The 288,358-nt window shown below is 48.3% G+C and overlaps 1 protein-coding gene across 2 annotated transcripts; it reads right to left on the bottom strand.

The window, feature by feature from the left end:
* Positions 1 to 77,580: 77,580 nt before the first annotated feature.
* Positions 77,581 to 205,180, bottom strand: RBM19 (RNA binding motif protein 19). 2 transcript variants are annotated; one of them, XR_012647999.1, is made up of 25 exons: positions 205,058 to 205,180; positions 202,230 to 202,412; positions 201,024 to 201,155; positions 200,778 to 200,813; positions 199,964 to 200,183; positions 196,636 to 196,898; positions 196,156 to 196,236; positions 195,189 to 195,267; positions 194,076 to 194,147; positions 192,530 to 192,730; positions 190,983 to 191,113; positions 190,331 to 190,452; positions 189,702 to 189,798; positions 188,280 to 188,390; positions 186,032 to 186,232; positions 184,627 to 184,744; positions 180,319 to 180,464; positions 176,315 to 176,375; positions 174,303 to 174,382; positions 173,393 to 173,448; positions 171,471 to 171,587; positions 132,947 to 133,052; positions 116,259 to 116,390; positions 97,456 to 102,574; positions 77,581 to 78,070 (listed from the first exon to the last, which is right to left on the bottom strand). XR_012647999.1 is itself a non-coding variant. In XM_075012654.1 (25 exons), the coding sequence occupies exons 1-24, from the start codon at positions 205,091 to 205,093 to the stop codon at positions 97,488 to 97,490; spliced, it is 2,862 nt and encodes a 953-aa protein (XP_074868755.1). In that variant the 5' UTR covers positions 205,094 to 205,180; the 3' UTR covers positions 77,581 to 78,070; positions 97,456 to 97,487. The 2 variants fall into 2 exon arrangements, 1 of the variants encoding a protein (XP_074868755.1); XM_075012654.1 differs by having other exon boundaries at positions 97,456 to 97,579; positions 116,270 to 116,390.
* Positions 205,181 to 288,358: the final 83,178 nt, after the last annotated feature.

The following is a 288,358-nucleotide window of genomic DNA, read 5'->3' as shown; positions in this document are numbered from 1 at the left end:
GCAGATCGCTCTGTTGATCCACTCTATTGACAGAGAGCTGCCAGACTGCTTGGCTGCTCTCTTGACAGAATGGCCAACCAGAAGCACAGCAGACAGGGCTGCTAGCAGTTTTATAGCCTCTAAAGCAGCCCAGTATCTGGAGGGTGTCCTTCTCCTTGGCTCCACCTTGTGCTGCATCTCCTGTGGGCACAACATGGACTCAAACAAGAGTCGTATAGCTGAAACACCATTGCCCAGGGTACAGCACTCCCAAGCTCCTCTCGGCCCATTTGCAAACAGAACAGAAAAGGTGAAATCCACCACGCAACTTTGCTTTGTTGCAGCAAAAAGTTCAGCCCCCTCCAAGCGGATGGATGTTTGTAGCAACTCAGAGCGCATGCTTAACTCCCCGAACTGCTTACGTGAACAGCCTCTGACTATGCGGACATCACGCTGGAACTGGGCTCATTCCACACCAGGATGCAGGCGGTAAAAGAAAAGAGCAATACTCTGTTGTTACTTGATGCTCTCAAATCCAATTAGTTCGCTGCTCCCCCTGTTGGTGGAGGGGTTGGTGCATTTGCTCTCGTACGAATTATACTACTGTATATCGTGAACATCACGCCCTCTGGCTCTTGTCCAGAGCATGGGCTCAGGTTGGCTGTTATATTTTAAACAAAGCATTAATTTAAACACAAGATAGCAAGTGCTCGGTTTTCTAACATCACTAAGGGGTTTTCTTTGCTATTTCTGTCCACTTTGCATTAGGATATACAGGTTGAATCTCTCCAGTCCGGCAACCTCGGGACTTCAGCGGTGTTGAATGAGAAAATTTGCTGATCATGGGAGGTCTATATCACATAGTAGTATTGCTTCCACTTCCACTGCTTTCTGGGCTCTTAGAAGACATTACGGGGGTGAATTGGAGATAACAGCACAGAGCTCTGAGAGCCAGGACTGGTGGCTGTAAACAAACTTTATGGGCCCACAGGAAACTTGGCCACACCCCTGATAAGTGGTTGTCCAGCTGACTAAAATCACGTCAGATTACAGGGGCTGCTGGACAGGGGGGTTTAACCTCAGCTCCTTCAATATGGTAGAATCCAGATGCAATTATGTGTCTTACAGTGGGGGAAGAGCAACTAGGCCTTAGATCATCTAACAGTATTCTAGAGGAGGCACCATGTTTCCTTAGCAGTAGTTGATGCAGAAAGGGTTGTGGGAAAGATCTTTATTGAGCCCGGTGAGACATCAGTATTACCTGCTCAGGCCAGGTCTATAATCTCAGGTGAACCTGATCCAGCTAGGTCACTCGGGGTGAGAAAATCCAAACCCCAGAGCAACATGATTAAGTTGATCTAACCCTCAATGCAGACGGCACTAGTTCAATGGAAGAATTCTTCCGTCAACTCAGAGAGGTAGATTAACGGCGCCACTGTAGCATTTCAAAGGTAGACAGGCTTGAAGGCTCTAGAGTTTATGGCCCTGGTCTGGATTCTTAAGCCTCTCATGCCACTAATTAGGTTATTCATTCACATGGTTGGCTGCAGTGCCTTACTGGAGATGTAGTCTGACTGGAGAGCTTAGCCCATAGAGATGACTGGACAAATGAAGCTACAACTCTCATGAGGCACTGTGGCGGCACAAAGAAAATTTTCAGCCAGCCTTTGTGACTTTCTTTCTCCAGTTCCACTCAACATGTTACATACCCCACGCTGACAGACTCAGAAGAGGGCAGTCTGCTCCATCTCTCTGCCTTCTGCTCTCCCCTTCATGGTGCATCGTGGAATCACATGGCAAAGGGGTTTGTCTGGGCTCCGGGCGTGTGCATGCTTCTGGCAGATATTAAGGGAGGAAACTTCATTCCGAACATATGAAGAATGGCAAGTCTTTGGGGCAGAGAACAGGGGGATGGGGCTAACTGCTCAGCAGTTAGTGCATTGGCCTTGTAAACAAAGGGTTGTGAGCTCAGCCCTTGAGGGGGCTTTCAAGAGTCTGGGACAGGTTAGATTAAAAAAAAAAAAGCTGTCGGAGATGGTGATTAGGCCCTGCTGTGAGTGCAGGGGACTGGACTCAATGGCTTCGCAAGATCCCTTCCATTTCTATATGACATGACCTACAGCTGCACCCTCATTTTCCCCCAGAAGAGTGAGCATCAACATTACCGTTTTGACTTAGAACATTCTGAACTCACTTTCAACAGGTGCAAATGATGTCTGCAATAGGGTGAGGGTGGGGGGGCAATGGAGAAACAAGCTCAGAGGTCCAGAGCATCAAAGCATCTCCTTGATTTCAGCAGGTGGTAGGTGTCTAGGTAGCTCTCAGGATCTGGTCCAGAGACTGTATGGTCTGTGACGAGGTATGAGTATTCATGGCCTTTGTCAAGGCTGATCCCCACTCTGACACTCTGAGTGCAGAAGCTGAGGGGCCTGCAAGCAACCCTAAAAGTACTTTGCCTCTATAGGCTTCTGCTGAAAAGTTTCCCAAGATCACCGATTCCCTGACCCTGGGAGGTAGTTGCTGCCACTCAAGTGAGAAACACCCCCTTTAAAACCCAGGAAGACGCACTTGGGATGTCTCCCTGCAGGGTACCCCTAAGCTCTGAACTCCCTTTAGGAGAGAATTAGAAAACAAAGAGGAAGAAATTAAGCTGCACTCTGATAGCTGCCCTTTTGGTCTAGGACATACACAGACCCCTCTCTAGGGTACAGGGCTCAAATCGCTGCCTTAAAGAAGTGATTTTTTAACAAAACAGAAGGTGAAGTACACCAAGAAGGTGATAAAGCACAGAGAATTACTGTTCTGGGGTTCAGTTTAGAAGTTTCAGTGTACAGAGGTGGGGGGAAATACCTCAGCCAGCCTACAAAGTCCTGTAACCAAACCCAAAATAAAATAATAACCTGATCGCATTGAACTAAACATTTCTTTCTACTTACATATCTGTATACCCAGGTCATGAATATTTACTGGGTTCATTAAGCCTGCCAGCTTAGTCTCTCTGCTGTGGCCAGACAAAGATGGACCCCCTCGGTCGTTAACTGCTTCAATTCAAATGATCCCTCTCTCTTCCCATTGGCTTACCTGGCAGCTTGCCAACAGAGGACCCACTCTCTCTGGGTTTAACCCTTTACAGGCATTCATTCGTGCCAGCCTTATACCAGTGCTGTCTGAAAATAACTGTGAGGACAGAACTGTCTGAGGAGTCTGACGAAAATGGACACTTGGTCCAAATGGCTTCTACATCTTAACCCCTCAAACCGCATGGTTTCCTGGTTGCATGACACATTTGCGTTCCCACTGGTACCCTTCTTCGGCAATGGACACACACACCATACATTTCAGCACTGCAAATACAATGCCACAGACACAGGCACAAGTGCATCCTCAGCACAATTCATTGATATGAGTGGATTAATAACAAGGATGAATTTGGCCTCACGCGAGTCTTGAGCATAGCGGAGGGGACCAATCAAAGCAAGGCCACAGTCATAGCAATTTAAGCATGTTATGTACCTTCACCTACCACCCTCTAATTATTTTCTATGGGGGGTGGTTCCGAATCATTAGCTAGACAAGGAAATAAAGATGTTTTTGTAAGCCAAGGAGAAGGAGAGATCCAAACAGATCAGCCCCTGTCCTGTTTATGAGGGATCAACGCCAATCTGCTGGGAACCGGATTACACACCAATGAGCAAAGGAAGCTGGTTTGGAAAGGCCTGCATTCTCCCTCCCCTGGCCATGTATTTCCTCTTTACTCCTTGCCTCAGGAGACTGGGTAGAGCAGGTCATAAAGGGCAGCATGGTGGAAGGAGACGATAAGAGCCTGGCACAGGAACTGGCCTACAGCTGGCTAGAATTCTCTTCAGAACTGGTCTTGGACACACAAGTGTTTTTAAAAGAGGTGAAAAAAGTTCAAGGACAACTGCTAAAGTTTCTGATGTTTCGGATGACAGAATCAAACGCCCTTTTCCCTCCTTCCCCTTTTTCGGGAAAGTTTGGGATTTTCTACAACAATTATTTTACACAAAAATATTTTTACCTTTTTCTGTTTTGGGTTATCAAAAATTGATGTTTTTATGTGTTTTGGTTTTGGGACAAAAAAGGCTGAAGCTTCAAGCAGCTCTGGAAGGGCTGAATTGTGCTGTAATGGGTAATTGTGCAGAAGGATAGAGAGTTGTATGAATTGAATTTGGTCTGTAACTCTGCAAGATGCTTGGAAGAAGAGGGTTAGCAACTCAGGACCTGATGCTGCCAGGCATTGAACACCCCATAAGAGGGCCTAGGAGTCCCCCACTCCTCCCCTTCCCCCAGGACATTAAGGGCAGGTTAAGACTCTTGGCACTAGAGCAAGGTACAGATTGGACTGAAGCCGAGTGAATGCAAGATCGAAATTCCAAACCTGTTGCACTCCAGGTCATTCAGAATGCTGCACTTGTACAAAACAAAGATGTTTTGTTTCGAGTTTGACATTTTAAGCTTTATTAAAACAACTTAAAAGGGAATTTGGCTTCGAAAAGCCAGTCTGAATCCAAAGCATCAAAGTGTTCCATTCCGAAAGCATCACCAGGAGCTGTTCTGCCATTCCCAAAGGGTGTCACTGCAGGGGGCTTTTTGTTCCCAAACAAAACTTCCTAAAGATCTACAAAGGTGGTTTGAAATGTTTGGATTTTGACCAAAGCAGCATTTTGCATTGGGACTCCATCTCTGAAACAGCTTTCCAATCAGCTGAGCTCTACTCCAGAGCACGTGGGTGTCCCTCGCCCCATGGCTTGAACTGCCTTTTTGGAGGAGGTTGGATAAGAGAGAGAACGGGATCTGCCCTCCAGCAGCAGCCCAAGCCTCAGAGAAGGATCCATGCAACTGAAATCAGACACTACTCAGATCGATCATTAAACCCATCCTGTCCCTTTAAGATTCCTGACTTGGCTGGTGTCTCCATGGAGCACAGCAGCCCCCTTGCTCCCTGGCAGCGGAAGCAAGGCCCTGTCGGAAGGCAACCCGAGGGCATGATGCTCTGTGGCTTCTCTGTTTGGTTATGTCTCATAATTACACGACTGTTCTCGCCATGCAGCATTAAGCAGGGTGTGAGAGCAACTGTGCGTGGGGAGGGCGGGGGGAGGTTGCGTTTCCCGATGAGGACGCCTTCTGTTGCTAGATAAACAAACACACAGCACCCAGGCTAGCGCTGAAATGGAGCGATGCCTTAAATACCAACAAACAGCAGTGGCGCAGGGCGGGATGTTTTCCACAGGCCTCCACGGGAGACTGGCTGAGCCTGGGAGACTGGCTGGCACATGGAGCGTCTGTTGCAAGGAACCAAGCCAGAAAGGATAAATGCCTGCTTTGAGTGCAGCGCAGGCCCACAAGAGATCCGGTGTCTGTACTCAGCTTTTCCGTAGATGCCATGTCACCTTGCGTGGCCTGCTTCGAGCCTCAGCTTCCCCAAGCCTGTAGAATGGCAATGCCAACAGAGGGGCAGTGATGGGGGGCCGTGCAGGGAGGTAGATGCTCAAGGGCACAAATTCCTACCTGGGGACTGGGAGTTCTTGAGGCTGGGAGGAGAATTAGCTCCTTTGCTGAGGAAATATATAAAAGCAATGGACTGGGTCTCCCCCGGGCTTCCAGCTTGACCATGAGCAAGCTACTTCACTTGGCCATGGCCCAGTTTCCCCATCTCTAAGATGGGGGTAACAACAGTCCCTGCACTCTCTAGGCCACTGCTGAGGCGATAGCTACACTAACGCGCTCGCAGATACCAGAGGTAAGAACCGGGCACTTACTGATAACGTTTCTAATCCAGGCCACAGTGTCTAATTACAAAGTCAAGGGGTCACCAGTCAGAGGGCGTAGTATTGAGCAGCAGCAGCTCATTCCAAGCTGGGGAGCAGTCTGCAGTCTGTGAAATGGGCTGCAATACATAGAGCGCCCTTCCCGCTGTGATTTTTCATCCATGCGTGGAGGGAGTGCACCACACACACACACACACACACACACACACACACACACACACAGAGTAGGGGAGAGCCCACACCCACACCCCCAGAGGGAAAGCAGGGGAGCTCGGCCAAACCACACCCCCAGAGGGAAAGAGAGAGCCCAGCCCAGCTCCCCACACCACATCCTAGAGGGAATGTGGGAACTCCAGCCTAGTGCCCCCCCACACACATGGGAAGGGGGGGAGACCACACACACACACACGGGAAAGGGGAAGCCACACGTGTGCACGCATACATGGGAAGGGGAGGAGACCACGCACACACACAGACACACACACACACGGGAAAGGGGAAGCCACACGTGTGCACGCATACATGGGAAGGGGAGGAGACCACGCACACACACAGACACACACACACACGGGAAAGGGGAAGCCACACGTGTGCACGCATACATGGGAAGGGGAGGAGACCACGCACACACACAGACACACACACACACACGGGAAAGGGGAAGCCACACGTGTGCACGCATACATGGGAAGGGGAGGAGACCACGCACAAACGCACACACGGAAAGGGGGGAGCCCAGCCCCCATGCTCCCCCCAGAAAGAGAGGGGAGCCCACTTACACACAACAGTAGGGGGGCCAAGAGGGGAAATGGCCCCTGGGCCAGCCATTCAAGGGCAGCTGGGAGCTCCTGGCCCCTTTGAACTGCTGCGTGGAGCAGCTCGTGGGCTGGAGCGGCACCGTGCCTCTTTGCCACTCCGCCAACTTGGAGGCTGATGGCCCTCAGCTCTGCCGCCATTTGCCCTCAGGCCTGTCCTCTCTGTGGGTGTGGAGCTGGGCCTCCCCTCCACCTCGCCCTGGGGCCAGTGGGGGCTCTCAGTCCGCACTGCCCCTCCTCCAACCAAAACCTGAAATGATGCCCTGCTCTGGAGTCAGCACAAACCCTTCCCACCACCACTCCCCACGTTGGCAAGGACTGACCAGGTTCTCCTCTGATCCCTCAAGAGGGTCTCGCTCAATGCAAGAATAAGGCCAAGGGAGGCTTGCACGGCTGCTCTCCATGCTGTGTCTGCTCAGCAGAGAGCAGAGGACGAGGCTGTTGTTATGCACCTTCCACTAGCGTAGGTTCACTGCAGCTGTTACAGGGAACGTTGTCCCGTTGAACGCTAGACTGGATACCATATGGGCTGTGGACAGGTGCTGCTGGCCAGGTGCCCAGAGAGAGAACCTAATGACTGGATTAATTCAGATATTAGGGCTGTCCTCAGCCCCAGGGTATCTCCTCCAGGTCAGGGCTAAGCAGGAAGTGGTGAGGAAGGAGGAAATTAAAGGGAAGAGGAAACTTCATTCCCCTTCCAGCCCTGGAGACAGAAGTCTTCCCAGCTCACAGCTGCTAGTGGTTGTGGGCTTTGGGGAACGGAAGATGAGATGGGCCTTTGGGCAGAACAGGGATAAAGTCCATGGGGTGAATGGGTAGATGTTCTGGGACAGAAAAGCCCTGGGAATTGTGGGATGGCATTGGAGGACTAGCTAAACAGCAACCCAGGTATCTGCATTGTAGCTGCCTCCAGAATGCAATGCAAGCAGATGGGGGGGCAGCTCCCAGTACCGCCCACGGTTCAACCTATCCCCACAGCCGAGCATGATTGTGCAGGCCCACTGCATGCATCCTCTCTGCCCGCGTTCTGCTCGTGGGTGGCTGGGAGGGCGAGGTGACAGCACGCAGCAAGCCTGGCAGTGTAGACACACGCTGAGCAGACAACGGGGGACAACTCTTTGGCCATTCCTTGCAGGTTAGGAATGGGATCCAGTGGCGAGGCAGCACTGCATGTGCTCTTGAGCAGAAAGGCGTCACCTCGCTCCCACCCAGCCATTCTATCCAGAAGGCAGTAGAACAGGGCATCAAGCGCTGAGCACTTGCCCAGTCTGGCTTCAGCCACAGGATAAGGAAGTGCTTCAAACGAAAACATAACAAACAGGTTTTCAACGCCTCCTTATCCTATGACATGTGGGAGCTGCCAGATGTCCAGCAGCTCTGAAGTACCAGGCCTGGGGACAGGTCCTGAACCGTAGGCTCCCCAGTTTAGAAGTGTTGGCTTTGCCCCTCCATTTCCCCATCTGTAAAATGGGGATAATAATGCTTCTTGCCACTCAGCAGCCCGGGGATCCACAATTGCGGCATGCTGCCAAAAGAGGTGGCACCGGATGTAAAGGATCATTTTCCTGCTCAGAACTGGGAGCACCGGGATGAGGATGGCTTTGCTTTAGGAAGAGGGTAAAGAAACCTATGTCTAGCAACCGTGGATTGGATTTACTTCCATGCTCTGCAGAAAGGTTTTTCTCACCATGTATTGTGAAGCAGAGTGGCAGAGCTCTGGGCAATGAAACAAAAGCCATGAGCTTAGACAAGGGTTTCCCACAAAGGTTACAAGTCGATCTGGTTAGAAGCAGCTCCTGCTCCCTGCAAGGGCTAGATAAGAGCTAAGATTTGATCATTAACTTCAGACTCACCGAGAAATGAGGGAGGATTGACTCCCTCTTCCTCCTACAATGATCTCAGAAAGCCTCGCTGTCAAGAGGGCATGTTATTCTGTATAACACAGTTGTTGCTAGAGGCCTTACAGAACAAGGGCCTATTGGGCTACACACTGTATGGGCACACAGCAAGAAACAGTCCCTGCCCCAGAGTTTGCATACAAAAATCAACTAATGACCAAGAGGAAGCAGAAGTAAATTAACTGGCTGTCGAGTTACGCAACATCAGCGCTAGGAACAGAACTCTGGTTGCCTGAGTCCTAGGCCAGTGCTCAACCCAGCAGGGGCCATGCTGCACGTGAAATTGGTATACAGAGGGGAGATGAGACGTAAGCAGCTTCCCGGCCATGCAGCTCTGCCAACGTACCTCTGTAATGAACGGTGGCACTTTCCGCTGTTCCAGCCCCACAACCACACTTTTCTGCAGCCAGTTCTCCCACGGCTTCACACCCAGACACGTCTGCTGCCCACAGCTCTGCTAACGTACTTCCACGTTGATCTGATATGCTCCATACTATCCTTTGTTTGTGGGCACGCATGTGTGCTTGGTCGACAAAAGCCCAGTGGGTACCAGAATATCAAGGGCCAGATTCTGCTCTGAGTTACACCAGTACAACCAGCCGAGGCTGGACCAAGCATAGATAAGGACAGCATTTAGCTCCAAATTCCTTTCCAGGTATGACTCAGGTCATAGCGGAATCCAGACTTTCTGTGTGTGTGAGGTTCAGCTCAGCTGTCTGTTCAATCCTACTTTCTCTTCCTTGATTGCCACACAGCACGTGAGTCTTGGTTACACTAAGTCTCCTATGTGCTGCTCAGAGAACATAAAGGGGCCTCCTATTGGGTAAAAGAAGCCTCATAAGACTCTCCCCTGGGCAGAGGGCTTCTCCAGCAGGCTTAGAGCTGGCATAAGTGCTGCCAAAGGCCGTACTCCCAACCTGTAGAGTAGGAGGCATGACCATAGTACCCTGAACCATGTTCTTTGCAAGAAGTGGATCATAAGTTAGAGCAGCCCCAAGGCTGCTTTAATTTACACCAGGAGCCAGGTCTTAGAATACTCACCCCACACCCCCTACAACCCAATGTCATCCTTACCTCAGGAGAAGGGAGGGAGTAACTGAGAGCAGACCTGTGCTATTTCATTGGTTTCTCAGCTCCGTCTCCTACTGCTGGTAGTCACTCCAACACTGGAAGAGTTCCATCAGCTTAAATATAGTGAGCATTGCCAGGGGATCCGCCAAGTGGAAAAACTGGAGACATAACAGAGACAGCAGTGCCAATCTGCCACTCGATGGTGTGAACTCACAGAAAGACTGGCTGTCAGCTCAACGTGCATAATTTCCTTTGATCCTGACAGACAGTTTCTTTTCTTCCCTTCAGAGCATGTCCAGAAATAGGTCAGGGAAGATGAATTGGTTTTCTCCAAACTTGGCATGATGTTCCCTTGTTTCTTACTTACCGCATAAGAGATTCTTGTAGTGACTCCGGCTAGCTTGGGAGAAGCTATCAGCTTCCCCACAGGCCATGCTCTGACATCTTTCTCTAGCCTGCCCCCTGCTGGGAATGGAGTGATGCAGTCCTGGAATAAAACAACATTAACGTGGATAGTTCTGCGGCACCCAGGGAAACTTCACACATTGATATAGGAGCTGTGTCGCTCGCCAGAGTGCTGCACATGCTCTGGGGTGAAAAGCGGCAGCTGATTAACAGCACAAACTAACATCGTGTGGCAAATCAGAAAAAAGGAATAAGAAAGGCTGTTGCAGCCCATGCAACCAGTAGGGGAAATTCAGGAAGGCAGAATGCAATGGCCTACAACTGAATCCCAGGAACACACACACACACACGCTTGTACAAAACACCGTGGCTCTTTGCTGTGGACTACAAGGGATAAGAGGGTCACAGCTGCACATGGTCCCATTAGTTCAGTAGATAGAGAGAGAAAAACCTAAAGAAGTCCAGTGGCACCTGATAGACTAACAGATATTTTGGAGCATCAGCTTTCGTGACGAAGCGAGTCTTTGCCCATGGAAGCTGATGCTCTAAAATATCTGTTAGTCTATCAGGTGCCACTGGACTCTTGTTGTTTTTAAAAACCTTGTGTTCCTTGCCGCTCCTCTCTGCTAGCTAGGGGCAGTGGATGTTACGCAAGCCTGAGATAGCTGATGGCAGTTGCCTCAACATGTGAAAGGCAGTCGGGTGGCCTTGTGAGGAGTGTTTTGTAGTGAATACAATGGCAGGACAGGTCTGCTACATAACAACTTTGGCAGAAGTCAATTTATGAGCATCTTCTGATTAATTTAAGTGTTCACAGGTGGGGGAAATGAAAGGGGATTTAAGGCAGCACTGAAAATGCAGCTGCCAGGCCCTCCCTCTGTGACTAGAAGGCTTGAGTGTTTCGGAAGGGCGGCCATGTTAGTCCGTAGCTTCACAAATAACAACCAGTCCTGTAGCACCTTAAAGACTAACAGATTTATTAGGTAATGAGCTTTTATGAATAAGAATGATGAGACGTCTGGTGGCACCTCACAGAGTAACAGATGTTGAGCACTCGCATTTGAGGGGCGCTCTTGAGTACTAAGCCCCAAAGTGGCCAAATGACCATATTGTTTAAGGAATAAATGAACGGAGTCTTATTTAGTCGAGAGGAATTTTACTTTAATGTAGACAAAGACATGCAAATAGCCAGTGCAAACCTGCTGCAACCACCTATAACAGGGTTGGCACCAGTAGGGCTTAATATTATAGTGCACCAGCATACGCCGCATGGTCGCAACCTCTTTTCCCTCTGCACGGGGTTTTATACAGATGATGCAGCAGCCTTGGTGCAGATGCCCAGGCCAGACAGAGCCTGAAAGCTGAGCCCACATCGTGCGAGGTACTGAGCATCTTTGTCAAGGGACAGCTGCCTTTTTGGGGCGTTAGGACCTCAGTCTGCCCAGGTCTGCCTGACGAAGGCCCCACCACGGGGTAGTCGGCTGCCCTAGTTGAGGGATTAGTAAACCACCAACTGGACATGATCAAGCTTCACGAGAGAAGCTCCCAGCAGAGGCCTGAGCCTCCAAGGAGAGTGCTCCAGAGAATCTGCCTGAATGGGGAGCCAGGCAAAGGGACTCCTAGTGACAGGAATCTTATAGACACAGGGTTGCACTTTGCAGGCATCCAAGAGGGCCTTGGCTCAGCCAGTCATCCCCTAGAGACTAGCCAGAAGCCTGGCAAGGATCTCCGGCCATCTCTGAAGAACGGTTGCAATGAAAAGACATCCTCCGGGAAGGATTTTATTTCAGTGGGGCAAGAGGCCTAACAGCCAGCGCAAAGACTTACGCTGAGGGAAGAGCCCACACAAAGCTGAGCAATGGCCTCAGCTGAGGGACAGATGGATGGCTCCCCAGCGGAGATTTTGAGGTGAAAGTTTTGTGGTGCATGGACGTTGCTGTTAATGAGAGAGCCCTCTGCAAGGGGGTGCAGCTTTTCAGCATCTCACGGCCTGACCGGGTACTTTGGGTGACAGGGTGGGAAGGCAGAAATCAAATAAGGGCTCACTGGCAACACCATGCCCACATGGGTCAGCTGGGAACAAAGGCAACCTTCACTTCCCGGCGGCTTCCATGGGAGGCTGCCTATGGCAGCTTAATAGCTCCCAGGAGATGCCTGGCAGGGTAGACGCCGTGGTTCTTTCTTCCTCCAACAGCAGAGAGCGGGGGGATGCTGTAATCGCTCCGGAGCGGGCTGCTGCCTCGTGTCAGCCGCAGGGACTGGAAAACTTCCATTTGCCAGACTGGGCACTGATCTCTGCAGTGCCAGTGGGGGCTCCTTTCCCTGGTCCCTCAGTCAGAGGGAGAGCAGGTGATGCCAGCTGCTCACCGCAGTAGCACCTCCCTTCTCATGCTCTCTCCAAGCTGCCAGCCTGGCACACTGCTTTGAGACCTCCACAGGGCCTGGTGCCATCTGCACAGCTAGGTGGGAGCAGCGCCTGGCTGCCTGAGCTTCCTGAACCCACTGAAGTTTTACCAGCCCCCTACAAGATGGTGCAGGCATCTGCTGAGGCCCCCTCCTTTGCACAGCTGTCGTGTGTGCCCCAGAGCGATGGGGAAATCAAAAAGCCAGTTGGACATGGACGACAGGCTGGTTATTCAGCCCACCTCACACACACAGACGGGCGCTCCAGAAGGGGCCCATGGCTGTGTGGTGTGCTATTCATTTGTGCCACCTTCGACAGCACCCCTGTGGACGTCGGTAAGCAATGGCCTGCTGTCCTTTTGGCTGCTAGTGAGCTCACTAGGACACCCCCAGGGGCGCACGCAGGGTGCTTTCTCCGAGAGCCAAAGGATCCCTCCCCCGTGCAGCGTGTGAAGGGGTCACATCAAAACACACAGAATTCAGGCAAGATTTTTATGGTTTTGGCAAAGGTGACCACCTGTCCCACTTTTCCCAGGACAGTCCGTTATTTAAGCTGCTCCAGAAGCACCTCGACTTTAAGAAAATGGGCAAATTGTCCCATATTTTGTGGGGCTCTATTCCCCAGCACCCACTGTCTCAGGGTGGCAGCCTCTGCAGCCATGAATCCCTACTTGCAGGGCAGCTGCCCAGTTCCCTGACGCCCTGTGCCAGGGAGCTCCTCTCTGGAGAGGCTGCCCTGTTACCTGGTTCCCTGTACCTTGGACCTCACATGCTGCAACAATCTTGCGGTGAGATTTTGGGCTGTATTTAAACCAGAAACAGACAAGAGCTGCTTTCTGGGCTTGGATCCAAGCTGGAACCAAGCCTGCTGCAATAAGTGCAGGCACAGAACCTGGAATCTGACCTGTCCATTTCCTTCTCAGAAATTCAAAGGGTCAGCTCCTCAGCTGGTGCAAATCAGCAATGCTCCAACGAAAGCAGCGGAAGTAGGCCAGGTTACATCAACTCACGACCCAAGTCCAGGGTGATCTGCATTCCTGGCCAGTCTGTAGAGACTGTCTTTCACTACGAATTTGGGCAGTGCCTTCCACGATGGGGCCATGATCTTGGCTGGGGCCTGCAGGAGTTACAGTAACAAATAAGAATAGCTAACAGAGAAGAAAAGCTTTGCAAGTTTGTGCCTGGCTTTACATTTTCTGTCTAAAGACCTCTCAATTAATAGTTGCAGCAGTGGGGGCATGGAAGGCTGCCATATCTCTGCTGCTACCCCAGGGCTCCTGGGGAGCGCTGGGGGCTGCCACCTCCTTCCTGGCTCCCTAGGGCTTGGAGGAGCCACCCCTCCCCACATATCTCCCTGTCCTGTATTGGGGACAGAGAGACACGGTCACCCTACCCACATGCCTTACTCCAAGCAGAGCTTTGATCATTACAAGGGAAAAATGCCAGAGATGCCTTAACATAGCCACTGTTGCTGTAAGTTTTTTGTGGAAGATGCTCAGATCACATGGGGATGAGGAGAAGACTAAAATCCTAAAATTATTGATTGGGAAAAACCTGGGGCAGCCCTCTAACCAGTGGATGATCCTGCCTCTCTTCTATGGCTAAAGATTAGATGCTCCTCGTCTTTCTCCCTGCAAGTAAAGGAGGAGAACCCTTTATGTTGTCACTCCCTTCTGTCCGTGGCTTCAATGACATCAATCTTGTCAGCTGATCTCGTGAAATTTTGACCTCACATGCTGCAACAATCCTGCAGTGAGATTTTGGCTGTATTTAAACCAGAAGCAGACAAGAGCTGCTTTCTGGGCTTGGATCCAAGCTGGAACCAAGCCTGCTGCAATAAGTGCAGGCACAGAACCTAGAATCTGACCTGTCCATTTCCATCTCAGAAATTCAAAGGGTCAGCTCCTCAGCTGGTGCAAATCAGCATTGCTCCAACGAAAGCAGCGGAAGTAGGCCAGGTTACATCAACTCATGACCCAAGTCCAGGGTGATTTGCATTACTAGCCAGTCTGTAGAGACTGTCTTTCACTATGAATTTGGGCAGTGCCTTCCATGATGGGGCCATGATCTTGGCTGGGGCCTGCAGGAGTTACAGTAACAAATAAGAATAGCTAACAGAGAAGAAAAGCTTTGCAAGTTTGTGTCTGGCTTTACATTTTCTATCTAAAGACCTCTCTATTAACAGGTGCAGACGCTGCCATTCATTCAATGCAGGCTCACTGAGAACAGGGTTCACCCCTACATTTGCAGTCACAGCCTGGTAGTTAATTACAATGAAACTAGACATTTTGGATGTGGGGATACAAGAAGCCTGCAAAAAATCTGGGATAAAATATTCTGGATGATTCAGGCATCCTGAGGCAGTGAAATGAAGCTGGAAATCTCAAGGGAACAGGCTTTGGGAGAAAACTTTTGCTGCTTCCAGGCAGGTTGCAGGAAAAACATGACATCTCAGCATGTCTATTCCAATATGGTATTATAAAAATTAAGACAAAAGCTACCTGCATTAACTGAAATTCAAAAAACAGCTTGTAGCTTGTCTTGAACTCGGGATGAAGGGGATTATTATTTTTATTAATGTACATTCTAGACGTCCCATAGATTGTGCCTAAGCACTGCCTACAATGACACAGGCAAAGAAGGGAGGGGAAACAAAGACATGAAGTGACTTGGCCAAGGTCACCTAGTAAGCGAGTGGCCAAATCAGAGAACCTTCGTCTCTGGCTATCGTGGCTGATGTAGTAGGCCACAGTCCAGCCCTAGAGGCCAAGTGTTTTTATTCTATCCAAATGGGTTTGCCCATTTCTGTGGCATCAATAGGCTACAGTCAGTGGCGCCTTATGAACATCTTAAATTAGATCTGTGGCAGGCAGATGAACCAGAACCAGTGCTGGTCCTATGGGTTTTAGTAAGGATTTCAGAATGGAGAGAAGTAATACATGATGGTATTTTGAACTTGCCCACAAACAAGCTGAGGAGAAGAGGCTCAGGAGGAAGGAGAGACTGTCTTTAAGTCAGGGTCAACAGCCTCCTGCCATACCTGGAAATATCTGTCCTCACTGTAATAGAGCTTGTGGTCCAAGGATAGACCTTACCAGCCACCTGAGGATCCACAACTCCCAAGGAAGATGACAATACTCAGTAACTGATGGACTTCAGCATGTCTCACAACTTGGCCATAACACACAGACATAATGCTTTGTCTACAGATGTCTGGATTGTCTGGGGACAGAATACCAGAAGGGACCCTTGTGATCACCTTGCCTGACCTTCACTAACAGGCCAGAGAACTTCCATCACAACTGCTGTTGCAGATCTTTTAGCAAATCAGTATCCACCCTTGATTTAAAAAAAATGGTTGAAGATGGAGAACCTGCCACAACCTGCATTGAAGGGCTAGCTCTATGACTGAGAGCCCTTGTCCACAGGCTGTAGCTTGTCCTACATGAGTAGAAGTTTTGTTGTGGAGCTGGGGATCCAATTAGAAAGTTGGAGAGCCCATGTTCTATTTCCATCCCCCAATTGCCTGCATGAAGGCAGTTTAGACTCAGATTTGATCCCTCGGCCTGTGGTATTATCCTTCCAATTTCTTCCTCAAAAATATCAGTGCCGCGGCTTGCACACCAGAGAGTTCACACCTATATAGCCAGCCTTATCTCCCAGGTTCTGTGCAAGACAAGCCTGTTTCACTCCTCCCTCCCTAACCCTCTTAGACATAATCCCGTCTTTAATGCCTCTTGGAATAGAGCTTTGAACGACAGTGCAACCTAACTGGCTGACCTCTCTGGCTGCTCTCTCATACCCATTTGGAGAACTCTGACTTGCAGAGAGATAACAGAAGCCTGGTAAATCCTCACTGGGAAGCTAAAGCGATTGTCACACTTACAGAAGTTTACTCAGAAAGAAAACTTATAGCAGCTTCCAGTCTGCAGCTCAACTCCAGCAGGCGAATAGGAGAACAGCTGCGTTTTGTGACTCGAACCTCCCGGACCTGCATCTCACTGACGGCTGGACAAGTTCTCCTAGTGGCTTTCAGCGCTTTCGATTTCTGCTTTGGAAAATGAAGAGCGGGCTTAGGTTTGTGAATCTAGACTTAGCACAAAACGCTTATGGGAATAATATCAGTCCATGAGCCAGGGCTGCTCAGTTATTGAATTTTCCAGCTCCTCTTGGGATGTACACGTGTAACATTCACAGAGGATTGGTCCGTTAGTGGTGTGTATGGAATCTGGCAGACTGGTCCAAAGGGAAGGCCAGCTGAAATTCATGGCACGTATATCCAGGGAAGATCACTAGATCATCTAGTCTGACTGCCTGCAGATTACAGCCCATTACATTCACCAGGAAACCTCTACCCTGAGCCCAATGACTTCAGTGTAACGAAAGCATTTCAGGCACCTCAATTTGATTTCTTTTATTGTATGTGGTGTAGTTGTAGTCAGTCAGGCTCAAGTTTGTCCAATACCAGATGTTACTTCACCCAGCTTGCTTCTCTGAAGTATTTTTGTCCTCATGAGACTCAACTGCCCCGGGAGAAAAGATTGGGTGGGACAGACCCAGATGGGATCATCCCCATGCTGCAGAGAAAGCTGAATTTTCCCACCATCTAACCTGGAGAAAATTCCTTTTTGTAGAGGCCAGGCTGGTGTGTCTTGTTCACAGAAACGAGGTCACACTGCTCACTAGAACAGGGGCGAGGGAGGATTTTTTGGATCCCCTTGGAGCAGTGGGCTATCCCATCTCCAGCTGTGGCTGATATTGGAATACCTTTTAACCATGGGGAGAGAAGTTCTTGGAGAGCAAAATAAATAGTGTTCTTTATCAAGGCTGGGAGCTTAGCAATTATAGCTGCTATGGGGTGGAATTCTGAAACCCCTACTCATGTCCACCGCTGTCAACCTTTAGCTGGGATGGCCATAGCAGTGCCTCCCCACCAGAATAGAAAGCAGCAGGTATTTCAGGATTTGGCCCAGAGGAAGACTGGGATAAGCAGGGAAATCCTCAATATTTTCAACACCATCCCCCTTCTCTTCTTCCTCAAGCTTTGTAATCAGCCTGCTCAAAGCAGAACCACTGGACTCTGCTTATCTGTCCTCTCCTTATTTCTGAAGGGTAGGTGCTTTTTTAAAAAAAAATAATAATCAGCCTCTACTGTCAAGGCCCAGCATGTATCTGCCCCAGAATCAGTATGGCCTAGCACACAAGGCAGCAGCCTGGGACCCAGAGATGGAAGCTCTAGCCTTCTTTGGGAGCATTGTTTCATCTGAGTGTTTCCTTGCCCATTTCTGGGGACTTTCAAAGAGAAGACATCACCTATTGCTTCCTTGGCACATAAGCACTTTGATGCCAGAGCTCTTTGGCTAGGTGATTGTACAAAGCTTAACACAATGAGGGCTTGGGGCTCTAATGCCAGGAAAGCCTCCTACGAGCACTCAGTTGTACAAAGCAGTGAAAGAGGAGGAACCCTTTGTAGTTAGTACAGGGCTCCATGGTAAAGCAATTACATGAGTTCCCTGATTAATCTTGTGGCTTCAGACTCAGAATCATCCTGTCCCATGACCAGTTTGTGCTAATCTGAGTACACAATGAGCTTGGTAAAACTCAGAAACAAGGAGTGAAGTGTTTACCATCCAGGCCTCAACTGGTTAATCTGCTTTGTCGCCCATGGCTCCCAGCCAGCACCTCTCTAGTCCAGGCCAATTCCTTCACCCAGGGAAAGAGCAGCTGAGAGCGACAGCCACCTGAAAGTTCCTAGAGAGTCTCCTTAATTGGCACCTTTCTGTTCTGCTTTAAATTAATCAAAGCCAGGGTCCCTCTATTAATACTGTAGTGGGAATTAAAACCATGCAATGCATTAGAGATGTAATTTAAAATTAATAACTCATAATTATTTATCATGGCGTAGCGGCAGTGCTGTGCATTTCCTCTCCACACCCAGATATTCATTTCCTTTCTTTCTTCCCTTTTTGCGTCTAATAGCTTCTTGGACCATTCTGATGGTCTGCAAGAAATTCCAGGAGACAGCAAACCTAAGATGTAATACATTTAATTGAACTGTTTATTTTTTGGGGAGGAGATTTAATTGGGGTAAGTCAGTACTTAAGAAAGACATGAACTTGAAAAAGGAGAAATTGAGATGGTTTAAATCCAAATACTGCCCATCTGAGGGAGAATATTGGGAGCCAGATTTTAGCCATGGGGGCACTATTGTAGTCAGTTGTCCTTTGGGGACGAGAAAAATGAAAGGTCTGTTTCCGCATGTGCCCTGTGTTCTCATTCCTCAGCCCAATCTTGCTCCCAGACTAGTCAATAGGTATTTAGACATAAAGGGTGTGTCTACTCCAGCAATTTCTTTCAGAAGAATTAGGCCCTTTTTTGATACATGCAGATCATCCACACACAAAATGCTCTCTTGCAATCTGAAATCTAAAGAACTTGGCTCTTCTGCCAGCAACCCTCTTCTGCTCCTGGCTCAGGAAGCATCTTTTGAAGAAAAAAATAAAAGAGACATCATGCATAGATGCTCCACAGGCCCTTTCCACCCCCCAAAAGAACAGTCATCATGGCACTGGATTTTTTTTGCTCCCTGGCCTGTTCTTTCAGAAGAGCAGATTGATCTGTCAATCCATTTTGTGTATGCACCTGTATGTGCTCTTTCAAAAGAGATCTTCCAGAAGAGCTTCTTTTAAGAGATCTCTGTAGTGTAGTCATAGCCAAACAGAACTAGGAGCAAGGTCAGACCCTTTAGGATCACAGAGTTTAATGAGAAGGGACCAGCAGATGCAACCCCCCTGTATGTAACACAATATAGGCACTATCCCCTTCAACCAAAATGTTACAGCCCACGAGAGACTAGGCTATTAGGCACCAGAGGCAGGGACTCTTGAGTATAATGGTCTGATGTAGACACAGATTTTGTACCAAAAATTACCCTTTCAGTAGGAACTTTAAGAGACTGAAAGGATTATATCAGTTCAACCTCTAGCATGGGGGCAGTTAGACCAGCCTAAAGATGCCCTATTCTAGTACAGTTATCCTCTTTGGGACTTGCTATTCGGATAGAGCGAGAGTAGCTAAAGACATGATCCACATGTGTAACATGAAAGGCTTGGAAACCTGACTGCATGTAGCAAGCAGGATGCATTTTTGGTGATTTTTCAGCCTCTGTTGTGATTTTGGCAGCTTCGCAATACCTATTCTAGCTTCCTCCATCTGCATGTGTCTGGCTGGACTGGAACTAAGAAATGCAGAAAATCCACTGATGTTTTAAGTGGATTGAGCTTTTTTGGAATATTATAATCATGTGACTACTCACTCAGAGAGCACATTTCTACATACAAGAAGTCTTGTGGCACCTTATAGACTAACAGATATTTTGGAGCCTAAGCTTTTGTGGGCAAAGACCCCACTTCATCAGATGCACGAGTCGGTGTGGGGGAGCTTCAGTGGGGTATTTAAAGAGTGGAGTCCCATGGCTGTCCAGGCTAAAGAGTCTTAAAGAGTGGGGTACCAGTAAGACTCTTTTGCCTGGACAGCCGTGGGACCCCACTCTTTAAATACCCCTCTGAAACCTCCCTCCCGCAACTCATGCATCTGATGAAGCAGCTGTTTGCCCATGAAAGCTTAGGCTCCAAAATATCTGTTAGTCTATAAGGTACCACAAGACTTCTTATTGTTCTCAAAGCTACAGACTAACATGGCTACCTCTCTGATACATTTCTACATAGGCTGTCAGAGCGTTGTGCCAATATTAACTGGGCCTCAGGCTGACATGCACCAACGGTGGCTGCCAGGACACAGCGGGCCAAAGCCTGACTTGAACCAAAAACCCCCTCCCCCAGCTGAGGGGCGGGGCCATTGAAACCAGGCCACAAATTCTGGAGACAATGAAACAGGGTCAAAGTGTAAAACACAACTGAGAAGGGAACATGGAGCAGAGAATGCGTGACAGTGTCAATGGCTCCTCAAAGGCATTCAAAGAGTTACTTCTTGTGGCGGGTGTCCACTCTACTCTGAGACATGACTGGCAATAGCCCTCATGGCCACAGAGCATCTGCCTGTTCAGCTCCTTCTTTGGAGGTGAAGACAGACCATCTTGGCCAGCACCAGCCCTCTTCAGCAAGGGGAGCTCTTGGCTTGTGGGGCCAAGGAGCGGGTATGCAGAAACGAGGAAGTTGGGGGACAGGGGAGAAAGTGCAGCCAGAACCTCTTGAAGCAATTATGGAGGAGGGAATCGAACTAGAGAACATAGAGAAGTTCACATATCTGAGGAGGAATGTGACATATGCTTAGACTGCAAGAAGGAAATAGCAGCTAGAATGGCAAAAGCAAGAGTGAGTTTGAAGGCCATGGATAAGATCTGGCAAAGCAAAGCAATTAGCTTAGGAAGGAAGCTGAGAATCTTGAAAATATGGGTATTCAGCAGCATGTTGTACAGATGTGAGACATGGAAGATAACAAAAGAGTCGAAGAGAAGGGTATTGGCATTCAAGAGGAGTTCTTATAGAAAGAGCCTGAGAATAGGATGGATGCAGAAGGTCACCAATGAGGAATTACATAGAAAAGATACAGCCAAAAAGAGAACCTACTGCAGAAGACTATAACAGAAGTTACGGCTATTTGGGCATATCTGCAGAATGAACAATGAGCAAAAAGTCAAGATGCTGGTGCTTGGCATAATGGGCAGTTTGAACAGGAGAAAGGCAGACCCCACAGAGAATGGGGAGATGATATCGTAGAGGGCTGCAGAGCCAGTCTACAAAAACTAAGCCACTCCACACTGGGCAGGGAAAGATGGAAGCAAATAGTGAGGGAGGCAAATGCCAATAGGTACTGAGCCTCTGGTGGTGGTTGTTGATGATTTTAATGAAAAGAAAAATATAGTTAGGAACATGCCTTTGATGGCAGGCCCATTGTTGTTTGGCTGTGTGTGTGTTGTTTTGCCCCAGCAGCAGTGTCATTTTTAAGGAGCACTGCATAATAGAACACTTATCTGCGGGTCTGGCTCTTCCACTTGGAATGCTCTCTCTCTGTGTGTGTGTGTGTGTGTGTGTGTGTGTGTTAGCTGAGGTTCATTTTTTTGGGGGTGGGGGTAAGAAAAATCTTTGCACTGATTTCCTTCCCTGAATTCTCCCTACTCCCCGTCCACATCAATAAATACAGAGATCTTAAACATGCCAGTTTTGTTTCGTAATTTTGTCCTCAACGGCGGCGCAACCAAATAGAGTGCCAGTTGTTTATGGAAGACGGAAGCTGTTTTTGGGGAGAGGCATTTAACTTGACTCCAATAGTACTAAGGCTGGATATGACGTGCTCAGACTGCCAGCTCTATGGCTTTTGTTTCCCAAGCAAGTAGGAATTTAACAAAGTGACTGATTTTTTTTTCCTGCCAAATGCAACCTTGTCATCAAGGTTTTACCAACAAAGACACTGTGAAAAGGGCCTTAGAATGACACATGTTAAGAAATAAGCTTTTTGTATGTGGATAATTCCAGCCATTCTAGAACACAAAAGACCATGCACTGCATTTATAAGGAGGTGGGTGTCTCCTGGAAACCCGTACCCCATTATTTTGCTCTCCCACAGTCATCAGAACTGTGGCTGTTTCCTTTAGCCCGGGAAAGAGAAGCACAATGGCTTTGTGTGAGCTAGTTGAGCCCATCACACTGCTTTGTCTACAGCTCGAACAAAGTCATTTCTAGGGATTCTGTAGTTACGCTGCAATCCCTTATCTCAGGGACCCATCACAATGGGAGCACTGGAGAAATGGAAGCATCCCATTGTTTTGCAAGCTGCTGCCATGATAGGCACTCTCTTTACGAGAGGAGTAAGAGTCAAATCTAAATCAAGACCTGCAGCATCTCAGGGGAATTCCTTGCAAGGATGCCACCTCACAGTGAGCTACACAACTTTATTGGCCATGCCCTCCCCTGAACAGGTACAGGTAGTCACCAGACCTATCAGTTTTGCACAAGCACCTGCCTGGCTCTGTGCAAAACTGGTAGGGATTAGCTGAGTGAATCTCTTGGATTATTCTTAAATCCTGGTCAGGACTCCAAAAGGGATACCCCCAGGATCCAGGCCACCCCTCTTCTCAAACTGTCACTCTTACCTGACCTGCCTCCTGCACAGCTTTCAGACCCTAGAAGGGCTGGGGTAGGACATTGGCACATGAAGAAGTAGAGCCCAAGCATATCTCGAGAGCACTGGCTTGTTCCCATGGGGCTAGATTCTCCTGTCCTGGTGCCCCTTTATACGCTACTCCAGGAGCATATGGGGCCAGAAGTGGGACTTAAAAACAAAGGGGGAAAATCCCCAATGCAGGTGGTCTCAGCCCACCACAAATAGCCCCGTGCTGCAAGCATCAGTGCAGGGGATGTGCTGGGAAGAGAGAATGAGGCCAGAGACAGGAGGGGGAGCTGTGGGGGACCTGTCGGGGAACCTCTGCTGCACACGCTGCCATGAAGAGTTTGGGTGGCGCCACACCACAGAGGAGCCCTAACCGCACCCTCAGAAGGGCTGCCAGAAATCAGCACACCGCCAAGACTGCTCTAATTAGACTTGGGCTATGGTTTCTCCTTCCAGAGCAGCTCAGAAGCCCATGGGTGCTGGGTGCCTCCCAGCCACGTTTTCCCCATCTCCCCACCATACTGAACCCCCACAGGGATGGGCAAGCCAACAACAGTCCCAATTCCCAGTGTGTCTGTATTGAACCAGCCCCAAAGCAGGGACAAAGGTGCAAGTTAAAGTGAAAGCAGTTACCAATTTTGGGGCAGGAGGCAAATCCATTCAGGATTTTCCATTTTCCAAGACAAATCCAAGCTACTAACCCTCATCTCCACCACACCACCTTTCTCCAGTCAGCTGCCCTGGCCCTGTATCCTCCACCCACTGACCAGCATTTCCACCCGTTCACCTGCCCCTTATCCCCAGGTTGGTCTCTTCCCCGCCCCTTGACCCTCAATTTGACAGCACTTTCTTGTCTGTAAGATGATCATCACTGAGCACTGCAGCTCATCAATCCCAAGAGGGCAGGGTATGGTCTCGGCTCTGCCCATACAATTTATTACATTGACACCCTAAGTTAGTGTGACCACGTTGCCCTATAGCAACTATGGGATGCCAGCCTCCAGGGATGGGGTTCTCTCTCATGTCAGGGCTCCTTGGTGGTGGGGGCTGCCGCTCCAGGTTGAGGCACCCAGGGATGGGGGCTCTGCAGCTGCCAAAGGGAAGGCACCAGGGATGAAGGGAGTAGAGGCTCCAGAACCCCCTGTGTGTTGGGGGGTGGGTGTTCCAAAGCCTCCCAGCAGGCAGTGGGAGGGGGGCAGCAGGGAATGAAGCAGGAGTTGCCTTCCTGAGGCATGGAAAGCCAGGGAACAAGGCAGCCGACCCATGTGGGGGCTCTCTGACAGTAGGAGTTGCCTCCTCTTAGTGCAAGGCACCAGGGACCACAGCAGCCACCCCATGGGGGTGTCCATTGACCTCAGCCTAGAGGAGCCAGGATGTGTATGATCCCTTCCCCCCCCTTACTTATTTTTCAATACTGCTTAGTAAGCTCTACGGAAACCAGAGCCCCCTTGTGCGGTACACACAGAGCCAGTCCTTGCCAAGGGCTGATGGACAGCCAGATTTCAGCTGGAAGCACAGAACTGGGACCCACGGCTGCAGGAGCAGCGCTCACAAGTGCTGCTCCTCTGCCTAGGGGCGGGACAATATGACCACTCAAAGGAGTAGCACAAAGCCGGGGCAGGCAGGGAACCGGCCTTAGTCCCACTTTGCAGCCGACCAGGAGGTGCCTGAGGTAAGCACTGACCAGCCAGAGCCTGTGCTCAGAACCCCCTCCTGCAGCCTCACCCCAGACCTCCTCCAGCACCATGTTCCCTCTGATCTTTTCCGTACTTGTGCTGAGTAAGTTTTCCTGTGCGCCGAGGCACGTGTGAATACACAGCTCAAGTAGGAACAACCTAGCGGCGGGGCGACTCCGCTAACCTACTGGGCGGCATTTGACTCTCGCCGACATGGCCGCCAAGTGCTCTGCTCACACCCCAACCGCCTCGCCCTACTCCTGAGCCCCTGCCCAGCTCCCTCCCAGACCACACACAACCTCCCTGACCTCAACCACCTGCCCCAGCCTGGGGCCCCTTCCCAGAACTTGCAGCCCAATCCTGCCCCCACGTCATAACCCCCTCCCATATCCCAAACCCTGAAGCCTTTCGCACACCCTAACCCCTGCTCCAGGCCTGAGCTCCCTCCCGCATGCTAAAACCCTTGGCCCCAGCCCAGTACCACCTCCTGCACTGCAACCCCCTCCCTTTCCTGGCCTCAAACCCAGATGGAGGCCCCCCACCCCACCCCCACAGCCCTCAGCATTGGCTCCACCCCTGGGTCTGCACCCACAAGATAGAACCATTACCCCTTCCCACACACCAACCCCTGCCCTAGCCCAGAGCCTCCCCCACACTCTGACCCCCTCATCTCTGGCCCCAACCTGGAGTCCTCACTGTGGTATGGTCTGTCTTACTCCTGGGCTCCAGGCCTCTATTCATTCCACTGGTCTCGCTATAAGGGCCCAGTTATTTTTGCTGGGATGACAGGTGGTCTGGGAGAAACCCAGTCCCCACCCACTCATTCCAGGTTCCAGCTCAGGGACCTTATGTGGCTACTACCAGGGAGGACTGACTCCCTTAGCCCATAATGCCACAGCGCTTTTCCCTGAGGCACTTCCTCAGATGATTCCCCTCCCCAGTTCCTTCTCCAATCCACAGCAGCAGCAAGTCCTACTTCTTGGTTTGCTCCAGCTGGATGACCAATTCTTCCCAGACTGTAGCTGATCCTGGGGTTACCAGGGCTAGAAAGTCCACACCTTTGTCACTGAGGCACCTCAACTTCTCTTCTGCTCCTCTCAAACTTTCCTTCTTCCCTTACTCCACTTCTCACCCCTTGCCCTCTTTGGGAAAGGGTTTTAACCAGCAGCCTTACGTGGGACCAGCTGGCCCTAACTGACTTAGGGCCATCTCCTCCCCAGCTGCTCCCACTGTTTGATTGCTAGCTCAAGATAGATCAGTTTTTCCCTCTTATATTTAATCCCCTGGCCTCACCCTGCCACGTCACCTACTCCCACATTTAAATGCCCTGCCTCAACCCAGTGAAAGTGAGTGAGAGTGGAGAAGAGGGATGGAGGGAAGGAGGGGTCAGTGGGGTGTCAGAGAGGCCAGGGTGTTCATTTTGGGGTAATTAGCTGGCAACCCAATCCTTGCCCCAGAGAGCTTCTGGTCTCAGAGTTACAAGGCCATATTTTCACCTTGAGTAGCACCTTAGACCCCATGTGTCTCCTATTAACAACCTTGTACTTAACTTGAGAACTATTATGTCCCCTCTTAGTCTTCTCTTCTTCACACTAAACAAGGCCATTTTTTTTCACATCTTTCCTTCATAGGTCATGTTTCCTGGACCTTTAAGTATGTTTGTTACTGTTCTCTGGACATTCTCTAGTGTGTCCACATCTTTCTTGAACTGTGGGACCCAGAACTGGACAGGATACTCCAGTTGAGACCTAAACAGTGTGGGGTAGAGTAGAAGAATTACTTATTGTGTCCTGCTTACAATGCCCCTGCTAATACATTCCAGAAGGTTTGTTTTTTGGCCACTGTGTTGCAGTGTTGACTCATGCTTAGCTTGTGGTCCACTGTGACCCCCCAGACCCTTTGCCACAGTACTCCTTCCTAGCAGTCACTTCCCATTTTATATATGCACCACTGATTGCTACTTCCTAAGTGAAGTACTTTGCACTAGTCCTTGTTGAATTTCATCCTATTTACTTCAGACCACTGCTCCGGTTTGTCCAGATCATTCTGGGTTGTACTGCTATTCCTCAGAGCACTTGCAACCCCTCTGAGCTTGGTATTGCCCACAATCTTTATAAGCATCTGCTCTATGCTATGAGCTAAATCACTGGTGAAGACTGTGAACAGAACTGCACCCAGAACTGATCCCTGTGGGACCCACCCTTTCTGGCATGACTGTGAACCATGGACAGCTGCTCTCTGGGGACAGCTTTCCAACCAGTTATAGAATCATAGGGCTGGAAGAGACCTCAGGAGGTCATCAAGTCCAACCTGCTGCTCAAAGCCGGACCATTCCCAGCTATGTGCCCACCTCAGAGTAGCTCCACCTAGACTGTATTTTCCTAGTCTGATTGAGCAGGTCATGTGAGACAGTCTCAAAAGTGTTACCAAAGTCAAGATGTACCACCTCTCCCTGTTCTACCTTACCCACTAGTCTTGTGACCCTGGACAGGAGAGACACCAGGTTCAATAGATGTTATGTGTTCTTGACAAATCAATGCTGAACGAATACAACTTTGCTTCAACTTGGATTTACGTTCACTCCTCTTGCCCCCAAACTCCCTCACAGAACCTGCCCTTTCTTGCTTTCATGTTCCCTCACTCTAGCCCAGAGCCTCCACCCAGCACCCCAACACCACACCCCTCCCCCAGCCAAACTTCCTGTCAGAGCCTTACGCAGATGAGGGGAAGAGGGCGAGTGCGGGAGGGGTGCCGGCTCTGGGCATCCTGGGCACCACCAACATTTCTGCACACCCATCGCCCCTGTTCAGGTCACATATTCAAGCTTTTCTCTGCGGTGTTGTGGGCTCGAAAGTTCCGATTCGGAACTAGTACGATTGCTCTCTCCTTCACATGACTCCCACGGCTGGGCAGTTCTAGACAACGCCAGTCATCGCTACAAATCAGAGCAAGCCTGCGCTACTGTCGTACCATTCCTGCTTTTCTGAGCCCCACCGCGCGGGTGTGCATGCATCTCCCTCGACATCAGCAGGGAGAAAGCCCCAGGAAGGAAAAGTGAAACTTGGGGAGGAGGGGGCAGACAAGCTGACTCCAACATTCCCTCCCCTGCCCCACAAATAATGAATGAGGGAGGAGAAAATGACAAAGAACGGCCTCAGGAAGACGGTCCTCTTTTAACGAGTGGGAGGAAAATAATGAGGCCCTGTCTCTTTAAAAATAAATAAATAGATAAAGGCTAAAATAAATGCAATAAGCGTATGCAAATGTGTTGAGCTGAACATCACTGTCTGTAAAACAGATGAGGGAGAAAGTGCTTGAAGCTAGAGAGAGGAATGAGGCAGCCAGCGCTGACCCCGGGGTTAATAATTTTTACTTCTCCATCTCATTCCCTCCATAAAAAGCGGGGCGGGAGGGAGAGAGGAGACAGGAATATGTGTTGGTTTGGAAGTGGCCACAGCAGCTCAGCTGAAGGTTATTTAACAGCACTGAAAGCGAGTGGCTGCAAAGCACCTATTGTTTGTTCCACAGCCATGGGCGTGCCAGCATCCCTATCCCAGCCTGCTAGGTCAGCTAGGAAGAGAGAGAGGACAGGTGCGACCTGCTAGCGCTCAGGACCAGCTGTGCACAGAGGAGTTCCAAAGGGCAAGATTAAAGAGAATGCAACTGAAGCAGGAGGCAGGGATGGAGAAAGGCAAAGAGCCAAGAGCAGCTCAAGCACCTCCCCATGTCATTGGCGTTTTCCTCAGTGGAAAAATGGCCCAGGCGTGGCAGGTGCTGCATCTCCTCTGCCCCCAGAGGGCTTCAGGGGGTGCTCAGAATCTCTGCAGGTTGGAAAGGACAGAGTGGCAGCTGTCCCAGGTGCTGAGGTTGGTTCTGGTACAGGATGGGGTTTGTATCACGGAGAAGCTTGGGTACCATGGCGGGGTCAAGGGAGGCAACCAGACTTCACCACCACCACCACCACCACAATGGGAGGCAGCCTCCCAGCGTGGGATCTCCAGGCTGGGACACAAACCATATGTTGTTGAGTTGCACCAGCTTTGCAGCTGGGACCTGAGTCCAAATCAGAGTTGGAATTCCTCTATTATCTTCTCCTGTGCTAAACTCACTGGCCAACCTTGGGAGCCTTCAGGGAGGAACTTGAAGAGGAAAACCTTGCCTTGCTCTTCTCACCTCTTCTTCAGTGCACAAGGGAAACAGACCAAGGGCCCAGTTCTGCCCTCTGCTATGCAGCTCTAAGTCCCCTTGACAGCAGATAACTTTTTATTGAACCCCATCCCCACAGCATCTGGGTGTGCTTCCCAATTTAGGCCCCGCTTTCGAAGGTGGATCCACTTATAAATGGAATTAATGTGAGTTATTGTGAGTAAAGTGCACTAGAAAGGGTTATAAGCAAATCTTTCTGCATACCATGATCTTTGACTGTGGTGTCAGGGGATCTGGGCCCACCTGCCTCTTCATCTTGCATGGATTTATCCTTTGTCTACCTTGGAATGCAAACACAGGGAAACACCATTAAGTTCATTGCACAGGTAGAGAATAGTCACAAAGAAACCTACTCAAGATCTCTGGTAGAAGCCTGAGAGGGGGCTGGAACCTACATCTTCCAAGTCCCAACCCATGGTCAAGCGCTCCTTTCCCCTGTAGAGAAGGTGTTTTACAGGCGTGTGCTGTGGCTGTAAGCAATCCATTAAGTGGAAGCTACCTATGATTTGTTAACTATTCATAACAGGAACCCAGTTGAACAGCCCACTAAGGGGGGGAGCAGACCCACAACAGCTGCCCCTCCCTTGGAGAAACCTGGCACAGTGGAGGGTGTCCTGAAGGTGAACAATACGGAAACCCAACACTTGCTCCCCCGGGATAGCTGGATGAAGGAACACGTCTGCAGGGTTCTCCTGTTTGAGTCCTTTGCTGTGGGCTCCCATGGCTGGCCAGGGGATTGGCATCGGGGAGGACGATAGAGGAACCCCACATATCTAGTTTTCAATATACTACAGCAGTGTTTTAATTCAGAGAATTTAACAAAATGGGGGGTTAAACTGTGAGGCAACCTTGTTGTAGGCAGTTAAACAGCTTTTTGCTTCCACCTCACAAACAGCTGCACTTCATTGGCAGAGTAAGTGAAGGGGTCTCCCCTAGGTATTGCCTAGGCCAGGGTTGTCAATACATTTGCCACTCACCATGTATGGGCTACGTCTACACTAGCACCCCTCTTTCGAAAGGGGGATGCTAATGAGACAATGAATATGCAGCGCCTCATTCGCATAACGGCAGCCGCAGCACTTCAAAAGTGCTGCGTTTCGATTGCACGTGGTTCGTCTACATGGGGTCCTTTTCGAAAGGACCCCACACACTTTGAAATCTCCTTATTCCTGTTTGGGTATAGGAATAAGGGGACTTTGAAGTGTGCGGGGACCTTTTGAAAAGGACCCCGTGTAGATGAGCCACGTGCGATCGAAAGCGGCACTTTCGAAGTGCGGCCGCCGCCACTATGCTAATGAGGTGCTGCATATTCATTGTAGTTTCACATTAGCACATCCCAAAGTGTCTCATTAGCATCCCCCTTTCCAAAGGGGGGTGCTAGTGCAGACATGGCCATGGTGAACAGGACACTGCGTCGTGGCAATTACGGGGATGGTCAACTCGCAGCTCTTGAGCTGCATATGGCTCTTGGAGCCTTTAAATGCAGCTGCTCCTGATTTCATCCAGCATCAGAACAAAACGTTAGAAGCTCAGAATGTTTTGCAAAACAAAATATATTGCAAATATTTCATTCGGACCTTACTGAAATGTTTCATATGGACTGGACCATTCAACTCTATAGGCTTTGTGATGAACCTAAAAGTTAAAATGATGAAGTCAGAAGAAAATGTTTCAATATTTTTCTGCAGAAATTTTGATGAAATCCACACATTCCTGAAAACTGTTTCAGCTCTGTGGAATAAACATCCCAGTGGAAATCTGTTCCTTTAGAAAATGTAGGCCCTGCTCTAGTATTGAATTTGGGCTTATACTATCTTTTATACTGTCTGACTTGGTTCCTCTGCCATAAGTTTTGCACGTTTGTATATTGCACTCAATAGATTAAATGAAAGAAATTAAGACTCCCAGGTCCTTCTCCCAGATCTGTCAGACTAATGCACTATCAGACACTTTTACCTCCTTATGCATCAGTTTCCCCAGCCATACAATCAGGTGAGAACAACAGTGACCTATTTAAAGGGGTGGTTAATGACTGTAGTCTTGAAGCAGTTAACAAGCGTCAGAGAGGTGGTCCTGTACATGGGAAAAGTAAATTGTCCAAAATCTTGGGAATTCCCCAAATTACGCTTTTCAACAGATATTGTTGATCTCAAGACAAGCAAACAGAGCATCTTCAAAGGGTCTTGCAATAGGACAGGGATACTGACTTGTTTTGTTTTTTTTCTCTCTTGCGCACATCAAAAACAGCTGATGGAATTTTAACAAAGATTTCAGCACCTCTCTTCCCCAGAAGTCCTCAGCTGAGGCGAAGTCAGACAGGTTTATGTTCGGCACCAGAGAAGTTGTCAGAACGTTATAGGAAAAGGGAACAGCAAAGGATGGTTGTGTTGTTAAGCCCACTGGGTGGAAATCAGGAGATCAGGGTCCAATGCCCAGCGCCGCCACAGATGGACTGCATAGCTTTGGGCAAGTCACTTAACCTCTCTGTGCCATCGGTTTCACACCAGTTCAAACCTCTACCTGTCATCTGCTTAGACTGGAAGTTCTTTGGGACTGGGGACTCAAAAGCACTTACATCCCCTTGGAATGACTGCGAGTTAGACTCCAAAGCACCTCTGAAAATCCGGACCAGACTTTTTTCTGTGCCTAGCATCACTATGGTGTTGATGTCCAATTCCTCACAATATTCAGGAGGATCAGGCACCCAAATCTTAGCCATAGGAATGGCTGTAACAATAAAAGGGGTGTCTGTTTATAATGTCTTACTGCTACCTTGATTATACCAGGTGCTGCCAGGGCCCTGCAGGGATATGGATTGGGAACTCCATGGGGCTTGGGACATCTGCTGTTCCTCACAGCTCTCTGAGCAATGACCCTGCCCCACGCCTGCTGGACATAGCTGGTGAGGATTCTCCTGCCAGTCAGACCCTGGAAAGGAGGTGTCCTATTGATGCAAAACTAGGAGCAGGACAGAGGCAGAGCGGGCAGACGCCCTGACTTGTAGCTGAAAGGCTATTGAGCTTGTTATTTCTTCCAAGTGGCAGAGATCTCCCCATTGTTCTATTAATTTCCCTGGGGTTGACTCCTTGCCAAGGTGTCTCTGACCTGCAGGCTGCCACTGCCCACATGGTTCAGGTCCCAGAGCAGAGGATCAAGGAAGCAAAGGGAAGTGCTTTGCAGAGCGTAATGGCTGCCCCCTCAGCGTGCCCTCCACAGGTGCCTGCAGGAGCTGGCCGGGGCAGTGTTTTGCCTGCCTGTGCAATTCCCTACACTGCTGCATAGAGAAATCACAGGCCATCACCGAGCCAGCAGCACCAGCTGGGCTGTTCTTTTGGAGGCCCTGGAGCAAACTTGTCCAGCAAACCCAGACCCAGCCCGTCCTGCACCGAAGGGCAAAGCGAGGCCTGCCTTTAGCCAACAGCATCTGACATGACCCTCCCAGGGCCCAGCACAGAGAACCTGCCGCAGGGTTTCCAACTGCTGAACTTGATTGCTATGGACGGCATAGAAAAAATATTATGGCCCACCAAACTTTCCGATGGACACATTCTAACGTACTATAAAAAAGGGTCAAAAGGAACAATAGTCAACGTTTCAATTCATCCGTCACACTAGCAATGTTATTGTGCTAGTTCAACCTGCTTACCACCACATCAGCGGCCTCCACCTTTTCCCGTTTGGGATCACACATGACAGCAGCCACACGGTTACCCATTGCTTTATTAACTTTTCCAGGTCTGTTTCCGACACTCAATAAGCCTTCCAGCTGAGGAGTGGACAGTTTATTCCTTAGATTGAAGTGATCGTCCTGCTGTGACTTACCAGGAGGAGTCAGTGGGAGGCTGCTATGCCTGACACGCTGTACCCCACCCCTGCTCCCACCCCTGCTGCAGGGAGCCCCTTGGGGTTGGAATGCTGCATGCAGGCCACCAAAAGTTGTTGCTGTGTTGATGCTAATGACACCAAAGAAGAGTTGGCAGCTGGAGGCGGAGAGGAGCATCCCCCCTCAGCCAGCAGCGGGTCAGAGAGAGCCCTCAGCAGGAGAAATCTCCTCTCCACCTCCCTCCTGGGAAAGGTAGACTCCTTGGAGCTGCCCCACAGTGTGGAGCTGGCCCTGGGGCAGGCCCCCTCAGCTCCACTGCAAAGCTTGGTAGCATTTCACTGAAAGCTAAACGCCTTCACTGATTCTATGGGGCTGGTCCAATTTTAGCTCTTTTCTGTGGGCTGTCTGTGACTTTACTGATGGTTTGCAACCCTGACCTGGGCCCTCCTAAATCAGCACCTTCCTGCCAGGCTATATCCAGGCAGCAGGGCCTTCACAAATTGAATGAGGGGCATGAAAGACTGTACAGGGAGACAGATAGAAAACCTGTAGATTAGAACTTATAGAGTCCTAGAATCCTGGGGCTGGAAGGGACCTCAGGAGGTCATTGATTCCAGCCCCCTGACCAAAGCAGGATCAACGCCAACTAAATTGTCCCAGCCAGGACCTGGTCAAACCGGGACTTAAAAATCTCTATGGATGGAGATTCCACCACCTCTCTCAGTAACACGTACCAGTGCTTCATGACTCCCCTAGTGAAATAGAGTTTTCCTCATGTCCAACCTAGACCTCCAGCACTGCAACTATAGACCTCTGTGCCTTGTTCTGCCACTTGTCACTACTGAGAATAGCCTCTCCCCCTCCCTTTTGGAACCTCCCTTCAGGTAGTTAAAGACTGTAATCAAATATTCTTCTGCAGACTAAATAAGCCCCAAACCCTCAGCCTGTCCTCATAACTCATGTTCTCCAGCCCCCTAATCATTGTTGTTTCCTCTGCTGGACTCTTTCCAATGCATCCACATCCTTCCACTAGTTGGGGCACCCAGCATTGGACGCAGTAGTCCAGATGTGGCCCCACCAGCGCCAAATAAATGGGAATAATCACTTCTCTAGCTCTCCTGACAATGCTCCTACAAATGTACCCCAATATGCTGTTAACCTCTTGGACACAGGGGCACACTGTTGATGCATATCCAGCTTGTCATCAACTGTAATGCCCAGGTCCTTTTCTGCAGAACTGCTGCTTAGCCAGTAGTTCCCAGCCTGTGAGAGTGTTTGGGATTCTTCCATGCCAAATGCAGAACTCTGCACTTGTTGAACCTCATCAGATTTCTTTTGGCCCAATCCTCCAATTTGTCTAGGTCACTCTGGACCCTATTCCTACCCTCCAATGTATCTACCTCTCCCCTCAGCTTAGTATCATCCTAAAACTTGTTGAGGGTGCAATCCGGTCCCTCATTTATGTCATTAATAAAGATACTGGACAAAACCATCTCCAGAACCGATCCTTGGGACGCTCCGCTTGAAACCAACCGCCACCCAGACATTGAGCTGTTGATCACTATTCTTTGGGCCTGATCACGTAGCCAGTTTTCAATCTACCCTATAGTCCATTTATCCAGTCCCCACTTCCTTAATTTGCTGGCAAGCATTATGTGGAAGACCATAGCACAATCTTTGCTAAAGTCAAGGTATATGGATTACATATCTTTGTTGTACCAACCATAGTTCAAGTTTACAGGAAAAACAAGACTACGCACAGATCCTTGTTTTGAGCACTGGGCCATTAAATTCCTTAAGTACCACTAATGTCTTCCACTAGAAGAACCAGATTAATAAACAGGTTTCTACTTTATATTTCTAACTTCACATACAATAAAGATACATGCACGCAAATAGCATATACCCATCCAGGGGATTACAAGCTCTCAAATGACAGGTTACTTGCCCCGTTTTGCTGACAGCATATTTGAGTTATGCATATTCACATTCAAAGCCACATTTCCATAAAAATATGGGGTAGTGTCACACCCTCCAATCCCCTCTCCATCCCAGCTCAGCCCTACGCCTCCAGTCTTCCTGGCCTGGGACTTCACCCTGAGCAGCCATGGGAGGGAGACGAACATGTTGATTCCCCTGCCATGCATGTCGAACGTTGGCTAGTTTATGGCCCCTCCAAGTGATATAAAAGTGTCATGTCAGCGAAGCCTGGGGCTTGTGCTGTGGAAAAGTCTCCCTTCCCCCCGACACTGCCTTCCGATGGAGCCAGCAGATCGATACCGAGTGTGCTAAACTGACACTGAGTCTCATTAGAGGGTTAGTTTTCATCTTCCTGCTCCTTGGCAGCCTTCACATTATCCCATAAAATTTATTTACTATTTCATGAATACATAAGCAGCAGGCAAACGCTGGCTTTTTATATATTTACACTGTATATATTTCACGGGAGAGTTATGTATGTCTCTGAGGCAGAGCAGAGGGAGAGAGCGGGACACGGGAGCAGAAGGAGAGGGCAGCTGTGGGGGAAGAGGGAAAGAGAAGGAGAGAAAGAGGAAGAGGATGAGGAGGGGGATAGATCACATGGCCAATGCCTGGCTGTGTGTAGCTGTCTGGGAAGCTGCACCTATTGGAATGATACCCTAGGGACAGAACTCCTGGTAGGGAAGTTACAAGAAGAAAGCAGCTGTGTCTGGTAGCTGTGGAGGGATGTTACCAGGTGAGGCAGAGGGTTATTAGAAACACGTAAAAAGCTAGACCTGGATCTGACCTCCTACAGCCACAACATCCTGACCTGGGATTTTGAGACCCTTCCCTCCAAAGTTTGAGGATGGTTGGAGTGAGGGTTTCAGATTCAAAAAACTGAAGGCCAGCAGTGATCACTGTTTGATTGCTCAGTCTCACCATCTGTGTGCCACAGGACACGGCTTTTCACCAGTTTCTCTGTGCCAGGCTGAGACCAGTAACTGGGAGGAGACTAAAGCATCCAGTGCCCAGGAGACTAGCCTGGAAAATTTTCGGGAAGAAGTGGGGACTTCCTTCCGGAAGATCCCCCAGGGGCCGCACTTCTACACGCTGTTTTGGAGTCCAGAAGACCTTCTTCCAGACTCCAAATCATGTGACCTTATGCTAATGAGGCATGGGGAATTTACATCCTTGCCTCATTAGCATATTTTGGGCCCTTTATTAGAACGCCACTTTCTCTGAAAGTGGCATATGTAGAAATGGCCTAACAGAATAATATATTAAGCGATGAGCTTGCATGGGGCAGTCCCACTTCTTCAGATCCGGAAAGACTCCTCACAAGTAGGTAAGCACCTGATTGCCACTGATTCAGTGGGGGGGTTAAGAACGTAAATACCTTGGAGTAGCGTCAGCTCTCTGTGCCCCAGCTATCCCCCCATGCAATAGGTTAACTGCCCCGTCTCACAGGAAGCTTGTGATGATAAATGAATTAGGAAGGGTGGAGATCCTTCAGTAATGGGGGCCATAGAAGTGGTAGCCCCTATGTTTCTGGACCCAGCTGGTCCATTTTACTGGCTTACCTTAGCCAGCCTTGCTGTGGTAACGTAAAGCTTTATGTGACCTCCCACCCGGAAACTTACTGCAGGGAGCTAGAGAATACCATGGAATGAAACGCTGCAGCTGGTGGTACCTACTCAGCATAAGGGGTTTAACCAACGCTAGGCCCCAGCCTGCCTCTGTGTAGGGAGGGGACAGGATATGATGCATGTACACTCGCTTACCTAGTACAAAGAGTGAACCAACTACATTCGATAAGGGGCTTGAGGCTGTTTCCGCACTGGAGCGCCTCAGGAACCAAACAGCTGACGGCCAAGGAGCTGCCCCAGAGGGGGAGTTGTAACTTTTTTAAGTTGTTTCAGGCTCACCAACTCCTGCTGATGTTAACGTAAAGAAAGAAAGAAAGAGGCATTGTTAGCATAAGGACCCAAGTACTTCAGGCAAAACTCCCGGCCCCCTGATCTTCCCCGCTTCCGTGTCCAAGTCTGCACGTCAGGGTGGAGTTTAGCCTGGGGAAGGACTGCCACGCTCCACGGATTGACCCAGGACTGGGAGTGCAGACCCCAGAACAGACTGTTGGCAAGCACAGCAGACACCCCAACTGGCTGGTGTGTTCTGGAATTAGATTTCTTTGAACCCATGGCAAATGTGAACTCCTGGATCACGGCATCACTCTTACCATGGCCTCAAGACCATCATCTTAGACTCTCCCGTCTGTCTTGCCACCCACATAAACTAAACTTTGTGATGAGAAGTCACCCAGACCAAAAATCACACTAGATCAGTCCTGAGATGAGTCACTTTTCCCAGCTCAGTTGGCCCTCCAGAGCTTATGCCAAAGATAACTCTGGCAGCCAGCTCTCTAGGAAACCAACTAAAGGTTTATTAGCTAGCAAAGGAAATAAGAGTTATTGGGAGGTTAAAGCAGGTAAAATATATGCAAAATTTGCAATTCCAAATTGTGGCAGTAATGAAATAAACTGAGAGTTTCCCAAAAGTCTTTTCAGGGTACCCAGATTGTCTGTGCCTCTGGTATCCTTGCCTTCAGGCGTGCCCACTGTCCAGCAATGCAGGACCCTTCTTAGAATCCATACTTACAACATCTTCCAGCTGAAAATAAGCTGACAGTGTCATCACCCATGTAGGCTTTTCCTTTGATGACAAAAAGTGAGGAACACATTTTGTGTCTGATCTCCGAGCATCACCACACCATGATTACTTGCTTTGGAATTAGCGCTTTTCTCTTATTCGTTTGTATTCCACATGGCTCTTTCTCCTTTGACAGTGATTTTGTTACAGATGTAGACATAATGGAACTGTTTGCCACTATGTCATAACGGGATACAGAGATAGTAGAGTTAAAAATACCTCAGGACTTGGAAATGTTCACAACGTTGAACAAAACGTTACGGTTGTTCTTTGAAAGTTTGCAATGGAATGATGATTTGATGCAGCTTTGAAACTGGACTACGCAGAAGAAAAATGTTGCTTTTAACCATCTTAATTTAAATGAAACTGGCGCGGAAATCATTTCCTTCTCTTGTCAAGACTTTCTAAAACTTTCTCGTTTTATTTAGTAGTTTATGTCTAATCCTACTGTATTGTATTTGGGGACTGTGGGTTATTTTTTGATTTATTTTTGATTTCTACTCCCTGATTCTGTACATCTGATTCCAAATGAGATGTGTAGCTCGGGAGTCAGTTTGCAATGCTGAGGTTCTACTGTAAGTGATAACGCAAATAACATCAAGAAGTTCTGTGGCCCCTTATAGACTAACAGATATTTTGGCTCATAAGCTTTCATGGGCGAAGACCCACTTTGTCAGATGTCTGTATATATGACTTGTCAGAGTAGGGAAAGGATGCTGACAGGGAAAAGCACGTAAAGGGCTGATGTGTGTGCAGCAGAGGTGAAATGTACTTGGCCACCTGCTATCTGCATTCACCAGCCCCTGTAGCCGCCTGCCAGTGCTGGCTGGAAAGAGTGCAGAAGAGAGTGGGAGAGCCTGCAGCTTTGTCCAATCATGAGCCTTGCATGCTTACCCCATCGTCAGCTGCCAGACTCCCCCACTCACAGCTGGTGGGCGGACAGCTGGCAGGTGGGCAGCTGGCCAGTGGCAAGTCCCACCATTACTTATGGGAAGGGAGACAGAAAATATGGGAGAATTTGCCCATTTTTGAAAAAAAATAAAGGGCCTGGGGCCCTCAGAGTGGCTGGAGGCCTCCCCTGCACATTCCGGCACTCTGGGAGGCAATGGGATTCCCAGGACATTCGGCTCCAAGCACAGGGGAGGCAGCTTGGTAAGTGGAATGTGCATACAGGGCTGAGACAGGTATAAAAAACGCTGTCGCGTGGGTGCAACTCAGCTGTGTCTGTTCGAACTGGGCCGCATGAGTGTCATAAACTGGTTTCCACAGCGCAGTTATATGGTGAGGGGGTGAAATAGATTCCCCGGGAGAGCAACAGGAGCCCTGCACGCTTGACTTATTTAAAACTGAACTGACCAAAGTGCTGCAGATGGTAATGCAGACAAAGCAGTCCCTGATCCCACACCCATGGGCTTCATCCCTTGCTGTGATTTCAGTTGGAAAAATGTTTCTGTCCCTCATGGCTGTGAATAAAAACTTCCAACTCTAGCAACGCCCGTGCAACAGGTTGGGTTCCCGAGTCTGCGGAACAGCTGAAACAAACCTCTGAGCAGCACAAACTGTGGAACTCCTCGCCAGAGGAGACGGTGAAGGCGAGGACTGTGACAGAATTTAAGAAGGAGCTAGATAAATTCATGGAGGTTGGGTGCATAAAAGGCTACTAGCCAAGGGTAGGAATGGTGTCCCTGGCCTCTGATTGTCAGATGCTGGAGATGGATGGCAAAAGACAAATCGCTTGATCATTGTCTTCAGTCCACCCCCTCTGGGGCACCTGGCACGGGCCACTGTTGGCAGACAGGCTACCGGGCTGGATGGACCTTTGGTCTGACCCAGCATGGCCGTTCTTATGTTCTTATGATGGCCAGTGTTGACTCTGAAACATAATGATAACATTTAAGAACGAGAAATATGACGCATACTGAAAATGCAGTGACAGCAAAAATTAAATTGAATTTAGCATCTCAATTAATTAGCCGAGAGCTACTGCGCTGCAAGCGTTAGTCATTTGCAGATTTAACTCAACAAAACCCTTCAATAGTTCAACTTTATGTAAAGCTATGAGTAAAATATTCACAGGACTGCTACTAATACTGGTGGATAATTCAGGGTTAGCTCACCACAGAACCTGGGCTATAAGAAACAGTCCTGCACTGACAGAGAGAAACAGAGAGGAAGAAACATGCATGGATTCTTCTCTCCAGCTCTGATTTAATGCAAGAAAAAAGCAAGAGGGTTTTCATTTTGACTGCTCACCAACCACTTGTAAGCCTGATGCCATTAAATGAAATAAGCACATAAAAGCCACTTAGGGTATATAATGCAAAGAGGCAGCAGGAAAAAGACAAGGTGAGTGCTGTGCCAACAGAAAGAGGCACTACAGCTTTAAAAAAAACTATATATCTATTTTTCCCTGCCACTTCTCCCTCTCCTGCCCTTTAGCATCTGTTCTGCTCCCCACCCCTGTCCTTTCCCTGTCTTTTCCCCCATGCATACGGGAGCTGATCGGCAGCACAGGCACCTTTTCAAAGGCAGTGTGTAATAAAACTTCCCTTGTGGCATTATTAGCTCCCTATAAAGCGAAACCAACATATTTACTAGGGGGGAACTAATCAAACAATGCTGGGCAGAACCCAGCTAAATAGGCTGCTGTCTATTGTAGGTGCTTCCAAGAGCCCCATCATTGTATCTGAATGCTGCATAGTGCATAAGGTATTTATCTTCACAGACCCACTTGGAATGCCCTTGTCTATTTTCTAGATGGGAACCCGTGGCTGAGTAGAGCTAAGTGACTTGCACAAGGCCATGCAGGATGTCAGTGGCAGAGTGCAGAAGTGAACCCAGGTCTCCCCAGTTGGACTATTGGACAATTAGACTATTGGACAATCGGACAATTGGACTCCCCAATTGGACTATTGGACAATCCTTCCTTTGCCCCCTTCTATACTGTGCACTTGGTCCACTAGATACAGCCTTCACGATGCCAATGTTCTGGGCTTATCTTCCTCACCCAATAGAAAGCTGGAAAACAAAAATGCGCGTGATACCTCCACCTGAAAACCGACTACAACCAAAGGTCCAGATCTGAATGCCAGCAGCCGCAGGGGGATGTGACTTTGACATCTGGCTTCTACCTGCATAACAGGCCTGACAAAAATCACAGCACAGATTCAATTTGAACGTCAAAGCAGCTTGAATCCCAACTCTTGGGTCAGTCCTGCCAGCTGTTGAGTACCTTTGGCTGCCACTGACTTTAGGGAGGGTGCTCAGTGGCACCTCTGTCAGGCCCATGGGTGATCTAGCCCATCTCTAGACAGTATAAGCTGAGATGTAACCCAAAGGATGAATTGGCCTTTTTGGAAGTCCCAGTTTTCACTGCAACATGGCCATATGGCACTTTCTTATAAAGCAGGGTCACCAGGGCACCCTAACAGAGCACCCCATTCGCTCATATGGGACACACTCCTGGGAATGCCACAGACGACACCGTGATTCTGGGAATGATGGTGCGCAGAAAACCAGGGAAGCTGCAGCAGGAGCAGCCCTGATAGGGCACAGTCCACCTGCTCCCCTTGCAGTGCCACCAACTGTCCCCAGCTTCTCTCCTCTGCCTGCCCCTCAGAGCCCCCTGTCCTGCTGGGAGCTGCACGTGCTTCAGTCTGTCTGGGTGGGTGAGCCGCCCCCATGTCTAATCAGAAATAATCAGCCTTGGCTGCGGGCGGAGGAGTTCTGCTAAACACCTGCGTGGTCCTGGTGCCTATCGCTCTCCTTTCCTTCTGCTCTCTGCATTTCAGGGGTCAGATTCAGATCTCCACTCCGCCAGAGCCCATTGATGTCAGCCGCTGGTCTGGATGTGCAGCTATGGAACTGCGATTGCACTCCAGCCATGCAGCAGCAGCTGTACCCACCCTGCTCTACCAGGCCTATCTGTCCTCTTGTCCCTAGCCTATCAAAACACCCCTGCTGCTAGCTCTCCTCACCATTTATCTCCACTATGTAGCAGCCAGGGGACCTATCCATACATCACTGCTGTCTCTCCATGTGTGTCTACCTGGCTCTGTGGTTATCTGTCCTTAACCCATCCAGATCACATCCGTTGCAACCACTATCTCCTGCACTAAACTGCCTGTCTCAGCCTACCTGCCGAGCCATATCTTATCTATCGAGCTTACGCAGCTTCTGCTCTTTGCCAGTCATTCCCTTGTTGATCCCTCTTTGAGAATTCGACAGCTGTGCATCAGCATCAGAGTCTACTGGTTTCAGCGGCTATTTTCCTTCCGTTCGAAAGATGACGAATCCATATTCTGGGACCTAGACAAACTGGAGGGTTGGGCCAAAAGAAATCCGATGAGGTTCAGCCAGGGCAGGTGCAGAGTCCTGCACTTGGGACGGAGGAATCCCAAGCACTGCTACAGGCTGGGGACCCGCTGGCGAAGCAGCCGTTCTGCAGAAAAGGAGCTGGGGATGCGAGCAGCCGAGATGCCGGATATGCGTCAACAATACGCCCTTGTTGCTAAGAAGGCTAATGGCATATTGGACTGCAGTAGTAGCAGACTAAGGGAGCAACTACGCCATGGCCTGGTGGTTTGAAAGAGCCTGCGGTGATAGGTGCTGCTACTGGGCTCCAGTGGCTGCTGGAGCCCCAGATTCATTAAAGCACTGCAGGAGTGCTACAGCTGCATGCTCCAGGTGGCACTGCCCCTTCTGCTCAGCCAGTCTCCACCCCCCACCCCCTTGCCCAGGGACCAGGCAAGGCTGTCAGCCCCAGCTGACTGAGGGAAGAGATTACTGCCCTCTGTTCCGCCCTGGTGAGGTCACAGCTGGAGCATTATGTCCCGTTTCAGGGGCCCCGCTACAGAAAGGGTGCGGACAAATTGGAAAGAGTCCAGTGAAGGGCAGCAAAAGTGATGAGGGAGCTGGAGCACATGACTTCTGAGGAGAGGCTGAAGGATTTGGTCTCGCTGAGTCTGCAGGGGAGAAGAGTGAGCAGAGATTTGATAGCAGCCTTCAACTACCTGAAGCGGGGGTCCAAAGCGGATGGGGAGAGGCTGTTCCCAGTAGTGACAGATGACAGAACGAGGAGCAACAGTCTCAAGTTGTAATGGGGGAGGTCTAGGTTGGATATTAGGAAAAAACTACTTCACGAGGAGGGTGCTGGAATGGTTTATCAAGGGAGTGAATGGAATCTCCATCCTTAGAGGTTTTTAAAGCCAGGCTTGACAAACTCCCAGCTAGGAGGATTTAGTTGGGGTTGGTTCTGCTTTGAGGAGGAGGTGGGACTCAATGACCTCCTGAGGTCTCTTCCAATCCTCTTCTACGATTTTAGGATATTATGATTTGCAATAGAGGAGCAGCTGCAGGCTGAAGCCAAGATCACAGGCCCAGTGTGCCAGGTGCAGTACTTACCTCTAGAGAGAGTCATTTCTGCACATTGCTCAGTAGACAAGCCAGAGAGGGAAGTGACTTAGCCACGGCTCACTCAGCAAAGCTGGGAATAGAATTAGGAGCTCTGCCCATTAGACTCTGCTGTCTCACCACACGCCACCTTAATGATGCTTGTGTAAATCCACAGCAACACCATTGACTTAACTGGAGTTATTCCCAATCTCCTCCAGCGTGACCCAGGACAATTTCCACAACGTCTAATTGACACAGGCAGACACGTGGTGATACCGGCCAACCAGAGCCCAATTTGATTTAGGAGAGGAGATGACATCAGCCACCGGGCTGACAAATCTGCTTCTCTCCCTCTCCACAGAGCCCTGGTGAGGCCAGGTACCCCTGGCAGCATGATAAATGAGGAAGCACTGATACAGCTAGCGCTGTCTCTCTACAAACACCGCTCGATACTTCGTAGAGCGCAGCCGTTTATACACCATGATATATAAGGCTATCGAGTCACAGCAGTAACGGGGACTGTGAGGCTCCCATTGGCTTCCACTCCCCTCCCTTCCTTCAGACAGAGGAACAAGCATAAATTTGGCAAAACAGCTTCACTAGCCTCTGGCTGCCTAGTATGCTCAGGCTTTGTGCCCGTCTGAAAATTTCCTGCCGGTTGAACTTTCACGCTGTCTCTTACTACCCGCAGCCAGCGTTGCAAGGCCTGAAGTGGGGACACCTTGCTCTGAAAAGATTTGGACATTTAAACTACAGGAGGGAGCAGAGAGGGGATTGGAGTAATAGCAAACTCACAGGACTCTCTGAACCACCAACCCAACCATCCTAAGTGACATCTCCAAGGCTGTCTGGTGGAGGCTTTTGGTCTGTGTCAAGGGGAAATATCCCTGTGTCATGAGCAAGTTTTCTAATGTATGGTGAGAACAGTTATTCCTGACATATCAGGCCTGTTCCCTTGACAATTCCCCTTTCCCTCACACCTCTCAAATTCCACCCAAGCTCCTTTTAACAGAGCCCACTTGTGCTGATTTGCTCCTCAAACAGCTCTGATTCTCCAATAACGAGAAGTCCTGTGGCACCTTATAGACTAACTGACTTACTGGGGCATCAGCTTTCATGGGCAAAGACCCACTTCCACCGTGTGAGCCAGATCTGGACTCTGGATGCTTAAGATGGTCACCCTTAATGGAATTTGCCAGATGAAGGGTATGAGACCAGATGAGAGCCTGCAAGTCATCTGGCTTCAGATGAAGGGCCACCAAGCAGCTCAAGCTCCTTCAGAAAACCTTGGGTCAGGAGATAGCACCCTGTTGTAGCTGTTTAATGTATACTGGACCCACATGGATTTGAGACACAAATCCATCCCTGAAGAAAATAATTGAAACTCTGCTGCTATTGGAAGCTCTAATATGCTGTCCTGGCTAGTGACTTGTCCCCAGTGGTTTACTCATAGCTGGGCTTAAAACTCAGGAGCTTCTGCTTATCATCTCTTCTGCTCACACAACACCATCGTTTACAGAGTCAAATTCAAGCACTCAGACCATCTTGTCAATGTGCGGGATGCTTTGGGACAGAATATCTAGGAAACAGCAAGGAAAAGCTTCAGGATGAGTGGTTAACGTCTTTGCTCCACAGCCAAAAGGGAGTCATCTACTGCAAAGGCAAAGCTGATCTGGCCAGAAGACAGAACAAACACCACACAATTAAAGAATCACCACAAACGTCACTACGGCAGGTCAAAAATACTCTTTGTGCTTTATGAAAAATGCTGAAATTTGTTTTTTGTCCTCCCCGGAACAAAAATGCAACTTCTCAACCTTCTTTGTTGAGAGACACGCACAGAGTGTGAGAGAGGCCCCAAGGTAGCCCAGGGGTAAGAGCATTCATCTTTGAGTCTCTGCTCTGAGCTGGGCAGATAAGGAATTAAGTACAAGTCCTCCACATCCCACGTGAGGGCCCTCGCACTGGGCTATTGTTTATAAGGCGGTAGGCAGCTCATGCTCCATCTCATATTTTGTCCTGCATCCAAGGAACTTCCCCAAGCAATGTTTTGGCCAAAAAATTCCAAATGGGCTGTATTTTGCGCTTCTGTGCCAGATGCAAGGTGCACATCTTCCATTGGTCATCACTAACACCAACCGAGTACAGGGTTAACGCAGTAAAATAAATTCTTAGTTCATTTTCCTTCCCCAAGAGGCAGGGTGTGGAGATGGTCCTCAAAGTTCAAACACTTTTGATGAAAAGAGGGACATATTTTTCAAGAAGCTTTCTGTGAAATATGCCCCTTATTGGACTACCTCTAGAAAAGAGGACAGACTGACCTATAATGAATGCCCATCTGGAAGGTCCTCAGATAGCATGGTGATGGACATAGTACAGAATAGCCAGATCTAGGTTCTCCATCACCATACTTTTGTTTTGTCCACTTTCCCTACAAGGTGGTTTCATGACAATCTCCTTTCTCTTACAGCAAGGAAGGGGAGGGGCAGAGAATTTGCATGCTCACCTGGAAATTAGGACTCTCAAGTCCCTGCATCAAGCTCACACTTCCTGTGTAAACTTGGGCCAGTACTCAAGTCCAACGCTTCCCTTCCAAGGACTGATTTACCTCCGAGGACCCCTGCCCTCATTTTTCTGTGCCTTGGTTCCCCATCTATAAAAAGGAGTAAACAGTGTTGCCTTGTTCTGCAGGGCTGTCACCAGGGTAGAAGCCTTGTAGGGCTGTGAAGCACACAGATACTCCAGTGACACAGGATGCGGCTACAGGGAGCCAGCAAGCACTTGTGTTGAGCTACCCATCCCCTTCACAGCCAAGCTAAGCCTGCTGCTCCCAATACGGACGCGGTGTCTGGGAGTTTTTGTGATGCAGCTTTTGAAAGAGGCTGGGTTTGGAGGTAGCCTCCAGGCCAGCACAGCAGTGAGAGGATATGTTAATTCTCCTCTGCTTACCCAACCCGCCTGCAACCTTACTCTGTGATAGCTGCTGCAGAGAAGGTATCTTGAATGATGGCAGCCCCTTTGGGGCTAAGGGATTGTCTGCTTCTGCTCCCCTGTTATGGGGTAAGGCGTTTTGCCTTTGCATCCCAAGAGAAATGTAGGAATCAAAACTGTGGATTGTATTACTCAACAAAGGGGAGGAAGGGGGGACCTCTTACAGGCAGCCACAAAGAAAATCACCATAATGAGCTGCACACATGGCAATGATTAAAATATTCCGATTAACTTTGGTCCCATTCAGCTGCCGGGCAAGCTGCATGTGATTAACCCGCATTCACCATGGAGGGAAATTGTTTGATTCGGGAGTGGGAAATAAAGGGGTTGTTGTCAAACACCATCAAGGGGGATCTTTACATTTAAGTGTCAAGAATTTTCTCTGGGCAAATGGATTGGAGACTTTTCCCCTTTGTGCCATGGGAAGAGAGGGGCTTTTAGCGCTACCAGCATGTGATGCCTTTGGGGCAGGTGCCAACTCTGCAAGAGACAGGAGGTGGCTGAGAGAGGAACCTGGGCTCTCCTGATTCCCAGCTCTGAGATCCTGCTAGATTCTGCTGCCTCACTCACCTGCCTGTACAATGCTTGTGTAAATCCACAGCATCCCCCTCTATCCTGCTCAGGTCTCTCCCGCTGGCTGGATTAGGCTATCTAATGCAGAACGCATCAGACCAGTAAGAGATAATGGGAAAGGTACCAGCTGAGAGAGCAGGAGGGGTTCCATGCCAACAAAGCATTGAATGGGTAGTGGTGGAGAGAGCGGGACAGGCCCATAGTGGCGGAGTGTGGGATGTGCACTGACAATGTGATTAGGGTGGGTGTCCCACTAACAGAGAATGGGGCAGGTACCATACTGGCAGAGAAGGTTGGGTAGTGGCAGAGGAGGGACATGGAAGTAACTTTTATTGTCCTTATAACCATGTGAATCAGGCTCAGTCTGCAAGCAGGCATTAGGTCGTGACTCCATGCACCGGCTTTTCTTCTTTGAAGGATGCTCTTGCTTTTACAGCACATGGCTGAAAGAGTCAGCCAGCATTGTGTGGGTAGCTATGGATGGATGAGAAAGGCTACAGGGGTCAGTTTCAGGTACGCACTCACCAAAAGTTCATATGCTTCTTCCCTAACACTCTGAACCCTTGAGCCTGTAGAATGAGGCTAGAGACCTAGTAACAGAATCTGGCCAAATTTTGCTCTCATTGCCATGGCAATTCCAATCTTGGGCAGCTGGAGCTGGGCTGTGCAGACACTGCATATAAATTATTATTATAGCTGGAGTATTGTGTCTCCTATTATGGAAAGGATGCGGATGCATTGGAGAGAGTCCAGCAAAGGGCAACAAAAATGATTAGGGAGCTGGGGTACATGACTTATGAGGAGAGGCTGAGGGATTTGTGCTTCTTCTACAGAAGAGATGAACGAGGCAAGCTTTGAAAGAAGCCTTCTCCTACCTGAAGAGGGGTTCCAAAGAGGGTGGAGAGAGGCTGTTCTCAGTGGTGACAGATGACAGACCAAGGAGCAATGATCTGAAGTTGGAGTCGGGGGAGGTCTAGGTTGGATATTAGGAAAAACTAACTCAAATGCTTCTGAAACTGCCAAGTTCCTGCTCAGGTCTGAATGGAAGGTGAGGTAGGGTGAGGGCTCACTGTATCTTCATTGATAGGTACAGCTCATAAATCTAGAGCTGCTCAGGCACCAAAGGAGAGAAAGATCTGATCCCCTTTCAAATCCAGTAGCCCATCTCTCCTGGGCTAAATCAGAACCTTGCATCCAAATATAGCCGTGTGTGGGAAAGTTGCTTTATTGGGCATTGTTTGGTCCCATCTCTAATGTGAATCATTTCTGGCTGGGGTAGGATCATCAGTCAGTGGCCCAGGGTGAGATTTACAAAGCTATGTCAGGATATTTGGATGCCTGAATCCCTATCAATTGAAAGTAAGACCTGTGGGTCTCAAGCCCTTTGTAAAGCTGAGCCTGCAATGTTCCAAGGCAAACAAATAAAATGAATTCTGTGTTAATTTTTTTTAAAGTGTAGGTCAGTTTCCTCCCCCTTGTAATTTATGAGGATAATCTCACAGGCAGATTAAAGGGCCAGGCCAACTAGCTGTTAGCGTGGCAGGTTCAAAGCAGGGAGAGCTTAAGTGCAATACGTCTGGGGCTATCTCGGCTTAGTCTTCCCACATCACATGCACTGGTAACTTGTCTTCACGTCGACAATATCCTGTTATTACAGCAGGTCTCTCCTGCTGGCAGGATTAGGAGATCTACTGCAAAACACACCAGGAAATGCAGGTGTCAAAAAGTTACCCAAGGTCTCCCACGGGCAACCCAGCAGACGTGTGGCTGCTAAACAGCAAGTCCAGTCCTGTAAATGGTTTACACTCTTACCGAGTGCCCCCTTACCCTGCCACTATTACTGTATAGTGCAGCTGTGTCCCCATTGCTCAGAGTACTTGGAAGTGCTCTGCACCTTAGCCTTTCCCCTCGCTGGGGCATCTTCCCATCTCTCTGGGCTTCATTGTGCAGCTGGAAGTTCCCCCTCCTGGACATGGCTTTGCCCTGTAAGCAGCATTCTCCTTTGCTTGCAGCCAGGAGGGGCGGGGCGATCACCTCTCTGCACTCAGGTGGACAGTCAGTGCTTCATGTACGAGGATCGATTGGAGCACAAAATTTAGCCCGGACAGAATGTTACAGTGTGTTATCATCTCTTCTCACTGCAGATAATTCTCCAGGCATCTGGATAGCTCTCTGCTGCCATCCTCCCTGGTATGTTTCATTCTAGAAGTACAGGACAGTCACCTCAGGGAAAAAAACCACAGAGGAACTGAACAAGCCTTTGTAATTAAAGTAAGGCTTTAAACCCGTTACTTGGCTGATTTTTCCAAGCACTGAAAGGGAGGCTGCAAAAGGAGACTGCTGGGGGGAAAACATCCCTTGTAACAAAGACCCCTTCTAGCTTCCCACCCCAGACATCATCCCTACTCTTTAACAGTGGAGCCATCCTAAATCCACATCCCATCCTGATCAAAGGAAACGGACCTCTTCAACCGGTGCTACCAAAAGCCTTGGGGCCTGCGACTCAGGTTTGCCACTGTACATCTTGGATATGACTCTCTCCCGATGTTCACCAGGATGGGCCTGCACAGTTTGCAACCCGGTGTCAGGGATCCCACCCCAGAATGCTCCTGAAGTTCACAGCCTGCAGGCATGTGCACTTCATGAATGACTACCAAGTTATTACATGGGACACAAACACATGTTAAAAACGCTCTACTTCAGACATAACCGTGCAGCTTTCCCAACTGCCTCCATGCAACCAGGCAGTGGTGACTTTATCTATTCCGCTGTAGTTCCTTAGTCGGCTGCTCAACAGAATGCTTTGTGGGTTTAATTAGTAGTTACAGTTAGGCTTGTTTCTGTGCATTGATAGAACCTCTATTGCCTGTGCGTCCCTCTCCCAGCTTCCCAAAGCCGTTAAGAAATACAGAACGAAGGCCTGACTTGTATCACGCTAAATGTTTGCTTAATGTAAATGTATCTGTGTTTGTACACATATGTATGCTGCACATGTGAATGCATGAAATGTAGTAGTTATGTATTTGTTGATTATGCAAATATACCCACTCGTATAGACTGATTTCAGTGGAATCACTCGATTTGTAACAATGCCACTGAAATCAGAATCAGTCCCGTGGAACTGGAATAGGAAACATCAAGAAGCTAAGAGCATGACCTAATTAGAGCCAGCTGCTCCACTCAGAACAGGTCAGCCCGAGCCCCTCTAACCCATCTTTGAAAGCACTGACTGCATTGGGCATAGACGTGCTAAGTTTGGAGATTTGAAATCTGTCTTATTTAACGAATGGATTCCCTTCCATCACATTCGTCTTCTCTTCATGTTCGTTCTCTGGGCACAGTCCAGGGAGTGAGTTTTGCTGCACAACAACTTAGCAAAGCATGAACTTCACAGTCATGTACATGTGGAATTTTAAATTTCCATAGGCAGGTTCCAGCTCTGGCAGTGCTAGCATGTTTGTCCAATTAGAAGACTAAGCTGCACCATGTGACTTTCTGGCTAAATCACAATTAAGAACACAATGCGTAATGTTGCTGTTCATGTGGAGTGTTAATATTCACAATCAAGCTATGTCATTAAAAACAGCCTGAAAGATCACTGTTGAATACCTTCCAGTGGGACACCGTGGATCATTCCTGGATACACAACAAACCAAGGAGGCTAAATTCATTAGAGCAAAACAAAACAGCAGAAATGTAGCCCGTTAAAGACTAACAAAATGATTTATTCGGTGATGAGCTTTTGTGGGACAGACCCACTTCATCAGATCTGAAGTTAGTCCTTTGTTAGTCTTTAACAGGCTACATTTCTGCTGTTTTGTTTTGTTGCAGTACAGACTAACACGGCTACCTCTCCATTACTGTTCATTAGATCGATATTTGTTAAGACTTCCAAGCTTAGCTCTATTTTCAGGGGAATGAAAAACAAGCTCTAAAAACTTTACATTGAAGACACAATGATTTCAATAGTCTGAGAGATGAAAAAATTCACAATTCAGGCTGGTATTTCACCTTTAACTCCACCCTGCTTCTTGGGTGTCAAAAACAGAGTGATTTCACACGAGCTACTCATACTCTGTCTGGGAAACAAACTTGTTATCACAGACTTTTGATATTTTTAAGTGAAGGGTTGAGCTGTTTAAATATCAGCTCAGGGCTGGGGGACGTGATGACGGGGGGAATGGATCATAGCTCATATTCTGTTACCATCAGTCATGGATTTTACTTTAATCCAGTGACCAAAACTGTTGCCAGCTCATGGCTGAGATTGGTGGCCTGTATGAAATAAGCGGGTGCTCTGGTTCAATGAGCAGCAGACATCTGTCGGCATCCAAGCTCATGCCTCTGCTAGTAGCCTTAGCAGAGAGGATCAGGCTGAGCAGGACAAGAATGTAAACTCTCAGCACCCTTTCATATCTGCACATCAGGAGTGAGATGTGATGGCAGAAGCAGCTGTGGACAAGAGTGTCCAGGAATCTCATAAGAAAAGAGTAGTTGTAACAAAAAAAGTCACCCTAGGGACCAATTCTCCCCTCATCCTGGGCCATCACGGGTGCCAATGAAGTGACATAGGGGTCTAAAGTCAAGGGAGATGATTTGCCATAGAAAGACACTTCCTCAATATGGGTTGCCGCCTGCCATTTTCACAGGACCAGCCCAGGACTGACAGCACCGTCTGCAAGTCACTGGAAGAGCCTCAGACTGTCGCTGGGGCTAAAGTGACTCCATCACTTTCTGATGTTGGGTGAGTCCCTGACTGAACCAGCATAAGCTGCTGCCACTTGAGCTGAAAGCACAAGGCTACCCAGCAAGGGCAGACTCTTCTGCTGTGCAAAATACCACAGAAGAGGACCCCAAGACATCCTCACCAGAGGCTACAGTGGTACAAAGATGGTATACCAGGTGGAGGGGCTACGGCATTACAGAACAACGATTTTGACCAAGAGGTCAAAGACAGCAAACGGCCACTCTGTTCTCCAGCTTATTAGTTGCTTATGCCTGTTCCCAGGCCTCAGGGAATCTCACATTGTCTCTTCCAAGGTACTGCAGAGTTGAAACATTACAAAGGTTCCCTTAGTAGGGAGAGATCATTGATAATTCCATAGGGGCTGGGTTATTTCAAGTTAAGCCTTTCACCAGGACGGAGGGATCCAGGATGAAGCCTCGGCCTCCTGCTGACCTCAACCATTCGTATAAAACAGAGAGAAGTCTCCAACAGGACTCATGGCAACGTTTCTAGCATTGCCTGCTTATTTTCAGGCTACAGATCCTGCCAGAATAGCCTCCCAACCTCAACACTTCTCCCTCTGGTTTCAGTCCAATTTCAGAGGTGCCATTTGAGCAGCAGGGAGGGGAAGGCAGTAGGAAGTGCTATAGAACCGCCCCCCCCCCACACATTGAAGTTTGAAACTCTGAATATGATACCTCAGGTTTTTTTAAGAACATATCTGGGGTTGAGGCACATGTTTTAACTCCATCAGAGCTTGTGCTGTTCCGAGCTTCACCTTTTGAGTAGGGAGTTTATAAACAGAGCAAAGCAGGGTGATTAAGGTAACAAAGGGCTTGTCATTCAAGTAAGTGAAAGATCATTATATGATCATGAAAACATTGGCAGGTATTCCACATAAAAATAGGAAACAAGTGATAGAAATAAATAATGTGCACAAGAGGCAGGGATTGGCATCAATGCTCGTCTACTTAGAATCTTAAGGCTGCAAGGGACCTCAGGAGTTCAAGTCCCGTCCCCTGCCTAAAGCAGAATCAACCCCAACTAAAACATCCCAGCCAGGACTTGGTCAAGCTGGGAATTAAAAACCTCTAGGGACAGAGATTCCACCACCACTCTAGGCAACGCATTCCAGTGCTTCACCACCCTCTTGAAGAAATAGTTTTTCCTAATATCCAACCTAGACCTCTGTCCCTGTAACTTGAGACCCTTGCTCTTTGTTCTGCCATCCATCACTGCTTATTGATCAATGATCTTGAAAAAAGGGATAAACAGTGAGGTGACAAAATTGGCAGATCATAGAATCCCAGGGTTGGAAGAGACCTGAGGAGATCATCAAACCCAACCCCCTGCTCAAAGCAGGGCCAATCCCTACTAAATCAACCCAGCCAGGGCTTTGTCAAGCTGGGACCTAAAAACCTCTAGGGATGGAGAATCCACCACCTCTCTAGGTAACCTATTCCACTGCTACATGACTCTCCTGGTAAAATAGATGAGACCAGTGCTCCTTGTTCTGTCATGTTACTGCTGAAAACTGCCTGTCCATTCTCTTGGTAATCTCTCTTCAGGCATGCCCTCACTCTTCTCTTCTGTAGACTAAATGAGCCAGCCTTGCCAGAGGAGGCTGTGAAGGCTAGGACTGTAAGAGAATTCAAAGAAGAGCTAGATAAATTCAGAGAGGTTAGGTCCGTAAAAGGCTATTAGCCAGGGAGTAGGAATGGTGTCCCTGGCCTCTGTTTGTCAAAGGCTGGAGATGGATGGCAGGAGACAAGTCACTTGATAATGGCCTTTGGTCCACCCGGCACTGGTCACTGTTGGCAGATGGGATGCTGGGCTAATTGGACCTTTGGTCTGACCTAGTAATGGCCATTTTTATGGTCTTATATCCCTCAGCCTCTCCTGCTAAGTCACATGCTCCAGCCCCCAATCATTTTTGTTGTCCTACACTGGACTCTCTCCAATAAGTCCACCACCTTTTTGTAATGGGGCACCAGAATTGGACACGATATTCCAGATGTGGCCTCAACAGTGATGAAGAAAGGGGAATAATCACTTCCCTAGATCTGCTGGCAATGCTCCTACTAATACTAATCCTACTAATGACAGAAAACTACTCAAAATAGTTAAGGCCTAAACCGACCCCTAAGTATTACAAAGAGAACTCATAAAACTGGGTGACTGGGCAATGTAGTGACTGGGCAGATGGAATTCCATGTTGATCAATGCAAAATAACACACATGGAAAAATATAATCACAACTATAACTACAAATTTATGAGGTCTAAATTAGCTTTTACCAACCAAGAAAGAGATCTTGGAATCATGGATATTTCCCTGAAAATATCTGCTCAATATGAAGTGGCAATCTAAAAAGCTAACAGAATATTGCGAATTTTTGGGAAATGAATAGATAATAAGACAGAAAATATCACATTGGCTCTGGTATGCCCACATCTTGAATACTTCATGCAGATCTGCTCGCCTCATCTAAAAAAGATGGACTAGATTTGGAAAAGGTTCAGATAACGGCCACAGAAATGATTAAGGGTAAGGAACAGCTTCCATATGAGGAGAAATTAAAAATATTGGGATTTTTCAACTTGGAAAACAAATGACTAAAAGATACGGAGGTATGTTAAAGGTCTAGACAATCATGAAAGTTGTGGAAAAACTGAATTAGGAAATGTTCTCAATTTGTCAGAAACTGGGAAGGGGCCACATGGGGAGAGATCATTTGATGATTGTCTCTTCTGTTTATTTCTTCTGAAGCCCCTGGCATCGGCCACTGCTGGAAGACAGGATACTGCGCTAGATGGCCAGTGGTCTGACCCAGTATGGCGATTCTGCCATTCTTACATAGAACCTAGATGTATCTGTCTCCTCCTCTAGCCCACACTAAGCCCCACCGCCCTCCCAGAGTTGAGCGCGCGCCCAGGAGTCCGAATCGCGTGTGTCTCTCTGCCTGCAGAGTTAACAACAAAGCAAGACTATACATTAAAATCTTAACCCGAACCTGGGTCCCTTAAGCGATTTGCCACAAGATGTCAGAATGTGTTAGACTTAGAGCTGAATGGATGCGATATTTATTTAATTTTCGGTTACATAGGAGTTAGATATAGATGACATACAGTGCTCCTAGAACAAGAAGAAATCCTCTGGCACCTTATAGACTAACATATTTTGGAGCATAAGCTTTCGTGGGCAAAGACCCGCTTCATCCCGTGCTCCTGTCAACTAATTGCTAAGTTACCTGCCAAAAATCAACTTCAAGTGCCTTTGTAGCTCCTGGAAAGACACAATGTGTATGTGTGGGGGAGGGTGGGCAGGCTTGGTACCCCTCTGTGCCCCCCCCACAGCATTTGCTTCTTGGCTGGTACACAGCATGCTCAGTACAACCGCTGAAGCCGCAGTCCTTACTTTGTGCCAATGCCCTCACTGCCCCTCCCACCGAAATCTGAGGGGGCGCCCCTGAGTTTCAGCCCCAAAATGGAGCAGGGAGCCGAAACAGAAGATTTTCAGAGCAATTGCTCCCCTTCTTTCAGCCCTGGAAGGCGTGTGTGTTGGGGGTCAGAATTTAGTTCCATTCGGCCATGTCTACGCTAGCCCCCTCCCTGTGGAGAGGAATGGTAATGAGCAAGTTCCACAGAGGCTAATGAGGCGCTGCATATTCATGGTAGCTCCCATTAGCATAACGGTATCCGCGTGCAATTCAAAAGTGCCGCTTGCTAAACGCACACCACCCGTGTAGCTAGGGGTCTTCTGAAAGGACCCCACCTCCATTTTCAAAGGCCCCTTCTTCCAAAGGCCCCTTCTTCCAATCAGGAGGTCCTTTTGAAAGGCCCCCGTCTACACGGGCAGCCTGAGTTTTGAAAGCCGCACTTTTGGCTCGTGGGTGGCTGTCATTATGCTAATACAGCATTGCATATTCATGGCAGTGCCTCATTATCATCTGCCAAAATCCCTCATTACCATGCTCCCTCCGAAAGAAGGGGGCTAGTGTAGATGCAGCCTTTTGGTTTCAGTTCAGGGGAAAAAGCTTAGCTGGTTTCTTATGTCATCTACCTTGTGCTGCCCATTTCATTTCTCACGTTCTGAGAGAATCCTCTGCCAGGGGCAGTGGTGTCTGCGTGGTGATATGCATTCCTGCTAAAATGATTAATAGTGCAATGGAAAACAATGTTTGTAGGGGAGTTCAGTGGCTTTCAGAGTTACCACCACATTGCCTTTGACAAGATCACTCCCATCTGTCAGAGATACCATTTACAATGGCCCGCACACAGCATTGCGTTGCATTTAGAAGTATTTTTGGTTGGTTAGTTGGTTTTTAAATGCACAAGCTTTTGTGGGTCTGATGAGGCGGGTCTTTGCCCACAAACGCTTATGCTCCAAAATATTTGTTAGTCTATAAGGTGCCACAGGACTTCTTGTTGTTTTTGAAGATACAGACTAACATGGCTACCTCTCTGATACTTGGTTTTTAAATAAAAGCTTAAAACTTTGCAAAAACTAGCAGGGCAATAAGAACCTTCTGCTCAGCTACTGGTTTACCCCAGCTCACCTGCTGGTCACACGGCACTAAGAAAGGTACATGGGATCTGAGAAGTGTAAGTTCTCAGAGCAATCACAACTTCAGCCACTCCTGTGGCAAGGCCAGGACTCGGCAGCACAGGCTGGGAGGTGCAGAGGCAGAGAGAACTCCAGGTGCTTCTCTGTGTCCTTAATAAAGAACCGTCTCCTCGACATCCGTAACAGCCCCATCTTGGGTCATGTCTTAAGAGAACATAGGAGACTTTTTGCCTGGCTCCTCAGGAAAACTTGAAAGAGGGAGAAAGATGACTTGGGAAATGTCCCTGTTATTCTACATATGAGGTGCGATAGCTATCCCACACCAAGGGAAGTAAAACCATGGGCCTGAACCTCAACTGATGCAAACAGGTGCGAAGATGGATCTCTGCTGATTTACAGCAATGGGGGTCTGGCCCAACTGCTCCAAGTATATGGAGCTACAGAGGCCAGTTATATTACCACAGTGCACCAAGCCCACTCTTCCCTAGCTGCACAGTGTTTGCTTTGGCCTCCAGATCCCACTTTGGCCAGCTGGAAAGGTTACTGTAAGCTCGCAGGAAGGAGAGGGTGAAAGTAATCAACCCCTCAGGTGACCTTTCCCCCCAGCCCTGGCGAAACACGCGGGCCCGAGCTAATACACTCCAGCCCAGCTGCTCTGCAGCTGACCCCCCAGAGGTTCCCTTGCTGACAAAAGGCCTATCTTCTCTCCGCCTAAATGATTTAAATTCTAATCAAACATCATTTATAGTACATCTCGGAGCCGTCTCCCGGGAACTGCTCCCACGTGAGCCGTTGCCAGGGCAACCAGGGGGGCTCATTTCAGAAATGTCAGATTGCATTATTGTCTTCACACTTCTCTGATAACCTGGTGTCTCTCTCTCTCTTTCTCTCCACCATCCTCACAGCTTTCGCTTGCTCCTGCCTTCTGCCCCCTGCCCCAATGCCGTCCCCAGCCCTGCTCCCAGGAGAAAACGACTAGCTCTGTTTCATTACTTCCCGCCACACCGCCCCGCATAGGTCCCCACTGGGGCTCGGCTGTGTGGTCTGGTGTCAGTTTGGTGCGCTAGATATGAAAATGAGACACAGATTTCTGCCCATGCTGGGTGGGTGCGGGAGGTGCTTTCGCCCATCCTCCTTCCTTCCCGGCGGGGCTGTGTCAGGTGATAGCGCTGGGCAGCGCAGGCGGGGGCTGCACGGCCCTGTCAGGCAGTGTGACATTTGGATCCCGGCTTGCGGCGTCCCTTGTACGACAAGGGGGAGCAACGAGAGTTCAGAAGCAGGTCCTCCTTCCCAGGTGCGGGAATGGGAAGAGCAACTATTTTGCGCCCCCTGTGCACGCACACACAGGTAATCACCCGCTTCGCATTCACACAGGGCAGGCAGTCTGCTTAGGGTGTGCTTAGGACTGGCACTGGAGGCCTCTGGTTCCTAGCTTCTCTGTTGTCCTCCCCTCCCCATGCCTCTTTGCCTGGCTCTGGCTGCTAATTTAACATTGGCCACTCGGAGTGACCCTGGAGCCGGAGACAGCCAGTGAGCAACTCGCCCCTGGATCTCTGGGGGAACAGGGAGCCATGCAGAAGCATCTGAAGGCTGCACTCCAGGATCCGCCATTTTGCTTGGTGCTAGCCATGCACGTAGCAAAAGATGGGCCAGGTATCAAGCCATGGGGCTGTCTGGTGACTGAACTGTTGACATCAGCCCTCTGTGTTCATGGAGGTTGGAGGGCAAAGCTGATTACAGAAGGCACCTTTGCAGGTTCCAAGGTCAGAAGGGATGACTGTGACCATCTAGCCCACTCTTCTGTACAACACAGGCCATGGGACTTCCCTGAATTAATTCCTGTTAGAAGTAGTGTATATACATTTTAAAAGTCCACTCTAAGAATATAAGAACAGCCAGTTTGGGTCAGACCAACAGTTCACCTAGTCAAATATCCTGACTTCTGACAGTGGCCAGTGCCAGAGACAGAATGATCAAAATGGGGAAATTATTGGGTGATCCAACCCCTCATTCACTGCCAGCTTCTGGAAATCAAAGGGAAAACCAGACTCTGGGGCCACATCCCTGATTGTCTGGTTAGTAGCCATTCATGGATCTATCCACCAAGACTGTATCTAATTTACACTTTTGACCCTCACACCATCCCCTGGAAATGAGTTTCTCAGGCTGACTGCATTGTGTGAAAATGTATTGCCTCAAATTTGTTTTAAACCTAATGGCACTGGTGGCCCCTGGCTTCTGTGTTATGTGAAGGGTAGATAATGTCTCTAGTCACTTTCTCTGTGCCATTAAAGATTTTATAGACCTTTGGTTGTCCCTTTTCTAAGGTGAACAGTCCCAGTCTCTGTAAGTGCTTGTCATATGGAAGCTCTTTCATACTCCTCGTTTTGTTGCCAATCTTGCCTTAAAATTGTTTGTGATGGAGAATCTGCCACAACCTCTGGTAAATTATTCCAATGGTTAGTGACTCTCACTGTTTAAAAAGTACACCCTACTTCTAGTCTGAATTGGTCCAGTTTCAACGTCCAGCCATTGACTCATGGTACATCTTTGTCTGCTAGATGGATGAGCCTATTATCAAGTATTTGTTCCCCCTGTAGGTATTTATAGCCTGGGAGCAAGGCCTGTCGTAACCTCGCTGCTGGGCAGCTCATAACTACAAACACTGCTTTGCAGCAAAGAGCACAAGGTCTGCTTAACCACAATCCACTGGAACAACAAGAAGCCCTGTGGCACCTTATAGACTATCAGATATTTTGGAGCATAATCCCCTGGGCACTTCATTTTGGGGTTAAACAATAAGGAGCACAAGCTTTGCTGTCCTCTCACTAGAAAGGCTGAAGCCTGATAGTATGAACTAGCCCCCAAAGCATTTATACGAGCATTGCCAGCATTCCGCCATTTCCCATTAAGGTCTTGTCTACACTGTGCTTTGAACCACATTTGGAAAGTGACTTGAAATTTGGGTTTAAAGTGCTTCTGGCTAATGTGGTTTCAGAATTAGTCTGATTCTCAGTGCAGACTGGACCAAACTCTATTCCCCACACTGGATCCTCAGGCTCTTTCTATGAGAGAATACAAGACCCGGACCCTGTGGCATCGTCAGCAGCCAATCGCACAACTTAGCCTTTAAACTTGGTTGAGCAAGGACCATCTCTTGATTACATTTGTGCAGCACCTAGCACAACAGGGTGATGATAGCTGCTAGGTGCTGCTGCATTACCATTACCATTTGATGATAACTGGTCCAAGCCAGGACTTAGGGACACCTTGTGTGGAAGAAATGAGACAGCACAGCTCCCATTAGTCTTTCAAAGACAACTACAGTGTCTGTGTCCACCAGCTCTGATAAAGAATCCCCTCTATTTTCATGACAGTTGAGTTCTGTCGCTTCTCGACCAGGAGGAAAGTTACAGACCTGAACCAAGCCCCAGGCAAGAACACCCCGGTACTTGGATCCAGATGTAAAGTGTGTGTCAGATTTTCTCTAATGAAATAAAAAACAGTTTAACTAGCACTGTGCTTAAGTTGAATTCAAACTCCTGGTGAATTACAAAGGGAAGCATGGTAGCCCCTAGCGGGGCCACCCAAGGACAAGTCCCCACTGTGCCAGACACTGTACAAACACACAGACTGTCTGGGCCTAGGAACTCTCAATCAAATAGCTGTGATAAATGGTGCAAGAGATAACAGAGAAGTGACTCATGCAAGATCTCATAGCAGATTAGGAGTGTAGACAGTGAAGAATTGAAGTCTACTGAGATTTTTTTTTTAAATTTGCCATGGATCAGGATGAAAAGTTGAAATCTCAGAATTTTTCACAAATTATAATCGAACCCCCTACTTCTGAAAAAAGAAATCCAATTTGGGTTAATTTAAGTGTTTTGTTTTGATCATTTTGAAACATTTCATTTCAATTTTGACTTGTTTTTACTATTAGTTTAAAGTATCAATTAATTTAAACTCTGATACCAAAAATCATTTCAAATCAAAACACTGCACTTTTCATTTTGACAATATCAAAATGGAAAATTTTCACAGTTTTGGTTCTTCCCCCTATTCTATAAAAATGGAAAATACTGTACATCAAAACTATTTCCTGAAAAAATAAAGTTTCTCTTTTGGTGAGCTGCCATTTTTTATACAGAAATGTTTTGCCTGTTTTTCAATCTAGTGCCCAAGCCCCCTCTGCCTCTGGTTGTTTTTCGAACATGGTGCATCGGTATAGCCAAGGCCCTCTTGCTTTCCTTCGGCTCGTGGTTGTGGAATGCAGCATGAGCCTGCAGGTGAGTACAGAGCTGGGCTTTCTCCCACAGAGTTTTAGAAACACACCAGAGACCTGGTCAAGGGACAATGGGGTCAGCGCCTGAATTTGAACTAGGGGGCATATTCCATTTGCCAACAAATGAAAGGGTGTAGGGGGTGGCGTGAAAGATTATTTCAATTTCCAAATCACCTGCGGTGATATACAGAAGTTAAAGAATTCTCCCCATCCCAGGTGAAAATTCTTTGCTTAATGAAAAAGTCAGTGTCCTTGGTGCTGAAGCCGCAGTAAAAAAGTGGTAGGGTAAAGAGGGAAAAAAAGGTTAATTGCCTTCTTTCCCACAGCCCCATACTCTGGATCAGTAGCTTATGACAAAGGAGCATGATCTAGAACTCTAAATTAATTTAGTGTGCCTGAATTCTAAGCCCACCTTTACCACAGATTTGATATATGTCCTTCTGCAAGCAGCTTAGGGGAATCAGCTTGGATTTGAGTTTTGCCTACACTAGAAAGCCTTTGCTGGCGTAGTTCTACAGGCAAACCCTCCTGTACTGGACACAGCTTGTCCATTGCAAGGGTTCTTACCCCATTATACCTCAGCGTAGTTCCCCAAATGAAATGACCCATGCTGGCAAAAGGACTAGTTTGAACATATAACAACAACTACACTAAGGCTTTTGACATTTGCTGTGTGTGTAAGGGGGATTTCTTTTTCCGCTCTTAACTGACAAAACTTTTAAGTAGGTCAGGCCTCAGTCTGTGACTTTGTTTCTGTTTCCATGGACCACTTCCCTCCAACTTAGTCCCTCTCAGTCCTGGGTGGCCAGACTTAATGAAGCTGGGGGCCTGGACCCATATCATGGAGAGATGGTTATTATTATGACCCACCAGAGCACTGGTGGAGCAAGTTGCTAGCTGAGGAAGGACCTTTCCCAGTGCCATATGGCACCAATGCAGTTCCATCACCCTCTCATAAAATAGACCCTTTGCCCCAATGAGAGAAAGCACCCTGACATCAAATGTGGGAGGTGATGCCTGTCAAGCCATGGTGACAGGTTCAACCTTGCATCCATGGATAAGTTCCAGTAACTAGCCAGAGCATGGCCAACTCTGCGCTTTGAGCCAGTAGCAAGCTGGGAGGGTTGCAGGATGTTCACAAAGGCCAAGAGACACTGCCACATTACGCCTGCGGGGCAACGTGTCACCAAGAGCAAACTAACGGCCAAGGGAGACATCTGAGCCAGGGTTCTGACCTCGACCACAGTCACCTGGGACACTAGCTCCAACCCCATCTCATGGGAGGTGCTCAGGCCTGGGAGGCCTCCTGAATTTGCGATCGCACAATCAGCTGAGTTGCCCTCCCTGGAGGCAACAGGGCGAATAACCCTGGGTTTTGGAGGGGTGGGTGGGGGACTACAACAACCTCCTGGGTAGGTGGCCTGGCTATCCACAGGCCAGTACAAACCCCCTTCCCCATGCAATCATCAGATCCAACCCAAAGCATCTAGTTTCCATCCTTCTTCACCATGACAGGCCTAACGTGATGTGTGACTGGCCATCCCCCACTTCTCCAGGTTGACAAACCAGGGCCTCGCATTGCCTGAGAACAACATATTCCTGTCACTCACCACCCCTACACATGGGATTGGGCCAAACACCTGCTTTCCCTTTCCTCCTGGCCCCTCTCTCGCCACACCCCAAAGCCTGTGGCCCACCCTCCCATGCTGCCCCGAAGCCCACCCAACCCTGAAGAGCCGCGCTCTCCGCGCACCCCAGCCCCTCCCGCCTCTGCTTGCCCAGCCGCCTCGGTGTGTTTGTGGTGAGGCTGGCTCCTCATTGATCCAGCTGTCTGGCAGCCGGGCGATCTGATAAATCCAGGCGGCAGTAATGAACCTCCCAACACTTCTCTTCCCAAAGAATAAACCAGCCCTGGCCCAGGCGGTTAATATTTAACTGAATGAGGGCCATAAATATGGAAAATGGGACTTTTAATTAAATAAGCAGCTTTTAAAAGGCCCCTTGGGCCAGAGAGGCTTTTGTTTAAATATGATTGATTTGACACGTCCTTTTCCTCGCACTATCTCGCTCTCGCCCACTCCTCGGAGTCTAACGAGCAGGGACACTCGGTCCTTGTCGCGCCGGCTGCTGTGCTTGTTCCCAGGGCGAGAGCCAGACCCTGGAGGAGAGGAAGGAGAGCGGCCCACGGCTGCCTGCCTGCTTCAGGGCTTTTCCACTGGGGTTCATGCTTATTCGCTGTATCCCAGTGGCTGTAAAAGAAAGAAGCCAGCAGGGGAGATCTTTGGGCTGGGGACAGATAAGGAACGGTGGCAGGGCTGGGCAAACTGGCCTCATGCCACCACCCAGCGCACCTCTGTCTTGATCCTGCTGCCCCCCATTGCTAGCTCAGTCCCCAGCTCCACCCCTCTGTATTTCTGCCACCCCACAGCCCCCTGCTACTTCTGTCCTGGCCTCCCGCATGGAGAGCGGCCAAGGGACCTTGCTGCACTGTGGTGACTCCAAGCCAAGGAGCTTTACTAACCCCCAGCAGCTCCACCTGCCATTGCAGTCCTGGGGCTCCAGCTCTGTGTTTCCCTTGTACTTCTCTCTGGCCCTGAGACGCTCCTGCTTCCCTTAGCCAAGTGGCCAGGTACACCTGGCTTGCAACCTGCCTTCCTGCTCCAGGACTGCACCCCTGCACTGAGGCTCCATTTCCAATTGGGTCACTTACTGCTCAGGGATGCGCCATGTGGCAAAGATTGGTTGTTTCAACCCTGCCGAGCTCAGCCACGGGCGGCACAGACAGGGCGGACCTTAGCAGAGGCTCATGGGAAAAGGTGAGATACACAGCCCATCGGCTCCCCTGTGAAAAGAGCAGGAGAACTAACATCGGTTTAACTGGGGAATCTTCTCTTTATTAGCCATCATCTGCACACCCTCCTGGCTGGATTTCCCCACCCTCCTGCCCTCCTACCCCTAGGTACTGCAGGGACTTGGGTGCTTGAAAATTTGGACCAAGAGCTACCACCACTCCCTCTTTACCTCGTTGCTCTGAATTTTCCCCTCCTCCCCACAACAGCCTCCAGCTCTCCCACACACTTGGAAGGGGCAAAAGGCTATGGCTTAGACCCTGCCAAGGTATTTAGGAGCCTAACACTCATGGATTTCAGTGGTAATCAGGCTCCCAAACACCTTGGTGGACCTGGGGCCAAGTGTCTCCAAAGGTCTTTGCCATCAGGTCATCCCCTTTCCCCACACTGGCCCCCAGGAGGGAGGATGGAGCTGGGGAAACACCAAGGCCTAGCATATGTGCATCTACTGACAACACCCCTGTGGGCTGATGTATTATTATTATATTGCAGTAGAGGCCAGAGACCCAGATAAGCCTGCTCGGGGTCTCACTGTGGCATAAGCTAAAGAGACAGGCCCTGCCCTAATCATCTTACAGAGTAAACGAAGAGGACAGCCACAGGCTACTTGAGGAAACTGAGGCACAGATCTTGCCCAAGGACATTTTCTTACCCCCCCATACTAGTGCCCTAGCCACTAGACTGCACTGCATACCCAAAAGTGCACTGAAAGGGATATTGGACTGAACCCTTGGATCCCCTACATTCCAGCAGATCTCAGCTCAAAGGGAGGGAAATCATTCCCATCCCGCCCCCCCTTCTGGTGACACCCCAGCAAACCTGGAGACAACTCCCTAGCTCAGACCTTTCTGCAGTAATAGGCTGAACCAGGGCAGCCAAGAATGACCAGAGAACAGCAGTCAGGATTCCCCAGGCCGGGGCTAAACTCGACCTTAAAGTTGATTGTAGATACACAATTCCAGCTACGGTAATTGCATAACTGGAATTGACTTACCTACAGTTGTCTTCCCTGGCCGTCCTCGCAGAGCCAGGTCAATGGGCAAAACTCTCCCGTCAATCTCCTTTGCTCCTTGTGAGATTGAGGCGTACGGGGGTTGACTGTCGACCGCAGACAGGATGTAGAAAGTGGAGGGAACGTGGGAGGGGTGAGGGGTTGGGTTCTGGGATGGATTTTGGGTGCAGGCTCTGGGCTGGGGCAGATGGGGTGTAGGAGCGGGTGAGGGTTTGGGTTCTGGGTGCATGCTCTGAGCTGGGGCAGGGTACTGGGGTGCACAAGGAGCTGAGAGATGCAGGCTCTGGGAGGGGCTGGAGTACAAGGGGGTATATGGGGGAAGGAGCATGGGCACGTCATGCTTAGCTGGGTCACCACCACCCCGCACCGGCAATGGCTCCTAGGTAGAGGGTGGTCTCTGCACGCTGCTACTTGCGGGCATAACCCCCGCAGCTCTCACTGGCCACGGTGACACCCAGGGTTGGGGAAGTGTGTGGAGATACCCCCTGCTCTAGGACCACTGTTGCATACAGCAAGCAGCTGGAAGCCACTTTAAATTGCCTGGTGTGGCAGGCAGGGCCGGGGGCGAGAGCATGTGGGGGTGGCAGGCATGGCTAAGGGAAGAGGCCTGGCCTCAAACTCTGCTGGGACCAGGTCCCCAGGCCACGAATATGGGCTCAGACAACTAACCTCCCTGAACAAGGCACCAGAGCAAAGGGTTCTTCATGCAATGGAAGTTTTTGCACATCTCCATCTTACTTAGATGCTTAAACAGGCCTAGCTCACCCCAGCCCCACCCCACCCCAGACTGATTCTCAGCCAGTGGGGTTACACTGCCCAAACCAGTTGTCCTCATAACGTGAATTAAATTGCAGCTGGTCTACACTACTTGGAAAAAACCATCCAAGCGATGCCCCTTGCATTATGCTACTAGTGAAGCTCAAGCCGGCATAGCTTTGATCTTCTTAGGGTAGGGCCACCACACTATGCTGAGTCCATGGGAGACCTTCTCCCATAGCTCCCCTTCCTCACCTCATTCCGGTGGAGTATAGGAGTCAAGGTCCGAGAGACTGGCAATCAATTTATCAGTGCAGTGCTGATCCTGACTGTAGAGGAGACAAACCCTCCAAAGCGAAGATGCAGCATTTTGGCTTGTAAATGCATTTGGTGCGCAACTGAAGCCTATGATGGAATTGAACTGACACTGTTCCTCTGAGTTTAAACTCGGGTGATCAGATGTCCTGATATTAGGGGCTTTGTCTTGTATAAGACTCCACTTCCCTCCATAGGATCCTCTTACCCATCCTCCTGGCCCTACTTTTCACACTTCTATCTGGTTGCCCTAGTTTAAACACAATTAGTTGAGTCTTCATGGCTATTTTAGCCTGAGTTAGCTACCCTGAACTAAGAACACACCCTCTGATTTTTGCAGCACAGACAATCTGCATTGTTGACAATTCTCATGATCTGGTCACATGAGCCTGAGGAGAAGGCCTGTCTGTCTTCCTTAAAAGCCCCACCTCCTGGAGTCACGTGAAGATGTGATGGTTTCAGCCTAGGCAACGGTGAGCTTCTGGCCCTTTTGGCTGTGAGGGAAAGCTTCAAAATGGGACTCCCATGCACTTTGCAGACTCAAAAAGCAGAAGGCAAATAGAAAGAACAACAAAACTAGTATTTTTATATAATCTCACAATTTTAAAGCCAAGCTTGAGCTCTCCGGTGAGCCTGACACTTACATTTTGAGCATTTGGGGTTAGCAAAACTGTAACTTGTCCGCCTACCCCGTGCTTCCTTTCCACTCAGAAGCTCTGCCATTACTTGCTTAGGACTCCAGGCAGGTTACACCCCTGCTTGCCAGCCGAGAGGCCTCAGGATGGACACCGGGAAAGACTCGCGCATTGTCCTTGACGTTTGCATTGTCCTTATGGGTATGCCTACACTAGGCTTCTCCTAGCAACATGACTGCGTCGACACAGCACCGTCCCCGAGACACAGCATGTGTGAATGCTGATCGGGGCGGATCTGCTGGCAAAATGCTTCTCCCCCCAACAAGGGGGTTCTGTGTCGCAGGAGAGCACGCCTGTCAACAAAGCCGTGTTCACCTGTGTGCTTGCCATGGCACAACTTTGTCACCCCAGTGTGTGCGAGAGAGACCAAGTACAACCCAGACACGACAGTATTGGTATTGGTAAGCCAGGTGCCGAGGAGCTAATGATCTCCTAGAGCAGTGGTTCCTAAACTTTTCAGCATCACACCCCCCACCTCTTCTTCACCATCATCCAACCTCCCTTTTAACAAAGGAGTCAATTTGTAATTTAAAACAAACACGAAAACTTGGTATAAAAATGTTATTTAAAATTAAAAATAAGCACAAATAGTTTTTCTTGGCCGCTTTAAGGTGCCTGGTGCAGCCCCAGCTGGTCAGCGACCTGAGCCCCTTGCCAGCCGCCAGAACTGACCACGACAGCTGCCCACCCACCTGAGACCTGCGCTGCCAGGGTCAGCCACCCACATGCCTGCCAGCTGCTTGGGTCGGCCGCCTGCCCGCCCACCGGCTGCCTGAGCCCCACGCTGCAGGGGCCAGCTGCCAGCCTGAGCCCCCTGAACCCTGCAATGCCAGGGCCAACTGCCCAAGCACCATGATCCCCACAAGCCGTCTGGGCACCTGCCTAAACCCCTCCCATTGCACAAAGCCAGGCACTACCAGCCCCCCATCTAACCCCATCCTCCTCCTCCTCCCAGCAACCCACACTCAACTCATCTTTGCAGAAGGCAGCTAGCTCCACATAGGTCTTCACCAGCTGCCTACTTTTTATAGTGGTTGCACCAGGTCACCCATGCAAAATGGCAGGGGCTGCGAGTCGCAAGCAAGGGCCAGCTCTTTCTTCAGGTGGCGGGGCTGGGTCACCTCGTGCCCTCCCTGAAATTTCTTCATGCCCTCCCAGTTTGGGAAGCCATTCCCAGAGGGAGAGAATTAACCCTTTGTAACCCAAAACAAGCACTGCCAGAACAATCCAACAGACAGATGAAACACATAGGCTCCCCCTCCTCCATGCCCGTCACACGCAGAGCAGCATTTCTGCCTGGCTGCTGCCCTGACACCCAGGCACCGGGAGGGCCATGCAAGGAAACGGAAATGCAGACTGGGCAGGTCGTCCCATTTTTAAGTGGCATCCTAATAGGTGCTCCAGGAGGGCTGAGGAAAACCAAGGCCTCAGTCAGACCCCGACTGAGCAAAGCTTGGAAGTGCCTGCTTAACCGGAGACAGGTGTGCAAAGCCCACTGTAATCAACTGGATTTAGGGGCGCAGGCTGGAGATTTTCCAAGGGCCGTGAGGGAAAGGTGCTGTCCGAATCCTATTCAAAGCTAGTTGGAGCTGGACCCCGAATACGCACAGGTACCCTCAAAAGCTCCCAACCCCCATGTAGATGTGCAGAAGTTCAAATGCTTGGCTGACCTGGGGCGCAGCAGGGTGGGGGTGAGATGGGCAAAGAAGTGAAGCTGCAGGAGTTCCTAACCTGCTACCTGCAGCAAAGGGACAAACCCTCAAGGAGGGTCTGTCTGCTCACCAGTCAACACGCCTTGGCTGACGGGTCTGGATCTGCTAGAAGACCTCAGGCTCCTCCCCCTACTTCCTTTGAACTTAGTGTGGACATAAATAATCGTTGCTGTGTTGAAACCTCATTAAAATGTCCAAGTGCCATGCAACAGCTCCGGCGCTAACGGCACTGGAGAGGCCCAGCTAGCACACACCTGCTTTGTGGCAGGCCAGGCCAGGCCAGGCCTTGGATTTATTGAGGGCCTTTCAGCCCCTGGAGCTCAGCACACTCTTCCTGGAGAGGGAGCAGGAGCATGGGAACTAGGGTGGACTGAAGCTCGTACAAGGAAGGAGTGGGACCAACCTGGCAGATGCGGGCCCCTGCCAGTGTTCTGGGCAACGGCCTTGGTTCACTGGGGTGCAGGAGACAGCAATGATAAGGCCTAGTGAACCTACTAGTGACTGGAGGCAAGTCACTGACTTTCTTTGGGCCTCCGCTCTAAACCTGTGAAGGAACTGAGTGATCCTTCCTTTCTCCCCAGCTCTAGGCTGTCTCTTTAGACTGGGAGCTTTTCCAGGCAGGGACATGGTCTGGATGTAGCTGGACCAATATCCCCAGGAAACTCCAAAGAGCCTTGGAAGTCAATGCAAGTCCTACTCCCAGCCCTAGATGAAGCCACACTCCATCTTACCAGTAACACAACCATTCTGCTCCCTGTAGAGCTCCCACCCCAGTATCACAGCTGGCCCACTCAGTTTTACTCCTGCCATTTTCTCCCTTCTTGGAGACCTGGGAGGGAGAGAGGGAGACACTCCCTCTTGAATCTGGGGACAAGTACAAGGGTGAGGCGAGAAATCAGGGCACAGAAATGAAGCATTGATTCAAAAAGCCTATGCATCAGGGAACAAACTGTGTTTTACAACCACAGGCCACCTCCAGTGCGCACTGAACAAAGGCTCTTTTCTGAATCATAAATCATTCTACAGTAGCCCCACTTGGTTTAAACCTAGATGCCTTCAAAATGGACAGGCAAAATCAAAATCCTGGCTGAGAAGCAGCATCCGAAGCTGAGGCCATGACAACACTTGCCATTATCGAGGTGGATACAACTTTTAAAGTCTAAATTAGGGGAAACGCTTCCAATAAGGACACACCAGTGCATTCAGAATCCTCCCCTTGCTTTCAGTGGAGTAACGCCAGCTTCACACCACCATCCCCCAGGACAGAATTTGGTTCACTTAACACACACATTTACTTCGTGCCCTGCTCTCAGTTTGGGCAAAGAGACAGGCAATTTTCAGGGCCATTCTTAAGACACAACACGCGATTCCTTCTCCCACAGGGACTGATGTAAATCAGAACCAGTGTCACTGAAATTAGTGGAGAGGTGTTGGCATGAGAGGGGTGTAACCAGGGTTGCTGGAACAATGTCTACAGAGAGGGTGCTGCTGAGAGACTCAAGCACAGTGCAAACCCTGCATATGACGGAAACGTGCTGCATCCCAGCATCCCTGGGTGCAACGGAGAAGAGAATCAGGCACCGTTTCTAGTTTGGTTCACACTCCGGTTCTGGTCTGCCACCAGCACACCACGGGCTTTGGGGCAAGGGGAAGACTGGTTCATGACCACATCCTCCTCCTTTGCAAAGGTGTTAAAAATCCTGTACAGATGTTTTCCTAACAGAGACTAACACAGCTTATTGCATATACTTTCAAGAGAGTCTATTGTTTGTATGTATTTGTATTATGACAGTGTCAAGAAGCCTCATCTGAGTCAGGACCCCCTGGTAGTACATGCTGTAAAGATACAGAACGCTATGAAAAGCACACATAAAATGGACAAGACAAAGAGTGGTTCAGGACACTGGAGCGTGGACAGGAGAAGTGGCTTGACCAAGGTCACCCAGGCGGCCAGTGGCAGGACTGGGGCATAGCATCCACTTCTCCTGCAGCCCAGCCCAGTTCCTAGATCAAACTGCCTCTTAAAAACAACCTGCAATGAGCTGCATCCCTTTGAAAGACCAAGTACCTGTGGTTTCCAGTACGGAGAGGTTCCAATTTTAAGTTAAACTCCAATCAAAAAAATGCCGTAGACGTGCACAAAATCCCACCTAACTGCCCACAGATCCTGGCTTTGGACGAGAGACGGTTCCTAGAGCAATGCTCGAGGTGGATAAATTTCTTCCCTTTCCTTTCCAAGAGGGGAGGAAAGGGAGACGGCGGGAGAAAGGCAGAGAGGAGAGCGAGCAGCGGAGGAGAGGCAGGGAATGCTATGCACCAGGCAGGGGCAGGTCCAAGGTCAGCGCTCCTCCTCTGCTCAGTATGCAGCGCAACCGACCGACTCCACATGAGCACACCCTGGCAGCCGGAAGATATGCAGAGCCATCGCCTCTGACAAGCACACACCCCCTGCAACACAGCCCCCTTCCCTCCCCGCAAGCAGGGAGGACAGAGCTGCGCTTCATCTCCGGATGCCAGCTCCAAGGGCGATTTATGGCTGCCCTGGCTGCTCCACTCTCGGATCCCATTTCGCTGCAGGCCGGGCTCTACACAGAAAGCCTTGGGGCACACACTGCTGCAATAATTCATGCTGCCTGTGAAATGCCACAGCCGCTGCCTTAGCAACGGACTAGGGTGTTACAAGGCACCATTCTCCCTCCTTTGCAAAGATGGAGGTGGGTTGTTTCTGGAATGGGGGGGACAGGGAGTGGCTCGAGTCCCTGGCTAGATGGACTAGACGGAGAGGGGCTAGGCAGGGCCACCTGTACTCTTGCCTGGCAACATAAACGGCAACGAAACAGAACACGCGACGCCGAGCAAGCCAGCTCATTCACGGAGAGAATGGCAACGGCTGAGATGGAGCCTGAGGGGTTATAAAATCCCTGCCAGGATCCACAGAGCCAGCTCAGGGCACTAATGGTCTTTCAGCCAAAGTCAAAAGCTTTTGCTACTGGTTTGGCATTGCTGGCGCTGTAGACTCAAGGAGAGCAATGGGCCCCGGCTGGAAGAGCAAGGGAGCTATGGGGCAGATTGAGGCGCTGATGTCAGTGAGCAGGGTGGGGAAAACAGAAGGTCCTGAAGGGCAGCGCTGAGGGACAGAGGCGCAGCCGAGTGGGGGTGCAGGGCTGGAATGGAGGCTGCTGAGGAGGGCTCTGCTCTGTTGGGTGGTGCGTGTGGAGCTGTACGCTTGGAAGAGTAGGACAAGCCTCAGGGCCTTGTGCACCCCAACGCGCTCGGCCCCAGTCCCGTAAAGCATCCGCAACATCTACTGAAACGGATGGGAACGATACACTGCTCTAGACCAGGTCTTCCGCATTGCTCCAAATCGAGATCACAGCTCCTGGGTTGTTACTGGCTCCGGGCTGTTACCAGTGACTCCCTGAGCGCTTACATCCAGGTGCACCCCCAAAATACCTCACAACTGGAGTGCAAACTACAGGCCGGGTGCAAAGCTACAGGGACAGATTTTAAGGGACACCTCTCAGACTTGACAGGCGTGATCAGTACCCAGGCCTGGGAGGTGGAACTCTGGTGCTTGATCTTGGTAACCATCTCCCAGCACCATCAGGACAGGGAAAGGGATGGTCACAATTCCCATGTGGAAAGAACTGCTTCACGGCAGCCCCTTAGCCTCAATAACCCGCTGAGCGCTCTGCCCTGCCAAGCGGGTGGAGTGCACAGTCTCCTCGAGGTTTCCAAACTGAGCTGCAAGGCAGGGGCCTGGGCCCAGGATAGATCCCCTACAGCTCCAGGACAAAAACTGAGGTCAACTACTCCACTCCTGGGACCTGGGAGACCTTTCTACCACCAGGGGAAGGTAAAGCCCGTTTTCAGACGGTGCACTGAGGACAAGGACTGATGCTCTTCCCCAACCTCCCCACTTTCTACTCCAAGGTGGACTTCTCCAACCTGACTTCTCTACATGCACAGCAATGAGACCATACATGCCACTGCACACCCCATTTTCTCCTCAGAAAAGGGAAAGAGGAAGAAAACACAGCAGGAAACGCTGAGGGACCGTGGTGATAAGAGCCTGCACAGAATAACACAACTGAAGAGTGGCCATTTGCTGAGCTGGCCGATACTGGAAAGGATGGGGACGTTCCTGGAGAACTGACAATCCCAAAGCATGGAGGCTGCTGCTGCCTGGCCTCTGAGTATTGCCAGACCCCCACCAAAGGGAGTGAAAGGCACAGGACGGTGTGGGCACCAGTTGAAGCCATGGGGTGGGGACGGGGAGAGGACCTCCTTACGAGTCTGCATTGGAATCTAGGCTGTGTCAAAGCCCAGAACAAACTAGCAGTGTCTGTGCTCACTAGGTGCATGGGACTACGTCTCATGAAAGATCTGCAACTCACAGGATGGGCTTGTCTCTGCTGGCAGCAAGGAGAGGAGAGGGAGAGGAGATACCCACTGCTAGATCATCATGTGTCCCCACCCAGCTATGAGATGGGGCAATTTTACCTGATTCCCCCCTCAGAGTAATTTGAGGTTCCACGGTCTGCAGGGCTGTCCCAAGTCAGAAGCCGAGAGTGGATTTTACCAAGGCAAGTTACGCACTGACATGGGACACATGCAGGTGGAGTTCAACTATTACATGGTGATTAGAGCCAGTTGATAATTTTCCAAAGAAATGGTTTTCCCAAACCAGAGTCACCCAGACCAGAACCGTCCCTGGGAAGGGCTGGTTCCCATTGACCTGAGCCAAAATTCTCTGAGACTTTTTCTAGATTTTGATGTTTCAGGCTGGGAAAATATTGACATCTCAGATTTTGAAGGAACAGGAAAACCATTCCCTGCCCTGCTCCAAAGGCCACAATTTCACATGGAGCGGGACCAACCGGAACTGTGTTCTGTCAAGAGAAAGACACAACGTGCCCTGTGTGGTGAGGGAGAGATGTCCCCAAGCGAGAAAGGTGGACGCTGCATGTGATGAACATGGGGCTGTACTGCTTAGTCACTTTACAATCATGGACTCTCTCTGCAAATGAGCGTAGCCAAGGGGAACGCCACTGCTCTGGCAGACAGGAGACACACACACAGACTCCAGCTTCAAATATGCAATAAAAATATGACTCAATAGCTTTGTTATTGTTTGACATTTGGGTTTTACTCGCTGCAGAAAGCGGCACTAATTACTTCTTGGTTACACAGGAACCGTAGTGTAACTGGAGCACGGGGTTTCAGGGAGTGCTGCCGACTGTGATTGCAAAGCCATTCTGCGGGCAGTTCCCAGGTGTCCACCACCCCCAAAATCTATGCGGTCACAAGGGCATCAGAGGCCTCACAGGAGCTGCATGACTGGCATTGGACTCATTGAACCAAACACCAGACAAAATGTGCTCCCCTCTCCTGCGTGGAGGTACTGAGACAGACTGTTGAGCTGTACCCAGCTCCTGAGCTATACCAATGCATCTTGGCCTCACCAGAGTTCTTTGCTGTTTGTTAGGCTGGGGTGCTCCATTCATCAGAGGAAAAATTGTGGGGAGACAAAAATGTGCTCACTCCTTCCTCCTACTCACGTACGGCGCACACAGTCTGCTAGATACCTCCCAACCCAAATAAGATGACAAGGTCCTAGGCCATTGCAACTTCAAATCTAAGTGCACCAAGTCCTTGTTAGACTCATGTTCACCTCCATCCCACCTGAGCCGAGCCCAGCCTTGCTTTTCATACTGATGATAAGTCACCTGAGAAATTGGGCTCTCTTATTTTGATGGTGACGAAGTTTCTTGGCAAGAGAACATCTGGCCTGACCCTGGGTTTAGCAGGCCAATGCTCAAACCACTGAGCTATCCCTCTCCCACAGGAGGAGGTTGGGAGAATGGTCATCCAGAAAAGCAGAAAGGAGGGACAAACCCTCATCTTCCCACATGGTCCCCATCTGGCAGCTTGAGAAAAAGACACGCCTACCTTGTGAGATACACGGGGATATTCTGAATTGATGGTTGGGTAGAAGATGGGAGTGTCAGGGAGGACTGTTCACACACACACGCACGTACGCAGGTGTGACTGAAGGACCCTTATTGTGCTGAGCCAAGGAGACTCCATGAGCTAAGCAGGATCAGGTTTGCTCAGCGCTGAGCTGGGAGATCTCCAAGGGAGTAAGAGATGCTCAGGAAGGGGAGCTGGTGGTTTTTGTAGGTAGCACTATGTCCTTAGGTGATTTAAACAGAGTGGGATCAGCTGAATCCAATAAAGGTTAACAGAGGTACTCCATACCTAACATCAGGACCCGGCTGGAATGCAAGAGACTCAGGCTGCGTCTACACTCAGCGGAAAGTTGACAGCCGATGCACAGTTTTAGGTATGCCAGCTGTGTACCTAAAATCGACTTTTCAGCTGTCAATTTTGGTGGCTGTCTTCATGGCAGGTCAACAGCGGTGCTCCTCCCATCGACTTTCCTTAATCCTTGTGGCTTGCGAGGAGTTCCAGGGCTGACGTTGATTCCGGAACGTGCCATTTTGCGCATGCGTGAAAACAGCACCCCATAAGATTGACCCTGAATGGTTGATCCTCATCGTAAGTGTAGATGTAGGCTGAGGTTCAATTCCTGGCTAAACACAGGTTTCCTGTGCAAATTGCTTAACTTACTTTTGTGCATGCTGAGGGTCACACTGATAAATAAACCTGCTCAGTGACTAAGGTGACAGGGGCTGTGAAAGTACTCAAGACATTGCAGTTGAGGAGATAGCTTGATAGACTCCTGCCATTCACGATGGCACAGGCTTCTCTGCCATCATTACCTCCTATCCCACTCTCTGTGGCAGATCTCAGTAAACTAAGTACGCTCAGCGGTGCTGGAAAGGTGCTCCCGTTTGGCCAACTCCAAGGGACAGGCAGCACCGAAGAGCTTCCCAATGAAAACATCCTAACAGTCACATTCACCTTATTCATGGCAATTCGGTATAACTGCCATCTATTTCTGCCAAGTTTCCTCCACTTCTTTACATGTAAAAGCCCCTGCTGAGGGAGCATGTACTCAACTAGCTGCACAGAGTAACAGCAACTACCTCCCAGACCTTGACCTCCTGCCCAAATGGAATTGCGCACGTAGAGCTCCCAAAAATGAGTGCACACTAACTAGCTTAAAAAGCACATCAAATGCAACTTACGGGCATTCTGCAGTACAAAGCTTTGAACGGCCAACTCTAACCCACACCTCTCACAATGCCCCAGAGGGCTTGAGCACGCCTGAGTGTCCTCCAAAACACCAAGAGGCTTTTCAATGTGATGGCAGATTGTTCGACTCTTTTTTTTTTTAATTGGAGAAGTTATGACAGTCTCTTAGGTCACCTGATTAATTAAATAAGGTGAGACATTAAAAAAAATCAACTTTTAAAAGTTTGACCTACCATTCACTGTTCCAGGAACTGCATGGGGGAAGTAGTATCGGCTCCACTTCCTGCAAGTAGTTCCAACCAGTTGACACCCCGGTGTGCAGCAAACACAGTCCAGCATGAGGAAAAAGCCAGAGACGAGAAGAGTTGCATTTTCAGACAAAAGCCTGGTTAAATTAAATGTCTAGAAAAGCATCAGCAGGATTTACCTTACAACATTTAGCATCACTCACCTCTATTAATTCAAATGCTAATCTGCAATTCCTGTCTCCAGTGACTTCATCACACTAGACTTCTTGCAGAGGAAGACTTCCTCTTTGGTATGTGAATCTGGTTTTAGTGACATACACTGCAACATTCCCAAAGCATATTGCTAAAAGGTATATCTGATAACACATCGCAGTTTTGCATTACAGTAAACCCTCGAGAAGCACGATTTTGATTTGCGCTTAACTTGCATTAATGCTCCCCCAGAGCTGCTTGTGGCCTGGTTTCTCCCAGCTGGGGGAGCTGTGTGCCTCCCAGCTGGGAGAAGCCAGGGACCACGTGGCTGCCCCCCTTTCCCCCAGTTGCCTGCTCCCCCAGCCAGGGGAATTCCAGGGATCTCCCCAACCCCCCCGCCCCCCCGCAATTTATGCAAAATTTGATTACATGGAGGTTGCCCAGAATGCACCTCTGCGTAAACAGAGGGATTACTGTAAACATGGTTTGAAACCACCCCCGGACACGCAATTCTATGTGCGATCAATGGAATATAGACTGGCCTAAAGCTTCCAAACTGATTGTGGCTGCCTCAGTATTTGGAGGTGCAGATTATTCGAACACCTGTACTTTGAAAACTAGCTCCCTTTAATGCATCTCAAGTAAAGGCTCTTAACAGTGGAGACAGCTCAAGTCTTCAGTCGCTTTTGAAAGCTGAAGCTGATGAATGCCATTGAAATTCTCATCGGCCTAAATGAGCTCCTTAGAGGGACTGAAAGGCTCAGCTCCAGGACAGGATTACAAAGGGGTCACTGCAGATCCAAACTCTTACCTTGTTATATAAATATTGGCAGATGGGCTGTGAAATGGGTATAAGCCTTATATACAATTGTCTGGGACAAAGACCTGGTTTCACTGACATGCTAGTTCACCAGAGTGGCATGGAAGGTCTGTACTGAGAGCCTCTCTCACACAGATCAGCCTAATCATTGAAAAATGTAAGTACAGAGTTTGTGTGTGTGTGTGTGTGTGTGTGTGTGTGTGTGCGTGTGCACGTGTGTGCGTGTGCATACACACACACACACACACACACACTGACAAGTGTTCTTAAAGGGCTCAGCAGAAAGCAGTAAACCCAGGAGACACTTTCTCCCTAAAACAAAAACAATGAGAAGTCCTGTGGCACCTTAGAGACTAACAGGTTTATTGGAGCATAAGCTTCGGTGAGCAAAGACCCACTTCGTCAGATGCATGAACGCTCCCTCCCTGGCTGTCCAGCGTGTAGAACGCGTCTAAGAATGGAAGTCAATTTGCCTATTGCGCCACCAACTAATCAAGAGTACAAAGTTGATATGAGATCAGAAACTCTACAAGAAAGAACACACAGCAGGGGGGTGTCTGCTAGCATTAAGATCAAGGTGTCTGATGTACCAGAAGGCCAGGAAATACTTTCTACATATCCTGTAAGCTGTCAGTGTGTTTACTTCACGAACAGATCATGCCAAAGCCTGGCTGTAATGCACTGGGAAGGCTTTGGGAGAGCTTTTGCTTTTTTGCCATACAAAAACCATCTTCATTAAGTTTAGGCTCTAGCAGTTGTGCTGCAATTTTATTTTTTAAGTAACCCCAATAATTTGCTGGCTGTTGTCAAAATTTCTACTCTGTGCTCCTGGCAGGGGTCTGTTGCTAACCTGCAGAGGGACAGCAGAGCCTGCCTAGGCTGGGAGAAGAGAGTTTGTACCGCTGCAGCTAGGGTGGTCATTGAAATGAGCCCTCACAGGAACAGTTTCCTCATGAGAAGGGCAGGTGGGCATGAGGTGTCTCACAACCATGGGTCTCCCTAGGAACCATCACACTGCCCCATGCTGGGCTCCAAAGAGGGGTCATTAAATGCTTTGAGATCACAGAACAAAGGATGATATAGAACAGCAAAGCAATTACTGCGTGAGAGATTAGTACATAAGAGGGTTCAGAATTTGACACCGAAGTGGTTTTGGTGCCCTTCTCTTACATTCGGTTGAAAAATCTGAGCCCGGATTAACATCCACCAGGTCTTCGCCACCTCTCGATTTCCTGCTGCAACCGCACTCCCAGCTGTTCAGCTTTTCGACCATCCGCTCTTTGGGGCTGACACTGGGACTAGCTATGTGCACCGGGCCGGGCCGCACGCTCCATCAGTGCTCACACCCCACAGTAATGTCCATCTCTAGTCCATGACCGCGACCGACCCGCAAAGCCCAAGGAGGTCTCTCTGGGATGACGTGGCTCTTTTTCAGGTAACACAGTACCTCTGAGTAGAGACGTGGGGTAGGATTTTCAAAAGCACTTGCTCAGCATTGGCCCAAGTTTTCAATGCAAGCAAACCACCATTTAAAATTCTCCTTTTAAAGGCTGAGCCACCAGTTGCAAAAATCACTGACTCCTCCCCAGTGCCTCCCAACCCAACGGAGAGAAGACAGCAGAAAACCGCGATGCCTGTGTTTGAGAAAGGAGCAGTCACGTGGCTCCCACTTCCTGAACTGAACTCTGCCCCAGTGGCCTCAGGTTTGCCTGTTACCCCACTCAAGGCTGGGAAGCACCTGGCCTCTCGCAACCCCTCCCCACTTGATGCTCATAACGAGACTTTTGCAAGTACCATACCTCTGCCTAACGCACACTGCTGCCCAGTGATCTCAATGCCAAGTGCCCATTGCTGTCAATGGGAGCAGTCAGGACACTGCCGAATGCTTCTGAAACCCCTTGATTCCAACCTCTGGAATCAGTTCAGACAGCCACAAGATGTAACCTTCTCGGGAAGCCCTATGGCTCCTTCCCAGTGAGCAAGGAGACCCTGTGACTGGAGATGGAACTGGGCTCATGTCTGCACCCTTGGGAAAACAGGCAAATCTGGCCAGTAGCAGAGACCTCACGGCAGCCTGTAAGACGGGCTTTTATTTTAAGCTATACTGTTCTAAAACACAGATAGAAACAAACAGAATTTGCAGCCAACACCTGTAATTTGTCGCTTCCTCTGTTAGCCAAAGCAGTTTTGCCATAAGATGAAGCGAAATACTTTATCAGTCATGTTCATATGTAAACCTGCACCCCAAGTGAACAGTCAAACTCTCTTTTCCTCTGAGATCAGGGAAAAGAAGGCACACTGCCTGCTGCAAATGGGAACAAAAATGAGAGGCACCAAGATGAACACTGATATTAGCACCTGCCTAGGGGGCTCAGATAAACACCCGGGGTGGTGAACAGAAATAAAAAGCAATTCACCTGTTTTTATAACAAGCTTTTTAGTAACATTCTTTTTAATGAACATGGCTGTTTTATAAATTATCCACGCGGTAGAAACAATCAATCAGTTATAAAAGCAAATTCCTGACACTGCCTCGGGGTGCAGCTTTCTCAGTCTGAAGAGAGAGCTCCCCGAATTTCAGTGCTGACAGGTGTGCACCTCGCTGAGGTGAAGGAGTTAATGTTTGAGCTTGAAATCCTCTGGTTTACCAGGACATTCTGCCGGCGAATGCTGACTGCCATGTGTTGCTTGTCGATGAAAAAGGCCCATCTTCCACCTGCAGCTTCATGGTGCATTTCTCCTTAGGGTTTAAAGGATTCTGGTTTTACCAGGTTGGTGCCTCATGCTAGAACTGTTCCTCTGGTTTAAAGGCCTGGCACAGCAGGTTCAGATGGCAACAAATGCACTTAATCCTTTTGGTTGCAGAATACAGATGTGGACAGAAGCCAAGCTCATTCCGTGCCTGTCAGCAGATGACCTGAAGGAACAGAGAAACCAAGAAGATGTAGCATTGTTACTCTTCATCAATGCTTAAAAAGCAGGATAGACTCTCCTGCCACCAAAACACACACAGGAAAGGCTGATACATGTAGTTGTGCCAATCACATGGAGGAGGGCACAGGTTGAAAGTGACCAGCCCCAGGCATCTGAAAGCAGACAGCCCTTGGACGGGGGGGAGGAGGGAGAAGAAACACAGACCTTTAAGTAAAGTTCCAAAAGCCCCCTGACTGAAATGCCCAGTAAACTTGAACACTGCTGCTTTCCAGTTCCGGGACAAAGTTTTAAAACACCTAAAATAAAGGTAAGTAACAGGGATGGAGAAGGAGACAGAGCAAAAAGGAGAGAGAATGAGTAAAGGGGGAGGGAGAGAGGGAGAATGAGAGAGGGAGGGGAGGGAGTGAAAGAGCACACGCGTGTACCCATCTGGGCAATGCATCACATTGAAATTGCCCCGCATTAAAAATTCACCAGCCAGTGAATTTTCAAGGGATTTGTAGTAATTAGATGACAAAATGCTGGCAAATCTCAGGCTTGCCGAAGATGTTACTCAGGGGTCAAAGACTCGACACTTTTGGCTGGGTAATTTGTAAGTGTCAATCACACTCAGCCATCAGAGAGAAAGGAAAGATCTAACGGCTGAATTCTAACTAAGTCCAATGTTCTTGCCTTCAGCCATCCTGTCTGCTATCATCCCCCCTTGCTCCCGCCTTTATCTAATGCAAACGCAGCCGCTGCCTCTCACAAGGGACTCAAGACACGGCAGTTTAAACACAGATTTCTTTTTTTAAACTTCCTGTTTTTGATTTTTAAAACCCGGATGCACAGAGTGAGTGAAACTTGCGCGGATACCTTCCACATGGCTGGAAAGATGAGCGCATGGCAATTTAACGATAGTCCTCGTCACTACAGGTTTTCCTCTGGGCTCCCCAAATCCCATTTCTCCTGCTGGTCAAAGGACCCACAGCTCCACGTCAAGGCTTCCTAGAACTGACCCTCAGCAAGGTCTCGGCCCTGTCTCAGTGGCTGGCAGGTGGGGATTTTCTCATCTAGTCCCCTGCTATGTTCTTAGAATCACTTCTAGGCAACGGCCTCTTATCCCGCCCTGATGGCCCCCAAAGTGCCCAGGCGAAAAGAACAAACCAAACAAAGCTTTTGCAGCTTAATTTGCCTCACATGTTATTAAAAAAAAAAGTCTACTTGGGCTCCCACAGAAGACCCAGACCCTGATCCTACAATGTGCTCCACATAGAGCCCCCTTATGCTCATCCGCTGCATCCGCAGGTGATGAGCACAGGTGCAGGGGTTTGGTTGCATGCAGCCCAGCAGGTCTCAGTGAGCAAAACCAGCAATAAATCCAGAGTGCAGTAATCCAAAGAAAACTGTGGTAGGAATGACCCTGATTTGACTACACTAGAGCTGTGTCTACACGTGCACGCTACTTCGAAGTAGCGGCACTAACATCGAAATAGCGCCCGTCGCAGCTACACGCGTCGGGCGCTATTTCGAAGTTAACTTCGACGTTAGGCGGCGAGACGTCGAAGTCGCTAACCTCATGAGGGGATCGGAATAGCGCCCTACTTCGACGTTCAACGTCGAAGTAGGGACCGTGTAGACGATCCGCGTCCTGCAATGTCGAAATTGCCGGGTCCTCCATGGCAGCCATCAGCTGGGGGGTTGAGAGACGCTGTCTCTCCAGCCCGTGCAGGGCTCTATGGTCACCGTGTGCAGCAGCCCTTAGCCCAGGGCTTCTGGCTGCTGCTGCTGCAGCGGGGGATTCATGCTGCATGCACAGGGTCTGCAACTCGTTGTCGGCTCTGTGTATCTTGTGCTGTTTAGTGCAAGTGTGTCTGGGAGGGGCCCTTTAAGGGAGCGGCTGGCTGTTGAGTCCGCCCTGTGACCCTGTCTGCAGCTGTGCCTGGCACCCTTATTTCGATGTGTGCTACTGTGGCGTATAGACGTTCCCTCGCTGCGCCTATTTCGATGTGGTGCTGCGCAACGTCGATGTTGAACATCGACGTTGCCAGCCCTGGAGGACGTGTAGACGTTATTCATCGAAATAGCCTATTTCGATGTCACCACATCGAAATAGGCTACTTCGATGTAGGCTTCACGTGTAGATGTAGCCAAGGAGAGAGAGGAGAGCATTCATTCATTTTCTTTACTTCTAATCAGAAGCACCTCTCCAGATACACTCCCTCGCAGGAAGCTCAGGCACATGTCAGCAGTTTGTAACTGCAATAGCCAGTGCAATGCAGTGAAGGCCAAGGTTTCAGCCACCAAGCTACAGACCCAAACCCAGAGGAAGGGTAAAGTAAAGAACTGGGGAATAAGATTTATTGGGTTCTATCTTTGGGTTGAGCCCAGTGTGAGTGAGAGTAGAGTTGGGCTCAGGAAGCCTAAGTAACTCCACTTCGGCCTACCTTCCTGCCTTCGTTTTAGGGCCAGAGCACATCTGTGAGAAGAGGCTGAGGGATTTAGGCTCATTTAGTCTACACAAGAGAAGAGTGAGGAGGGATTTGATAGCAGCCTTCAACTACCTGAAGGAGGATTACAAGGAGGATGGAGAGAGTGTTTTCAGTGGTGAAAGAACGAGAAGCAATAGTCTCACTTTGCACTGGAAGAGATCTAGGTCAGGTATTAAGAAAAACAATTTCACTAGGAGGGTGGAGAAGCCCTTTAATGTGTTACCTAGCGAGGTGGTGGAATCTCCTTTCCTAGAGATCTTTAAGTCCCAGCTTGACAAAGCCCTGACTGGAAGGATTTAGTTGGGATTAGTCCTGCTTTGAGCCAGGGTTTGGATTTGATGACCACCTGAGGTCTCTGCCAACCCTATGATTCAAACGGTGCTGAACACTCCAACTGAGATGCAGCAACAGCACTTAAGCAACAGGATCTTGGCTGGATCTGGGGCAGGCCTCAGCATCTTGCATTACTGAGCCTTTGAGTCACATAACCTCCCTGAGAGGGACTAGCTCCATTTTACAGTTGGAGTCTCAGAAAGGTTTGGCTATTTGCCTTTAATGTGGCTGCCTAACTTTAAGCACCTACATACTTTCTGGAGGTCACTGGCTTTGAAAAAAACAGGGGCAGCTTAGCAGCCTCACAGATCAAGCTAAACTTATTCAGGTGTTTATGGTTAGGCATTCTGTTTTGGAAGTGCTGGTGTAAGTGGCTTGGTCAAGGCCACCCTCATCACCATGGCAAAGTCCTAAAGGATGTAGCCGCTTCCAGACTGAACACACCCTAGATCCATGTTTAGCTAGGGCCATCCCATGGCCTGGCTGAATATTCAGCTAATGCCCCATCACTGGGCATTCTACTGCCTCACCCAAGCATCCAGCCAAGGTTCACATGGAGTTAAAAGTCTATTCTTATCTCCTAGTATAACCCCAGGAGCTGCTGTCCATGCCTTGCGAACCGCTCCTTGCTCACAGCCTCTTAAGAGCAGAGGTTGACCCCAGAAAACAGCAGCATAGCTGGGCACAGGAACCGGAACTGCTACCTGCAACACTATCCTCTCTCTAGGGGTACACTGGTGCTTATGTGTTTCAGGTCAGGGCTCTGCTAACCCAAATTTCACCCAAGTTTACGGCAATCACCTGACTGCCTTGGATGGAATACAAACCCTATAATTCATAGCTGCATATTCATCCCATGCTGAGTGAGATAAAGCAAAATTGATTGAATGACAAACGTTTGTGTGGGTTGTTTTAGGTCACCGAAACCACAGGGGTGTCTAGTTGAGTTTACTTTGCCAATGTTTTAAATATTTAAAAGGTGGCATTGCCCACACTCTCAACACTGTGTGTCATCTGTTTCTGGACTGCCAGCAATGAAGAAGTGTAAGTGTGTGGAGAGGTACAGGCTGAAAACACGAGGGTGTAGGATCATCATGAAAACCTGAAGACAAGGGGCTAAATCTATCCTTTCACATAGCAAGGCCAGGCGCTGTGGTAAACATGACACAATTTCGGCAAACTTGGCTTAAACCGAGGGGCCAATTGGAGCATCAAAACACCACAAACTTCAGGATGGGGGCAGCTGACCCATCAGACAGATCCCAGGGCATGCCACAAAGAAATCCCAACACACTAACAAAATCTAAGTCTCAGAAAAACAGCCCTCCTCCTGGATTTCTCATGTATGCTACATTTTGTGTGATTCTACTTGTTACAGAGACACAGAGCAGAAGAAAAGTGTGTTTGAAAAATAACAGGTCCTCTCCTGTGTGTGGCAAACTTCGCCCTAAGGTGGTGTGACCATCCTATAAGTGGCAACCCACCCAAACAGTATTCTGCTGATCTCGGCCCTTCGAAATGCGCAACGTAAAAGAACTAAGGGGACCGATAACATTACTGCAGATTTTGCCTTTATTTAGAAAGTAATTTAACAGCTTAGAAATGCTGACTAACCACAGAGTAGATTTGAGCTGTGGCTATTTTACTAGCCAATAGGATTTTATTTCTATTATAATAGTTTAAATACCATTCATTTTGTCAGGGCACCTAGAACACTGCAAAGATCCTTTTTATAGTTATTTATATGGAAAGATTTAACCAAACATGCTAAATTCACATATTTACAACCTTAACTCGAATTTTTCCCTTGGAAATATCTAAAATACATCTCTAATTGCCCCCTCTTTCCCCCACCCCCACCGAGTGAAAGAGCCAAGTCACTGCTGTGATATCCCATTGATGGCCTAATGTGGGATGGGCAAAATGTGGCCTGTGGGCTGGTTCCAGCCAGCCAAAATGCCCGATCCAGCGTATTGTCACCATCCGATAGCCCAACAAGGCACAGCTGGCACCAGGGACTATGTGCAGTGTGCCTCTGGAGATTGGGCGGGGCTTCTCATACTGCCCCACCCCCAGCACAATCTTGCATCTCTCACTGGCTGGAAACTGGCCAATGGGAGTTGCCTGGGCCATGCTTGCAGCCACCCTCCCACCTAAGGGGCTTGTGGTGCTCAGAGAGCACATGGATCATTCAGCCTTGTAGTTCAAGTGGCAAGCAGGGGTGCAGGAGGCAGGTAGCCTGCCCTGGGGTCCCACCGGGCTGCTCGCAGAGAGCTGCCAATGTGAGTGCCTCTTGGCCAGAGCCTGCACCTGGCACCTCAGCCCCTCCCTCACCTCAACACTCCGCTCCCTCTCTTGCACCTCTGCCCTAGGGCACAACCCAACCCTTGCACCTCTGCCCCACGGCCAACCCCATCCCTGACCCTGCACTTCCCCTATGACCTTCCCCCAGGTCAGACTCCTCTCCTGTACCCACACCCAAAGCCCCTCCCAGACCCTACAGCCTCTCCAGCACCCCAATCTCTTGCCCCAGGTTACAAACACCTCCTTCATCCAACCTCCACCCCAGACCCCACACCTCCTCCGCAGAGAAGCGCAGCCCTTGACTACGTGCCAGTCTTGGAGTGGCCCCCTTCAACAACTGTTGCTCAAGCCTGGTCGAACAGATCAGACCCCGGCACGAGAGAGGTTCTCCAGGATTGCAGAGGGGCCAGACAACAGAAAATACCATGTTTAAAGTCTTTTAGGGTTCAGTTGTGCAAAACAGTAGGATAAAGTTCTCAGAAGGACAGAGGTAACCTATGAGCTTCAGCTGTATTAAAAGACTTTTTTAATCCAAATAAGACTCAGGCTGGTCTACACTACAATGTTGGTCCTGCCATGGTAAGTCCCCAACAAAACCAACCTAATAACTCCACCTGCATGAGAAGCTGAGCACTTAGGCTGTCAATGCAGTGTAGGCACTTCATTGCTTACACCAGACTGCTCTGGTGGCTAACAGCCAGAACCCCACTGCCCAGCTCTGGCAGGAAGTATCCCCACCAAATGCAATGGGGCTCTCGTGGGCAGCACCTCCCACGTGACAGGGCTCTGGCCCGATAGCTGAACTAGCTCAAGAGCTCCTGGAGAGAACGCTCACCACTGTCGTAAGCCGCTAGTGTGGCCATGTAAAACTGATGTAATTACTGCCACAGTTGTGCAGCAACATAACATAAGTCGACAATTCTGTCGTGTGGTCTTGTTTGTAAGTACTTCTGTCAATTTAAAAAAAATAGGTATTTCTGAAAATGTTCCACTTAAACATGTGCTCACGTTTAACCACAGACTCCCGCGGACTCTAAATAATTTGAGCAAGTGCTTCACTGAGTGGGGGCCTTACCGTCTTAGAAACAATCATACAGGGACCCTGGCAGCAGGACCGGCAGCCACAGAATAAGGTTTCAAGATGCGTGTTGAGGTGGGTTTAAGCAAGACTGACCCGGTCTCTTCCGGCAGCTCCAGGAATATACAGATTGCCACATGAGATCAGCACGGTGTGGTCTCTTGTCTGACAGTGGCCAGGACCAACATCTGGATATCATAGTTCCAGAAACCTTGCACAACTGTGGAACATTCCGTCTATGAGGGAAGTTCTGCCCTAGATCTTGTATGTCCTGGAACACACTGATACCAAAAACCCCATTGTTTCTTAAGGGCTCTGGATAGTCACTATAGACAGCATCCACTCCTCCCCTCTTACAACCCTTCTGAAACACTTCACTCCCTGCACCTTCTGGGTCTGCCGTGGTCCATATCCAACAGCAGCCAATGCAAGACGTAGGACAGCAGAGAAATACCTCAACACTTCCCATAAATACACTCATGTGACACAATATATCACAGGAGGAAGTTACACATCTGATAGAGCTGGAAGGGACCTCAGGAGGTCATGGAGTCCAGTCCCCTGCCCTCTTGGCAGGAACAAGCACCATCCCCACCCACCTTTTTTCTTCTATTTGCCCCAAATAGCCCCCTCAGGGGCTGAACTCACAACCCTGGATTTAGTAGGCCAATGCTCAAGCCACTGAGCTAAGTTGCTCCCTAAGCTTAGTCCATTGATGGTTTTATCACCTGGGATGAGGCTGGGAGCTCCTCTAATTGCATGCTAGTGGAAAACCAAATGCTAGTTTTATTCCTGGCTCTACCCTTTTACTAAAATTGTCACCAAGATCTTTGACTCAGCAGTATCTTGCCTCAGTGAGTTCCACAAGTTAAAAAGGGAAAGAGCCACTGAGCGCCCTCTTGTTCCTTATTATAAGACAGCTCACAGGATGACACACAAGCCTCTCTCAGCACAGCTCCCTATTATATGTATAATTCACCGCAGATCCTCTTCCTCATCTTTCCAACAACACTTAGGTTTACAGGCAACACCATGTAAGTGTGCGGCCACTTACACATCCCTTTGCTCAGTCTTGTAGCTCAGCCTTACAGCATTGTAGTGATCTGATGGGAACTGCTCCCATCTCCTGTGACACATGCAGTAGGCTTGCAGAACACCACCACCAACAGGAGGGAAACGAGAGGCTCTCACATTCTGCTGCCGCACACCATCAGCTCAAGCTGCATTGCCACAGTCTGACAAGCTCACAGCCTCTCGTGTGAATTACCGCCTTCTGCGCCAGACGCCTTTATTCTCTCTCTGGCTGCGGACAGCAATGGCAAGAAGAAAGGAGAATCTGCAGCTGAGAGGGAAGAGGAGGTAGACAGTGAGGGCAAAGGTTCTGGAGTTCTAACAGTTCTTTATCTTTTCACATGATGCGGGGAGATGCTCACCCTCGCAGAGAGAGAATTACAGTTCCGCAGGTCTCTCTCCAGTTGAAATTCCAGAAGGAAATAGGTGCAAAGGAGCATAAGCAATTAGTGCCAGGGGAAGGGAAGGAGAACTCCCCAATCTTTTCTCCTGAGTTCATAGTTCAGATGATTCTGGCCTAGCCTAGGACTATAAGGTAGTTGGAGGAGAGATGGAAATTCCCAGATTTCTAGTCCATCTGGATATCTTCTGTACCTCCACAGAGCTCTGCAGACCAATAGATTCATGTTTCTCTGAGTGCTAGACAACAACTGTACCACACAGGCATACAGAACCTGGTTGCCATTCCTTCTCTCTGGAAAGACTTTGAGTGTGCAGGGCCAGTGTCACTATCAAGGGCAACCCATCACAGAGTCCTGGGAGTGTCTGACACTCCCGGCAGAGAGACTCCCTCCAAAGCAGGACTTCTTAAAGAGCCTGGTGGATTCTACAGCTCAGGCAAGACACCTTTCTCCCTTCCGCAAAACTGTGTTCTCACCGGCACTAGCAAAAACACCACTTTATGACTGTTAAGGCCAGAAGGGACCATTCTGATAACTGAGCCCAACCTCCCAGATAATGCAGGATCATTTAAAGGCCTAGAAAACTCCTGCTCCATTTGGCTTGCGTAGTTCATTCATGATGAACACCACAAACTGGCTCAAATATACCAGGCGAGAAGCCACAGGACTGTTTTCTACCTCTCTCTTCCTGCTCCTACACCAAGGCTCCTAACTTCACCGCAGAGAGCAGCAACACAATTCTAGACCTTCCTCTAGAGCGCAAAGGGAAGTGACACGGAGCTATTGCACCAGCTCCGGGGCAGATGCTGGAATCAACTACTGAAGGCACTTGCTACCGATGCCTTCATGAGGAGTGTTAAGATGTCTGCTCTCCATACTCGCCCCTTCCATTTCCATGCCTTGCTGACAAATTCTGATGCTATTTCATCGGCGTACAGCGCTTGTTTGCATATTTCACCGATTCAGGTCACATCGTGTACACATATGCCTCAGCCAACATTTGTTGATATTCTCTCTACCTCTCTCCCAGTTCCAGTTTGGGGTGAAAGCCTTCCTTATTAGCCAATTTGGATACCCATTTACTGTGAATTACTGAGCCTGATTATTATTCATGAATGGATAAATCTGAAATCTCAGCCTCTGCCATGTGGTTTTTCTCCCCTTTGAATGCATATATTTAGGGAAAATAGGAGACAGGCGGTCTCTCTCTCTCTCTCTCTCTCTCTCTCTCTCTCTCACACACACACACACACACACAGAGAGAGAGAGAGAGAGACTGGAAATGCAGATTGTAGCTTCTCCAAGCCTTAATTTACTCTTGAATAGACACATGTGGATCTGCCACAATCAGCACTGATGTTCACTGGGATGGGATGCAGTAATGCAGGTGGATGTTAGCACTGTGTTCCTGGCAGCCACCGAAAGGCTGAGGGGAGGAATGCTTTAAACTGAAGCGGGAACGGAAGCTGGGAGTTAGGGGACAGTGAGCCAACACCATCCAGAAGGTCAGAGAATTGGAGCATTTTGACTGCTGGGTGCAGGAGGCTTAAGGACACATCCCAGCCCAGTGCACATAGCACTGGATTATGACGCTGAGAGCAGAAGTCCAACAAGGCAGGAGTAGTTTAGGGCTGCCACGCAATATTCTATAATTGATTCCAGGTTCTCCAGCAGTGTAAGCAGAGGGTTTTTAAAATTTAAAGGGCATAAATAATGATGAAGGAACTAATTACTAGCTCAGAAAAGAATCCAAAATGCTACATTAAAAAAACCCACCAACAACAAAAACCAAACCAGCCCTCCCACCCCTACAAAGAAATCACAATCACACCTGCACAAACAGTGGGGACTTGTATGGTGGACTCTACAGCAATCATCACTGGCACTCACTGAATGCTGCGGTTTCCAGCTGGAGAACTACAAGGGATTTTACAGATGGGGAAACCAGGGTAAGGTTAAGCAACTTGACAGAGATGATGCATTGAGTCAGCGGCACAGCTGACTCCACATCCAGCCCTAGCTGTTGTGTCACAAACTCTGAGATGACTCAGGGAAGCCCTCACACAGTACTTGATAACCTCACACTATCCCCACATTTCTTAGCTGCTCTTAACAGTTAAAGGGAATGGCAGCAGCGTTGCCTAGTGGTCAGAGCCCCGGACTAAACTCGAACCTCTGCTCTAGTCTTAGCTCTTCCACTGGCCTCAAGAGTGAACTTGGGCAAGTCATCTAGTCTGCCAATGCCTCAGTTTCCCCATCGGATAATGGGGATAACAACCGTGACTTCCTTCACAAAGTGCTTGAAGATCTACTGAACTCAGGCATTATTCGTATTACGCTAAACGAGAGCTCACTCATGGGAAAGGAATCCCGCAGGCTCATCAATAACTGTCCTTCGAAAGACTTTGGTAACTTCAGCTGAAACGCCAAGTTGCCTGCTTCAGCTTGCAAGCATCGTGCAGCTACAGGGAATGTGACAGGCTGGGTGCCTGAGCCGAGCCCCTCCGCCCGCACGCACAGATTGCAGTACGTGCTCATGCTTCAGCTGCAGGCAGCCTCTTCCAGAACCCTGGCGCACGGTTTGCAATTGCTTTGATAATCCAGTAGCACCTCGACAGACAAGCGATCGTGCGGGGCGTGTATGCTGCAGAGAGAAGTGCAGAAAGGGCAAAGCTGCAGCAAGCAACACCAGCACTTTTTCTGCTGTGGGTCAATAAGCAGAGCTATTGGGTTCTAGAGAAGAATGACCCTGGCACCGAACCACCAGAATAAAGGGTCACACACCCTTGCGACGATCCAGCAGCTGGCTGGGGCTTGGCTGTGGAAAGGCAATGAGCAATAAAACAGGCTGACGTGAGTTCTTCTGGCATCGCCATGTCCGCTGCTCTGCTTTTTCCTTTGATTTCTGACTCGGGACGTATGCAAGGCCTCGTACCAGAATGTACCCCTGGGTGAGCTATAATGACCTTGGCACAAGGTACTCTTTTGTAAGGTTTCATTTGAAAACTCAGAATGTGCTGCTCAATATTGTCCTGATCTAACATGTGAAGAGATGACTCCCCAGTATGATGCTGAGGGCTCATGTTCACGACCCACGCTGCAGTGAACAGGTCCAAAATGCATGTCTTGAACAGAAGAGTTCATGTTTGCCTTAATTTGCATATGAGCAGTAAATAGAGTCATCGAGAAGGAAGGGGGAACAAAGGAGGCTCAGGTGGGAGAAAAAAAAAAAACCCAACAGAAATCAAAGAAGAAACCAGAGCAGCGGACAAGGTGAATGTTGTTTCCCAGCCCTTTCCTGGGATGTTGGAAGAACTAGCAGAGTCTGTGTGGAGGGATATTAGCACTTAACACAACAGAATCTTCATCCATGACTGGGGTTGCTAGGTGCTGTCTTAAAACAACTACAACTACTTCTACTACTAAGGGATAGCTCAGTGGTTTGAGCATTGGCCTGCTAAACCCAGTGTTGTTAGCTCAATCCAGCGGGGGACATTTAGTGATCTGGGGCAAATAGATTTAAAAAAACCAAAAAACAAAAAAGGGATGGTGCTTGGTCCTGCCAAGCAGGCAGGGGACTGGACTTGATGACCTCCTGAGGTCCCTTCCAGCTCTATGAGATGTGTATGTATCTCCATGGGCCAAAAGAAATCTGATGTGGTTCGATAAGGAGAAGTGTCAAGTCCTGCACCTGGGGTGGAAGAATCCCAAGCATTGTTATAGGCTGGGGACCGACTGGCTCAGCAGCAGTACCACGGAAAGGGACCTAGGGGTTATGGTGGATGAAAGGCTGGATATGAGTAAACAGTGTGCCCTTGTAGCCAAGAAGGCTAATGGCATGCTAGGGTGCATTAGGAGGGATATTTTGAGCAGATTTAGAGAAGTAGTTGTTCCCCTCTATTCGGCGCTGGTGAGCCCACACCTGGAATATTGAGTTCAGTTTTGGGGACCCAGTATAAAAAGGATGTGGATATGCTGGAGCAGGTTCAGCGGAGGGCAACAAAAATTATTAAGGGGCTGGAGCACAAGACCTATCAGGATAGGCTGAGGGATTTGGGCTTGTTTAGTTTACAGAAGAGAAGACTAAGGGGTGATTTAATAGCAGCTTTCAACTTTCTGAAGGGGAGATCTAAAGAGAAGGGTGAGAAACTGTTCTCAGTAGTGCCAGATGGCAGGAACAAGGAGTTATGATTTGAAGTTACAGAGGGAGAGGTGTAGGTTGGATATTAGGAAAAACTACTTCCCCAGGAGGGCGGTGAAGCACTGGAATGTGTTGCCTAGAGAGGTGCTGGATTCTCCATCCCTCGAGGTTTTTAAGTCCTGGCTTGGCAACGTCCTGGCTGGGATGACTTAGCGGGGGTTGATCCTGCTTGAAGCAGCGGGCTGGACTAGGTGACCCGTGAGGTCCCTTCCAGCCCTATGATTTTACTAATAATTCCCAGACAAAATAGACACATTGAGATGGAGATCATGCTGACATGGCACAGAAGGTGAAAAAGCAGAACAGGAATATTTGGTTAATTAGCAATAAGGAGAGTGAGAAAAATTTGCATTATTCCATAATTATTGGTTCACTGAGACCCAAAAAAGATCTTATGATGGGGGTATTAAATTTCTTAAAGGACCCACTTAAAAGTTCATTTCAATTTAAACTAATTAATGGATATACTTGTGTATATATTTGCATATTGTCAAAAAATTCCTTTTGAGCAAGTGCTGTAATTTCAGGGGCAGGATGCACGGTGTTCTTCATACATAACAAAGAGGTTGAATCCTGGCTCTCACAGGAGAAGTCAACTCAAATTGTACCATGGAGCTGAGCTGAGATCTGCCCCTCTAATATTTTGTCTCCCAATCTCTCTCACACTCACAGGCAGAGAACTGTGTAGCTGTGATCAGTGCCTCCATGACAATGCATGCATGTATACGCACATACATATATTATATATGTACTTACACATAAAAACTTCCCCCAACAACATAAAAGAAATTTGTCTGAAACTTAATTGTCTGAAAAATTGGCCAATGCCAACTACTGAACGAGATAAGGATCATTAAGGGAAAAGAAAGTCTTCATTACTTTCAAAGTGGAAAAGCCGATACACCAGTGGGAAATAACATGTTTTAAAACATACCAAAGGGTTAAATTAATTTTCATTAAAATTTAAATGTGAGAAGCCTCCCTTCCCCCACCCCTTGTGCCTTTGAACGTTTGACTGGCAACCATTTCATATTTCAATCTCGGCAGAACAAATTGAATTAGATGTTGAAACCAAACTCTGCTCTGTTCTCTAAAGCCTACATGCTCTGCTTGCGCTAATCCTTTTCGTTGCTGCTACAGAGCACAGAGATGCTCAGCGAGAAATCTGCCCTGCAATAAAAGACAATAAGAAAGGAAGGGGGGAGGAGGGAAACCCCACACACACACAACCCTGCAAAGCCAGGCTTAAGTTGTCTCCCACAAGTGCCTAAAAAAGGCTGGAGTCGGAACCGTGATGCTGACCCCCTGCCAGCTGTCATCAGGGAAGAATGAAGATAACCATTGGTCTTCTTGCCATGCCTCTACTTGGCTCCTTAACTATTTGATAAAGAACTTGTTGAAAATCATTTAAAATGAAGCTTGGAGCTTTTCACCAGGATCTCAGCTTATCTTCTCTATGATTTCACCCCACCTTCCCCCAGCCTTCTAGTTCTCATTTCCAAATATGCTAATGCCATCCACCCAAGCCAACTGGAAATTTTTCCATCAAAAGATGCATCTCAACCCAGCTTGTCTTCTCAATTTCATGGTGTGAAATCATAATAATCTCAATGACCTCACAGCTATTCTGAGATCAATAATAGGTCTTCCAGTTTGTTCTTTCCTCCCCAACAGCACCGTAGTAAAGGTACTGTGGACTGAGCAGAAGACAGGAATGCCACAATTGTTGTTAATCCTATACATCGTGGTAGCTCTTAGGAGCCCTGTCATGGTCCAGATCCTATTGTGCTAGGAGCTGTACAAACCCAAAGCAAGTCAACAGTGCCCCTGCCTCAAAGGGCTTCCAATCACTCTCAGTCCCATACCTTTTACTGACAGGCTGACACACCATTTTAACACTCCTGTGTTTCACATCCGCAACATAAGTACAATGTTGATGCTGCCTTGTTAGAGAGTTGGGAGAATCAATCCATGTTTGCACAGTGTGCAAAACACTGCAAAAGTGTCACTTAGCGCAACAGTCTTTCTCCACTGCAGAGACGAACCTAAATCTTGGGCTTGGGTGTCAAGCACAAGTGAATTTGCCTATTACCTGGGGGATATTTGGTCAAACAACAAAAACCACCAATACGGTTACCAGATACATAGAAGGGATCACTGTGATCATCCAGTCTGATCTCCTGTGCAATACAGGCTGGAGAATGAACCGCCCCACAGTAATTCCCAGAGCAGAGTTTTTAGGAAAAAACAGCCAATCTTGTTCGTAAAAAACTGCCAGTAATGGAGAACCCACCAGGATCCTGGGTAAAATTACGCCAATGGTTAATTACCTTCACTCTTGAAAACTGACCCCTTAGTATGAGACTGATTTTGTCTAGCATCCACTTCCAGCCCCTTGATCATATGAGACCTTTCCCTGGTCCTTGAAGATATTCATTCTCCATGTAGGTACTTAAAGGTCTGGTTCCACATGACCGGAACAGCGGGAGTTACAGGCAATGTTAAATGTACAATGGTAGAATCTTTGGTCCCTGAGCCCACAAAGGACTGGACTGGACTGGCAGAATGCTATGGGTCAGGCCAGAGATACATGGGGAGAGTTCAGTGTCTACTGTTGCCAGTATAACCTGCCTGTGCTATTCCCAGCTCTAATCAAGGCTCACAGTCCTTTCCCCTCATGCTGCTCCCTTCCCACGCCCCTTATCTGTCCTCTTGCTCCCTTCTCAAGAGGATGGTGCTAATAGCAGAAGCATCTGGAGACATCCTTATATTAGAGCCATTCTAAAAGGACAAATGGTATCTCAAGGCCCTGTACTTATTCCTGGAGCACGGCATGGAGCAGACTGTTATTTAACCCAGCTCGGATTATTCCTGCGGTCATGTAGTCACCTCTCCTTTTATCAGAAGAGCCCTGATGCTGGGTGTGCTTCCGTCATAAACGGGAGCCCGGGAAGGCAGACATATTAGAAAGGTTATTGGTCAGCTGTAGGCCCAGATGTGTTTTGAGTTGCTATTCATGAGGCCACCAATGTTGTGGGTTTAACAAAGGTCCAATAATAACTAAGGTTATGAGCATCCCACTGCTCGGCGTATTGTTAAGAATCTTGCAACAATAGACAGCTATCACAGAGAAAAACAGCCTCTCTGCCACTAATACAAATCACACACAAACAACGCATGCCACCTCTGAGAGCTAGCAAACTCTCTGCTCACACAAGGAAGTCATCCTGAAGGCACAGCTGAGACTGAAAGAAGGGGGACCCCTTTCCTTAGACATTAAAGCCAGACAGGGCAAAAAACCCAGAAAACTAGGAGAGTAAGTGACCTGATTGGCCTTCATCATCTCAGGACATCTGGGTAATCAAGAGGTTTAGGAGCAGGTTCCTTTCCTGATTTGTTACACAGACAGTGCACACAGCATTTTCAAATGCATGTTGATGACTTACAAACCTGATTTTCACTGTAAGTTAATGAACATCAGCTTCTAAGTCATTTTGAAAATTTTTACCCATCGTGTAAAGTCCTAGGTCATTCCTTTGTTGGGTTTTGCTTTGCCATTATAGAAAAGAACTCAAGGTCATAGCTTTGCTTCTTTTGAGTTTTGAAGTCACTCTGGGGCATAGTGGAATTGGAAGACACACACTCATAGTCCTACTGCAGGAGGAAGAAATTCAGAACAGCTCAGGCTTCCTCCACAGCCATGGTCCTGACGACGTGTGTTTCTCTTGGTGGCGAACAAGTTGGTCTCATGGGGTCTCCACTGATGTAAATCACTTCTACGACTGATGTCTGCAATGGCCACACGTGATTGGTCACTGTCTGCTCACAAGTCTGCTATGTTGTTGCTGATTTCTGGGCAGTGACGGTTCATTGGCATTGCCCTGTACTGACGGTGCCAGTTCTAGAAGTTGATGGCTTTGAAGCAGAAGGGTGAACAGTGGGCACTCTTCTGCTTGTTTCTGTATTTCAGTAGCATGTTCTCTGAGAAGACCACCACTACTGAGCTCGGGAGGAGAGGCAGGAATGGCATACAGTGCACTTTGATGGCTGAGTTCTGGGATGCACACATGCAGCCCACTGTTGCTTGGAATCAAGTGATTCATATCCACAGAGGTTGAAGGGAGCTCTCCAACCTGTCCATGACACATCTGCAGTCAGGTTCTTTGCCGGGGAGGGGACTGAGAACCTTTTTCAAGTGTTTCAAGGTTTCAGCCAGTTTCGTAGTGACATAATACAGTTCTACCACCTTCTCCTCTATCACACTGAAGAACAGAGCGTCCTGAGCCAGAGTTGGCGGTGATGCAGGTAAGGCCTGGCAAGTGGCATCATGTACATGCTGAGGTGACTTCCGGACTCAGGTGCGTTGATGGCCTCAGTGCCGTTGGATTGGCACTGATGCCTTCAGTGCTGACTGCTTTTTTTTCCCCTGCTTTTCTTCTCTCTAATAGACCTCAGGATGTGTTGTCTGCTCAGAGAACTTGCAGTGGTCTCCACATGGGTGCCTCAACAATGGACATCTTCTCTAGGCTGAGGGGACAGGCAGCAACTTCTTGAGCAGATAAGTCTGACCCATGGCACTAATCCTCAACAAGAATATTTTGCACAGCAAGTATCTATCACAACATGGGATCCCCCAAAGAGAAGGATGAGCCCATTGTAAGTTGGGCTGGACTCAAACTCTGAAGGCTTGGGTTCTACCATAGCAGTTAGCACCCTGTCCTGCTGTGCACAGTTGGACATTTCCTGATCTCTTCCCTCTTACTTCAGGAATGGCCTGTTGAAAAGAACGAACCACCAAGGAAAGAGACAAAAGATGCTTCACAGAACTAACAAGCTTGAAGCTTATGAAAGAGCAGTGATCCAGGATCCATGTTGCTGCCGAGGTCAGTAAGAGAGTGGAGGGACCTGATAGCTCAGCTCTTTATGCCCTCGCACGAGAGCATGAGATGGCACAGGGCATGGGTAAGCCCCAAGGAACATTATCCCTTTGAGTGCCCTGGGAGCCTGTGCACCCACAGTGGGATCTGCTCTGAAATGAAAGTTACTACCCTTCAGTACACACACATTTTTGATGGTGCAAAAATGCAAAACCCTGCCTCGCACGTGCCTGCACGTGCGGAAGGTGAAAAGGCAGCCACATCGCGCTACTTGCACTGAAGAGGAATTTGTGAGCTACCCAATTAAAAACATGCAAAATCCATTTACCTATGGAAACTAAGCTCCCAGGAAGCAAGGTCTACGAATAGAGTATGAAGTTACATCCGACACTGTGCAGAGGAAGGCTGGAATTCACACGAAGGGTATAATGTCCCAGGGCATCTGTCCCTTGTGCCAAAAGCACACTCACTTAAAAAAATCTGTAGCAGCCACTTTCTTTGCATGAGCACCACTGGTTGCAGGCACTGGTGCAGGGTGAGCAGAATTTGCTGCAAGGGCCCAGGAAAGAGGTAGAAGGGGAACTATAACCTGCAACTGCAAGCACAGAAGGCTGTGGGAGGCCTGGTTTCCTATGGTCTAGCAAGCTGTTCTATCCTCCCTACAGCCTTCGGGACTGTGTCGCCTCCCAGAGCCCCAAGCCATGGAAGCATAACAGAAGGCAGGAGATACAGAGCCCAAGACAGCAGTGCCAATCACCACTCAAGGCAGCATGAACAAGCCACTCTAAGGAGCTTACCAGCCAAAGGCAGAAGGCAGTGCAACAACAGGAATCCCATTACATGGCACTTTGGGGCTAGGTGGCTTTTGTTTACTGTCACAGCATTTCAGTTCTGTCATATTTGCCAGCCAATTCAGTGCTGCCGCCAAGCGCCAGGATGACAACGTCTCTGTCCACGGAACAGGCACATCCGGGCACAGACAAGGGCCTGGCACTCACATACTGGCACAGCAAGGTACACAGAGGGTTCGATCTTATGGGTCAGAGGAGCTCACTGTCTATATGCCACTCCTTCTTGGGCCTCTCCACTGAGGTAGTTGAGGTACCAACTGCATTGCACTGTGATGGTGCTGTGGCTTCCTGCCTCACTAAAAACAGGTCTAAGATCTCTGTTTCATACCAGCTGTCATCCAGCTCCATGACCTTCTGGCCCCGACCATCTCAGTGACCTTGAGGTGCCCAGTCCCTGCAGATTGAGTGAGGCGGTGCAAGTCAGCTGTGGCAGCAAGGAGAAGGAGATTGCCAAGCTGTCCATTTTGTGGCACCAGCGGCTGGCTGGTCTCTAGACAGGCTCTTTTGGAAGCCCCCCCGTTTCCTCAAATGGGGCAGAGGCAGGTGAGGGAGAATCTGGTCTTCTCTAGCTCTACTGGCTTTCCTCTCAGCGCCGCCTGAAAGCGCACAAAGCTAGCAGTCTGGCGACTGATTGAACCCCAAAGCCCAAACGTGGCACCAGAACCGAACCCAATTCGGATCCACCTCCCCAGATTCATGGCAAAAAAACCTGGTGAGAAGGTGACAGGATGCACATGGGGACATCACAAAGCAGTTCAGAGCTGCTTCTAGCTAATGGAACAACAAGACTTTGAGGCAGTGCCATCTGGTAAGTGCGAGTCAGGGTGGCTAGATCATTTCTGAGCTATGCAACTGACCTGCAGTGAAACCTCAGTTATGACACTGCGTTGGGGCTAATGCTTCTTAAGTGCTTTTGGAAGGTGGCAGTGGGGTGGGCTACATAACGTGGAAGAGCAGGGCTGTTTCCACACTGAAGGTAAAGGTGTCCTTTCCTTTCCCTCTGCAGCAGTCACGACCCACTGCAGCCAAAGCATGCACACACTTTTCAAAAGACCAGGAAAGTGGCAGCTTGAGATCTCCAAGTCTTTGCTAAGCTGCTTATTTTATCTTAGTTGTGACTCCTTCCCCACTCCAGCCACATTTATCTTTTTGGAGACTCTATTGCAATGTTTCTCAACCTTTTTTTTTTTTTTTTTTTAACGAACTACCCCCAGTACCTGAAATGTTCAGACATACATATAGATATAGATATTATATAATTTATACATTAATTGTATACATTCTGTCTATAGAATGAGATATAAACCCTAGCCATGCACTCCCAGCCCCCTGCTCTGACCCAATCACTCACCCCTCCTCCAGAGCCAGGCATCCCCCAGGCTCCCCGCTAACACACACTGACTCACCGTAGCCACCGCCATCACGTGCTTTTCCCTCTGAGTGCTGGGGCATGTGCACAGAATGGTGGCGAGCACTCACGGCTCCAAGCAGGAGCCACATTTTATTGCTCAGAGAGCCACATGCAGCTCGAGAGCCATGTATCTCCCAGACTTCTCTCATGTATCCCGAAGGGTGCGAGTGCCATGGGTTGAGAGACACTGATCTATTGCCTCCAGTCTGACACAAACACTGTAGCTCTGATGCAGGGGTGATCTTTGTACAGCGCCTAGTGCAAACGGACCCGAACCCTGAGTGGAACTTCTAAGCTACTGCAATGGAAATAATAATAAAACCACTGAATTTCCAGAGGAACTGATTCCGCCCCTGTGGGGAACACCTACCCTCAGACACTGGGCAGCGGCCTGTGAGTCAGCTAGTCACCCGCATCATCTATTCCTCTCTCTTCCAGTTGCTCCAGGATTTCGTCCAAAGCTCCAGAACGTATCTTCTTCTTCTTGGGGGAATCTGTGCAGGGCAGATGGCAGAGGAGAAGGCGCGTGAGAGAAGACAGACAATTCACAGACACACCTGCACCTCACTGCAGCCAGCGTCCGAGAAGGTTCCCCTACCCCTACTCTCTGGGCTCTGCCAACGCTGAGCAGCGCACAGGGCTGGCAATGACCGAGTTCAAATGCTTCGAAGCCCAGCTCTGCCACAGCGGGGATTAGAACATAGGCGGTCCCGGCTCCCAGGCCCGTGCTCTAATCTCTCCACCTCAGCCAAGCTGAAGGGGGCTCCTTGCCTTCAGAGGAGCAGGAGGAGATGGAGTGAGCCTGCATCCCACTCTCTGCTCCTGTGGGGTCTGGGGCACGCTGGGGGAGCAATGAGGATGGGCTGTGGAAGCTCCCATGCTGCTCTTACTCCTGTGGGCTTGTCTGGGAGCAGCGAGGAAGGCAGGAGAGGGCTCCTGGGGAGTTCAAATCCTTCCCCATGCTGCTCTGCAGTGTGTGTGTGTTGGGGAAGGTGGGATCCAGGGTCATCCCCCTTGGCAATGGAGGCCGCTTGCACCCCAGGGGGTGCAGCAGATGTCATGTGTGCGTGCGTGTGCGCGTGCAGGGTTTCATCACAGGAAGCAGAGGTGAAGGCAGGAGAGGGGCGACAGCGCACATACCTGTTCTCAGGGGGATTAGAGCACGTGGGGGTGGGGCAGAGCCAGGCAACCAGCAGCTTCCCCACCAGGATAATGTCCCCTGGATGATGTCTCCAGGAGGGAAGCCGGCTGCCCTGATCCCCCCTCCAGCAACTCTGGGCTGCAGATGCCTTCTCCTCTCCTCGTTAGCTTCCTCTCCCCTGCTCTAGCTCTTCTGAGAGGCTCGTTTTAAAGCCCTCAACTATCATTTGCTTCTTCGTAATAATCAGGCTCTGGCAGCGCACAATGGCCTCTGGAAATTGAATTTGCAGGGAGGTAATGGGAGCTGTAGCAGCGGCGGCAGCCGGAAACAGAAGGGCAGGTGCGGCAAAGCATGAACTAAGTGCCTGTCACTCTCTTGGCTGGTGTTAACAACGCTGGGGCTGTGCCACAGAGATGCAGCCTGATTTAGACCTGCTCCCCAATCAAGGGTGCTCCCCGGGGCCGGGTGTTTCAGGGGGTGGTGAGCTACAGCTCTGAATCACTGGCTCCGAAACTGGAAGGAGATTTAACCCCTTTCCCGCCCCTGCAGTAACAGGACTTGGTTTGGAAGCACCCCCCGTCCTGCTTTAAGGGAACGCATTGTGCCCACGTCATTGATGCACTCTGATCCTTTTGTAGGGGACCCTGTTTCATGGGCAGTGGGCTCCCATGGGGTATTCACGGCAGGGCTCCCCGCATGACAAGCACAGCCGAGGAGGCTGAGCCCCCTGCTGTTTGTCAGAAGACAGGGAGTGATCCACCCAAGATAGGGCTGCAAGGCATGCTTGGGGAATCAGTCCATGTGCCTATGGGCCAACACTGTCTGCCCTGGATTGATCACACACATTGTGCAGGGCTCAGGCTGTGCTGGTTAGTTGGGATTTGTCACATAAATCCCACAGGGCTTTTCTGCGCCCATGCTGGATCATGGCACCAGCACCACCAGCGGTAACTCTCTTGTGCACACCTTCGACGGCAGCTTTCTGAGGTGTGACACTAGGAATAACCCACTTGAGCAAACGCTTGCTGCAAGCAAAGCCAGAGGATGGCAAGTGTGGAGAAAGTGAATTCATTTCAAGCTCCAGGCGAGCATCCAGGAAAAATTATCACCCAGCCTAGTGACCCTCATCAAGGGAGACCTGTAGCTCTGCTTGCTGAGGATGGAGCCTCCTCCCATGAGAAGCACACCTCCACAAGGAGAACAGCTGTTTAAATCCTGCTCTCCGACATCAAAAGCCTCGCTGGGTTTCTCAAACAAACAAACATACCGTAGGACTGTAGAAAGGTGTAAAATAAATAAATGGAACAAGCTGTGCATTTTCTTTTAGTATTACAGCTGCTGCCAAAGATAAACAACAAGGAAATGTCACAAAGCATCAACACAGAAGAAATTAACCTGACAAAAGCTCGCACCGTTCTTCCCCCCTTAAACAATTTTGCATTTCTGGAGTTCCCATCTAATGATTTTATTTTTCAATTAATTCCTTGACAGAATGCCAGAATTGGTCTCCCTCTACTTCTGTACTTTAGGAATGCAGTGGGAGACAGGCAAGGGAGATGGCATGCGTGTGGGTTTTTTTCCGGGTAGCGGGGAAGGAATTCTCCTGCTAACTTCCACTGAGAATCAGATCCTGAGAGAGAATAGGAAGGTTAAAATGACCTGGTAAGACTGTTATTAGACAGACATGAGACTGCAGCTTTGTCTTGCTTAAACATGAAAAGCAATGTGCAACAAACATTTGAAAATCTGGAACTTCACAGTCACTAATAACCTTAACTCTGCCCTACAATCCTTAGATGTTTTTCTTCTATGAACCCCCAAGTGCCACATCTGACTCACCGCATCCTTCTGCTAACTTTCTGGATGCCGGAAGGAGCCTTGCCTCCCGCCTGGGTGTTTCTCCATTCCCCCTCCCATGCACAGAGCAAACCCTATCCCCCAGGTGTAGTGGTGCTTTCAGCTCAGGCTAGCTGGTGCAGCAGCTTTCATTGGAGCTGTAACCCACCCGTTTCTTCAATAAGGACACAATCTAAGACACACAGGTGCTAAAAGTCATCCACTGCCTTCCCTCAATTCAACCCACATATGCTCAGGACAGACAAGTTCTCCTACAATTCGCTGAAAACAAAACCACAGAGCTGCTCAGCTCACTCAAGGGTGAAGAACCATCAGATGTGACCCCAGAAGTCCTAGTGACAAAACAGGTAGCACCTGTGAGTACAGTAACATGATACTACACTTCACCATGTTAGAGAAAGAGGGATAACGCCCCCCGCTGTACACATGCACTTCTTTGTGCTACACACTGAACAAAGAGAAACAGGAAGGACTGGACCCTCTGACCATCAGCTGCATTAGTGTGCACGCTGGGCTCAGTTCAGATCCCAGGGGTGACTCAGGAATAGCTTTGCTGACGGTAGCGGAGTTATATCAGTGCAAAGGAGATCAGAAGCAAGCTGCATATCTTGGGGAATTAAAAACTGGAGATGTGAACCCCATCAATCAGAGGGCTGTGGATGTAACCTTAACTATAAGCATTAACTAAAAACTTAAAAAGCCCTAAGCATCTTTGTGGTGCTTTTTGATGTCAAAATGGGTTGTACCTTATATCTTAGTTAAATTTAGAGTTGTAAAGGGTTAGCAGCTGATAGGCAAATGTTTTAATAAAGCGTGAACTGTCAAAAGTGAAACTTGTCATCAGGTTGCTTGTACCCATGACTTGCCAATTATACCTTCTACTGAAATGCTTATCTATCACGTACCACCCTTTTCTACATATCATATTAAATGATCTGACCTGCTATAAGCTACTTATTACACACCGGAAACATATTAAAGGAATGTTGCACAGTCAAATGCTTCAAAAATAGCTTCAGAGGGGTAGCCACGTTAGTCTGTTTCAGCAAAATCAGCGAGGAGTCCTGCGGCACCTTAAAAGCTAACAAATTTATTTGGGCATAAGCTTTTGTGGTCAGTATGCGGCTGACAAAGTGCACTCCAGCCCGTGACAGCTTATGCTCAGAAAACATGAACTGCCAGAACTCAGGTTCGACAGGGACGTCCTAACCTGGCCTCTCGGTGTAACAGCATGGGGACCCTGAGGGGCTCACCTTGCTCTTACACAAAAGACCAACATCACCACTTCTCCTGAGAAAGCGACACCCCAGAGTTCACTTCTCCAGTTTTTAATTCCCCCAGATATGCAGCTTGCTTCTGATCTTGTCTCCAATGGCTCCTCAGGGAAAGGGACAGTTGACAGAGGTCAGCGCATCAGGCACTGTTCAAATGTTTGCCTAGGCACTTCGCATTCACCTCAGGGTCAGGCCTCGGCTTTGGTCATTCTAAACACTCTGGTGTGTGTCTGTACACGTACCAAACCTGGGCCTCAGTGCCCATGGTGGAGAAGGTAGGTCCACCGCTCAGGGCTGTCCCTGGTAACAGTGCACCAGCAGACGGCCTACTTCTTGTAAATGGGGGCGCTCGCGTGAGAGGTGCATTCAGAGCCGGGCAGGGAGAAAAAGAGGGCCACATGCAGCAGCTCCAATTGAGTGCTTCTAACTATAACGGTGGTTGTATAACAAAGGGGATATGTGCCCCTGAGGCTTTCCTTTGTATGTATGAGGAACTTACAAGGCCCTCATCACTTGGTATCTGAGCACTGAACATCACACACCCCATGAGGTAAGGCAGGCCAGGACTAGTGTCTCCATTGTACAGACAGAACACTGACGCATGGACACACCGTAACTTGCTCTAAGTTACACAACTACGTGGGAGAGCAGGGAACTGAACTGGGGTCTCCCAAGTCTCACTGGACCCTGTTCCCTCCTACACTGTCATCCTAACCTGCCTCTGAACAACAGCTTAACACCATGGGGTCTCAGCTGTATGATTGTGGGTCTGGTAAACTCTGTTCGTCAATATCCAAAGTTACGTTCAGTGCTTCGTATCCTTTCTGCTGCCTAGGAGAGAACCTGCACGGCCGTGATCAGTCTGAATTTTAATTCTGAATAATTAAAGTCACAACTGAAAGGTCACTCTGCACAACTGCCCAGCATAGACAAGGTACGATCCTTTATTGTTTTGCAGACATAACTGGGACGTGGCTGACATATCACAGCCAGCTGATGGCAGAGTCAGGGATAGGTCCCAAGAGTCCTGAGCCCCTGTCGTAGCTACTACAGCTATGGCTCCCCAGAAGCGAGCATGCCCCAAGGTACACTTACCTGTTGCAGGGAGGTATCAGCAGCTGGGCAGAGGCAGCTGAAGGGTTTTGAAAGGGGCTGCACAGAGCACTGTAATGGGATCCACTCTGGGAGAGCCCGGTTCTGCCTCCTGGCAGGGTGGACCAGCTGGTTAAGGGGATAAGTGATAGAAATGCACAGCTTTCCGCTGCTACGTTGTCTGCTGCAATCTAGCTCTCATCACTGTGAATGGACATTACTGCCACCTGATGGAGACTTTGTGGCCTCTGAAAAATAAGTCAGTTGCCACCTTCCAAGCCTTAGTAGGTGGGGGTGTGTGCATCATCATGTCTATTGCAATTGGCAACAACAGGCACCTTCTGCAGACAGACCCAGGAAGAAAAGGGCCAAAGGGCCACAGGGAGTCAGCTGTCCTCAAATCTTCAGAGAACTCTACTATACGGTGCAGCAGGAGGGCGCAGCGCATGGATGGGGCTGTGGGTGGGAAGGCGACCTTGGGTCACCTTCCCATGAGACACTGCTCTGTGGGGCGTAGAGTTCAAGCTGCAAAGCTGCCGAGATAGCACACGGCATCAGCATTAAATGAAAAGAACATACTAAATGCAAGACGCCACTGTGGGGCCGTCTCCTCCCTCCCTCCCCCTGGCCAATACTTGCTCTGATGCGATCCAGAAGAGATCTGAGTTCAAGTCCTGGCTTCCTGAGTAACTCTAGCCAAGTCTCAATCTTTTGGTGCCCAGGACTTGTGGTCTTGCCTATTCGGAATATAAACTCCTCAGGGCAGGGTTCTGCTTCTTCCTCTGTGTCTGTACAGCACCTAGCACAGTGGGGCTCCAATCTCAGTGCAGATGTCTAGCTGCATACATTAGAGGCAGGGACTAATTCTTCACCTAGCCAGGCCCTTGCTCTCCGGACTAGGAACTCCCAGAGACAACACAAGCAGGCAGCTGCTGGGAATGTACATTTGTGTACCTTCTAAAAAAGGGTGGCAGATTGGTTTGACTTTGGTGCAAGTGCCATGGTTCTGCTGCTCGAAGCTGGTAAAGGTTTGCCGGCTAACTATGCCATTTGTTTCCTTTAGACAACAGCAAAAGCCAACAGGGGCAGTGGCTGATGGGGAACTACCATGAGATTGTGGCTGTCATGCCAATCCAGCAGGGTTTTACTCTCCGGCTACAGCATGTGTTTGCATTAGTCACAGATGCTCTTAAAAACAAAACAAAAACAGATGCACAAAGCAGAGCGGAAGCGGAGACGTACAGGTAAAACGGGCACATCTCACACGAAACAGACACCAGGGTTCCGAGGAACTCTTCAAACTCTACGGCAGGAAGGGTCTCCGCAATGCACCGAGCAAAAGCAGTCACCAAAAAGCCTCTAAAAAACCTCCCAGAGGACTCAAGAATAACAACACTAGGCTTGCCAGTCAAAGGAAACACAGAGCCAGATCCTTAACTGGTGTAAATTAGCGCAGCTTCTTTGGTGCAGGCTGTAAATAATGGGCCAGACCCTTTGTTAGCCTGAGTGACACCAGCTGAGAATATTAATTTACACCATCTCAGGATCTGGCCCATTATTTATATTAGCCCTGCAGCCTTCTGCAGAGGATCTAGCTGGTCAGGTCCATTCATCCCACAGCTTCCTGCAGAACAAGAGGAACTGGTGCTAAACTGCCTTGTTTCTTAATCTATGCCGCCTTAACCCTGCAATGTAGAACAAGCCCCTGCCAGGCCCCCCCTGCTTTCCATTTGGAGGTACCCCTCAACCCTATCCACGCCCCCCCTCGCCGCCCCCCCCTTCCCAATGAAAAGTGACTCTTTCCCCCCCCCAAGCCGAGTGTGCATTTCCCCCGCCGTCACTTTAATGCTTTGATCGATGGGGAAGAGCAGGAAAAACGGCCCTGCGCAGCTGGCCTCCCAAGTTACCCCTGGCAGGAGATTGCCGGCCCTGCTGGTGACGGCTGAGTGAAATGTTTGTGGAGCACAGAGAACACAAGTCAATAGTAATTTAGCTGGATTGGGAGCAAGTACCTTCCCTGCACGGACTGCAGCTCCCGGGAGAGAGGGAGTGTGTGTGCTGGATATTACTGGCTTGCTTGGAAATATTTCCAAAACAACACCTGCCAGAGTGGGAGGCGGAGGGAGACTGGCAGGCTTGTACCACCAGCACTACTGCCTGAAATCACAGAGAATACGGAAGGTGAGAAGGGGATGTTGTCCCGCCTCTCTGAGGCATCACCCCCTCTGGGAACTTACTGGACAGACCAGACTCCAGTTGGAGAAGCACCCACAACACTCATTTCTGAAAGGCCATGGGAGGACTGGAGTGGTGGCAGCAGGGCCCATCCCAAACAAGCCAGGCTCCACTCCCAGGCCAGTCATCCGCTGGTTTGCAGGCAAAGCAGCCTCAGTTGTGCATGTTTCCTGTAAGGGAATTCCATTCTTCTCATTACCCAACTACTTTCCTGCAGCAATCCAGAGCCCTGGGTAAGTCAGTCCTCAGAGCAGGGCCTAAAGGAGACGCAGGTGACTGAATGCAGGCTCCGCTGCCATACAGGCTCACAGGAAACAGCCGGAGAGATAAGCACAGTGGCCGCAGCATGTGTCTGACAGTGGACAGAGCCAGATGCCTTAGAGGAAATGGAAGAAACCCCTAAGAACTTACCCACCGGGGGAAATTTCCTCCCGATAGCCCTCCGTCGGGACCCGTCTATACAGGGTCGCTCAGCAGAGTCAGTCAAATAATTTTTTCAAGTGGATTAATTAAGCCACATTAAATCCCTGTGTGGCTGCACTTAGAATTAAAGTAGCCCTAATTCAGTCTAGAGCAGTGGTTCCCAACTTGGGGTTCACAGACCCCTTAGGGTCTGAGAGGGCACTGCAGGGGGTCTGTGGAAAAAAAAAGATGAATAAAAATGGTCATAGAAAAGTTTTAAATAAATTGCAAAATTACAATCAATTATTATTTTTAAATTAAATCTCTCCCAATAATGTTATGAATTGCTGTCTGAAAATCTATGTTGGGGTTTTCTTCTTCACTTAATGAATTGCACATAGTGTCTAGAATAGCTTTGATGGGGGTCTGTGAATGGTTTTTTATTGGCGGGGGGCGACGAGATGACTGGGGGTCTGCACTATAAAAAGGTTGGGAACCTTTGGTCCAGAGGTTTAACGTGGTTTAACTAATCCACTTTACGTATATCTTTCAATGTATCAAATTAACTCTCTGGCCTCTCTCTCCATAGACAAACCCTTGGGCTACATCTACACTAGCACTCCTCTTTCGAAAGAGGCATGCAAACGAGGAAAATCAAAAATGCAAATAAGGGGCAGATTTACATATCTGGCACCTCATTTGCATATCCCTTCAAAAGAAGAAAAGCATTAAAATAGGAAGAAGCGTTCTTTCGAAGATGGAGTTTACTTTTGAAAGCACAGCATCTGCACTTTTCTTCTTTCAAAAGAAGAATATGCAACTAAATTGCCAGATATGTAAATCTGCCTCATTTGCATTTTCAATTTTTCTCAGTTGCATGCCTCTTTCGAAAGAGGAATGCTAGTGTAGACACAATCTTAGCGTTTGTTTTATAGGCCTGTAGCCTGACCCAAACCCAATGGGACCCACGTACACGTACTGCTCAGCCAGCTGGGTGAGCTCAGCTCCTCACTCAGGTGGTGCCAGCTATGTCTCTTGATTCTGCAGACAGCCACCACCTCCCTGAACTGTGTGCGCCAAGGAATGGCAGCACCTCTCACTGCACAGTCCACAAAGCACAGGAGCTGGCAGGAGGGGGGACACCGTAGATGGCCTTAGTGAGATCATTCAGATCTAGACTGAACATTTTAAAAAGGAAGTGTGGAAAAAAAAAACATGGAAAAGATTTTAAAAAAGCTACTCGATGATTTCAGGTCTGAAAAACAAGAGAGTCTGATAAGTTTCAGTCTATTTGATTAGCTGAAGAGAAGGCTATGAGGTCACCTGAGGACAATGGAAAAGCCTACTTGGGGAAGAGATTTCTGATAGGTGAAGGCTCTTTCATGTAGCAAGATCCAATTGTCTGAAGATGAACCCACACAGATGCAGATTAGAAATGAGGCACAAACTTTTAACTAACAGGAATGAGCCACTTTAACAAATTCTTTAGCAATGGTGGATGGGCCAATGGTGGATTCGCCACCACTAGCAGATTGGATATCTTTCCAAAAGATATACACAGGCTGGATGAAGAAATCAGTTGGTGAGATTCTCTGATCTGTGTTATCTGGTAGGTCAGACTACTTCACAGTCCCTTCCAATCTTAAAATCTATTGGTGCAATTCATTTCATGTATTGGCAGGATAAAAACAGAAAACCATCCCGTAGTCTAAGCTCTCAACCTTTTTTGCAGCACGGACCAGCTTGCTGCTTTCCTAAACTGCATCAGGGAGACCTCAAAGACTAATGCTTCTGTGGACTGGCCCATTGAGAACCACTGGTCTAAGAGAATCACTATGGAGAGGACGAAATTCACTGCTGGTACAAGTGAAACTTCCAGTGAAAGAGAGAGCCACAGTAGTCTTGGAGCATGCACCCGAGTGTGTCATCCAGTCAGAAATGGGCAGGGCTAAAAAATGAACACGTTCCAAACCCATCTCCCTCCTGGTTGGCACTATGATGCTCATCTGACACACGGACGTGTGATGTATTAATGTTGGCAACAGCTGTACAACCTTAAGCTTTTAAAAAGAAATAAATCCCTTACAGATTTCATATTACTTTTACAGTTTCTTTACCAATTCTGTCAATTAGCATGAAACATGGAATGACATGACTACAAAAGGGGTACACTCTGAAATCTATGAGGGATACGAAAGAGTCATCATGTGTTTGTCCTGCCCAGACATTTGCCTTATTCTAGTATGTGCAGAAACTTCCTTCAGGTGTTAATTGTTTGCTCACATATCTGTGCAAGTCTTATTAATAACCAGGAAAAGAGCCAGGGTAGCATAGTCCAGGCATGTTACGCAGCTCTGCTTGCATATCTCCACCAATGCAGCGTGATACAGACATGGACCTAACTGTATCAGTCTGGGATCTGATATGACCAGGCTACAGACTTATTCAGGAAATACAAATCACTTCCATTTCTGCTACCCTGGATGAAGGCCCAGGGCTGCAGAACTCACTCCCAGCTGAGCACACATCCCAAGGAATGACCCCACGTGAGCCCACCATCCTGCTGGCTTTCCCTTACCAGGTAATTGAGGTGCAAATGTGGTTGTGTACACTGGGCATCACACCTGGATTCCTCCTTTTCAGAGAGCAGCTTTGGCACAGAGACCTGTTCCTCTCTGTCGTGGGCCATGATCGATTCAGGCAGCGGTGCCTGGCTACCATGGGGAAGGAACCTCAGCAAGGTGTGCAGTGGAATACTGTTGGGAAGACCTCAACGACTGCTACTGGAGACTCGTGCCTGGGCAACACAGCTGTCACTCCTCTCCTTGTGAGCAATACCCTGGGCTCGCCACTGACTGACCACACACGGTCAGGAGCTTGCTTTGATGCGGTACCCAAAGCACAAAACCACCAGTACAGCCTCCCCAGTACCATTAGGCACTACATCAGTCTATCCAGCGCACCAACTACTGACGCACCAGCAACACACCCTGCAGCACCTTGGGAGCTTGGGGAAGTCTCTCAATCCAAGCAAACTGGCAACTGTGCCCCTACTTTGCTTTTTAAAACGGGAGAAGATCGTAGCCCAGGCACACATGGGGAGAAGTGATGCTGGCGTGGTTGCCGGTGATGCAAGTCCTATTTGAACCCAGTTCCCCAGGCAAGAGCAATAACCCACGGCACTGTCCTCCCTCCTATTGACAAAAGAACGGGAAGGGGGGCACTTTTTAAAAACACAACCTGAGTGCGTAGCCAAACAAAGCCATTTCCCTCCCGGCTTGAGAGAGCTGCAAACAAAGATTTCTACATTAGATTCTCCTGGTGCTATTATATGCTCTGTGCTGAATTCACAGGCACTGTGGCCTGCAAGAAGACTGAAAGCTTCTCTGAGCCACAAGCCTGCTGTTTGAACCACACTCTGGATGAATGAGACACAGCCGGCAGCTTACTTACTTTCCTCCGCCGGGCTTTCATGCTTGCTTCTTTCCCTCTCCCGAGCTCTCTCCCACGCATATGTCCACCACAGCAGCCCCCTCGCTGCTTGCTCTGTGGGTTTGCTTTCAAACCCCAGTTCGGGAGGGGAAGGAGGGCTGGAGGTATAGGACAGCAGCTGCAACCAAACCAGCAGAGCTCTCCTCCTTCCCCATTGATACTTTCCGCTCACTAGTTAACTTGCCTCTAAGGCTGCTGATCTTTGGAGCAAATGGCTCATGATCCTCATTGAAACATCTACTGCATTATCACAAGAAAACAAGGCTGTGGTCTACAGGGCTAAGGGCACAATCTCCCTGGGCAAAAGCACAATAGAAGCTGCTTTCAAATTTTTGGTAAAGCATTCATGCCGGGTCACAGAGAAAAAGCCTGGCTGGCCCACGGAAGAGGCAGGGTGGTGACAAATGCAAGAGAGACCCTGGGCTGCAATGGAAATGGCTCGCTGGAAAGCACAGAAAAAGGAAGGAAACCAACCGTGCTCCCTGCAGAGGAAGCGCAGGACCACTGCAGAGTGGAGTGGAGTGGGTTCAGGTGGTGTCTGTATGTTCACAGTACGTGTGCCCCCAGGAGGAATGCTCAGGGCTGGCAACAAATGAAAAACATTCCGCTCCATGACTCGCTCTCACTCTGTTAATCTAGACAGGGGCCTTGCTCGATGGGTGCTTGCAGACAGAACAGCTCCCTTATCGGCCAGCGCGGAGCAGGAAGCACGGCTGGCGAGATGAGCAGGTGGGTGGATGGAACAGTAACAACTAGCTGCCTGGAGAGATGGGATGCAGGTGGTCGGGGGATAAATGGTAAAGTAGATTTGGATTACAGCCTATCTTAGCTGGTGAAAATCATCAACAACGTGAAGTTGGGGAGCTCAGCCCAGTCTCCACACAGACTTTTTATTACAGTCCCAGCACTGGGCTAGACAGGGAGGGTGAAAGATATTTTAGAGCAGAACCTATTTTAAAGCACACAGCTGGATACTGCACAGCGCAGACCCACAATATGCTTGTCTCCACCAGCGAAAAAAAAAAAAGAGCCCCGCCATCCCCCAAGCTAACATGCTATACTGACCAAAACAATGGTGAAGGTGTATGAGAGAGGCTGCTGGTGGAAGGGAGAGATGCAGCTGAAATTTGCCTAGGCTTATTTCTAGCCCCTCCATTTTCTGCATAATGGTTTGTGATGCAAAACTGCTGTCTTCTGTATAGTCCAAAACAGCAGCAACAAACCTATGCATAGCCACTTTCAGGGTGGACTGCAAGGCCTGTTTAGCTTCCAGTAACACTGAGGACCTTTCAGAGTGCTTTGCAGAACCATACGGTGGAATATAAAAATCCAGGCCCTCAGGAGACTAGTTGAGCCCAGGCCTCAGAAAGTACATTGCTACTGAATACATACCTTTCAGAAGCACCTATAATGCCCAGTTTGGATCAGGACATTGTTCAAACACAGCATCCCTGTAAGAATCAAAGCCACTAACCTTTGTTTGCAGCTGAATGTGCTCACTCACCTTCCCCAAAGAGACACCTGGTTATGGACATTCCTTTTAAGGAGATGCCCTCCCATGGGATTCCAGTTCAAGCCCTGAGTCTAGTACACTAGATCTGGCCTTTCACATATTCTCCTGGAAACAGGGCTAAGCACAAAGTAACTGAATGAAAACTAGCAGTAACAATTGGTCAGGGCACTTGTCAGCGGGCAGGTAGGAAGGACAGGGGCTGAAGTTCATTGGGTTTATTTCCCTATCTTCCAGAACTCTCACACCAAGAAGGATCCAAAGCCAATCAATTCCCGTAGGGTACATCTACACTTCCAAGGAGATCGACCCGGTCAGGGTCAGTCTTCTGGGGTTTGATTTCATGCACCTAATGGACATGCAACAAATCAAAATATCAGGGCTCTACAGTTGACCCCTGTACTTCTCATTATCGCAATGAGTGACGGAGGTCAACGGGAGACTTTCTCCCACTGACCTCCCTCAGCGAGGACAGCTGTGTAAGTTGACGCAAGCTACGCAATTGTGGTAGCTAGAATCATGTATCTAGGATCAACTTTCAGGTCTAGTGTAGACCTTCCTTTATTTGCAGCTCAGAATAGGCCGGCTTATTTAACTCTCTTGCTCCACAGCTAAGACCCTGGGGACACAGTGCCAGCTTGGCTTCCAACATCTATGCACAGCTGAGAGTACAAATGCTGGGATCCCAAGGATGACAGAAAGACAGAGAACATACACACAGAAATCAAGGCACTTGTTGGAGCCCAGTGTGACCTGCTGGCAGAGCTGGTTCAGGGGGAGATGGACACAGTAGATGTCTGAATTTTTATTAGCTCTGCAGACACCAATGAAAGTCAAGATCAGCTTTTCAAATCCTTCCCCATGTGGCAGAGGGGCTCTGGAGACTGCAAACCCAGAGGGGGAGACAATATTAACTGTGAAGAAGGAATCACCTTCCTTGAAGCTCTCTGTTTCCGCATGTTTATCTTGCGGAAGGCTCTTTTCACAGTTTACATCCCTGACTCCATGTGCCATGTATGGATCCACTTATATGCATGATTTCCCCCTCATGGTGCACTGACTGGCAGTTCAATTTTGCTGTTGGGAATTTGTACATGTCAGGCACCCCTGGTTGTATCTATATCCACACCAGTGGCTCAGGTGTCATTTCCAGCACTCACCTGCTTTCCTGCCTCTCACCAACAGCTTATTGCCACCCCCCACATTCAACAGCTGGTCCATGTGGGGGGGATCCAGGCACACCTCATTCACAGTGGATTGTCTTCCATGCCCAAGTGTCTCAAAAACACCATTGTCCATGCAGTCCCTACTCTATGGAGGGGGAGAAGTGAGGCTTGCTTCTTCTTAGCTCCATGTAAATAAAGCTGCTGCTCTCAATGATTTCCTGGAATTGCTCATCTCAGCCCTTTTTTCCAGAGGCAGCTGGCCTGGGTATACTGAGGGCAGGCTGCTTTGAAAGGCTGAAGGAGCATTGATCTCCGTCATAGTCCTTGAACCCAGGGGAGAACTTCTAACACAAATATTTGCCAACCAACGCATTTGCTCTTGTCAATGGATGTCAATAGAGGCCTGCAGTAAGGGCTATCTATGGAAGCGTCAGCTTCTGGAATCAGAGCCAAACAAGACAGCTCAAATCTCAACTTACTGCTCAGAGCTTCGTACGTTTCCTCTGTTGAGACCGAGATGAGCTCCAGCCTCCTGCTTCTGGATTAACTGTATTTCATTGAGCCATTCCAAGCACTAAAACATGCTACCTTCAGGCACAGGATATGGCAGTCAGTGTTAGGGTTTCCCTATTTGACCTTTCAAAAAAGAGGAAACCCCTGAGAAGGAGTGTATCTGTATCAGTATCTACCAACTCACGTGCATGCTATTTTACATATATATATATATCTATCTATACACACACACACACACACACACACACCAACCATACATGTTATATAATACATTAATACACCACATTTTACAGACCTCTCTCCGCTGATCCCACTTCGGAATTCCAAAGGAAATTACAACTACTACTTAAGGAACTCCCTGCTGCTACTCGGGACCTCATTCACTCAGACACACCATCTGAGCCCCAGCCTGGATTATTCTATTTACTTCCCAAAATCCACAAACCTGGAAATCCTGGATGCCCTATCATTTGGGGTATTGGCACCCTTACCACAGGACTATCCAGTTACGTGGACTCCCTCCTCAAACTGTATGCCACCAACACTCTCAGCTATCTCCGAGGTACCACCGACTCCCTGAGGAAATTACAAAGCATCAGAAAAGCTCCTGATAATGCCATCCTTGCCACAATGGACGTCGAGACTTTGTACACTAATATTCCACATAAAGACGGGCTACAAGCAATCAGGAACACCATCCCTGATGTCACCACAGCCAGTCTGGTGTCTGACCTCTGTAACTTTGTTCTCTCACACAATTATTTCTGATTTGGGGACATTTTATACCTCCAGATTAGTGGAACTGCTATGGGCACCCGCATGGCCCCACAATACGCTAATATATTTATGGCTGACCTGGAACAACAATTCCTCAGCTCTCGTCCCCTATTACCCATCCTCTACTTAAGATACATTGACGACATCTTTATGATTTGGACCCATGGTATAGAGATTCTAGAAGAAATCCACAGAGACTTAAACAATCTGCACCCCACCATCAATTTATGCCTTGATTACGCCACACAAGAGATCCATTTCCTGGACACTACAGTACTAATCAAGGATGGCCTGATCAGTACCACACTGTACTGAAAACCTACTGATTGCTATACTTACCTACACCCTTCTAGCTTCCAATCTGCACACATAACTAGATCCATTGTTTACAGTCAAGCTCTTAGATACAATTGCATTTGCTCTGATCCAACTGACAGAGACCAAAAACTAAGAGATCTTTACCAAATATTCATAAACCTGAATTACCAACCAGGAGAAGTAAAAATACAAATCAACAGGGCGAGACGAAAACCCAGAGACCAGCTACTTCAAAATCAGCCCAAAAAAGCCAAGAACAGAACACCACTGGTCATCACTTACAGCCCCCAACTCAAACCACTGCAATGAATTATTAAAGACCTACAACCTATCCTTAATCAGGATGCCACACTCCAGAAGGCCCTAGGCGACAGGCCTGTTCTCTCGTACAGACAACTTCCCAACCTTATGAGGATCCTCACAAACAGCCACAGTCTATACCCCAGGAAAACCAGTCCTGGAACCTTTCCTTGCAGCAAAGCCCGCTGCCAGCTTTGTCCATAAATCTTCTCAGGAAATACCATCACTGGACCTAACCAGGTTACTCACAGAATCACGGGCACTTCCTCACGCTCCTCTACTAACATCATATACGCCGTCATGTGCCAACAATGCCCAGATGCTTTATATATTGGACAGACTTCTAACTCCCTTAGACAAAGGGTTAACGGGCACAAAACAGACATCAAAACACTCCAGATCCACAAACCAGTTAGGCAAGATTTTAATGGAATGGGGCATTCTGTTAACGACTTAAGAGAATGCGTGTTACTGAAAATTTTTCGCACCGCTATTCAAAGAGGAACAGCCGAGCTGGCTTTTATATTCAAATTCGGCACATTAACATGTGGTTTGAACCAGGATGGGAATTTTCTGAGTCACTATCGAGGCTCGTCTGCATACTTGGCTTAATCTTATTCTTGACCTTCCCCCCACCCCACCCCTCCACTCTGACTTGCTCACCTTGATCCTTTTCTTCTGATTTGTCCTCCTTGATTACTGTTTTTGGTTCTCTGTGCCTTAAATATTGAGTCGGTTCTGGTACGGCTATGGGCTGAAGAAGTGGGGCTGTCTCACGAAAGCTCACCTAAGAAATTATTTTGCTAGTCTTTAAAGGACTACTTGACTGCTTTTTGTTTTGACATTAATACAGTGTGAGTTGGTACATACTGATACAGATACACTCCCTCCAAGTGTGTCCTCTTGTTTATATGGTAACCCTGTTTAGTGTGCCAAACATTGGAAAATGTACTTCCTGGATAATGTGTTTCCCCCAGGGTGACTCACTGTGTATGTGTAGAATTCATGTCCCCCCACTGATTTCTTTGCTTCCAAGAGTGGTCATCATGAGATCATGAGTCCTTCCCTATCACTGCAGAAGGGAGGTCAGTTTGGGTGCCCAGAGCAGCTAGTAGAGATGTAAAATTACTGCCAGGGTGGAAGGGTTAGGCTGTTACGCGTGTGTGAGAGAGAGGGAGGGAGAAAGAGGAAGAGATAATGTGCTTGGTGCTGAGGGGCAGGGATCTGGGGGTGTTTCTGAGGCAGGAAGGTTTGGGGTAGGCTCTGTCCCCTCAGGCAGAGCACAGTGTAGCCTCCTGCCTGTTTAGCAAACTGTACACGTTGTTTTTAGTGAATTCTCCCAGGAGTCTAAAACAGATGTAAAAGTTGTAAGGCTGCTTTATAAGGGTGCAAAGGAGCCTTAACGTAAAGGACAATCTGGCCTTAGAAGTGCTTATGGTACATCAGTGATTAGAACGGGTCCAAATGTTTGGACTGAAAATATTTCCTCTCAAAATGTGCTCCCCGAGCTGTCTGCTCCTGCTCTATCTGAAGACGGTCAGTAGTCATGATAAATAGTGAATCTGAGTTGCCAGCCCTTACTTGCTCTTTGGTTGCCTATGATGTAACATTGAGCATATGGCTGCATGTGTTCGTTAACTAATAGCTAGAAGTAAAAGGTCAATACCAGCTACACTGTTAGACCGGGGGAAGGGATTTCCTCTAATGCTCCTTATCCCTATTCACTGTCTAGTCTACTGTAGCTGAAATGAAATTACCAAAATAACTAAAAACCAGGGTGATTATATTGCATTATTTTGAGAAACAAAATATGAAGAATTTTAAAATATCGTGGTGCAGAATTCTCGCAGGAGTAAATATTTGGCTCCAATGTAGAATTTCCATCAGTAGATTTTGAAGTGTTTTAAAAATGTGGTCAGTAGCATGATTCCTATTTTACACATCAAGGGGAAAAATTATGGAGATATACTTATCTCATAGAACTGGAAGGGGCCTTGAGAGGTCAAAAAGGTCAGTCCCCTGCCCTCACTGCAGTACCTATCACCATCCCTGACAGATTTTTTTTTTAATCTATTAATCCCAGATCTCTAAAAGGACCCCTCAAGGATTAAACTCACAACCCTGGATATAGCAGGCCAACACTCAAACCACCGAGCTATCCCTCCCCCATGGAAACTGAGGCTGACCAGACCAGTGGCTGGGACAGGAACATACCGCCAGTTTCCTAAATCCCAGTACAATGCTCAATACACTAGAGCAGGGGTTGGCAAACAAAAGCAAAGAGCAGCCCTTTTTTTCCCCAAGTTCATTGAAGAGCTGCAATGCATGTGAATACAAGACAGTACTTAACAAATAACATTAAACCGTACTTTTTGCAACCCCTATTTTAAGCAGAGTACACACAAATATCCCACAAAGCACTGCACATATTAACAGGGAAGTTCTCCGAGGTTTTGAGATCACATATTGTTTGCTATTCAGGTATGAGTTTTTCATTGTTCAGCTTTTAGACATTCACTGGAAGATTGAAAATAATCAGGAGAGGATTTTTTAACTTTGCAATTATAGCACTGAGAGCCACAAAGAAGTCCTTAAAGAGGTTGCAGACTCCTGCACTAGCCCATACTATACAGGACCACTGGCTAATTATTCAGAACCATGAATATCAAAGAATCTTCCTCCTGATTACTACCTCACCTTCTATTTGGGATGCCTAAATATTTGGAAAGTCCCACAGCATTATCAGACAAGTGAATGAACAAGGACCACAGAAAATTATGTCACAGATTGACCGCTCCAGCGAGCGCATAAAGGGTGAACATAGAAATGCACGCAGGCAAGCTTGAGCAAACAATTTGGCATGTTTCCTGCCACCTCTCCTTGGTACAATATACATTCCCAGGGCATGGCTTCCCTCCATTGCTCCTCGGCGTGATTTACTCCGAAAGCCCAGGAGACGTGCTTGGTTTTCACGTGCACCACGCAATGGTATGTTCCCAGTTCTACCATCAATTTGCCAAACCCCCAAAACAGGATGCTCCTGCGAAAGGACTTGCCAGATCGGGCTACACTAGACCCAGAGGTCTGTCTGGATACTACTACATTACCGTGGAAATGCTCAGCTGTTTTCCGTCTCAGGGCCTCCACTGTCTCCTCTGTGTCAGCCCACTCCAAGACCAGCCTCCTTCCATATAAGTGTGTGCTGTGACACAGGGCGTTGAAGGCTTTCTGAAGGGGTGGGAGGAGAAAAGACATTGCATGTCAGGGAACAAACTTAACAGTTATGCAATTCAGCTCACAGGCATCCTCCCCCCACCCCCGTCTAAAAAAAAAAATCTACAGGGGCTCCTGGAACCCCACAGCATCCAGTTGTGCAGGAGGGGAGATTACATGGGAATGGCCACACTGGGTCAGCTCAAAGGTCCATCTAGCCCAGTATCCTGTCTTCTGTATTCTTCTCAATGCCAGGTGCTTTCAGGAGGAGCAAACAAGTAATCCTCATAACAAAAAAACAGCCCAGTAGCACTTAAAGACTAACAAAATAATTGATTAGGTAATGAGCTTTCGTGGGACAGACCTGCTTCTTCAGACCATAGTCATACCAGAACAGACTCAATATTTAAGGCACAGAGGACCAAAAATAGTAAATCAAGGTTGACAAATCAGAAAAATTACTATCAAGGTGAGCAAATCAGAGAGCAGAAGGGGGAGGGGAAGTCAAGTATTAGAAAAAGCAAAGCATGTAAAAAAGCCCCTATAAGCCTCTTTAAGTGCTACTGGACTGCTTTTTTGTTTTGACCAGCACAGCTATCTCTCCGTTACTAAGTAATCCTCAAGCAATCTCTCCTCTGTTGCCTGCTCCCATCTTATGATCCAGACAGGATGCCGACGCTCCTGAACTCCTTCATAGCGGAGTCGTCCCCTTGAAATCCAGCTAGTCAAGGGGTATACGTACCTATATTGGAACAAAAAAGACCAGCGGCACAGTCAGGGCTGGCTTGCATCAGCAGACTCAAGGTCACGGGGTTGGAGCTGCAGGGCTAAAAATCGTAGTGTAGACATTTGGGCTCAGGTTGGAGCCTGGTGTCGGAGACCCTCCTGCTTTGTTAGGTCCCTGGTGTCAGGCTCCAAGACAAGCGTGAACATCTACACAGCAATGTTACAGCCACACAGCCTGAGCCCCACAAGCCTGAGTCAACTGACTGGGCCATGGTGTTTAATTGCTGTACAGACATACCCTAGAAGACTGCTCTCTCTGCTGGGAAGAGGACTGTTCTGTAGCATGTTCTCTCACGAATGCATTTGGTAGGGGGCAGCACAAAATGGTGTGCCGTTGAGACATAAGCGCCTGGGTGGGACTTGCCATTCTGCACTCCCCTCCAGGGGTATGCTTAGCACACCACAACAATGGCACAACCTGCCGTGTGGGCTTCCACTTTGAACAAGAGTGGTTTTCTCCGCCTCTCACGCCAGGGAAGGTCAGACAAAGTGACCACAGTGGTCTCTTCTGGCCAGGGAATCTATGACAACCTCAAAGACCACATCGTTCTCCCAGTACATCGAAGCGACAACATGAAACACAAGCATGATTCTTGGGCACAGATTTACGACTCAGCAGCTCCGCTGAGGCAACGCATTTTGAGAATTTCAGCTAGTGGGGTAAGAAGCCTCCCCTTCCCCTAAACTCTGGTGATAGGAGCATTAAAGTCATGGAAGCAAATCCATAGACACTGGCACTCCAAATGGAGTTTTGTCCTATTTCATGGTTATGGTTTTATTTGTCACACAATAAAAAGATTAGAATATTTCCCCCTTATTTGCTCTTGCTGAAGAACACTAGGGAGGCCATGACCTCACACTGACATCGAAGGCACAAGTGCTGGAAGAACCATTAACACAACAGACTTTCTATACTCTCAGCTAATCAATGCAAATGCTCAGGAAATACCCGCTTGATCCGCGGAGCTGCTGAGTTGCTCTCAATTCTCAGTGACTTTAACAAGAGAGGAGGGTACACAGGACATTGCAAGAGTGGGCTCCATTATGCAAACACACAAAGAGACAACATTTCTATAGCACCTTTCATTCCAAAGGACTGCAAAGTGCTTCCGAACAAGCCTGCCCGCAGCTAGGGTGACAGAGGAAGACTAAAAATATTCTTTTAAATGCTTCAGGTAAGGTGGAAATAAAACATGGTTGTGAACTGACTTCTGTGGAAAACCTTTCGGGGAATGAAAAATGAATCAATTTGCCAGGAAATGAAATGCGGCCACATCTGGGCTGCAGCACAAGAGCTGCTGAACAGTGTACAGTAACGCTACGCAGCTAAGAAGCATAAGGCATGATATGAAGACCACGTGCAATTCCAACAGGGACAATTTAGACAGAGCATTGTATGTAGCTGCTCAGACTAGCATTGGGTCAGGATTAGCAGTCTGACCCCTGTCCCCAACAGTCACCAGTCTTAGACTTGGTCTACACTACCCAACTTTTAGTGACATTGCTAAAACTTGGGCAGTGTAAACCCTGTGTTTTGGCACTTCTGTACCAAATGCTGCCAACCCAAGGAGCAGGGTTGGCAAAGTCAATAGGAAACAGCAATACAGCAGAAAGGGACCTAGGGGTTATGGTGGATGAAAGGCTGGATATGAATAAACGGTGTGCCCTTGTAGCCAAGAAAGCTACTGCATATTAGGGTGCATTAGGAGGAGCATTGTGAGCAGATCTAGAGAGGTTGTTGGTCTCCTCTATTTGGCACTGGTGAGGCCACATCTGGAAAATTGTGTCCAATTTTGGGCCCTCCAGTATAAAAAAAGATGTGGATGTGCTGGAGCAGATTCAGTCAAGGGCAACAAAAATGATTAAGGGGCTGGAGCACAAGACCTATGAGGATAGGCTGAGAGATTTGGGCTTATTTAGCTTGCAGAAGAGAAGACTAAGGGGTTATTTAATAGCAGCCTTCAACTTCCTGAAGGGGAGCTCTAAAGAGGATGGAAAGAAATTGTTCTCAGTGGTGACAGATGGCAGAACAAGGAGCAATAGTCTGAAGTTACAGAAGGAGAGGAGTAGGTCGGATATTAGGAAAAACTACTTCACCAGGAGGGTGGTGAAGCACTGGAATGCGTTGCCTACAGAGGTGGTGGATTCTCCATCCCTAGAGGTTTTTAAGTCCCGGCTTGGCAAGGTCCTGGCTGGGATGATTTAGTTGGGGTTGATCCTGCCTTAGGCAGGGGGCTGGACTAGATGACCTCCTGAGGTCTCTTCCAGCCCCAGAATTCTCTGAGTGCTCCTGACCACAACTAGCTGTTTATGTTGCCACTGGCCTGGACAAAACAGTTGCCTGAAAATATTTATCTGGATAAGAATATCCATGGTTATGTCTGGACGTGTGTGTGTGGTTGGGGAGCAGGGGAAGGTAACAAACAAATGTTTTGTCATTCAATTGGTAACACACACAAACTTTAGATCGGGGTGGGGAACCTACAGCCCCCGTGGCTTAGGGCTCAGTGCCCCCCTGCAGTGGGGAGCCTGGGTTGGCGCTCCAGGCCTGTAACTCCCACAGAAGGCTGGAAGACTAGTGTTGGCTCTCTGCTGCAGGAAGACAAGTGGGGGTAGGGGTAGGAGAGCCCAGAGCCTTGTGGGACAGAGCCAGGCAAGACGGGGCTGGATCAGGCTTTGCTTGGCCAGGGGAAGAATCAGCTCCACGTGCTCCTCACTGCCTGAGGCTTTTTCCCTTGCTGCTCCTATTAGCCAACTGCAGCCAATGGGAGCAGCAGGGGCTGCACAGTCCCATGTGCCCCCAGGTAAGAACCCCATTGCTGTCACGCACCTCCTCCTGCCCAGATACCCTACCCCCAGCCCATTCCTGCACCCGCTCCCAGCCAGACCCTCATCCACAGCCCAGACTACTCACCTCCCTGGACCTCCAACCTGCTCCTGCGCCCCTCCTCCCACTCACAGTCCACACCCCCCAACCCGCTCCCCGGCAGCCTCCTCCCACACTGAACCCCGAACCCCTTGTTCTTGGTCATGACCCAGGCCCCCAGAATAGTTAATCTGGCCTGAGGGAAGCCCTCAACCTTGGCTCCCCCCTTCTCCACTCCGTTGCCTGTGGGTCACAATGGGAGGGGTGTGAAGGAGTCTCATTCAGGGGCCATATTAGTCCCATCAGTGCAGGGTTTCTTCAAACTCTTCTGTGGCCCCCAACCCAAAAAAGGTTCCCCACCCCCACCTTAGACGCTTCAGAGGATGAGACAAGAATCTTCCTAACAGACAATGACAGCAGAGTACAGGCTCTGTCTCTGGTTGGAGATCAAGGCCCCATTCCCCTCTTCAGACACTCACAGCTCAGACCTTAAGACCCTGATGAGAGGCAGGTCAGAGTCTGAGACGCCCATCACGCTGCTGTACAGATGCAGCTCAAGTTGCATGCTGCAGCGTGGATGTGTGAAACCAGCTCAGGCCCAGCAACTGTAAATCCAGGATAATACTGCAGCGTGGACAGGCTTGGAAATACCAAGTCTGCACATTCGCATCCCAAAGATGCAGGTTTATGATGCAGTGTAGACAGACGCTGACAGACTCACTTACCAAAGGGGGAAGGGAGAGGAAAAACTATTCTTCTTCCTAGCTCTACCTTGTGGCTGGCCGGTTTATCTTTTGAGGCAACTTCATAACCCGTATATGTTCTTCTCCAGGCATAATCCTGGACGTTATCATCTGTAAAAATGTCTGATGCTGCTGTGTGATTCCTATAACGCTTGTGAGGCATTGAATTTCATGGGTTGGTTTTTTGGGGCATAAAAGAACCCCAACCATTCCAATATATTGTCTGTTTCACCGAATGCCCCACCCCATTCTGAACGTCGCAAAAAAGGTAAACCGCAACTCCTGACCTGTCTGCCTGCCCCACTTCACTGTTTTATTGACCCTTCATCTCTCTCTTCTTTGCCTCTTTAAACTATATGATCCTAAACTGGGAAAGAAAAGATGCATTAATTTTCAGCCGGGTGTATTTTCTCCTCCTGGTACTTTTGCAGCTACAGCTGTTTTTATTTGCCACTGCTGTTGTTTTAAAGGCCTATTTTCACATGGAATGTTACCCAATTAGAAGAGCAATGTGTTGGCTTAAACAAATACTCAAGGGGGTGTGCGGGAGGAGCTCAGGAGCAGGGAATTGTGATGGCTGTTTACATTGGCACAAAGAGCAATTCCAACCCTGGCAAACAACTGCAGCTCTAATAGCTGGGTCTCGTTTGTTAATTTATACTTTTTAATTTCTCACTTCCCACAAAGCGAGGAAGAGAAAGGCTGTGCTGAGAACAGCCAGGAATGAACACGTATTTCCAGGGCAGCACATTTTGCCCTACTGGGGAGGTCCATTTGGTCCCCTGCCAGGCATCTGAGTGCCTCATCTCAATCACATGAAGTTGTTTGCAGCCACCTGTATCCTTAGAGCAGGGTGCTGCCCAGGGGGACTACAGACACCACACTGGGATGTTCCATCCAGTCTGCTTGGATACGTTACATGTTGGGAACTGTAATATCTGTCTCCCTTCAAGATGACCTCCAAAAGAAGGTGCAAAGACAGACATGAGTTTGAGCCCTTTTTATTTTTTCAGGAGATATGAAGAAGTCCTACAAGGGTTTTTTTTTCTTCCTTGTTTTAATCCCCAACTTTAAAAAAAAATCAAATTCAGATTATGTCTACACTGTGTCTGGACAACAAATGGACAGGTAAACTATTGCAAAGTTACCGGAGAGACCATTTGCGCTGCAGATGGAGAGATTTTTTTTTGTCAGACTGTTTATATCTTAACAGCTGAGAAGGGTCCCCCTAACCTCTGGAACGTCTCCTTAAGAAAACAGGCAAGAGGAGGCTTGATATTCCTGAGATCATTAATATCCTGTGGCAGGGTCGGTCTTGTTCTTGGGCCCCAGGTCCTCCATTCAGTCCAGTGCCCCCACCATATGAACCCTGCTACCCTTGCTGGGGCTGGGGAGGGGTGGTCTGGAGGGAACCCAGTCCCCGCCCACTCGTTCCGGGTTCCAGCCCAGGCAGCCTGAATGGCCGCTACTGGCGAGGGCTGACTCCCTTTGCCATTGCCCCTGCAGCTCCTCTCCCTGGGCCATTCTACCAGACGATTCCCCGGTACCTCCTCCCGGTAGTGGTAGCTGTGGCAACAAGACCCCTCCTTTGTTTGACTCCTCCAGCTGACCAGTTCCTCAGTCTCTGGTTGCTTCAGGTCCCCTGGACTGGGGCAGCCCAGCCCCTCTGGTTGCTGAGGTTCCTCTTACTCTTTTGTGGCTTCTGGTGTTCCTCCAAGTCTCCTTCCCTCTCCTCACTCGCCTCCCAAACTCTCCTTCACCACTTTCTCACTGCCCTGCGTGAAGGGCTTATAAAGGTAGCCCTGAGTGGGATCAGCTGGCCCCAATTGATTTAAGGCAGCCTCCTCTTCCCCTGCTCCCACTCTGATTGTCACCTCCATCTCTGCCAGGTTTTTCACTCCTGTCTTTCCTCTCCTGGCCCCACCCTGCCACAATACATACAGAAAACAAATCTATTGTTCTTTACCTGCCATAAAGGAAACAAGCCCACACCCAAGTGCCTCTCCTTTCAAGATCACCTTTAAGAGGAATTTGATCCCGAGTATCACACTTTTCCTCCATCTGACCAGCTGGCTGGTAATCAGAGCTCTTGCCAGCTGTTCTTCTAAGACTGAAACTCAATGGAAGAGACTTCTGACTAGTATCTCTTTACACCTTTGAAAGTTGTAAGTGCCACTGATTGTTAAACAATGGCTAGGGTTACCATATTTGACCTTTCAAAAAAGATGACACCTCTGAGAGGGAGTGTGTCTGTATCCAGACTTACCAGCTCACCCTATATTAATGTAACAGAGAGAAAGCCATGCTAGTCTATATACTGTTCTGGTCTGGCTATGGTCTGAAAAAGTGGGTCTGTCCCACGAAAGCTCACCTAATAAATTATTTTGTTCTTCTTTAAAGTGCTACTTGACCGCTTTTCTGTTTTGACTGTATTAATGTGTTATAGTATATCTAGTACATGAATAGAATGTGATTTGGTAGATACTGAGAGAGATACACTGCCTCTCAGGAGGGTCCTCATTTTTTTTAAGTTACCCTAAACAGTGCGCATCTAAAAGGAACTCCCACACAACCAAGAAGCAGCCGTTCCTGCTAGTACAATCCAAGCTAGATAAATGAAAACCAAAAGCATCCTTCCCTCTCCAACACTGCACCAGCCTTCTCAATTCTCCCTTGCTTTCAAACACCATAAGGTCTGCATGAAAACTACAGGCCTAGTGTCCAAGGGGGGAAAAAAAGAAATGCTCATGCTTGAAACTTTGCTTCTGAACCCTTGTTGGTCTGATTTTACATTGTTCGGTTTTGTTTAATGAAACTGTTCACTGTGGCAGGAATTCTTTGCTAGCTAAGTACCACTCACAGAATGCTAAAATTACAATATGGCTTTGGGAAATTCAGCCAGCTGAGTTAGAGACGGCTGCTCCATGTGCTGCGAATGGACTAAATCAGCCTAACACTGTTTTCATTTGCAAACTGCAAATTTAAGCAAACTGCACCCCAAAATGCTTTGCAAAGTTCAATAATAAATTAAATGTTGCTTATTTTAACACACTTCCAGGGTGCTCATTAAAAGGCATCTAGAGCTGAGGCAGATGTGAACTAACAGCATACAAAAACATTAAAAAAAAAAAAAAAAGCCAAAAGAAAACCAGCCAGCTAAATCCAGAGCACAGCCAGGAAGCATCACACACATGCTCAAAATGTGTTTTCTGACGAGCCATTGAACTGTGGTGCTGTTGGGGGCACTTACACCAACAGTAGCCAGGCCCTGGGAAGGGTTCACAAAGGAAGCCAAAAAGAACAGAGAAAAGCAGAGAAAGCTGTGCCCTAGAAAAGGGATGTGCAGTGGGGAGCAGGCCCCCGTGGGTGCGGGGGCAGTACGATCAGCTGCTGGGTCTCAGGCCCACCCATCCCATTAAAAAGGTAGAAATAGGATGCTCTTTTTGTGTGTGTGTATTCACACATATACTGATTAACAAAGATTTTAAACGCTTCTTTTCTGACACATACCGAAAATGGTGTTTTTCCATATAAACATAACTGAAATTTCCATCCAATTGGATTACAGTGGGGTAGGGGGAGAAGGGGAGGCCACTGCTAATTGCAGAGACCAAAAGTGGGGCCCATCATGAAAAGTTTGCTCACCCTGCCCTAGAAAGTGGAAGGGAAAAGATGATGGCAGGTGTTTTGAAAGGGCAATTCTGCAATTTATTCTAAAAGGAAAGGACAGCTAGTCAAGCTGTTTGAGGGTTGGGCTGTACGGATGGAGGAGAGATTCTGCTCCTAATGGTGCCTGACAGCCTCAGGATTTGGAAAATCATAGATCAGGAGACTGGGCGGCTCGGTTAATCTCCCATGGGTGCCATGGCTCACCATCTCTAAATGCTGTTTTAATTTTGGGGATGCTGCTGCTTTGCCTCTTCGTTCCCCATTGCCCTATTAAACACTCAGGCAACAGAGCCTTAGGGCCAGAGTCGTTAGAGGGACAAAGGACAGTTAACATTACACTGCTGACAAATTTCCTTCCCTCCCTAAAAAGAAATAGTCCCTGTTGAGGACATTCCCTACAATGCCAGCTGAGCTCAAGTTTATTTTAAAGGGGTGAATGTTCTATTTGGTGACCGTATGTATTTTTATATCAGCATGGGGGAAAGGAAGCAAGAACTCTGATTGCAGTATTTGCTAACAGCAATCCAACTCTTTGCCATGAGTGCTATAGGAAACATACAAACAAGAATCTTAAAAAGTGGGTCTTACCTACAAAAGCTCATTACCTTATAAATAAATGTGTTAGTCTTTAAGGTGCTACAGGACTGCTTGCTTTTTGTGAAGCTACAGACTAACACTGTACTACAGATAAATTAGTATAGCTTCAACCTCAATCAACACTGATCTGTGCAAAACAAATTTCTTCACGCCATCACAAACTCAGAGACCTTTAAACTTAATATTCATCTTTAAGAAGAGATTTAAACCAAGGATCTGGCCTACAGTTATTAAAAAACCCCATGGTAATTTTTAGGATGTTAAAAATGGCTGTCATGGCTAAATTCCAATTCTTATCATGATATCATTTTCCTCACTTTCAGTTAAGAGAGATGAAAGTCTTCAGTTCTTGTTCTAGCGTGTCTAAGATTACTGTGTACCCCAGTTGTGTCATACACGAGAAACAGTTGCATTTCAGAGGTGGATGTTTTCATCTTACTATAGGAGCAGGAGCCATACAAACTAAGAGAGAATCCCTGCCTTGAAGACTTTTAAAAAAGTCAGACAGGAGGTGCTGCTTCAGACACCTGCAACTCAATTAGAACAGCATCTTACAAGAGATGGCTACCATAGGCTAGCTGTGGAATAATATCCTACTTAAAGTCAGCAAGGTGAACAGATTCTGGTTCTAAGAGACCCATCTGATACACAATGGATTCTGGAGGAGTCAGGTGCTCAGCTCCTTAAGGCTGTTGTGAAAATTTCACATCGCTCATTCCAGTCATTCTAATTGCCTTGTAAAACAGGTTGGACAAGGCTGTTCACAGGATCTAAAAGCACAACATTGCAAACATTCTACAAAATGCTTCCCAGGTACCACTTACAATAGGCTCTTATGTCACAGTCCAAAGCTGCTCAGCTCAGAGGTCTCTCTCAGTCCACCTCCCGACTCTCTAGTTTGCACAGCACTGAACCAAGACCCAGTTAATCCAAGTGTTTACAAAATTCAGAATCCTCCTCATCAACACATGGTTCATTCTTGTCCAGATGGACGAGGCATGCAGAGAACTTGAACTGCACCTATGACAATTCAATCCCTCAAAGCAACAGGACAAAAGTGACTTTCTTTACAAGTCAGGAAAGCACAAAGCAATCTCTTAGTGGGTGGTGTGCTAACTGTACACTTGGACTCTAAGCAAGTTGCCCTCGAGAGTTACTGCCATGTTGCCACCTAGGGACAAATGAAGTCACACATACAGAACTACAGACCTGAGGGAGATTGGCCAGGTGACACCTGAAACAGGCAGGCTACCCTTTAAGGGAAGGGAGCTTCGGGATAGCCATCCCTGTTCTGAGGCAGAGCCCTTTCGGAGCAGGTATTTGGGTCTGGCAGAGCTCGGTGTGAGGGACCAGTGTGGTTCTGGTGGCGAGTCCTAGAAAAGGGATTCCCAAGCAGATAGTGTATGGAAGAAGTGGGGGTGAACAGCCAGGGAGGGGCTGGGGAGTTTACCCAGAACTGTTTTCATTCTGAGGTTTGCTAAAGATTGACCATGCAACCAGTTGATGGTGACATGGAGAAAGGCTCTGACCAGATTCAGGACCTGGTATTTACACTTGCCTGGGATGTGAAGAGACGCTGTCAGCCTAAGGAGGCTCTTGGATGCATCTGTCCCTCTTACAGGGATAGGTGGCAGTAAGGGAAGTGGCAGACCATGGACAGCCAAAACTTTTGTTTTGAGGCTTGCTGCGTTTCCCCCGACACAAGCCCCATCCCCTGTGCCACATGGCATGGCTCATTCGAGACAAGTTAGAAACACAAAACAGCCAGGGAGTTGGGTTTCCTGAGGTGGTACAGGCTCAATACGCGTATCTCCAGAACTGCTCTGGTTGGAACCCAGGCTGCCATCTGCCAGGAACCTGACAATGAGGGTCCAGGAGATGAGAGCTGGCCCCTGGATATTATTATGTGCGTAAGACTAGACTGAGCTCCACTGTACATATGCAGAATAGGAAACCCTACCCTAAAGAACTCAAATTACATAGGCAAGATGGATAATAGGTGTGGCAAGGGAAGTGTCTTTACCCTTTATTTATAAATGGGAAATAGAGGGTCAAAGATAGGTGTCAAAGTCAACCAGTGACAAAACGCAGCCTTGATCAAAGAATCTTCCTAACATCCAAGCCTGTGTTCATTCCTCCTGAGATGCTAACCACAAGCTATGTTTCCTCTAATCTAACGTGTGGAATAAAGTTTTATGTACACCAAGGTGTGACAAAAGTGCACCACTAGCGGGGGAAAAAAAACCCACCTGCCTTTGGCACTCTGCTAATTAACTGGGCAGCATTTTAATCTCTCCTGAGTGGCCATGCCAGCATACAGCTTATAGGAAACATGGCACACAACACAACTTAGTGGGCTTTTACATAATGGCAAAAGCGTCACAACTGTTCATGTGGCCAGTTAGAATATTTGTTCACAGATTCAGAGATTCCAAGACCAGGAGAGACTGTGGTGACCACCCAGTCTGATTGCCTGTACACACACAGCCACCGCGCGTTCCAAAAATAATTCACTGAACAGATCTTCTAGAGAAACACCCCAATTTGATTTTAGAACTGGCCCGTGATGGAGAATCCACCACGGCCCTGGGTAAGTTGTTTCAATGGTTCATTGCTCGCACTGTTCAGATATACACCTTACTTCCATCTCTGACTTTGTCTAGCTTTAACTTCCAGACACCGGACTGTGTTACACCTTTCGCTAATAGGTTGAAGAGAGCCCATTATCCCCATGTAGGTACACTAGACCCCCGACTCACACGTAGATTGCATTCCTGGGCAACCATGTGTAAATCAAATTTTGCATAAGTTGGGATGGGGCCCCCCGGCTCCCTGCTCTGTGAGTGGCAGGGAGCCCAGAGCCAGGCACAGCAACGCTGGTCAGTCTCCCAGCTCCCGCCAGTGGCAGGGAGCTGGAAAGTGACTGCCACAGCTGCACCTGGCTCCTGCTGCCCGCCACTTGCGGGAGCCAGGAATCTGACCAATGCAGCAGCGCTGGTCAGTTTTCTGGCTCCTGCAAGGGGAGGGGAGCCAGGCGCAGCTCCTGGGAGCCAGGAGTGCACGGGCCTGGCTGTGGTTTGGTTCCCAACTCCCCACCACTTGCTGGTTGATTTTGATTCATGTTATTCCAAGAAACACACAAGTCAAAATTCTGTAAGTTGGGGGTCTACTGTACTTAGAGAAGGTAACTGAGCCAACCATTAACTAGCTCTTTGTCAAGCGAAACAGATTCGCCTCCTTGAGTCTGTCACTTTCGCACATTTTCTAATCCTTTAATTGTTCTTGCAGCTCTTCTCCAAACACACTCCAATGTATTAATGTCTGACATTTTTCTGATGTGCTGCAACATTACAGTAACATCACATACTGGTCATTTCTCACTGCAAATGCTGCCAAGATGTCAGGACGTGGTGGTGAGATCCCTTGAGAACACATCCTCCCTTCCCAGGGCCTCCGCTCGAAGGCTGCTGGATCCTCCTCCCCCGTGCTCCTCTTGATCTGCTGTGATGATGGGAGAAGGCAGGACCCTCTTACTCTCTGCTGCACTATTTCTTCTCGATTTCTTGGGGAGGAAGAGTCTACGTATGCTTTCAGTCTCCCATTTACTGCTCTCCAAGCTCCCCGGCAACTCAGATCGCTGCAAGAGACCTTCATATCTGGAGAGTCCAGGAAAGAGTGACTCAAGGAAAAACAGGGTGCACATCAGAGCTGTACAGCCTGAACTCTTCCTGACCACTCTGGGCATCAACATCTGACTGGTTTTCCTGATCTTCAACCGACTCTCATTCTTTGGAAAGTGGAGAAGTTCCTGGGTTTCTCCATCTTTTCCATACTCCAAGCATTTCCTTAAGTCAGCGCTCTCTGAAACTGCCATGAAATCATTACATAGTCTGAAAAAAACCAGGAAGGCAGATGAAGCCTGCGCTTGCGTAGGGCGTGCCATCACAGGCGGTGGGGAGACTTTTGGGAGGTCATAACATGCTCGTAAAGAGGATGTGACGCAGGAGAAGATGCGCTGCAAAGGTGCAGGTGGCCCACCGTGAACCTGAGGTTCTGCTGGTAGGAAGAATGGATAGAAATGTGGATGTACTTGTCCTTTAGGTTGCGAGTGGCATACCAATCCCCCAGATCCTAAGAGGGGATGATGGTGTCCTGAGACACCACGCGGAAGCTGAGACACCATGAACTTGTTGAGCGCCAGAGGTCCAGGATGGGTCGCCACCCTCCATTCGCCTTGGGAACCACAAAGTAGTGAGAATAGAAACACCTGTCCCTGTACTGAAGGGGCACCTCCTCCACTGCCCCTAGGTTCAGAAGGGACTGAACTTCTGTGAGGAGGAGCTGCTTGTGAGAAGGGTCCCTGAAGAGGGATGAGTGGCCGCTCAGAGTGGAGCGGAACAGGACAGCATATCCTGATGAAATAGTCCTGTGGGCCCAGCGGCCCAACATGATGGCCAACCAGGCTGGGAGGAACAGCCAGGCTGTTTAAGAAAGGGCAAGGCAGGATCCAGTGGTGCAGCTACTTTGGTCTCAAGGGCATCATCCAAAGGAGTGCTTTGATGAGGATTTTGACTGACTGCGACCAGCCTCCAGACTGCTGGTGGGGAGGCTGGTGATGGGAGTGGTGGCTTTATCATTGATAGAAGTCTGAGTACCCATGGGGTTGGAAGGGCCTGGACTGCTGCTGGTGCTACTGAGTCTATGGCTTAAAGGGCTTCAACTGCGTAGCAGGCACATGCATGCCTAAGGACTTCATGGTGCTGCCTTGAGGTCGTGGAGGCAGATGTCAACCTGTTGAGCAAACAAGCCCTGGCAGTTGAAAGCGAGGTCCTGGATAGTTTGCTGGGACCACCAGAGAGAGTACAGCTGGTGCCAGCCAGGCCACCCAATGCATGGCTAAGCCTGAGGCAGTAGAACAGGTGGCAGAGCTGGCCACATAGAGAGCCGCCTGCAGGCAGGTGCAAGACACCACCTTGCCCTCCTACGTAAGGGTCAAGAATTCCTCCCTCAGGTCCTCAGGGGGAGCCTTAAACTTGAGAGCCGCGGCCCAGAAGTCATCGTCATAGCGGCTCAGGACGACCACCTGGTTAGCCACCCGAAGCATAAGGCCCTCCAACCAAACAGACCTTTCGTCCAAAGAGATCTAGGCCCTGGTATCTTTGGAGTTTAGGGCCAGAGCCTGCTGACCTTGGCAATTTTTTTTCTTGTTCTGTTTTGTTTTCAGCATCCACCACCAATGAGCAGAGTGGTGGCTGTGTGTAGAGGTACTCGTAGCCTTTTCTTGTTGTAAAATACTTGCATTTTAGACCACAAGCAGTTGGGGGTGGGATAGAGAGCAGTGTCTGACAAACAGTAGAGGCACTTGTCATGATAGTCTTGTTAAAGGGAAGGGCCACACAGGATGGCCTTTCTGTGTCCAGAAAGTCACAGGTGGGGTCAGAAGACTCAGTAACCAGCTCTGGAAGATGAAGGCTGGTGGCCACACAGTGGAGAAAGACCAGAGCGCTTTCTAGTCAGTGGGTGGAGACTCTGAGGCTGACGCACCTGCCATGGCTTAGTCTGGGAGGAGCTGGAGGATGCCAAGGGGGTGCCACTGGTGCAGGGTCCTCCACAAGAGGAGATGTCACCGCAGGAGAAGTAGGGTGGCAGGAGCCCTGAGGTGGACGGTTAGCAGCAGTCTCAAGAGCCTTTCAAGTAGATGTTGTATGTAACCAGACAGTGGGCAACAATTCATGGTATATCCAGGGTGCCCAGTATAGGCACCAAGCTGGGGTCCGACTAGGCAGCAGCAGAGTCCTGTTCCAGGCCTTGAGGATCCGACACCAGAGAGCCATAGAACAAGGCAGGAGAAAGAAAGTGGGAAGGTTAAGAAGGAGCCGTTTCTGGAGGAGTCTCTGGAGGAGCGCAGCCAACAACTAACAGTGCACGAGGTCTCAGGGGATTGACAAGACGAGCGAAAGCAGTGAGGACAGCGAGAACGGCGCTGGGGCAAAGAGTGCTGAGAATGGGTTTGAGGCCCGAGAAGAATGACGTCAAGCAGAGCGGCGCCACTGTGAGACAGGAAAAGGAGAAGCCAATTGGTGCAGGGGCAGGGACCAGCGGCGGGAACAAGATCAGCGCCTAGAGGTATCACGGTGTGGAGAATACTTCTTCACATAGAAAACGGTAGGGAACCGTGCCGTAGCAGCGGGTACTTTGCTACAACAATGGAACAGCCACCATGATAAGAGGAGAACTGATGGCCGCCAGGTCACCTGGGTCATATATAGGCTTCATATAGGTGCCACTCCAGGGGGCTCCCCAGATGACCTGGCCAGTGGTTGTTAGGGGAAAACTTTCTGACAGCTGTGCACATTCGCACACACTTAACTTGTGCAGACATGAGCAACACATCCCAAAGAAGAAGGTGACAATCCTGCACTGGTCTTCAGGGACATTGAGCTAATAGCCGGTTTCTTTCTCAACTGGAAGGGGCCAATCCTCGCTGATGAGAGGAGGAAAGGATAAGGGAGACAGGAAGTGCAGCTGTATGACACAATGTGCCATGCTCGCCCCAGTGTAAGTCTCCTGAACATCAGCATGCACCTGGGCCTGCAAGCCTGAGAAGGGACAAACTGCTCAAAATCAAACCCTTTAAGTCATTGAGAAATTGCAGAGAATGTCAAATAGCATTTGGAAGAGTTTCAAGTGCTGCCTGCTTGCATGCCATTCTTGTGCTCTTACAGACTAGAAGCATCATCATGACGTCTCAGCCAATCAGAAAGAACAGGTTTGCTTGGAAAGCCAGGAAAACCTGCAGGTCCCACATTTGAGTAAGGTCCAACCGGGTTCTATGCTGCAAGTAACAATTAGCTTTCCAGGCTGGAGCTGCAGCAATTGAAGAGCAAGGCCCTTCTATCTTCTCCTAACACCTGCTACCCTGGAAGGCCTCACTTACTCCAATCACTGCAAATTCACTTGGCTCCTGATCACATTCCCCATGTCAGTGGCTATGGCCCTATATTACAGAGTCCTTTAATAACATCTCCTTCACTGAGTATGCGATTCTTCTGTGGTCTATTAGTCCCAATGGCTAGTTTTCCCCCCAGCTCCAGGCTGCTTCTAGCTCTAACACTGCTCAGCACCATTCTGCCAGGCTCAACACCTATTGCTCTTTCACATACTGCCCTGCTTCAGGAAAAGACTCTGGGGGTGATGAAAGTCCACTAAGGCTAAGTGGGTTTTACATCAGATAATTTCTTTTTGAAATAATGTTACAGGCCTGGCTGTTTAGAAACAGGTCTTTTATGAAGGTATTGCTTAGCTCCTCAGGTGGCCTGTCTGCAAGGCGTGCCAGGAAGGAGATCTCAAGCTTCACTGAGCCAAGGCCTGGAGGGGGTGGGGAGACCGAAGCCTGAGCCTGATGGAACCAGGCTCCCTGAGGACAGTAAGGGGGAAGCCAAAGCCCCAGGACTTGAGCCCCAGCTAGGTGGCTATAATCTGAGCCCCACCACCCAGGGATGAAACCCTCAGGCTTCAACTTTGGCCCCAGGTCCTGGCGATCAGGCTTCAGCTTCATCCCCAGACACCAGCCAGTCCAAGCCAGCCCTGACGACCCCATTAAAAGAGAGATTCATGACCCACTTTTGTGCCCCAACCCACAGCCTACGAACCACGGCATTTGCATTGTCTTCCTTCGACAAGGGCTCCAGTTGATTCATTCGGCTGAACACTTAGGATAATGAACCACTGCAAAGTTCAAGTGCAGACAAGGAAAGGCACAACTAAGTAAGCTACAGACTGCTGGAACCTGGGCTCAGTCCCACCCTAGAAAAGGCCATTGTCTGTTTTCTGGCCTTTCACTTAAAGAACATCGTTCAAGAGCTGGAAAGAGAAGGGACAGGGAGAGAGAACCCTGCTGGAGTGCTCACCTTGGCATCCTGTTTGGTGAGGAAATCTACAAACCCAAAGCCACGGTGTGATCCTGTCCCAGCCATCTTCTTTGGCAGGCGGACGGTCTTCAGCTCTCCAAAGGTGCTGTGAAAAAGAGACGGGGAAATACTTGGGTAAGAGCCCACCTCATTTCTGAGTCAAGGCAGTGGCACTACAGGGATGTCCCCTTTCATGGACGTCTTGCAGGCGTTGCAGTTATAGAATCATCACTAGGCAAAACGCTGCACCCTAACTAACCCATTGCCCGCTAGGCCACATTTCGTGGCAAACCTTGGCAGCTCAGGGTGCCCCATTTGAACACTTCCCAGCAGAGCAGAAGATGTCTTTTTAGTATTTGGCATGTTTCTCTCCTGGGAGGAAACTGAGAATTTGTACTGTACACAGCAACGAAGGGTCCTGTGGCACCTTATAGACTAACAGAAAAGTTTTGAGCATGAGCTTTCCTGAGCACAGACTCACTTCATCAGACGCATCTGATGAAGTGAGTCTGCGCTCACGAAAGCTCATGCTCAAAACTTTTCTGTTAGTCTGTAAGGTGCCACAGGACCCTTCGTTGCTGTTACAGATCCAGACTAACACGGCTACCCCTCCGATACTGTACACAGTGCTGGATACGCAAGTACATCTCCTTGTTAAATCAGGCAGCAACATTTTTGGTCACAATTTATGCTGAACTCCCCATTCCTTTCAGGTGGTATTTAAAATCAGCTGTGGATATGACCCAGGAAAGGACAGGAGCCCATAACCTTAGAAAGCCACGCCAGGCAGGCCCACAGCGCTAGCGTCTTTCCAGGAATCTCTCTCCCATCTCCCACAGGTTCCACTCCTCACTCCCTGTGAGCAGGAGCATCCTCTGAGCACCAGCGTAACTTATAAAGCATTAAAGAAGCACGCAGCTGAGTAGTTCTCTCCCAGTCCTGTTATTCCCTGACTGAAGAGCCCTCAATGAGCTGGGGCAGGACAACTTAGCTTGTGAGAGCTCACGGCTCATTCTGAACGCTTTCCCTTCTCCTCACCCCCTCTCCCTGGAGAGAAAAAGAAACTGCCATTTTAGAAATTCCACAACAAGACTCCACCTTCCCTGCATACGCGCTTCCTTTCCTTTCTTTTTTTTTTTTTTTTTCCCAAACGTTCAGTTATCATACATATATGCGCAAATTGCTGACAATAAATATTTAACGTGGACTGGGTCTGAAGAGACATGTGATTTTATTTGAAAATCTACACACACACACACACAAAGGGGTCGGAGATGCTACCGTGCCAAAGAGCGACTGGGACTAAACACAGTAAAGGCCATAAATGCTCTCGCGAAATGATATAAGCTAAATCCAGAGAGTTAACCCGCTGCACTGGCAGCATGACCAGGCATTCATCTATCCAATTTCCTCCGGCAGCGCGGTGTGTAAATGTAGCATTATGAATCCTCAAAATGAATCTGCACGTCTGCTCCGCCGAGCTCCCCCCTCACCCTGCCCCTTTTGAGATGGCGCTAAGGAAACAAACAAACAGAATAAAACAGAAGAGACACAACAGCCTTGGAGAGCAGAAATGCTCCAGTCTAAAAGCGGCAGAAACATTACATTGTTTTCAGTGGTCAATCTCCCACAAGGCAGCTGGGAGTGGGGGTGAGAGCGAGGGACTGATACTGCAAGAACTCCATCTATTTCTCTATTATTGTTTGCATTAGAGGGATGCCTGGGTGAGCTAACCAAGACTGGGGCCCTGCTACCTATGCACACAAGTAAGAGTCTCTGCCCCAAAGAGACTGCAGTCCAAAGGGACAAGACAGTGAGAAAAGAAGGGGAGAAAAAGTGATTTGCCCACGCCATTCCAACAGGTCAGTGGTCAGATTAAAACCTAGGTCTACTGGTTACCAGTCCAGTGCCCTAACCACAAGACAGGAGCATACCCCACCTCCATGGCAGGTTGGTTCTTTGGTGACACTGCCTGGTGGGGAATGCAGGAAGACGAACCTTTAAAAGGGAACACGCACACAAAAGGATATTAAGAATACCTTGACTTTATACAACATGACTCCCACAGAAAGAAATCTCACCCTGTAAGGCCCACAACTCTCGGGTGAGACAAGTGTACTCTACCCCCATTTTAACAAAAGGGGGAAAAAAAGGCACAAAGGCCCAGATTTTTTAGTATAGTGCCATTCATTTTCAGCGAGACTGAAACACCTAAGTCAGATGTTGCATCAATGAACCGAGCAACACTGAAATATCTTTGAAAATCTGGGTCAGAGGACTGGGTGACTTGACCAGGTCACACATGCAGGTTGTGGCAAAGATGGGAAATGAGCCCTGCTCTTCTGCCTCCCAGGTAGATCTACACGAGGGAAGAAAGTTGATTTCAGATTTGCAGTTCGAGCTATGCCATTAGCGTAGCTAGACTCAACATATCAGAATCAACGTTCCTCCCTAGTGTAGTCCAGGGCTTGGAAGGCTCGTGTCGACATCCTTTACTCCACCCGATAACAGGCGTGGCAAAACCGAACTCCAGAAGATCAACCTTCCCACATTGATCTTCTGGTAAGTATAAAACCACCCCTAGTCCTGCGCCTGACCAACAAGAAGCCAGGTAAGAGGGTCAGTGAGGAAAACACGCTGAATTGCTTTATTCTCTCACTGACATGGTGGCCCTGTTCTAACTGCCACATGATTATAATCGTTAGTGCCGATCCCTGGGGACTGCTTTGGGCGATTTCCCTTCAGACTCAAGCACAGGACATCGGTAACAGCAAGAGGTAAATGTAACCATGATCCAGGCACCAGGACAGATTTAACCCACTGGTAGTGGCTCCATGAGAGCAAGTTACACCACCATGGGAGCTAAGCAGGTTCTGATCTCTTGGGCCTAGGACATGGAAAGGGCTGGAGGGGTGAAATCAGACTTGAGCTACTTGACAGCAATGTCCCTGGAGCAACTGCTGCTGGGCTCAGAAGAAAATGCCGCCTGGCCTTCTTCAGTGAGAGATTGGGGCATGGGAAGAAAGGTATCCACTGCAGCTCCCAAAGGAAGCACAGATGACCCCACTGGGGATAGGGAGAAAAGCCACCCCACTGTGTTGATAATTAGAAACTATAACACAGCAATTACCATACAAGCAGCTGTGAATGAAATGGAGAGACTGGGCCTTTAATGTTCCCCTCGCCACCTCGGTGGAGAAATTCACACCTCCCGCAGCCAATTATTTCCTTCATCTAGCTATTTGTTTTGTTTTTGCGGGGGTGGGGAGGAGAGAGGGGAAGAGCCAATTATCTTCCTCTGAACTGGATATCCCTTAGGTACAGGGAGGGAAGTGTGCTTAACACCAGCTCAGGTCCACGACACTCCCCTCTCCCTTCTCTACAGCCAACTCGGGAGGCACACAAATCCCACTTGCCCACAGGTGTCTGGGTGAAAATAGGGCTTCCTCTGTGGCAGGGGAGGGCTTCCCTGAGGGAAGCAAAGCAGAGAGGGTGGGCACGGAACCTGGCTGTTGGCGCTATTAACACAAAGCGACGCACTGTGTGAGCCGTACCTTCTCCTCCTCTCCGTGTATGAAGGAAAACCCCAGTGAGGCTCAGAAGTGGCACCTACCTCTTTCTTCATGGGATGCTGCGTGACCAAGACCAGAGCTCAAACTCCCTGAAGCAACTCAGTGACCAAGCTGAGATGCGGGGAGGGGAATCTGAATTCCCTCAGTTGGGCCATGCTACTTCTCTGTCAACTGAGCACAGGAGAAAGTAGTTCTGCTATTAAAATTCAGTGAGTGCCAAGGCAGAAGAAGGCTCTGGTGCTAGGATACCTAACTATGAACACCAGGGTTTCTTCCCTAGCAGGCTAGTGCCACAGTTCACTCACTGCCTCAGAGCGTCACAGGACTCACAGGGCTACGGATGCATAACCTCCCCCTCCATTAAAGATGCAGTGAAGACTTTGCTTCATATTGATCACAATCACACACAGACAACAACCTGTTAGCCTGGCTGGGGTGAAACATCTATATGGATTCGGGAAGAGAGGGTTGCATACTTCCCCTCCACTGCAGGCAAGCTCAGATCTGCATCTGTACACCCACAAATGGCAGGATCTCAACGGAGATGCAAGACCGGGAGGATTCACTGGGGTAAGCCAACATTCTCAGATGGCAGAAGAGCAAGGTGAGCGGCTTTCCTGTCCAAGACCTAGTGAGTGCTGGACATCAGTGATTCCACTGAAACATACATGGCACATTGCAGGTTTGCAGCCTGTCTATGGCTTTGCTGGCCCCCGTAACATTCCCACCTTAATGGCAACTCTTCCAGTAACTGGGTGGGATCAACTTAATCAAGTGGGTGAAGCAGAAGGAAGCTGCAGGACACATCTTCCAGTGGGAACCAGCGAGTTGAAAGAAGGAGCCTATTGTCTGCTACCTGTGAGAATATTATGTTACTCTTCAATGGGCTGGGAGCTTTGGTTTAGTTTGGTACATAACAAAAAAGCCGGTTTGGCACCTCTTAGAACAGGAAGGCCCCAGATATTTGATGTTAGCCTTTGTACTTCTTTAAGCATGAATATGAAGGAAAAAACAAATAAGCATGGCCACATACGTGCCTCCAAAACACCTGCATTTCCTTGCAGCGCCTGCTGCTGTTGCCAATAAGCACCATCCTCCTTGTCATTAAGGCCTGTAACCTGGGGGTCATCACTAACCCTTCCACCTTCTTTTGCCTTAAACATCCACTTAGGAAGGAACAATCAGTCACGCACATATGGAATGGGATGTGACTGTCTAGGAAAGAGTACTGCAGAAAAAAAGCTTTGGTCATAGAGGAGAGCAAACTAAACATGAGTGAGCAGCATGACACTGTTACAAAAAAAATAAATAAATAAAAGCAAACCTCATTCTGGGATGCTTTGACAGGAGTTGTAAGCAAGACGGGAAGCAATTCTTTTGCACTATTCTGCACTGATTAGAGCTCAGCTGGAGTACTGTGTCCAGTTCTGGGCACCACAATTCAGGAAAGACGCAGAGAAATTGGAGAAGGCCCAGAGAAGAGCAACAAAAATGATTAAAGGTGTAGAAAACATGCTCTATGAGGGAAGACAGAAAGAACTGGGTTTGTTTAGCTTGAGAAAGAGAAGACAGAGAGGACACGGTAACAGCTTTCAAGTACCTAAAAGGCTGTAACAAGGAGGAGAGAGAAAAATTATTTTCCTTAGCTTCTGATGATAGGAGAAGGTGCAATGGGCTTAAACTGAAGCAAGGGAGGTTTAGGTTGGACATTAAGAAAAACTTCTTAACTGTCAGGGTGGTTGAACACTGGTATAAACTGCCTGAGGAGGTTGTGGGATCACTAACATTCGAGATATTTAAGAGCGGGTTAGACAAACATCTCTCAGGGATGATCTAGATGGTGACTGGTCCTGCCGTGAGTTCAGGGGCCTGCACTTGATGACCTCTTGAGGTCCCTTTCAGTTCTACTAGTCTATGATCCAGATCACGCCTAAATCTTGCCTCCATAACACTTCTAAGGTTCATCACCTTGCTGGCCCACACTCCAAATGCTTTCCAGGCCCTCATCTCAATTACTATCTTTTCCTGCTTCCTGACACCCCTTGTCCCATCATCCATATTCTGCACTCCAGCTCCATCAGCTTGTACCTCCAATGGAGTCTTCATTTTCCACCCTGTTTAGCTCTGACTTCTGGTCCTGACCATCAACTCTTTTATCGTCCTCCGGAACTTATTTACCTGCTCTTTTCTCTTATTGTGTTGCCTGTCGCTCACAGTCACTGCTGAACCAGCCACCTCAGTCTTGATGGCCTATCTATGCATGTCTCCCCCAACTTGCTCTCTCTGCTTTCTTCTGCAGTTGTCCCTGCATACTCTCCATGGGCTCCTACCCTTTTCTCTTTCAAATTCTCTTCAAACTTACCTCTGCTGTGAGGCCTAGAAGAAAAATCAGCCAAGAAATGCTAGCTCAGCAAGACACATTCCAACCCTGACTACTCTCTCTCTCTGCTGTGTCCTTTTAGCCCATTCTCCATACGAATAATGTCTATTTTGATTGTAAGTTCTTCAGGGCAGGGAGCTTTTCTTCCTCACTGCAGAGTGTCTAGCATGCCGTTGGCACTACATAAATAACACAGAGATTGGAATGGATGCTTCCATAATTTCACCCGTTCACATTACACATTTCTAAAATGCTGTCATTATTCTTAGACCCAACACTGACAAAAAATTAATCAGAATTAGCTGAAAGACTCTCAAAAGGAAAGAGAGCACAATTTTCACCACTGATCTGTACAAGCGATTGCAGAAGAAACTATATACACTGCATCCCATGAACAAGATGGTTAATGTGTTGCGAAAGAGTAATCCCCTGAAGGACACACGCCCCGCCAAAAATATATGCTCAAAAGCTCATCTCCCATTCCAAGGAAATCTCTGCAAGGCCTAGTAAAGAAAAGATTTAACAGTTTGCCAGTAACGCAGGGGTGCATAGAGGGCTTTCTGGACAATGCATACAAAGTTCCCAAGGAGGCATGAGCAGTGCCTCCCTTCACTGACCTGCAAAATGCTCTTTGCAGCATCAGGCCTAAATTCAACATCATCTGAACAAAATTTAGTCATCGTTTGGCAATGATTTTCTTAATTTTTTTTTTCCATAAATCACCTCCAAAAAGCAATTTGCCAACCAATATTTCTCCCCAGTCTCTGCTCCGGCCCGATTTCCTGATTACGGAGGGATAATGGCTTCTTTTCTTTTTCTCCTCTTTTTGGAATGAAGAATCCTGCCAAATAGTTTTGCCCTTCGGCTGAGTTGTGGTCAGTTCCACCCCCTGCATGAGAGAGTTAATGAAATACACAGCAGAATGTTCCTCCCCCTCAGGTCTTCAGCTGACTCCAGTACAGCTAATCCCATTACAAGAAAATAACGTGGATAATTCAAGCTAATGAAATCGTTACAAGAATGTGGACAGCCAGAGGTGGACATTCAGAACCAATTTAACACTCTTTGGTGTCGTTATCCCCAGCACAGGAAATATCTGAAAGGAGGAGTTTTTTTAAAAAAAAAAAAGTCTTCCTCTCTTGTTAGCTTAAATCCTGTGAGAGAGTTCAGGAATTAATCTGCCACATATCTTCCCTATTACTATCATCACCATCATCAGTAATGTCTCCTCAGTAACCTCTGAAAATTAATGAACGAATGCAAGGGAAAGAGGGCAGGAACAGAGCAGAACCTTCTAACAGGCTGGAGCAAGTCTGTCCTCCTGACCAGCAGCCTCCGACGAGAGAACTGCCTTAGGAGGGACTTTCTAGCCAAACAGGCATTGGTTTGCACAGCTAAAGCAATCTTAAGAATTGGCTACTCTTACAATAACCAAATCTGAACTCTTCTCACCAATGGACTTTACCGTCACCACATAATCACTTTGGGAGGGGCTACTGATCACCACCTTTCACCTCCAAAATGAGGAGTTACAAGCAGGGGTCCATTTAGCATGGATCACAAGCATGCATACTGGCATGCTTCTTGTTCTTTAAAATGCCAGAGATAACTTTTAGGGGTAGAGCACAAGCAGATGCCAGTATTTAGAGGTATGCTACCTCTTACTTAGCTGCAAAGGCTGATCAGTTAAATAATCCAATAGTGAGGACATGACAATGGAATTGTGAATTCTGTTCTGGGCTTGGCCACAGATTTGCAGTATGACCTTGAGAAAGTCACAACAGCCCTGTTTGGAGGTGTTTGCCACCTGCAAAATAGGGATCATATTTACCCATCTCATGGAGCAGGGTGAGGCTTAATTCCTTAATTAACGTTAGCAGAGAGCATTGGGATAAAAACGGTGCAATGCAAATGTACCCCTTGAAAAGGTTTGAAGAAAAATAATGACACACTCCAAATGGTCTGATGAGTTTTAAGGCACAAGAGTGTGATTTTGGTTTGCAAACAAGGCAAACCGCCTCAAGCCCTGGGTGATTAAGAGAGAGAAAGGTTTCAGAATGAGCTGGTCAATTGAGGCTTTGCAGCCAAAGGGCACCTAGCAGTTATTCTGTGGTGTGCATGTGGTTTGAGCTAGCACAGAAGCGAGTCAGCAGGAGGACTTTCCTTTCTATGACAAAAGGAGAAATGCCAGGGAGCAAGAGGGGTTGGAGGTGGCAGCGTGGCTCATGGGAAGCACCTGGAATTAATGCCACAGTGGGTTTCGCAGAGCGCTCTCTTGCGAACATGTCTAATTACATCCAGACGGCGCTTTTGGTGCACCTGCCACAACAACTGTTTATCTCGCCGCCGAGTTAAAGAGCATCATTTGCAAAGTTCGCTAGGAAGGAAAGCCAATTATCATGTCGCCGGCAAGGCACAAAGCATCCTCTCACTTTATCTACGCTGATCGCTCTCCACAGTCCGGCAGAGGAGCCTTTCATGCTAATTTCTGACGCTCCACCCCCACCCAACTCCCCCGCTTGGAAGAGGATTCTAAAACCTCTGCAAGAACTGGCCCATCAGCAAACCTGTGACACGGCCGCAGAGGGAGTCTAGGGAGAAATAAGTGTTCCAAAACCCAGGCTTCTTGTCTGATTGCTCCTCCACCACAAACCCACTCCTATTTCGCTGCAAAAATATTCAAAACACCCCAGATCCGGTGAGATGTCAAACAGCAGCTGGATCAGGCAGCCCCTGACTTGGGAAACTGTGCAATATCCTAATTACAGTGGTCATTAGTGACACCCACACAAAGAAAGGACTTGCAAACGAAGTGTGGCTTTCTCTCTTTTGAACTTACTAAGAATACAGGAAGAGGTGGCGACTCGTCAACAGGCCCAGCTTCAAGTGGTAAAATAAAATGACATGTTGTGAACAGGTAAAAAAGCTGCTGATGAAGTGAGCAGGATGCAGGGAGAACAGATCCTGGTGCTGGCGTCCTCGATTTCTACATCCTCTTTCTGTAGTACTTCCAAAATCCTCTCTTTGGCCATTGCACAGGGCAGGAGGTACATTGCTTTTTGTTGAGCCTTGCTATTCACTTCTACCCTACTGCACCGCTCACACTGCCAGCTTGCTGAGATTGAACCAGCCAACAACTGTTGCCTTACGATCGTCACTTCTTTCCAGTCTCAAACCTACTTTTTCCTCCTCCTCACTCCCCCACCACTGTGCTCATGTCCCATCAGGCGTTCTCTCTCTAGCTATGGCTACACTAGAGAGAGATGTTTTGTTGACAAAACTCATGGGATGTCCACACTAAAAATGCCTTCTGTCGACAATAACTCTATGGAATGCGGCACTTTGGTCGACAGCCTTCTGTCTCTCCCCCACAACGCAGAAGGCCTTTCTTGGCAGAATCTATTGACAAAAAAGCCCTGTGGACGCTCTAGGGGGCCCCCTGTCTGCTGTGCTTCCAGTTGGCCAGTCTGTCGAAAGAGCAGCTGGGTAGTCCGGCCACTCACTGTTGACAGAGCAGATCACTTTTTTGATCCACTTTGCTGCCTGGCTGCAATCTGCAGATAGAAGTTTTGTCGCAAGATATCTTCTTATGTTAACCTCTGTTGACAGGTCACTGCAGTGTGGACACAGCCTCTATGATTCGGCACTGGAGCGCTATGGCTAAGTATCTTGGCTTTTCTCTTCTAGCGCTAACTCTTTGCCTGCCTTGCCTGCTTGTTTTCTGTTATGTCAAATCCCTTCCTTTCTTCATTCTCCTGCTAATGGGTTGAAGTCTCTCCCCTTCCTCTTCTTGTCAGCCAATATCTTCCTCTCACACAGGACCACCGGTTGTCTTATCTATTTTCGCTGCTGATTGAAGTTTTATCGTGAAGTCCTCCACCTTCCCAGGCACTTGGGATTAAATGCATCTGCACAGACCATGTGATGATGCAGCAGGATGGAGCAAGCACAAAGCTCAGCTTCAGGTCCCAAGCAGAGCTAGCAACATGGTATACAGCGGAAGAAACATACTTCACCTGCTGCTGACAGATGCAGAGTAGCTGTTTAGGGGATTAAGCATCAGCTTTTGTAGACCTGGACTCCCCCAGCCACAAACATCCCTCCAGGTTTACTCAGTGTTTCCCATGAGAGAGAAGTCCAAGGTGGCATTCAGTATTTGCTTATCACATTCATTATCATTAAGGCCCTACTTCAATCATAGGAAGATTGCCAAATACCTGTGGCTGAGTTGCAGACAAGCCATGGAAAATCACCTTTGTTATTGACGGTAATTTAGAAAAGCTGACAACAGTGAGAGCCCCGACACCTGCCGGGCTGACGACAGGACTTCCTGCTGTCAGCCACCTGGGAGACAGAGAGGGGGCCCTGAGGCTGAAACTAGGGCCCTCCCTTTGGGATCACACTGCAGTTTGACAGTGGAAGCTTAACATTGTGGGATCCATGATAATGCAAATAAAATGGAGCCTTAATCGTCATTATCCAAAAGGCCTTAATGAGGAACAACCAACCACATTTCAAAATTCAAGTTTACAACCCTAGCAAACTGTCAGCAATACCTCCTCAGTCCTACCCACTCAGCCTCTAGCTAGCACCCTCCTCAGGACCCTTCTCCACACCGCGCTACAGGCACAGCAGCTTGAGTGTTATCTGACAGCTCACAAAGCGTCCGCTCTGCTTCCAGTAACACCTCATGCATGTGGGATACAACACTGTGTGGTTCTAATATAGGACTCCATTGAAAACAGCTGGTCCAATTCCTAAGTCTTTTCCCCTTCACATCATCCTACATGTTCAAAGCTCATCATACCTGAGAGAATTTTTTTTTTAGTATCTTAACCCGTATATGTAGAATCAGAGGCCTGGAAGGGACCGAAATAAGTTGTCTAGTCCACTCCCCTGCACTCATGGCAGGACTATTTTTTTTTTTATCTAGACCATCCCTGACAAGGGTTTGTCTAACCTGTTCTTAAAAACCTCTAAGGAAGGAGACTCCACAGTGTCCAGGCAATTATTTCAGTGGTTAACTACCCTGGCAGGACATTTTTCCTAATGTCCATCCCGAATCTCTTGCAATTTAAGCCCATTGCTGCTTCTCCTCTCATCGGGAGATGAGGAAGAATATTTTTTTCTCTCTCCTTGTTACAACCTTTTATGGACTTGAAAACCATTACATCCCCTCATTTTTCTTTTTCTCAAACTAAATAAGCCCATTTTTTTTCCAATCTTCCCTCATAACTCATGTTTTCTAGACCTTTAATCATTTTTGTTGCTCTTGTGTGGACTTCTTCCAGTTTGTTCACATCGTTCCTGCAGTGTGGCACCCAGAACTGAATACAGTACTCTAGTTAAGCTCTAATCAGTGTGGAGTAAAGTAGAATTTTTTTTTTTGGTTTCCTTCTCATACATCCCAGAATGATGTTTGCTTTTCATGCAACCATGTTACACTCTTCAACCATCTTTAGCTTGTGGACCACTATGGCCCCCAGATCCCTTCCCACAGTACTCCTTTCCTAGACAGTCCTTTCCCATTATGTACGTGTGCAACTGACTGCTCCCTCCTAAGTGTCCTTATTGAATTTCATCCTATTTACTTCAGGCAATTTCCCTAGTTTGCCCTGTCTCTCATCATCCTGCTCCGTTCTGGCAGAGATTGAAATGCATTTGTACATGGGCTCCACTTCTGGTGTGCAAAGGGAAATAAGTTGCTGTATCTCCACCACTTACCTCCTCATGATATAATCATTTGCCAAATCATTATTAGATAGAAATCCAACAGTCCCAATATTCACCCCTAGGTTTACCCATGATATTTACTGCATTTTCTATGGTATTCAGGTGCAACCCTACCTGCTGCTTCTGAGTACTTATGGATTCGCCCTCAATACCCACACAAAACAGACCACTACCGCCCTTCACAGACGGGGAAACCTGAGGCAGATGCTTACCAAAGGCCACAAAGTGAGTTTGCGGCAAAGGCAGGATCAGGATCCTGGTCTCCTTAGCATCAGTTCCGAACACTTCCCACAAACCCATCCTTCCTCTCTCAAGAGCATTCTAGGAAGCCATTCACCAGCACTGTTTCTCATTGCTGTTTTCAGAATATGACAACATGTTGTGCCTCACTCAGTTTATTTTCCTTAATGGTTGCTTATAAAGGATCTTACCGAAAGCTTTCTGAAATTCCAAGTAAATTAGTAATTAGGCAGGTTTTCAGAATGATAATTATGGCCTTTCATGCCCTCTGATGCATTATTTACCTGAGAAGATATTCATAATTAGGGCTCTTTTCTATAACTGGTATTACAGGCACTAAATTCTACTTTAGTCCATCCTGTAATTACACTGTTAGCCTGCATGCTGAACAGAATCCACATAATTCCACAAACTGGGCAAAAAAATCTTTTCAGCAGCCCAGTGAAGGGATTTAAAATTTCAATATCCCTCCATTTAACTCATTTTTAAACAGGTGCTACCATTGGGGTTGGCTTCCTAATTTCATTTCATTTAATCCCACTTTGCAAGGCTTAATGTTTTGCAAGATACTAAATTCTGTAAAGAGATTTACTTTAAAGCTAGTGTTAAAGGGGCATTTTCTTTCCCAGGTCTACACAGATTTGCAGTGATTGTGGAAGCCAAATTGTATTGTCTCAAATTCTCTCTCTTCTCTCCCTCCCTGCACACTTCTTCTGCCTCCCAAATGATGATTATTTTTCGACAGCTTCTCAGCTGCAGCTAGAGGAGAATGACAGACATAGACAGGTAGAGTTGCCATGGTACAACTGTCACAGTAATTTAGCTCTACAGTGCCCGCTCCTGCAGAATAATTTAACCAGCTACAGTGGCGGGAGGAAAGGTGGGGAACGCTGGGTGGCTGAGCCCAAATAAGCTTCGCCTGCAGGAGAACCCAGTTCAAGCCCCATCTCGGAAGCTGCATATTGGTGATCAATGCTGGGTCCACAGAGGCAGTGACTAAAAGATCCCCCTGGAATGTCTTTGGAATGAGATGTACAGAAATGGATTAGACTGGAGGAGCTATAAAGTCTAGCTAGCTCCACTGCCTGAGCTACTGGGAATGCGCTCCGCAAACATATTCCGTCTGTCTCCCCTAAATGATTAAGTCAACAGTAACCTCAAATTCTTTTATGCATCCCTCCCTGTAGCATTTAACTGCTTGATCAGAGTGTTCAGTAGTGACAAGGTATCTGCTTAACTTCTGAATTTATTCTTGCACTTTAAAACCCTGATCACACATTACACCGCTGAAGCCGCCAACAATCTTGCCTGGAAACCTTATACACATTTACGCATCGAGGCTCAGATTTTTCAAAGCCACACAGGAGGCTTTGACACTCAATCCCTGCTACTTTTAATGGAAACTGGGCATCCAACTCTATTAGTTGGCTTGAAAATCCCAGCCCAACCTCATTTAAATCAGTTACTTCTCCCCATTTCACAAAATGGGCGAACATGCTTGGTTCCCAAGACCAGTGTTAAGAATTTTCCCTTCCTATAGGTTCCACCTCCCTGCTCCAGCACCCTTGGGTCCTGGAACATGGAATTTTGCCAGACTGGGGAGGACAATGATCCCCGGCTGGCTTCCAGGCCAGCTCCCAGGCTCCCCTCCTGGCTGTTGGCCACTTCCCAGCTGCCAACCCTAGCCACCAGCTCCTCGCCCCGGCTTCAGGCCACCAGCTCCCTGGCCACACCATGGTTGCCTGCTCTCCAGCACCAGGGAGGCGCTGCCATCCCCCCGTTGCTGGCTTAACTGTAGCTGCCAGTTTGGGCTGGAGCTTGCAGCATTCAATTCTCAGCTGGCTCCCACTCCAGGCTGCTTGGGCTCTCTGGCTCAGCAACATCCATGGTCATGCCAAACTAGAGTGTCATGGATTTTAGAGGTTCAACCTGTAGTACCATCCTTCAGTCTTCACAACACGCTTTTTAAAAAGACAGTGGTATTTACACAAGGCGAATAATCCTCATTCCATTAATGCCAGGCAAAGCCTTTGGCTGGTGAAGCTGTTAATACCCAAAGCAGGATGTGTTACTTATCATAACAAAGGCAGTTCTGTCACATACTGCTGTATGGTGCAGCTTGGGTGGTTATTTGGGTATGAATAAAAGGTGGGGCAGATGGAAAGGAATTGATCCACCACTGATTTTTGCGTGTGTGCATGTGGTGATTTGTTTACCTTCGTTGTTCCATGCATGTATGTTGTAGTTATCCTACATGGGCCACTTTGTAGGCTAGGTTATTACAGATTCATTCAGGCCTTCATGTGGATTTTGTGTAGTGCAAAGGAGTGCAGAACCTCTATGAAAAGGCTTCCTGCAGACCAGTGGTTCCCAAACTTTTCAGCATCACGCCCCTCACATCTTCTTTACCATCATCCAACCACCCTTTTAACCTCCTCCTCCTCCCCGCTCGCCCCCCAACCTACACTCCTTTGCAGGAGGCAGCTAGCTCCATGTGGGACTTTGCTGGCAGCCTGCTTTTTATAGCAGCGCCGCCAGGTCGCCCATGTAAAATAGCAGGGCCTGAGAGCTGGAAGCAAAGGCCGCTTCTTTCTTGCAGTAGGGGGAATGAAGTCGGGGGGAGACTGGGTCGCCTCACGCGACCCCCTGGAATTTCTTCATGCTCCCCAGTTTTGGAAACCAGGCTGCAGAGAGAGGAGGTTGCCCTGGCTGCACCTTAGAGCATAGCTTGCACCAGGTTTTACAGCTAGTATGCCAGTATCTTCATTTCTAAAGATTGACAGTTCGAAGTTAAATACCTGCAGCTGGCCCTTGTCACCTGACCCAGGCTGTAAAATAGCAGTCTAGACACTTGGGCTGGAGTGCAAGCTCTGAGACCTTGTATGGAAAAGGTTGGTCTCAAAGTCCAACCAGCTACACCACAACTGTACAGCCCTGCAGCCACAGTTTGCTGGCCAGGGCCTGCCACAGGGGCTTACCTGCAGGTGACAAGTCCTGCTCTCTTATACACAGATGCAGCTGCCACTGAGTGACACACCTCCATGAATCAACAGGGAGATCTATCGTCAACTGCCCTAAACCACATACGAGACCATCTGAGGCTGAAGCCAAGCGAGAGCGCCAGCCATGCAGAGCGTCTGACAGGAGCTGGGATTCTAGCCTGTAACTGTCTGCACAGATCACCTGACAGAAGCAGGCCACAGCATTCAGAAAGCATCGAGTCACCATGGTAGTGACACAAAGGTCAGAATTTCAAAATGTCCCATGGCTGGACGGGGCACCGACCTCCCTTCGAAACCCTTCCCCTTGAAAATCCCAGTCTCAATCCCTATATTGCAGCCATGGTCAAAAATAGTTTAAACTAAAAAAAAGCCTGTAGCCCCAGATATATTGATGACATCTTTATGATTGGACTCATGGTATAGAGACTCTAGAAGAACTGCACAGAGACTTTAACAATCTGTACCCCACCATCAACTTATAACTCGACCACTCCATGTGAGAGAGATATTTCCTGGACACTACAGTACAAATCAAGGATGGCCTGATTGGTACCACACTCCATCAGAAACCCACTGATCGCTATACTTACCTACATGCTTCCAGCTTCCATCCTGCACGCATAACTAGATCCACTGTTTACAGTCAAGCCTCCAGGTACAATCGCATTTGCTCTGATCCTACTGACAAAGACTGAAGATTACAAGATCTTTACCAAATATTCATAAACCTGAATTACCCACCAGGAGAAATTAAAAAAAAAAAAAAAAAATCAGCAGGGCCAGATGAATACCCAGAGACCAGCTACTCCAAAATAGGCCCCAAAAAGCCAAGAACAGAACACCACTGGTCATTACCTACAGACCCCAACTCAAACCACTGCAACGCATTAAAGACCTACAACCTATCCTTAATCAGGATGACACACTCCAGAAGGCCCTAGGTGACAGGCCTATTCTCTCCTACAGACAACCTCCCAACCTTTCGAGGATTCTCACCAACAACCACAGTCTATACCGCAGGAACAACAGTCCTGGTACCTTTCCTTGCAACAAAGCCCATTGCCAGCTTTGTCCACATATCTATTCTGGAGATACCATCACTGGACCTAACCAGGTTATTCACAGAATCACGGGCACATTCTCATGTTCCTCAACTAATATCATATATGCCATCATGTGCCAACAATGCCCACATGCTTTGTATATTGGACAGACTTCAAACTCTCTTAGACAAAGAATTAATGGGCACAAAACAGACATAAAAATACTCCTGATCCATAAACCGGTCAGCCAGCATTTTAATGGAGTGGGCCATTCTGTTAGTGACCTGAAAGTTTGCATCTTACTGATGAGGAATTTTCACAACAGATTGGAAAGAGAGGCTGCTGAACTCTTTTATATTCAAATTTGATACTTTAACACATGGTTTGAACTGGGATGGGATTTTTTTAGGCCATTATAGGGGCTCTTTTGCATACTTGGCTTAATCTAATTCTTGACTCTCCCCTGCCACAACTTCTGCCCCTCTACTCTCTGATTTGCTCACCTTGGTAACATATTTCTGATTTGTCAACCTTGATTACTATTTTTGGTTCTCTGTGCCTTAAATATTGAGTCTGTTCTGGTATGGCTATGATCTGAAGAAGTGTGTCTGTCCCACGAAAGCTCATCACCTAATAAATGATTTTGTTAGTCTTTAAAAGTGCTACTGGACTGCTTTTTTGTTTTCATAGTATACAGACTAGCACGGCTTTCTCTCTGTTATTTCAAACCCACTTGCCCATGCCCTCCTCCTACGTCAGTCAGTTTCAAAGATAGAAATTTAAATTCTCAGTACAGTAAACTCTTTCGTATCTGGCAGCGCTGGGACCAGGAATTTGCCAGACAGTCTGGATAATAGAGAGGTATACCTAGAAGTGTATAACACTAAAGAAAAACAAGATTAGATATGAAGAAACAAACAAAAAGTGTATTCAGAGGACTTTATTTACCAACAACAGTAGTATCGCACACTGTAAATAGACTGTAGTTACTATATTTATTTGTACTTATTTTTACCATACTGTACATACAAAAACGTAACTGAAATTTACTTATGGTTAAAATGCCAGTTGATAGTATGTCGGGTACGTTAAGAGTTTACTGTACAATGCAGGACGTAAGTAACTGAGAACACGTTCTGTTGTTCACCTTATTTATCACCACCAAGAAAAGCCCCAGTGAACAACGTGAGAACACAGTGTACGTCAGATACTCGGCTGACAGGCATTAATTTCAGGTTCAGTTATAGCAGACTGCATCTGATCTGATGGAGAATAAATGCAGACACACCAGGTATTTTTAGGCAGATGCCTATCTAAACACAGTTATATGACCAAGACCATTGCCATTCCTATAAAGCTGAAAAATCACTTCAAAAATAACCAAATTAATAATTTTAGTCAGAAGAACAGAGGAAGATTAAAAATGTAAATACATTAAAAATGAAGTTTACATGCAGTGCTTCTGTTCTCATTATTTGAGCATAACAGTCACGAGTTCCCAGAACTCAGCATGGACTCCAAAGAAAAGAAGCTTCCCCATCCGTCTCTCAGGTCTTTCAAAAATTGGGATTAGCTATAGCAGCAGTGTCCAATAGGAATTCAAAGACTGTCACAGTTGCGGTGGTTGTCCTGCCATATTCGTCACATCATGTTACACAAACCTTCCTCCCAACTTTATATAAGCAGGCGCTGCTAGCTCCCCGCCCCCAATAAATGCCCTCCCCCTCCCATTCTAATTCAATGCCAGCAACTCACCACAGCCGCAGCCACCACGCGCTTCTCCCACCAAGTGGTGGGGCGTGTGCGCAGAGCGGGTGGACAGCGCTCCCCGCCTGCAGCTCTCAGGAGGAGCCACATTCAAAGGCTCCAAGAGTCTCGTGGAGCAGCTGGAGAGCTGTGGCTTGGCCACCCTCGTATTAGCCACAACAGTGTCCTCTTTGCCACATGTGGCGAGCGGAGAACATATTGGACACCCCTGGGGTATAGCATTAGAACATGTATGGCACAAAAGGATCAGGAAGTTAACATATGCAGTCAGAGTCTGATGAAATGAAAAAAAAACTGTTCAAATGCAAAGTATTAGGTGTCCATTTTGTGTCACACAAGCCAAATAAAGCCTCATGTCCAAGTATTTAGTCGCTGTAGGTTGTCTCGCATAAGCATCTTACTAAACACAACCGCAGCACACAAGAACTTAGTTTTAAGAGTCTCTGTTTGCATGTGTAATGATCAGCTGATGCTGTATTAGTATAATAGAGCTACCTAGTCCTTTTAAGTGGGCTTGTGCTCATTGTACCCTGATCAGATACGAGCAAGTGCACAAGCATGTACAGTCTTCAGGCAATGTCTTGCAGAAATGTTTACTATGAAGAGAGGAAACATGGATGCTCTTGTGGTTTTGGCACTGGACAAGGACTCAGGAGATGTTTCAGTTGCCAGTCCTGACATGGACTTCCTGTGCGATCTTTGGTAAACTACACTTGTGCCTCAGTTTCTCATCTGTGGACTAGGAACGGTATTTGTTTTCTCAACCCGTTGTGAGGAAGGAGTGTGCCATTGTATGTAGGCACAGTGGCAAGCACCATGGAGTCCTGATTTTTATTGGGATAATACAGTAATACAAATGAATAATAAACAGCGCTTACTAGCATGAGTGGTTCCACTGATGAGCCTTAACCTCATTTACCCGACTCTGCTGCACAGGGGGTAGAAGGGCCTTACATATAATTTATGCTGATGTTAAGGAGCTTTTACTGAACCAGAGCTGTGTAAATTGGCTTTCACGTACAGGAGAATAAGGCCCAGAGTTAGGAGAGTATCTTGTGTTTTAAATTAAGGTGGATCTAATAATTTATTAAAAAAATGACACTACCGTTCAATGCTCAGAGTAATCACACGACAAAAGCACAGCTTAACTGCACCATGAAAATTGCGTTCTTTGCACGTGTGTGTTTATTAAGGTATAAGGTTCCTGCATGCTTTGAATCTGAAGCACAGGAAGTCCATTCATTTTGAGCATGTAACACTAGATTCTGTCAGCGGAGCTTACATTTTTTGTGCTGTCTGGAGAAGGGCAAAAATGGTTTATTCCTTGATCAGGTATTAACTTAGGAAGAGTCCACAATATTGCCATATAGATTTAAAGAACATGCAAGAGAAATTTACTCAAGCCAGGCTGTACCTAGCCACGGTTCTGTTAAATATGGTCCTGTTGTATTGGCATGCAATATACTGTAAGCAGAGCACACCCGTGTAATAGCAGCTGTGAACCCTGGCTACATAACCTCACTAATTTAATAAATAGACTGACGAGATTAAGTGGCTGCTTAGACAGCTTTACCACCCTCCTCCTTCCCCCCACCCATTAAAAACCTCTTAAATAAAACAAATTAAACCACACAGACACAGACACAGAAAACCTCCCATGCTGCCTGAGCATTTTATAACTCCATCCTCCAGCAGGAGCCAGAAAAATGCAAATGAATCCAGAGTCCAGAAGAATGGCTCACTGAAGACTCAGGAGTTATGTTTTGGTTCCCCCTCATCCCCCTTCCGCTAAAAAAATTGTAATAATATTCAGCACAATGCCATAGGTGTCTGCAACCAATCAGAGGCGATGGCAGATGCTTGCACCTTGCTGACAGATGCTGTCAAAATAGCCTTGCAGTCACGGGCTCAATAATAATGTGAAAATGAGATACAAATGAGAGACTATCAGAGAGAGGTGGTGGCACTGCACACTCTAACAAACTCAGAGAGATGTTAACTGACCCAAGTACTATAAGAAGGGAGGAAAGGAAATACCCCAAAATAACCTGCCATTACCAAATGTTTTAAGGAGACATGCCTAAAAGGGGAGAATGGAATTCACCTTTGCCAAGCAACAAACCTTTTTAATAAACACCACCTTGTGTTTATGAACTGCATTTTCAGTCCTCAAAGCATTACAGTTAGCATACACCACAGAGATCTTTTCCCTTGGTGAAATGCAGCCACTTATGGGGTGGGGCAAAAGAACAGTTTTCTGCCAGGAACACAACCAAATTGTTTTGAGAGTCAGGAAGGATAATAACTTCTCACCACTGAAATAGCAAGGAAACATGTTTAGGAAAATAGCCCCTTTATAGACTGGGGCAATTACATCCTAAGTCAACTAGAGCTCCAATTCCTACAGCTATGATGGGGTGAAGAAGCCTTCGGGCTCACATTTTCAAATATAGGCCTCCACCCTGATACTCACAAGATATGCTTGCGTCAGACAAACAGTACCTGTCTGGGCATCCAGTTGTCAGTGTTGTAGGCAAAAGACAAATATCAGAGAGGTAGCTGTGTTAGTCTGTATCTTCAAAAAGAACAAGAAGTCCTGTGGTACCTTATAGACTAACAGATATTTTGGAGCATCAGCTTTCATGGGCAAAGACCCGCTTCATCTGATGAAGCATCTGAAGCACGTTTTTGCCCACAAAAGCTGATGCTCCAAAATATCTATTAGTTTATAAGGTGCCACGGGACTTCTTGTAGGCAAGAGACTTACACTTAGATTGTGAAGATCAGAAGCAACTATGGTCTAGGTCTTACAGGCTAACTCAGAGCAGAATAGATTCATATATTACTGAGCCAGAAAGGATCACTGTGATCTAACTGGACTTCCTGAGGCACTGCTGCACATGTGCAAAATTTTTATGTCCAGCAAACACGTTGTCAAAGAGATGCTGCAATTAACATCTTTTGTCCAGAAGAGGCTGCTGGTCCTGGGCAGTAGCAGAGCCAGCTCCAAATAAGGAGCAGAACAGGCTGCATTCCTCACAGCACCGTCCTTGCGGTCAAACCAGGAGGCATGGGATATGTGGGAATGGACATCATGGGGCACATGGGGTTGCCGGAGGGTGGGGAGGTCACAGAGTAGGGCTCAGAAGGGCTGGTGAGGAGGGGGAATGAGGCTGAGCCTGAATGGATGCAGAAACAAATGGAAATGGATAAAGTGGAGGTGCAAGGCCACATGGGGCTGGGGAGTGTGGCTTGCGGGTTATAGAAAATACATTTCTATATTCTAAGTTTAATGACTTACTCCAAGTTCTGTATTAATATGCCTACTCAGGAATCTATTTATCAAAGAGTATTTCCTGAATCTTTCTTGTCATTCGTATGGTTACAGCCATATTCGCTGATGGGTATTTTGAAATAAATTGCCAAAATAATTGAAACTGATGTGATTATGCTGTTATTTGGACAAATCAAATATGCAGATTTTTTTAAATGTAGTACATACAATGTTTAATTTTTGGCACAGAATTCCTATGCAACTGCCCCCAGGACTTCCCTGGGTTCCCTAACTCCTCTTTGAACTGGAACATCTTGTTTAAAAAGAGACTGTCTTGGTTTTAAAATGGCCAGTGATGAACAATCCATCACAAAATTAAGTTAACTACTCACCTCTCTTAAAAATCTGCATTTGAGTTCCATTCTGAACACGAGTTTGCCTCTGGAAGACTGTTTCTAAGTTGGACCAAGCATAGTTGCCCTTTAAAGATAAACGCACTGTATCGCGCTAACAAAAAGTGATCCTTAAGCAAACATTCTGCAGTCTTCTGACCTTCTGCTGGAGAATACCTAGAGTAGGGATTTCTACAGGAAAACAGTGTATCTTATGGGAGGACAGTAGGGTACAGATGTACATGGACTTATCATGGGAAAACACCACACATGGGGCTCAGATATAAGCATTCTTAGCTAGGAAGCTTTCCTAGCAGAAGTTATAGCTATCAGAAAAACTGTCCTCCAGGAAAGGTAGGAGAGAGGGCAGATAACCAAGCTTGTGGCCCCTCTGGCTAAGACCAAGCTGAAGTACCACAGGGGAACCAGATGATGTACTTGCAGTAAAGCCTGTCTAAGACTTTCAGGGAGCAGCTGACCACCAGGTGAACAACACCGGCCTATCTCCCTCCAAGTGATAGGCGGAAATCACTGCCAGGAACATTCACAAAGATGATGTTGTGAGGCCTTGCTGCTTGAGGATAGTGGGTATGAGCAGCTGGGGGAAAGGGGTGGAAGTGGCAGCAGCCTTGGCAGAATGGCCTGGAGGCTCCATACCACTACTCTGATCAGCTGGAATTCTGGCCAATCAGAACAGTGGAGGGTGGTGTCTGGGAAGAAGATGACACCCCCCGCAACTCCCACCCTGTTCCTGCTACCTTCCCCAATCCCTCACCTCCACCCCGCACCCTCCCTTCCACATCCTGCATCACAAACCCATCTGCACCCTGACTCCGATCCAGACCCCACATCCCAGCCCATTCCTATACCTCCATCCCATTCAGATACCCACTCTTCTCCTAAGCCTCCTCCCTCCCAGATCTCCCATCCGCAGCCCATTCCTGTACCCCACTCTTGCCATTTCCCTCCACCCAGACCTGGCTCCCCCTACAGTCAGGGACAACACGTACATTTTATTTCCCCGGCTTGTGTGGCCCCCAACTGATTTGTTTATGGGGCAGTGGCCTCTGACCTGAAAAAGGTTCCCCACCCCAATATAGACCATCACCGATGTACTGTCCATGAGTACTGTCACGCAGACACCCTGTATATGAGCACAGACCTAGGTGTGATCCCCACCTTAGCGCCAAGGCACCTGTGACCAGCACCACTGTGGCTTCTGACCTGGCAAAAGTGACTCACACGCAAACCACCTGAGTCGGGCGCCACCGCGTCAGTGACTGGAGGACGAGAAAGATCACAGTGGTGTCCAGAGAGTCGCGGCCGAGCTTGTACACATGCACTAGCCATGCTTGGAGAGGTCTGATGTGGAACCTGGCACGCTGGATTAGGTACGTGCACACCGCCAGACGTCCAAAGAGTCTCATACAATTCTGTGCTGTTATTGTGGGGAACTGGCGGAGGGTCTCAATAACGTCTTTCATTTCAGGGCCTGGAACTAAGCCTCGGGCAAGGACGCTCCGGCCAGCTAGGAATCTATGAGAAGCCCTGTGAATTCTGCTTTGTGTAATTATCAAGGTGGATTTGGGTAGGCTGAGAATAAGGCCCAGGCCTCAGGAACGTGGCACGTGTCACAGTCACGCGCCTCGGCCTGCTCTCGCAACTTGGACTGGGTCAGTCAGTCCCCCACCTCATCTACTTGAGCTGCTGTGGCGGTATGTGAGCCTGAGGCAGCAGAAGGGAGACCCAGAAGCAGCTTTAGAGCCCTGTCTTTGAGTCTGGAGATACGTCCAACGGGTCCAGTATAGCCCCTTGCCAGTGGATCTTGTGAGCCAGGGTGTTCAGAGAGGTAATAGGAACAGGATCTATAGCTGCTCTGGCCTGAGGCAGATGACTCTCCTGCATCTGAGGAGTAGTCAGACAGACCATGGCAGTGTGGAGTTTGTTAGTTATGGTGACCGTCCATGCACTGAGACATGCTTGCCCCAGTGCTGGATTGGAGGAGGTGCTGCCACACGTACCACTAAGATTGCTGAGACTGTACCGTAGTAGTTGGTGCTGATGTTGGTGTCAGGGAAGTAAAATCCTGGTTAATTGGTTGACCAGTTAAATGGCCGGAGGAGCCGGCAGTTTCACGCAGTATAAATATAACCCACCAAGTGTTGCTTAATGAGCTTTTACATAGTATTCCTGTGGTCACTGCTCAAAGTACACCAAAAAAGTCTCTTACTAGGTATTGTTTGGAGCAACTGTACCTACACAGGGTGATGCAACTCTCACCAAATCCATAAAAGTGCAGAGTCAGGCAGGCAGGGAGATCAATATGACATTAAAAAGGAACAGGAGAACCAGAGCTGCTGGGCTCCATTGCCAAAGAAACTAAGCACTTACTCCAGCTCAAGTTGTGGGAGCTCAACACTGCAAAAAATCTGGCCTACTGAGTCTGCATGTAACTCCTCTAAGCTCTCAACACTGAGCATTTTTCATTACCTATCTTTAAGGGTGTTGAATCTCAGACACAAGCTGCATCAAAAGGCACTTTCCAGGAGGTTTTTAAATACACGGGATAAAAAACAAAAGGAGCAGAAGGTTACACCACATTGGCAACAGAGGAGAGCCAGGTTTGTACATGAGATCAAGGGGACAGCTAAGTCATCTCAGGCCCAGCTGTGAAACCCGTGACATAGAGCCGCAACCCAGAAAGGGTTCTGTAGCCTGTTCTTTCAAGATGGGTAAACTGAAGTGGACCAGGAAAGACTCTTTTCCGATGTTACAAGGCCAAGACCAGCATCAATGCTTTGAAGGCTGCAGAGCTCCGAGAGATTTCCAGATCTTGGACTAAAAGGTTCATCTCCCCAACTGCCATGCAGAATGCTGCAAGCTTGGCTGCTGTTCAATATACAAGCAAGGAAGTGGTGTGCGGATCCTTGCAAAATGAAAAAGGTACCACATAAAATGCAAGGCAGTATGAGGGGTGGAGCTGGAGACTCAAAGAGAGATGGAAAGGCAGCTCCTGATGACTGGAAGGTAAAAACTCTTGCACCAACCAGACTGGAGTAGAGGAAGGGACAGAAAAGGAGGTAACCGGAAGGCAGGTCCATGGAAGATTTTTAAAAGGAGAGTAATTTCTACACAGACTGAATGCACATCTTCTCCCTACTGCCTGCAAGAATCTACCCTTTCAGCTGGAAACTGCATGTAAGGAGGGGCTTTTTCCAACGCCCAGTGTGTAACAACGGCTTCATTCTCTACAGGAAGGGCAGTTTCCTCCCACGTCTTTGGTCTGCAGAGTAGACATGCCTGCTGCAGCAACCTAATTTCACAAGACTTTTGTGCAAGCAGCGGGGTGGGAAATGATGCTCAGGAGCCATCACGTGGAGAGGCGCCCCTCCCGGTTCCTAAATCCCACCTCCCTCCTCCTGAAACCCAGGCAGACTGAACATGCTGGGCCGATGCTGTGGGAGAGAGGCTACCAATGATCTTTCCAAATATCAGCAGTTCTAAAGCAAAAGTGTGCTCTTTTACCACCTCACGGCGCCTCCCACCATCCTAGATACTGATGAGCAAGACAGCGCAGTCCTGCGTGACAGCATGAAATTAATACGATTTTGGGAAAAGTTGGCAGTGAATAATGAGCATCTAAAATACCTTGGTTCCACCCCTTGCTTCCACTTTAACCCCTCTGCTGCTGGCATGCCACTCTGGAACAAATGTAGCAATATGCATGTAGGCTTCATAAGTATATAAGTTTAACCCTCCACTCATGCATCTGACGAAGCGGGTCTTTGCCCACGAAAGCTTACGCTCTAAAATATTTGCCAGTCTATAAGGTGCCACAGGCCTTCTTTGTTGTTTTTGAAGATACAGACCAACTCGGCGACCCCTCTGAGGCTTAAAGTGGTTAATTCTGCAGGGAAAGCAGCTCTGAAGATGCACCTTGGCCCCATGGAAGCAACTGAACTGCGGAGCAAGTTTTTTTCAAAGGCCCGATTATACTGGGCCTGGTATGGGGAGGTGCTCGAGTTACACCGTAGGCTTGGGAATACAGCAATCGGTGGACTGATTTGGACTCTCCTTCCAGCCAAAGTGACAGATCTCAGATGAATCGCACACAGGAAAGCACCATTACTCACTGTTGTAACCATTCTTTGAAATATGTTGCTCATACCTATTCAAGGGATATGCGTGTATCATGTGCATGACCGTTGGAAAGTTTTAGTCTTGCTGCTACCCCACTGGTCAGCCGTGGAGTCCCCTGCAGCGGTGTTGGTGCAAAGTCCCTGCCAACCCAAATGCTCCTCAGTTCCTTCTTGGTGGCTACTCTGACAGTGGGGAAGGAGAACAGATATACCTATCTATCTCATTGAGCTGGAAGAGACCTTCAGAGGTCATCGAGTCCAGTCTCCAGCACTCACTGCAGGACCTATCATCATCCCTGACAGACTCCCTACCACCCCCGCCCAAAATAAAAGATCTATTTGCCCCAGATCCCTAAATGGCCCCCTCAAGGATTGAACTCACAACCCTGGGTTTGGCAGGCCAATGTTCAAACCACTGAGCCATTCCTTCTCCCCTGTCAAATAGATATGATCAACACATCTTGAAAAACAAGAGTTAAAATGGGGAGTAACCAGTTTTTACTTTTCGCCTGCTTGCTCACAGCTATTCGAGTTAGGTGATTCACAAGCCCAACTCAGGGGGAGATGTTGGAGTCAATGCATGGCTGACTCAAGGACAGCTGCCCCAAAGGCTGTGTCCTGCTGGGACTGCTGTACAGTAGTACAGTGTGATGTAAAAGTGTGTCCAGAGAACCATTTGGCAGCTCGACTGATTTCCTGGAGAGGCATCGGAGTCAGGAAGGCAGCTAAAAAGGCTTGAGGCTCAAGTAGAATGTGCTGTAATAGGCAGCAGGGTGACCTTAGCGAGGTCACAGCACGTTTGTCTACAGAACGCAATCCAGGAAGAGATGCGCCATGACAAAACTGGAAGGCCCTTCACACAATTAGCATCTGCCACAAAGACCTGCAAGGTTCTTCAGAAGGGCTTGATCCATTTGATGCAGAAGGTAAGTGCCACCTCACATCAAGAGAGTGCAGTCGCTAGAAGGAAAATGTTCTGGCCAGTATGGAAGCTGGAGACCACTTTCAGAAAGAAAGCCGGGTGAGGGTGGAGTTGAAGCTTATCCTTGTGGAACACCATGTACAGGGGCTCCAACCTGACAGCCTAGACACACCTCCGGCAGAGGCAATAGCCACCAAGAAAGGCCACTTCCCAGGAGAGGTAAAGGAGGGAGCACACAGCCAAAGTTCAAAGGGGCAGGAGAGGGGAGATCCATAAGCACCCGGAGCACCAGGTTAAGGTCCCAGGCTGGAACTGCTCAGTGGGACAGTGAGTGAAGGTGGTCCAGGCCATTGAGAAAGCACCCCATCATGGGGCTCAGGAAACCAGAACGCCTGCCCTCCCCAGATGGAAAGATCAGATGGCCCTTGAGGGAAGAAGTCAGATCTTGCTTCTTCAGGGAAACAAGGTAGCTCAGCACCTGTTTTCTGTCCATGCTTTGGTCACGTGACATAGCGATGGCGCCCACTTCCATCCTGACGTGCCTTTTTCCCCATGATGGCTTTAGACAGGGGGCTGTGCATTAGTTCTACTGTTGCCTGATTTCCCCCAACCCAAATCAAACACTGAACATTCCAGCTGCTCTTCCTGTTTTTTTTGAGGGGCTCCTCTCCACAAATCAATCTCACAAGATGCAAAAACTAAGATGCCCATTCACCTGTAAGGCTGACATTCCTGGGATGAAAGGACAGCTTACAAGAGGTTTATAAACAACTGTGCTGTTCCTTTTCATAAGCCTGGAGGACAAAGGCTTGATAAAATATCTGAATTTTTAAAAATCCACTGGATTTAAAAGAAAACCAATAACATCAGTCCAAATGTTGCAACTTGTTAAAAACAATGCGTAGAACAGATTTTGCATGGGTCAAAATGAATGAAAAGCATTTGTGTGTTTTTAGCAGAATGAGAGTTTGTTAAAGAACATTCCCCTGAAGGGAGGGAGACTGAAAAATAAAAACACAAGTCTGTACTGCTAGGAAAAAAGAAAAAAGTGAGATTGACCTAGTTTAATTTTTTGCTCTTTTACAATGAAAGTGCTTCTCATTCTCAACATTGCAAAAAATCTAAAGATAGGAAAAGGTTTTTTAAAAATACTTGTTTTCAATCTTGATTATTTCTTGAATTACAAACAGATGATCAGCTTTAGACATCAGGCAACTACAATGTCTATCCAGCAGCTTCTAAAAATCCTTATGGGCAAATTAAAAGCAATTTTCATGGTCCAGCGCGCATCTTGAAAACATGCACGCTTAGACTCTGCCCTATGACAAAAACATTCATTTTAATAAGTCAGGCAAAGGAGTAACACCTTGTAGCATTCAGAGCGCTGAGTGGGAATCAAAAGGAGTCACTGGACAAGGTTACCGAGGGCTCAGCAAGTTGAAGAAATTCAAAAAGCACCCATTTACGGACACACGAACTTTAGCCACTAATCACAACAAACAGATATGGAGGAAGGGTGGGAGGGGTAAAAGATTGCCAAGGGATAACCCCTTTGAACCTAGCATTTCAAACAAAAAGGTAAAAAGCACTGAAGAAAAACAAGGAACAGGTACCTGGAAATTCTTGGTTTGCATAGATGATCAGACTGAGTAAGAAAAGGCATTTCGATGGCTCAGCAGAGAGGTTAGGGGAGCAGTGAGAAGGCTCCTGGTCCAGAAAGTTAGCAATTGACTAAAATCAACTACTGTGATGAACAGTCAAGACCTCTGACAGGAAAGATACATTGACGTAACTCAGACAGGACAGAGTTAAATTTGTTCTGTTAAACTCTCCTTAAAAATTCAAAACAAGAAGAACACTGAAAACTCATTTAACTTACTCCTACGTGGCCCATCACGGACAGGGAAATGAGACTGGTCAGTTTCACTTGCTTGTTTTCATGCACTCCTCTAATACCGCTGAGCTGGGGTTTGTGGGCCGGCATGAAAGAAAACCTTCACTTAAAAACAACATGAACACTTGAATAATGTGGAGACAGGCGCAGACATGCACAATCCCTGCATTCGTATCGGGAAGTAGGTACTCAATTTGATTTCCATAAGGGCACATTTTCACACACACGGTTCCAGGGAACCTGATGTTTTGAAGCCAGCTTGTGCAGCTATTTGTAAATCTTCTGGGTTAAGCCTTGTGGACAGCATGCACAAGGGTCGATTATGGGGTAAATTAAAAGGCCTTTACAATAGCAACACTAACAACAAGTTACAACGGTGTTCTATTATTCTTTATATTACAAAAGCATCAACCAGGGATGTACACCCTGCTGGGCTAGGTGCTATACAAACACAAGATATTCCCTACCACACCAAATAACATATACAACATTCTTGAAATGTGCAAAAGGATGTTTACAAGGGCTAAATGCTGTTAAAGTGCTGTCTACATTACAGAATGGAACCAGGCATAACCGTAACTGTAGCATACATAGCCCCACACCTTTAAGAATAAAACTAGTGCTTAATCTATAGCCATTACCAACAAGGAATAAAATAAGGACAAAAGAAAAAAAATAGACAAGACCAAAGGGGCAAAGATCCTACAGAGGTATAACAGGTAAGGCCACTGCAGCTCAACTCAACTCACACACTGTTGATGAATCTCTCTCCCCACCTGTTGTGAATGCTGCCATTCATTCTCCTAGCAGGAGGCTCACGCCTACCGGAAGAAAGAGTTCCAGACATGGTTTTGGGGGAGGGCAAGTGCAGCAGAGCAGAGAAACTCCATGTCTTTGGGATTGTGAGGCAATGTGTAAAGACACCTACAGCTCAGAGGTTCTGTCAGGAAGAGCAAAGAGTTGCAACAAAAGGCACTGATGAAAAAGCATCATGACACCGTTTGGATTTTTTTTTTTAAAAACACTCTTCCTCTCAGTATTCTCCAGCCTGCCTCACAAATAACTCCTAATCTCGGATAGGCTGCATTGGCCAGAACACAAGCATGAGGGCTAGAAGTTTAAATCCTACATCACAACGCTACAGCCCCTGGAACTTCAGAACACACAGGACTTGATCAGAGTTGCAGCACCGTGTGAGGATCCCAAATGTCAGACACAGGCTCCTACGTAGGAAGCTAACATTCCAGATTTAAAACACAAAGACCAGGAGGCAAAACCTCACAAAGCATAATCTGAAACCACTCGTTTATGCCATTTTAAGAAGTGGGCCTAAATTGGTGCATCAATGTTAATTTAATTCATCTACATCTTAAACGCCTAGATTTGCACATTATATTTACGTACCACCTTTGAACCTGGGCTTCCAGCAGAGGTTTTTCACTAGTGAATGTACAGGTTGAACACCATAAATCCATTAGAGCTACACAATAGACTATATTCACATGAGTCCATCTGTAGTGTAGACACCGTACGCCATATGCATGCAACTCAGAAGCTTAGTCTAGATCTACCATTGCAGTGAAACAAGTTATGCAGTCAGTTAAGTAGAAATCTCACCAGTTCTTCCAAAGCATCTGTAAGACCCACCCTTACCTCTTCATTCCTATTCCTAAAATCCATATGGACATATCTTGGGCCTCATATGCCTTGACTACTGCAAGCTCTTCACTTCTTTAATTTTCACCCTGCTCTAGTTCCATCTAACGCACTTCTTCTAAAACCATCTCCCTCATTTGCCATTTGGCCTACGTGACTCCATTTCTAATGCTCTCATCAGCTTCCTCTCCTCTTCCAGAGGAAGTTCAAGCTCGTGATTTACATTCACAATTCTGCATACCCCTACTACTTCCCAGGTGTCTCGGCTCGTTTGCACTCATGCCCCTCTTGCACAAATCAATTCTCCCTCCTGCAGGACTCTTTTCAGTTCTGTGCTTGGCCCACTCTGGTCCTTATGCTTTGAATTGACCCTGCCTTACAAAGAAACAGTTCCCTTTCATCAATCACCTTCTAAGTGCTAACAAATACGGGTAGGAAAGAGGACTTCCGCCTCTCTTTGAAATTAGATATTTGCCTGGTTACCCGGCATGCCATCTGAAGTGCATTACCCATGTGAAATTTAGAATCTCTAAGCAAGCACCGAACCTAGCTGCACTCAAACCAATGTCCAGGTTAACCATGCATAATTCCCCTTACAGGATAAGCAGTTCATTCCAGCTAGTTTCAGCACTAGTGATCAAGACAATGACTTAGTTAGGGTTCCTCCTGCTTTGAGCAGGGGGTTGGATTAGATGACCTCCTGAGGTCTCTTCCAATCCTAATCATGTATGATTACAAGTAATCCACCAACAAAGCCTGGATAGGAACATTATCGACCTTGTAAGAGGCAGTCAACCATTCAGATGAGCATTCAGTGCATGGGTTTCTTTTGAAAATCCAAGAAGTAAAAATAGTACCTTTCATTTTAAACTTACCCCCTGGACAGGCCAATGTTCCCAAAGAGACAAAAGGCGGGTGTGTGTCTTTGTATACAAATATGATTCCTGAGTTCTAGCCAAAAAGTAGTATCAAATACAGACCTAATGCCAAGTAGCAATAGCATTTGGTCACTCCAGAATGACCAGGTTTTCCTGTGTTACTCATGCTTACTATTTTTTATTTTACTTTTTTTTTAATTTTATATTGGCACATTAGGATAATCTTGGCCCTCTGCACTGAAGTTATAGACAGAGGTGGTCGAAATCTGATGGAACAGCCTTTTGCTACGAAATGCGGTTCGACTGAAATCTAAACAGCTTGTGGCAATGTGTCAAATTCAGCAAAATTAAATGTTACTTGTTTAGACTTTCATTTCAACAAGGAAAAAAACATTTCATTGTGACTGTTTCATACAGTTTGTTTCAAATTATATACATGTAATCAGATATTTTAATATAAATTAAATTACATACGATGTTTACTGTGTTACTATAATTTGAAATGCTAAAAATAAACCACAATATTTTGACATCACCAAAGTATTCCAATAGTTCCCAGGTGACATGATCTGAAACTTTGTGGGAAATCTCAAAATTTCAGCTTTTCACTTAGATTCAGAATAAAATACTTTGGAATTTCCCCACAGAATGGGAACTCCAATTCCCAACCAGCTCTAGTTACTGATCTTCAGTGTCACAGACAAGTCTTTGATGAAATTCATGAAAATTTTGCTGTCCTGAACAAATGTGAAAATACCGTCTGGTCCTTTGGTAAAATCCTTAGGGCCTGGTCTACATTAGAAAATAATCTACACCTTGAGTGGCATAGTTAAACCAACCTCTTTCCCTATGTAGATATTGCTAGGTCAGTGGAAAGATTCTTTCATTAATCATGCGAACAGGAGAATCCTGCATATAGACATATCTAGTATCTATACTGAAACACCACAGCACCACAACTACATCAGTACAGCTGCACCAAGATAATATTTTAAATGTAGACAAGCTGACAATCAACGTTATGTCCTTCCACTATGTTTGGTTTTAGTACACCCAAACTTTACACATCCCACAGTTCTTTTAGTCTGCATTATATTCCCATATGTGCTGATCAGTTTGGCTTCAGTTTTACAGTGGCAATAAATAATGTAATAAAGAGAAAACATATCAGTATTGCTGGCAATCCTTTTTTGCTAATGCACCTATCTCTGCCTAATCTGTTTCCAGAGGTGGTACATAGGAGTCATCTATGTCACAATATTTTGCACAGTAAAATAATGAAAATAATTTTACCTGAAAGAGTTGCACTGTTTTAAGCTGCTGGAAAGATTTAGTGATTCATTTGAAAACAACAATATTTAAAGTTACCATTTCCACTTTTAAAATTGCAACCACAGTACAGTAAAAGAGAGGGAGCCATGTTAGTCTGTATTCTAACAAAACAATCCAGCAGTCAAGTAGCACCTTAAAGATGAACAAAATAATTTATTAGGGGATGAATTTTCATGGGACAGACTCACTTCTCCAGATCTGAAGTTGGTTTGTCTGAGGACAGCTCATCACCTAATGAATTATTTGAAAATGCTACACAACCGCAGTATGATAACTTGTGGCAGGTGCTTAGCCATCCAGGCATTTTTAGTGTGTCATACAACCCCTAACTCTTACATGGGTAGAACTGCAGAATCCATTAATGGACTATCTTCTCCCTTCCGCCTTTGGTTAGTGAAACTTTCTGAGTTCAAATACAGCAAGATAACTTGGAGAAGGAGAAATTGTCACGTCATGTAACCTCCTCTCCTTGGAGAAAGGTGTGAACGCAGTGTGTCTTGCACCAGTCTTCATTATATCACCATGTTCCTTCATAATGAGGAATGAAGAGCTCATTCTGGTAACAACTCCCATTTTAATAGGTCATTCCAAGCTTTGAAGATGTGGATAATGACATAAGAATAACTTTATAAAGACTTGGTTAAAAAAACCTCTGCCTTTTTTATCAACTGTATCTTGCTCCTAGTAATATAGTTTTAGATTCATGACTGTTTTTACTTCGGTCAAGGGAATGTACTTTCATTTTAGCAAGTCTGGCCAGATGGCTCTTCTGAAAGCACTGTATAGTGAGTTGGCATTTGGGCAGGAGAATGGGGCTTTTTGGGGGGAAGAAAATAAGCAGTAACAAAGCCTTTGAAAAAGAATCAGATGGATAGGCTGCTTATTTTTAGTATGTTGACTCTGTCCAGTATCACATTCCAATCTTTAATCCCATGGGTTTCTCTAAAACACGTTACTTTTTCATAGCAATGTGATATGATATTCTTGAAACCATAACTATGTTCTGTAACATTTTCAGCTGTGGTTCCTCCCTTCCCCGCATTGACTTAACTATATCCCTGTAAACAGATAGGTCCATATAAATTTTGCTACCTGGAAGTCTTACTAAATTCTGTATGCATTAGACTCCTACAGTTAGACTACAGAGGTGATCAGATATACAATTACACATCTGTGTATTAAGCTACGTTACTTGGAGTTTGGACTGAAAGAAAAGCTTGAATTATCTTTTTTCCCCCTCTCCTTCCTTCTTTTTTAAATGGATTGAAGACTAACAATAGGGCTTCTGGGCAGCCTGGTTTTCTTCCACTGCTCATGCAGAAGTGTCAGGAAATGACAAATTCGATATGTTAAAACAGTTAATCGTTTTAACTAAGGTCCCACTGCAGCCATGGGTTCCTGCTGCCTGCCTGTCACTTGAAAACAAAAACATTTAAAATAACCATTTTCACTTTTAAAACGGCAACCTCAGTATAATCACTGGTGTCAGGTACTTAGCCATCTAAGTGTTTTTAGTGTCATATACTTCCTAACTCTTACATGGGTAAAACTGCATTGTCCATTAATGGACTATTTTCCCGCTTCCTCGCCCAGCTCTACCATGGCTATGGTGTCCTGCCATCCAGCCCGCTAGACCTGCCCTGACTGGGGCTGCTCTGGTCTGGCGGGGCTGACCATCATCGGAGTTAATGGGCAAGGGTCAGCTCACTGTGAAGCACACTGGTACCCCTCACACTAATCAGTTAACATCCATAGGATGGCTAGTTCTGATTTTAAAAAAGGGTTTATATATCTTTCCCAATTTACATGCAAGTAACCAAATATCATATGTCTTCTTCAGAAGGAAGCCCACTCAACCCCATCACAAGCTTTTGCTGGATGTGATTTTATGACAACACTGTTTACCTTCTTTGGTGGACAGCGTACCACAGACTTTATAATAATTCTATGAAAGCAACCTACATTGTTCACCAGCCCCTCTCCAAGTCCTACCTGACCTCAGTGAAATGCAAAATACCTTTTTCCATTTTATTTGCTCCAAATTTGGGAGGAGGAGAAGAAATCAAAGATATGTACTTTGTATTCCCCCTGCAACCTACAGATTTGGGAAATCAATACTAAGTTACCATCCATGCATGAATTTTCCAGAACTATTTCCCTTCATCTCCTTTCTTCCCATGAAAATTTTGTCAAAGTGCTCCAAAACCTACCACAACCTCGACCTGGTTGCAGGTGTTCAAGGTTACCTTAAATTGGCCAGAGGAGAGTAACAGCACAGGAGTGCAGACACACAGCAGCCTGTGCTATGTATCTTAGCTGCCTGGAATTGCATAATCCTCATTCCACAGAAAGGCTAAGCACTGTGATGAAGGCTCTTTGAACTGACAAATTACTACAGGAGAAAGATGAACAGGACAAGTTGCAGCTCTGAACAACCCATGAACGGAAGACTCCAAAAGTCAGCACTGTTTAAACAGATCAACCATTGGCCATTTCAAACAGCTACATTGCTAACATCTAGTCTTGGGTAGATTTAAAAAGGGAGAGTTCACGTGTCAAAGCTTGAAAGGCAAAGACGACATTTTTGTAGAATAAAAAGGATTTTAACCTGTGTTTCATACATTGCCCGGACAATAATTCAGAAGTGGAGAAGTGCGTTATGGAACCACATCACTTGGGATGCTGGAAAGTAGCTTTTGAACACGTGAAACAATAGAAAACAGGTTTGTTCCAGAAAGCCTTTAACCTCCACAGGCAGAGCTACCTTTGGCCTACAGTGGTATTGTCTCAGAGTGACTGCAGTTCCCCTCTTGTCCTTTATTGCATGAGAAGACTAAGAATGCCCCCTGCTGCCTTGATGAAGGAAATGCCTCTGTTTCCAAAAAATGGGTTTAGATTAAAAATTGTGAAACAGAAATCCATGGAAGGATCCAAATCTATTGCAAAGGCGTACAATTTTAAACAAAAACGAGTGCACGGCATTTAGCAACGTTCAAGGCATGCAAATTTTCAGCCTTTTTGAAAAATAAGTAGCAAAATTATTAAATCAGCTCCCTTTTCTCATTGCTGGCTTTTGTTCTGAAGATAAATAATGTGTTCCTAAATTGATTATGTAACTAAGTGAAACTGACATTTTGGTGGAACACTGCTTCCTAATTAACATGCATTGTTCTTAACACACTTTTGATAATGTGGCTAGAGAAGCCTTGTGTTCTTTAAAACAGATACTATCAAAACTGCTCCACAGCCCCATCTTCCAAACCATGCATTGTTCTTCTATGCCCTTTTAATAACGTGAAACAAAACGTCTCTCTGTATTTATCATCTATCTTTCGGACAAGTACAGATTCCTTCTGTCTCCTGAATATATTACAGGAACAAAACCTAACCTGGCTCAGTTTATTATTTGGTTTGTTGGCTGGTATTACTGAAGATATGAGCTGAGCAATGAAAATCTGACTCACCAAGTTGCTCTACAACTGGCTGGAAGAGTTAAGTTTGGGACTTGAAGGGTCATGTATGATTAGAAATCCAGCACCAAATTTCCTTCCCATCCTAAGGAAATCTAACCAGCTTTAAGCTCTGAATTTTGGATTTTGACCATTTCTAAGGACTTCCATCCCTAGAATGTCAAAGCATAAGCATACAAGACCCTTTAAATAGATAGATTTCTGGCTAGAATAGAGAAGGCTCTTCTATAAGGTTCTTTTACTCTACTCACCACCACAGTATCTGAGCCACTTCTAGTAATGCAATAAGCAATGCGACTAACATACCTGTAATATATGGCTTCAGTTCCAACTGAAGACACACAACATCCATAACCCGCCCACCCCCACCCCTTGCATAGAAAAATGGTGCAACAAGCAGTGAGAACAAAGGATCCCACTTTCCACTAACTGAGGCCTAAGTGTTTCGGCTCTTACACTTCTAAAACCTTTCATGCTAATACAGTATTCAGAAACCTATGAATAAAAGATCTCCTGAAGACACTAGTTCTACTCTCACCACCTACGGTGTGTTTCAAGATTGTACCCTACAGCATTCTCCCGTGCACAATCCATGTTGTCTTCGAACGGTTAAACAACTGGATTTTCCCCCCAAGTTTGTTTGAGTAACATTAAAACACATTTAGCTGAACCCAAGGCCTCAGGAAGTCCTCCTTGGACCCTTCCCAAACACTGAGGCTATGTCTACGCTACAGTGGTCCTTCAAAAAAGAGTTGATTTGCCCGCACTGAACACTGTTAAATGCTGTGCACTCTTTTTGTTTAAAATTGTATGTCTTTGCAATAGATTTGGATCCTTCCATAGTTTTCTCTTTAATAACCTCCTCCGGAAGAAGACTTCTTTCAAAAGATCTCAAACACTCACAAAAAGCACATCGAAAAAAATCGATCTGCTCTTTCAATAGAGAGCGGCCACCTCCCCACAACTGCTCTTTCGAAAAAATGGGACGAGAAACATGAAAAAACTCCAGCACCACAGAGGACTGCTCTTTCAAAAAATAGGTTCCTGGGGGCATATACACACGTTTTTCCCCAAAAGAATCTTTTGGAAAAAGGTACTCCTCCTCCTTCCAGGAGCAGAAGAGGGCCATTGAAAAAATGCTGCATTCTTCCAATTTAATTTAATTTGTGTGTAGACGCTCCATGGGATTTTTTGAAAGAGCCCCAGTGAACTCGTTCTCTAAAATACCTGGGTTTTATATAGGAGTTTGCCACAATACATATCAAGGCAGCTCAGCATCTCTATTCTCCAAGGCATAGAGAGGGGAAATATCCAGCCCACAGTCAAGCCAGAGCTGGAAACAGAATCTAGAGGATGTGAAAGTCCTTTTTGGCCGCCCCCCACCCCGTCTTAGAGCTGGAAAGGACCTCAGGAGGCCATCAAGTCCAGTCCCTTGCATTCTTAGCAAGACCAAGCACCATCCCTTTTTTTGGTCTCTATTTGCCCCACAGACCTAAATGGCCCCCTCAGGGACTGAGCTCACAACCCTGGGTTTAGCAGGCCAATGCTCAAACCACTGAGTCATCCCTCCCACCATAAACTCTATTACTCCTCCAGTTCACTGGATCATAGTGCCTCTGATATAGCAGCAGCAGCACAATCAGACTAGGCTAGCAGGGGCAGGAAACATGCCATAACAAATGTTATACACAGCCTCCCAGATTTGCAATGTTACCAATGCTTTACAATGCTTAACAAGGCACCACGCATACCAGTGAAACCACAAATGTAGTCAGTGAACATGCGTCTACATGTACTACTTTACCATACGCCAAGTCAGCCACTCTCCCCCTCCCCGTCCCCTCTGTGGCAGGCAAGACGCCCTAAAGCTCTCAAGCACTCCACATTTAATTACTAGTGTCACTGCCCATAGCTCACAATACTGGGACATGCTGCCGGCCGAGAGGATTCTTGCTGAAACAAATCCGTTACAGGAGAAGTGTTCTCACAAAAATAATTCCTCTGTGTCTCGTCCACACCAATCTTGAGGCAACCCACAAAGTACTTTACTCGCACACCTTTTTTACGTGAGGTTTGCTGTTCCAAGAGAACAAAGCTCTTGGAGCGCCTCAATAAAAGGATGTGCACAAACCGCAGTGCCACACGTACATGACAAGGGAGGAACTCAGTTTAGTGCTACGTAAAACAATCCTATCGGCTGTCTGGCCAATGTCTTTGTACTCCTCACCTTGCTTCCTCGGGAAAGCCATGGAACACATCCTGGACTAGAAGAGATTTGTGGCCAGCTTCTTGGGATTTGAAACCTTTGCACTCTTCAAGGGTATAAAGCTGCTCTTACCCACTGGCTGAGAACTGCCCCAGTCAGGAGGAGAAGTACGGAAATCAACTCCTGCACCCAATGCACTCACCAGTGCAGCATGATGAGCATGTCAGAAGAGGTGGAGACATACCGGGGCATCCGAGTACAGATCCTTAGTGGGCATAATGTCCCTAGGGGACCAGACACTGCTGGCGTAGATCAGTGCAGCCTCAGTTTTCTCTAATTCAGGGAGAGGCTGGCGCAGTTTGCCTTCAGGATCAAGACACTGACTGACTCACTGAGGTGCCTCCCTTTCCCCACACTTGCGCCTGCTCCAAGTGAAATACAGACAGAGGAGTAACCTGCTTATTTCATTTCAAGTCTCCCTATTTGCACTGAATGAAAGTCTCACTTCCCTGAGGAAGACAACAGTTCCACGATACTTGTGATCAGACAGCAAAGTCACGGGCTAAAAGCCATCCACACCCCAGCGAATAACTTACCACTAAGCAGATGAGGACATTTCTTTACCTGAACAGCTCTCTGATTTCCCTCACGGTTGCCTGGAAGGGGATATTCCGGACCAAAATTTTGGAGCTCTTTTGCTTCTTGACTGTTTGCTTTTTGCGGGATGATGTCACAGCAGGCCTAGTACATCAATGGAGACATGGTAAATCACACTAACAAACAACACAACAAAGATCTTTCTCTCTCTCTTTGGTTCCTTCTAGCTAGACACTCTGGAGTCTAGCTGCCTGATCAATCAGTTGATTCTTATTTGAACAGTTTGATTACTGATATGCTTGGAATATATAAACTTCTACTTAATTTTTAAAAAGGTCACGGTCTTGCTATGTACGCATTAACTTGCGGAAAGGGCCTGGGTGCTATTCCAAAACAAGTACATAAAATACTACCTAGGGATTATCATTCTGGAATAGACAAGTCCTTCTGCCGGTTTGCTGACCTGTTCTGGTACAGCAGGGAGGGGCTTACAGCACTGGCTAAATTAATGTAAACAATGTACAGCTTGTGCCTTTAGTTTCAGGTTTTACCATGCTCTCTGAAAGGCTGCAAACATGCTGCTGTGCAAAGCCATCAGGTTTGATTCCCAGGCATGAATTCTCTCTGCCCAAGCCAGCAGAAGGTGGGAGCTCAATGAAGACACTTCTTGGGCCTCAATGTCCAGAGTGCTGCATTACCCCACTGCAGCTGAAGACCTGTCCTAATTGGCCCTTATGGGACAGCCCATGCAGCCACCCTCGCTCTACCAAAGATGTCCTCAGCATGCGGGAAGGGGCACAGAACAATATCCTCTGCAGGACAGATGACGATGATGGTGGAAAGAGGTTTAAGGCGTAGGATGGAAGACAGTAAATTACCCCCAGGAGACCATTATAACTGTTCTAATGTAGTTCAGCTTTGATGGAGCCTCTCTCACTTGATGGTTGAAATCATTTAGCGTTGCTTTGCGTTCTTCCGATTCTCACAAGGTCAGAGCTTCCTTTTATATTTGCTACTTAGCCTAATAAAAACAGATCGCCACCTAAAAGGTTGTGTATTCCTAGCCACTTGTTGGCCAATGCATAAATGCTAGGTGCATTATACATCATATAATAGGTATTACGCACACAGTGTTAGTGTGATATACATCAGTGGTGGGAAATTATGGTAACTGAGTATTTCCTTCCCACAATTCTGTTCACCTGCGTCTTACATCCCACAACAATTTGCAAAGCTGAAGTCAGCTTCAGCATTAGACAATAGGAAACAGGTCAAAGCACAGATGCAGGAATGCTTAACTCCCAAAAGGTACTTTCTGTATCTTCCTAGCTCTTGGGATGCCGTAATTCCATACCAGATTCGGGAAACACAGGGACGTACCAAGGACAAAGTTTACATAAATCAGCGGGTTAAACTTAAAGGGGTCTGTAAAGTGTTTTGTGACTTGTAAAAATCATATTATAAATATTACTGGTTGCAACATGTATCTCTGAAGCACACCTTGTACATACAGAGAAGAAGCTGTGAGATGAGACCTGCTTCATGGGGAGGACGCTTGTTTCCTTTACATATTGTTCTATTTTGTCTTTATCCAATAATAAATTTGCCTAAGACTAGTTACTTGGTATCTAACGCTTTAAAGAACAAAACAGCAGGCATAGTCCAGTTAGCTCCACCTCTGATTTAACATACTGGCCTAACACCATTAATACTGCTCTTTTGAAGACTTACACCTGATCATCTGAAAGAGCCCCAGAAAAACACTTATTCTATAAGTTAGGACAGTTGCAGGGTATCAGGTAAATGTGGCTAAGACTGGCAGTCTTCAAAAACTGGATTACTAAGTGCCACCAACAACCACATGGTAAAGAACTAAAAGCGATTCCCAGCAATCAAGAGCACTTGGTGCTGACATCTATAGATGTCAGACAGGAATCAGGCAGACTTACCTGATGGCTCTTTCAGAGATCTTCACTTCCAGCTGATGGTCATCTACTGAGCAACCCTAAAAATGCAAATTACAAAGCTTGTTAGAAGAAAAAGACCTTAAGAATCGAGAAGGGAGTTGTAACATCTCTGTGTTTTTCCCCCGCAAAGTTCTCATCTTTCCAAGTGCAGCTAATTCAGGTTGGGAAGCAGTGCGGTCCAGAGGTCAGAGACATGGTACAGGAGTGAAGACACCTGAGCTAATCCCAACTATGCCACTGACATGCGTGATGTTGAGCAAGTCACTTCCCTTCCCAGTGCAGCTTTCATTCCCACCAGTCTTTGCCACAGCTACAATAGTGTTTTTTGTTTGTTTTTTTTTGACAAAACTGGCGTTTTGACAACAAAACCTGTCACACGTCCACACACACAAAATGTGTTTTGTCGATAGTCTGTCGACAAAGCTTGGCACTTCTGCCAACAACCTGCTGCCTCTCCTCGAGGATGAAGAGCGCCTTTGTCGACAGATTCTGTCGACAAAAAAGCTGCGTGGACATTCTGGGGAGCCTTCTGTCAACAGGCAGGAATTCCAGGACGCTGGGCAGCCCGGTGTGCTATGCTTCCGGTTGCCTGGTTTGTTGAGCATGCGGCTAGGCAGTCCGGCCGCTCTGCCGACAGAGTGGAGTGCTCCTTCAATCTGTGTTAACGTATGGTCAGCAGATTTTTTCCAAAAAAAAAAAAAAAAAAAAGTCTCTTCCAACAGGAAGTCTGTTGACAGATGCTCCTCATGTGGCCATAGCCTCTTTGTATTTATGCTGTGGGCCCTTTGGGGCATGGGTATGTTTGGCATTCAGCACAACAGGGCTCTGATCGCAGCTGCAGGTACTGCTGAAAAGCAAACACGTGCGTATTATTTGCATCGGCCATTGTTACCTGGAGCCGTTTAAGGGCTTTCTGAGCATGCTCTGGTTTCCTGTACTCCACAAATCCAAAGCCCATAGAAAGTAAAGTGCCTACCAGAAAAGAAAAGAACTGTAAACACTTTGATGAAAAGCATTTGATAGTGGCCTGCTCAACAAATAAGACCCTCGTGAGTCCTTATGACAGATAATGAAAAACTGAATCAAGACTGCTAGAATTTTGGTGAGTATCCTTAGGCAGCTTACAGGAACTTTGTGTCTCTATTGCCCACCTGTGAAATGGAGACGATATATCCTTTGTCATTTCTATAGTGTAAACTCTTTGGGTGACAAGCCATCTCTGTGTGCATGGAGTGCCCAGCACACAGGGGCTGGAGCTCTCTTCCTATACATGTTATGGAAAATGCTTGGTAAGTAATTCCAGATCATGAGTTCAATTAATTTGGAAAAGAGAACCAATGATTTCATGTTCTCTGCTGTCACTGGTTAATGTAAAAACAGTATCTGCCCTTTTCCCTCCTGCTAGGCCCTTTATTTCCAGGTGTATCCACGGCCGACTGTTCACCCCTTGCTAGTCATCACACCAGTGGGGACGTCAGCCATGCAGCAAATGCACCGATATAGGGAAGCAGCTAGCTAGGTGCTGCTACAGAACCAGGGGTGGGGGGTGGGCAAAGGGCTTATATATGTCAGGTCTTCCCCAAACCACCATGCAAACATCTTGGCAAGGGAGTGCAGGATTGAGATCTATTCACAAGCCAGAGAGCTTTACGATTGCTCTCTCACTTCATCACCTAGGTCAGCGGTGGGCAACATGCTGCTCACTGGGACACCCCTTGCGACCCACAGACCCTCTGGCTGCTCCTCTCCCCCTTGCACCTCTTGCACACCGGAGCAAAAGAACCCCATACTTACCTGCTCCTTCCCCACCCTCCCAGCGCTTTCAGAGGAGCCACAAGTCACCTGATTCATGTTCTCTCCCTCTTTTCTCCTCCCTCCCACAGCTGGAATGCCACAAATCAGCTGTTTGCAGCGTTCTGGCTCAGGGAGGGGGTGTGTGGTGGGGAGCAGGGATGGAACACAAATCAGGTGATTTGCACCTACTCTTAAAGTGCTGGAAGGGAGGAGGAGGAGGAAATAAGGGCAGGGCTCTGGTGCCCCAGTCCAAGAGAGGCATATGGAAGATGGGAGGCATACAGGGGACCACGGGGCTGTTGTGGGCCACTCATGCACCCCACCCACTCTTTGTGGCTGCCCATCCCTGACCCAGGTTGTATCTTAAATTTCATTAGTGTTCCAAGGGTCCCTTTGAACTCTCCAGAAGAGACCTAAAACAGTGATTTGTACGGTCACTCTTATCAGTTCTAGGTCCCATACTAAAGAATGGGATATTTGGTAGAGACGACGATGAAAAGCTCTCTTTAATTAGTCCCTTATTCAACAAAAGTTTTCTACTCCCACGGCCATGCACCACTTGTAAGGAACAGGTTCAGGCTATCATAACTTCAGGGATCTGTAAGTAAGGACAGGAGCAGAAAATACAACAGCAAGTTTCCAAACACATGGTACTAAGCTACAGAAGTTACTCCTCAGTGACGGAAGATGCTTATCCGGAACTTGAGTGAAATCAGACATTTTGTTCTGAAGTCACACCCTGTGTGCACCACAGACAGAAGTGGGACTGGACAGGCAGATAATTTTAAAAAGACACTTCCCAGGTACAGCTGACTGAACTCTTTATAAGCCCTTGGCCTATATCATGGCTTATCACACATCCAGGGATCCTTCCAATGATCCCCTATGAAGGAGACATTACTCTGGGTCCCACTGTGGTTTAATACCTACCTTTGCTGCCTGGCCAGGCTAAGTTAACACTTGATTTTTTGGCTAATGTTTTCAATCATTTCAACATACATATTCTGGGCATGTAATGAAGAGTCTATCATCAATTATACAGTTCACATACAAATGGACACAGAAGGTCTCACCACCAACTCCCCAAGCAGAAGGAAATTCATAGAGTACCTGCTTTGTCTTTCTTCCTGGAGATTGTGCAGCTCTTCACAGCTCCTACTTTGGAAAACACCTGCAAAAAAATTTACACGGTCCTCAGTTCTCTTTGCAATTAAAGTTTAACCCTATGACAATGTTCCCTTGTGGCCACAACTGAAACAGATGAAGTCAACATACAAAGAAATGCATGCATACGAAAAAGTCACACGTCATAAGTGTTCTATTCTGACAGCCTTCATTTAAAAACACTCACTAATGATCCAACACATGACAGTATAGCTTCAGAAAACTGCAGTGCTTCAGATCAATGCTACAGAACACCAAATGTAGCGCTGAAAAGAATGCTTCCACCCAGACGGTGGTTCTTTTGAGGCTGGTCTAACAAATTGCCGGTTCATTACAATACTCTTACAACATTTCTCCTTCCAGTATCACATGAGAGATATCAAGAAGAGCCTGTGAAAGGTCTGATTTGTTATATGGCAGCGTGGAAGGATTAGATTTCTTTAAATTGGCAAATGTTGATTTCCCCATACACACACAAACAAAAATATTTCTGTCAATGATAATCAACAATGAAATAGACAGGCAATGAAAAAGGCTATTTGAGAACTACATGACTTTTACTTTGTATATTTTGATGTCTCAGGTTGACAGTTTGTGTTAATGGTTATAAAACTTTCACTTTTTTGAATTTCAATGTCTATTGTCATTGAATGTCAGGCACTGCCACACTGTCTAAGCAACCCTGACAGATTTTTGTTACTGTGAAAGTTTAAACTTAAAAATGCTAGCACTAAACACTGGTATTATCCATCATAATATAAAAAATAAAAATTCAATTCTCCCATGCCTAATTATATGCTGTGCAGCCCTAATGATATATATGTATAAAAAAGCAAACACAAGGCAGTAAAAAGGATGGGTAAGTTTCCTCCATTTTTGATGACTGGAATGGGAGATTACTGGTGTCCCAACAGTGAGCTGGGCATAAAAGATAAAGGGGATGCATCTTGGATACAAGATGGGATAATACACTGTAGTATGGAGATGGATGGTTAGTGAAGTCCGAGCAACTAAATTTGCCTTTGAAAACTACTTAAGCTGTCAAGCAGTCTTGGTAGACAGTCTACGTGATTGCCCCTAACCAAGGCCTGAGAAGGACCCCTGATTAATACCGAGAAAGTAGGACAATCAGCTAGATATCTAAGGCATCTGTACACAAACACTAGGAGCTTGGGAAACAAGCAGAAAGAATTGGAAATCTTGGCACAGTCAAAGAATTGTGATTTGACTGGAATAACAGACATGGTGGGACAACTTATGTGATTGGTGCACTGTCATGGAAGAGTATAAACTGTTCAGGAAGAACAGGAGGGGCCAAAAAGATGGAGGAGTTGCACGCTATATTAGAGAGCAGTACGACTGCACAGAGCTCCAGTGTAAAACAGGAGAAAAGCGTATTGGAGTTTTTGGGTTAAGTTTAGAGGTGGGAGCAACAAGGGTGATGTTGTAGTGGGTGTCTGCTAGATCAGATGGATAAGGTAGATGAGGCTTTCTTCAAACCGCTAACAGAAGCTTCCAGAGCAAAGGCTCTAGTTCTCACAGGGGACTTCAAAACATCCTGACATCTGCTCGGAGATCAATACAGCAGCACACAGACAATCCAGAAAGTTTTTGGAGAATGCTGAGGACAACTTCTTCGTGCAAATGCTCAAGGAACCAACCAGGAGCCATGCTCAGCTCAACCCGCTGCTCACAAACAGGGAGAAATTGGTAGGGGAGGTAGATGTGGCTGGCATCCTCGGCAGCAGTGATCATGAGATGGTTGAGTATAGGGTCCTGACCAAAGAATAAAAGGAGAGTACCAAATGAAGATCTTGGACATAAGAAAAGCAGATTTTGACTCCCTCAGGGAGCTGATGGGCAGGATTCTCTGGGACACTAAAATAAGGGGGAATGGAGTCTATGAGATCTGGCTGTATTTTGAAGAAGCCTTTCTGAAAGCGCAGGAACAAACCGTGCGCAGTAAGAAAAGCAAACCTGGTAGGCAATGGGCTTGGCAGTGAGGTCCTTGGTGAGTTTAAACATGAAATGGAAGCTTACAAGAAGGGGAACTTGGACAGATAACTTGGGAAGAGTAAAAATACATTGCTTGAGCATGCAGGGGTGTAATCAGAAAGGCCAAAGCACAAATGGAATTGCAGCTAGCACGGGGCGTGAAAGGGAACAAGAAAGGTTTCTGCAGGCACGATAACCATAAGGAGGTGGTCAAGGAAGGTATGGGACCTTTACTGAATGAGGGAGGTAACTTATTGACAGATGATGTGAGAAAAGCTTAAGTACTCTGCCTTCACAGATAAGGTCAGCTCCCAGACTTCTGCACGAGGCAGCTCAGTATAGTAAGGAGGTGGGCATCCCCCCAGTGGAGAAAGAACAGTTTAACAGATATTTAGAAAAGCACGAATCCATGGGGGTCAGATCTAATGCATCCAAGGGTGCTAAGGGAGTTGGCTGATTTGATTGCAGAGCCACTGGAAATTATCTGTAAAAACTTGTGGCGATTGGGGGAAGTTCCGGATGATTGGAAAAAGGAAAATGCAGTGTCCATCTTTAAAAAGGGTAAGAAGAAGAATCAAGAGAACTACAGACCTATCAGCCTCACCTCAGTCCCTGGAAAAATCATTGAGGGAATCCATTCTGAAGCACTTAGAAGAGAGGAAGTGATCAGGAACAGTTAACTTGGATTCACTAAGGGCACATCATGTCTGACCAACCTGATTGCCTTAGATAATGAGGCAACTGGCTCTATGGAAGGCAATGGATGTGACACACCTCGACTTTAGCAAAGCCTTTTCTACGGTTTCCCAAAGTATTCTTACCAGCAAATTAAAGCAGTACGGTTGGCTGGCTCGGCTGGCTCTGTGGGTAGTGGTCGATGGCTGAGTATCTGGTTGACAATCGTATCAAGCGGAGTAGTCCAAGGGTCTCTTCTGGGGCTGGTTTTGTTTACTAATGGCCAGGATGAGGGGATGGATTGCATCCTCAGCAAGTTCATGGATGACACTAAACTTGGGGGAGAGAGTTTGATTCACAGGGGGCTAAAGATGGGGTTCAGAGTGACTTAGACAATTGGACCAAAAGAAACCTGATGAGGTTCAACAAGGACAAATGCAGAGTCCTGAACTTGGGATGGAAGAATCCCATGCACTGCTACACTGGCTAAGCAGCAGCTTGGCAGAAAAGGATCTGGGGATTACAGTGAATCAGATCTTCAAGTCCCTGCTTGACAAAGCCCTGACTAAGATGATTTTGTTGGGACTGGTCCTGCTTTTCGCAGGGGGGTTGGACTTGACGAACTCCTGAGGTCTCTTCCAAACCTATGATCCTGTCCCTAAGCCGCTGAATCTGAAATGCTCCATCTCAACGGAACAGGGGTTCTTAAACAGAGCCAGGACCTCACATTCGGCTGCTACCCTCTTTGAATGAGGTTGTCGAGATCAGCTTAGATTTGCTGTGCTTGGTAGCCTGAAGCCTGAGCGCCATTACCTGGGGCCAAAGTTGAAACCCTTGGGCGACAGCCCTCAGGTTACAAGTCCCCTGGCTGGGGCTGAAGCCCTTGGATTTGGGCCTCCACCCAGGCTCTGGTCTCCCCACCTAGGTCAGAGGGGCTTAGGCTTCCGTTCCTTCCTCCTGGGTCACATAGTAAATTTTCTTGTCAGAAGGGGGTCCTGATCAGTGTTCCCACTAATATTTTCCAGCCTTGGGTAGAATAAATTTTGTTATCTGGACCAAGGCACATGCACAGAGTTGCACTACCAATAGAAACCCATGCTGCCCATTGTGAGTGGCTGTGGATGCTCTGCTGGGTGAAACCTGAATCTCTCTTGGACAGCTGCCCAATCACTCAGCTTACAGGGAACGCTGGTCCTGATGCAATGAAATTTGAGAAGCCCTGACTAGAACTTTGCTGGATACATGCAACACTCGGTTTCACAAGCTCTCCCATGGGTCACCTCCTTCAGTGTATCTTCTGTGGTGGCAAAGTTGAGATTTTTGATGAACAGGGTACATCCTGGAACACTCTCCTCATTGTCCTCCTCCTCTTCCTCAGCTGCTATTTCTTCTGAGCCCTTTTTAGCTTCCTCAGATTCATCACCAGCTGTAAAGTAAGACGACAAATCAAACTCTAGGCATTTCAGGAGACTGAAGGAATTTAACGCATTTTGTCTCCACCGTAGTCATCAGTGCACCAATTACAATGACTGATCTCTAGCTGGATTTAGTAACAGTTTTGTGGGTGAGCTTGATGCTCTTGGAAGTGGGTATAGCCAGTGTATGCCATGTACTGTTCTTTTAACACCCTTGAATTCTGACCTTCAGCATATTATTTCCCAGGGGGCCAGAATGTATGGTGACAAGCCTACATAAATACAATCCTGGCCTGAAATACCCACTGCTACCCCAGTGTATCACTCTCAGAGGCTGCCAATCGAGTATGTGATGTGAAAGGTCTACTCCTAAAACCAAGCAGTCCTGTAGCACATGAAAAGACTAACAAATTTACTTATTAGGTAATGAAATTTTGTGTATAAGACCAACTTCAGCTCTGGAGAAGATAATAAGAATCCAGGGTTTATATACCAGGGAAGGCGGGGGTGTAAGGAAGGAGGAGGAGAAGGAAAAAAAGTAAAAAAAAAAAAAGTATATGTGTGGGGGAGAGTCACCTGTCATCAAAAGGACAAGTGGAAGTAGTATATTAGGTTAATTGGGATGGGTTTACTCCTACATCAGTGTATAAAATACCTCAAAATACCCAATGAACTGCCTGGATAAAAGGAAAACTGAGGACCAGGCTCCCATAGTACTTGGACATTATGCTCATTATTTTCCATGACTTATGGATCTCAGTATATGGGAATCAACACAGAAACATACTGCTTTTCTGGAACACCACAGTTCAAGATGACCGAGCGCTCACCATATTACAGGGAAGCACTGGGGACTACCATCAGTAACACGACTGCATCACCTCAGCTATCGCTCTGCGAACCAGGGACCCTCCAGCACTGAGACACAACCGCACCCCCTCCGCACAACATCAGGGACACATCAGGTCAGCAAATGCCGCCTCTCATTTAGCTTTTCAATAGTTTATGGACCAAACCTCGACCACGTTTGCTGCATGAAAACATCCCCTTCCTGAACAACTTCTGTTTCACTCCATTTGGGTGAGGGCTGGAGCCAAGTTTTAAAGAGTTGCATATGTGAACGGGATTGTCACATGCTTTTGTCCCTACTCATTCCCCTCACTCATCACAAAGACTCTCCTGGCCTTTTTCCACTTACCAAAAATAAACTAAGTAATCTCCAAGAGCTTGGTCTTTAAATGGCCCTTGTATGCTATAATGGAAATGGCAACAGGGACAACGTTGTCCTTTTACCATCTGTTTAACATGCGGCTGTCTCATCTTGGCCTCAAAAGAGGAAAAAAAAGGAAAGAGCATCGCACTTCTTTGAAGAGCCATTCACACCCTCCGTTTAACAGCTGAGCATGTCAGGCCCAGCAAGGTGGCGGAGAGGAGTGAGGCGGGGTGGGCAGGCTCAGGAGTGATGCACAATGCAGTGAGAACAACAAGAAGTCCTGTGGCACCTTACAGACTAACAGATATTTTGGAGCATAAGCTTTCGTGGGCAAAGACCTGCCTCATCAGTGTAAGAGATTAATATCAGAATACAAATGGGGTCGACGGAGATTTGCCTTGTACCCCAAACTTCTCAGAAAATGATCAACGTGCGGAGAACGCTGACTTCCATGCCAAATGCTGGCTCAGTAAACACCACAGGGCTGGCGTCTGACACTATCAGCAACTCAAACCCACATGCTGCCCTCCTTCCCACCCAGCACCCAGGCCGGGTAGTACAGCGACAAACACGCAGAGCCAGAGAGGAAGGTATTGCCAACACAGCCCAGTTCCTGGGCTCCCTCCTCTGCAGACAAGGTGGGATGCAAAATCCAAGGTAGCTCCTTGGAGAAAGAGATGAGAAGCAGCCAGTCATTCAGCTCTCACCAGACCTCCACCCTCTCAGTGCTCACCTAACCCTCCACTACCACAGCATCTGAGCACCAGCTGTGGTGCTCTCCCTAAGCACCTAGCCGAATTCCTTAGCTGTAGTGACCAACCTCCACCACTGGCTGCAGGGAAGTGGGTCCCAACAGCTTTCAACACGTGTGATCAGCATCAGAGGCAGGTGTAAGAGACCCCTTGATGCCTTTAGGTCTCATCCAAAGCACAGTGAAGCCAATAGGGATTGTGACACTGACAGGCTTTGAATCAGGCTTATTACCTCACCCCACTGCAATTCACGGGAGGAGGCTGGGGCTTTATTGCCTCCAAGAGCAGCAGGATCCGTGCCAGAAGGCATTCTTAGTACCAAAGTCCTATACCTACCTCAGCCTTCCTTTGGCATCTACCTTTAGTACGGAGCCCCTACGAAACGGCTGGACATTTGCTGTCCTGTTGAATAGGAACATGCTGCCGAGACAACAGTACCATGAGCTGGGTTGGTTCCAGAGAGACAGATCTCAGCTTTGGTTAAAAAGCTGCTCAGAACCAGACAAAGTCAGGGGAACATGTGATCAACTGTAAATTTCTTCTGTCCTGGGTGGGCTGGGGGAGTAGTGTGCCTCGGTTTTTTTTGGCCAAGCACCCTGACCCTTAGCTGCAAGAGAAACCTTAAGCGATTGCTGGAAATCAGCAAACTTGAGCAACAAATTCATTTGTTTTGAAGGCAAAGGATTAGAAGAAGTGAAAGGTGCTGCCCTATGCAGTTAGTACAACAGTCACATGAGGCTGCTGTAATCAGGCTAACAAATTTGCCATTGCCTCCCTCCCACACCTTCCCCAAGGCACATGGTGCCCAGGGCTGACAGCAAGGACCTTTATCAAACGGACGCAGCTTCCCAGGAGCTCCTGCACTTCAAGCCCTTTATGTGGAGGTAAGGGTCTCAGTTCCAGGGAGATAAAACAGCTGGCTCTTTGTCCCCGAATCTCAGGACCTGGAAGAGCTTTTGATCAGCTCCCCCGACCTCCCTGAAAGTCTTGAAGAGTCTTCCAGGGGGAAAAAAAAAAACAAAAAAAACAACCACCCTCGGCAATCCAGCCTCCTTTCATATTGCTCTTAAAAGACTTTAATGTCCCCAACATATATGAGCAATGCTAAACAACCCCAGGGAGGGGAGAGACAGAAAAGGTCGTGTCCTTGCCATCAGAGCAGTGGGAATTCACTCACACAGGACGTGCACTGGGGCTTGAAAGTAACACAAGCAAGCACGCAAACACAAATGCTCTTCCACAGCCTGCCAGCCAAATGATCAGCTGGTCTGGCCTCGCTGCCTTGTGCTGCCTTCCTTTGTTTGATGGAGCTGGGGGATGCTCAGGCCTGGACCTTCAATCAATCAATCAATCAATCAATCCTAACACATGCCTGGCTTTGTTATAAAGTTTGGGGGAAGGGGTCAATCTGCTTTTGTGACAGCTTGTTTGTATACCCCATCAGCTGCTGTTTGTGCTACTTCACCCTTCCTATCTCAGTACTTACAGGGCCACCGTGGTATCTGATCACTCCAAAAAATCATGGTGGATTTCAACCTCGACAGCTCAATTTACAGCCTGGGAAACTGAGGTACAGGGCAGCTTATGTGACTCCTCCAGGGAGGGTGCGGCAGAGTCAGGAAATGAGCTCAGCTTTCCCTAGTCCAATGCTGCAACCATTCGTTCTTCCCCCAACACGTCTGTTTCATCCACTTCCCTACTCGGCAGTGTAGCTATATCTCCCCAAGCTTAATGTCAACCTCTCTCCAGATCTCTCCTCTGCCAGAACGCCTACACAACAGACCTCTGCTACTCACGCAGGCCACTACTGTCTCATTGTTCACCGGTACTTCCTGCACATCTACAGCCATCAGTCTTGTACTGTACTGATGTCAAGAACCATGCTTCGTTCCAAGCCTAGCACAGTGTAGTCTTGGTCTGTGACAAGGGCTCATAGGTGCTACAGTAATAAAAATGACACTACTGTGTTTTTGAGCCACAGTCCTTCTCCCACACTGTTTAATATCTTCACTCTCTTCGTCCCCGACCTTAGACACTCTGCTGGTGTCCTGCAGAATGACAAGGGGAAAGAGAAGCTCTGCTAGTTTCTGGAAACAACATCCATAGAGCAGCTTCAAGAAAGGACTTCCAGCGAACTGCGTGGCCACTGCTCTATGGGAGGAGTGTAACACACACACATACCCTTCTGCCACAAGGAAAAATTCCTACCAGTTCCCAGCCTTGCTTCTCCTTCCTTTTCCGCGATCTCAGGTTGCTTCTTCTCAGGGGGTGGGCAGGAGAAGACACCCATGGGAGCCCACTCGAGATACAAAGGGACGTGATGAAACTGTAAGGGTGACAGATACAAACAGTGTTTCCTGTAAGCTGTGTGCTTGGGCAGCCACCCAGGAAAGATTCAAATGCCTCCCAGTTAATGAGCAGAGCGCCCACAGCTGGTAGCACGCGTCTCTACTGATAAGGCACATCCACCCATGCCTCCATGTACACAACATTTATTCAGCACATGGATGGAAAAAATTAAAGGGAACATTGGCTGCAACTAGCGTTCCCTGTAAGCTGTGCGCTTGTGCGGCCATTCAAGAGAGATTCAAATGCTGCCCAGCTCTCAGAGTGTTCACAGGTAAGTTTTTGGTGCATATTTGTCCATGCCTCAGTGCACATTCAAATTTATTCCACACATGAATGGGAAAAAAATCCATCTGTGGAAGGAAAAGATTAGAGGGAATATTGGATACAAGGGATGTCTACAAGACAGGCAAGAAGCGACTTTGTGGAGGGGAAACATATGTTTAAATCGCTACTGCACCTTCTCACAAGACATATTACAAGAGACTGGAGCAGTCTGGAAGTTAAAGGGCACAGTCACATGCTGTCTCCGCAAAGTGTGTTCTCGAGGGCTGACTCTGAATGTTACTGAAGGACCAGGAAATAAGGAGATTTTTATAACTACAGGTTGAATCTCTCTAATCCGACACCGTGGGGACCAGACCAGTGCTGGATGAGAGAATTTGCCAGACCACGGGAAGACAATATTGTCTGGCAGCATTACCAACACTTCCACTGTTTTCCGGGCTCTTAGAAGACATTTAAGGGTAAACTACAACTAACAGCACAGAACACTGACAGCCAGGATTACTGGCTCTAAACAAACTTTATGGGACCACAGGAAACTTGGCCACATCCATGATAAGCAGTGATCTGGCTAACTAAAATCATGCCAGATTACGGACGTTGCCAGACGGGAGTGCCGGATTCGAGAGGTTCAACCTGTACAATCTGAGCAGTGAGCTGCTAACAGCAATGACTTTGCTTGCAATGTGAGGGATTTTAGTCTCCTAAAGGTGCCATGAGACTTTCTCCACCTCTAGAGACTGTTTCTTTCTTCCCCTTTCCATTAAGCAAGAGCTTGCATCCATTTCAATTTGATTACTAATGACTACACCTGAGACTAAGATACTGACACCCAGTAAAATTATTCCAACCTGGCTTCTCGAAGTGCCACCCCCCGGACCAAGAAAAGGATTGGATCTGCACTAGCTTGGATAGTCTGGATCCCCTACTCCCAAGGGCGAGTTCCACATTAAGAGACAGAGGGTGCTCTCACCAGGCTTACCTTGGAGTAGGCCAGCTTGGTGAAGGCTCGCTTGGCCTCCGTGGGCTCCAAGAACTCCACAATGGCTGTGATTCCTCCTTCTGGGAGCAGCACCCGCCCAAGGCTGCCAAATGGGCCAAAGACCTCCTCCAGCTCCACCACTTGAGTGCCGGCAGGGAGGTTCTTCACCAGAATCACAGTTTTACTCCGCTCTCCAGCAGCCTGACAAGGTGTGGGGGGTTGGAAGAGGGGAGAACAACAACACAGAAATGGTCTGAGACCTCAGGGCTAAAAGACACAATGCCCCCCGGCTCCATTTCATATGCCTCCATGAGACACTGCAAACCCACAGAGCTCTGTAGAACGTTCTACCTGCCTTTTGAAAGGCAGGTCCAATAGACCCAGTCTAGTCACTCACAGGGCCAGGCAATCGTTCCCAAGGCAACACTCACACACGCCACTGTTCCCCATTTGCAGCTCAGCTAGCTTCATACGAGCGCGCTCCTTCGAACAGCTGACGCAGCCCACTCCAGCCTGGGTGCATTTCTGTGCGGAGTCCATCCCCTGCACATTTACCGCTCTATCCTGCGACTTCAGCAACTGATGTCAATGTGAGCTGAGAGGAATCCCCCCGGCACCAGCACCATCCTTAGAGACGCTCGGGTGAGGAGAAGATAGCACATAACCCTAAAGTGACCTATTTACATGTGTAACAGCAACCAAGGGTCCTGTGGCACCTTATAGACTAACAGAAAAGTTTTGAGCATGAGCTTTCGTGAGCAAAGACTCACGAAAGCTCATGCTCAAAACTTTTCTGTTAGTCTATAAGGTGCCACAGGACCCTTTGTGGCTGTTGCAGATCCAGACTAACATGGACACCCCTCTGATACTATTTACATGTGGACAGCAAGGATGCGGGAGGGAAGGATGACAACTATGAATAAGCTGTGTTTGTTCAGGTGGCCCTGCACCAGCCATCAGTTAGCAAACCCCATCCCCAGAGCCATACTACAAGACTGCACACAGGGCTGCTGCGCAAGGTGTTTTAAACTAGCACCAATTCCAAACACAGCTGTTTTCACTCTGCTCAGAAATGGACCCCCCCGCCCAAAAAAAAAAAAAAAAAAAGAAGTCCACATTTGTGCAACAGAATAAACAGAAATAGGGACTTGGTCATTCACATTTTTATACTCAAGCACCTCAGTCTTTTGGAGATGGCTCCTGAGGCTTCTGAAGGAGCTCCAGAGCCTTCCAGAGGAAAATAAAAGTAGACTCAAGAGCCCTGAAGCAGGAGATGAAAACATCCCAAACCCCAGAGCCTCTGACTCCACGGTTTGGGGCTTTCCTCTGCACGCAGCCATGACGTTGCAAAAACTAAGCATCACGATACAGCGGCCGCTGAAGGCAAAAGCAGCCTCAAGGTTTGGCGTACTGCGTACCACGTGATCAAGAGAGCTGAAAAGTCAACGCTCCCAATCCATTTAGTCCAGGGCTTGCCCAACTAAGCTGGGGGAGGACGTGAATTTATTCAGCCCTCTCTCTGCTGCTCTCCGTTCAAGTACAGCAAACTCTTGTTCCTCCAGTATTTGATCAAGCGGGGCTCTCAGACAACCGGCAAACCCTGAGCCATGATGCGGCTTCCCCCACCCTTTTTTATCTCCCCAGACAGTCCTGGGTTGCTGCACGAGCCCCTCTTGGCTGAGCAAGTTTACTGGCGGGTCTCTGCTCAGAGCTGCCAGGTGAGTCCCACTGCATCATGGCTGCTCCTCCCAGCACCAGCCAGGGTGCTCAGAGGTCCCTGGTGTCCAGGCAGGGGAGAAGGCTGCAGGATGTCAGTTAGGGGCTCCCCGTGCCGTGTGGCGATCTCTGAGCCCCACCAGTGGTTCCCACTGTCCCCAGCAAAAGAAAAATGGGGCAGTGGCTGAGGGGAGCCAGCACTGCAGAGCAGGAGGAGCTGAACTTTCTTGGGATGGGGGCACTGACCCCTGCCTGTGTTTCTCCCCAGCTACTCTTGATAAACCAGAACATTGGCATGTCCGGCAACCTCCTGGTTCCGAGGTTGCCCGATACGAGTTTAGTGTATTTATAATGAGGGACTCACCCTTCAACAGAGAGCATCCTTCACTATCATCTTGCAGTGCTCTCTCTCAAGCACCCTCCCCGCTCATATTTGCAATAACTGCCCGGACACTAAGGGGAGAAGAAAGAAGCCGTCTGCTGCTGCAGCGAGCAGGGCCCATGCCGAGCTGGCGCTGCTGAAGTGTCTTACCTGACTGAAGGAATCCAGGCTGACTCCATTGTCGACGAGGAACTGGCGAACATCCTGCACTAGTTGGGTTTCGCCCAGAGCTACCCTCACAGCCACGCTGTCTCTGCCTTCCTGCAAATGAGAGCAACCCTGCTTACATCCATGCACTGATATGGTCTGGAGCACAAAACTAGGCTGGTAAAAACAGGCCCAAACCAGAGAGAAGCTAAGCGCATGCAACAGATTCTCCACTCAGACTCTAGCCCAGCTGGAGGGCTGCATACAGACCGAGGGTGAAATCTCAGCTCCGCTGGGGCCAGGATGTCGCCCTGAGGTCAGACCATAACTTGTCAGAACCAACTCATCTCTGAGGTCCAAATTCCATGCGGTTATGCAACTCCATGTGAATTCCCCCCTCCGTTACAAGAGCCAGGATTCACTCCGAGTGAAAAGAGAAGTGCTGAATGCAATGGTGACATGAAAAAGTGTTATGTGGGGTGGTCTGAGGAAAACAGCTATTTCAAGAGGTGAGTGCCTGGCCTCTTCCGTGTCGTTCACAGCACACAACTGCAGTAACTGGGAAGCAGACGAGGCACGTTCTTTATAGCCAGTCTTATAAACGAGCAGTTGTAGGAACTGTTTTTCCTCAAAGCTGGGGAATAAAACAGGAAAAAAAAAACCCCACCATGCAAAAGATGTTAATGCAGAACTCCTCGACACCCTTTCACGCTCCGATACCTTGAATGCACTGAAAAGGGCTTTGCAGTTGTTGGAAGAACAAGTGAGGCGGTGCATCAGACTGCAGCCCAGGCCCGGTATGGATTCTAATGGAGAGAGCTTCAGCTTTATAAACCCTTCAACCACAATGAGTTCATTAACCAGGAATTCAGCTGCTCTCGTGCACTCACGTTATCTCCATACCTATTCTTCAGTCTCATTAGGTTTCAGAGTTCACACTAACAAAGTGACTGGAGCAGACTAAAGCTTCAGATCTGTGCCACACTGCCTAAAGAAGGGGCAGGGAACCATTCAGTGCGCCAGAAACCACTGCTGCACAGAAAAATCAGTTGTGAACCACACACTGTGCAGAAAAAGGAAAAAAAATAAAAAGTCCTTGCAACCCTCACTGATGTGGCCCTTGAGAGAGAGACTTCACTCCCTTGGTGAACCAGACTGAGGTTCAGGGCTTCCCCCAGGCCAGATTAACTAGCCTGGGGCTAGGAGATTTTGCAGACTCCCTCCAGATACCTAGATACGCCTTGTATGCAGCCAGAAGGGCTAAGAGTCTACACAAAAGCTGACATGCAGCAAGAGCCATTCCATGGATACGTGTGCTAAGTGGAGCCTTGGGCATGGTCCCAAGAGATGCTAAGGGAGAGCCTTTGAAAGAAAGCCCCTCTTTCCCTCAATGGAAACAATGATCCCAGCTGGAATCCAACTCACGTGGTCAAGCACTTGGCTCTTGGTGGCGTTGTACTTCTGCGCGATTGCATCTGCCACAGCGTTTGTCCCAATGAACAGCGCATTCCAGTTGTGCGAGCTTGAGGGGCAGGAAGAGAAGACAAAATAAGAAGCTTAAATTGTAAGATCACTCACACCTTTCAACTGGCATCTGCCTCGGAGTGACTCGGAAAAGACACAGGCAGCGGGCCACCAGGATCAGAAATCGCATGGGCGGCAGGCTGAGGCTAACACATGGAGGACGGGGAGAAAAGGGAGCAAGTGGGCTGGAAGTAGAGTGAGAAATAGAAAGGCTGCATTAAAATAGAGCAGGACATTCCTCACTTCCTAGTTACAGAGCAGTGGATGAGCTCTGTCTGTGTATCCTGCCACTGCTGGGGTTAGGTGACTGGAATAGGAAGAGTGATCTGGTACAGCACTTTGTATAAGCCAAAAGAGGATCCCCTTTCTTTAGGTGAGCGAAGGATGCCAGACGCTACAGCCAAGGAAGGGGCAAAGGAACAAATTCCACTTAATGCGCCCCTGGCGAAGCTGCGCACGTTTCAGTTCTAGTCCCGCAGGGAATCCTGCAGTTCGTGGCGTACCAGAACAAAGGCTGCTCCTGTCTGTACCTGGCACTGTTTGCTTTGTCCTTGGACTCTTTCTGCTTCTTGTAGGAGGAGGATCCTGCAACATCTGGGTTCTCCTTTTCCTCCTTCTTTATGGTGGAGGGTAACACATGCAGCATCCTGCCCTAGAAGACAGACAGCGCGAGACCTAGTGAGGCTGGATGCACATGCGTGGAAGAACTAGACTTGCTGCGTCAAGGTGAAATGAACTAGAGAGAGTAAATACAGCTCCTATTTACAACTTTTTCCCACAACAGCCTTTCAACCAGCCTGTGAGGACCTCCCTGTCCATCTCCTCTGCTGCTCAGGAATGGAACAATGAAACTCACCAGAGCAACCCAACGGGGAGAGCGAAAATTCAATGTATGATGAACTCGTCCCCTCTACTAAGAGCATCTGACCTCTGCATGGCACCAAACTACCCTGCAGCCTGGGGATTTCTGTAGCCACTAAGCCATGCAAACTATGCTGCTGGCCTAGCCCTTCCCAGCTTAAGAACACTCAATTCCTCAATACACTGAGGACATCAGGTAGTCCATTCAGCAGTACACAGTGGCACCACCAGAAGCATTTGATCTTCTGGCAATACTCCTTCTGACCAAACACCCACCCCAATCCCCAGCCTGACCCTGCAGGTGAGTTCGAGTTACTATACCTGGAAAACCTGCCCATCCACTTCTGCAAAGGCCTTCACTGCATGCTCAGGGATCATGTAGGTGATAAACGCAAATCCCTTGGGTTTCTTGGTCAGACTATCAATGGGGAAGTGGATCTCGGACAGGGGACCTGCAAAAGGCAAATCATTTCCTGGAGACATGCTCCCTTCTCAGACGCTGCAAAGCAGGGCTGTTTGATGGGGTCTTCTGGAGGGGCCCAGCTGACACAACAAAACCATCCAAGTTGGAGCTTGTGCAAGGAGATACAAGTGTAGGGACTCTGGGCCTGCTCAAAGGTTGATAACGGATAATGGAAACCTTTATTTACCAAAGTGGTACAGGTCACAGTAATACCTAATTTCTGCACATCTCCACGAGCAGCGTGCCTCAACTCCCCAGGCATCTAAACATGAGCAACATCACTCGGTGATGCATTGCACAAACTAGTCAACTTACAGGCCAGGCAGATCTATCCTGGGACGGCTCACTACCCAATCTACTCTCTTCCAGGGGCACACAGGGACTCCCTAAATCCTACTCCACCCTGAGCTAGGAGATGTCTTCGAAGTGGAACAACAACAAGAAGTCCTGTGGCACCTTATAGACTAACAGATATTTTGGAGCATAAGCTTCCGTGGGCAAAGACCTGCTTCATCAGATGCATGATTGGGGGCTTGTTTCAGAGGGGTATTTAAAGAGTGGGGTCCCAGAAAGAGGGAGGACCAGAGCTGACAAGGTCTATTCAGCAAGGTGGAAATGGCCCAGTATCAACAGTTCTTATCAAAAGATAAAAACAAGTCAGATCAGACAGGGGGATGGGAGCCTTTGCCAGAGGCTAATGGGGAGCTATTAGCACCCAGAGCAGAGAAACTGCTTTTGAGAGTTGCCAGCCACTCCCAGTCTCTGTTTAATCCATGGTTAATGAAGTCAAATTTGCAAATAAATCGCAGCTCAGAGATTTCTCTCTCCATTTGATTTTAAATTTTTTTTGTTTCAGAACTGTTACCCTTAAATCTGCCACTGAGTGTCCAGGGAGACTGAAGTGTTTCCAAGTGGTCCCTCTTACTGGGACCCGACTCTTTAAATACCCTTCTGAAACCACCCCCCACTCATGCATCTGATGAAGCAGGTCTTTGCCCACAAGCTTATGCTCCAAATATCTGTTAGTCTATAAGGTGCCACAAGACTTCTTGTAGTTCTCGAAGCTACAGACTCACACGGCTGCCTCTCTGGTACTTGGAAGTGGAAGGGCATTTAGCCTCGTTAGTCTCTTCTATAGCTGGCCTCCATACAAACCACCAACCAGGAGATCAAATATGACCACGAGTTTTGAAACAGTGTCCAACTGTAAAAATTTAGTTTTAAAATGGTGCCCATCGCTGCAGTATCTGGGCAACTGCAGGCTAAGGGCACCACAGGCTTGTGCATTTCATGGAGTCTTCTGCTCTCTCCTTCCCTTCCATCCAAGTGAGCATTTCGAGCCTGGCAACACGATGAACCTCAGATTGCAGGGGGGGAGCAAGACGCCGAGTGGAGCAATCCCTACCATATTTAGCAAAGATGTGCTCCAAGTCCTCCTCAGTGCTTGTGTAGGGGAGATTCCGTACAAAGAGTCTTCCCGACTCCGAGAGATCCTCCTCTTCCTCATCGTCCTTCTTCCTCCTTTGCCACGGCTGGTCTTCGCCCTTCTGGGTGAATTTCATCTTCAGCGCACCCTCCTCTCGGAACACCTCAATGTAGCGCCCACCTGCCACCCGCAACACAGAGGGGCACATTACACCTCAGGCACTTGCAAAGGCCTCAGCCAGACCTGAGCCAAGACCGTTAAGAACACTGGGTCATTTCTAAAGATACTGGGCCAAATTTACAACCAGCATAAGCTAGCAAAATCCTGCTATCAGTTTGTAGGGGCCTCCCCCCGGCCCCGACCACATAGCCCACCCCATCTCTGTGAGAACAATGTTACTGATGTTCGGGGGCAGCATGGTGCTCACTGAAGTTAGAGTAAGGCCAGTAGCAAAACATTTCCCAATCTTTGCCGCACGCGATCCAGGCAGCATGCTCCTGCTCTCATAACCCCTCTCGATTCCAGTGCTTGGCTTCCACGCCAAAACCTCTGCTTTGGCCAGATGATAACATGATTTTGGAAGATGGGAATGGCCTTTTAGACCTGGGATAAGAGCAGGATTTGAATACAGGGCTCCAGCACTAACCCACTGTGCCATCCCAGGCAGGTTTAAATAATAGCTTTTAAGAATGAAGACAAATGGAAAGACCTCAATATTCCTCCCGAGTGTGTAATGCCAGGAGCTACAACAGAAGTGCTGCATGTTTACATGTCAATTCCACAGCTTCTATGGTCTCCATCTCAGCATTATTTAAGTGTGAGTCGGAATTTCCTACCCACTGCTCCTGATCACAGGCCACTGAAGTTTCTGAAGATAGCAGGGAAGTCTTGCTATTTCTGGCCTGTACAGCAAAGATCCCAATTGAGGATTAGGGCAGATGATAGGTGCCACACTGAGAACCTCTGAGGTCAGAGCTCTGTCTATAGCCAAAGGTACAGGGACACCACAGGCTGCTGCACAGCAAGCTTCATTTGTGTGTTGTGGTGGGACTCTGGGGACAGGAAAGGAACAGTCCCCAAGACTCAGCCACTCCTTGATCTCTCTGCTCAGACTCCCAACTGAGAGAGTGAGTTTTGTGATGTGAACACTGGACTGAAAACCACCAAATTGGTTCACAGGGGCTAGCCAGCCAATGAAGACAGCGATCAGCCAATACCAACGTGGGCCAGAATCCAGCAACTTATCTATGACACTCCTACTCCCCCAACCCCATACTACTTAATTAGGTTGAGAGTTTCATATCTGGCTCTTCAATGAACTGGAACAACAGACTCAGGGTTCTAGATCATGCTGCTCTTTGCTTTTGATTTGCGAGTGTGATCAACATCATTCCCTGCCAGACCAAAATCAGGAGTTGGACCAGAATCTACTTGAAATTTGAGCAACGAACAGGGTCTGCAGCAAAGACCCCTATACCCACAGGCCCATCAGAGTCAGTAACGAGGACATACAAGCTGCCCTTACCCATGTATTCCTTGTTTCGTTTCAAGGCTTTCTGTACCTCTTCCTCACTGCTGAAATCAACAAATACGTAGCCTGGAAGGAAATCAGGTTCAGCTGAGCACCACATGGGCCATGCAGATGTGTGTACCTGTGTATGTACGTACGTACGTACATACGTACGTACGCGCGCACGCCCCCCCTTAACAATACTGCTTTTTCTGTATCAGATATCCACAAATAGATTTATCTAACATCCAATTGACTCTGGACTACATAACTGCATCAGACTAGGACATCTGGTGCTGCTCAGGTTCCTTCAGTCAGTAATGATGAGGAGGTGCTTTTTTCGGAAAATGTACGTGCTTTACTTAAATTATCCTATTTTTCAAATCTGCTCCCCCACACACCAACCCTGGCTGCCCTGAGTCCCTCCTCATCCCCAACAGCTTGCTGTTCCCCCCTCCTGTCCCTGTGAGGCAACAACAGCAAAATGCACAGCTTGCTTGCCCCTTCTGCTCCCCAGCCAGAGCAAGAAATGCAGCAAAGTGTGCACTTTTCCCTCACTCCCTGGCAGTTAGGAAGGGGAATAACAAGCAACTAATCCTGGGGTGGGAGGAGCTTCAAACCCTTCCACTCCTCCCTCGGCATAGCCAAACCCTTGCCGTGCTTATGATCAGAGGAAGCTGTGTACCAAAATTACCGAATTTAGTGATTCTAGCTTCTACCATTTAGGAATGCTCTTGAACTGACAGACAGGCAGACTAATTCTCTCTCATTGAAGAGAAATGATTTTTCTAAGGCTTTTTTCCTTGCTGGTGTGTGCACATAAATGGTCTAAAACTGACATGGTCATTAGACCCCTTGCACTGCACACACTTAATAACACGCCTCGAATGCAAAGGGATAGAAGATGCAACCCCGCCCTCCCTCCCACATGATTATGAAAAGGAAACAACGCACTGTGGAAATACACAGCCCGTCCTGGGCGCTGGTTTTACTCCAGTCTAAACAGGGAGACCGGAGCAAGTCATGTGCAAGAACTAGGACATTTCACAGGGATTTGGAACCGCAGGTTCCTAATGACACCTCTGCTGTGTCCAGCAACCCTAGTGCACAACCCTCCACATCCAGTACCTGTCTTATTCCCATGGGCGTTTCTTGCTATCCTGATCGCCACCGGCTTCAGGGGCACAAGAAATTCTTGAACGTTTTGCTACAAACAGAAGAGAGGGAAACAATTTTAGCAAGCAGGCCGATTTCTGGGGCCTGCTTTGGCAAAGTTTGGGAATGCTGTGCAGACACCACAGAAATCTTTTCTCGACAGTCAGGGATGGGCAGAGTCCAAAGGATCCTCGATGGCATGAACATACCAAGCCAGATGCCACTCTCGTAACTAACCTGTTAGCCTGCAGAGAGACAGAAGCCCCTGCATGGTGCGTGCGCGTTGGACCTGCAGACCTTGGGAACCCAAGGACCATCATTCTGCTGCAAGCACCATGTAAGCCGGGGAGTCCAATAATAATTCAAGGACTGCTACACTTGTGGTGATGATCCCTGCATATTCACCTCAGCCCCGACCTCCATGGATGCCCACCCCATCCCCCAGAGATGGGCACCCCCAGCCCACCCGCTCCCTCTCTAACTGCGTATTCCAGCGACTCGCTGGAGCCACCACCAAGGGAGTCAGAGCCAGAGGAGGTGCACGAGCTGCACTGCGCCAGCCCACGGCCACCCTCGGGCAAGCAGAAGCCGCCTGGCGCCGGACCCTCTGACCAGCTGAAGCCATGCAGCTCCCAGCTAGAGACCCAGGAGCCGTGCCAGGCCCAAAGGAGCCAGGCAGCTCCGAGCAGGAGCCGCAGGAGCAGCGTGGCTGAGCCAGGACAGAAGGAACTGAGTCAGGAAAACCTGCAGGGGCTGCCTCCACCGCTGGCGCCGTGCGCATCCCACCAAGTGGTGGGGTACGTGAGCGGAGCAGAGCTCCACGTGTGAGGCTCTGCTGAGCCATATTTTGCCACACGTGGCAAATGGGCCAGTGTATTGGACGCCACAGATGTAAGCCCCAAGCGAGAGAGTGGGAAGGCCACGATGGCAGGGCACATACCTCGGTGACATTGAATGGGGCCCCACGCAGCTTCACTGTGTATGGAGTGGTGGCTACACTGGAGCTGACCTGGTCCTTCAGCTGGACAGAGGGAAAAGTGAAAAACAATATTTACACACTCATCCTCAGCAAGTTTGAAGTGGAGCCAATCCTGTCAAGTCCCCGTTCATGCCTGTTTCCTGGCAGCAACCCCTGCACAGGAAGCCTGTGGCAGAGAAGATCCCTAAACCTATGTCTCCCAAGTTCTAAGCCTAATCACTGGGCCATCCTTCCCCTCTCAAAGCACATCACTCCGTTTAGGGTAGATGCAGTGATTATTCATTGCAAACCCAGTGTTGTGGAAGAGCCGGGGACAAACCATTAGATTTGAAAACCTCTCCAAACAGGGATGGAGATGGATCGACTGGAGCTGCCAAGTTCAAATCCCGAGCCAAGACTGCAGGGGAGCTGGTATCCAGGGTTACAATTCAGGTCCAATACCTCCAGTTTCACTCCTTTCTTCTTCTTCTTCTCTGCCGTTCCCTGCCCTTGGCTGCGTCCTGCCAGCTCTTCCTCTTTTCCCACCCGGGCACCAATAGCTTTCATGATGCTGCTGCTGCACTCCTCCTCATCCTCCTTTCCTGCCTCATGCTGCTCCTCCTCACTCTCCTCTGACAAGGACTCTTCCACCACTTTAGATTGCAGGTAATCCATATCAGAGAGCTCTTTCCTGGCCGCTGCCTTTTCTCTGGGGCTCTTCTTCACTGTCGGAGAGAAAGAGAGAGATAAGCATTAGATATTGCACAGACACACACCTGTCTTCCCCAGCAGGACAAACAGCTCAGAGCAGCGCAAGCCCCATGAGCTGCTGTGAGCCCTTTGCCCAGCTGGGCTCCTGCAAGAGCAGACACCCTATACACTCAGGAAGTGGTAAAGGATAGCTATGGTTCTACATCCCAGATCAATCTCCTTGCTTCTTCTGGGGTCAGGTGCTCCAGTCCAACCACAGCTGGTAACGATAAGATGCAGTTACTACCCAATGGGCTGTTGGACGAGTGATTAGATGTCTGGTGTGCCTCAGCAGGGACAGGTCCCATCGCCAAAGTCACCAGTGCAATTGGCATTGCAGTACACGGTCAGACAGGCTGAGGTTTTCCATACAAAGTCACTGGCGGAGGTAGGCTGAGAAAGAACATTGCACTGCTAAAATCTGTGCTATGGAGATTGACAGGTTTTCACTTTCAGGCTCTCACTAAAAACACATTGCTAACTGAAAAGCTGGATCAGGAAGATACAAGCACGTGGAACACACACTACTCTGGAGACTCACGCTCTGCATGTTAATGGGTTCTTACTAGTTATCCATATCACAGCAGCACCTAAAGCCCTGAAATGCAAAGCATTATACAGGCTAAGACAGTCTCTGTTCCAGCAAACTTCCTCTTAGTTTAGGACAAGATATCTGAAGTGTACCAAAGCAGAACCAGGTATGGGAAAGGCTCAAAAATCACAGCAATACGAGTGTGGTTTCACATGCACTAACCATGGGCACCACTTACAGAGAAGCCGTCTTTGGAATCTGGTTTGAGAACAACCACCAATAGGCAGAGGAGTGTCACTAGACTCTGCTGAAATCCAAAGCACAGTGCATGGCCAACATACACCAGCACCTGTTCAGGAGTTCGCTGAAGAACTACGTTTTTCTTCAGCTTCCCCAGCAGTAAAATGGGGATAATATCAGGCTCCCTTGTAAAGCACTTTGACATCTATTAATGAAAAGTGCTAGATTAGAACAAGGGGTTTTCATCCTCACTTGGTATTTCAAACCTTCCGAGTTTGCCAAGATTCAAAGGGAAATCTTTAAATAATAGAAAGGGATACTGGTATTCACAAAATGCGTACAAGAACAATAGGAATGGTCAGACTGGATTACCCTGTCTTCCAAAAGTGGCCAGCGCCAGATGCCTCAGAAGGATCAAACAGAATGGAGCAGTCAGAGGTTTATAGTCATCCAGGGACTAGGATTCTGGCTAATAGCCATTGATAAACCTCCACATATTTATCCTTTTTTTTTTTTAAAGCCAGTTTTGCTTTTGACCTTCACAATATCACCAGCAATGAGTTTTACAGGTTGACTGTGTGCTGTGGGAAGAAGCTTTTCCTTATGTTTGTTTTGAACCCACTGTGCAGTGATGTCATTGAATGACCCTAGCTCTTATGTCATGTGAATTATAATTATAGACCAGTAAGTCTAAAAGCAGTATCAGACAAATTAATTGAAACTACAGTAAAGAATCGAATTGTCAGACACAGATCAATGTAATCTGTTGGGGAAAAGTCAAGATGGTTTCTGTAAAGGGAAATCATGCCTTACTAATCTGCTAGAGTTCATTGAGTGGGGAATCAATAAACATGTTGACAAGGGGAATCCAGCACATATAGTATGCAGTAAACCCTCGAGTTATGAGGGGGTTGAACGCAACCCCTGCATAACTCAAATTTTCATGCAAGTTGAGGGAAGATGGGAAACTGATCAGTCCACCAGGGCTGGTCAGTTTTCTGGCTCCAAGAGGGGCAGGAAGCCAGGAACCAGGGAGACAGCCTGGTTCCTGTCTCCCCGCCACTTGCGGGACCCAGGAAACTGGTCAGTGCTGGTCAGTTTCCCGGGTCCTGCAAGCAGCAGGGAGTTGGGAACCAATCTGCAGCAGAGCCAAGAAAGTGACCAGCAGGTGTGGTCAGTTTCCTGGCTCCAGACAGTGGACGGGAGCCGGGAAACAGGGGCATGGTGAGGGACCTATGCAAAAGCATTCTGCAAATCCCAGTATACTTTACCCATTGCATTACCCTTTTTCTGTGTATTCATTGACACCTTCACATAATTCTAACAGATTTGTGAAGGGAAGTCATGCTTCACCAAAACCACGTTGATTCTTCCCCAACATGGTGTGCTCATCTGCATGTCTCATTGTTCTGGTTTTTCTTTTTTACTAGTTTCAGCCAATTTCTGTGTTACTGAATTTAGATTTACCACCAGAAAACTGCAAGGTGGTTTTTTTTTTAAAATTGCTCTTACATGAAATATCTTCAGTCCTCTGGTACAGAAACTGATTTAATTGATAGATTACATACCAATTAGTTGTTCTGCAATTTCATTTGAGTTTCTTCTGAACTCAAGTAAATACCTCCTCATTGTAATAACTAACTAACTACTGCTTATCAGTTTGTTCCAAAACCTCATTCAACTGATACCTCGATCTGTGGCACTTAACTGTCACCTAAAACGAGTTCAGTTCAGTCAATTATTTCATTTTCAGTCGCACTGTGGCCCAAATTACAGTCATCTTGTGCTAGGTACCACACATATCCATGATCCCTGATCCAAAGAGCTTGCAAAGACAAAACAGAAGAAATGTTACTCCTTCAGAAAGACTGTTATAGTGAACACAGCAAAAGGGTTAACTAACGGGCTGCAGACAGAATGCTGCAGCATCCCAGGCAGGCAGGGAACGGAAAAGACACTCACGGGCAGACAAATCAAAGAGTCTGCAGTTCAGAATCCTGAGGCACCCTGGAGAGGAACTGAGGACCTCAGCCTTTGCTACCCCCACTGATAAAACACACGAAAACCAGTTACTGCACACTTTGTATCTCCACTTTTGGGAGACAGGCTCTTTTGGTGAGGTGCCAAGCTGCTGTAATTCCCACCAACTCCAAAAGGATCTCAGATTATACAATGTTTTCCAGGAACGGCTCAGCACTCCACAGGATCAGGCCCCACCTCAGTACACCACTAACGAGAAAGACGAACAGAGCAGAGGGAGATATTTACTTTTGGTACCTGTGGTTTCTTGTTCCTCATGGCGCTCGCCACTGCCCGTCTCTTCTTCACTGAGTTCCTCTGACTCAGAGTCAAAGTTCAGATAATCATCTGCTGGCTTTGATTTCCCAGTTCTGGGCTCCTCTGCCAAGGTGTCATTAGCCCAAGTGGCCACCTGCGTGCGTTTTTGGTGAACTACCAAAAATTCTCTGAATGCCTCATCTCCTTCCAGCTGTTGGGAAAAAACCACACACATGAGCAGTGGAGACAGACATGGGGCAAGGAGCTACATTTACATCAAGGCCCTGTATAATTCCTGGCAAGTAAGATCCCAGGGGAGGAGCCTGCTTTTCACCAGCCAGGACTGATCTCCCTTCCCTGAGATGCAGACGGTTACACTCCACTCATCCAGTGTTACAGGCTACATCAGCGCACCAACGGTTAAACCGTCTGTGTCACCTGAATCAACAGCACTGGAAGCAGCACTCCTTCTTAGGCATAATGCTACTAACAAAACACTGGGTGTGGAGGGAAACTCAGAGGCAGCAAGTAAAATTCTTAATGGTCTAATAAGCATTTTGCATTTCTATGGAGCACCTTTAGCCTGAGCGTGTCAAAGAACTTTGGGCAAGCAAGCAGAGATAACTACAAAGTTCACTATGAGACACAGAAAGGTCAAGTGACTTGCTTAAGATGGGAACAGAACATGGGAGTCCTCGTTCCAAAAACTTGATAGATACAGAGAGTACTCAGCTATTTCTGCACTAATCTTTCTATATCAAACCCTCAAATGGACAATCGTCACAAACTGCTCCAATTAACTCACCTCTTTTAAGTTTCCTGTTGTAATTTTCTTTTTATCCTGGGGGGACAAAAAAAAGGTCTAAGATATGCATAATGGGGACCATGGCTATCAGGAAAAAAGACAACAAGATCAAAAGTGAATCGTAAACCAAGAATAGGGCATGTGAATCCCAAAGTCCAGGATCCTGCTGCAGTCACAAGACTGCACTTCCCCACACAAAGTCACTGGTGTACATGTTGCACACCCGAGAAAGCAACCATGACTTACATTCTGCATGTGTGTGGGAGCTGGACTTGTTTTGGGCTTGGCCGTGGGCTTCTCCAGTGCAGAATGCTTCTGGGAGTGTTTGCTCCAAGCTCTGGGTTTCACTGGATCACCGAATGATTTACAGAACTCTACCTGAAAAGAGAGAAAACCAAAGCGCTTCCTTTTAACAAGTCCAACTTTGTATAACCGCATTTAAAGCCAAAAGACTCAGGCACTACCACATTCAGGGCCAATTCGGAACCACCTATTTATGGCTCTTCAGTGGCGGGAGCCTGTAATTATAGAAATCACTTCTGGGCATATTCACATAAGCTGTTTTGTTCAGCACTGTCTTCCACATTGTCTCTACAGAATGAGAGAAAATGTGGACTTCTTAAATAACCTTAAGAAGTGTACACATAACGTCAGGCCTTGAGAGACAATAGTACCCAGAGATACGAGACTTTAAATCAGCCCAGCACTGGACCAGCGCCGCTAGAACAAATGATGGGAAGACCAAATTGCTGATTCAATTTCTACGGCATACATGAATTGGACTGCTCCCCTTTCCAATAAACTGCATAAAACGTAGAAAACTGTCACGTGCCTTCCTCTGCTAGAAGATCCAATGCTGCCAAGCCTGCCCTATCTCTGCAGTGGTTCCCTTGGCAGACGAACTAGTATGGTCCCATTAAGTGCAGGGAAACAAAATGCTGGGGGAACCCCACGTTGGTCAGGTAGCAATACCCACACTGCAGACCTTTCTGTCCCCAACCCCTGTATGAAGCCTGAAAACATAATCCAGCTACTGGGCACAAGTAGCCAACAGCTCCTCAGCTACTCCGGCTTGTGGAGAGAGAAGGAGAGAATGTTATCTACCACATATTTGCCCAGTACCTGACCTATTTATTCAGGCTAGATACCGGGAAAGGGACTCTTTTCTTAGCATGTGGCTTCCATGCTAGCCCTTGCCAGTATGGAGCAAGAGACTGGAAATCAAATCTCACTCCATGAGAAAGCAGTGGAGATGATTACTAATACAAATCACTGGGACACATGATAATCAGTCCACAAACAAAGCTCCGCTACTAAAGTCTAGCCAGCTGGATTTAGTGAAGCTCCCCTCTTCTGCACAGAGAAACAACTAGTTAATCTTAAAGAGCTAAATACTACCAAGTGGTAAACTTCTCTCAGAAGGACAAACAATTTATTTTAAAGTCAACTCACCGTGATTCTGGCCATATCTATGAAACTCTTGTTGAAATGGTTCATTGCCATTTTGGCTTCATCTTCAGACTTAAAGCCAATAAATCCAAACTTGCGAAACTTGCCATCCTTGGTGAATTTCAGGCTACAATCAGTCAGCGTGCCAAAGGCTGCAAACAGCTTCCGGAACCGATCTTCTTTCATCTGCAAAATGAGACAAGTCTTTGCATGGAAAAGCTTGCAATGAAAGTAGCCTAGGTCAGTGTTTCTCAACCTTTTTTTTTTTTTTATATAAAGTACCCCTTTAAAAAAATTATAAGTCCCCCCCAGACTTCTCTCATGTACCCTTAAGGATATGTGTATCACCAGTTGAGAAACATCGTCCTAAGGTAGTCTGAAATGTTGAAACAAGTGCCATTCAACCTTTACAGATTAGTGTACCCTTTTCAGGAGACAAATTTGTTTTACATTCCACCATGTCATTATCTGAATGAATTTTTCGACTCTACTGACTTCAATAGTGTTTCTTATGTGGCCTTTTGTAAAATTAGGCAAATATCTAGATGAGCTGATGTATCCCGTAGAAGACCCAGGTGTACGCACATGGGTAAATCTAAGATGTGGGAAGTGCTAAATCTAAGGCGCGGGAAGTCCTCATCAGAGCTATGCTGTTCGCAGATGATGTTGCTGTCACGTCACACACAGAAGACCAGCTTCAGAAGCTGCTGGATTGGTTCTCCAAAGCATGCAAGGACTTTGGGCTCTCCATCAGCCTAAAGAAGACAAATGTACTTGCTCAGGACGTTGCTGTTTCTCCATCAATCAGCATTGACAACTATATGTTAGAGGTCGTCCACGAGTTCGTTTACCTCGGGTCCACCATCACCGACACCCTGTCTTTGGAGACTGAGCTAAATAGGAGGATCGGTAAAGCAGCCACAACTCTGTCCAGACTCAGCGAGAGAGTGTGGAATAACAACAAGCTGTACACTCACACCAAAATGCAAGTCTACAGAGCCTGCATCCTCAGCACCCTCCTTTACGGCAGCGAGACTTGGACCCTGTATGACTGCCAGGAAAAGAGGCTGGACGTCTTCCACTTGCGCTGTCTCGGGCGCATCCTTGGAATATCGTGGAAGGACAGAGTGTCCAACACTACCGTCCTTGAGCAAGCTGGAATCCCAACTACGCACACCCTCCTCAGGCAGCGTCGACTCCGCTGGCTTGGCCACGTCCACAGGATGAATGATGGAAGGATCCCAAAAGACATCCTGTATGGCGAGCTAGCCTCTGGCAAAAGACCTCTCGGACACCCCCAGCTGCGCTACAAAGATGTTTGCAAGAGCGACCTCAGGGAAGTAGACATCAAGCCAGACAGCTAGGAGGAGCTGCCAGACGATCACAGCAGATGGAGGCAGGAACCATACAAGGGCCTTCAGAAGGGTGAGTTGAGGATCAGACAGCTAGCAAACGAGAAGCTAGCCCACAGAAAGCACAGCAAGGACCTGCCAGACACCCATTACGTATGCAACAGATGCAGCAAGGACTGTCACTCTCACGTGGGTCTTCACAGTCACAGCCGACACTGCAAATGAGGATGCCAAACGGAACTATGAAGGGCGCGATCCATAGTCTATGTAGACTGAACGATGCTACTACCCACATAGGTACACATACCCCTGGTTGAGAAACACTAGCCTAGGTTGTCATCTTTTATGTAAGGATGCCAGCAAACGGGCAATGAGAGCGAGACCCCAACATCTCTAAAAGGCAGAAAAAATCTCCTAGTTGTGCACCCTACTCCTGCAACTCATAAGCCTTTTTCATCCTACATCTTGGACCACAGGCCTTTGATGAGCAGTTGCCAGCATCCCCTGTCCTGGGCAAGCTTTTCCAGTTCTGACCAGGTGTATCCTGTCCTTCTGGTAGTAGGATGCAAAATACCATTTAATTAGTTAACCAGTTAAGAACTAAGTTTAGCTGATTAAAACGGGGGGATTGGGGAGGGCATAGCTGGGGTAGCACCAGCCAGGCTGAAGCCATCCTTGCTGTTTAATTTTAACCAGCAAGTCTCATCTGTTTAAGGTGAGGCTTACCAGTTAATGTTAATATCCCTAAATAAGGGCAATTTGTAACCCTTATCCCAAGCTCTACTCCTAAACAACTCACCTTAAAACTAATCCAAAACCCCTTCCTGCCCTTCTCCAATAAGGAACATCCACCCCGCAGCTCAACTTCCCCAGACAAGATCATATCCAACCTTCCCCACTCACTATATCCTTCCCTGTTTCCTCTTCCACCACCTAAAGCCCTCACCCACCCCTGCAGTTTATCTCCACTCTCCCTGGACCACAACGGTCCCTATCCAAGCTAGGGTGATGACAATACAACTCAGCCTGCCTGACTGAGCTAACCTCGTTATCCCCAGCCTTGCTCTGCCCTATTTATACCTGGCCTTGCAGATTTCCAGGACCAGCATCTGAAGAAGTGAGTTAACTCACGAAAGCTCATGCTCTAAACTTTTCTGTTAGTCTATAAGGTGCCACAGGACCCTTCGTTGCTATCCAAGCTAGACTCTTCCCTCCTTTCACCTCTGGTCCCCCAGGGCTACAACATACTCTCTGCTGCACACCGGAGTACCACACAAGAGCACCCCCCCAAATCACCTCCCCTAGGACTACAGCCATCCTTCCTCCTCTCCCTATAGCCCCTCCCGGATCTACCCCCGCTCCCCAAGTGGCAACCCCCGCCTTGTGCTAAGCGCGTCCCCCCTCCTCCGCTCCCCTCCAAGTAGGGACCCTCTTAGGACTAAGCCTCTCCCCACCCACGGACACCGGCTCCGGACTCACCCCGCTCGGCAGGTTCTTCACGATGAGACGCGACATGGCGGGGTGAGGCCCCGGTCAGAGAAACCTCCACCGCGCTCACAACTGCTCAAGCCACCTCCTGGCCGCCGCCATCTTGCCCACGGCGAGTCACGTGACCGACCTAACGCCAGCACGCACGTGCGAGGCGGACAGAGCGACGCGGCGGAAGGAGGAAGGGAGAGTCGGTCCCCCGACGGCTTCCGATTTGATAATACGCATGCGCGGAGGGGACCCCCCCCCCCACCGCGCTGTGACCGTGCGCAGGCGCGGTGAGCAGGGGGCGCTGGCAGATGGGCCGCGAGGCAATGGGACGTGCGCAGCCCGTCTCACGAGGTGGGCGGGGGCTGCCGGCTGTCTGTTGGCGGGGCACACAGCCCCCCCCCTTCTCGAGGCCCCGCCTTCTCTCCGTTCCGTGTCTCCCCGTCCCCCATGACGCTACGGCCTGAGTGCCGGCTCCGCAGCTCCCATTGGCCAGGATCCACGGTCGATGGAAACTGCGGAGCTGAAGCGGGGTGAGTACAGAAAACCTCGCCAGCAGGCTTCCTAGCTTCCATTGGCTCAGAACCACAGCCAGTCGCAGCTAAGGGGGTGGGCACAGAATCCCGGGCCCCAGCTCCGCAGCTCCCATTGGCGGGAAAGCTGTGGGGGGACGCATCTGGTGCTCGAGGGCAGCACGCTGGGCCCCCTTCACCACCCCTACACCTCAAACCAGGGGAGCTTGTCGCTGGTTGCAAGGAGGCTGCTGAGGTGAGCGCTGCCTGGAGCCCAAACCCCAGAATCCTCCCACTCCACAGCCAGGGGCTGACTGGACTTTTAATGGCCCAGTCAGTGGTGCTGACCAGTCACCAGCAGCCTTTTTCAGACAGCTGCCAATGCTATTGGGCCTCTTGATCCCTGCAGGTTGGGTCAGCGGTGCATGCAAACCCAGGGTAGGGCTGGAGGGAGCAGGCTGGGCTGGTGGGACAGTAGAGGGTATCTTTCCAGGCAGGCACTGATGGGAGAGGGGACACTTGCGTTTCACGTGCCTGTGTCAAAGATCAGCCTGCCATTCACGTGAAAATAACCATTGCTGACTTTTGGTTTGTCTCTGTTAAAGCCCTTCATCAGAAATGTCCCTTGGTCTATTCAGTCCCTGGCCCTGTGGACAGATTCCGTCACCAGTTGGCTGGAGTCGTGCCCTTATACATCTGTCCCACGACAGATGTATTCACGGAGAAGTGGGAAATGTGGCAAAGTGGCTATTCTTCCCAACACGCTTTTCATCTTCCCACCGATGGCCACCTTGTCTTTCTTCTCTCCCATTTGTACGCACCCACTTCAGGTTTGCAGCATCCATAGGGGAAAAATAGTGGAGCATTTTAGGAAAGCCAGCAAACACCAGGGCTGTGCAATCATCTACATCACTGGGTGCAAAACACTGTCAAATCAGAGCAGTAGCATTTACATCCACTTCACCCTTGTCTGGCATGCATGAAAATGACCACATAAGAGCCAGGACAGTGGTGAATCAGGTATTGTAACGTTCAGTGCTGCAGAAGCTTTGGGGGTAGAAACTGACATACTAGATGACCAGAGTCCAATGTTTAGCCTTCTAGCCCTTTTGCATTTTTTTTTTTTTACTATAATACATCCTTTCTTTACCTTACTGAATTACAAATATACTGGAAATCTTTGCTCGTGCCACATCATTACCATCTAGGTTTCCTGGAGATTTTATTTCTCCAGTATTGCATCCATCTAGATACCTTTTTGTAGCACCCATTACTGCAGTCACAAACCATTTTCATTCCACCAAACAAGAGGAGTAACTACAGGTTGACTCTCTCTAATCCGGAATGCACTTGTCCAGCAACATCCATAATCCGGCCTGATTTTAGTTAGCTGGATGACCACTTATCATGGGGGTGGCCAAGTTTCCTGTGGTCCCATAAAGTTTGTTTACAGCTACCAGTCCTGGTTCTCAGTGTTCTGTGCTGTTATTTAGCTGTAATTTACCCCTAAATGTCTTGTAAGAGCCCAGTTAGCAGTGGAAGTGTTCGTAGTGTGCTGGACAATAGTGACCTCCTGTGGTCCAGCAAATTCTCTCCTTCAGCACAGGTCATATTTGGAGGTTGCCAGGAGGTTCAATGTACATCAACAAACAAGTTAATACAAGTGGAGACCTCCAGCAAACATGCCAGTCATGACCCGAAGAGGGAGCTCTTAGCTTATCTAATGCCCTAAAATTCAAAACATGATGCACAGTAACAAGTCTTCCCAAATAAAAAGCAGTCCTGTGGCACCTTAGAGACTAACAAATTCATTTGGTCATGAGCTCTTGTGGAAAACAGTGAGTCGTAATTCAGGAGAGACTGTGCCAGCAGCAGGAAGGAAGGGTGCTGGAGGCTGGCAGAAGTGGTCTGCTCTAATTTGGGTATATGCAGGCCTGTCTGTGTTGGGGGCGTTTAGGGTTAACTGCAGTGGATTCAATGCTGATAGTTTTATATCTAGAGTGGATGCCCAGTTTGGCCTTACACAGTAAACTTTCATATCCAGCAGTCCTGGGACAGGGACGTTGGCAGATATTCAAATATTCTGGATAATAGAGAGGTATACATAGCAATGCATTAACACTAAAGAAAAATATCAGTGGGGCAGCCGTGTTCATCTGTATTTGCAAAACCGGTGAGAAGTCCTGTGGCACCGTAACAGATTTATTGGAACATAAGCTTTTGTGGGCAAAATCCCACTTCATCAGATGCATCTTTATCCCGTTTTTTGAATATTTTTCTTTGGAGGACTGCTGCCTTCCCTTGCCTGGGCCTCCCAGATCTGAGGCTCCCTAGGAAAACTATCACCCAGGAATAGGGTGTCATGCAGCGCACCTTTCTTCCAGCCCAAACCACGGAGGCTTGAGGGGTATTTTTTGAATATTTTTTGAAATAACAAGCATGCTATTTTGGCATCCCTGTACACTTCTTCACAGGCGGAGTAAGGGATGCCTCGAAATAGTGCAGTATTTCGACATTTGGCGCTGTGTAGACAGCATCAAATGCCAAAAGGGCCTACAGTAGACCCTCGAGATATGTGCAACCAAGTTGCCAGTGTCTTAGGTTAACTTGACTGCTGCCCTGACAAGAGCAGGAAACCACTCTGGGTGAGGGGCGGCAGCCTGGCTCCTGGCTCCCTTGGTAGAGCTAGGAAACTGGCCAGAGCAGCAGCAGCCCTGGTCAGTTTCCTAGATCCAAGGAGTGGAGGAGAACTGGGAACCAGGCTGCCTCTGCTTCCCTGCTCCCCTCCCTGGCTGGAGCCATGAAACTGACCAAGGCTGCTGCCCTGGTGGGTTTCCCAACTCTGCAAGGGAAGGGGAACCAGGAACCAGGCTTCCCCTTGGTTCCCAGCTCTCTGCTGTTTGCAGGACCTAGGAAACTGGCCGGCACATGTCTTGTCAGTTTCCTGGTCCCGCAAGCGGCAGGGAGACAGGAACTAGGCTGCCTCCTGGTTCCTGGCTCCCTGAGAATCCACCTCCCTTCAGGTGTCTCAAGTGTGGCACCATGAGTCAGTGGGGAAACTCCTGATATAAGCGAGCTCAGGCCCCATTCCAACATGCCGCCCGACTGCGCTCAGGGGTCAACAGGGTCTGCCCAGCCTGCAGCAAGGAATGCCTGGCAAAGCAGGGCAGTCTTTTGTCCCCAGAGGACATGTAGCACGGACAGAGGCAAAGCCAGTGCCAGCTTCCCCCAGGACAGTTCAGACTTCCTGGTGCCCAGAGAGTGCTCCCAAATCCCGCTGGACCAGCTCATCTTAGCTGGCTGGGCCCTGCTACAAATCCATTCTCTGCCACTCCCACATTTAACAATGACCCCATGCCCCTTCCCCAACACCGCTGATGGAGGCATTTCTCAGTGGCAGCTCATAACCTTCCCCTCACACCCCTGCCAGCCTCAACGTTTGGGGCTGGCAAAAAGGTGCACTGTGTGACACCCTGTTGCTGGGTGATGGTTTTCCTAGGGAGCCTTAGATCTGTAAGGCCCAGACAAGGGAAGGCAGCAGCCCTGGAGAGAAGAGTGGGTGATTCCCACCCTGGCCTTCCCCTGCATGCTCTCCTCTGCTTCTTAGAGCCCCCTGCTCACTTCCTAGTTGACAGTGGGGGCATCTGTGTCTGGGGGGCTCGGGACTAGGAAGAGAGGAAGATATTGCTGTTCCAATAACTACTGGCAAACAGAGCCTAGCCTTCCCCACCAAGCAGTATCAGGGCAGTGTGACAGTGAGAGCCATCCAGCCTCCCCCACCCACACCTCTCACTTTCCTCCTTTCCCTCACGGGGCTGTTGGACTGGTCACTTGGCATGAGGCCAGCACTGACAGCCACGTTCACAGTGGTGCTGGCATGTCTGGATCATGTCCTTGCCTCTACAGGATGCTGGCTCATCTTCTGCCTCTTCTGGCTGTACAGGGGGCTGCAGAAGGATGCCACCCCTGAAGAGCTGCTCAGCCCTGTGACCAGATGGGTTTTCATGAACAGGGGTGGATACAGGAAGGCACCTGGATCTTTGCCAGTACTTCCATGGCCTTTAACTTGACTGTGTTCCAGCTCCTCAGCTCCTGGAAATCGGTGTTGCTCTGCTAACTCAGCCTTGGTGAGGTGTCACAAGGCTGTCAGTGAAGTAGTGCTGGTTTACACTAGCAGCCCAGGCTGGATCCTTACAGGGATGCAAATTACCAGCAACTTTTCTCCATTCGCTGCTTCCCAGGGGATATTCAGGGAGATGGAGCATACTGAGCCAGCCTGGAATTTGGCCCAGGCATCTGCGCTGACCCCTGACTCCAGTGAAAAGTGCCATGGGATCTTTAACCTTTGCTAGGGGGCAGGGCCTCCATTTTATCCCTCATCCAAATGACCAAGCCAACACCAGCATTGCTAACCACGAGCCATTAAACATGTGTAACCTCAAAAACCATGAAGTTGTGTTTTTTTTTTAAATTGCTTTCTGAGCTTGAAGTTATGCTTAGGCCAGATTTTAAAGTTTTTCTCTGAAACCATGAGGGCCAGAAGTTGCATTTATTTTAAAAAAATTAGGGATCCCCACACGCTCCCATAACTCAGACAGCTGGGGCTTAATTACAGACGAACAGGAGCTAATAGTCACTGATGGACCTATTTGCCAGGATCCTAGATATTTTTTTAACCCAGTTATACTTCTGGCCTTCACAACATCCCCACCAATGACTTGCGCAGGCTGACTATGTGGTGTTGAAAGAAGTACTTCCTTATGTTGGTATTAAACCCGCTACCTATTAATATCATTGGGGGTGATTCCCAGTTCTTGTGTTCTGGGAAGGGGTAAATAACACCACCTTATTCAGATTGTCCGCACGATTCCTGATTTCATAGAACTCTTTCACACACCCTTCCATTACTTCTTCTAAAGTGAAGAGTCACATGCTTTTTATCTCACCTCCTCTGGAAAATGTTCCATACTATAGTTGTTCTTCTACCTCTTTCCCTGAACCGTTTGCAGTTCGAACATATATTCTCAAGTTGGGGTGACCAGAACCATACCCTATATTCAAGGTGTGGGCATACCATGGATTATATAGTGGAATTATGGTGTTTGTGTTCTCTCTTTTCTAGCAGTTCCCAGTGTTAGCTTTCTTGATTGCTGCTAGTAATGCATCAGAGCTGATGTTTTCAGAGAACTACCCCCATGACTCCAAGATCTCTGTCTTGAGTGGTAACATCTGCTTTATACCCCTCATTTTATATGTGTAACTGAGATGATATTTTCCAGTGTGAACTACTTAGCATTTATCAGAATTGCATTTCATCTGCCATTGCACTGCCCAGCCCCCCCCAGTTTTGTGAGATCTCTGAATAGGATGTAAGACACAACTCCCACCTACTGTAGCAGGTGAGATCTCATGGTGCTGGGGTAGGCTGGCCCAAGGAGGCTCCAGAACCATGTTCTACTCACTGCAGATATGATGCAGTCTCCCGGCTGTTCTGGGGATTAGCTCACCCAGCAGATGCCTTTCCCCATGATTGTAAACTGTCCCTCCACTTCTGTCTCACTCCAGCACCGGCAGCTTGTTTGTGACACAGCCAGGTCACTGGGTATTCCTCCTTCGCAAACAGCCCTTCAAAGTGTCCAGCACTCCCACCTTGACTCAGGTGGTCTTCCAGTTCCCTGCCATTACCACTCCGCTACTTAACCATCTACTGCAGGTTCCAGCTCCTGCCAGCCACCAAGGTCTGTTCCTTTCTAGGTCTCCCTACCTTTCCCTGGGCCTTACCCTTCCTTCCTTCCTGGCCGCCCCTCTCTGTGGGTATGCCACCCCAACCCCACCTCCCTTCTCAAAGGGAGTGACTGCAGACTGTCTCCCTTCCACCCACTTCCTGCTATGGAAGCCTCATCTGTTCCCTCACAGGTGAGCTTCCTCTAATTAGATCTTTCTCTCTGCCTGCAGCCTAATAAGTTAATTGGCCTGTTTGGCCTCCCTTACCCAAAAGGGGTTAATGTGGGATGGACACCCCATCAAACACAGGCACCAAACCTTCCCCTCTGGCCCACCCCTCCCCCCAGGATAGCAGGGCCCTCCACCAGGCACAGGCCTGGTACAGCTATGGCAGGGGACCCCTCCCTTAGAGCACATGGCATATCTGAGGGCAGGCTGGACAGGGGAAGGGCATGCTGTGGGCAGGAAAAAACAAATCCAGGTGGGTGGGCCCTGTTGTACCCCTGAAAGGACATAAAATTGCCTGAAAAAGCAAAGGCAACAAAAGCCACGGGGGGGAGGGAGAGGCATGTAAATCAGGAATTCTCCCTTGAAGTTTTGTACCCAGACAGGAAAGGATCTGTCCTTCAGGAAACCAGTTTCACCTAGCTGCCATGTGGCTGAATGTGAACCAGCCTTGCCTCTTCTCTGAGGCTAGTTGTGCCAGCCTTCCCAACGCTGTGCAGCCAGGGTAAGGCCCCAAAGCCTTCCAGGGAGCTAAAATGGCCACAGGATGCTCTGGGATGTGTCAGAAGCCAAAAAAATGCTGCTCAGCAATGGGGAAGGGGGACACAATGCTATCATGCCCCATCAAGTCCATTCACTCAGTGATCTCAGAGTGTTTGGCTAAGGCAGGCAAAAATCACAGTCCTCAGTTTAAAGCTGGGGAAACTGAGGCACCGGAAGGGGCGGTGACTTGCTTGAGAACCTGCAGAAAGCTGTCTGATGAAGCGGGTCTTTGCCCACAAAAGCTTATGTTCCAAAATATCTGTTAGTCTATAAGGTGCCACAGGACTTCGTGTTGGTTTTGAAGCTACAGACTAACTTGGCGACCATTCTGATACAGAAAGCTAATGGCAGAGCAGGGCTGAGAACCCACTGTCCCAAATGATCAATGATGCGCCCACCCCACAGATGTTCCGAGGGCCAAATTCTTCAAAGGTCTCAGCTCCCAAAGTACATGAATGGATTTTCAGGAGAAGCCAGGAGCTGAACCTCCAGCCATGGATTCCTTGCACTTGGCCCTCTGTCACCCAGAAAAGCTGTTCTTCAACCCTTTCCCTATTGCAGAACGCTCTCAGGTAGATCCTAGAAATATACCAGCTCGGCCAGGCACCAGCCAATGCAGATGGAATGAACTCTGCTCTGGGCATCAAACCTAGCATCCAGGAAAGGACTAAACTGATTGGTGTTTTGACGGCGTTTATTGTAGAGACTTCACTCGGGGGGTGCGTGTGTCTTTTAGCAGAGCTGTTCCCTCACAGTCCTTTAAATCAGCTCCACTGAGGACCCGTGGGATTCCCAGAAAGCACATAAAGTCTTTGCCTTCCTGCCTTTTCCCATCATCTCTGCGATGGTGCCCAGTGCATCTGCACAATCAGGGCCACTAATGGACTGAACAGCTCCAGCTCTGCCTGTAATTTTCCTGCCTTCTTGGTACCCTGGACCTCTCTCTGTCACAGCCATCAAGAAGCAGGGGGGTGGGGGAGTTTGACACCGAATTGTGCTTCCAAAAGGAGAGGGGGAAAGAGGGCTATTAGCAAGATGGTCATTCTATGCCTTCAACTCAAGATGTCACAAAGAATTAGGCAGCCTGCTTATTGGAGGAGCTGGACAGGGAATGGCAGAGTGCAAAAGAGCAGGGGTCACCTTGCTGTTAAATAGTATTATGGGTTGCCAGCAGCAGAGCGGTTGAACTTTCAAAACCGCAGTCAGATAGGGGAGCCTGGGAGCCTGGGCTTTCACAGCAGGGGGAAGGAGGGTGTGTGATTCTCCACACACCCGTGGAATAAACCTGTGCTTTTTGATTTGGCCCTTCAAGGTGAGCCAGCAGGAATCAAGGCAAAAGAAAGATCTACCCTTGAATAAGATAGAGCTGTACTAGAAGATACTGGAGGGGGGCATATAATGATTCACAGCCCATTGGTATCTGTGGAAAGGCTCTTCTGTGTATGGGGTTTTGACTTTTAGTGCATTGCAGCTAGGAGGTGGAATCCTGTAAGCAGCTGGTAGGTCCTTACCAAAGCTACCAATGGATGCCAATGAATCCTGCCCTTTGGATAAGGCTAGAGAAGGGAAGGAGCTGGAATGGTTAAGGTTAGCAGGCTGCTGCAGAGAGAGTGGTCCTGCAGGTAGGAAGGACACTGCTCTGGCAAGGAGACAATTTGTAGAACGTCGCTTATCAGAGCTGCAGGGTTTGCCATGCTTGCGACTGCTGGTCCATGACTGGGAGGACGGATGCAGCCCCAGGGGAACCTTCATGCTTGTCTGAGCAGGAGCAACATGTCTGGTGCTGGACACTGGTGAAGGTGAACAGTGAAGGTAAGACCCTAAGGGATGCTCCAAGTGCCCTTGCTGAGCTGCCGAGACTGTGCTTGCTAGGTGGTCTCATGCCTCTCCTTTCCCTGGCAACAAGAAGACAGCCAGAGCTCTGAGAGACACATAGAGCAGCCACACACCAGGGCTAAGGGCCCACAAGCAGCAAGGGGCCCAGTACCACTTGTTGCTGGGGTTGATGATGTTTTAGATACATCACTAAGTAGTCAATACTACAGCTTGCGTGTTGTCCCTTTCCATCCCCAAGGATCCACAATAGGGAGAACATAGAACGAAGCATTGGGAGCAGGTCAAGAACAGATCAGTTTCCCTCACCCGTTTCTTCCAGACAGGATCAAGCTTAAACAAACTCACTTGCATTCACGCACGCATGACCACCCTGGATCGTGCCTGCTGGAGTGGCCAAACTTCCCCTTGTGGATGCGTCAGTGAAGCTCCTTTCTAGCTTGTTGAGGACAGAGCTGATACCCCTCAGTGCCGTTAATTCATGTCCCCACATTAAGCTACAGCGGCAGTGCCAATCACTTCTCTGCAAAGGCAAGGGGCTGAGTGTACTCCGCAGTATGTGCCAGAGTGAGCCTGGGCATCTGTATTCTGGTTCCTCCCCTGCCCTTCCCCAGGAGGTTGGCCTCTGCCCAGACCTGTTCTCTGCCAGCGAGCGACAGCCTTTGCTCACAGATGCGCCTCCCAAACAGCTAGCCTGGAAGGTGCTTCATTGGTTCAGCTTTGTTTCATATCCTACACACGCAGGACATGTGGGTGTGGAATTGCTCTGTGACAGGGCACATGCTGTGCCCCTCTGCATTTTGGCCCTTGTCCTCTCTCTTTAGTCTTGATCAGTTTCCAGCTATAGACAGACTTCACAGTTGCTTGCCTGCAACAGGCTCAGCCAGCAGCAGACTAGCAGCCTCCTGCCTTCCCCAGAGTTGAGCGTTCCCCATCGCTTCCTGCTCCTGCTAATGAGGCTAGCAGGCACAGACAGAGGATATTCACCTAGTCCCAGTCCATTCTCCCCTGCACCCCAGCCCTCATTTAGCTGGCAAGGCACAGGCTGCCTATATGGCATTAGGCAATAAACAGGTCGAAGGACAATGCTGTGAAGGTGGTTGTTGGCAGAGAAGTATCGACAGAAGCCAGCACCCTGCCACACACCTCCCTGCTTAAGTAACTGCTGGGTGGGGCCTAATCCCTCTGCCTGGGGGTTGCTCCAGGGAGCCTGCTGCCTCCTACAGGGTGACCCCTAGGGTCCACCTCATGGGGTTTGTCTGTTCCCCATCCGCCCACAAAAGGCACATTCGGTAGGAGGTGAATTGCTCCACAGGTCTGCTGTTAACCACAGGTCCTCACGACAGTCACAGGGTTGTGGTTACCCTCCCAGCTGCCATCCTTTTTGCCCAGCAGGGGAGCCAGCTGGGTCTGGGCATCACCCATCTGACTCTCCCTGTCAGGAGGTTCTACCTTCAGGTGTTCCCTGAAGGCCTCTCCTTTTAGTCCTCAGGCTTCCTTACCTGGGTGTCCTATACTGGGATGTTGCTTGGACCCTCTGTTTCTTCACTGTCTCCATTCTGGCTTTGTCATGTCAGGTTTGGCTCTGCTGACCACTGTGAATCTGGTTCCTCTGCCTCACTGGAGCCAAGGGGTATAGTGGTCTCCCGCCTCTTCTTGACAGCAGGTCCCCTCCCACAGCCTCCTTTCCCCTTTGGGAAGGAGCCCAAATCTGTCCCCACTACAGTTGGGTATGGTAACCCCTCTAGCATCCTAACCAGTTGCCGGGCAAACCTGCCCACTGCCTCCAGGGACACATGGGCCAAAGGTCAGGGCCTCCAATCCCTGTGGATGCGCTATAGCCTCCCTCATCCCAGAGACAAACCACTGTGGCTTTACTACCCCTCTCTGAATGAGGGAGCAGGCCAAGGCTGTGTCCACAAGCCCCTCCCCAGCTTCCTCCCTGCCTCCACAGGGATGCTGACTAGTCCTTGCCACTTTCTCCACCCTCCATTCCTCAGCCACAAAACTTGACTGGTCCACACTCCATTTGCAGACAGCCCTGGCATTTGTATTCTGGCTAGCGACTGCCCACATCACCAATACCGCAGCTGTCCCAGGAGATTTAGTCTCTGCCTTTTTTCTGGGCTTCTCCTGTAGGTAGGGACCTCCTCCGGGTTTCTTCCCCCACTCCAGTTGGCAGCCTATCCAACCCTCTGTTTGATGAAAATCTGCCTCCACGTATTCCTGTCAGTTTAACAAGAACTTCCACCATATTTAACTGGACTTTCCATGAGACCAAGACTTACATGTTTTCTGGGAGGCCCTACACAAATTGTCCGAGGATCATCCTGTCGATAAGCTCTGCCATTGTTTGAGCATCCAGCTTCGACCACTGAGTGGCCCAGTCCACAAATTGCAGGGCAGAAGGTTGGGGCCTCAGACCCCTGGTTTACTGGGCTGCCCAAAACTTCTGTTGGTCCTTCTCTACCAACAGCCCATCCGATCTAGGACAGCGACCTTCACTGCATCATACTCTTTGGCCTGTTCATTGCTTAATGCCATATAGGCAGCCTGTGCCTTGCCAGCCAAAGAAGGAGCCAGTCTCAGGGCTCAGGTTATCTTATCCCTCCCAGCACCCCTGGACACTGGTTCAAAAGCATCTGACGGCATCTGGGTCCTCAATGGGCCCATTTTACATAGGCCCAATCCTGGTGCACAGCTGCCATCACCTGCCCAGGGATTCACCCATCTGTGCAGGACCTGCTGCTGTATATTGACCTGTTCCCTGCTGATGTCCTATAGGTTCTTTTGTTGCTCAGCCTGCCGGGTGAGCATGGCCTGCCTCGCCACCTGGCAGGATGCCTCCCCTCCTGCTGTTCGGCTAGCCACTGCAAGGTTCCCTCCATCTTTGGGTTGCTGTGCTTTGGGGTACCAGACAAACCTCCACATGTGATGGGACACACATTGTGCCCCTCTAGATTTGGCTCCTTGGCACTGCTCCTAAGTGAATCAGGGACACTTCACGCTGGTGCTTTGTATTCATGACCAGTGTCCAACTATAGACAGGCTTTAAAACTGCTTGGTCTACCACAGTCCTGGCTGGCAACAGACAAGGAAGCTGCTGCCACTTAATGAGCCAGGCCAGACCTTCCCCTCTTGGTCTCCGGCTCCATCTCCTCCTTCTTTCACATCCTTCCAGCCCTACAGCTCCCGCTAATGAGCCTGGCAGGTGCGGTCAGTTACCAGGTAGTTCACTTAGGTCCAATCAATTCTCCCTGATTGCGGTTCAAGTGGCAGAAGCTGAGTAAAGGCTTCTCCAGCAGCACCCTGCCACACCCTCCCAATGCCACTCGTAACCCGCCAACATAGTGGCATGCCACTGCAATTCCAGCATTTCAAATAACCCTTCCATTTTCTGCATCAGTAAAGCCAGGAACAAGGTTTACATATTTAACAAACCTTGGTCCCCTCCATACTAACACCACAGAAGGATCAAAGCTGGGACCTTCAGTACCCAAAGCACGATCCTTAACGTCTGAACTAAAGGAGTAGCTCCGTCAGCTCTGATACAGTTACTAGGCTGAGCAAGTAGAGGGAGACATGATCACACATACTAAGCATCTTACACAGCCATCTACCCCCTACATTTTTCCAAGCAGATTTACAGTTTTACACTGGGCTTCGCCTTTTCTGCATGATGGCTGCTTAGCCAGTTGGTCCCCAGCCTGTAACTGTGCATAGGATTCTTCTGTCCTAAGAGCAGGGTGCTACACTTATTGTACATCATCAGATTTCTTTTGGCCCAATTCTCCAACTTGTCTAGGTCACTCCAGACCCTATCCCTGACCTCCAGTGTATCAACCTCTCCCCCTAGCTTAGTGTCATCTGCAAACTTGCTGAGGGTACAATCCATCCCCTCAGTCAGGTCATTAATGAAGATGAACAAAACTGCTCTGAGAACTGACGCTTGGGGCACTCCGCTTGAAACCAGCCACCAACCAGACACTGAGCTGTTGATCATTACCCATTGAGCCCTGTGATCTAGCCATCTTTCTATCCACCTTACAGTCCATTTATCCAATCCATACTTCCTTAACTTGCTGCCAAGGATGCCCTGGGAGACTGTACCAAAAGCTTTGCTAGAGTCAAGATATATTATGTCCACTGCCTTCCCCATCCTTACAGAGCAGTTATCTCATCATAGAACACAATCAGGTTAGCTGGGCATCACTTGCCATTGGTGAATCCGTGTTGAATGTTCCTGGTCACCTTCCTCTCCTCTGAGTGTTTCAAAATGGATTCCTGCCCCATGATTTTTCCAGGGACTGAGGTGAGGCTGACTGGTCTATAGTGCCTCCTCCTTTCCCTTTTTGAAGATGTATCAGAGAGGTAGCCGAGTTAGTCGGTGTCTTCGAAAACAACAAGAAGTCCTGTAGCACCTTGTAGGCTAACAGATATTTTGCAGCATAAGCTTTCGTGGGCAAAGACCCTCTTTGTTGAAAGCTTATGCTCCAAAGTGTCTGCTAGTCTATAAGGTGCCACAGGACTTCTTGTTGTTTTTGAAGATGGGCACTGCATTTGCCTTTTTCCAATCATCTGGCATCTTTCCCCAACTGCCACAGGTTTTCAAACATAATGGCCAATAGCTGAGCAATCCCATCAGCCAACTCAGCACCCTCATATGCGTTAGAGCCAGCCCTAGAGACCCGTGCATGTCCAGCATTGCTAAATAGTCCATTGCCTGTTCTTTACACATGAGGATACACACAGAATACATGAGGTTGTCCTTACCTGGAAGAGCTTACAGTTAAGTCTGGTAGAAATTTTTTTTGTCAAAAACTGTTTTTGTGGAAAGTTGGGCTTTGATTAAGTGAATATTTTTGCTAACATTCAATTCAACCTAACACCTGAAAAACCAAAATATTCCAGTCTGGAAATGATGCCATGGCTTCATATACCTGTTCTGCTGTATGAGCTGGGCTCCCTGACCAGATAACATCGCCCAGAATGCATGATGGACTACCATGATGCACTGCTTCACTTCTCCAAGAGCTGAGACCATGGTGCACTGGCGGAGATGGAGTATGACCAGTGAGCCTGGCTATACCAGATGAATGAAAATTCACCCCCGTAGCACTTCTAAATGGAAACCTTGTGATATCTGAGTAAAGTTCTTGTGTTGTGAATCCCAATGTCCAACTGAAATTTTATACAAAAACCTCATCTCCCATTTTCCAACCAGCTTCACTTACCAAGTAAAGATAAGACTGTAGCCAACAGATAAAGCCAATGGAGAAGGGCATAGAAGACTCTTCTAGTAGCACGGACTGGGCTTATGGGAGAAGAACCCACCCAAATAACCCAGCCACAGAACACCCGCCTGATTCTCCCTTCACATGGGCATGGTGACAGCAGATAGGTCTCTGCTGCCATGTCCTCTCAACCAGCGTTTCTAAACTGCTAGTTACAATCCAAACTAAAAACTCTTTGCTTCCAGGCCCTGCTGTGATGAGCAAGGATGTGCTGGGAGGCTGGGTTGTTTAGTGGTTTGAGAAGTCACTTAGATTTAGCTACACTACACACGCCATATGGTGACGTGTCACAGAGAAAACTGGGCTGCCTTCACACAGAGGTGTATAGCTCCTGGCAGCAGGGAAAGTCTCAGCTTTTCCCCACTGCCTTCCCTTCTGCCAGAGCCTTTCCCCATGGCTGGAAAGACTCTGAATACAGCCCACATTTCACTGCTTCAAACAGCAGCTTAGACAGGGAGGCACTGCTTGGGAGAGCAGTCACGTAGCAGATACCCACCTCCTGAAGGCATGTCTTTATTCCCCTAAGCAGTGCCTCATGGTTCATACTTGTACCCCTGCCAGGGGGCCCTGGGCATGCATAGTCTCTATGCAGGCCCACAGCAGGGGAAGGGGGCAATTGCCCTGGCCCAGCATTTCAAAGGGGCCCGGAGCTCTAGCTGCTGCTGCTGGAGCTGAAGCTCCACGCCCCTTTGAAATTCTGTAGAGCGCTGTGGAGGGTGCCTGGGGGGAGCCCAGTGCTGACAGCCCCAAGCCCTGCCCCTTCTTCCCTTGGCCACGCCCTTCCATGGGTGGAGAGGTAGTCCCCTCCCACCTTGCCCCTGGGTTCGCGGTGGTTGACGGTGCTGCTTTCCGTATACCATTGAGAGATGTGTGCAGTGTAGAGGAACCTGCCGGGGCATATTACTGAGGGCTCAGAGCCCAGCTTCCTAGGCTCTTTTGAGAAACTGTCCCTTACGCTGGTACTTAAATGGGAAACGAGCTCCTTGGAAGGCCTGGCTCTTTGCAGCCTGATTGGTCAGAGGCATGCAACATTCCCACCTCCTTGTGAATTCAGTGGGGGATAAAAATGGTCATGGAAGTCAGACCCTTATCTTCTCCCTCTGCTTGTCTCCTTCTGCTACATAAAGCTAATGGGTCAAAACCATCCTTCATGTAATGATACTGAAGTCAGGGATAGATTGGACCAGTAATATGTGCAGCTGCAGGCTAAATGCAAACTGGCTGCTGGGTAGCGGAGAAGGCCAGGCTGCCTGCATTGTATGTCAACAGCAATGGGAGTAAGGGGCTGAAAGGGGAGGCGCACACAGCTGACACTGATCAAAGTCATTCCCACCCGGGCCTGCTGCGATTCATGAACATGGTTACATTGTAGCAGGGAAAGAAAATTAAAGGCCCTGTTGAATGACAGGGGAGCCTTTGAAATGCAGTGATTTATATGCCTGCCCCCTCCCCTCCTCTCCTGCAGAGACTTACTCCAGCCTAAGGATCTGACAACAGAGACGCCGAAGAACCAGTAGCCTTCTGTGCACACCTCTCTGAGGAGCATCCATTCTTTGGTCCATGCACTGAAGCGCTGACAAAGGTGGGCAAGAGGGCAGAAGTGGCAGGGGAGGGATTGGTGTACCTCTTGAGCTGCTTGACTCAGGCCAGCTGTGTATGCTGCTGCCTGCCCCATTCTGGTCAGAAAGGAGATAATAATGGCCCATTGAGCGTGTTATTAACCATTGGCACAGAATAATTATGCTGGAGGGTTAACTGCTGGAGTGTTACTGAAGGCAGTAATGCTGGCCAGGCAGTTCTCTGCGGGAGGAATGCAATTTTGATCCTGTTTGATACAAAAACTCCTCTCAGAAGGCGTATTCTGTGAAACATCAACAAGTAGAAATGCTTGTGTGTTGTATCCCCATCCCTGCCCAGTGCTGGGTTGTGTCTTTCCCAGGTGTAAACCCTTTGGGGCGAAGATTGTCTCTCTCTCTGTCTTTGTATAGCTTCTGGTACAATCAGGGCCCATTTCCTAATTGGAGCCATTGGGTGCTGTTGTAATATTGTAATCGAGCTGTAATAAACAACAATAGAACACTGGAGGATTGGGATGTGGTGTTTTCCTCCTTATTTGAATTAGCCTGTCAAACTCATTGCCGCAAGTTATGACTGAGAACAAAAGGCTTAAAAGGATTCAGAAAGAGGCTGGACATTGATCATGGAGGTTGACAAGGAGAAAAATGACAGTGTTGGGTGGACTGAAGAAATGAACAAGAGTTAGGACAGGGCCCAAATTCACTTGTGCTACTATAGTACTGCTAATACTACGGGTATAACCACCACTGTAACTAACAGAAGTGAAGAAGAAATTTTCCCTGGAGGCAGGTTAATCTATCACTGTCTGAGGTGGCCTCCTGCACCCCTCTCTGAAACATCTGGTCTTGCTACTGACAGTGAGGACTAGGTGGTCTGGTGCACTCTGGCAATTCCTCCTTTCCTAAGGCTCCAGAAATCATTACCTGGAGTCACCGGCCTCTGGGAAATGAGCTGAGGAATCTCACAAATCTGTTGAATGTCCCCAGCAGAGTGGGCAGTTCCCAGAGTCACTGAGGACTGAATTATGATTGCATTTGTCTAAGGTATTTATAGCTATAGCAGCTAAGTACCTTACAATCTTCCACATACCTGGACTCTAGAGGAGGAGGCAGGGCTGGGAACCCCATGTTACAGAAGAACAAGTGAGGCTAATCAGTTTTCCCAAGCACTCACCCAGAGTCTGTGACGGAGCACAGGGCCGACCTGGTGTCGGCTAAGTGGCAGGCTAGACTGGTGTCTCTGGTTGGACCTCCTTCCGCCACTCACTTCTGCAAGCTGCAAAGCCAGCACCTTTCACTGGTGCTATGTTCAGTGAAGAAACCAGAACTGACCACCCTACTGGCTGGGGTGGGAACCCTCTGTTTTGGAGTGTGAGGTGGCCCCGGGCAAGGGAAGCCACCCAGCAGCATCCCGCAGTTCCTCTTTTCAATGCTGTGGCACCCATCGCTCTCTTCTACCCTCAGCTTCCTTCTCTGTGTGCTGTATGTGTCCAGGGGTTCAGGGAGGAGCCTCACAGCAGCTGCCTTTGATCAGCCTAACATATGGGAGACTCAGTGCTTCAGGAATGCCGCCTCACGATCAAAGATGGGAACTCAGTGACAGCTGGGACTTGGAAAAACCTCATCCCTATTAATACACGGAGGGTGGGGTCACCAACCCACCCAAGTAGCCCAGTCTGCAGCCAATCAAGATGCCAGGGGAGGAATCTGTGCCCGCAAGGGGAGGGGAGAGGAGAGATGCCCCTGCGATGTTTCACAATCAGTGCAATGACACATGGAAGAAATGCACAAGTTGGTCCTTTCTACCTATCCAGCCAGGGAGCAGTGCTCCTTCTGTCTGGGTACTGGGAGCCTTCGTCGCTCCTGTTTGGTAAGTGTCAAGCAATATGCTTCTGCCTGAGCTGCAGGACCCTGTTACCTGGCCTGAGGCTGCCTGCACATAGAGGTGTTAATACCCCTCAGGTCTGGATTCTCCCCACCACAGCTCTGATGTACCACTCCACAGACCCTCGCTCCACCCTGCTAGCACCGCCTCCGCAGCCTGTGATCTGTCCTTTTCCCCAAACCTCCACAACCTGGGTGGGGAGGGGGGCCGCCCATCTGACTCTTTCCAACACTGCAGGGTTAAAAAGAGCCCTGTTTGCGTCCCAGCAGGGAGCTATTTCAAGGCACTGCTATTAGTGTCAGAAACTCAGCAGCCAGCCAGGCAGAAGAACCAACATTTTGAGAGGCGGGAGAGAAAAATAAATAGATGGAAGTGGCTGTTTGAAGAGGCTGACCTGAGTCCTTGGATGCTGGCCAGAGGGAAGCAGAGTCACCCAGAGAGGATGATGGCAACATTGAACACTGGAAATAGGCTGAGCAGGGGGCACAGAGGGCGCTAGGCTATCTGCAGCCTTTCATGCTTGCACAGACTCGTGTCCATCTGATCAAGCCCCGCTCCTTTTCCTTCTGTGACTGCACTGCAACACACATTTCCTCTTTCCCTTTCAAGATTTCTAGAAAGAAGAAAGCGCCTGGGCCTGAGGAAGCAAACCACATGAGGCTTAGCTGTGGGGGGAGATGTTTTGGTGGCAAAGAGCACAGCCAGCACACAGCATGACTTGGAAGGATTCGATTTTTAACAGCAAATGTCAATTTCACCATGCATGCCCAAACTGATGGGAAAGTATTTCCATTGATCAACATCAACATTTACCAATAGGCCAAGGCAGAAAAATGCTGCTTGAGAAGTTGTTATAGCTTGATTTAAGGTTAATTACTTTGCCTGTTTTGCCACGGGATGTTGGATATAATTTGTGTTCTAGCCACTAAAAAGTTTGAACACTTTGAATTGCAGTAGCAAGTGTCAGTAAATGATTATTGACAGACCTGCCCCCTGTTAATTTTCCGTAGGGTTAAACAAATACAGGGGGAGGAAATGCTTATAGCTCATAAATTTGCCCAACTGCAAAAAAATTTTTGACACATAAACACTTAAAAAAACACTTGAAAACAAACCTGAATATTTTTCATCTTAACTGCTTTTTAAAAATATGTAACATTTTACCAAGCCTGCACATAACCTGGGAATGATGCACTTAGGGCATCATTAAACAGGCATCTCCCCAGCCTCAGCTGCCCCCACCCCCAATAAACAGCATTTACTTTAGTTGTCTTCCAAGCAGGCAGGACACTGGAGACAGCAGGGAGCTAGCTAAGGTAGCTCAGCTGAGACCCTCGGGCACATGCCATCAAGCCTACACAGGGCTATAGGACACAGGAGAAAGATTCTGCAGGGAGGCACTTGCCCTGGGAGATACAAGCCGCATTCAGCACCCTCTGCTGAAAAATTGAGACTGACACCCTCCTCCCATGACAGCAAAGAGCAGCTGCCGGAGCTCAGGATACTCTCTGCTTTTACCTTCAGAGACTTTCCCAATCAGTCCAATTCCCAGCCCCTTGAAACAAGCAGCCCTGTAGCACCTTAAAGACTAACAATATTATTCATTAGGTGATGAGCTATTGTGGGACAGACCCACTCCCTGAGATCTGGAGAATTCTAATAACTGAGAAGGAGAGAATTAAAAAAAAAAACAAAAGAAAAGAAAATAACTAACGAGTCGGCTGCATAAGGTGGGGGAAGGGCAGAGGAAAGCCCATCACCTGATAACCAATATTGTTAGTCTTTAAGGTGCTACAGGACTGCTTTTGCATTTGGTGAAGATACAGCCTCAAGTGGCTACTCAGACTATTCCCAGCTCCTTGGCCTTGCTAGCTTCCTGCAGTTTACCACTCCTTGACAATACTGTTCCCATCCGGTAGGACGAGGAAAGAAATAGGACCAGGCCCTAGCTACATTAGAAGCGTTGACTAAAATACACACACTGACATTATGTTTTGTTCATTTGGAAGTTTTCAATAAAATACAATATTCACTGTTTTGTGTGTATTTTTCAATCCTCCTCTCTGCACCAGCTGCTTGGGTAAAATAATTACGAGTTAGGTGATCACGAACAATAATATGAGTGCAAAGGGGATAAGTTATTTTAGTCAAAAATGGGAGGGGCACAAGGAGTTAGTGAAAACCAAAGCATGGGGTGGGGTTGTGTCAAGAAGTTGGGGAACCACTGTCCTAGAGGCAGGGTTATTTCACTGGTGGCTTTGCCTCCTTTGTACAGTCACCCAGCTGAGATGCCTGAGATGGCGGAAAGAGAGCAAAGTGTGGCAGGGATGTCCAAACACTTATCTCCCCTATAGAGGTGAGGAGAGGGTAAGAGGTCACTGGCTATACAAACAACTCGGCAGGAAAGGGAAAGTGGCTAAGACCAGTTAACCTCCTCGAGGGACTCTAGAAAGAGGGAGATCCAGGTCCACGATCATCCCTGCATTAAAGACTCCAGAATCCTTTAAGGCTTGCGGCTTACATACCTTAGTGTCACATTTGGGGGGCTCATTCAGCCCAGGAACCTGCCCAGTGTGGTGGTCTCTCTCTTATCCCCGTGAATCCCTGCACTAAGTCCGGGGCACTCCCCTGGGGGAAATGGCTCAACTGAGGCGGCTTCTACACTCTCCCCCTTCCATCGGAGGTGGCATGGCAATGAGGCAGTTTGAATCAGGCTAATGAGGCACTAACGTGCATATTCAACACCTCGTTAGCATAACGGCAGCCGTGCGAATTTCGAAACTGCTAACTTCCAAGCACTGGCAGGCAGTCTAGGTGGGGGCGCTTCGAAATAAGTGCCCCACTTCGGCATTCCCGTCCTCCGATCTAGTTTTGTGGGAGCAAGGGCATGTCGAAGGGGGATGCTTATTTCAGAGCCGCCCCCGTCTTCACGGCCAATCTGCAATTCAAAGTCTGCACTTCGAAATCCGCGCGGCCGCCATTATGCTAATGAGGTGCTGCATAGGCCCGTGAGCGCCTCATTAGCCTGCTTCGAATTGCCTCATTACCGTGGCACCTCCGACCGGAGGGAGCGAGTGCAGAAGCAGCCGAAAAACTTTAACACGCTAAGGCCCACCTCAAAGGGGGGAGGCCCATTGAAGGCAAGACGCTCAGCCTTGCTGATGGAGAGTAGAGTATACTACTACACTGGCACAACCCAGGCACACCGAGCCTGCTTCACCTCACCCGCCGCAGCCTAGCTGGGTAGGACTTCACTGCAAGTTCACCCAGAGGAGAGCAGCCAGAGGGCACTGACCAGTCCAGGTTGGGTCCTTACCAGTTCCGTGCTCCTCCGTGCCTGGCATGTGGTCTGCTGGGGGCACTTCCCAGGCGTGTTGTGTTGCAATAAATGGAGCTGCTCTTTGAGTCTTTCCCAGGGAAGTGTGAGAGAACTGCTCTGTCTCTGAATGTGCCGTACCGTACAGGAGCAGAGGGGAGCAGACCCACTGCTGGCGTCAGGGAATGGCAGAGCTAGTTCCCCATCCATCAGGCTGTTGCCTCTTGTCTTATGCTTAGAAGCTCCCAGGCAGGCCCACCCACAGGGAGAATGAAGGATGCAACTGCCCCAGGGCCTGGAGATTCAAAAGGGACCAAGCCCCCCAGCCACCACTGCTACTGTGCAAGTGGTGGCAGCCCGAGCCCCAGGCCCTTTAAATCGCTGCTGGAGCCCACTCCACACTCGGGGGGGGGTGCCGAAGGGCTTGCGTTGGAGGCTAGCCCCAGCTCTGCCCCTGTTGTATGAGGTGTCAGCAGAAGCATGGAGCTCCCCCCTCCGACCACCCAGCCCAGGGGCCTAAAATGTCTCCTGGCCCCCTCAGCAAGAGGTCAGGGGCTGTCTTTCTGTTTGTAGAATCTCCAGCATCAGGGGATTTTGCTCCGTGGTTGAGGTTTGAGGCGCTGCAGTAATACAAGTGATGAGAAGGTGCAAAGAACCTGTGTGGAAGAATGTTTAAAGTGGAAAAGCCATTGCGCAGGGGCAGTTCCGCTCTCTCGACCTCAGAAGCCTGGGTCCAGTGGTACGAAAAGTCGTCACGGCTGGGACTTCCTAGGCTGCAGTGCATGGCCTTGCTGTCTTTGGTGCCTTGTCATGCCCTTCGCTCTCCACAGAGCATCGCAGAACCGCCTTCCTGGTTGTTGGATCTTGCTGTTGATCTCATCTGCCCAGTCCGCCGGGGCCGACTTTGCATGCTGGGATAGGCAATTCCCTACCTCACCGCAGGTTTCAGACCTGCCGGCTACCCTCACCTGATTTAGCCTGAGGGTCAAAGCGGTTTATCGGGGTGTGGCTGCTGCATGCTACAGCTTCTTGGAGCCCAAGGTGAGAGCTGGGTGCCGGGTGGCGACCAAAGGTGCACGAACTGCCCCGAAGAGACATGACAAGTCCCCACGCCAGAGGTGCTACCCCTCCCTCGGCGCCCCATACACCCCCGTAATACAAATAGTTGTGCCTTAAAGGCAAAGTTGATGTGTTTAAGACACAACTATAGGCCCTGCTGGAAACACAACGACATGTGCAGCATGAGGAAAAATCTGGAGCTATAGTAATACAAACATCTAGTTCTTAGACACCACTTCTCATCCGCAGGACCCAAAGGAAGCCAGTATCATTACCTCCATTTTACAGAAGGGAAAACTGAGGCATGGAGAGAGATTTGCCCGTGGTCACTCATCAGGTCAATGGCAGAACCAGGATGAGGAATTGGGTCTCCTAAGTCCAAATTTGGTTCCCTAGCCACTAAGTCACTCTGCCCATTACTCTCCTGATAGGTCCTTTGTTGTGAGTCTAAGGGCCAAAGCTGGTTCCTGGGCTGAGAGAGGCATGGTTTCGTATTAGGCTCAGTACCGACTTCCAGCCCATACAACCCTCTCCTGCCTGGGCTTTCTCTTATCAACTTCCACCACATTCAGCAAGCAATTTGGGAAGGAGAACAAATATCCTAATACCATCATGATTCGTGCAACACTCAGGCGCTAGCCTTCTCCCAAAGCTCTATGAAGCTTTTCCATTTCCTTTCACATAAGGCTTTTGGCGGGGGAGGGATAAGGGGATGTCACATTACTTGCGTATTTATTTATTTTTGATGAAGAAGGCGCCACTGTCACTTTAAAAAAAGAACCATTTAAAAGCCTGATAAGGGTTAATCATGGAGGGTCACACTCTCTCGCCAGTAGGGTCAAAGATTACTTCCTTGTACTTGGCTGGCTGATAATGAGTCTATCAGGGCTGGGGGTCTGAGATAGAATTTATCAGCAGGCTCTGGGAAAGTGAAGAGATGAAGATGGCTGCTAATTCCAGAGCCTGGGGATACTGGAGAGACCACGCCAGGAGGTCCAGCAAGGACTGAGCCTATGTTCTCTGTGCATCTTGGCCTCAGAAGGGGTCATGGACCCCGCACAGTGTTCGTGAGATAGACTTTGGGAGGTGAATAGCAATAGGAAATAGCTGAGTTCTTTCTGGGATTCTTCCTGGAAGAGTCGGTGAATCCTGCGAGGATCGGTGTGCCACACAAGCCTTATTTTAAAAACAAAAAATCACAGCTCCACAATGTTGTCTTGCACAGGAATGATCCCAAACACAACAGCTTCCACGTCTGCAGCTGGCAGCACCAGACCCATCGAACTAGAGAAGTGCTGCAGCATTGGGAGCTGCAGAGACCCAGACGGCTCAAGTAACCATAGCTGCAGCAGAGGCACTGCTTCTCCAGTCTATCAGTTCTACGGATGGGCAGGTAGAACCAGGAAGTGAGAACTAGTGCAGGGTCCTGCCAGCATTCTCCACACTCTCCCGATCTGGACTGTGGAGTAGTCAGAAGACGGCCACCTGGAAATCCTCCTGGGGATTTTCACTGAGCTCAGTGCTTGCAAGGATAGGACTGTGGTCCAACCAGGGCCTGTGGATGCTCACACAGTGAAGTTCTCATCTGATTGCACCAAAGTAACCCAGGGCCTGGGGCCTCTAATGAACAAAGGATGGAGGAAGAGAGGGGCTGCAATGGTTCAAGGAGCTCCTAAATCCCACTCCTGGTGGGCCCCAGAGCTGGCGGGGTAGCCCCAGCATTTGGTTCTCATGCAGTCCTTTTGCTTCCAGATGCTCTGCAGGTATTAGTGAAGCACCAAGGAGAGGACGGCATACTGCAGCTGGCGTGTAATTCTGAGCTCAGGTACCTGTTGTGCCGACCGAGCTAGTGCCCTAAAAAATAGCAGCACAGCTGCAGCAGCTTAGGCTCCCTGAGACGCCGGGGTTTTGCTGAGATGACTTGCCTCAGTCAGGGTGTGTCTGCACTAGCCAGCTACTTAGAAGTAGCTAGCACAACATTGAAATGGCATGTGTCACGTCTACATGCGCTGTGCGCTATTTCAGCGTTGAAATCGACGTTAGGTGGCGAAACGTCGAAATCGCTATTCCTATCCGAAGATGGGAATAGTGCCCTACTTCGATGTTCAGCGTCGAAGTAGTGCGTGTGTAGACAATCCGCATCCCGCTACATCGAAATAGCGGGGTCCTCCATGGCAGCCATCAGCTGAGAGGTTGAGAGACACTCTGTCCAGCCCCTGCAGGGCTCTATGGTTGCCATGTACAGCAGCCCCTAGCCCAGGGCTTTTGGCTGCTGCTGCTGCAGCTGAGGGTCCATGCTGTGTGCACGGGGTCTGCAACCGGTTGTCAGCTCTGTGGACCTCGGGCTGTGCAGGCCGAGTGTGTCTGGGAAGGGCCCTTTAAGGGAGTGGCTTGCTGTTGCCCCAGAAGGGCTAGACCAGCCTGTGACCCTGTCCGCAGGCTTTGCTGACCCCTTATTTCGATGGGGAGCGCTTGTGTGTGTGGACGCTCCGCATTTCCTTCTGGGGCAGCTCCTTTCGATGTTCCCCATCGCTACTTTGACGCTGAACGTCGACGGTGCCAGCCTTGGAGGACATGTAGACGATACGTGTCTAAGTAGCCTATCGGGATGTTCTTACTTCGAAATAGGCTCCTTCGGTGTAGCGTGCTAGTGTAGACGTAGCCTCACTGTGCATGCCACTGTGGCTCAACTTCAATTTTTAGCATACTTGTAGACATACCTTCATTGCTTATGCTGTGAGGCACCAGGCATTGCATGCCCAGTGATCAGCTGCAACAGCAACTGAGCACTTGCCAAACCGGTGTCCTTCAAACCATTCCCTTCCCCAAAAGCATCCTAAAGGATGGCTTTGCTTTGCAGGGCCTGGTGCTATAGAGAATCCATAGTACTGAAGAGAAAGGTTTGTAAATCTTCCCTAACACATCTCAGCTGAACTCAGGGTTCCACTGTGATGGCCGGACCCACTTGCATTAGGAGACATAAGAACATAAGAATGGCCATACTGGGCCAGACCAAAGGTCCATCCAGCCCAGTAGCCTGTCTGCCGACAATGGCCAGTGCCAGGTGCCCCAGAGGGGGTGGACCGAAGACAATGATCAAGTGATTTGTCTCCTGCCATCCATCTCCAGCATCTGATAATCAGAGGCCAGGGACACCATTCCTACCATTGGCTAGTAACCTTTTATGGACCTAACCTCCATGAATTTATCTAGCTCCTTCTTAAATTCTGTTATAGTCCTTGCCTTCACCATCTCCTCTGGCAAGGAGTTCCACAGGTTAACTACGCACTGAGTGAAGAAGAACTTTCTTTTATTAGTTTTAAACCTGCTACTCATTAATTTCATTTGGTGTCCTCTTGTTCTTGTATTATGGGCACAAGTAAATAACTTCTCCTTATTCACCCTCTCCACACCTGTCATAACTTTATATACCTCTATCATGTCCCCCTTCAGTCTCCTCTTTTCCAGACTGAAAAGTCCCAATCTTCTTAGCCTCTCCTCATATGGGACCTGTTCCAAGCCCCTAATCATTTTAGTTGCCCTTTTCTGAACTTTTTCCAGTGCCAGGATATGTTTTCTTAGGTGAGGAGACCACATCGGTACACAGTATTCAAGATGTGGGCGTACCATAGATTTATATAGGGGCAGTAAGATGCTCCTTGTCTTATTTTCATCCCTTTTTTAATAATACCTAGCATCCTATTTGCCTTTTTGACTGCCTCTGCACACTTCATGGATGTATTCAAGGAACTATCCACGATAACTCCAAGATCTCTTTCCTGATTAGTTATAGCTAAATTAGCCCCCATCATATTGCAAGTATATTGGGGTTGTTTTTTTCCAATGTGCATTACCTTACACTTATCCACATTACATTTCATTTGCAATTTTATTGCCCAATCACTCAGTTTGATGAGATCTTTTTGAAGTTCTTCCCAGTCTCCCTTTGTCTTGACTATCTTGAACAGTTTCGTGTCATCTGCAAACTTTGCCACCTCAATGCTCACCCCCTTTCTCCAGATCTTTTATGAATAAATTGAACAGGACTGGTCCTAGGACCGACCCTTGGGGGACACCACTAGTTACCCCTCTCCATTCGGAAAGTTTACCATTTATGCCTACCCTTTGTTTCCTGTCTTTTAACCAGTTCTCAGTCCATGAAAGGACCTTCCCTCTTATCCCATGACAACTTAATTTACATAAGAGCCTTTGATGAGGTGCCTTGTCAAGGCTTTCTGGAAATCTAAGTATACCATATCCACTGGATCTGCCCTGTCTCATGTTTGTTTACCCCTTTCAAGAACTGTAACAAATTAGTAAGACACGATTTCCATCTGCAGAAACCATGTTGACTTTTGCCCATCAAATTATATTCTCCTACGTGCCTGACAATTTTATTCTTTGCTATTGTTTCAACTAATTTGCCCAGAACTGACAGAATTACTGGTCTGTAATTGCCAGGGTCACCTCTAGAGCCCTTTTTAAATATTGGTGTCACATTAGCTGTCTTCTAGTCATTAGGTACGGAAGCTGATCCAAAGGACGGGTTACAAACTAGTGTTAATAGCTCTGCAATTTCCCATTTGAGTTCTTTCAGAACGCTTGGATGAATGCCATCCAGTCCCAGTGATCTGTTAACATTAAGTTTATCTATTTGTTCCAAAACCTCCTCTAATGACACTTCAATCCAGGACAGTTCCTCAGTTTCACTTCCCACAAAAAATGGTGCAGGTTTGGAAATCTCCCCAACATCCTTACCCGTGAAGACTGAAGCAAAGGACAGCCCCTGCCCTGAAGGTTTTACAGGTGACGTACACAAGACGGACACAAACTAGGATGAAAAACTGAGGCCCCAAGCAGGGAAGGGACTTGCCTAATGGCGCATGCCAGTCAGTGTCTGAGTAAAAATAGAATCTAGATTCCCTGATCTCAGTCCAGTAGCTGGTCCATTTTCCTTCTGTAAGCACAAGGAGCAATCAAGGTTCCAACCAGTCCATATGAACTTGAAGGGTTTCCAGAGGACGCTGGAAGACAGCAGGTGCGTGGCAGGGGCTGCAGCCTGGGGCTCAGACCTGCTAGCACTGCCAGCGCAGAGCAAACAGCCCAGGGCAGATGCTCACACCCACCCATTTGACAAGGGAAGGCAGGACCCTGTGATTGCTCCCAAAGGCAGCCACCTCAGTCCTGATCTTCCCAGGTCCTGGGCAGCAAAGAAAGTTCCTCCTGGCTGGGCTTGGGCAGCAATTTGTTACCATGAGGTGCAGTAAAAGTTAGGGAGGTGGGGAGAAAAGAGGGGGAAGATGCAGAGAGATGACAGAAGGAGAAACAGATCAAGGAAGGGTACGACAGGGAAAACAACAGCAATCTAAAAAGAAACAGGAGGAGAGAGGTGTGGGCACTGGGAAGCGAAACAGAGGAGCGTGCTGCATTGGCACAGCCTGTCAGCCCAGGGCAGAGCAGGCTATGGCTTCGGGCCAGGTCACTGCTGATGCTTCGGCATGGCAGGAGAGTCACAGGCTGAAGAGCTAACCGAGCAGACAGGCCCCATGCGTGAGTGAGAAGAGGAAGCCCATGCAGGCTGAGATCGAGCAGCTTGGCGTCACCCCGGCAAGGACACAGGCCCCCTTTGTGCCCTGAGGAGCCCAGGCGCTGTCAGGGGGTAGGTGTGTCGGAGTGACAGGTCCTCCGACGACGACAGGCTATGTGCCGTGGCGGCAGCAGGAGGGACTCACTGTCAGCTCTCGGGAAGGCTGGGATCTCTGCCCCCCACCCCATTCCGCCGACATGCATCTTGCAAACACTTTCCCTATTGCAGAGGCTTAACACGGCGAATATTGAAAGCACCTGCCTGCCCTGGAATGGAATCAAAGGGCCTGGCGGGCTGGGCCTGCCATCTGAATGCAGCAATTACCCTTGGCCAAATGCTGTGCAAAACAATTTAGGGCATTGTCTCATTTGGGAGCCCCCAAATAGGAGCACAGAGCAATTAAAATAAGCAATGCCAGATGGTTTATTAGCAAACACAGAGCCGGGGGCTGAGATTTGTTTACACATGCCAGTAAGCGGCTCAGGAATAAGGCGAGCACAGATCCACTTACCCGCATGCGCACGCACCAGACGACGGAGCAGGGGGCATTTTATTTGCAGAGAAACGTGGCACGCAAATCCTGTGGCAGTGGCTCATCAGTCCAATCGCTGGGATTAGATTCGATCACCGTGTTAACAGAAACAGTAAGCTCCTGTGAACTGTTGTAGTAGATTAACAGGACCTAAGATCCCAGGCCCTGACATTATAGCCAGAGAGTTACATCCAGGGTGAGTTGAAGACCCTGCCTCTAGCTAAAGCATTAATTTCAGAAAGGCATCATCCAGTCTTGACCCAAAGGGCTGGAGACCCCAACACTTCCCTTCATAGTTGGTTTCACTGCTCTCAAGCAGGGCTGTATTTCTAATGGGAATTAGTCTGGTTTTAACCGCCAGCAGCTGTTGGTTCTTGTGCTGCATTTCTGCACTAGATTGAAGAGTCCCTAAAGAGTCTGTGTTTGCTACACAGCTGCCATCAAGTTACCGGGCCGTTTTCTTTTGGGAAACTCACCAGACTCACCTCTTCAGGTCTCCCACACTTGGCATTTCATCCAGCGCTTCACCCGGTTGGCGGCTCTTTTCCGCAGCTTGGCCACCTTTTGGAAAGTATGTTGAAAGGTCAGAGGCCAGCGCTGGAGGCCGTGTCCTACTGCTGGTCAAAACGCCTCCTTGCTCCCACTCCCGTTCCCTTATTCACCTCCCAGGCTCCCATTAATCCTTCAGCCCACAGGATTGCACTGGGAGCTCATGGTGACCCCTAAACCCTGTTTGGAGTCAGTGGTCTGTAGGTTCTGGTCCTCCCCTCACCCCTTTTGTAGACACGGCCTCTTTGCTCCTGGGTGAACACTGTCATGTGTTGCTGTATGAAACCACTTTTTCTCCCCCGGAACAGACCCATCTTCCCAAGCATACGACTGCCCTATCTGCATCGTTATTGGCCACTATTGCTCAGCTGCAGATCTGAATGGGCAGTGGTTTGGTATTTCCTTTGCTGTCAGTAATGAAAGTGATAACCATTTTGGGGCTGCTACAGACACCGGGGAGCCCCAACAGCAACACCCCATTCAAATATGATTCACCACTGACTACTTTGTGATTAGCCAGTCAGCCACTTCCTCTATTTAACACATGCTTCGTTGATATCGTCTATTGCCATTTTTTCAGTCAGAAACGGGACAGGTTATTTGATGAATGTCTGCACAGTTCATTCCCTCTGAAGCATCTGGCGTTGACCACTGCTGGAGATTGGGCCAGGTAGACCTTCGGTCTGACCCAGGATGGCTGTTCTTATGTTCTAATGTCACGAGACACTTAGGTTAAACATCTTACAAAGTCTGGTCATTTCAATTACCTTTTATTAGCCCAATCTGTCGTCCCAAAGCATGAAGTCGAGTTGGTTTGACAAGATCTAGTGTCCATCAAACCATGCTGAATGGCATTAACTAGAATCCTGTGGACATGGCAGATTCCTAGAGGAGCCTGTGGGACAGACGGCCCTTTGCCACCCCATTCTTAGCAGGTGTCTGATCCTGCATCTTAACTCATGCTGATGTATGAAGGCAGATGTGACTGACTACAGCCTTCACAACAGGGAAGTGAGCATTACCCTTGCCCGTGGCCCTGCTTGTCTGTGTAAAAGGTGCAAGTGTCTGCAGGTTCAGGACCTTACATCACAGAATCACAGGGCTGGAAGGGACCTCAGGAGGTCATCTAGTCCAGCCCCCTGCTTTAAGCAGGATTAATCCCTACTAAGTCATCCCAGCCAGGACCTTGTCCAGCTGGGACTTAAAAACCTCAAGGGATGGAGAATCCACCACCTCTCTAGGCAACGCATTCCAATGCTTCACCACCCGCCTGGTGAAGAAGTTTTTCCTAATATCTAACCTACACCTTTCCATCTTCAGCTTCTGACTATTACTCCCTGTTCTGCCATCTGACACCACTGAGAACAGTTTCTCACCCTCCTCTTTAGAGCTCCCCTTCAGGAAGTTGAAGGCTGCTGTAAATCACCTCTAAGTCTTCTCTTCTGTAAACTAAACAAGCCCAAATCCCTCAGCCTGTCCTCATAGGTCTTGTGCTCCAGACCCTTAATCATTTGTGTTGCCCTTTGTTGAACCTGCTGTAGCAAATCCACATCCTTTTTATATGGGCGGGCCCAAAACTGGACACAATATTCCAGATGTGGCCTCACCAGTGCTGAATAAAGAGGAATAACTACTTCTCTAGATCTGCTCGAAATGCTCTTGCTAATGCACCCCAGTATGCCGTTAGCTTTCTTGGCTACAAGGGCACAGTGTTTACTCATATCCAGCCTTTCATCCACCATAACCCCTGGGTCCCTTTCCATCGTACTGCTGCTGAGCCACTTGGTCCCCAGCCTGTAACAATGTTTGGGATTCTTCCGTCCCAGGTGCAGGACTCTACACTTCTCCTTATTGAACTGCATCAGATTTCCTTTGGCTCAGTCCTCCAGTTTATCCAGGTCCCTCTGGATTCTCTCTCTACCCTCCAACGTACCCACCTCTCCCCCTAGTTATGTGTCATCCGCAAACTTGCTGAGGGTGCAACCCAGTCCCTCATCCAGGTCATTAATAAAGAGGTTGAATAACACCAGCCCTAGAACCGAGCCTTGCGGCTCTCTGCTTGAAACAGACCGCCATCCAGATATTGAGCCACTAACCACTACCTGTTGGGCCCGACCATCAAGCCAGCTTTCTATCCATCTTATAGTCCAAGGATCCAATCCATATTTCCTTAACTTATGGACAAGAATGTTGTGGGAGACCGTATCAAAAGCCTTGCTGAAGTCAAGGTATATCACATCCACTGACTTCCTCATGTCCACAGAGCTTGTTACGTCGTCATAGAAGCTGATCAGATTGGTGAGGCAGGACTTGCCCCTGGTGAATCCATGTTGGCTACTTTTGATCACTTTCCCCTCTTCCAAGTGCTTCAAAATGGATTCCTTGAGGATTCCGTCCATTATTTTCCCAAGGACTGAGGTAAGGCTGATGGGTATATAGTTCCCTGGATTGTCCTTCTTTCCTTTTTTAAAGATGGGCACTATGTTTGCCTTCTTCCCGTCATTCGGTATCTCCCCTGATCTCCAAGAGTCTTCAAGGATAATGGCCAAAGGTTCAGCAATGACCTCTGCCAATTCCCTCAGTACCCTGGGCTGCATTAAATCCAGACCCATGGACTTGTGCACATCTAGTTTTTCTAGATAGCTTAGAACTTGTTCCTTCCCCACAGGTAGCTGCCCTCCACCTTCCCATACTGCATCATCTAGGGCCGTCACTGGGAAGTTGACTTTGTCCATGAAGACTGAGGCAAAAAAGCATTGAATACTTCAGCTTTTCCTGCATCATCTGTCACTAGGTTACCTCCCTCATCCAGTAATGGCCCCACACCTTCTCTGATAACCCGTTTATTGTTCACATGCCTGTAGAAACCCTTCTTGTTACTCTTCACATTCCTTGCCAGCTGCAGTTCCAATTGTGCTTTCGCTTTCCTGATTACTGCCCGGCATTCTCTAAGCTTTGGGGGCAGAGACCTTGTTTCTGAAATGCGTGCACTCATGGCCAGGATTGCTGCTATTTTTTTCCATCCATTGGTGGAATAAGTTTTATTATGTGCACCCAAGCACGTGTGGATGTGCACCACCAACAGAAACACAGGCTGCCCACTCTGGTGGCTGTGGTCGCTCTGCTAATGAGCTGAACAGCACCTGAATCTTTCCTGGATGGCTGCCCAAGCGCCCAGCTTACAGGGAACACTGCTTATGGCAGTATATATGCTACGGGTAATTAACGACAGGAACAAACACCCCAGGGCAGGGGGAGGAGACAGGGATAGAAGATTTTCTGTGCCTTGGCATCTTCAGATCAAGACTGGAGGCCTTTCAGGGAGAGATTCTGAAACCAAGCACAAGTTACAGGCTTCAGTGCAGGAGGTACTGGGTGAAATTCAAGTGTGTGTCCTATGTAGGACAGAGCAAAAGGATCCAACAGTCCCTCCTGGCCTCTTGAAATGTATAACATTTTAAAGATGGGGAAATCTTGCAAGCAGAGTGAGGCTGCAGCCTCAACAGGCATCCACCTGAGCACGCTTGTGCATTCTCAGTCCTCCTGAATTGTTAAAATCTCGCCGCCCCAGCATGTCTGATGAGATTTCTGCTGTCTTAACCTTTATTGCATTGCCCCAATTCATGCCTTTCAAACCCCACAGCTCCAGAGATCAGGAGTTTCTCAAGCTCCAACCTCTGGAGTTAGAAGAAGCTACTCATTCGCTGCCATACCTAAAAGTTTCCAGTTCTCCCCATGGGGGACAAAAGCTGAAAATGTGATCCAAGCATAGGCTAAAAGCTCAGAAACCAGAAGCCAAGGAGTACGTATTCCACGTGTCCTGTGCTATAAACACCAAACAGAAAAGTCAACTTTGGGCCAAAGAATTTACAAGCTAAGGACTAGTCTTGACTGGAAAGGCCCAAATGGCTATGGTGTACCAGCAGTGCTCCCTATTGGGGATGCAGCTTCTACCAGAGTAAGGAGTTCTTTAGGTGGTGTAGTATCAGAGAGGTAGCCATGTTAGCCCGTGTCTTCAAAAACAACATGAAGTCCTGTGGCACCTTGTAGACTAACAGAAATTTTGGAGCGTAAGCTTTCGTGGGCAAAGACCCGCTTTGCCCACGAAAGCTTATGCTCCAAAATTTCTGTTAGTCTACAAGGTGCCACAGGACTTCCTGTTGCTTGTTTAGGTGGTAAAGTTACACCACATCCTTGAACATCATGAACTAGAAAAAACAAATCTCTTTTTTGCAGGTCCACAGGGGTTTTTGCCAGCATAGCTCCCTCAGTCAGGGTGTGTTTTTTTCATGCTCCAGACGAGAATAACTTTCCTGACAGAACTTCATAGTATTGAACTGGCCTTAAGTGAACAGTGGCAGAAGTCGTCCTGGTCATCATTTGTCCCTGAGATCAAATGACAGGTGCATGCTTTCAAAACTACTCCTGCCTCGCTGAGAGTCTATGATTTATATCTCAGGAATTGGTTTGTTTAATTTTCCCCCAGCCATTCCAGTGATTATTTTTAAACTGTTTGCATAAACTAAAAAAAGTCTTGAGTTCACAGCAGCCCTGCAAATGCCACAACTTGCTCCGCTCGTCCTCACAAAAAGCCTTTATGCAGCTTACAGCCCATGCCTGGGTCACTGGGGGTGGGCGGAACTCTATCTGGCTTTGTATGACTGGCGTGGAATCAAGGTCGAGAATCCCATGGTTGGAGTAGATTTAGGCTGATGTTCATGAGGTCAGAATATAGCCTACAGAACATATCAGCCGAGCCCAGCTCTGCAAGTGGAGACCTCTTCCCTATTGCCCAGACTAACGTAAAAGAATTGAACACTGGGATCTTGCTGGGACCACAGCTGAGCCAGACTGCCAAGACCGATTTCACCCTCCCCCAACGTTCATTGGGGCTCATGTACCTGAACACTAAGACTCTTGTGTTTTCAGCACTGTAGCCCACACCTGAACTGCTCACTGGACACCTCTGGCAGTTTATATACTGCGGCGAGGTTCCCTCCGACAGTAGTAAGAGATTTTAGTGCCCTTTAAGTGTGGTTAAGTGTTACAGCAGATCTTCCCAGGGGAGGGATGGAACAGGCTGTTCCATCTGGGAAACATGCTGCCGTCCGCCTGTTACACCAGGGCTTGGCAGGGCCTGCCAGCAGAGCACCAACTCCCCCTCGAGTGGCTAACAAAAGGCAATTGATCCCTGAAAGCAGCCACGAGCGGCAAGCCAGGCAGCAACAAAGAGCAAGCACTGGAGCCTGGCGTGTCACGCAGCTGGGGCCAACGCTCTGTACTCAAAACGCAGGAGACCCTTCCTGCTCCTGCCTGGCACACAACACGCCTGCTGTTTGGTTTTGTGTCCATGCTTGGAGGAGCTACAGTTGCTAAGCCAAGGGGCTGACGCCTCTAACAAATGACAGTCATCCTAGCTGGAGCTGAATTCCACAGTGCCTGTTTACACAAATCACTGAACTCTCCAGCCGCTCTTTGGTGCCCTGAGTCCCTCCCGGCTTGATGGATCCCAGCTGAGTGGGCACAGAGATTCGGATTTATCATGTCGGGGTGACAGGCTTGGGGCCGGGGGGATGGACAAGCAGAGGTGGGAAAAGTTACTTGAGTAAAAGTGCAGCTGTTTAGAGAGGGGATGTACTTAAGTATGTCACCGGTGTCCCTCTGGAAAAACTATTTGAGTAAACGTACACACATCATATCTTTATTGTACTCAAGTATCCAGAAGTGAAAGCAGCTGCACTTTTGCTCAAGTAACTTTTTGGGTACTTTTCCACCTCTGGGAACAAGATGCTGTATTTCCTGGTATATTAGCCATCAGCCTGATAAGATGCCCACCCCAAACAGACTCCCGAAAACAACCTTTCTGCCTCTTTCCCCAGTCCCTGCACAATAATCGCTGGCTAACCCCTCACACCAAAGCACTTGAGACACTCCAGGGTACTTGAGAAATGACAGCTGCTGGGGATGACCATGGCGCTGTGCTGGGTGTACAAGGAGCCCAGGATCACACAGAATCGGGCCCCAGAGCAAATACGGGTGGGGATGCATTTAAGAATCACATTTCTCATCCTGGGGGAAAGTCACATTTTGCAAAGGCCAGCTGCAGGCCCATGCGTTACGTAATGGCCATGGAGCTTTATACAGCTGTCTATCGCTGTAGGATCTGAATAACTTCCGTCCCATAAGGCTTAAGCCAGTGTCTGAAAGTCAGGCTTAAATTGTACTCGAGGCTGGCAGTATGGGAGCCATGGACCACCAGGGGTCTGTTCCCCCTCCGCCATCAGCAGTGAGCAACTACAGGCTAGTACTATAGTTCTGCAGCCACTGAAGTTTTCCATGTAGGGGAGAGATACTCCTGGGGCTTATGTGGGCTGTGGGGCCACTTGCTGCCAGTTCAAAGCAGCCACACAGCACCCAGCTCTGACAGCAGGTGGAGAAAGTGGGAGAACAATCATATGGGACCTGCGCTCAGGGAGAACCCAAAAGGTCTGTGCAAATAAAAGGGGAGGAGCCCAAGGGGAAGTGATGTACCAGTGCCCCACCATCTGCTGACGAGCCCATGTCCCTGCCCTCTGGCAGCGGCAGCAAAAAAGGAGACCAAGCAGAAAGCTAGGTTTGGCTCAGGCCAGGCAGCAGGAGGCACTGGTAGAAAGAGCTCCGTAGACCAGTGGTTTTCAACCGGGGTGCAGTAAGAACTGTTCAAGAGGTCCGTGAAATGTTGTCCATTTCCCCCCGCTGTGGCTCCTTGTGGAGCCACTGTAAAGGGGAATGCAAACCCCGCAGGGCCCCATTAGCGCCAGGAGGCAACTGCTATGCTGCTTCCTGGCCCAGACGAGCTGGCAGGGAGCCTGCCCCCTCACCCTGCTGTGGCAAGAGGGAGGCAGGGCAGGAGGTTGTTGGAGCTGGGATGTGCTTTAAATGCCATGTCCTGGCTTCAACAGGCTGGCCGGGAGGGGAGCCTGCTTTCAGCGGTTACTCATTCACTCACCATCCCTAGCAGGGCGTTGAGCAGATTTGGAAAATGCGTCTGTGCTCGCCGTCTAAGATGGTGTATTCTGAGGTGGATTCGAACCGTTAGCTCATTTGATCCTTGTTTAGCTTGTGGTATGTATAACTCTGTTGCAAACCTCTCTAAGACGACTGTAACCGTAATAAATGCAAGTAAACAAGATGAGCAATCGACTCAGCTGAAAAAAGTGGGTGCGCCGTGGAACTGTTTGTCTCATTGAAGTGTGCAGTGTTACTGCAAAGGTTGGGAACCGCTGCCATAGACTATGGTGGGTGCCGATGCACAGAAGGAAAGGGGCAGAGTTGGGATGTTAGATTTCTCTGTGAAGTGGCAGCATGTGCCAGTTTTATTTCAGTGTAGAATTGTCCCAGCTGTACCCAGACGTGGCCTGTCATCTGCAGGATCTACCCGCATGCATGCTGACGGCGGGCCAGAGACCTGCAGCAGGGCAAGCCCAGCTGGGTGGGGAAAGGAGAGAAAGCAAAGAAACAACACCATGGCCATCACGAGAAGCGGCCCAACCGCCAACCAGCTAAAGGAAAATAGACTGTGCTAGGTTTAGACAAAGGACAAAAGGAGCCACACTGCAAACAGTGAGGAGATAGTCCAAACAATAGGCATGCACTTGATTTCTCCTTGTCTGGCTTTTATTAGAGCCAAGCTTTCCTTCTCCAGGTACTTGCAGGAGTACGACTTGAGGGCTGGCCCCTGGGGAGAGAGGCTTCTCCCTCCTGGCTCAGTATCTGACCTCCTCGTTTTATTCCCCAGTTATTTTTGGAAATAATAAAAGCTTTCCTTCCTGCTCCCCAGCCTTTGTTTCCACCATGCAAAGTGCCATTTGAAGCATCATGCCCACCCAGCCAGAAAAATGGCAGCGAAGCCAGGATAGGGGTAACCTTTAGAACCCCGAGGGAAACAGAGAGACCGTCGAGTGATTAACCCTCCGCTCATGCGGTCGCCTTCAAGGAAAGGCCTCCTCGGCATTACAACACAAGGAGGGGCAGCCACCAGTGAGCCCAACAGCGAGGTCCCAGCATCCTTCTTGCCACTTGCTTCACTGGCTGAGAGCTGTGAGAAAGGAAGAAATGAATGAACAGAAGTCGGAGAGAGGTGGGGCCGGGGGACAAAAGGAAAGGAGCATGGAAAGCATTCTGCAGAAGAAAGAGGCATGGAGAGGGTAGGTGGGCTGCTGGGTGACTCATCAAGGCAAAGGTGGGGCTGGCTCAGCTGGGTGCAGATGGATACTACTGTAGGACCAGCTGCTGAGAGCACGCTCAAAGCTTGTAAGGCCACAAAGCCCAGGAAGAGTTCCCAGCTGACCGATGACAGATGCACAAGCTGGCTTGCTGCTCTCTCTGGGGAGTTCCTGATCTGATCCTCTCTCATGGACTGGCTGCTGCAGCATGCGCAAAGGCCAAGTCATTCTAGGCTCTGGGTGAGGGCTTAGCTCACAGGGACGTGCCTATGCTTCTGTGCATCAAATCTCCACTCAATGGCCATCAGATCAAATCCCTGTTTGATTATTATTAATATCACAGCAGCACCTTAGGCCACTGTTGTGATGATAGGATTTTAATGTGGTAGCACCGAGGAGCACCAATCACAGATCTGGACCCCATTGTGTTTGGTGTGGTACAAAGACAGCTGCCACCCTTATAAGCTTGCTGTCAACGCAAATGAGATCAGGGCCCCTTGGGTCTGTGCGCATTGCATACATATCATTGGGAGGTAGCTCTGCCCAAGTGAGCTTGTAGTCGAGAGAAGACCAATAAAGAGACACTGAGGCACAGAGCTGAAGTGCTTTGTCCAAGGTCACTTGGCAGATCAGCAGCAGAGTCAGAATAAAACAGTCACATGTAACGGTGGGGTTGTAACTCAATCAATAGGCTGTGAGCCCTCTAGTAGTGCCTTGTGGTCTTACATTTGGAAACCTTCCAGGAGTTACATCTAGGCCTTAGAATCATACAGTCACAGAGCTGGAAGGGACCCAAGAGGTCATTGAGTCCAGCCCCCTGCCGAAAGCAGGATCAACCCCATCTAAGTCATCCCAGGCATGACTATGTCAAGCCGAGACTTAAAAACCTCTAGGGATGGAGATTCCACCACCTCCCTAGGAAACACATTCCAGTGCTTCACCGCCCTCTTGGTGAAGTAGTTTTTCCTAATATCCAACCTACTCCTCTCCTGTAACTTCAGACCATTGCTCCTTGTTCTGCTGTCTGTCACCGCGGAGAACAGTTTCTCTCCATCCCTTTTAGAGCACCCAAGGCTGTTATCTAGACCCCTCCCTGCTCACGAGGCTCCTTCAGAGTGCCTTGGGTTTGTCGTGGGTCATGTGCGCACACTGCTGGCCTGCTCAGGGTCCGGAAAGCACCACTGATATTGGGATGGGCACATCAGGCGTAGAGGTCGTCCCCACAGATGGAAGCAGCTCTGGGTGAAGCTGAGCACTTTGAAACCCACCGTACAGACCTCAGAGAGCCCTGACTCTGGTGAGCACCCCCTGCAGCCAAGCTGGAGTTTATCAGGAGGGCTTACAGGGGCATGTGTAAGCATGCGAATTGAAAACTGGACCCTAATGGGCCTATTATTTTTCTCCACCTTCCTGCCCATGTCCATTATGGCAGTCAGCAGCAGGGAATCCCATGATCCATGCTGAATGAGAGAAGCTTGTGCTACACCTCAACTGCCTTCCCCTGGAGCAGGTAGGGAGGGGATGGGCCCACTCCTAGGGGAGTCAGTAACAAAATTCCACTTCACTTCCAGGATGTAGGATTGAAGTTTGACGGTCTGCTGCCACCGCTGACCCTGCATCTGCCTGGTCACAGGGGTGGGCAGTATCCAGCAGGGACTGGGTGGGCTGAGTAAGTCTCCTACTAGTCATCTAGGTATGTCATGACAGACCTCTAGCGCAGCCCTGCCTCAGTTTCTCCTTCTCGGCCTGCTTCCAGTGACATGACCCAACAGCTAGGGTAGTAAATGAAAGTCCACAAATAAATGCTCGGTACCTGTCCCTCCACTCAGTCCCTCCATCCTGAGGGTCTGTCCTCGCTGGCTTATTCTTCTCTCAAGTCTTGCTACAAGGCTGTGCCACGTGGTATCTTTCTCAAGTGTCCTTCTCTCTCCTGCTCAGACTCCTCTCCATAAAGCTGCTACTCCTAGGCCTTTCTATCTGGGGTCCTTCTTGGCCCTTTTTCTCTATAGGGACGCCCTGTCCTTCCACCTTATCTTTCCTATCTGAAGAACAAATCCAAGACCCCATCAAGAACAAATCCAAGACTTCCTAGGTCTTTGTAGCTGCTGTTCTCTGCTTCCCCTCACCTTCTGTTTCTGCTGAACTCTCGAGCTACCTACCCCAGAGGCTCAATCACCACATGACGTAAGAATCATTTAACCCAGTATTCATTTTTCCCCACTGGGGAGGTATAAGTACATCACACGTGGGTTTGAGAGCTGGCTATTAAAAGGCCAGCTACCCTGTGACACTAGTTGTCCTTCTATGGCCCCTATTACCATATAATCTGGATGCCTTACAATCTTACATGTATCTTGACACCACCCATCTGCAGGGTGGTGCCACTACCCCCTTTTTTGCCAGGAGGGAAACTGAGGCGCAGAGCTTCTCTAATCTGCCCAACGTCACAAGGAAGGCTGTTGCAGGGGTTCTGGCAGACCTTTCACAGGAAGGCTTTGAAGTTCCTGTCCAGCACAAGTTGCTTTCCTCACATGGCTTCATAGAGCGACCAACTTTCCTTTTTGGGCCAGTCTACAGACACTGGTGTAGGCTGCATTCTGCCAGAGAACGAAAACCATACCACAAGCCACCCAAACTACAGGAAACCTGCCCCCACCTTCTGCCCAGGAAGGAGATTTGGCCAGTTTTTGTGCTGGGATCAGCTCTCCTGGGTGAATGGCAGGTGCCCTGGCAACCAAACTACAAGTGAGGCTCTGAGGACTCTTCACATAACAGAGCTGTGTGCGAGCTATCCAGGCCAGAGAACTGGGAGGCCGGGTTTGCTCCCTGGCCCCATCACCTCTGGAGAACAGCACAGGCTGGTGCAGCAAACAGTGACAAATGAGGGAGAGCAGGCCAACCAGCCTGCTGCTTTGCTGTCTAATGGCACAACTCTCTGCTGCTTTTCCCAGAGCTTCTTCTGTAGGCCTTGAGGGGCCTCCGCCCTCGGGAGACCCAAGAGATTCCACGTAGGTCCTCCTTGCTGCTCTGCAGCCAAGAAGCAGCAGGAGTTTGGTGTCCTCCTTCAACAGGAGCGAGGGGACGTGGATAGGACCTGGGGGATGTGACAGCACCTGAGGTACCCTGTGACACCCAGATGTGGTCTTCAGGAGCCATGCGGTGATAGAGAAGAGCGGTCCCTAAAAAGGGAAGCTAGGGGAGTTAGCAAAACCCACATAATTAGTACATTTGAGTCCAGTTCATACTCCCCAGGGTCACTTGACTGATGTGGGGCAATTGTCTTCAGTCTTATTACTCACTGCCCTGAGCTGAGTCCTTTACAGTCATGACGCTTCCACGGTCAGGACATGGTGCTGCATTCTCTTCAGAGCAGGGGTTGGACCAGGGAGCAGAAGATGCTGCTCAGACACTGGTAACTGCTAGTTTGGCTAATGCCGCCCAACACTCTCTGATCCAGAGGGGTCTGGTTTTCCATGGAAGAACTGAGTGTGTTTGAGACTCCGTCAGTCATGGGAAGAACCAGATCCTTTGTCAACTGGGCTTAACCAACCAGCTGCAGGGAGAATGCACGGGAGCAGCTTTTGCATGCCGGAGGGGTTGTCTCCCACTCAAGCATGGAGTTTTCAGAGCCTGGCATGGGTGGGGATAAGCAAAGGTCAGAGCTAGGCAAGCAAGGAAGCAAGAATGAGGTTGTCACTGCTCTCGATGTACTGGGGTGGAGCGGGGGCACAGAGCACACAAGGGGCCATAGGAGCTCTTGCAGAGCCATTATAGCTGAGCTGGACAGATGCCCCCCTGGCTGACTACCTGGGCCCAGTTGCAACTGCCATGTGTCTCCATTAGAGCAGTCAGGTTAAGTACCTGCCATGTCCAGCAGATCCTCTGTTTCCACTGAAGCCTCAATCCCGAATAGTTTTTTCCCGACGGCGTCTTTTCTTCATTTTTGAAGAACTCATTGAAAACAGCACGTACATTTCTCCGTTTTTCCCCTCCCCCGAAAGCGACTTCAGTGAAAGAGCCCAGCAATGCAGGGCACAGCTGCTAGCTGTATGTCTGTGCAGCAGGAACGGAAAGGAATAGCGTGTTCTCCACATTCAGCGTTTACATTTGCAGTTGATGGAGCCCAGGCCTGAGGTTAACACCAAAATATTTTGCACCCTCAAAGCACAGAAGAGTTTAGAATCCCTGAACGACCACCAATGTCTCAAAGCTCACCGTGCCTGAAGTGGGGTGTAAACACCACTGTGCTTACTGGGGAAAATGAGGCACAGAGAAACCCAGGGACTAACTCAAAGTCCTGTGTAATGAATCAGTGGCAGAGCCAATGAAGGAATCCAGCAGCCTTGACTCCTGGTTCCTGGCATCAAGCACTAGACTGCAGACCCTCTTAAGGCCAGACAGAGAACTGAGGACTCCCAGTCCCCAGCTTTAAATACTAAGTAATGTTGCTGCCCTCTAAAATCGCTGGAAGGTGACAGCAATGACTGCAGGTGTCACTGCATTTTCTTGTCCAGCAGCATCACCGTGCACCCGGTTACACTGGGAAGTCTTTGAAAAGGTTAAGTCCCCGCTGGCTGACCCCACCGCAACGCCAGTTTTTTTCCCCAGGATAAGCCTCATACGGGCTGCCTGGGTGCTCACCGTACACCTGTCTCACGTCCCTGCCTCTCACTTGTTGCTCCCCCTGCTATGGCCTCTGCCACCACAGGAGTGTTTCTTTGGCTTCTTTTGCCCTTGTTTGTTTTTTTGTCGAAGGCTGGAGTCCTGCCCACACCGTTGGGTGTCACAGCCCAAGAGAGGAGATGGGATGGCTCTGGGATCTGACAATCCCTCACCCCCAGGCCCAAACACTGCCAAGTCAAGGGCATGCTTGGCATTTGTAGGCATTGAGGTCGACAGGGTTTCAACACCGGCGCCAAGGAAACAACTCTGTCATTCATGGTGCGGGAGATGATGGCAGGAGACTGGACAGGCGCCAGATCCCAAACAAGTCAGAGGGAATGGAAAAGGCTGCTACAAACGCATCAAGGCAACTGGGCTCCGAGGCAAAGAAAGGTTCTGCCTTGAACATTAACCTCTTCATTGCATGAGGTTAGACCTGGGCCCAGTCCTCAAAGGCATTTAGGCACCATACTCATTCATTTCACTGGGAATTAGGCTCCTAAATCACTTTGTTGAGTGGGGACCCAGGGCTTTTAAATTCCACCTGCTGTCTAGGAAAAGAGGGGGAATGGGCCTTTTGAAACTGCAGTTTAGTGACTGGGTGGCACCCAGAGTCTTGGTTGGGAGCTGCATGGCACTGAACTGGAAGAATTCCGAAAAACCCAGCCCCGACTTGCACTACACAACCAGCGTGTGCAAAAATTGGCTGGAACATTCACCTACCCTCTGGCTTGATCACCAAGAGGGACATGAAATGCCCAAAGACCAGTGGGTTGCAAATATGCCATGGAAAGCCAAAAGTCTCCTGTGGGATTTTTAGACTCTAAGATTACATGTTATGCAGCGATAAGTTGGACAACACATCTGAGTACGGTAGAAAGTGCAAAGTGATTTTTGGAGTCAGGCCAGTAAGTTTTTGCCCCCAGGAGGGCAGCTAGTGTCTACACTTGTTAGAACAGCTACCTTGTGCAGTGGTTACAAAGGGAAAGCTCTTCTGGTTTTGCTTTCCCACTTGGAGTCTCTCCTCCTCTTCCCCTTTCCTTTGTTTTGCATCCTTCTGCGTATTATTGCGAGAGCTTTCAGCACTTCTCCATACTAGACTCCTGATAGGTAGAGTCCCCCCCGCCTCAGAGCTGTTTGAAAGAAGCTGTTGCAGGACAGCTCCATCTGCTGTTGTGGAAAGAGCCATGTGGTGCAGTGGAATAGGGTTTTCAAAGATGGTGTGGAAGTTGGTGCATCAAGGAGCTATGGGAGGGAGATGGATCCCCTGGTGAGGTCTCCCCAGTGCCAGCCCCAAATGTCTGACCCCTGCGAGAAGTGATGCAGCCTCAAAAGCAGCAGGATGGAAGAAGGATGGCCCAGAGCAAGGACTTATTTGTTTTGTTGCCATAGATCCCCTTCCAAAATTCTGTCTGACTCCTGGGCTCTGTTGATTCATTTCAAGCATAATCCCTGTGAACGTGGCGGGTGAGTCATTCCTGACTACCTCTTGGCATAGGCTGTGCTGGCCAGAGGTTGGTCTTGGCCAGCTGTGTCCTTAGCTGCAGAGAGTCACTAAATCTCCCTCACCAACACAGCAATGTTAGAGAACTATGATACCACCAAGAGACATAATAAGCTCTGTCCTGGCATTGGAAAAGGGAAGGTGAATAGAGGTTGGTGCTGAAGGTCCCAAGGCAAACTCCAGATCATCTAGAGACAGTGTGGCCCAGTGGATAGTGCGCTGGCCTAGGATTCAGGAAACCTAGGGAAGAAAAATAAATGTATGCTCAGTGTCATGAAGGACTAACAGTGAGACCTATTATGGAGCAATCCACCTCAGCTGTGGGCTTTGGGTTTGTGGACTTGGTGTTTCCAAGCCCACACTGTGTTGTAAAGTTGGGCTTATGATTGGTGGACCTAGCACCGACTTGCCCACCCCAACAGAGACCTAGGCCCAGATCCTGAGCACTTGCTAGCCTGCATCAGACTAATCTGTGTGTGGATGAAGCCGGACTTGAGCTCAAAGCTGCATCACAGCCCGGGCTCAGTGTGCAGGGCAGACACACCCCATGAGGCCTGGCCCCACTTAACTTGCACCCTGTCTCTAGAGCTGAAGTGGACGGGCCTTATGCTGGCTGCCTCAGCCTGAGCAGACCGGGAAAGCTGGCTACAAAGATTTACAGAATGGACTGTGGGGAGCAATCAGCCAAGGAGATGGGAGGATAAACAGGGCAGTCCCAAGGGGGATTTTCTACCTCCGCCTGATCCAAAAAGAGGAAGGGAAATGGCTAAGTGACCTCTGCTATTTGGAAGGTACAGCCACACATGTGTCTGGTGAGGAAACACATCACCACAAGATGTCACCAGAACCCTTTGAGCAAAGGGGAGAGAATCTACTGTTTGTTGAACATGCTCATCTGCACCGGGGACCAGTGTTCGAATTCTTCCCTTTGTGCATATCCCCTTCAGTTGAAGCAGGCGAGAGGGATACCGAGTGTTACCAGACAGCTGTACTACCACCATGCTGTCACTATGGTGATCATCTGTGTACATCACTCATGGGGTAAGCTGGATCCCAGCAGAGGTGAATGATCGGGGTTATGGGCATTGGCTGGCCGTCTACCCTCAGCATGTAATGGATGTGGAGTCAGCTCAACATGATCACAGGGGAAGGCATGTTGTAATGGGAGAACAAATTTCATCTCTGCCATTTCCTTTCTCTGGGGAAATCCCCGAGTGTAATGAGTTCTTTCAGTGCAGCCTTTCACCCACTGAGAGCTGTGGTCCAAAATCCTTGATCCCAAATGAATTAAATTAGCTGCTCTCAATCTAGTCTTTCAAAAGCTTTCATTGCTTGGTGTGAAACAGTACTAGGGTGCGGCGATGGGCAGTTTCTGCTCCCGCTAGGTTTGAAATGGCAAGGACAGTTTCAGGCACATAGGCAGAGCTGGGCAGTTTAGGTTTGGAGGGGAAGAGGAGATCAGAAGTCCATTGGAAGACAGGAGCAGAATAGCAGGGAATGGTGCAGGTCAGATATAAGTTGCAATGGCTGAGCCGGAAAAGCCAATAAAAGCAATCCCTGGCCTCATGACTAGACCCTTCTATGAGTCCATCTCTTGTAGGGATACCATCCTTCACATCAAAGTATTTCTTTTAAAGCAAGCAGGCTAAGATAAAATCAAAGGTGGTAGCCAGCTCCTTTCTAGTGAATGGGATGATGAACATGGGTGAAGCTGTGCATTGATATGTTTGGGGAAAGCAGGCCCTGTGTTTGTAACCCCAGAGGTGCTGAGGCCATGTATTAAGGGGAGTGAAATCTTTCCTCCACAGCCTTACTTGAGAGCCAGCTGGTCTTTAGCTCATGTGGTCAAGCGAAAGGTTGTAGCCTCTATGGTTACAGGTTCCATCCCTTCTGTTGACATCCCAGGTATGTTGGTGAATGAGTAATAATTAAGCAGCTGCAAATCTGGATTCTAAGTGGCCAGGGGTGCTGAGGTTGTATCCTTATCTAAACAACTTTTCTCCTACAAGGTCCATGTTCCCTCTTCAGCCACAGTCTGTGGGAGTCAATGGAAAAACTCCCCCACTGAGTTCAGTGGGCTCATGATCAGCCACAATGACAGATATTCTCCAAGGGGCAGAATATGGCAAGGCCAAGGATACCAGAATTGTTCTAGTCTTCTGAACAAGCTAGGTGGAGCAACAAGGAAATGAAGGCAATGCACATGGAGTCCTTCCAGAGTGGAAGGGAGTTCTCAGTGTCCATGTGATGCTGTATGCAGCTCATGCCTGGGAAACAAACACTGGAAGTAAAAGCTGGTGTTAACACATAGTCCAAAGGCCAAGTGACTGCAGTGGCAGAGAATGGCTGCACATATCTGTCCACAGGAACCTAGCTGTTGCCAAGGAGGTGGCATGAAGGACCAGCGCAGCCCCAGAAGTGAGATGTGTTGGTCAGAAGAGGACAACAGGAGCAGAGACTGGTCTTTTTTCTTCCGTTTGTATAGTACAATGGGTTCTGGCCCACAAATGGAGACCCTATGTGTTACCATAATACACCTCATAGATAAAGACAATAATGGAGAGCCAAGAGCTGGAGCTGGAAAACCCCAGGACACCAGCAAGGAGCCTTGGTGGCATGAGAATGATTGAGAAGGTGCATTTCTCTGTGCCAGCTTTGGTGCATCTGATGCAAGATGTGCATTTTAAAACTTGACGTCTTTGAGCTTCCCCTTGTTGGCCATTCCTAAAAGTAGCTTTAAGGGGAAAGGTTTTAACTATCAGAAAGACATTGATCTAAGAGACCTGGTGTTTATTCCTGGCTTTGTCCATGCTGGGGACAAGTGACTGAACCCTTCTGTGCCTTGGTTTCCCCAGCTGTCTCAGGAGGAGCATGGTGAGAGCTGTTGGTAGAGTTCTCCTTAGAAGCTCACTGACCCCAGTCATGTGCACAGAAGGTAGGGCCAACACCATGCCAGGAATCCAGCCCCGCCAGCCAGAGGGTCAAGTTCCTGGGAAAAGAACAACGACATTCAGGGAAAATATTAATTAGTTTCCTATCGATGGATGAGACAGGAGCCTTTGTCCAATTTAAGGCCAGATCCTCAATTAGTATAAACCAGCATAGCTTCACTCAGGTCAAGAGAATTGCTTGAGTTTTCACCAGCTGGGCAGCTGGACCATCCACGCCAGGCTCCCGGTGTAACCAATGGAGAATATGAGCAGCGAAGTCCTTGGCTAAATTTAATGCCAAGCTGGCAGTTCCTAGCTGCAGTTTATTCATGGCCAGATGCCTCTCAGTCATCCAGGTGAACTCTCAGAGCCCTGCACTTAGCAAACGGGACTAGGTGCATCTTTCTTTGCAGCTAATTGAGGGGGGTATTGCTGAAGGGGGAAGGAGCTGGTTTGCTAAGTGCTTTTGACATCAGTTTTCTCCTGCAGAGTGCTGATCGCTTCTGAAGGGAAATAGGCTGCGTGTGACTCTACCCTTCACACGCAGCAATTTCAGTAGGGTCCCAGCTTGCGTGCGCTGTGCCTGCGGCAGCTGTCCTGACACCTCCTGCTGTTGCCTGCTGCAAAAAGCCGAGACCAAGCTCACTCCCTGCCTCTTGCCTTCTTCCCACAGTGGGCAAGGTGGCCACCAGCAGGCCAGGGTGGAGGGGGACAGAGCAGAACCATTCAACTAAGCAGCCGTTTTCCACCTGATGGGCCACCTGATCCCTCTTGTGCAGGGGTCGGCAGCCTGTGTCTCTGGAGCTGCATGAGGCTCTTTAAGGAGTCAGTTGCAGCTCTGAGTGCTGCAGCTGTTGACTCCTCTTGGGGCCGCTAGCTCTGCCGCTGCTCAGCCAACTGCAGTGGCGGTGGGGGAGAAGGGGCAGCGATAGGGCAGGGCATAGGGAGGGAGCCAGCCTGGGTTAAACCCTGACCCCTGTATACCCCAAACTTCCCTGCCTGCAGTGTCAGGCCCAGAGCAGCACCCAGCTGTGCCCTCTCTTCCCCCAAAGTATTGACTTTGTAACTGAATTGGAAAAAGTGGCTCTTTGCTATTTTGGTCACAGAGCCCTGCTCCTGTGGCTCCTGTGTGGCTGGGACCACTGTGGGGCAATGGGGATGGGGGTGATGGTCTCTGTGAGCCCTCTCCCTGGCAAAGGGGCAGTGCTGTAGCCGCACTGAGGTCTGGCTTTGGATTTCCAGCCAGGCACAACACTTGGTCTTTTGGATCAGGGCTTTCAAGCTCCTCTGTAGCAAAGCCCCGGTACTGAGAGGGCCAGTTCCTCTGCAGAGCAGGGGGGAGTCCCCAGATAGGGAACTAGGGGCTCCTGGAGCTTAGCTTAACTGTCCTGCTCTGTCCCTCACTGCCAGTCTGAGAATGAGCAGATTCCTCATGCACCTGGTTACCCAGCAGAAAATCCAGGTGTTTTCTGATGCGATTCCTTCTCACGGGGGCAGGCTGTGCAGTCTTATCCTCGCAAGAAACCACCTTTGGATTTTCCCCACCAAGTGCAGAGGAGGCAGGCCCATAACCCAGGATCTCCTTACTTCAGTCCTTCAGTGCACTTATCTTATGGCTCCTCGTGGCCTCCTTGTACTTCCTCTTTCCTTTCCCAGCCCATACACCTATCCTGGGAGCCACATTCTGCCAACAATGGCTGCTGCTCTTTTGCAAAGACTGAGTGGTTCCCAATTGGCCACGCACAAGTGTAACCATGTGAAATTCACCCTTGTGCAGAGAGCTTGCATGAGGTCTATGGGTTTAAATAGGTCTAAGTGGTATCCTGGGTTTCCATGGGTGAATTTCACCCACTGCAACACTGGTTGAGTGCAGGGAATAGGAGCAAAGAAGTTCTGTAACAAGGTTGCTGGTGAGACCTGGAAATTCAGTCTCTTGCTTCTTATTAATTCCAAGTGGCCAACCTTTGAAGTCTACTCACAAGACAGTGCTGTAAATCAGCAGGGAGGCTGCTGGGTTGTGGGCGGCTTAGGTATATTCTGAGGATTGCTAGTTTAATGTTTTGACAGTAGCACATTGAGTCCGTGATCAAGATCAAGGCTCTGTTGTGCAAGGTGCTGTACAAATACAGCATGAGACAGCACTTGCACCTGGGAGCTTATACCATAATTAAGCAAGGCAGAAAGAGAGCAGTGACTTGCCAAAACTCACACCTCACATTAGAATAGTAAGTAGAATTCAGATGTCCAGGGCAGGATGCTAAGTACTACACGATATTGCCTTCCTACTTCCAAGCATGAATTTTAAGCATCAAGTTATCACACTAGATTGCCACCTAGTCAACCTCCATTATGACTTGGCACAACTCTGAACGCTAATGCAGAGATCCAGCAAACCCCTGAGTGGGCACCTAAAAGTCTTGCTACTGATTTGAGACCGAGATGCCCCACTAGGGCTTTCATATGTCACCAACCTCCACCACACCGTTGTGGAAGGAGCCTGCAGGGGCTTTGAGTCAAGTGTTTAACTTCTGTTGACAGGCTGAGCTGCCAATAGCCCAACAAAAGATAAAGCTGGTTATGGGCCAGGTTGGAACTGATGCCACAAGCAATTTCTCTGCCAAGGGAATTTTGTGGCATAGGGACTTCACACTGGGACCCAGCCTCAAATTCTCCCAAAGTCATTGACAAAACCCCCATTGACCTCACCGGAGCAGGGGCTGGCCCCAGGAGAGACAAGTGGGACAGCTGCTAACATCCAATAAAGAACCACCTATTCCAAAAGAGGCTTTTTCACCCAGAGGTGGAAGGAGACTAGATCAGAGGGATCAGAACCGTGGGTTTTCCCCAGTCCTGCTAAAACTAGATGTTCAAAATCAAGAAGAAAGACTCCTCAGTTGTGCCGTCGATAGCCACTGTGGGCCCCTGGGCAAGGTGAGAGGGAACAGCATGGCCAAAGGCAATCAGCCCAGACCATGACACTGCCCTCCACTCCCTCAGACTCTCACGCAGCCAGAGCAGCACTGCTACAGCAATTCAAAGGGGCCTGTAACCCCATCAGGCTCCGGGATGGGTTCTTCCCCACTCCACATTGGCCCCTCACCAATCTACCGAACTGCAGTTTCAGATGGGGAAATCGGTCTCAACCACTCAAGTCCCAGGCCTGTAATCAGGCCAGACAACCAGTTGGACAGGCTCAGGCTCTCTCAGGATGGGGCAGCCAACAGTACAGACCCTGGGCCTTGCACAGGGCAGGGCGGCAAACGGGCCAGCCTCCTAGCAGGCCGGGGGGATGACAAACACAGGCATGTCCCACAGAGGTGAGAGGGGGAACTGCCCCCCACAGGTTAGGGTTGGTATGGGTCAGGGGCACAGGCTCACCCACTCCACTGCATCCCAGCCCTGTGGCAGTGCAGTCTGCCACTGGGGATCAGCAGGGATCCAGCCCACAACACCCTGACTGTCCCTGGACCACTTCCAACTGCCCCCGTCAGATCATACCTTACTGGGCAGTAGGTTACATTCCTCTGGATTTGGGTAGAGCAGGGTCTCTATCCCAGTTGGTAGATCCTCCTTGAGGAGGTCTACCCTTGCTCCCAGCAGTCCAGACCAGTCTTCAGTCACTTGCAGAGCTAGGTCAGCCACCCAGCCTGGGACCTGAAGACCAGCATCTGTCTCCTCCAGGAGCTGGGGCTCATCTGAGCTCCTGGGCTCTGCTTTTATACTATCTGTCCCGTGTCTCCCCCCACTCCCCAGGCTTCTGGCCAGGTGATGGGCAGGCATGGAGCTCCACCCACCAGGGCTCAGAGAGGGGTTCTTCCCCCTCTGGATAAGGAAGGTGTCAATCCACCACACTACATGGCCAAAAGTAGAGGCGACGATAGCTGCAGCTCCAGGCCCCTTTGAAACACTGGGACGAGGTGCAACTGCCCCTTTTGTGCCCCCTCCATTGGCAGGTCTGCCCCTAAATAGTGTGAGACTTTTATTTTAAAAAAATGATCAGTTGGGATTTCTTTTTTATGTGTTTTCTGAGTTTTGAGACTTAAGAGGTCACATTTGTAAAATGTTTCTCTGCAGCCCAAAAGGCATTTTAAAATGAGGCTCTCCGGCCACCTTTCCAAGGTGGGAAGCATCATTAAGCCCTTTTATAGATGGGGAAAATGAGGCTCAGACCGGTAATGTGACTTGCCCGAGGTCTGCTAGCAGCTTAATAGCCGTACTTGGAGGAGAATGAGGGTCTGTGGTGTCCTAGGCCACACTGACATGAGAGTAAAAGGAAAGCAGAGAAACCTGTATCATAGAATCATAGGGATGGAATAGACCTCAGGAGGTTATCAAGTCCTACTCCCTGCTCAAGGAAGACCAATCTCAGCTAAATCATCCCAGTCAAGGCTTTGTCAAGCTGGGACTTAAAGACCTCTAGGGAAGGGGATTCTACCACCTCCCTAGGTAACACATTTCAGAGTTCCACCACTCTCCTGTTGAAACAGTTTTTTCCTAATATCCAATTTAGGCCTCCCCCACTACAACTTGAGACCTCTCTGTCATCTGTCACCACTGAAAACAGCCTCTCTCCATCCTCCAGATGTGGCCTCACCAGTGCCAAATGTCCAAGGTTAATGTTCGAAGAGAAATAATCATTTCCCTAGATCTCCCAGCAGTGCTTCTACTAAGGAACCCCAGTATGTCACTGGCCTTCTTGGATGCCAGGACACACTGTTGGCTCATGTTCAGCTTATAATCACATGACTCCAGGAGCTGGAACTTTGAGAACGTCCACCTCCTCCCCCACTAGGAAATATCACAGGAGCTGGAAACACTCCTTCTCCATGGACTTCAATGGTAGCAGAGTTAGGCCAATGCTGAGCACTCTGGAAAATCCCATCTCTGTTGTTCTTAATCCTTGAGCTTCTCTGCAGAGATGCATTAGCCTCTCAGTACAGCCTCCCCAGTGCCTGAGCCATAGGTGGGATGCTGCTGAGTTTATTAAGGAGTCAGAGCTGCTGACTCAGCAAAGTCTCCCAGAGCTGGGTTCCTCGTTACCCCTCCCTCCCATTTAGATCAGGTTGCCTTGCTTAATGGACTGGTTTATAAAAGGCGCGTCTGTTGCAAGCCCCCACTGTGCCTTATAAAAGTCAGCACTGCCGACGAGCCGCGAGCGGGGCTGTATGGACTCGCTGCTGTGCTTCAGAGGCAGCTTATTGCCTTGTAAAAGCCCTTGCTGGAATGAGCAGCATTCTGCCCGGGCAAATCAATGCTGCCTTTTGATTTGTTAAATAAAAAAAAAGAAAAACAAATTAGATTTAAAAGAATATTCAACATGTTTTGCTCCGTAGTATCCAGAAAGAAAAGAAATTATTAGCCCATTAACAACAGCCCCTTGGTCTGTTTTCTCTGATATAAAACAATGCACTGGGAAATTTGCACAGGGGTCAGGCTGCAACACTTGTTTCGCCTCTGATCACTTGCAACACCCTGTAAACTTGGTGGCTTTTCACTCCCTCACTAAGGGGATTTCTCCTGCTCATTTTTCCATGTGTCTCCAACATATGGAGCAATAAAAAACAAGCTCCTAGCGGGCGTTGTGAAATTGTTGGGGGGAAAACAAAATGCAGATCTGCGTGACCTGGCGGAGACCTGGGCCTGAAGGAAGCTCGTGTTTTTATTAGCCAGGAAATTGCAGGCTCAGCTCGGGTTGTGCCGGGTGTCCATGTTTGTCCAAGTTTCACATCATAACTTGCATCTCTGTGGAGTCATTAATATGGAAGGAGAAATCTATATGGCTGGGATGGTAGCGTGGTGGGAGGGATGAATCGGTGAAGGAGTGAAAGATGGATTGTTATGGAGATGGTGGATGGATGGATGGCCAGAAGAACAGTTGAAAACTTGAGTGAGGAACTGAAGAGCTGGAAGATGAGAATGGAGAAAGAGCCTGGGGAAGTATTATTGTATATCTGGACAGCTAGAAGAAAACAAATGGAAGAAAAGGGGCCTGAGGCAAAGTGTGGTGATGGTTCATAACATGAGCATGAAAAATATGGCCTGCAAGCTGGATGTGGCCTGCCAAACTGCCAGATCCATTCCCACCCTCACCCCTAGCCCAGCAAGAGCTGCTGTCAGGCACGCCACTCAAAAAGGCCAGCTGTGGGGGCCATGTGCTCTCTGAGTGCTGCATGCTGGATGGCAGCTTCATGCACTATCCCCACCCCCAGCACAATCTCACAGCTCCCATTGGCTGGAAGCTGACCAATGAGAGCTGTCTGGGTATGCCTGCAGCGCAGCAGTGTGTAAATGCCCACCCCACCAAAGGGCGCGTGGCATGCAGAGACGCACTTGGCCTCTGCAGACCACTGCTTTGAGCAGCGTGCCGGGATGCAACAGGCAGAGAGCCTGCCTGAAGGTCCTACTGGGCGCTCCCTAAAGTAAGTGTCTCCTGGCCAGAGCCTGCACATGGTGCCCAACCCACCTCTCCCTCCAGCCCTCTACCTCCCTTTCTGCATCCCTACCCCAGGTCACAACCAAATCCTCTGCACCCCAGCCCCTGCACCACAATCCCCCACCCCAGGTCACAACCCCCTCCTTCCTTTGGGCACAACCAACCCCCTGCATCTCTTCCTGCACCCTGCCCTATGCCATAACCCAAAGCTCTGCACCCCAATCCCCTCCCACATCACTCTTCCAGGTCAGAATCCTCTCCTGAACCCAACCCCCCACCCAGACCTTCCACCCCTTCCCAGGCCCTGCACCCAATCTCCTGCCCTAGGTCACAACCCAATCCCACACATGCCCTCCTACACCCCTGCCCTTGGTCACACCCACCTCCCAGACCCTGCATCTTCTCCTGCACCCCTCCTCCAGGTCAGCATCCTATCTTGCACCCACACCCATAGCCCTTCCCAGACCTCACATCCCCTCCCTCCCTCACTCCGGTTCCCTTCTGCACCTAACCTCCATCCCAGACCCTGCACATCTTCCATTAATATCATGGAAGAATGCGGCTCTTGACCACTTACCAAATTCTTAGAGCACCCCCCTCCATAATTATTGCTCACCCCTGGTGTGTAGCAAAGTGGCAGTCTTCTGCACTCCACCCTGAGCTAGCAACCAGCTGGCTTGTAGCTGATGTGCTAGAGGCTCTTGGCTTTAGAACCAGGTTCAGCTCTGCCTAGGAGCAGCAGACCTGGTGGGTCATCAGCCTGACGCATATGAACCATAGACTCCTAGGGCTGAAGGGACCTCAGAAGGTTTTCGAGTCCAGCCCCCTCTCATAGGGATAAGGCAGGGTATGTTGCGGGGTAAGGTAGTGTGTTTTGTTCCCCAGTCTAAGATTTTAAGGGACACCTGGTGCCCCGGCAGTGCTGGGCAGGCCCTCCATAAGGCAGCTGCCCCTGCAGCTGGGGAAAGCGCTGCAGGGAGGTAGCCCAGTTCCCACTGCAGGACAGCCTCGCGTGTAGCTGCCCCTTCCCCACCGCCATGGGGCAGCTGCCTCCACAGCTAGGGAGCCTCTGCAGCTAGGGAGCTCCCCCATGGGGTGTCAGCCCCATTCCTAGCACCCATAGGCATAGGGCAGCCGGAAGCCACAGCTGCCCCCCACAGCTGGAGAGTGTCCCCCACTCATGGCGGGGCAGCAACCCCCACAGGTCAGCCACCGCTGGAGCCAGGGAGCATCTCTGCAGAGTGGCAGCCTCATTCCCAGATCCAGATGGCATGGGGCAGCCAGTAAACATCCCCCTTTCATGGGCAACAACCCCTGCAATCAAGGAGCTTCCCCAGGGGGCAGCAGCCCCGTTCCAGCACCCCGTGGCGTGGGGCAACTAGGGAGCTGCTCTTGCTTGACAGCTGCAGACTGGCTGTTGCCCCTGCCCCGACTAACAGGGTGTCCTGTATTTGGTCTTGGGAAATATGGTCACCCTACCTACGGGCTGGAGGGGCCTAAGCCAACGGTGCCTACAGGATGAGCCCACCTGAGGGGAACCTGGTGATTCCGAGGAGCAGGATGTAGAGGCAATTGCAGACTCCATCTCTCTCTCCCTCTGGGCAGGGGTAGAATACGAAACCTTGGCTTGTGAGGACTTATGAGTGGAGTTTGTGGGGGCTGAGCTACTCAGGACAGGTTTTGACCAAGAAAAGTTCCAAAGTGAAGTTGCTTTCAGCAGTCCAAGAAGGGGAACTGTGTTTGGGTCGGGGGTGTACATGCTGCCTTGAATACATGCCTGAGTGTGTGTGTCCACATGCTCTGTGCATGTGGAATTATGACTATTAATTGTGCACCCACGTGAGGGTTGCCAGCCCTCCAGAATTTTGTTGGTGTCCCCAGGAATTACAGGCTGCTCTTTAATTAAAAGATTACATCGTGGGATGAAACCTCCAGGAATACGGCCAATCAAAACTGGCATCCCTTAAGTGTGTAGTGTGTGACCGTGTGAGCAGGATGAATGCTGTCCATACATGTATAGAGTGGGTGCGTGTGAAAGGCCTGAATGACTCTCTGCCGACCGCCTGGAGCTCAGGGAGACGGATGCCGTGGGCTGAATTCCTTGATAAGGAGTATGTGAACACAATGCTTTCCTTCTCTGCTTTGCATCTCTCCCGGGGCTGGTGAGCAGGGGCGGAGCCAGGGAGGCAAGCAGAAGGCTGGCGTTTGTAAAATTGTGTCCAGCTGTCATCACTGGCATTTGTCAAGTGAAGTGACCACTCTCAGGACAGGTACTATTTCAAAAGTGGACATCACTTTAAAAAAGTGCTAATGTACAAGGCTGTCAGGTCCCGGCCTCAGGAGCAAGATCAGTTCTCTGATGTTTGAGGGAAAGATAAGGAAGCAGCGTAATCGCTGGCTGTGGTCAGTCTAACGTTCCCTGGGGAGGGGACCTCGTCTGGGCTGTTTCTACAAGTTACTCAGCAGAGTGCGACCAAACCTCATTTGCCAGAACTTTTACTCAGTGAGCATCCTTCCAAGCATCAGAGTCGGCCTGTGTTATTGCAGGCTGGGAAGGTGATTGTTTCACAATGGGTTGTTTCTGATTAAGCTCATCAGACTATATCATGTGCCAGGAACCATCGTATATTCGCAGAAGTAAGCGAATTCCAAACAGTCTTCAATAGTGTACCCACAGGCCTCAGCTGAGAGATGCCCTCCCACCACCCTCCCCGCAGAAGCCAGAATGGTCTTGCAGATAGCAGAAGGGACTGGGACTCACAAAACCTGACTTCTGTTCCTGGCTCTGCTACTGGTCTCCTGGGTGACCTTGGGTAAGTGTGATGGGGTGGACTAAGTCCTGACGCCCTATAGAGGAAGCAAGAGGCTTGCCAAGCCCAGAGAGGAGCAGACAAGAGGTCCTCTAAGAGGATAGAGTGGCTGTGTCAATGGCAGCCAATCAGGGCCCAGCAGGCCAATATAAAAGAAGCTGCTGGGCTAGGGCTAGGGCTAGGTAGTTCTATTTAGATGCTTGACTCAGGTGGATGCTTATGTTGCCTATGAATCCAGCAGCACTTGGATGACTCTGAGTGAGTGCTGAGCTTTGACCTGGGTGAGACTCTGGCCCACTGGCTAAAGACTGGCTGCAAGCCTGGTAAAGTAGATGATGGTCCCTTTGACTGGGTGCATCAAATCCTGCCCTCAAGACTTAGAAGACCCTGCATGGGGGTGACCTCAGCCACAGAGGACTTCTTGAGACCAGGCTGACCCCATTACAGTAAGTCACTCTGTGGTTTTGTGCCTCAGTTTCCCCATGTGTAAAATAGCAAATGATACTGATGTCCTTTGTAAAATGCTTTGAGATACACAGGTGCAAAGTGTTAGAGGAGGGTAGTATAAGTATTGTGCTAAGCACTGTACGAACGCAGAATATGAGGCAGTTCTTTCTCTGAAAGCCTTCTACTTTAAATAGACAAAACAGAGAGCAAAAGGTGGTTTGATTATAAGTGGGGAGGTGAAATACAAAGAGATAACATGACATATCCAAGATCAATGGGAGGTCTCTGCCTGAGCAGTGAGTTACTCCCACACTGTGTCCCTCTTCAGGCCTTTCACCATCACATTTTCCAGCTCAGCATTGAATGAAAACATATTTAATTGAATCAAAAAGTTATTTAACAATAGAAAAATAAGAGGCTCTGCTTTAAAAAACGTCAAGATGGGTAACTTCAATTCTTTTGGCATATCTTAGTTTTTTTGCCCCAATTAGCACACTTTTTGAGAAATGTTTTGGTATCACCAAATTGAATTTGTTGCAGAAAAGGAGTCTGCATGAAAAATTTTTGCTCAAGTCTATTTGCAAGTGCCTCAGGCCAGGGATTTTCTTTTCCTCTGTCTGTTCAGAGTATGTCAGAGAGCAGAGTCTGACCTCCTCTAGGTGCTACTGTAAGAAAAATAGCAATGATAGGATCTCTGGACCAAAAGAGGGCCATGTATCTTCTTATTTCCTCTTCATTTTCACTAAGTTGCTTAACAATGGACATTCGGTGGATTTTGTCCTAAATTTTCATTTCATAAACTCTGTACTCTCAGTCAGAGCTGCCAGCTCTCCGCAGTGACCTTTCAATGGCGCCTAACTTGGTTTAATTTGAAAAGTTCCCCCCCTTTCCAGCCTCCTTATCTAACTCTCTGTAACGCCAGACAAGCAACATGATTTGAAAGGGTTTTTTCTGTCTCCCCAGGTACTGAGCCAGACAGGCAGGCCCATGTGAAAGCTGTTCCTTTAGTCTCATCACCTCAGGAGATAAAGAAACATTTTTGGCTCATTTCTCATCTTTATTCTTCACCTGGTTAGTGCAGAAATGATCCATCTCTAAACTGGAAGGATCTGGCCTGATTTCAAGAGGACAGCAATGGACTGGTTAGTGGGCAACCTGGTTATGATGCTGTGGCCATGCAGGTTACAGTTACACTGCAATTAAGAAGAAAAAATAGTACCAAGTCTCACAGTTGGCAGCAAACGATTCAGGCTGGCAGGGCTTGGGCTGGCAGGCAGTGTAGATGTTTGAATATGAACTAGAGCCTGAGCTCTGAGACCCTCCCTCTGCACCACGGACCCCATACCCAAATGCTGACACTGCAGTTTTATAACTCCGCAACTTGAGCTCCTTGAGTCTGAGTCTGCTGATAGACCCATGGTATCACTGAAGCTGGCCTTGTACTGCAACGTAGATGACCCCTGTGAACTCAACCTGCTGTTGTTGCTTGTCTGGTAATTCAGAGTCCTCTCCTATGATCCCTGAAGTCAGTTGTAGCCTTTCCACTGACTTCACAGGCTCTACATTAGGATCTGAATCCATCTGGGTTTCCCATTCTGTTCATTTGACAATATTTACTTATTTTAAGACTAAGAAGGGGAAATTAATCTTCATATTCAGCTTGGGTGAGATTTACAAACCTATGGAGTAAGCCAGCACGGTATTTTGAGTTTCTGGATACTTTTTTCATTGTGAGTTTGACAATTTCACCAAATTTAGAAATTTTGGGTCAAATTTGGGCAATAGTTTTAATATAGGGAAAGCTTCAGCAATAGAAATATTGAATGTTTTGTTTTGACATTTTCAAACACCATTTCAACATTGTTTTGAAGTCACATTTTCAAAATGACTGTCATTTAGTAGAGCTCAAGGCCAGAGACTATTTTACACCAGCATTTGTTTAGAAAATGTCACTTTAAATCAACATTTGAAACATTGTATTTGACCTGAACACTATTTTTTTAAGTTTGAGGTAGAAAAAACAGTTTCAATTCAAAACTAGAATTTTTTTGTAGAAGTAATAATAGTGGTAGTAATTTGTTTGATCAGAAAAATCAATTTTTTTTGCTCCACTTTAATTTTGAAGACCTATATGGTCTGACGCTGCTGTGAACGGGCACATTTCTCAGAATTGCTGCATCAACAGATCTCAGTCTTGTGCTAAAATATCATACCCCCTTGGCATCAGAGTTTTGTCCAATTGGTCTTTCATTCCAGTGCTGCCCACACAATGGACTCCAACTATGAATGGATGACTTCTTTTCTTCTCACACATCTCTCTTGGAGTGAAAAGGGTGTTTGGTCTCACTAGACTCTAACAAGTCTAATTCTGCTATATTGATACTGTTGTGATGTTTGTTTGTGACGCTATCAGTATTCACACACTGAACTAGGTCAATACCAGGGTGGAGGACCTCTGAGGAACATCTAGATCTGTGATGTCCAACTAGCCGCATTATCTGGAACATTCTGTATCTGGCAGCCCTGGGACCAGGAGGTTGCCGGATATTCAAATATTCTGGGTAATGGGTTTACCTAGCAGTGAATAACACTAAAGAAAAACAAGATTAGATATTAAGAAACAAGCAAAGGCATACAGAATACTTTATTTACCAACAAAAGTAGTATTTTATACCATAAACTTACACTGTATGTGTATTTACTCTCCATATGCTGTACTTATGGAAAACATAATTAAAATTTACTTATGGTGAAAATGTCGGTTGTTTGAGAGTTCTGGATAATAGAATGCCAGCTATGAAAGAGTTTATTGTATTTACAGTTGAAGACACTAGTCACAGTTAACTGGCCAAATAGCCACATGGTGCTAGTGGCTAGCATGTTAGACACCATGCATCTAGATGCTACAGGAAGTGCTGGACTAGAGAGGTTCAGCCTGTATCTTTTATGAAACTGGAAACAATTCATTTTTGTTACCATATTTTGGGTTTTCATCAAAAAATTGAAAATTCCCAAAACAAAAATGTTTCAGTTTTTGAAAACTAAAATATTTATACATAGTTGTCCATTTGATCAGTCACCCAACATTTGGGGGGAAAAAAAAGATGAAAATATTTCAACGGGTCTAATACCAAACCAGTGCCCCACTAGTTGATGGAGCTGGTCAGTTTTGTTGTTGAAAAAATTTCTATTAAATGAAATTTAGTCAATTTGCCAGGAATGGCTTGATTTCAGTGGGAGAAAGTAAAAATATTTGCCTTTAATAGAGAGAACCTGTCATTTCAGCAGGGGGCCATTCTGATTTTTGCTCTGTACGTGATATAATTTTATTATTGTGTACATTTTTGAATTTTGTATTACACTAGCAGATTTACCTGGCATTGCTTGGGTCCTTAACTCAAAGTCCTTTTTTTAAAAGTAAAAGGAAAAATGTACATGCTTTATTCAATTAGATCAGTTTTCAAAACCACGCAGTTAGAGAGGAAGACACCTTAATTGGAATTCATTTACCAATTTAGAACCCTCTTAACTCAGGCTTGTAATGTGATAGCTAGTTAAGATCTTTATTCAAGGGCAGTTCCCAGATCTCTGATATCTACACTTGTACAGCACATGCTATGAATGAGACACACCCAGCTTAATTGCTTTATTAACTGATCGTACTAATGACTGGTAACTTCCTTCCTTCTTGGGCCCTTATATATATAAATATAGTGTGTATGTGTGCGCGCACACTCTCCAGATTCTATTTCCACTCCAACCCACCTGATGAAGTGGGTCTTACCCACAAAAGCTCATGACCTAATACATTTCTTAGTTTCAAGGGTGCCACAGGATGCTATTTTTTAAAATTGTCCAGGTGCCCCAAATCCAGAAAAATCCCTCTTCGTTTGCTTTCAGTCATGACCAGCACTGCCCTGGTCATCAAACTTCACAACAAGTAGTACTAAGTTTCCTATGAAGAAATAGGGAAGACGTAACTGTCCCAGGTCTAGGGCAATGCCTGACAGGAGACCTGATTCCGATGCTTGATTGCCATTGTCCTTTTCTGTGACACCCCCCACCCACCCTTTGTGTCTGTCATGCCTTCTGGTTAGACTGCAAACTCAGTGGGGCAAGTATTGTCTCACTATATGTATGTACAGCACCTAGCACAGGGGACTCCCCCCTCACTTGGAACCTCAAGGTGTTACTTCAAGATGAATACATAACAACAATAATATGTGTGCTTCCATTTTAAGTAACTCTTGCGAGGCAATACATCAGTGATGTTTTAGTATCCAACAGCTTCACTTGAAAATTTCATATCTAGTAAAACCCTTCCATCTTGTTCTTGTAAAACAAGATTTCACTATTGATCAAAAATGGAAAATTACTAGGAAAAAAAACTAGAGGTGGCAGAGGATGGGTTCATGAACAGCATCTGAAATAAAATATTCCTCTGTCTAAAGTGCATAATTGGATCCAAGATTATATAAAGACTGGAAGTACAGAGAGAACTTTTGAGAGTAAGTTTCCTTGAGGGTATTTACTACTTCTGTTCCAGTGCATTCTGGGAGAATGAAAGTTCAATCTGGGACAAGTATGCCAGAAGGTGAGGATGTCATTCTTGTGAGTTCCTCAGGGGGATAAAAAATCAAAAGCCATCAACAAGAAAGGCAGTGAAGCCATAAAAGATGCAGGGAAAATTAGAGGAGGAAAAAACCTGTGCTGTGAATGGGCCTGAGCCAGAGAGAGCTTGAATACCCATAATTCCCAGTGATATCCATTGGAATTGCTGGTACTCAGCATCCCCCAGAATCAAGTGCTCCATGACCCACAACAGAGTAAAGCTTCCGCACCAGAACTGGTACAAAGTCCCATGAATCTGCTGTCTAGGTAGCAATGAGAGAGCTGGGAGCAACTTTGATGCTTTGGTTGGCAAAGGTCTATGGCTGGTTCCATGACATGAGAACATGGCGATGACCAGCTGTATTAGACCACTGGTCCATGTATCAGCATCCTGTCTCTGGCAGGGGTGCTGGAAGAAGGTGCAAGAAACCTCTAGTACACAGTTACCAAATGCCACGTCTCCAGGAAAAGCTCCTACCTACCCTATTAATTAGAGCTGGCTTCTGTCCTGAAACATCATTTCATAGTTGTCCCCACCATGAAACTCATGAGGAGTTTCAAATTCAATTGGGTTCAAAATCCATAGATGAGCTGCTACATTATGTCTAATAGTGCATATTATAAACTGCACCTAGCTCAGGTATTGGAGGCTTAAGGTGCCAAATCTTTTGGGTCCCAGTTCAGGTCTCCTTTCTGGTGACGTGCAGGAGCATGGCATAACAGTCATAAACCGGCCCTAATGCAGCAGAAATTTCAGGCTGTAGCCAGTTTTGAAAATCTGACATGCCCAAGAAAATTTCTAGGCCAGGTGAGTCATGCCAATTGATGTGGCCATTTAGGAGATAATCCTTAAAGGCTGCGTCTACACTAGCAAGTTCTTTTGCAAAATCAGGCCCTTTTTCAAAAGAACATGCAGAACGTCCATACACAATGCACTCTTCCCATCTGAAATCCCTCTTCTGCTCCTGGACCAGGAAGAGTGTCTCCTTTCTAAAGCTTCTTTTAAAAAAAAGCACGTGTAGACACTCTGCAGGCCCTTTTTTCAAAAGAACACTCCTTATGGCACCAGAGTTTTTTGGATCCCTGAGCCGCTCTTTCAGAAGAGCAGGGGCTGTCCAGGCATGCTCTGTCAAAAGATCAGAGGGGTAGCTGTGTTAGTCTGGATCTGCAAAAGCAACGAGGGGTCCTGTGGCACCTTATAGACTAACAGAAATGTAGGAGCATAAGCTTTTGTTGGCAAAGACCCACTTCGTCAGATGCAGGCCGCCTGCATCTGACGAAGTGGGTCTTTGCCCACGAAAGCTTATGCTCCTACATTTCTGTTAGTCTATAAGGTGCCACAGGACCCCTCGTTGCTTCTGTCAAAAGAGTGGACCCATCTTTCAATCCACTTTATCGTGTGCGGACGCGCTCTTTCAGAAGAAGATCTGCTGGAAGATCACCTTCAAAAGATCGTGGTAGCGTAGACGTGGCCCAAGAGAGGCAAGTCATTTAGTTTGGTGTTAGTCCCTATTTTCCCTTCTTTGAAATGTTAATGGAAGTCCTTATTTGAGGACATCCAATCACAAACACCCCTCCACACGCGCGCACACTTTTTTTGGCAGTCCTTCACCAAAGTTACTCATTTAAAATCCCTTTGAGGCTGTTGCCCTCACCCATGCCAATGTGCAATAAGCCACTTGATTGTATTAATCCTGACCGTTTCCATCCAACTCTACTGTTCTGTCTCCAAGACCCAGCTCCTTGGCAATGGGGCAGGGAAGCATCAGAAGCACCCATGTGACTTTTACAGGCTCAAAAGGTAGGGGCTGGCTGTGGGAGAAACACCCAATTATTTAGCATCTGTCAGGGTTAAGCTAAATAACCCTAGGATGGGGCAGGTTGAGCTGTGTGTGTGAGAGAGCAATCTCCCTAATGCAGAATGAGGAAGAGCGACGTATGAATTAAATATATTGCACAAAGCCAACTAGATGGATGCCTGGTTTTCGAAGAATGAAAAAAAGCTGGGGATGTCCCTCCAGACACTGCAGCAATGGTCTCTGAGCAGACAAGCCCTGCCAATTCATCAGAGGACGTCAAGCTCTTAGAGCTGGCCGTGGGATAAATCAAACTGCAAGAGGGGATGAAAAAAAGTGGCGGGGGGGGCGAAGGGGGGAAAGAGGGATGGAAAGGCAGCAAGAGGGAGGGAAAAAAATGAGATCAAAGGCAGAAATTCATCAGAGATAAGAGAATTATTTATTTTTCCTGCTGCTAGTGGGGATTTTTCCCCTTTTGAGGCCCCCCAGATCCTCTGGGCTCCTATGTCTCCAGCCAGTCTGTTATTCTCAGGCATCCCACCCCTTCCACAAAGCAACATGTTCATTTCATCACACTGCTCTGCTCTGCCCAGGGAGACCTTTTGATCTTCGTCTTTTCCAGTGTTTATGCGGGACAGCGCAAGAAATGTATTTACAGTACACGAGGCTCTGGCTGATGCTGTCTGATCTCATTTACACATTAATATTGGGAGTAAGGCGGAGGAAAGAGCGTGCCTTTCATTCCCCCATCATTTGTTAAAATGTTTATTTATAAATCCAGGGGGCCATTTGTCTGGGTATTACTCAGGGCCTGATCAAATAGTAACTCAGATTCTCAGGGTCACACAAGACAAACCAAATATACGGTGGATGGGGGTCTTTACGTAGCCGGTAGTTCTGCCCTCTTGCCTTGCATTGTGTGTTTCCAGGACTTGGGTGGGCTCAGAAGACCTGGTCTGAGACATGGAGCTCCGCCCTCTAGATGTCTAAGTCCATAGCGCCTGAAAGCTGTTGCTGAAGAAGTTTGTCTTGGGCTGGCTGGTGGCCTTCAGTGAGTTCCACTGGCCAGGCAACAGAAACCATGAATGAGCCCCCTGCTCTCACACATTGAATGGACCTCTATGGGCTCCTCAGATGCCATCTAGCCCCTTCTGAGTGGGATGGACACTGGAGGTTGGGTGGAGAGTGAAAATGGAGCTCTTTTTAACACACTTCCAGTGAAGCTAAATAAAAGGCTTCCCATTCCACCTCTGTCATCAGCATCTAATTGCAGGGCTGGGCTTTCTCTGCCTTTTCAAGGGCTTTTCCTAGTCCTTTGGCTGCCGGTTGACTAGACTGGCATTCTTGGCCAACTCTGAGCTCCCTCTTCAAATGGTTTGCTTTGGTTTTTTGTTTTCTAACTCTTGGAACTTGACTCCGCAGCATCACCCCATAGACTAGCAGGGTCCCACTTGTGGCCCACAGATCCCCTGTCTGTTCCCCTTCCCCTTGCACCTCTCGCACACCGGGGCACTCCTCCCTCCCCTCCCAGCAGCTTCAGAGTGCCATGGATCACCTGATTTGCACTTTGTCCCTGTTCCTCCCCTCCCTCCCAGAGCTTGCACAGCCGCAAACAGCTGATTAGCAGCATTCAAGCACTGGGAGGGAGAGGGAGAAGCAGGGACAAAGTGAATCAGTTGATTCATGGCATTCTGAAAGTGCTGTGGGGGAAGGGAAATGGGGTATTCCAGTGTGCAAGAGTCCTGTGGTGGAGTGGGACAAACAGGGAGCCCACAGGCTGCAGGTGGAAGTAACCCCAGTGGGCTGCAGGCAGCAGGTTGCTCACCACTGGTGATGCAGCCCACTGAGGCGTGGAAGGGCCATTCACTATTCTTGTTTGCCCATCACTGCCACAGGCCATTAGGGATCAGTAGCTGTCATGTTCTGGAGACAACACAAACCTCCTGCTAGCAAAACTGGAGCATGGAGTGAAAACGAGGAGTAGGGAGTGAACTTTCTCGCATTTATTTCTTTTCTATTTTTTTTACCCTGACAAATCGGGTAATGCTGAAAAGTATGGGGAATTCACGCTCATTTTGTCAATTGTCTTGGTAAACAAAACCAAAAAGTTCCAAAGAGTACAACTGGTTTGCTTTGATTTCTTTCAAAAATCATCAACTTTGGAAACAACTTTTATTTCTAAATTTCCTTTCATTTTATTAAAACTCTTTAAGAAAACCTTTCAAAATGGTCAAAATCCAGGGTAGAAGAAAACATTCGGTTAGACTCTTTAAATGATTTTTTTCCCCAAAATTGCCAGTGAGCCAAAGTCTTTTAATGGTCCGGCTCTAAAAAAAAATCCTGATTTATTATTATTTTGGCATAGGTTATTTAGATACCAAGAAAAGTCAGCTACAACCAGCCAACCCAACCTACAGCTCATTCTTCTACAGCTCTGCTCCTTTCTCCCTTTCCCACCACATTTCTGATCTCACTTTCTTCCTCCTTCCACACATGGCAGTTCCACTGTTATTTACATCTTCAGAAGCACAGTATATAAGAGAACTTGTTGATCACATTACTGATTGACACTAAGTACGTTGCATCGCTGTAAACCACTACAGTATGTATCTGCTCCACTATGGTTATAAATATCTCCAGAACAAGTGTGTGATCTATGTGGTGGGGAAACGGACACTCATATACCATCCAGATGGAAGGATATTTTATGACCTTTGTAAATCTCTCTTGTAGGCCCTGCCAAACTGGGTGCTTCCCTTTAACGCTGTTAAAGTCTGTGGTGGGAATCCTGACCTACAGAATCCTAGAGTGCCTGCAGGGGAAGAATCACCTGGAGGGATATCACTGGTTGCATAGAGAGCTGCTGGGGGGGTGTTGCTCTCTGCGCACCATCGTTCTGTCTGAACTGTATCACAGCTTCCAGGTATGGAAGCTCAGGAGGAAGAAATCTCATGCAGCTCCCCTGCCTGCCAGAGCAGGGCAAGCCATATGCATACCTAGTCTTGCAAAGTTCAAAGGGCCCTTTGGAAGATAAAACCATAAAGCAGCTGAGCTGCTCAAATCAGTCAAGAGGAGGAATAATCTTGAGTTAAAGTATTAGGTGGGGGAATCTACAGATTTGGGTTTAGCCCCTGGCTCTGCAAACTGCTTAATCTGTGTTCATCAGCTATGAAATTGGATTGGGTGGGGAGAGCAGGAGGAGAAATGTTCCTCAGGATAATGGGTAATTTGTTATGAGAACAGGTTCAAACCTGGGAATTCCCTGCCACGGGAAATTCCAAAATTCCCTTTTGTCACAAATCAGAACAAAAGAAAATTCAGAATTTCAAAAAGTTCCCCCCTAAGCAAAGAGCCAATGGTGGTTTTGGGAATATTAAAAATGTTTTTGAACTTTCTCTGCCAATAACGTTGGAGCACGTTATTTCTGCTTTTACATGTTGACCTATGAAACAAAAAACATTTTAATAATTTTTTGTTGAACATTTTGATGAACTCAGTATGTTCCCACGAAAGGTTTCAATTTAGTCCAAACAGCATTTTCTGACACATGTCCAGTCAGAATGTTTTTGAGCAGCTCTCTTTACTACTGTTTGGAGGTGTTCAGACAGTGGGGGGTGGAGGGCTAGACAAGGTGATAGATCCAGTCAGATTCCTCCTTCTGTCTGTGGTCTCCTGACATTTTTCAACCTTTTGCAACATGGCGTCTTTCAGTTGAATTAGTTTTTAATTAACACGTAAAAACAGAATAGCAATAATTCGAGAGCTGTAGATCTGAAAAGGTTAGGAAGTTCCTAGGGTTAAGTTTGCGAACTGCCATTTTTAACCCCCTTTTTGCCTGGTGCTCACAACTTTGTGCAATTACGGATATAGGAACTGGTTATTTTGAGGATGGCTCGCGTCAGTATTTGGCAGCCTTAGTTTAAGACTTCTTGTAGTTGCTTTAATCCTCCTCCTCTCTAGTCTCCAGTTATGGTGCAGGGGGAACAGAACAAAGCAGAACTCTCTGCAATTAACAGCTTGGAGTGGATTTCCCCTCCCCCCCATCCCCTCAGCCTGAAGTTGGTGAGTCACAGCTTTGAAATCTGCGCTGGATGCCAGCTGAAAACAGAGGCTTTACACGATGAAATTGACAGATGATGCAAGGGCTGCCCTGCTAGGCACAGACTCATCCATATTCTGAGTTAAAAGAAATATTGCGTTTTTAAGGGTAAAGAAACATATTTAAAAGATAAAGGAAGAGAAAAGCTTGCTGGTCATTAATTATAATAATAAAACAGAGGAGGGGGAAAAATTCACTTTAAAGACATGTTAAAGCCCCCTAATCTTCAAAGAGATAAGGGAAGACCAGCTGCCCCCAAATGGAAGAGACTCCACCAGGAGGCAGCCTTGGTTCCTGAACAGAGGAGCACTGGAAAGATTCCTCCCACAGCTGTCATGAAAACAGGCCAGGCAATACACAGAATTCAGATGCTAAAAGAGGGGAAGGAGAAGAGCTGGACCAAAGGATATTGGCTGTAAAGCGGGGGCAAATGGCTGATGCCAGTTCGATGGATACATAGGCCTGTGGCAAAGCACTGCTAACTGGCCACACAAGTCATGACATTATAGTGAGTGGGGGAGTGGTTTCCTTGAGTTAGTCATGTCTTCCTCTCTCCCTGAGAATATACTTGAACAGCCTACTGGACGACATGCGTTCCCCAGACTGTGCAGATCAATGGCTGGGGCTGAAGTGGTGTGGTAGGGGGAGTTGACTAATGTCATTATATTGTTGACTGGGTTTTAACCATAGCTGGACAAGGGCTGATAGGTATTTAGGACCAGACCCTCAAAAGATGTTTAGGCTCCTAACTCTCATTGAAATCAATGGAAGTTAGAAGCCTAAATACCTGTGAGATTCTGGGCCTTCAGGGCCCTTTGAAACCAAGGGAAAGACTTCCCTTGACTTTAGTGACTTTGGCCCAGGCTAAAGTCCATAGAACTGTTCCTGTGTTGGGTATGGCAGTAGACAGATGGATGGGATGTAGGTGGAAGACAATGTAGAGGCTGTGGTTTTCCACTGCCTCATACTTTGTGCAATCATTCACACCCACGAGTAAAAAGCGGGTCTCTAAAACTACCAGACCTGGTTCGTTACCCTTATGGTCTTTTGTATTTGTATTGTAGAAGAGCCCTAGTCTTATAGTACCAGAACTCTTTTGTGCTAGGTATTATACCACCACCAAACCGCCCTGCCCTTTGACCAGGCGGAATGACTGCACAAGTTACAGGACATTGGAGAACTAGGATCCAGATTCTCAGATCTCCCAATGTGAGACCCACTTAAACTTCTTGAACTCATACATAAAACTCATTGAAATCAATATTCTGCTCAAGATTCGCTTAAAATCTGGCATGAGACTCAGTGAAACCACTGAAATAATAATACTATTAAAATAGAGACTAGAAGATGATTAAGTTGGCTGTATCACGTGTCCAGGAAAAGTGGTTGTGTTGAATCTCAAGTAATTCCCCATTCTGTTGTATGATAAATTCTTGTGTGTGCAGAATCCTTTAAATATCTATAGCTTTGAGATAAGTCCTAGTAGAGAGGATAGCCAACCAACCATGGGACAAATGGTTAGTTTTATACTGGCTGGATGCAAGGTCACTGTCAAGGAGAAATTGGAGGATTCTCAATCCTCCTTGCAATGTAGGAAGGACCCTATTTGAAGTGAATTGGGGTGGATAGACCGCAAGCAGCCAAAGCCATTAATGACATGAAACATTTGAACCAATGCAATTAGGGCAGGTGGGTCCAGAACAGGGGATGTTTGTCTGCTCTACAGCCTTCACTTCTTCCTTCTGGAAGCTGTTCTCATATCTCTAGATGCTTGGCTGAGAGCAACTGGGAAAAATCATTTGAAAGAAAGGCAGAAGGAAGCTGATTCAGGAAGGGTGTGACTCACTTCAGAGTTTCTCCAGCGCTGCCATGCTAACAAGACAGTCTGTTGGTAAAAGATGGTGTTTAAAGGGGGCAGTGGGTGAGTGGAAGAACTGTGCACATTATTGCCCCAAATGCAGGGCTTTCTAGAGCACATTGATCCTCATTGACCATTCAGAGGCATTTCCCAGAAATGCAGAACCTACAGACACATGGAGGAAATTAGTCTGCTGCTTCATGCCTAGCTGGAGCTTTGTAAATGCAATTTATTTGATTATTAATTATATTACAATACTTTTAACAAGAACTGAGTTCAACAGGTGATCTGCCATAACACGTAAATCATTTCAAATGAATCATATAACTCTACAGCGTCCAAACTAACTAGCTTCTAGGAGAGCTTACAAAGTTGTAGCTACGTGCCATAGGTGATTAGTTCACTAACTTGTCTGAGCAGTTCCCTTTCCTGATCTGCTCTACAAACAGAGTTTACTGGGTACAATCCAGACTCATCCCTTTCCCTGTGGCTTAGCTTTACAATAATAAAAAACCCAGGATGGTAACTTACAAATCAGTTCAAACCTTCTCACCAGGCACGGCTGCTCTCACAATTCCTCCCTTATGGCTGCTCAGGCCACAGATCCTGTCCTCTCTGAGATAACACCCCACTTCATTTATATCTGGGCAGAGCAATGAGTGTGCTGCCTCAGTGAGCCACCAGAATCAGAACTTGCTGACAGTGTGGGGTCATTTCAGCCAAACTTGTCCAACCAGTTACACTTCCTGTCCTGGCCACTGGAGCAGAATTAGAACAATTAACTGTCCATTAAAATGGAGTTTATTGAAAACAAGAAATATATCCTGCCCCTAATTTACAAAAAAGGAAACAAATAAATCTTGAGTCTCCATCAAAAGGATTCCCACCAGACAAATCTTCACCCTAATGGCCCTTTCTAGTTTCCCTTATGTGTATCACAAGCCCAACGGTTAGTCAAAGCTCAGGAGTGGGAGCTGAAATGAAATTGGTGGGGCTGTGAGCCGATCAAGGTTATTCCACGCACAAACGCAGTCTGATTTTCCTCATGGCAGCTACGGTACAAATCAGGAGTAACTCCACTGAAGTCAGTGGAGATGCACCAGGGTAGAAATTGGTAAAAGAATCAGGGGGAATATGGATTTTTTTTTTTTATTTGGCCTTTCTGAAAAATTGTTTTGGGTCGGAACAGCAGCCTAAATTTGGGGGCTGGGGGTGGGAACTGGCAAACCAAACAATCAAAAGAATGTTCTTTTCGAGTCACGCCATTTTTGATTGGCCATTTTAAGGTCTGAAAAAATCTTTTGAGACAGCTTGAACAATTCAGCCAAGTCGGTGTGAATTTGTGAAAGTTAACATTAGATCTGTAACTGTGCCTCTCCCTGCCCCCCGAAAGATCTACTTTCATGGCAGCTCAGAGCACCCTTCATGGACCCCGATGCTATTGCTTGATATTTTTTTTTTCCCATGGGTGCCTTTAATTACCGCCTACCTAGCAACTGAGTTGCTCCTGAGCCATCCTTTACATACCCAGGGAGCAGTTCCTTTTACATCCATTCCTGGGACTACTTGTCTGACGTTCTAGAATCCTTTTCTACATGCACCCAATCAGGGCCCTACCTAGCATGAGCCGGCCAGATGCACATCAAACCCCAGAAGCGCTGATGGTGGAACGCAGCTCGATTCTTACAGTTTCGGTGTGCTCAGAGCCCAAACCTATTTCACTCAGGGGAGCTCGACAGAGTGTAGCTATTGGCAGTGCTTTTCGTGTGTTGGTACTTGCCAGTACCGATTATTGGCAGCCCCAGCCATGGGATTGGCTGAGAGGGAAGGGTGGAGAGCTGGCTCAGGGCTGGCACCTCTTCTTTTTTTTTCCCACGAAAAAGCACTAGCTATTTGCAGATGAGTTAGTTGAGAGACAGAGCAAGCAAGTAACCTGCCAAAGGCCAAATCAAGTGGCAGAATAACACAGGAGTCCTTGCATCCAGCCCTTTGGCCTAGCAGCTGGTCTCAGTGTTCCATTGGCCTCAACCAGCATGCTCCATCACAGATGGGCCAGTCACTCTCTAGCCTCAAAGGGCCCGAGAGGCTCTTAAAAGTTATTTCCAAGCCAAGAGCTGTGCTAACACTGAGAGTGTATCATGATGTTCAACACCACAATTGCTCTTCAGCTTGCCAGCCAAAACTAACAAACACCCAACTCCTCATTCATTATTCTAATTCCATTGTAAAACATGCCAAAGCTGGCTCTGGCAGAGGTTTTACTTGATTTATTGCCTCTTCCAGAAAGGAGGGGTCTCCTGAATTAGGTAAGTGTGCTTGGCTAACAGATTGGGCACAGATAATGAGGGCCTCACAGCTATGCCAACCTCTCCCAGCATGTGTCACGACAGGGAGATGTAGAGCGTGCCCAACTCATTCAGATTCCCTCAGCAAGAGTCATTCTAGAGCAACGGTGGGCAACCTGCAGGCCAAGGTTTTATATGTGGCCCACAAGACTGGGTTTACCATTGCCCACGTGCAGGGTTTCAAGGTTCCTCTGGTTTCCATCCATGTAATTATTGTTTTTCCTACTGGTGTTACTGAAGTGGCGTGCATGTGGAGCAAGGGCAGGTGAATTGAGGTGCTTTCTGCTTGCACCCAACATTGACTCAGAGCGATGTGGTCCCTCTGCATCCAATCAAAGCACTGCTATGATTAAGTCAGAACACACTGCGGTTCTAGGTGCACAAGTGCATTTAGCAAAAATACCCTATCCTAGACTCCTCAGGAGGTCATCAGGTCCAGCCCCCTGCCCAAAGCAGGATCAACCCCAACTAAATCATCCCAGTTGGGACTTTTGTCAAGCTGGGACTTAAAAACCACCAAGGATGGAGATTCCACCACCTCTCTAGGTAACACGTTCCAGTGCTTCACCACTCTCCCAGTGAAATAATTTTTCCTAATATCCAGCCTACACCTCTGTAACTTGAGACCATTGCTCCTTGTTCTCCCATCCAACACGACTGAGAACAGCCTCTCTCCAGACCGTCTTGGTTCTGGCAATCTCGCAGCCCATTGAGATGAAGGAAGGCTACTCATGTGCCCTCCTCACTAGCCTGGATTGCCTGTTGGACACCAAGGTGAAGGAGCAATTGGTGTATAGTATTTCCTAGCAACTCCTGCCGTAAACTAGGGTGACCATACATCCTGTTTTAAAGGGACACTCCCCTAGTTAATCCCACTCGTGGGTGTCCTGGCTTTTTCTTAAAAATGAGCAAATTGTCCCATATCTCTGTCTCCTCCCCATCGGTACTGTTCGGTGGTGTTGCTGGCCAGATCCCTGCTCAACTGCTGCCTGCCCAACACCAGTAAGTGGTGGGGGTGGTCCAGTGGCCAGTGAGGCAGGTGGGTGGAAGGCTGGTGATGGGAGAAGATGCTGCATGCCAGGATGAGCCTCTCCCCCTGTAATCCATCAGCACAGCCCCTGCTGCATGTGAGCTCTCGGCCAGCAGGGCTTCACCACTCATTTCTGGTTGTATGCTGCACGTTGCAGTGGCTGCTGAGTGTGGGCAGATGATGAATGGTTATGTATTGCCTCTGCTGCCCATCCATCAGCCCTTTATCTGTTCCTCTCTTGCTATCCTCTCCCTGCTTGTCCCCTTCACTCCCTCAAACCCAGCTCTTCCTCCATATCTCCCCCCCCCAGTGGGATGTGTCCATCTCCCAGTGCTGTAAAGAGACCCAGCCCCCTGGTTGACTTGCTGAGCTTACCAGCAGCCTGGGCAGCAGGGCCTTCCTTCCCACAGTGCCTCTTCTGGACCAGTGCCTCAGGAAGCCCACACGCAGCGAACAGGGCAGTGCAATGTGGCAATGGGTGGCTCAGGAGACCTCACACGTGGGGTGCCCCTCCGGCTGCTGCACACACGTGCTCCACACAGGGTGCGACAAGCATGTGGCGGCAGTGGCAGAGATGGCTCTTCTGGCCCTGGTGGGCTCCAGCCACGTTCTGGCGTGGCTCATGCATCATGGCTTCAGCCTGGGGCGGCTTTTGTGAGTAATCTGGCAGTGGGGTGCCTGGCAGGGGAGACCGTGGAGATCCCTTACATTCCTTTTGGACACCACTGCACTATAGGGAATAGTGCAGGCGGGGTGGCTGTGGAACCCTGAGGTTTTTAAAGGTACCTTTCTCCTATATCTCTCTGGACCCTTATTCCTTCAAGTAGGCGGTGAGTTTGATAGTTTAGAAACTCAGCAGGGCTTTAACCCTTCACGGTCCCTACTGGTTGGCTGCCACTGAGAATGTTTATCCTGGATCTCCTCTGATTTTTTCCATGAGGAGGCAACAGTTTTAACTAAAGTCAAGTCTACCGGCAGGTTCCTGAGTGGGAGTACGCAAAGTGACAGACTAGGTGGGGAGCAAGGCCGATTTCGGCCATTTCACAGCAGGCCGGCCAGCCAAAGCGCCTTGTCAGCTTGTCTGCTTCCAAAGTGGGACAAGGAGAAGTAGGAAAGCACCCTCATCATTTATAAACATCTCCTTCTCCTGTTCAGGCCAGGCCAGACTAGAAACAGAGCGGCTGTTACCTCTGCCAGAGCGAGCCGCAGAGCAAGAGGGTCTCTGAGTTATACAGAGTTATCACAATAGAGCTTTTTGACGTGACCTCTTTCAAGCATCTCTGCACCCAGTTGTCAAACATGGGTGGCTAAATTTAAGCCCCTAAAGACACAGTTGCCCAGCTGGGTAGTTTGACACTTAAATGCTAGGGGTCGGACTGCACCAGCTGCTGAGGTCTGAGCGCATTTGAAATCGGAGCAAGGCCAGGTAAGACTGCTCTGACTGGACCTAAGGTCTGCAATGAACCAAATCCTCACCGTTGCATGAATGGGACCTCTGGATATGGATTAGAACTTTGTATCTCAGTCCCATCCCTCTTGGATTTTGGTGCTGGGATGGGGGAGAGAGGCCTGAGAAGGGCACAGAGCTTGTGCATGGCTCCCTGTCTGTCTTACCAAGGCCTGTTGGCAAAATGAGCCAGCAGCCCTGGTGTGCCCTTTAAATTTAGATGGACTTAGGAATGTCGCTCACACCCCTGAGCACGGTAGCTAAACCAGTGTACCCCTCCGTGCCGGTGCAGCTAGGTCAACGGAAGTCTTCTTTTGCTACTGCAGGAAGTGGGTTATCTAGCTTGATGATAAACCCTCTTCCATCAATATTACAAGCGTCTTCTAGTTTAGATCTGCCCTGAACAAAGCCTGGAGTGTCACTGAATTGTCCGGTGCCCTCAGCCAGGTGGAAGGGATTCTAGCTGGAGTGGCATTTGAAAGAAGCTGTGGCAATGTAGCCCATAGTTCTATGCTGTTGGGGAGCTGAATAGCGCCAGGAGGCCTCCGAGGTAGCATGGAGATGCCAGGCCTTGTCATAGAGGGCCAAAAATTCCTGTAACTCTCCCAGGATCAGCCCCTCTTATGGGGTAAATATGCATTAGGTCAGTGGGGATGGATGAGCAAACATCAACCCCAGGCAGACAGGTCCCGGTGTACTGCATATATTATGACAGAATGCATTGTTGTGGCCACACCTGACACTCAGTTGTAAGAGTCTTTGAACAAAATATGCCTTGTGAGATGTCATTTAACAACTCGGACTCTGCTGGTCGCTACTGTCCTGATAAAAATGTGTGTGGCAATGTTATACGTGCAGTTATGCAGTCCCGCTCTGGGGTGATCTTAGCCTGGTCCAAACTGAAGTGGGGAAATGGGTCTGTCTCAGACAAGAGAACGTGTTCTCTGCTTCATAGGCATGTAAGCAGAAAGATATACCAAAGTGGAAGGGAAATAGAAAAACTCCAAGAAGTGCGGGAAGGCATCAGGGCAGAGCCTTTCCTACAGGCTTTGTGTAGCCTGAATCTCAACTGGAAATGATTTGTCTCTGCACATCACTTCAGTGCACCTGATGACAAAAGGAAGGAGCCATTGAACTACTGATGAGGGTTTGTGAGCTAAGAATCTTCTTAAACAAGTCCTGTAGCACCTTATCGACTAACATTTTGGAGCATAAGCTTTCATGGGCAAAGACCTGCTTTGTCAGATGCATTGGGGTGGGGGTAAAGGAGGATTTAAAGAGGGGGTCTCAGTAAGGGAAGGGCCAGAGCTGACAAGGCCTGTTCAGTCCGGGTGGACGTGGCCCATTATCGGCAGTTCATGTGGAGTTGTGAACGTCAAGAAAGGAGAAAATAAGTCAGTTGAGTCAGGGTGGGTGTGGCAAAGCAGTTTCTTGGCTCCTGATGTTCACACCTCTACATTTGCATCTGACAATGGGCCAGAGGATGTGGGCTGGGGCAGGGGATCAAGGTGCAGGATGGGGGCAGGGGGCTTGTGCTTACCTTGGGTGGGTCCTGAAAGCAACAGGCACACCCCTCCGGCAGGGACTCCTAGGTGCCATTGACCACAGTCATCACCCCCTGCAGCTCCCATTGGCCATGGTTTGTGGCCACTGGGAACTGCAGAGCTGGTACTAGAGGCAGGGGCAAGTGCAAAGAACCTGGCTCAGAAGTTGCAAGGTTGTGCTGGACCCTTCCAGGAGTGGCATGGAGCCATGTTTCACTGCCACCTCCAGCAGCAGTGGCTGGGCCCACAAGACCTTTTCTCTGACTCCTGGAGCAATGGGCTTGCCACATTAGAGGGCAGAGGTGATGCCCTTTTTAGTTTGGATTGTTTCTGGGATATGTCTCATGGTCCCACCCAGCTGCTTCTGCCCTGGGAGCCCATTGGCTGGGATGAGCCAGGTCTCTTGAGAGCAGCCTAAAGGTGAAGCTGACATAAATGCTGCCTGTGATGATGCTATCCAGACTGCGCTGCTGGTCTGATACGCTGATGCCTGCCTCTCTTCACTCTGCCACAAAGAACCCCCTGTCCCAGGCAAAGCCGAGAACCCTCCGGCCCTTCCCATGCAGCTTCCGCCCTGCTCTGGCACGTTCGAAGGCCACCAGCAGTGCTGACAATGGAGGCTGGCTGGTGCACCATCATGCGGCTGGGCACACCATTGTGCTGCCCTATGTTCTTCTGAAGGCAGCGGTGGCGGAGTCAGTCTTTCACACAAATAGCCTTCCTGGGCTCTTTGAAGCCTGATTGCACCTGCCATGGGCACTGTCAGCTGCTCTGTCTCTGCAGTGCCCTGAGCCTAATTCTGACTACAAGTCTCTGTGTGTAACAAGAAGCCTGCTGGGCTATGGACTTGCAGCTACCATGCCAATCAGATAGTTTCTCTGGCTTAAAGTACTCCAGGGGCTGGGAGAAGGCAGGAAATGAGGAGAAGGAGGCCACTAAGCCTGGACTTCCTGATAGAGAGTGCGAGGGGAGGGCTCCTACCAATGTACTGAGCCAAAGTGGAATTGACTCCGTATGGCTCCTGCACCGTTGTTTCACTCTACATTCTTGAGCCTGAAAGCTGGCAACAGGCCCCCCTATGTCCTTACGGCATGTCCATTTCCCTGTTTGGTTCCTGCTCACTTCTGCTGTCCAGACAGACTCCATGAAGATTGATGGCTTTTCAGTGATGAGCAAGCCTCCAAGCCTACTGATGTTGTGGGCTGGAAAGGAACTAGGAGTTTGGATACTCATTCAGCTTCTGCAGATCCTTTTATATCTGCAAACGTTGTGTGGAAATGGCCTTGGAATAGCCTTCCACATGCACTTGCTGGGGTTTTCTGCTTCTGTAGTAAATAGTGCCCCACCTCCAATTGTTGGAGATGGGACACTAAAGGGGGAGAGCTCTCAGTTTCTGCCGAGAACTCTTTCCCATCTGTCTGGCTGAGGCTCTTGCCTGCATACTCAGGAGCTAACTGATCACCATGTTTGGGGTTGGGGAAAATTCCTTCCCAAGTCAGATTGCCAGATACCCTGGGATTTTTTCCACATTCCCACCAGGAAACACAGACCACCTGCTGGTGTGAGCTCAAGTCAATGATGGATTCTCTGTAACCTGAAGCCTTTAAGATTTGAGGACTTAAAGTCAGCCAAAGGTTATAGGGCTACTGCCAGAGTAAGAAGAGGTTTCCATCTGAAAGGAATTGGGTTTATTTAGTTTGGAAAAGAGGCAACTGAGAGGGGACATAACAGCTTTTAAGTACCTAAAAGGGTGTTATACTAAGAGGCAGAAAATTACTCTTCTTAGCCATGGCAGATAGGACAAAAAGCAATGGGCTTAACTGTAGCAATGGAGTTTTAGGTTGGACTTTAGGCAAAACTTTCTGTCAGGATGGTTAAGCAGTGGAATAAATTGCCTGGGGAGGTTGTGGAATCTCCATCACTGGTGATATTTAAGAGCAGGTTAGACAAATATCGGCCAAGGATGATCTAGATGGTGCTTGGTCCTTCAGTGAGAACAGGGGACTGAACCTGATGCCCTCTCGAGGTCCCTTCCAGTTATAGCGTTCTATGATTCAATGCCCTGTGATGTGAGGGGGTCAGACTAGATGTCCACAATGGTTCCTTCTGCTCTCTAAAATGATGGGGTGGGCAGTAATTTTTGGTGGAAAGGCTAGTCCAAGCATTTGAAAAGTGGTCAAGGGCAGCCCTCTTCCCTGATATTAATGAAGGAGGTATTGGGTCTGGGCTGGAGACTGGGTGCAGAAGGGAGCTTGGGGTAAGGGACTGAGGTGAAGGAAGGGGTGTAAGATCCAGCAGGGGGTAGGGGTGCAGGAGAGTAGTCAGATCTGTGGGTGGGGCATACGAGGGTGCGGAGGGGCAATCGTGCAGAAGCAGGGGTGCAGGAAGCTTGGATTGCATGGGGTAGGGGTGCAAGAAGGGGAGCAGAAGGTCAGAGGGGAAGGGTGGGCTGCGGGGGTAGAGGCAGGCACTCATTGGTCCCTGCCTTTCATGTCCCAGAATAAACCTAGAGCACCTGCAGGGACCATGTGTGTTCTGAACGGAATGCTGTGAGCCCAGGGAGGAGCGGTACTTCACAAACAGGCAGCTCCTATTGTCTGGAAACCAGCCAAATGGGAGTTGCAAGATTTGGGGGGTGGGGGGTGGAAGCAGTATGGGAAGTTCTCCCCCGCTCTCCAGGCTCACAGATTTGGCTTTTCTGAGTGCCAAGCAGGGGTGGGGTAGGCAGAATGTCAGCTAAGGCTCCCGTTGATCAGATCCAGCAGCTTGGCAGGCTATATCCAACCCATACGCTGTATTTTGCCTGGCCCTGGGCTATGAGCTGCTCCATACTAAACGGCAGGACAAGATGAAACCCACCAACCACCTCTATCGACACAGGTTTGGTTTTAGCAGCTTTCTGGGTGTGGACATATTAGGATGAAAGACCAATATCATCCAATGTGATCATTGCTGCCAAAACCTTCCGTGGTGCAGCAAGGCTGCCAGTAACAGACATAACAAGAAGTCCTGTGGCACCTTATAGACTGACAGATATTTTAGAGCACAGCTTTAATGGGCAAAGACCTGCTTCATCAGAGGCATGAGACATCTCATGCCTCTGATGAAGCAGGTCTCTGCCCACAAAAGCTTATGCTCCAAAATATCTGTTGGTCTATAAGGTGTCACAGCACTTCTTGTTGTTCTCAAAGATACAGGCTAACATGGTTACCACTCTGATAAATGACAGACATAGGCTACGTCTACACGTGAAGCCTACATCGAAATAGGCTATTTCGATGAATAACGTCTACACGTCCTCCAGGGCTGGCAACGTCGATGTTCAACTTCGACGTTGCGCGGCACCACATCGAAATAGGCGCTGCGAGGGAACGTCTACATGCCAAAGTAGCACACATCGAAATAAGGGTGCCAGGCACAGCTGCAGACAGGATCACAGGGCGGACTCAACAGCAAGCCGCTCCCTTAAAGGGCCCCTCCCAGACACAGTTGCACTAAACAACACAAAATACACAGAGCTGACAACTGGTTGCAGACCCTGTGCCTGCAGCATGGATCCCCAGCTGCCACAGCAGCAGCCAAAAGCCCTGGGCTAAGGGCTGCTGCCCACGGTGACCATAGAGCCCCGCAGGGGCTCGAGAGAGAGCGTCTCTCAACCCCTCAGCTGATGGTCGCCATGGCGGACCCCGCTATTTCGAAGTTGCGGGACGCACAACGACTACACGGTCCCTACTTTGACGTTGAATGTCGAAGTAGGGCGCTATTCCTATCCCCTCATGGGGTTAGCGACTTTGACATCTCGCCGCCTAAAGTCAAAGTTAACTTCGAAATAGCGCCTGGCGCGTGTAGCTGTGACGGGCGCTATTTCGAAGTTAGTGCCGCTACTTCGAAGTAGCGTGCACGTGTAGACACGGCTATAGAGTGTACAGTCATAAATGGAGATCAATCCAGGAAAGCCAAGAGGCTACGTCCTTTTGGGACCTGCCATGATGACAAACGTACTCGGTCAGGATGTTGCTGAATCCCCATCAATCAGCATTGACAACTATACGTTAGAGGTTGTCCATGAGTTCGTTTACCTCGGGTCCACCATCATGGACACCCTGTCGTTGGACACTGAGCTAAATAGGAGTATCGGAAAAGCGGCCACAACTCTGTCCAGACTCAGCAAGAGAGTGTGGAATAACAACAAGCTGTACACTCACACCAAAATGCAAGTCTACAGAGCCTGCATCCTCAGCACCCTCCTTTATGGCAGCAAGACTTGGAACCTGTATGCCCGCCAGGAAAAGAGGCTGAACGTCTTCCACTTGCGCTGCCTCAGGCGCATCCTTGGAATATCATGGAAGGACAGAGTGACCAACACTGCCGTCCTCGAGCAAGCTGGAATCCCAACCATGCACACCCTCCTCAGGCAGCGTTGACTCCGCTGGCTTGGCCACGTCCACAGGATGAACGATGGAAGGATTCCAAAAGATATCCTGTATGGTGAGCTAGCCTCTGGCAAAAGACCTCCCGGACGCCCCCAGTTGCGTTACAAAGATGTCTGCAAGAGAGACCTCAGAGAGGTAGACATCGAGCTGGACAACTGGGAAGAACTAGCAGACAACCGCAGCAGATGGAGGCAGGGGTTACACAAGGGCCTTCAGAAGGGCGAGTTGAAGATCGGACAGCTAGCAGAGGAGAAGCGAGCACACAGAAAGCACAATAAGGACTTGCCAGACACCCACGACATCTGCAAGAGACGCAGGAAGGACTGTCACTCTCGTGTGGGTCTTTATAGTCACAATAAATGCTGTAAATGAAGTCCTCAATTGAAACTTTAAAGGGCGCAATCCATAGTCTATGCAGACTGAAGGATGCCTACTACTATGATGACAAGGAGAGAGACTTTCTCCTGCTCTTCTGCCGTTCTATACACAAGCATTGCACTGGTTCGTTTGGGGGGAAAAATTATTTTAGTTAATCTAAACACTAACAAATTGGCTCATCGAAAACAACTGAAGCATGTTGAAAACAAATTAAGAGGGGAGAAATTATTCTCCTTGTCCTTGGATAGGATAAGAAGCAATAGGCTTAAATTGCAGCAAGGGAGGCTTAGGCTGGACATCAGGAAAAAAAAATTCTTAACTGTCAGGGTGATTACATACTGGAATAAATTGCCTTGGGTGGTTGTAGAATCTCCATCTTTGGAGATATTTATCCAACCTGTTCTTAACTAACGGGGATGATAAGGATGGCGCTTTGTCCTGCTGTAAGGGCAGGGAACTGAACGTAGGGACCTCTTGAGGTCCCTTCCAGTTGCGGTGTTCTGATTCTAAGGAAAACTGATTTAAGGGTGTTCATGGGGAGCTGCACTGGTTGAAGTATATCAATTTTTAAAAACACTCCTCATTAAAGAAATGCAACTTGTCCATGCAGTAAAGCCCTCAGATGCATGAGGGCAGGGTAGATATGGAGACAATTCCTCTCTGTAATGTGATAGTCATATTCCTGCCTTTGCCCCCCTACTTCACCTTGAGGTTTGCTATGCAGCAGCAGGTAAAGCCCTTTGAGTAAATGACAGAGGGAAGGATATAATAATAGACTTTCCAGGAAAGCTCTTTGAACCTGCGCTAGAGGGAAGGAGAAGGGTGGGAGGCCAGGGGGAGAGAAGCTGACTGATGGTGATTTAGAACCCGTCTGAAAAGCAACCAAAAGCAATTGAAAACTGCCGCATTCTAGGAGAACTTGGTAGGCTGTATTTTCACAAGTGAGTTCTCCTGGTAAGAGCCCTCTAATCCCCCAGTGGACTTTGTGCACCTCCGCACAGAATCCAACAGTGCCAGCTGTTTCGTCCTGCAGCTGATTGTTGAAATAATTTCTCTCGACCCTCATACTATTGAAACCGTGTGTGTCGGGGGAGAACTGACAGAGAATATTACAGGGGAATTTGTTATACTTTCTAAACCACACTGTATCCCTCACCTTCAACTCTTCCTGAAAGAGCCAGGTTAGCATCTCATATCCTGTTTGTTCAGGCAGAATCAGCATCTTTGGCCTAAGGGACAATCTTAACATCTCCTGGGAACAGGCTGTCACTCTGTGCTGGGACTCCAGCTAACTTTGGGTGCAGTAAAACCCCATAGGGCTCACATTCTTTGTGCAGTTGGTCCCCCTTCAAAGAACAGGTTCATCATGACCTAGCTAGAACAAATTCACAAAACTGCAAGGCTCAGCCTAACCTGTGACCTTATGTGACAGCTCCCCTCCTGGCCATCCCAACAGGATCTAACTGTGGACCTCCAGAACCAAAAGCATGAGTGGCGATGCCTAGCTAGGACTGTGATAGAATCCTGACATCTGTGACTAACGGATTGGATGCAGAGTGAGATCTGCATCGAAACACACACGGTCTCTACTTCAGTGGGTGACATCAGCCCTGGGCGGGAGGAGGGAATGAGGCATCCATGCTCCTCCAAGCTTTTCACTGCCTTCTTGCTATCCATGTAATTGCAAAACTAAAGCAGTGTCTACAGAGCCCCACAGATGTGCATTTTAATTACTATGTATTTGTGCAACTCATTCCTGCTATTTCCAGCAGTGTTTAGCCCTTGAGTTGCTATTTCTGGATACGTTTATATCCCGAAATAGCAACAATAGTCTAGTCATAGCCCTAGAGTGCCACCAAAAGCAACTCAGTCTTGCACCTGCTGCAATCCCTGCTGCTATTGCAGCTCTGGGACAGCTGAATCACCCCGGAAAGATCCATTCCAGACTCTAAATCCATCTTTTGGAATAACCAAAGCGTGGTTTATTCCCTGGAATCCAGCTCAGCTTTTGCACTAGTACGACTGTGCACTGGGACAAGTTAAAATGCCATCGGTGTCATGTGATCCGCCAGGAACGCTAAATGTGCTCAAGAGAACCTCTCCTGCTATTTTTAAAGTATACTTATTAATTAGTCAGCCAGGACATAACTGAATGTCCTCTGGGTGTATCAGGGTTTTTTTCTAGAGTTGGGAGAAACGCTTCACGTGCAAAACAAAGTGAGCATTTTTGCTTTTTGAATTAATTGCAAAAATAACCTCTGTTAGATAATTTTTTGCACATTTTGGTCAAGAGACGTGGAAAAAAAGACTGAGCATGTGCTGTTTCTGAGTGGCATCTTCTTGCTAGCCTGGCTGGTATAGCAGGAACGTTGCAGGAGGTTGAGGTATTGTAAAATCCACTGCCCTAGGGCCTAGTCTCTTTTATCCTATGAATATCTTAGCTGATATTACAGCAGCCCAGCTGACATTCAGAATTTCCTGAGGGAAAAGGTGTTTAACAGGAAGTGTAGGAAAGCAATGCACTCATTTTAGTGCGAGCACCTTCCAATCTGAACACTATTACTGCAGTGTTTGAGTCCCAGAAAAATGTATTATTTAAAATCTTTGAGTTTGTATTTAGCTGGGGCTGGTCAAACATGGTCTTATTCAAGGTCCCAGGAGTAAGGCCATCTCAGAGATTTAGGCCTTTAGCTTAGAGTGTGGGAGTGCTTGGCCCAAGTCTCTGTGCTTGCCTTTTGTGTGACCATTGACTTAACCTTTCTGTGACTCAGTTCCTCATTTCCAAAATGAGAAAAAAAGAGCCCTTAGCTTCACTAGGATATGACACTGATCCAGAGAAGGGGGCAGCCTGAGAATGTTTGGGTACTGCAGTGATGAGCGTTGGGCAGACAGCAAGGGATATTTATGGAGCCACCACTCAAGTACAGAGGCCAGCGTTGAAGAAGTCCTGCTAAAAGGACCCACGCAGGGTTTGTGAAACACTCCCTGTGCAGCGTGAAGGTTTCTGAGCTCAGACTATTTCCCTGCTATGAGCCTTTCAGTGAACATGCTGTTGAGTAAGTGAACATGGCAGGTGATAGTACACGGACTGAAGCGAGGACTGCACAGCAGGCTGCCATGAAGCCAGGGGACCAGAGTGGGCTATGAAACCAACCCCCCCGCAAGGGAGCTTCTGAGCAGAAAGAACATTGCAGAGTGACTTGTCATTGTCATTCCCCCACATGGCTGGGCGCTGCCTTAGAGGCACTTCCTCCTCTGTCACCTCCACCAAACGCTAGTCGGGTCTACTGGCAATGCCCTTCGTGTGACACAGCCCTCCAACTGTTCCATCCCTCTCAGGGCATCACTATCCCAAACAAACAGCATCCCACGCGAGGCTTGTCATCGTCACCAAGTCTGCCACCCCTCCTGAGTTCTTCTTGCCTTCCAGCCAAAGAACAAACCTTGGGCCTTGCCCCCGAAACCCCAACTCAAGAGCCAAGCGCACCAATGAAAACACCTTCTGCCGCTCTTAGCACTGAAGGCCTCCTCGGTGCCCTGCAGAACTCCAACTCTCAGGGAGTCCCCATTGTAATCATGCCTCTATTTAAGGCCCGATCACTCTAGCTGCCCTGCAACCCCTGGGGCTCATCCTATTTCTCCTGCCACTTAGCTGTCATACCCTTCCTTCCAGAGACAGAACTCCCCGCTTCCTCAGCTTTTCCTCCTCAGCTGAGCTCCCTCATAGTACAGTGACTTCTTCCACTTGTGTCTGATAATTTATAATTAAGCCAGACCATCAGGATCTCCGGGAGGATGTCGGGGAATAGTAGCTTCACCACAGGTGAAACTGGGCCTGATTCTCCCAGCCGGTGACAAATGTCATAACACGCCTGACCTGATCTGCGGCTTTTAGCCCCTTAGGGTGTGTCTACACTAGAGGTATTCCAGAATAGCTTATTCCAGAACTGGGATGGGAATTTTCTGAGCCACTATAGGGGCTCATTTGCATATGTGGCTTAATCTCATTCTTGACCCTCCCCCCCAACCCCTCTACTCTCTGATTTGCTCACCTTGATCATTTTTTTTTTTCTGATTTGTCCACCTTGATTACTGTTTTTGGTTCTCTGTGCCCTAAATATTGAATCTGTTCTGGTC

The sequence above is a fragment of the Carettochelys insculpta genome, chromosome 18 (assembly GCF_033958435.1).
Source record: "Carettochelys insculpta isolate YL-2023 chromosome 18, ASM3395843v1, whole genome shotgun sequence".
In the NCBI taxonomy this organism is placed as follows: domain Eukaryota; kingdom Metazoa; phylum Chordata; order Testudines; family Carettochelyidae; genus Carettochelys; species Carettochelys insculpta.
The sequence above is the reverse complement of the archived record's forward strand: the minus strand, read 5'-3'. Positions and strand labels throughout refer to the sequence as shown.

Coding starts and splice junctions, on each gene's coding strand:
- RBM19 (XM_075012654.1), bottom strand. CDS start 205,093: ATGTCGCGTCTCATCGTGAAGAACCTGCCGAGCGGG. Junction 194,148..195,188: donor CGCCCATGGGAATAAGACAG/GTACTGGATGTG, acceptor ATTTCCTTCCAG/GCTACGTATTTGTTGATTTC. Junction 184,745..186,031: donor CCAAGCTGGCCTACTCCAAG/GTAAGCCTGGTG, acceptor TCACCCTTACAG/TTTCATCACGTCCCTTTGTA.